At 40.7% G+C, this 288,358-nt stretch overlaps 1 protein-coding gene and 1 non-coding gene across 2 annotated transcripts; one reads left to right on the top strand and one right to left on the bottom strand.

Annotated features, from left to right (window-relative positions):
- The first annotated feature begins 53,054 nt into the window (after positions 1-53,054).
- Positions 53,055-222,874, top strand: CTTNBP2 (cortactin binding protein 2). The gene is given in 24 exon segments (XM_055420804.2): positions 53,055-53,270; positions 66,318-66,425; positions 122,927-123,151; positions 137,261-138,896; positions 144,846-145,049; positions 146,464-146,563; positions 149,339-149,489; positions 152,861-153,112; positions 163,319-163,436; positions 173,747-174,022; positions 176,604-176,699; positions 177,898-177,977; positions 190,364-190,450; positions 190,533-190,632; positions 202,232-202,384; positions 202,555-202,742; positions 206,820-206,998; positions 209,866-210,065; positions 210,421-210,603; positions 215,226-215,289; positions 217,064-217,196; positions 218,170-218,271; positions 221,826-222,013; positions 222,015-222,874. Coding segments are annotated over 24 exon segments (4,956 nt in total). The 5' UTR covers positions 53,055-53,189; the 3' UTR covers positions 222,067-222,874.
- LOC129552895 (U6 spliceosomal RNA) lies at positions 205,053-205,159 on the bottom strand. The gene has a single exon (XR_016037109.1). It is a non-coding gene; the product is annotated as a U6 spliceosomal RNA (small nuclear RNA).
- Positions 222,875-288,358: the final 65,484 nt, after the last annotated feature.

Genomic DNA, 288,358 nt, shown 5'->3' on the forward strand with positions numbered 1-288,358 from the left:
TGTCTTTTGCTTGGGTATTATATTGAATTTTTCTTAAAAGAAAAATGCATGTTGTTTTCATTTAAAAAATTGTTTTAGCAGAATTATCATTACAGAGAGTAAAAGAAAACATCCACCTGATGAAAAATCATTAGACCAAAGACTTACAAATTATATTTTGAACTTAAGTTTCAACAAAATTGAGTCTTTCCTACTCTTGAAATAAAGCCAACACCGACCCCTGATCAGTATTTCAGGATCAAAGGCAGTCTCTGAAAATATAATTCTACTTTTCTCAAGTTCTTAAGGTCTTGAATACAATTATTGAGACTACTAAACCAAGAAAATCCTCTTTTTGAGAGTAGCAGACTAAATTAAGAGGATACACTTTTATGGTCAGCCATCTCCAAGACTCTTTACTGAATGAATATTAAGTTAGCAGTAGAATAAGAAGCAAATGAGAAGCTGTAAAATCAATGTCAGACACTCCCATTGTTTCCCTATTGCCCAGTCCCCATCACCTCCCCCTGAATTTGACTGACCCAGATTCTTTTACAGAATGTAATTTCTGTTTGGTCTTCCTGGATGTGATATGGTAGAGAAGAAGGGAAACTGATTAATCATTCTGATTCTACCCCATACCTACTTTGGGCAGCTTAAGTAAACCTCTCTGAAGCCATTTTTCCCTTTCTAATATAGATACAATAATTTTTCCCCTGAATTCCTCATAAAGTTATTGGGATTAACATGAAACTTATTTATAAACTATAGGTTATTTTACAATAATATTATGAAATATATTTATTATATAAAGAAACTTTCAGAGATATTTAACTATACTTGACATAATAACCAAAAGGCACATAAAAATAGGAAGCAGCATCACATGAAATAAAAAACATGAGCCCTATTTCTGGCAGTTTGACAGATTAGATATCCCGCACAGGCATCCCAACTCAAATAACTAAAATTCTTCATAAACTATAAACAAGAAACATCCTTTACATGCATCTCTGAACTGACACAAAAAGAAAAATGTTGAAGACAGAAATGAATTGAAAGTAGTAATGATAGAAAAAGGTCAGTCTAGAAAAGGTCAGTCTTCATTCCAATCCCAAAGAAAGGCAATGCCAAAGAATGCTCAAACTACCGCACAGTTGTACTCATCTCACACGCTAGTAAAGTCATGCTCAAAATTCTCCAAGCCAGGCTTCAGCAATATGCGAACTATGAACTTCCAGATGTTCAAGCTGGTTTTAGAAAAGGCAGAGGCACCAGAGATCAAATTGCCAACATCCGCTGGATCATGGAGAAAGCAAGAGAGTTCCAGAAAAACATCTATTTCTGCTTCATTGACTATGCCAAAGCCTTTGACTGTGTGGATCACAATAAACTATGTAACATTCTGAAAGAGATGGGAATCCCAGACCACCTGACCTGCCTCTTGAGAAACCTGTATGCAGGTAAGGAAGCAACAGTTAGAACTGGACATGGAACAGAAGACTGATTCCAAATAGGAAAAGGAGTACGTCACGGTTGTATATTGTCATCCTGCTTATTTAACTTATATGCAGAGTACATCATGAGGAACACTGGGCTGGAAGAAGCACAAGCTGGAATCAAGATTGCCGGGAGAAATATCAATAACCTCAGATATGCAGATGACATCACCCTTATGGCAGAAAGTGAAGAGGAACTCAAAAGCCTCTTGATGAAAGTGAAATAGGAGAGTGAAAAGGTTGGCTTGAAGCTCAACATTCAGAAAACGAAGATCATGGCATCTGGTCCCATCACTTCATGGGAAATAGATGGGGAAACAGTGGAAACAGTGTCAGACTTTATTTTTTTGGGCTCCAAAATCACTGCAGATGCTGATTGCAGCCAGGAAATTAAAAGATGTTTACTCCTTGGAAGGAAAGTTATGACCAACCTAGATAGCATATTAAAAAGCAGAGACATTACTTTGCCAACAAAGGTCCGTCTAGTCAAGGCTATGATTTTCCCGTGGTCATGTATGGATGTGAGAGTTGGACTGTGAAGAAAGCTGAGTGCCGAAGAATTGATGCTTTTGAACTCTGGTGTTGGAGAAGACTCTTGAGAGTCCTTTGTACTGCAAGGAGATCCAAGCAGTCCATTCTAAAGGAGATCGATCCTGGGTGTTCATTGGAAGGAGACTGATGCTAAAGCTGAAACTCCATACTTTGGCCACCTCATGTGATGAGTTGACTCACTGGAAAAGACTCTGATGCTGGGAAAGATTGGGGGCGGGAGGAGAAGGGGACGACAGAGAATGAGATGGCTGGATGGCATCACCGACTCGATGGACATGAGTTTGAGTGAACTCCGGGAGTTGGTGATGGACAGGGAGCCCTGGTGTGCTGTGATTCATGGGGTCGCAAAGAGTCGTACACGACTGAGAGACTGAACTGAACTGACTGAATGATAGAGGGAAGCGGGAACATGAATGCAAAAATTCTTAAAAGATTATCATATCAAATCTAGAAATATGTATAGCTAGATAGGTAGATAGATATGACATATATATTTTATATTTTGATATATCTATATCCCCTGAGGGAGGAAATTACAACCCACTCCAACAGTCTTGCCTGAGAATCCCATGGAGAGAGGTGTCTGGCAGGCCACAGTCCAAAGGATGGCAAAGAGTCAGATGTGACCGAGCGACTGAGAGGGATGGAGAGAGATGTGAATTATGGATAATATATAATGGCTCCGTTCCGTTCCGTCGCTCAGTCGTGTCCGACTCTTTGCGACCCCGTGGACTGTAGCCTACCAGGCTTCTCCGTCCATGGGATTCTCCAGGCAAGAATACCTGAGTGGGTTACCATTTCCTTCGCCAGGGGATCTTCCCGACCCAGGGATCGAACCCGGGTCTCCCGCATTGGAGGCAGACGCTTTAACCTCTGAGCCACCAGGGAAGCCCCATATAATGGTTAATTGCTATTTATTCTATGAATATAAAGTTAGTTCAATGTTCAAAAATCTTCCAGTTCTAGTCAATATGGAGGAAGTGCACTGCAGCTTACCTCTCCTACTGATTACAAGTAAAACCTGAAAAATATGCAAAAAGAAACTACTCAGGACTTAGAATATTAAATAGCAGTTGGAATATTGAGAAGAAAAGTAAAAACTTGAAAAATGACGCGTGTAGTAGTAGTGAGTTTCTGAGTTGTTTTTTTTTTTTTCACATTTTCTGTTGTTGTTTTTTTTCTCCCTCCTTTAGCTTTTGTCTTTGATCCAAGGGTGGATTGAATTGGAAAACTACAAAATTGGCACAATCAGCAAAAAATTCAGGGAGAAGCTCATCTTTTTGGCCATAGAGGGAAAACAAAAAACCGCTGCAAATTATAAAGTGAGGAAAGAGGCCACTGTCTCTGTCTCTCCCTCACCTCCTCCCCAGCCCTGTATATAATCATATAGAAATTTAAACTGTCATAAATTGAAAGTCTTACAGTTGTTGATTTTGAAGCCCACATCTCAGTGAGAATGATTGCATTGGAAAAAAAGTGAAAAATGCAGTTTCTATTCACTTTAGCTTCTCTTTCTGATATTATTGTATGAAGAATTAACTTTTAGAACATTCATGTAGAAATTTGTTTATATAGAAACTATTTAGATTGGCTGAGGACATAGAAGTGGCACCTTACTGTGCTCTGATAAGGGCAGATCTGTGTAGACTTGAGCTTTGAGAACATGGTTTGGTCTCTGAAATAAAAATGACCTTAGTAGAAATGATGGGGAGAGAAGTTTGAAACAACTGAATACAGCTAAATAGAAAGTGGGGCTATAGAGTAAAATTCCAAATATTTTGCTCAGACCTTCTTCAAATTCTTCCTTAGTCCATGACATAGCAGAAAACAGAGTTTACTTCCAGATAGTTCAAGGGAAGAGACTTTAAGGAAAGTGCTCCTTAGAGAAGTGTGAGCAAGATGACAGGAAGAAATACGACTGTGTGAAAATATATATGGTTGTGTATTTACAGTGGCTCAGTTGGTAAAGAATCTGCCTGTAACGCAGGAGACCTGGATTCGATCCTTGGGTTGGAAAGATCCCCTGGAGAAGAGAATGGCAACTCACTCCAGTATTCTTGCCTGGAAAATTCCATGGACAGAGGATCCTGGAGGCTCCGATCCATGGTATTGAAAGAGTCGGACATGACTGAGCAACTAACACTTTCAAAAGCCGCCCCCACCACGCACCCAGCAAATAGGGAGGAAAGAGTGCTGCCTGAGTCTCATGAGACCTGGGGCCATGGTGAGGGGCTGCCTGCCAGGAGCTGCAGTCGCAGGAGCTCCTGCCACCGTCCCAGGGTCAAAGCAGGAAGGATTAAGGAATAAAATACCCCCTTCTCTTCTCCCACCATTCCCTCTTATGCTGATGCCACCCACTGGCTGAACCCAATCTGAAAGCAGAGAGTGAGAGGAAGGCAGAGCTTGGAGTGGGATGGGGTGGCCAACAGAAAAATACAGGGATGCACCTGATCACATCACACTGGCTCTTTTATGATCTACAAATTGCCTCTTTAGTTGGGGTTGTCTTTTGTGCATCATTCATTTCTCCTTCAATCCTGTGGAATTTAGAGTTGGGATGTAAGGGCTTGGGAACTTCTGCCTCCAGTTCTAGGACAGAGATAAAGGGAACAAGATGAGCACAGGTTTCTGCTTTATATCAGTCTTTCCCTGTCCTGAAATATCAGTAAAGGAGAAAACAGGAAGAAATTTTAGCTTGATTCTCCCCATCCCTGCTTCTTTTTGCATATGGCCCAGAGGAAGCACGTTAGCCTCTCCTTCGTCCTCATTCTCTGTCTATCTTTCTGTCACAGAAACACCAGAGGTCAACATGTGTCCTTTAAAGAAAGTGACAGTAACTATAGCCATGAAATTAAAAGACGCTTGCTCCTTGGAAGAAAATCTATGACAAACCTAGACAGCATATTAAAGAGGAAAGACATCACTTTGCTGAAAAAAGTTCACATAGTCAAGGCTATCATTTTTTCAGTAGTCTTGTACAGAAGGGAGAGCTGGACCATAAAGAAGGTTGAGCACTGAAGAACTGATGCTTTGAAATTGTGCAGAAGAAGACTCTTGACAGTCCTGTGGACTGCAAGGAGATCAAACCAGTCAATCCTAAAGGCAATCAACCCTGAATACTCATTGGAAGGACGGATGCTGAAGCTGAAGCTCCTAGACTTTTGCCACCTGATATGAAGAGCCAACTCATTGGAAAAGACCCTGATGCTGAGAAAGACTGAGGGCAGGAGAAGTGGGTGACCAAGGATGAGATGGTTGGATGACATCATCAACTCAATGGATGTGAATGTGAGCAAATTCTGGGAGACAGTGAAGGACACAGGATCCTAGCATGCTGCTGTCCATGATGTCTTGAAGAGTCAGGTACAACTTAGTGACTGAAAAACAGCTAACAAATGAAATGCATACCACAGGTTTACATACAAAATATTTTTTAATGATACCAAGAAATCATAAGAAGAGAATTTCATTTTCTTTTTTCTTTTCTAACTGGTAATGAATGATTATAAAGATGATATAACTATTTGTAGACTATGGGATCAATTATTTGGAATAGCTACAAGTCTTTCACCTTAGTATTCTGGCAAGTGTTAGAATTCAACATCTAGATTCAGTTTTCCATTTTGTTTCCAATAAAAAAGACCCACACCTTTAGGCAGAAGACATCAGGGAGAAGGACACATCATTGTTTCTGCAAACATTTCTTGAGAAGTTATCATGTGCCAGGTCTGTGCTATGTATGTATTTTATTTGCAGGCTTAGAACTGGGCACACAGCTAGGAAGTTGCAGAGTGCAGTTACCAACTCAAGCACTCTGTGTTCCTCGATTTCTCTACCATTCTATATCCATCTGAAAATAGTAATCATAACAGTCTTAAAACAAGCTGGCCATTTTTTTAATAAAGCAGAACTTTTAAAAAGAGACCAGAAATTGAAATTTGTGTGTAGGGCTCTGATTTTTCTTATTTCTAATGTTTTTGGAGGGAAAAATCACAATATATCAATTTGGACAGTAAAACTGTTCTGCATGACTTTGCTTGTTGGTTTCAATGGAAAGATTTATAGCACTTTTTTTTTTGCACTATCTATATTTGGGTCTGGATCTCAATCCTCCCAGATAAGATTGCAATTCCAAATTGTATAAGCACAGTTCCATAGTTGTCAGAAGCTTTTCTGAGCCTTCACAGTTTGGTGCCACAAATTGCCAGACAGCCTGCTTCTAGAGTTTAAATAGATCACCTCCCTTTGAACTTCTATCACATTCAGTGAGGTTATAGCTTTATAGCACAAAAATAATCTTGATGGTACTAAAATACTATCAGCCTCAATCATTTATCCTACATTCTGCTGGTAATCTAGGTGTTTTCAAATCTATGGGTTGATAGCATAAGGTAAGTAATGTATCTGAACACTTTAAAGCTAGGGTCCACAAACTACGGCCCATGGACCAATTCTGGCCCACCACTTGCTTTTGTAAATATAATTTTATTAGAACACAGTCACACGCACTCAGTTATATCTTGTCCGTGGCTGCTTTCACATTATGACAGCAGAGTTAAATATAATAAGCCCCCTACATATGAACCTTCAGGTTACAAACTTTCAAAGATGCAAATGTGCATCCACATGTCCAGTCATGTAAGTTAGTTCATGTGTCTGGCCTACAGTGTCACATGTGAGCATCCTCTACAAGTAGTCGAGATTTTGTGGACTTGACAGTACTGTGTAGCGTACAGTGTGCAGGGTCTTTATTTCAAGTGCAGGATTCTGGAAGCAAGCATAAAAGCAGCAGTGATGTAGTGTACTGCTAAGAAGCCCAAGCAATAACAATGGAAACAAAAGTGAAAATAATTGAGAGAGTGGAGTGAGGTAAAAAGATGGAATTGGGGACCCAGAGAAAGGATGAAGAGAGACAAGAGGAAAAAGAAGTAACTGAAGAATCAAAAAGATTCACGATGCAGGAAATGGCAAGAGATTTTCTTTATATGAGGAGGCTCTGTTGTTTTTGAGGAATAGGACCTAAATGTAGATTGGTACATGAAGTTTGAAGCAGCCAGAATGCATTGCATTCAGAATGTGATCCAGTGCTACCATGTCACCCATGATGAGAAAAAAAGAGCTGATACCCAGATATCACTGGATCATTTTTTCTAGAGCGTAGACAGAACTGAATCCAGCAAGGAACCAGAACCTGTGCCACTTCTGGCGTGAATAAAATTGCAACTTTCCCCTCGTTTCCTATTGCTGACGACCCTTCAGCTCTACCATCTCCCACTTCCTCTCCCTCCTCCAGTCAGTAGCTCGTCTTGCCTGTTCACTTGATGCCAGCCTCTGTACGCCAGCTGTTGTACTGTACTACTGTACTTTTCAAGGTACTGTAAGATGAAAAATATTTTCTTTATTTTTTTGTGTTTGTTTTTTATGTATTATTTCTGTGAAAAGTATTATAAACCCATTCCAGTACAGTAGTATATAGCAAATTGTGTTATTCAGATACCTTGGCTAACTTTATTAGACTTTATTAAACTTTATTAGACTTATGAACAAATTGGACTTATGAACATGCTCTCAGAACAGAACTGTGTATAGGGGGCTCAATATAGTTAAGACAGAGACTGCAGAGGCAACATCCAAAATACTCACCATTTTATTTTTTAAAAAACAGTTTCCCAGTGCTGGTTTACATGAAAGTTCTCCATTTTCTTGGGTTTGGTTTGATTTTGCTCTTTTTCAATAATAGGATCAGGAAGTAAAAAAGTTCCCTCATTATTCCCTTTATTTTCTTTGGTGCATTTAACCACTCTGAGCTCGTTATTACATCTCAACAAACCAGAATCAGTACTGTTAGCTGTAAAGCTGCCCACTTTATAAAATATATGTAAAGGGTCATGTAGTAATAATAGGGTATGTGTAATTCTTGTTAAGCAGAGTGTGAGGTGGTTCAAAAGGAGCTGGAATAATTTTCCATCTCATGAATTTCAACCATGCTCTGGATGAGATGGGCCACAGTGGGTTATAGGCAAGGTTTTAGAATCACACCTGGGTTCAAGCCCTGGCTTTTCCAGTTATGAGCTGTGTCTCATAACTGTTTCCTCCTCTATTACATGTAGTATCCATCTCATTGGGCTGTTAAGAGGATTAAATTGGATTGAAATCACTATGCTTCGTGTAGTGGTGGCGCATAGTAAATTCACACATACGGCCATTGGTGACTTAAGAAAGGAATTAAAAAGACAAAGTCAGGAATGAATGACGAAAAAAAAAAAAAAAGAATTAAAACCACCAAAAGAATGAGGACATTTTTCTGTATTTTTTGCCTTAACACTCCAGTTTCTAGAGTTAAGAAATAGCTCTCTCTTTAGAGACAAGAGCAAATGCTTCAAATGTAGGATGTCTTCATAAATCAAATTATCCAGAAACTTAAGGGTTTGCTTGTTAAGTTGAACAAGCAGAATTTGTGAAACCTACAGATGTTGTGCTCACTCTCGGGGCTTGTTTCAAACCACACAGATCTTGAATGAGCTGCGAGTTCCTCCTCAGTGCGTGTGTATACATAAGCGATAGCCGAGTTTATCAGCTTGAGAAGCATATTTGCTTTCAGCAAGAGATGAGCTCTTACTTGCAAAACTGGCCTAAATACCTATTACTGCAGTGGATTCATTTTCATTTATTTCCCAACAGGCAATGGGATTTTCTTGGAGTATTGAGAGATAGTGCTTCACTGAGGCTGGGTATTGTCTCATTTACATGCAAATATTTTTATCTTCATCTTAGATGGTAATATAATCGTGCTCTATAAGGCTTGCTCTGCATCCAGGATGTAATTAATGACATGTCTGCATAGTCAAGATAGAAAGTTGAAATGAGAAAAGTTTGGCATCACATAGCTTCAAAGTCCTTGGCTGTTTTTGTAATTTCACTCATTTATTCCTTCAGTTATTCATTGATTTAACAATGTGTTAGACACTTGTATGTATAAAGACATAAATGGAAACACATAACCTTGCCTCCAGGGCGGTTATAATCTAATAGGGATACAGAGGCAAACAGAATCCTTCCAGTTATAATAAACTAAGGTCTAGGTACATTGGAAACACATGAATCCAAAGGGAAAAAAGATACCTTGCATAAAGGCAGTGTCTAACTGAGCCTTGAAAAAATGGGCAGACAAATGTGCAGGGCATGCCAGGCAAGAAACAGCATGTCCCAAATGTTAGTGGAAACTCAAAGTGGCTCATTACTCTCAGAAGGTAAAGTGTTAAGTGGGGAGAGGAGCTGAAGGTGTGAGACAGGTGTGAGTGGAGGTTGGACAAGGTCCTAATCATGGAAGACATTGTCAAGCAAAACACTCCAGATCATTCCAGAAGCCACAGGGAAAATTTGAGCTCTAGAGACAGGGATCAGATTTTTCACACCAGAAATGTCACTTCAGCAGCTGTGTGATAGTGAAGTAAGGCCATAAAGGGGGCAATCGGAAAGTGAAAGTGTTAGTCTCTCAGTCATGTCTACTCTTTTACAAACCCTATGGATTGTAGCCCACCAGACTCCTCTGTCTGTGGAATTATCCAGGAAAGAATACTGGAGTGGTTTGCCATATCCTTCTCCAGAGGATCTTCCCAACCCAGGGAACAAACCCAGGTCTCCTGCATTGTAGGTAGATTCTTTACCAGTTGAGCCACTAGGGAAGCCCTGGAGCAATCAGAAAGTGACCTAAAATGACAAGTGGACTAGTGATGCCAAGGTCATGAATTATGTAGCTATCCATGGTAATAGAGATGGGAATCTAAAATGAAAATTATTTAGCAGACAGGATCTTTAGAAGGCGGGCTTCCTAGGTGGTGCTAGTGGTAAAGAATCCACCTGCCAATGTAGGAGCCTCAGAAAATACAAGTTCGATCCCTGGGTCAGGAGATCCCTTGGAGTAGGAAATGGCAACCCATTCCCACTCCAGCGTTCTTGCCTGGAAAATCCCATGGACAGAGGAGCCTGGTGGGCTACAGTCCATGAGGTCACAAAGAGTTGGACATGATGGAGCACACATACACACACACACATACCCCACACACATCTTCAGAATATAAGGATTGATAAGATGTGAACTTTCAAGGAGAAGTAGTCATCTAAGATAATACCCTAATCTCTGGCTTGTGCAGCTAACAAAGTTTTTTATCTTATTTATAAGATGAATTCAGTAGAGGCAACATGGGAACAAGGTTTAGGATCACTGTGGAAGATGATCAGTTCTGTTTGGGATACCATCGCTGCAGCATTTCTAAGCAGAGATGCCTTGGTCCATATTAAAAAAAAGTCTGGACCAAAGCTACAAATATGGGAGTCAAGGACATTTAGATGATATTTGATGTATGTAAACTTAACTGAGTTAAGGAATCCCAGCTAGCCTATGAAACATTACTTCTGGATGTGTCTGTGAGGATGTCTCTGGAAGAGAGTAGCATTTGAATCTGTACTCTGAGAGAAGTAGGTCTAAAAGATTACTCTCACCAAAGTAAATAAGCATCATCCCATCATGAGGGCCTGAGGAGGGAGGGAAAAAAGGGTGAATTCCTTGTCTCTGATTGAGCACAGACATCCATTTCCTCCTCCTCTTAAACACTGGCACTCCTGCTTCTGGGGTTTTGGGCTGACACCAAGACTTACTTCATTGCCAGAACCCACCCCCAAAACCCAATTCTCAGGTTTTCAATTGTTGTTGGTGTTCAGTCTCTAAGTTATGCCCTACTCTTTGTGACCCCACGGACTGCAGCACACCAGGCTTCCCTGTCCTTCACTCCCAGTTTGTCCAAATTCATGTCCATTGAGTTGGTGATGCCATCCAACCATCTCATCCTCTGTCTCTTCCAGAAGGAAGAGGAGAACCTCTTGCCCTCAATTTTTCCCAGCATCAGGGTCTTCTCCAATGAACTGGCTCTTCACATGAGGTGGCCGAAGAATTGGAGTTTCAGCTTCAGCATCATTTCTTCCAGTGAATATTCAGGGTTGATTTCCTTTAGGATTTACTGGTTTGATCTCCTTGTTATTCAAGGGACTCTCAAGATCTTCTCCAGCACCACAGTTCAAAAGCATCAATTTTTTGGCACTCAACCTCCTTTATGGTCCAACTTTCACATCCGTACATGACTACTGGAAAAACCACAGCTCTGACTATATGGACCTTTGCCTCTGCTTTTTAAATATGCTTTCTAGGTTTATCATAGCTTTTCTTCCAAGGAGGAAGCATCTTTTAATTTCATGGCTGCAGTCACCATCCATGGTGATTTTGGAGCTCAAGAAAATAAAATCTGTCACTGCTTCCAATTTTTCTCCTTCTATTTGACATGTAGTGATGGGACAAGATGCCATGATCTTAGTTTTTTGAATGTTGAGTTTTAAGCCAGCTTTTCACTGTCCCTTTTCACTTTCATGAAGAGGCTCTTTAGTTCCTCTTCACTTTCTTCCATTAGTATGGTATCATCTGCATATCTAAGGTTGTTGATATTTCTCCTGGCAATCTTGAGTCCAGATTGTGCTTCATCCAGCCTGGCATTTCCCATGATGTACTCTGAGTATAAGTTAAATAAACATGATGACATGATGACAACATACAGCCTTGTCATACTCCTTTCCCAATTTTGAGCCAGTCCATTGCTCTATGTCTAACTGTTGCTTCTTAATCTGCATACAGGTTTCAAAGGAGGCAGGTAAGGTGGTCCTGTACTCCCATTTCTTTAAGAATTTTCCACAGTTTGTTGTGATCCATATAGTCAAAGGCTTTAGCGTAGTCAAGGAAGCAGAAGTAGATGTTTTTCTGGAACTCCCTTGCTTTCTGTGAGCCAAAAAATGTTGGCAATTTGATCTCTGGTTCCTCTGCCTTTTCTAAACCCAACTTGTACATTTGAAAGTTCTCAGTTCATGTGCTGTTGAAGTCTAGCTTGAAGGATTTTGAGCATAATCTTGCTAGCATGTGAAATGAGCACAGTTGTATAGTAGTTTAAACATTCTTTGGCATTGCCCTTTTTTGGATTGGAATGAAAATTGACCTTTTCCAGTCCTGTGGCCCCTGCTGAGTTATTCAGATTTGCTGACATGAACATGTAGTTTTCCAAACTTGAGTGCAGCACTTTAACAGCAATATCTTTTAGTTTTTTTAAATAGCTCAGGTCTTCAGACTCATACTGAATTACACACATACATCTTTCTTGTTCTCCAGCATGGCATACCGTGGGACTTTTCTTGATCTCCATACTCATATGAGCCAATTTCTATAATAAATCTCCTCAAGTTATCTATATGTATATATCCTGTTGGTTTGTTTCTCTAAGAACCCTGACTAAAACAGACATTGTGGGTATGGATGAAAACACATAAGAAAATGTAGTCTCGAATAGAAGAGGAACTATAAATGGAACCCCCAAATGCTTCAGGGAAAAAAAGAGAAGACTAAAAATGACCCAAAGGAGAGCATCTTGGAGACCATTGACTTTCCAGATAATGATTTTAATGGGAGGTAAGCCAGAACGTGGGAGGTTGGTTGCAGAATGTGGGAAGTGTCTGCAGGATGCTGTGGGGAGAGCAGAAAGCTTGACTGTAGAGAGATCATCTAAAGGGGCAATGAATGAGCCAGAGGACTGTTTGGGGTGGGATAGGAATGGCCAATTAAAAGGGCAAGGTCAAAGGCTTAGAAAAATAGATGTTTATTAAGTAAAGAAGTATACATTTTATTTAACTTTTTTTAAAAAAGAGTCCAATTTTAAAATGAACAGTTTCATGGGGAAAATGATGGGTGATTATACTTAATGTTAAATAATCTTATTGAGTATAGTCTTACTTGTAATGGAAGATTTTCCTCATTTAAGTAGGCTTTTAAAGTTACTTTTGGTGTGATGAGAATGAGTGTTGGTTTGCTAAACACAAGGAGCATCTGAATGGTAGAGTCTCTCTGAGTTGGGATGGAAACAGATGTGTTTTTTTGGAAGTCATAAACACTGTTTATGTAACATAAGATCCATCATAACCTTGTCAGTGCATGAAGAACTTGCTTTTGAGTAATGAGTTGCTCTTCAATGAAGCATGTTGTTAAGCATGTTTGGGGGATGCTCAGCCAACACTGGAGACAAGGTTTTTAATGAGCAGCTCTACAAACCTCAGAACTAAGAGAAAAGATGATCATGAAACCAGATTTCTCTGCACCACTGCTCTGCTGCTCCAACCAGCTCAGCACTGGCCTCATTCCTGGAGCAGAGGTGCTGATGGTTCAGAGGCAAGACAGAGAGTCATGGTCAGGTCCTTCCCTGCAGAGTTTCAAGTCCTTGAGGCAAGTTTGAGCCAGCCCTAAATGGGCTGTGATAGGCACTAGAAGAAGACAAGAGAAATAATAGAGAGAGGGAAAAAACTAGGATTCCTAGAAATGTGGAAAAGGGCAGGGGCTGTAGCTGAAAGACAGGGGAAGATGAGAAATTACATAGTGCCCATTTCACTATTCAGCAGTCACCGAAAACCTACTGAGTGAGGAATTTTGCCTTGGACCAAATAACGCCTAAGACCGCTTCTAGCTTAGAAGATACAAACAATTTACCCTAGAAAAATATATCTACAATTTTAAGTATCAATCCATTTATTGATCAATATATGAAATATAACTTTATGACCAACCCAATAAAAACAGATATTTTCTAACAAAGGACTATATGTGTTTTAAAATATTCTTCATTTGCCTAATAGTTCTATCAACATTCGTCTACATTGTGCTATGTGGGCATGCTTAGTCAGTCAGTCATGTCTGTCTAACTGTGACCCCGTGGACTGTAGTTTGCCAGGCTCCTCTGTCAATGTGATTTCCCAGGCAAGAATACTAGAGCGGGTTGCCATTTCCCCCTCCAGGGAATCTTCCCAGCCGAGGGATCAAACCTGTGTCCCCTGAACTGGCAGGCATATTCTTTACTACTGAGCCACCAGGGCAGCCTTGTCTATATTACCTGATGACTTTTATTAGTAATTTCAGTAGCAATTTACCATAAATAATAAAATCTACTTTTATTTTAAATCAGAGTGAATAAACATTTTCTACAAAAATTCCTTTATGTTTATAGGAAATTCAAAAAAGATTAAAAAGTATTCCCAAAATTGCCACTCATTTGATATTATACTTCATGACAGGTAAAAAATATTTTTCATTGCCACAGCAAAAACGTAAAATATCAACCAAAGTGAAAATTCTACTGTTTCTTTTCAAGCCTGATTGAATTCAGTTTTTTTTTTTAAACTGAATTCAAAAATATGACAAGAATATGAAAAATCCTTAGATATTAAAGCTGGGTCCTAAGCCATATAAGAATCAAATTTATACTTCAGTTCTGTGTTTTTAGAGGGCAGATGGCATATATCACTTCAGGGCTGGAAATGCTGAAGCCACTACAGTGGCAGCTGAGGTTTCCTAATCTTAGAATGTGAATTGTTCACATCTATTTTTTCTGAAAGCTTGATCATAAAAACAGGAAAAAAATATAAAAGGTCTTTGCTATCTACTTCTGAATGTTCTGTGCTTCTGCAATAAATCATATCATTAAATCATCTTATCTTATTCATACTCTGACAATTTGAGCATGTGGAAAAAATTACTGTAATTAATGAGAAAACTCAGAAAGTTTTAAGGGTAAAGATGTAGGTTACGTATGCTTCTGTCTTCTCACAGATTTATCAGACTGAGAAGACAAAATGAAAAGTATTCAATTAGAGCTATGTGCAGCATTTTAATTCTCATCAAAGTTCACTCAACCAATTTATAATTTATAATGTCAGCATGTCTTATTTGCTAGATTACTTACCTAGGCGTATTTCTAGTATGTTCAACAACTGTCCTGTCCTTTCCTGTTTAACTCAGAGTGTGTTGAATGGATAACTGCACTTGCTTCATTCTTTCTTAACATGGATGTTTGCTCTTTTTCCAAACACACCTGTATGCATCTTTCCCTCTACAGCATTTGGCCTGAAAGGGTATTCCAGGTCTAACAGAAGAGCATCTCCCTTACTGAAGAACAGGAATCAAAAACAAGGGGTTCATCCAAAGTTTATTAATTTGAGCTGATACACCGATTAAAGTAGTCTATCTGATTGAATGTGACCAACTATAAGTTTCTCGTGGTCTTAGAAGGACAAAGAGTTGAATAAAGAAAGGGAAAGGAGGGAAAACAGCAAGCAGAAGAAAGAGATAAAAATGAACAAATAAATGAAGACAAAAGGAAGGTCATGCTCATAGAACAGCAGTGCCTAAAAATATTGAAAGTAAATTTATGATGCATACCTGCAGCCTGAAGGTAGGGCTTTCCCTGTGGCTCAGTGATAAAGAATCTGCCTGCAATGCAGGAGACTTGAGAGACATGGGTTCAATCCCTGGAAGATCCCCTGGAGAAGGAAATGGCAACCCACTCCATAATTCTTGCCTGGGAAATGCCATGGACAGAGGATTCTGGTAGGCTACGGTCCATAAGGTTGCAAAGAGTCAAGAGACGACTGAGCACGTGAGCACATACCTGAAGGTATCATTATGCAAGCAAAACATTTTCAATGAATTATTGCTCATGTCATTCACCATATTTTGTGCTATTTAAATAATGACTAGTGAAGAATAACATGCTTGTCTTAGTCTAAGAGAAGATAGCTTCCATATGAGGAAAATAGCCCTTTTACAGACAGAAATGCCTAAATCTGATTGTGATAGGAAGATGTCAGCTCAACTTCAGCCAACCCTCCTCCTGGGTCAGTGGTCCAAAATAGTCCCATAGTTTTTAAACCTTGTAAGTATTTCAAGTTGGTTCTTGTAAGTTCTTTTTGTTTAATGTACCTAATGCAAGCCTGCATCATCACATTATTACCAGTTAAAAATAATAATAAGTTGATTTCTAAGGACACCAATAATTGACGAGACATCTAAACTACTTTGGCAAAGAGGTCACATTTAAACAGAACAAAGAAACTGGAGGAGTGCAAGGCCAATGCACTGATTTTGTTTTTTGCCATTATTGACATTGAGAGATTACATTTTTGTAGCATTGACAAACCTAGACAGCATATTAGAAAACAGACCTATCACTTTGCAAACAAAAGTCTGTATAGTCAAAGCTATGGCTTTTCCAGTAGTCATGTATGGATGTGAGAGTTGGACCATAAAGAAGGCTGTGTGTGGAAGAATTGATGCTTTCAAATTGTGGTGGTGGCGAAGATTCTTGAGAATCCCTTGGAGTGCATGGAGATCAAACCAATCAATCCTAAAGGAAATCAATCCTGAATATTCATTGGAAGGGCTGATACTGAAGCTCCAGTACTTTGGCCACCTGATGAAAAAGCTGACTCATTGGAAAAGACCCTGATGTTGGGAAAGATTGAAGGCAAAAGGAGAAGGGGATGACATAGGATGAGATGGTTAGGTAATACCACTGACTCAATGGTTATGAATTTGAGAAACTCCAGGAAATGGTGAAGGACAGGGAAGCCTGGCATACTGCAGCCCATGGGGTCACAAAGAGTTGGACATGACTTAGCAGCTGAACAGAACAGAACAACTTACAAAGTAATTCGCTATGAATGACCTCACTTATGCCTTACAGCAATTCAGTAAGAGAAATATTATGCCCATTTTCCTTATATGGGCATTGAGGTTCAGAAGGGCAGCAAGCTGCTCAAGTTCATGATATTAGTAAGTGGAAAAACCTAAGCCGACATTTTTTGCTCCCCAATTCCATTCTCAGTCCCTCCTCCCTTCCAGCAGAGCTGGCTCCACTGATGGTTGAAGCTTAATACCTAGATGAGGCTTGGACATGGGTCAGGTGAGTGCTTTAAGTCACAAAAGCAGGATCTGTTTACTTCAGGGATCCTCGGTGTCTAAAAATTTAGATATTGAACTTACAATAACTGTATCATTGAATATCTTTACATTGGAAAGTCTCCACCTAGATATCTTTCCACTTTCACAAAAGGCCATTTTCCTCTGAGTCCCTCACTGCGGTGTTCTCCTGCTCCACTGAGCCAGTTCACAATGGAGGCTGCAAGATGAAATTTTCCTTATGGGATGCTTCTCAGACCTTCTGTGGACACGTCCTGGTTGTTCAGGTCTGTTTGTTCCTCGTGGGCAGCTCCGCAGCTCAGAAAACACTCACGGGAGGCAGGATGGGGTAGGAGTAAGAGAGTCGTGAGAAGTAAGGCATCACGATGTAGTGACGTGGCTCTCCTTCTCCACAGAGCTCCACGTGTTCAGAAATAGGGGTCGCGGGCATGGCAGGAGTGAGGAGGAAGCACTGCGGGGTGGAGCGGGGAGCTGTGATATGATCACGTTAAGGGGGATACTTCATGATTTCTGACACTCTGTACCATGTATTGTTTCTGCATGGCTGCATGAACAATGCAGGTTCCTCTAGGATTCCTGACTCCCGTTATGATGACAAAAGCACCAGCAGCCACAGGGGCCTATTTTTTCCTTAATGTATATCATTTAACTTTTGCAATTTGACTACCGTGAATAGATGCCATAAAGAAATCTTCAAAGACATGAGTGGGAGCTGTGAATGGTAGAAACTAAAGAATCAGCTCACATGCTTAACAATTCTATTCTAAACAACCATGAAGGTGTTTGGAAAGGAACACACAGCTCTGCTTTTAAATTGCCCAATTTTCTATAAACATATAATTTTATTAACAGTTCACACGGATGGACTGTTCTAGGAACGATGCCAACGACACTGGGTCTGTTTTGCTTCCCTAAATGCATTGCACTCACTGGGCACAGGAATCAGGAAAAAAAGACTTCACTGTGACTAAGAAATCTCTGGAAACCTTTTATTCTTTCCAGGAGCCCCTCTGGGACACAACCTTCAAAATCATCCCAAGACATCTCATCTTTTACCAGGGAATGTGGCAAAAACTGTGAGCTACAGGAAAAGAACTAATAAACGCCATGCAAAAATAAAGGCCCTCTGCCTTTCTAACAAAAGTTGCCAATCAAATATCAGAAAATTTATGTGCACACTCCTGTATGTGTGCACTCATGCAGGCATGCATGCACACCCGTGCACCAGGACGGTGTACTATTATACAGAAGCTTCAGATAATCTTTTAATACAGTGTCTTCTGATGACACAACGCCCCATTTTTCTGTTTTAAAAATTCGTATCAGTCTGAAGCTCTCTTTTATTTTTCAGTAGCAAGTTATGTTTGCAACTCTGTATTACCATTTTAAAGATAGTAAATCTGAAAGGACAAAAAGCTTACCTGCCTTAATTTTAGCGACATACTAGCAACCACGACTCTTAATTTTATTGTCACACGGGGAATTGGTAGGAGCTATTTGGACCTTGTCCTGTGCTTTCTGTCCCACTGATACAGCTTCTGAGTCACAACTAAAGTAGTGACTCATAAGGACATGGCTATTTCTCCATGTTAGTGGATCTTCTTGTTCCTGTAAATCCTTGTTCCAGGATTGTCAGCTCCCCTTAAATGCTGGTTCTTCAAACTTCAGAACATAAGGAGGAAGCTGGTAGAGGGGTTGTGTGTGAACACTCTGAAATCAGTTGTGTGCATGTGTTGGTTGCTCAGTTGTGTCCAACACTTTGAGACCCCATGGACTGTAGCCCACCAGGCTCCTCTGGTTATGGAATTTCCCAGGCAAGAATACTGGAGTGGGTAGCCATTCCCTTCTCCAGAGGATCTTCCTGACCCAGGGATAGAACCTGGGTCTCCTGCATGGCAGACAGATTCTTTACCATCTAAGCCACCAGGGAAGCCCTGGTGCAGATAAAAACTTGGCTTTAGCACTTGGAACCTGTGCAACCTTGAGCCAGCTGCACTTTACTAAGCCTCTTCTCTGATTAATAAAAGTGAGACAAATAACAGCAGCTTCTTTACCTGGTTGCTGTGAGGATCGAAGCAGGTTACCCAAGTGGTTCTGATATGACCCACCTGGACCTCCCCCAACCTCATGTTACCCAACCTGCAGCTACCCCTCTGATCTTTTCTCCTACCACAGTTCCCCTTCTCCCTCCACTCAGGCACACTGGGCTCCTTCTCCATCCTGAAGCACACTGGGTCCACTCCCTCCACAGGGTCTTTGCATTGCTGCTCCCAGAGCCAAGACCCCTCAGTTCCTGATATCTACATGGCTCCCCTGCACCTTTATGGAGGGCTGTTGCTTAAGTGCCACCTTACCAGAGAATCCTACTGTGGTAGGGAGAATAATCCCAATTCCGCCCTCCCTCTTCCTGTTGCAGCAAAGAGGTTGACTTCCTAATTCTTGGAACCTGTGAATATGTTACCTTACATAGCCAGATAGACGACACCTGTGATTCAGCTACAGCTGTTGAGGCAATTATCCAAGGCTGTGTGGGTGGGTCCGATAGAAATGGGGTCCTTATAAGAAGGAGTGAGTGGAGGCAATCTGAAGATGTTCCGGTGCTGGCTTTCAAAATGGAGGAATGGACCATGAGCTAAGGAATGCAGGAAGCCTCTAGAAGCTGAAAAGGGTAAGGAAATGGATCAACCACCACCCACTTCCCCCCCTCACCCACCAGAACATCTAGAAGGAATGCAGCCCTACCAATTCATTTCAGACTTTTCACCTCCAGAACTGTAAGGTAATAAATGTGTATTGATTTCGACCATTAAGCTTGTGGCTACTTGCTACAGCAACAATAGGAAACTAACAGATACTCTCTCACTGTCTACATAAAATTGCTCCCATCTCGGCATCCACACCATGGTCTTCCCTTCTGCTTAACCTGGTGGATTTACTTTCTTAGCACTTAATCAACACCTAACATAGGTTTGTCTAGTTAAGGCTATGGTTTGTCCCATGGTCATGTATGGATGTGAGAGTTGGACTGTGAAGAAAGCTGATCGCCGAAGCATTGATGCTTTTGAACTGCGGTGTTGGAGAAGACTGTTGAGAGTCCCTTGGACTGCAAGGAGATCCAACCAGTCCATTCTAAGGGAGATCAATCCTGGGTGTTCATTGGAAGGACTGATGCTGAAGCTGAAACTGCAATACTTTGGCCACCTCATGCGACGAGTTGACTCACTGGAAAAGAGTCTGATGCTGGGAAAGGTTGGGGGCGGGAGGAGAAGGGGACGACCGAGAATGAGATGGCTGGATGGCATCACCAACTCTGTGGACATGAGTTTGAGTGAACTCCGGGAGTTGGTGATGGACAGGGAGGCCTGGCGTGCTGTGATTCATGGAGTCGCAGAGAGTCGGACACGACTGAGCTACTGAACTGAACATAGGTTTGTTTGTCTTTTTGTCTCCCCTTACTAGAATGTAATGTTCATAAGTGAGAGGTCTCTGTTTTGTTCCTGGAACATAGTAGGTACTCAGTAAATATTTCTTGGCTAAATGAAAAACCTAACATAAAGTAATCCCTCCATGATGGATTGCATCTGCAAGTACAAAACTTCTAAGCAGTGAGCTGCAGCCTAATACTACTTTGCAAAAAGAGTTCTCGGTGTGCCTAATGTACTGCTCTCCTGGGCCCTTGAGTCGGCAGGTGGAGTGGCCAGGTCTATTTATCCAACTGTGCCATAATATCATATTCCATGTGTGGCAATAATGGAAAAGGATGTTGTAAGGCATATTTGAAGTCATCAACAATGACTGCTCTGGAAAAATCAGGACTTGTTTTTTCAAGAGCCAAGGATTCCAGAATACAGTTGTATCCTGAGCATGAAGCAGGTCTTAGTTTGAAGGTGATGTCAACAGATAACCCTCTTTTCTTATGGAATCCCTTTTCAAGTTGGAAGTGACTTCCTATGGTAGAAGGCTTACTACTGAATAGTAAACATGAACTCAAGTGAGAGGACCTCATCAATGACTTCCATTGAGTTTCCAGGGTTCACTCTAAATCATTAGGCAGGACTCCCATACCTTTGCAGTCTCCTCACTGGACAGTCACTTTTCTTGACTTGCAAGGCTGTCTGTTTCATCCATGTGCTCAGATGCTCAGTCATGTCCAACTCTTTTGTGACCTCATGGACTGTAATCCACGAGTGTCCTCTGTCAGTGGAATTTTCCAGGCAAGAATACTGGAATGGGGTGCCATTTCCTCCTCCAGGGAATCTTCCCAACCCAGGGATTGAACATGCATCTCGTATGACTACTACATTGTCAAGTGGATTCTTTACCACTGAGCCAACTGGGAAACCCCTGTTTCATTTATACTGACCAACTATTTCAAACAGGTTCCCTGTCTCTGATACAAGGATTTTCCTTCCTTGACTTTTTTTTTTTTTTAACTTCCAGTGTTGCAGGATTATTTGTTCATTAACCGTTTCTAGTCTTACACTGTCACAGGATAAGCTGACTGCTCTAATAATCAGGGCTGCTCAGTTCTGGAATTTGCTGAACCGAATGTCAATGCTGATAGTAAGCATACTGCTGGAGAAGCAGAGTTCATGAGATTAAAGCCATTTAGTGCTGGCCTCCTGTATTGACTCACGTATTCACTCATTGATCTATTAAATCAATATAGTTACTAAGCATCTACGTACGTGTTGGTCCCAGGTGATAAATATAAAACAAGATACAGTATCTTTATAATAAACATTACAGCCCAGAGAGAGTTAGATGTTGACAACTATTGGCAAGCATGTTGAGTCTACAAAGAAGAAAACCAAGATTCTAGATGAACAAATAGTCAAAGTGTTAGTCTCTCGGTCGTGTCTGACTCTTTGGAACCCCATGGAGTATAGCCCGCCAGGCTTTTCTGTCCATGGGTATTCTCCAGGTAAGAATCCTGGAGTGGGTTTCCATGCCCTCCTCCAGGGGATCTTCCCAACCCAGGGATTAAACCCAGGTCTCCCACATTGCAGGCAGATTCTTTACCACCTGGGCCACCAGGGAAGCCCTAGATGAAGAAATAACCTATTTCACTCTTCAACAGATGTTTGATGAGTGGCTACTATGCATGAAGGATATTTATTAGATATTGGGGTTTCAAAAGTGAGTAAGACCAGAAAAGTCTCTGACCTGGTAAAATTTACAATCTAGTAGGGGAAAGAGAAATAACAAACAGATAAATCATATAATGTCAAGGAACAATAAATCCTGTGGAAAAGCATAAGAAATAAGGTTGAAGGAAATGGTGAGTGGGTAGTTGTATAAGGACATCTTGAGATTATATGAGCTGGCCTCTTTCTTCTAGAACCAGCCTCATCTTATCAGACTTCTGGGAAGTGGACTTAGGAGCAGGAGGAACATTCCCAGATCTTGAACTTGCTTTGCAGTGCCAGTGCCATCATTATCTAGAAATAGGTCCTCTACACTATCTGGGAAGGCTACCCACGTTGCTATTAACTCTCTATAGAAGCTTGTTGCATCCTTTTATGCGCACAGAGCAATCCTGTAGTAACTCAATTATTTTTTTATAATTTATCTTTGACTGTGCTGGGGATCTTCATTGCTCTGTGGGCTTTTCTCTAGTTGTGACCAGTGGAAGCTACTCTCTAGTTGCTGTGTGAGGGATTCACATTGTGGTGGCTTCTCTTGCTGTGGAGCACAGGATTGAACCCGTGTGTCCTGTATTGGCAGGCAAATTCTTCACTACTGAGCCACCAGGGAAGCTTGTAACTCAACTTCTAATAAAAAGTTTCGAGTACCTTTATATATATATATGGAAGAAATCTGAGTGAGGGAGTGCTTAAATGAGATGCAAAATGTTAATCTGTCTGCAAACTTCTTGCCCAGGCAAATTTTCTTGTCATGTTCATTTGAGGATAATACTGAGTTTATGGAATGATTGACAAGAGAACTTTATGGTGAATGAGCCTTAGACTGAAAGTTGATCAAAGAAGATATTTATTGAACCTCTATTTGCATGGCTACAAGCTCGGTAACTAGAAATTGTAACCAGAAGGGTTTTTCTCTTGTTGATTTTATCTACCTGAGACGAACATTTAAAGCTTAGAGTCCTGGTTATTTAAGACAGATAGCATCTCCTATATGCCTTTCTCTGAGTAATGCTTCCCCAACTGAAAAAAAGATGTTACTGCCACCCATACACCGTGCTCTGGGCTCCTACACACCTGTAATTCTGTTCTCAGTGTCATGACTTACAGTTCTTTGGTTATATCTCCGTGGGGGAGGGGCTGGTTTCTCTCTGAATTCCCTTTGCCTTACACAGTTTTTCCCAAAGTTCCCAGATAATATGGCTTACCTTGGGGCACTTGTTAAATTACCTGGATTGTCTGGCCTCTCCCTGGAAATTCTGATGGAGTAGTTCTGAGCTAAGGCCTAGGAATCTTGTTGTTTCAACAAGTATTCCAGGTGATCCTTATCATCAGGCAAGATTGGGAAATACTGACCCAGCACATAGTAACACTAAGAACATGGGATTGAGTGAACTAAAAAAAAACTACACATGAACAGAACCTTCTTTTGTCTTTTTAGATCAGATAATCAAATAAATAGAGTATTGCAAAAATGCTCTCCTGTGGTGTTGGAGAAGACTCTTGAGATTCCCTTGGACTGCAAGGAGATCCAACCAGTCCATTCTAGAGGAGATCAATCCTGGGTGTTCATTGGAAGGACTGATGCTGAAGCTGAAACTGCAATACTTTGGCCACCTGCAATGAAGAACTGACTCATTGGAAAAGACTCTGATGCTGGGAATGATTGAGGGCAGGAGAAGGGGATGACAGAGGATGAGATAAAGGTTGGATGGCATCACCAACTCAATGGAAATGAGTTTTAGTAAACTGCAGGTGTTGCTGATGGACAGGAAGGACTGGCATGCTGCAGTGCATGGGTTTGAAAGAATCAGATGCAACTGAACTTGGCCCCTGATGTGATGAATTGTTTTACCTCTCTGGACATGAGTAAATTAAGAAGTTAACTGGCAGTTGCTGCTGTTGATGTAGCTATCTGTAAATAATCCACTCATAGCTTTGTACATGAAGCAGTGCTTCTCAGCTAGGTGATCCTACATCCCACGAAATATATAGCCATATGGCCATGTCCAGATACACGGAGTTCTCCCAACTGGAGAGATGCCATTAACATCTAGACTCTGCTCAATACCCTACAATGCACAGAACGGCCCTCCTCACCAAAGAATTATCCTCAAATGCCCAGAGTGTTGAGACTGAGAAATCCTGTATTAGACTCAACAGGAAGCTTTAAAAAATCCTTATGCCTGGGCCACTCCCTAAACCAGTTACCTCTGAATGTCTGAGGGTGGGACTCAGGTATCATTGTTTGAACTCTGCCAGTGATTTCAATATGCACCCAAGGCTGAGAGCCATTGCATTAAATCCAAAATTTGCCATCTATTGGCTGTGAAATTAGGCACGGAACCTCCCAGTTTCTGTTTCTTCATCTGTAAAATAATAACACCAACATCAGAGGGTTATTATAGGGATTAAAGAGATAATGCATGCAGCAGTGCCCTGTAACTAAATATACAAAAGTAAGGTATGATTACTGCTCCCTGTTCAGGTGTCAATCCAAGCTGCAGAACTGGGTAAGTTCTTAACACCACTGGTATATTGTTGCATGCAAATTCATTCTTGTATTTTTTCGTCCAAAATATGTTCTGCATATGCCAAAGAAGTTAAAAAATTCATATGCTTAGGTGAGTTTTTTAATGTTATAAAGTCTTCTCCCACTCTCTCTACTTGCTCTCTTTGATAGGTTTGAATTTCTTTGTTGTTATTCGCTCCTTAAGTCACGTCTATCTCTTTGCAATCCCATGGACTATAGCACACCAGCTCCTGTCCTCCACTATTGACTGGAGTTTGCTCAAATTCATGTCCACTGAGTCGGTGATGCTATCGAACCATTTCATCCTCTGCTGTCCCCTTCTCCTTTCTTCAATCTTCCCCAGCATCAGGGTCTTTTCCAATGAGTCAGCTCTTGAATTTATATGAGAATTTAACAAATTAACCCCTCTGTTTTTTTAAAATAATACAATTGGACCTGCAGTCCCCCAGGGACCTACCTACATCTAGTGACAACACATCTGGGAAGACCACCACTAATCTTGTATAGCCTATTTGGGGCTAAGAGAGGCTGTAGAAATGCAGAAACTCCGTATGATTGAGAAGAACAAAGGTTACATGCTTTGGAGCATAGGTTGAGACAGTTGAGTTAAGGCTAAGAGTCCTGTAGTAACATGTTACTTAATGGTGTGGTCCATAGACCAGCAGCAGCCTCATAGCTGGGTGATTGCTGGAAATACAGCGACCCAGGACCTGACCAGAGGTAGTACATCAGCGTAGGTGATCTAATAAGATGCTCAGGTGATTTGTAGGCACTTTAATATTATAGAACCATTACTCTAGAAAATGACACATGAGATGTTAGACAACTCAGTTCTCCCAAACATCAAGTATGCAACAGTCTTGGGTAAATCCATGTCTGTTCCATGTCTCAAATGGATTCAGACTACTGCCAACTGCTGCACAAGGAAGTTTCAACTTGTTAATTCTCCGATCCTTTACCACCTCTAGCAGCCACTCTAGGTTATTAGATAATTACCTTAGATCATATTAGGTGATAAACTTAATATGTTTAGCTGGAAGATAATCACCACATATTTTTGCCAGTCTATCTTCTAAAGCATTTGTTTTCATTATCCTGAAAAAGTTTACCTGGCAATAGAAGGGTTAATTCATGAGCTGCCAAACTGGTTTCTTTTGTGCTGAGAGTTCTAGTTGGCTCATCCTTCTTGCTGAGAGAGGCAGTTAATCAGTATATAAAGACCTGTGATTGATGTGGCATAACTTAAAAAGGTGCATGGTTTATTTCTCAATGCAAAAGCCTCTTGCTCCCTGAGAAGCAGGCCAAGAGTCAGTCACATCCTTGAATCTCTCCCTGTTGCCCTCCTGCTGCTTTTAACATCACATATCTGTACCCTAGGGCCCTACAGCTTCTCCTACTTCAGACTTTCAGTACCCTCTTAAAAGTGTGTTTGTGTTGAAGGGGCCTTTGTTCTAAAATGACATTGGTACCCAATACTTAGATTTAAATCAGCTATGAATTTCCTCCATTAATTCCTTTTTCACCTTTTGATCAAAAGTCTTCCAACATTGGCAATTACATATGCTATTATAAACTATATGCAGCAATTCAAATCTCTACCCAGGAAATTAAAACAATTTCCAGTTTGGAAAAAGAATTATTCTGACATGAGGAAAAGGTATATATTTCATATGACAAAGAAAATATAAGAACATTTATAAGTTCAGAAAGGAAAACATAAGGCCCTTTAAAAGAGGGGAGGGGAAAGCAAGATTTACATTTTGAAGAATCAAGTGCTACAAAGCTTTTGAAAACTAGGAGGCCCAGAGAGAGGTTTTTTTTTTTTTTTTCTTTTTTAAATTCAAGTCTCTTGAGTTGAGCTTCCCAGGTGGCCCAGCAGTGAAGAATCTGCCTGCAATGCAGGAGACCTGGGTTGGGAAGAATCCCTAGAACCCTAGGTTGCCTAGGGAATGGCAACCCACTTCAGTATTCTTGCCTGGAAAGTTCCATGGGCAGAGGAGCCTGGCAGGGCTACAGTCCATGGGATTGCAAAGAGTCAGACACAACTAACGTGACTGAGCAGGCACTCATGCAGTCTTGTGTTACTTAAGAACCCAAACCCCTACTTAGGTTCCTGGCTGATCCACGTTTGTAGGAAGTATCAGTAAGCTTGCCTCCCATGTGGTATGCTGCTGCTGCTGCTAAGTCACTTCAGTCGTGTCCGACTCTGTGTGACCCCATAGACGGCAGCCCACCAGGCTCCCCCGTCCCTGGGATTCTCCAGGCAAGAACACTGGAGTGGGTTGCCATTTCCTTCTCTACCCATGTGGTATACATGAGTTAGAATTCTTACAGTTCAGTAAGCCTTCAACTAGTCAAAAAATAATTTTAATGGTGTAAAAATATATTGCATTTTAAAGTTAGTATCTTCCTTGTATTAACAATCTTAAATGTATCAATATGTACACAGTATAACCTTAAAGTCACACTTGTGTTGATTTAAAGGCTCAGTCTCATTACTGTAAAATCACAATTCATGTCATACTAAAAAAAATCAGTAATAAGATATGAGTTTTTTTGAAACATAATCTCATAGTTGAATAAAAAGAATGTATCTCTTATAGATTGTCTGATTTTACCTAAAAAAAGACTGATTTTTGTAGAAGATAATAGAAGATGCAGTCTTGCTATCAAGAACTAAGTATTTCATCAGGAAAATAACAAATGCATGTGACTTAAAGTAGAGAGTACTTTTGTTTTTAAAAGCAAAATGTTTTATGTGTCTATGGCAAACCACTCCAGTACTCTTGCCTAGAAAATCCCATGGATGGAGGAGTTTGGCAGGCTGCAGTCTGTGGGGTCGCTAAGGGTCGGACATGACTGAGCGACTTCAGTTTCACTTTTCGCTTTCACACATTGAAGAAGGCAATGGCAACCCACTCCAGTGTTCTTGCCTGGAGAATCCCAGGGATGGGGAGCCTGGTGGGCTTCCGTCTATGGGGTCGCACAGAGTCGGACACAACTGAAGTGACTTAGCAGTAGCAGCAGCAGCAGCATGTGAAAAACATGTTCAGAGAAAGGGAAGAGAATAGTGATTGGAAGTTTCAGGGTGTGCCTAATAAAAGAGATGAAATGTAAAGCTGGCCATTGAGGGAAAAAAAGAGTTTGGAATAGGAGAGACAGAGGGAGCATTGTATGTAGGGAAAGAATATGCACAAGAACACAGAAGCAGAAATGACTTAATGTATATATAACAGACACTGTTGGGTGTCCTCCCCAACATGCTTTTCTAGGCTCTTTGTCGCAGCCTGGAGTGGTCACATAACTGTGAATTTTCGTTCTGGATAATATGTCACATGAATAGAATTGTCTTTGAGAGTTTCTAGCAAATTTTTGCTTCCTTGCTAAAAGGGACAGCTGCATTTCCCCTTTCTCTTTTATTTCTGTTTGAATATGATTGTGATGACTGATGCTGTAGTAGCCATTTTGTGACCATGAGGGAAAAGCCTAGAGAATTCAAGAAATATAAGACCCAAATTGTTGAAACTTCATTAACACCTGTAGTTTCTTACTTCCCAATTTCTTATTATAAGGGAGGAAAATATTAGGACTTATTTAAGCCATTGTAGTCATGCACAGAGTCGGACACGACTGAAGCGACTTAGCAGCAGCAGCAGCAGCAGTCATGCTACCTGTCACTCAAGGGAAAATGCAATTCTCCCTCATAGAGTGTACAAGAAAAGGAATGAAAATCTACATCAAAGTGACACAGAAAGAGAGAACTTTATGGACTGATGAAAAGTAAGAATATCTTGAAAACTAGTTAGACTACAGGGAGCAGAAGTGTCTGATACGATGGGCATTAGAAAGCTGTTGAATATTATCAAAGGGAAGAGAACACACAGAAGAGCTACTTTTTGGAAATCTTACCAATAAACAGATTATTCTAACAATAACATGTAAAACAACGCAGAAGAATTAAAAGCAACACAGTCATATGTTGAAGATGAACTTCGTATATGGTAAAATATAAACTACTTTTTACTTTTCTCATTCAGAACTTGAGATAACCAGCCCAGGTGTTGTGATCTCCCATCCTCTGCGTGTGTCTTAGTTCAGGCTGCTATAACAAAGAACCAGAGACTAAGTGACTTAGAAAGACTGGGTATGTATTTCTCACAGTCCTGAAGGCCCAAGATCAGAAAGCGAGCATGGGCAGGTTCTGGGTGAGTGCCCTGCTTCTCACTTATGGATGGCTTTCTTCTCTCTATGTTCTCACAGGGCAGAGAGTTTGCTAGCTCTCCAACCTCTTCTTAAAAGATTTTGTGAGCACTAGTATCTTTCATGAGTTCCACCCTTATGACCTAATCCCCTCCCCAAGACCCCACCCCCAAATGTCATCATATTGGGCAAAGGGGTTCCACATATGAGCTTACAGGGAATACAAGCATTCAATCCACTTCAGCTACAGGTTCTCAAGTCAGGGCTGTGATGAAAATTGCATGTAGTTAAAAATATTGTGGAATATACCCTAGGATTCAAAGGACAAAACTTCTGTGTTTTCACATTTTTGCTGTTATTTTGCTTTCCCAAGTGTAGTGTTCAGTAAGCTTTTTCTGTAAAGGGCTGGCATTCAGTCAGTTCAGTCACTCAGTCATGTCCGACTCTTTGTGACCCCATGGACTGCAGCACGCCAGACTTCCTGTCCATCACCAACTCACGGAGCTTACAAAAATTCATGTCCATTGAGCTGGTGATGCCATCCAACCATCTCATCCTCTGTCATCTCCTTCTCCTGCCTTCAACTTTTCCCACCATCAGGGTCTTTTCCAATGAGTCAGTTCTTCACATCAGGTGGCCAAAATATTGGAGCTTCAGCATCAGTCCTCCCAATGAATATTCAGGACTGATTTCCTTTAGGATGGACTGGTTGGATCTTCTTGCTGTCCAAGGGACTCTCAAGAGTCTTCTCCAAACCGGAGCTCAAAAGCATCAATTCTTCAGCGCTCAGCTTTCTTTATAGTCCAACTTGCACATCCATACATGACTACTGGAAAAACCAGTAAAGATTTTAGGTTTTGCAGACCATAAAATCTCCATTCAGTTCAGTTCAGTCGCTCAGTCGTGTCCGACTCTTTGCGACCCCATGAATCATAGCACGCCAGGCCTCCCTGTCCATCACCAACTCCCGGAGTTCACTCAAACTCATGTCCACAGAGTCGGTGATGCCATCCAGCCATCTCATTCTCTGTCGTCCCCTTCTCCTCCCGCCCCCAATCCTTCCCAGCATCAGAGTCTTTTCCAGTGAGTCAACTCGTCACATGAGGTGGCCAAAGTATTGGAGTTTCAGCTTTAGCATCAGTCCTTCCAATGAACACCCAGGAATGATCTCCTTTAGAATGGACTGGTTGGATCTCCTTGCAGTCCAAGGGACTCTCAAGAGTCTTCTCCAACACCACAGTTCAAAAGCATCAATTCTTCGGTGATCAGCCTTCTTCACAGTCCAACTCTCACATCCACACATGACCACTGGAAAAACCATAGCCTTGACTAAACGGACCTTGGTTGGCAAAATAACGTCTCTGCTATTTAATATGCTATCTAGGTTGGTCTTAACTTTCCTTCCAAGGAGTAAGCGTCTTTTAATTTCCTGGCTACAATCAGCATCCGCAGTGATTTTGGAGCCCCAAAAATAAAGTCTGACACGGTTTCCACTGTTTCCCCATCTATTTCCCATGAAGTGATGGGGCCAGATGCCATGATCTTTGTTTTCTGAATGTTGAGCTTCAAGCCAACCTTTTCACTCTCCTCTTTCACTTTCATCAAGAGGCCTTTGAGTTCCTCTTCACTATCCGCCATAAGGGTGGTGTCATCTGCATATCTGAGGTTATTGATATTTTTCCCGGCAATCTTGATTCCAGCTTGTGGTTCTTCCAGCCAGCGTTCCTCATGATGTACTCTGCATATAAGTTAAATAAGCAGGGTGAAAATATACAACCTTGACGTACTCCTTTTCCTATTTGGAACCAGTCTGTTGTTCCATGTCCACTTCTAACTGTTGCTTCCTGACCTGCATACAGGTTTCTCAAGAGGCAGGTCAGGTGGTCTGGGATTCCCATCTCTTTCAGAATTTTCCAGTTTATTGTAATCCACACAGTCAAAGGCTTTGGCATAGTCAATGAAGCAGAAATAGATGTTTTTCTGGAACTCTCTTGCTTTCTCCATGATCCAGCGGATGTTGGCAATTTGATCTCTGGTGCCTCTGCCTTTTCTAAAACCTGCTTGAACATCTGGAAGTTCATGGTTCACATATTGCTGAAACCTGGCTTGGAGAATTTTGAGCATGACTTTACTAGCATGTGGCAGCGGCTGCAGCTAAATTACTTCAGTCGTGTCCGACTCTGTGACCCCGTCCCTGGGATTCTCCAGGCAAGAACACTGGAGTGGGTTGCCATTTCCTTCTCCAATGTGTGAAAGTGAAAAGTGAAAGTGAAGTCGCTCAGTCGTGTCCGACCCCCAGCGACCCCACGGACTACTAGCATGTGAGATGAGTGCAATTGTGCGGTAGTTTGAGCAATCTTTGGCATTGCCTTTCTTTGGGATTGGAATGAAGACTGATCTTTTCCAGTCCTGTGACCATTGCTGAGTTTTCCAAATTTGCTGGCATATTGAGTGCAGCACTTTCACAGCATCATCTTTAAGGATTTGAAATAGCTCAACTGGAATTCCATCACCTCCACTAGCTCTGTTCGTAGTGATGCTTTCTAAGGCCCACTTCACATTCCAAGATGTCTGGCTCTAGGTCAGTGATCCCGCCATCATGATTATCTTGGTCATGAACATCTTTTCTGTACAGTTCTTCTGTGTATTCTTGCCACCTCTTCTTAATATCTTCTGCTTCTGTTAGGTCCCTACCATTTCTGTCCTTTATCGAGCCCATCTTTGCATGAAATTTTCCCTTGGAATCTCTGATTTTCTTGAAGAGGTCTCTTGTTTTTCCTATTCTGTTGTTTTCCTCTATTTCTTTGCATTGATCACTGAGGAAGGCTTTCTTATCTCTCCTTGCTATTCTTTGGAACTCTGCATTCAGATGCTTATATCTTTCCTTTTCTCCTTTTCTTTTCCCTTCTCTTCTTTTCACAGCTATTTGTAAGGCCTCCTCAGACAGCCATTTTGCTTTTTTGCATTTCTTTTCCATGGGGATGGTCTTGGTCCCTGTCTCCTGTACAATGTCACGAACCTCTGTCCATAGTTCATCAGGCATTCTATCTATCAGATCTAGTCCCTTAAATCTATTTCTTACTTCCACTGTATAATCATAAGGGATTTGATTTAGGTCATATCTGAAATGTCTAGTGATTTTCCCTACTTTCTTCAATTTAAGTCTGAATTTGGCAATAAGGAGTTCGTGATCTGAGCCACAGTCAGCTCCTGGTCTTGTTTTTGCTAACTGTATAGAGCTTCTCCATCTTTGGCTGCAAAGAATATAATCAATCTGATTTCGGTGTTGACCATCTGGTGATGTCCACGTGTAGAGTCTTCTCTTGTGTTGTTGGAAGAGGGTGTTTGCTATGACCAGTGCGTTCTCTTGACAAAACTCTATTAGGCTTTGCCCTGCTTCATTCCGTGCTCCAAGGCCAAATTTGCCTGTTACTCCAGGTGTTTCTTGACTTCCTACTTTTGCATTCCTGTCCCCTATAATAGCCATTGCACCTACTCAAATCAGCTGTTGCAGAGCAAAAGCAGCCATAGACAGTACATAAATTAAAGACTGTGTTCCGTCAAAAGTTTATTTACAAAAAGTGACAACAAGCTAGATTTAGGCTGCAAGTCATAATTGGACAACCCCCAACCTAGAGCATTGGAAACTAGTATTCTATTTTTTTTTTCATCATAAAAGTTTAATGTACATCCATTATCTCATATAGATACAAAATTAATGAAATAGAAAAAGTATTTTTCCTTGGAATGAGAACTCAGGATTTGCTCTCTTAACAACTTTCATCTATAACATACAGAAGTATTAATTATATTAATCATGGTGTATATTGCATCACTAGTACTTATTTATCTTAGAGTTGGAACTTTGTACCTTTTGGCTGCCTTCATCCAATCTCCCTCCCTCAGTATTCTTGAAAACAATCTGTTTTTACTGAGTAATATATGTACATATTTCTGAAGGCCTGGGGTTATAATGAAAAACTGCAGCCCCTCTCCCATCTCTCTATTCTACATTCCAGCAGCAATTGTCTATCTAAATCTTGTTTCTGTTGCTTCTGGAGTTTATCCTTGTATTTCTAAACTAATATTCTTTAAAGTGGAGAAAGGTCATGAAGTAAATTAAGAGTGGAGGCTATATAGTCTAATTTATATAATATAAATATATATGAAAATCAAATTAGCTGTTTATAATATAAATGGTTTTATGTATTTTCTGTAATTTTTAGGGTCTAATGCTGAATAAGATTATCTTTCTAAATCAAAACACCTTAAAATTAGTTTTATCCTTTTAAATCAAAAGGCTTTAAATCTTAAGATCCATTAATTTCATTCTCACCTTCTCAAAATTTATTGTATAACTTTCATGCATCCAAGAGGGTCATTTGCCTCATTAACATAGTTTATTATCTCCAGGTACTGAATATCACAGAATGCTTCAAAACTGTTTTTAGTTTCAAATGTTTTCTAATTCAAACCTTTAATTGTATTTTACTTTTAAATTTTTTCCCAATTATGTAAATATCAAATTCATAATATCCTCTTTTTCCCCCCAATTTCCTTTTCAGGATAGGCTATGTGACATTGTGGTAATAAATTTCTGCCCATACCTCACTGGTGTAACAAAATGAACATTTTTCTTACTCCCAGCTGCTCTCATCCAGGTGGTGACTTGAGAACATACCCTGTAGCTATGCCAGGTAGAACTGTTGACTTCTAGATCTCTGAGTAAGAGAAAAGAGATCACAGCTGTTCTCTGCACTTTGGTTTGGAGGTTGTATGTGTCAATTCTGTTTATGGCTAAGTTACCAGAACCAGTCACTCTACCCCAGTGGAACTACCTGGCAGTTTAAGAAATGCCATCTTCCTGTGGGATTGAATGGGGCTTAGAGAACACATGGTATTTCCTCCGCCATATTCTGTTGTATAAAAGATGGTGCGTGTGTGCGTGCATGCTAAGTCGCTGCAATTGTGTCTGACTCTTTAGGACCCTATGGACAGTAGCCTGCCAGGCTCCTCTCTTCATGGGATTCTCCAGGCAAGAATACTGGAGTGGGTTGCCATGCCCTCCTCCAGGGAATCTTTCTGACCCTGGGATTGAACATGCAACTCTTATATCTCCTGCACTGGTAAGTAGGTTCTTTACCACTAGCAATAAAAGGCCATATATGAACCAATTTAAAGTCTTTTGAAATTTATGTAGGTTAAATATCCAATATAACAGCACTTGGAGACATAATGTAAATCTTATGTAATGTAAAACCTAAGGTAAAAAGTCAAAGGTTATTACCAGGTTTTATTCCCCAGTTTAGATAGCTACATTATAATATTTTGATGAATCATCAAAAGAATTAGTTGAGAATTAGGGAAACTGTACTGCAGAAGAAGAAATTCTATTCAGATGTCATGATACTTGACAACCAAAAAATGTTATCTGAAGGGTATTGCTACCGTATTCAGCTCATTCCTTTTGAGGATTTAATGACCATCCTTAGCCAGGCATAGTTGAGAGAATAGCCTTTGTTCTAGGCTTTCTTTTTGTTTTGACCCTCAGTTCCGTTAATCCAGTATTGTTTCCAGTGATCTGCACTGTGGTGTAGTTTCTTTAGATGAGAGTTCTTATTGCTATTTGCTGGGTGTCTGAAGGCTTTGATTATGCACACACTCTGAGATCACTTTGAGCATCAAATCAATGTCAGTAGGGGTGCGAAGGATGCTTTACTTCCCTCTAATGAACTATGTAAAATTGGCTGCCTGCTTTGTGTATGACTCCAAAAGTAGAAGAATGTGACCATAATCTGTTATCTCAGATTGGAACCTTCTCAGTCTGTAAATATACTGTGGATTTTCTGCTAGGGCTGGGGATGTATTCAGTTCCTTTAGGCACAGTGATTCTTACCAGGAAGGCATGGATTCCTGGAGATGGGAATTCTTGGAGATGGGAATTAGAATCTCTTGAGTTATGAGCAGTGTGTGTAGTAAGAAAAGGCATACTTAGTGAAACAATGCAATTTCATATTTTGAAAAGCAATTGTTTTTATGACTTGAACTCCCAAAACTAAAACTGAACCATCTTCCTAGATGCTGGAAATGACCAGATGTTTTGAGAGGATGTATATCCGAATCAGCAGGGAATTGGATTTTTATATTTATTAAAAGGCATCTTAGGTTTAAAACATGAAGTCTTTCATGATGGAAAACTGAAAATAGATTTTCCATTGTGCAGGAAAAAAGAAAACCATGGCATGATTAGAAGATTTGAGGGCAAGAGGGTCAAAAGGTAAGAATTCAGAGCATTTGATAAGGGAATAGCAGGGACTGACATTACCTCTAGGAAATTCTTAGCAATATAAAGGTGTGGAGGCACAGAGAATGCCTGAGCTGCGTGGGATGAGAGCTCATTTTATTTCATTTGGAAGTTAAAAGAAGGCTGATAAAGTTGTGATCACTAGAGTGCAGTTATGCTTGAGGCATAATCTGTAACCCCCTGCATGGCTAAAATCACAAGTCCATCTGGGCCTTGGTTTCATCTATTAAGTTAGAGGGTAGATGGCAGCCAAGGTCTCTTCCATTAAAAGAGTCTCTCATTTTCTGAGACTATACCACCCACCCCCAACACACAAAATCAAACAATTAGCCAACAGTCAGGAACAAACTTTCATCAAGCCCATATAAAGATCCAAACATTGTTGGCCAGAGTCTAGAGATGTTGCAAAACAGGATATAGATTGTACTGTCTATAGGGAACTTATTATCTGTTTGGGAAGACAAGTTTTAAATATAAATAATGCAAAAAAGTACATCATTTTCTATTAGAATGGGGTAAACAAAATACAACTTGCAGGACAACTCTGGCCCAACAGTTGTAGCTGCTCTCACATTGCATGGCGGAGAGTTGAGTTATTGTTACAACATATGGTCCACAAGCCTAAAATATTTACTGCTTAGCACTTTACAGAAAAAGTTTGCCAACACATATACTCAGTTCAGTTCAGTCACTCAGTCGTGTCTGACTCTTTGAGACCCCATGGACTGCAGCATGGCAGGCTTCCCTGTCCGTCACCATTCCCAGAGCTTGTTCAAACTCAAGTCCATCGCATCAGTGATGCCATCCAACCATCTCATCCTCTGTCATCCCCTTCTCCTGCCTTCAATCTTTCCCAGCATCAGGGTCTTTTCCAATGAGTCAGTTCTTCGCATCAGGTGCCCAAAATATTTGAGCTTCAGCTTCAGCATCAGTCCTTCCTATGAATCTTCAGGACTGATTGCCTTTAGGATTGACTGGTTTGAACTCCTTGTGGTCCAAGAGACTCTCAAGGGTCTTCTCCAACACCACTGTTCAAAAGCATCAATTCTTCTGCACTCAGCTTTCTTTATAGTCCAACTCCCACATCCATACATGACTACTGGAAAAACCATAGCTTTGATGGACCTTTGTTGGCAAAGTAATATCTCTGCTTTTTAATACGCTGTCTAGGTTGGTCATAGCTTTTCTTCGAAGGAGCTAAACATCTTTTTATTTCATGGCTGCAGGCACCATCTGCAGTGATTTTGGAGCCCCCCAAAATAAAGTCTATCACTGTTTCCATTGTTTCCCCACCTATTTGCCATGAAGTGATGGGACCAGATGCCAGGATCTTCATTTTTTGAATGTTGAATTTTAAGCCAACTTTTTCACTCTCCTCTTTCACTTTTATCAAGAGGCTCTTTAGTTTTTCTTTGCTTTCTTCTGTAAGGGTGGTGTCATTTGCATATCTGAAGTTATTGATATTTATCTCAGCAATCTTGATTCCAGCATGTGCTTCATCCATCCAGCATTTCGCATGATATACTCTGCATATAAGTTAAATAAGCAGGGTGACAATATACAGCCTTGACGTACTCCTTTACTGATTTGGAACCAGTCTGTTATCCATGTCCAATTCTAACTGTTGCTTCTTGACCTGCAAACATGTATTTTCAGGTAAGGTGGTCAGGTATTTCCATCTCTTTAAGAATTTTCCACAGTCTATTATGATACACACAGTCAAATAATTTGGTGTAGTCAATAAAGCAGAAATAGATGTTTTTCTGGAACTCTTTTGTTTTTTCAATGAACCAACAGATGTTGGCAATTTGATCTCTGGTTCCTCTGCCTTTTCTAAATCCAGCTTGAACATCTGGAAGTTCATGGTTCACATACTGTTGAAGCCTGGCTTGTAGAATTTTGAGCATTACTTTGCTAGCGTGTGAGATGAGTGTAATTGTGCGGTAGTTTGAGCATTCTTTGGCATTGCCTTTCTTTGGGATTGGAATGAAAACTGACCTTCTCCAGTCCTGTTGCCACTGTTCAGTTTTCCAAATTTGTTGGCATATTGAATGCAGCACTTTCACAGCATCATCTTTTAGGATTTAAAATAGCTCAACTGGAATGCTATCACCTCCGCTAGCTTTGTTTGTAGTGATGCTTCTAAGGCCCACTTGACTTTGCATTCCAGGATGTCTGGCTCTAGGTGAGTGATTACACCACCGTGGTTGTCTGGGTCATAAAGATATTTTTTGTATAGTTTTTCTGTGTATTCTTGCCACCTTTTCTTAATCTCTTCTGCTTCTGTTAGGTCCATACCATTTCTGTCCTTTTTTGTGCCCATCTTTGCATGCAGTTTACCCTTGGTATCTCTTTCTTGAAGAGATCCCTAGTCTTTCCCATTCTAGTGTTTGCCTCTATTTCTTTACATTGGTCACTGAGGAAGGCTTTCTTATCTCTCCTTGCTATTCTTTGAAACTGTGCATTCAGATGTGTTTATCTTTCCTTTTCTTCTTTGCCTTTCACTTATCTTCTTTTCTCAGCTATTTGTAAGGCCTCCTCAGACAACCATTTTGCCTTTTTGCATTTCTTTTTCTTGGGTATAGTCTTGATCACTGCCTCCTATACAACATCATGAACCTCCATCCTTAGTTCTTCAGGCACTTTGTCTTTCAGATCTAATCCCTTGAATCTATTTGTCACTTCCACTGTGTAATGGTAAGGGATTTGATTTAGGTCATACCTGAATGGTCTAGTGGTTTTCCCTACTTTCTTCAATTTAGGTCTGAATTTGGCAACAAGGAGTTCATGATCTGATCAACAGTCAGCTCCCAGTCTTGTTTTCGCTGACAGTATAGAGGTTCTCCATCTTTGGCTGCAAAGAATATAATCAATCTGATTTCGGTATTGACCAACTGGTGATGTACAAAAAGACATTAGAATAATCAAATAATGTCACTTGGCAAGACAGGATAGATTCCAAGTGGTAACAGAGGACAGAGCTATTGGAGTTGAGATAAAGCCCAGCTGGCAGAAGATTCATTTAGTCTCAGCGATCAAGAGAGAAGAGAGCAAAGAGTTTCTAGTTTCTGGAGGAAAAAAAGGTCATGAACAGGGACACTTGTAAATAGTATAAAAACATTGAATGTAACTATGTATTGTTCTTTTTTTATAATTACAGTTTTGACTGTGTTGACCCTCACAATCATTAATTTGGAAAAATCTAAACCTCTTAAAATTCTTTACAATGTTGTTCCAAAATCAACGTTGATTAAAAATTCACCACTCCTCTCCTGAGAAGCAGGAAATATTGCTGTGTGGATACTTCTAATAAATGAAAATTTGTGATTCACTCTAAAGATAATTAGGGGAATACACAAATGAATTTCAAGGGATATTAAGATTGAAAAATCTGGACTTTGAAATAAAATATCAATATTTATTGTATTTTTATTGCTATCTGTCCTTAATTCATAGGTGTGCTTTATTAACCACTATACTTCTGACAAATGAAAATACCTGAAGTTAAATAGTAACCACAGTGGATTTTGGATTAGTTATTTTCCACTGTGTCAAGCTATGCTATCATAGTACCCAGTTTATTTTGTGCCTTTAAATATTTCTCAGTGCTTCTGAGACTTTTAGATGCTATGGGGACCCACACTGAAGCCCACTCGGCCAGAACTGCCCAATTCAGAAAATGTTCCATGTTCCAGAATTTTCCTTGCTCTTCTTTCCTCCCCAATCCAAATTTATTTTCCTGAATTTGCTTAGTATCTTGTGTGTTAGGGGCCTTGATAGCTGATTGAAAAGCATTAGATTATATTAGTTAATAGAGCCTTTCAGTTCAGTTCAGTTCAGTTGCTCAGTCATGTCTGACTCTTTGCAACCCCATGAATCACAGCACACCAGGCCTCCCTGTCCATCACCAACTCCCGGAGTTCACTCAAACTCATGTCCACAGAGTCAGTGATGCCATCCAGCCATCTCATTTCCTGTCGTCCCCTTCTCCTCCTGCCCCCAATCCCTCCCAGCATCAGAGTCTTTTCCAGTGAGTCAACTCATTGCATGAGGTGGCCAAAGTATTGGAGTTTCAGCTTTAGCATCAGTCCTTCCAATGAACACCCAGGACTGATCTCCTTTAGAATGGACTGGTTGGATCTCCTTGAAGTCCAGGGGACTCTCAAGAGACTTCTCCAGCACCACAGGTAGTAAAAATTATTATTATGAGTGTTATGAATGAGCACTAGGACATGGAAAAATTCATTCAGCCCTAAAACTCCACCCCCATCGCCCTTGGTAATGTGCTGAGCCCAGGGGACACAGAGCTGTATGTTAGCTTGTGAGTAGCTTCCTGTGTTCACCAGTGTGCCCCCAAAGGTGGTCCCTGAGTGATCTCCACGTGCACCTTCTGATCTGCTGATTAAAATATGCAGCTGTTTAGCCTCCAGAAGAGGTTTACTCTGTGAGGATACTTGGGGAGGCGACCTGATGTACACATTGTTAGCATGCTTCTATTTTTCCATACTTTAAGGTCAAAGGGAGATGATTCCTGGATTCAGGGCATTCATCATTCAGGACACTGACAGCCATGGCTAGATCTGACTTGCAGATACATTTTTAAAATTGGGAAATGTCATATAAACATTTAATTTCTTCCTTGTCTTGAAAAATTAGAAGCTCTGATATCACTATGTTTGTGTTTCATGACTCAATTCAAGGAATCTTTTCCCTGTTACAGTTGGACTAGTTCAAATCCCTGTCATTCTCTACTGGTTTGCATAGCTGGACATCCTTATTCAGATATTTTTCATAGCCCTTAGCTCTTGTAATCATTTGATTTAATTGATCTAGAGACAAGTGTGTAGTTCAATTTTTTTTTAAATTTTAAGCTCTGTTAATGTTATCCCAATTTATCTGTGTCCCAGATAAGGCTGTGACCTAATTCTATGCTCAAACCTTGAAACACCTTGGGAAGTGGGAATTCTATGTTCTAGAGCAGAGAATGGTCAAGATATTTGGGGCAAGTGGTTACTTTCAGGCATCTAGCCAGCATGGCTTTGGCTTAGGATGTTGAGCCTGGGTAGCAGGCAACAGAATTGGGATCACCTTATTTCTTTCTAAATCTAGCATTCCTATAGCAATTGTCACCATGGTATCTTGATGTGTTCTGACAAGGGAAAATTTCACTTATTAAAAAAAGGTGGGAATGAGGGATAGAAAAGCTCCTTCCATGCCTTAGCCTTGGGGGTATTTCCTTAATAAGAGCTCAGAAATATGTGTACACATAGGACAGAAGTCCCACCATGATCTGACTCAACCAAGGGCTGGTGTTATTTCTTAATGGTGAGGCTGCAGATGCCCAGCTGAAAGAATACTTGAACCTGAGGACTGGAAGCTAACTCAAGGTCGTAATACTCATTGCCTGGCTCTTTTCAGTATTTGAGGCACTTGTTCATGTTAATCTCATTTAATCCTCATAACAACTCTGTGAAGTAAGTGTTGAAATGTTCATTCCCACTTTATAGTGTCAAAAAGAGATTCACTGAAGATTAATCACTTGCTTCAGGTCAAACACATCTTCTAATAACAACTCTCCTGCATTTTAAATTACGAACAGTGTTTTAAAATCTTATTCAGCCTTCACAACTTCTGTAGAGTATAGGGCTTCCATTTACATGTGTGTGTGCGCGCGTACACGCTTAGTCACCAACTCTTTGCGATCACACAGACTGTAGCCTGCCAGGCTTCTCTGTCCATAGAATTTCCTAGGCAAGAATACTGGAGCCGGTTGCCATTTCCTTCTGGGGATCTTCCTGCCCAGGGATCAAACCTGTGTCTCTTGAGTCTTCTGCTTTGGCAGCTTTACCAAGCCACTGGGAACATCAGATAGAGTTCCCTGGAGTTGTGTAGTGTGGGCAGTGCTGAGTTCTGGCACATCAGTGGGAAAGGTTTGTACGTGGGTTTCCCTGCAGGCATAAATAAGACAAGCTTTGTGGAATTCCTAGCAGGCTAGACAGACTTATTTAAGCATATTCAAAATCATGTGAGTGCAATGATATAGAAATGATCTTGAATCTATTCTCATTTTCGGTACTGAAAAAAAAAAAAAAGGTGTGTGTGGGAGAAGCAAACTTCAGTACTGTGCCTATTTTTAGGGACAAGTTACTTGTGAGACACTTTAGGACTTGAAGCAAGAAGCACCGAGGCTCCCTACACTTCCTCAAATACATCCATAACTCCTCCTTATCCTAGAGATGTCAGCTTACCCTAGAGATAAGTGAGTTCGTTGATATAAAAGTAACTGTGGGAAAGAAGAGGAAGAATGAGTTCATTCAGAACAGATGCTATATTTATTTGCTTAATCTGCCATAACAAAGTATTAGAGACTGGGTGGTTTAAACAGGAATTGATTTCCTCATAATTTTGGAGGTTAGAAATCCAAGATCAAGGTTGGTTTCTTCTGACGCCTTTCTCCTTAGTTTGTAGATGGCTCTTTCTTTGGTTTGTAGATTGTTTTCTTCAGAGGCCTCTTCTCTTCTTCCCTCTTCCCTCTGTGTGTGTCTGTATCCTAATCTCTTGTTAAAAGGGCGCCAGTTGTGTTGGATTGACTTCATTTTACCTTAATTACTTCTATAAAGACTATTTCCAATACAGCCACATCCTGAGGTACTAGGATTTAGGATTTGAACAATGAATTTTGAGGAAGACATAATTCAGCCTGTAACAGACGTGTACACTGACACTTTTCAGAGAGTCTGTGAATTGTTAGCGTGTGTTTTGATGGTGGATGGCAAACTATGTCACCAGGTCTTACTGTTGTTGTTCAGTCGTATCCAACTCTGCAACCCCATGGACTTCAGCATGCCAGGCTTCCCTTTCCTTCACCATTACTGAAGGTTGCTCAAACTCATGTCCATCGAGTTGGTGATACCATCAAACCATCCTGTCCTCTGTTGTCCCCTTCTCCTGCCTTCAATCTTCCCCAGCATCAGGGTCTTTTCTAATGGGTCAGCTCTTCGCATCGGGTAACCAAAGTATTGGAGCCTCAGCTTCAGCATCAGTCCTTCCAATGAATATTCAGGACTGATTTCCTTTAGGATGGACTGGTTTGATATCTTTGCAGTCCAAGGGACTCTCAAGAGTATTCTCCAGCACCACAGTTCAAAAGCATCAATTCTTTGGCACTCAGCCTTTTTTATGGTCCAACTCGCAGATGTTTTTAAATCCAAGTTTCCTCCACCTTTTTACTGAAATGAATAAAATGTATAAGGTCTTGTTGGAGCCACACAAACTAAAGTGTTTTGCCTTAGGGATCATGAAGTTAAAATTCTATGGAAGACAAGCATGTAAAGGAAGTAAAGTAAAATAAAACAGTGTAGGTGGAGATTCTAGAGAAAGACTGGTAAGCACACTCCTCAGGCTCACTAGGGCTTGGTGTGAACACTGTGACTTCAGATGCTCTGAATCTGAGAGGTTGGAAGACTGAATATTTATATAAAATGACTCAAATTTTAAATGTTGGCCATTCATTCCTTTTTCAAAAAATAAAATCCTGTATGAGTCAAACAAAATACATCTGCATACTGGATCTAACCCATTGGAATGCGTTACCCTGGTCTGGATCTAACGACCTGTACTTGATCAGAGTTTTCAAACCCAGGTGTATATAAGCCTAGGAATGTTTCTGAGCCATTCAGTTCAGTTCCTCAGTCGTGTCTGACTCTTTGCCACCCCATGAATCACAGAACACCAGACCTCCCTGTCCATCACCAACTCCCAGAGTTCACTCAAACTCATGTCCATCGAGTCGGTGATGCCATCCAGCCATCTCATTTCCTGTAGTCCCCTTCTCCTCCTGCCCCCCATTCCTCCCAGCATCAGAGTCTTTTCCAGTGAGTCAACTCATCGCATGAGGTGGCCAAAGTATTGGAGTTTCAGCTTTAGCATCAGTCCTTCCAATGAACACCCAGGATTGATCTCCTTTAGAATGGACTGGTTGGATCTCCTTGCAGTCCAAGGGACTCTCAAGAGTCTTCTCTAGCACCACAGTTCAAAAGCATTAATTCTTCCACGATCAGCTTTCTTCACAGTCCAACTCTCACATCCATACATGACAACAGGAAAAACCATAGCCTTGACTAGGCAGACCTTGGTTGGCAAAGTAATGTCTCTGCTTTTTAATATGCTATCTAGGTTGGTCATAACTTTCCTTCAAGGAGTAAGAGTCTTTTAATTTCATGGCTGCAATCAGCATCCGCAGTGATTTTCGAGTCCCAGAAAATAAAGTCTGACACGGTTTCCACTGTTTCCCCATCTGTTTCCAGATGCCATCATCTTAGTTTTCTGAATGTTGAGCTTCAAGCCAACCTTTTCACTCTCCTCTTTCACTTTCATCAAGAGGCTTTTTGGTTCCTCTTCACTTTCTGCCATAAGGGTGGTGTCATCTGCATATCTGAGGTTATTGATATTTCTCCCGGCAATCTTGATTCCCGCTTGTGCTTCTTCCAGCCCAGCGTTCCTCATGATGTACTCTGCATAGAAGTTAAATAAGCAGGGTGACAATATACAACCTTGACATACTCCTTTTCCTATTTGGAACCAGTCTGTTGTTCCATGAGTGCAATTGTGTGGTAGTTTGAGCATTCCTTGGCATTCCCTTTCTTTGGGATTGGAATGAAGACTGACCTTTTCCAGTCCTGTGGCCATTGCTGAGTTTTCCAAATTTGCTGGCATATTGAGTGCAGCACTTTCACAGCATCATCTTTCAGGATTTGAAATACCTCAATTGGAATTCCATCACCTCCACTAGCTTTGTTCATAGTGATGCTCTCTAAGGCCCACTTGACTTCACATTCCAAGATGTCTGGTTCCAGGTGAGTGATGCCATCGTGATTATCTTGGTCGTGAAGATCTTTTTTGTACAGTTCTTCTGTGTATTCTTGCCACCTTTTCTTAATATCTTCTGCTTCTGTTAGGTCCATACCATTTCTGTCCTTTATCGAGCCCATTTTTGCATGAAATGTTCCCTTGATATGTCTAATATTCTTGAAAAGATGTCTTGTTTTTCCTATTCTGTTGTTTTCCTCTGTTTCTTTGCACTGATCACTGAGGAAGGCTTTCTTATCTCTCCTTGCTATTCTTTGGAACTCTGCATTCAGATGCTTATATCTTTCCTTTTCTCCTTTACTTTTTGCTTCTCTTCTTTTCACAGCTATTTGTAAGGCCTCCGCAGACAGCCATTTTGCTTTTTTGCATTTCTTTTCCATGGGGATGGTCTTGGTCCCTGTGTCCTGTACAATGTCACACACTTCTGTACAGAGTTCATCAGGCACTCTATCAATCAGATCTAGTCCCTTAACTCTATTTCTCACTTCCACTGTATAATCATAAGGGATTTGATTTAGGTCATATCTGAATGGTCTAGTGGTTTGCCCTACTTTCTTCAATTTAAGTCTGAATTTGGCAATAAGGAGTTCATGATCTGAGCCACAATCAGCTCCTGGTCTTGTTTTTGCTAACTGTATAGAGCTTCTCCATCTTTGGCTGCAAATAATATAATCAATCTGATTTCGGTGTTGACCATCTGGTGATGAATGCCAAAGAATGCTCAAACTACCACACAATTGCACTCATCTCACATGCTAGTAAAGTCATGTTCAAAATTCTCCAAGCCAGGCTTCAGCAATATGTGAACCGTGAACTTCCAGATGTTCAAGCAGGTTTTAGAAAAGGCAGAGGCACCAAAGATCAAATTGCCAACATCCGCTGGATCATGGAGAAAGCAAGAGATTTCCATAAAAACATCTATCTGCTTCATTGACTATGCCAAAGCCTTTGACTGTGTGGATCACAATAAACTGTGGAAAATTCTGAGAGATGGGAATCCCAGACCACCTGACCTGCCTCTTGAGAAACCTGTATGCAGGTCAGGAAGCAACAGTTAGAACTGGACATGGAACAACAGACTGGTTCCAAATAGGAAAAGGAGTATGTCATGGTTGTATATTGTCACCCTGCTTATTTAACTTCTATGCAGAGTGCATCATGAGGAACACTGGGCTGGAAGAACCACAAGCTGGATTCAAGATTGCCGGGAAAAATATCAATAACCTCAGATATGCAGATGACACCACCCTTATGGCAGAAAGTGAAGAGGAACTCAAAGACCTCTTGATGAAAGTGAAAGAGGAGAGTGAAAAGGTTGGCTTGAAGCTCAACATTCAGAAAACAAAGATCATGGCATCTGGTCCCATCACTTCATGGGAAATAGATGGGGAAACAGTGGAAACCGTGTCAGACTTTATTTTTGGGGGCTCCAAAAATCACTGCAGATACTGATTGTAGCCAGGAAATTAAAAGACGCTTACTCCTTGGAAGGAAAGTTATGACCAACCTAGATAGCATTTTAAAAAGCAGAGACATTACTTTGCCAACAAAGGTCCGTCTAGTCAAGACTATGGTTTTTCCCGTGGTCATGTATGGATGTGAAAGTTGGACTGTGAAGAAAGCTGATCGCCGAAGAATTGATGCTTTTGAACTGTGGTGCTGGAGAAGACTCTTGAGAGTCCCTTGGACTGCAAGGAGATCCAACCAGTCCATTCTAAAGGAGATCAATCCTGGGTGTTCATTGGAAGGACTGATGCTAAAGCTGAAACTCCAATACTTTGGCCACCTCATGTGACGAGCTGACTCACTGGAAAAGACTCTGATGCTGGGAAGACTGGGGGCAGGAGGAGAAGGGGATGACAGAGAATGAGATGGCTGGATGGCATCACTGACTCGATGGACATGAGTTTGAGTGGACTCTGGGAGTTGGTAATGGACAGGGAGGCCTGGCGTGCTGTGATTCATGGGGTCGCAAAAAGTTGGACACGACTGAGCGACTGAACTGAAAAGTAAGGACGTGTGTTTTTCAGTTCCAGTCATGACAGAGTTCCTAATATTGGACCATTCCTCTTTCTAAAAATTAAACAAGTGAAACAACATATTGATATATGAAACAACTGTTAGAAGGCATTGACGTGTAGTGAATACCGGCAGGACTTCTGGAACAATGAATCTTGAGTGAAGTGCTCAGAATGGGGTAGAGGTCAGTTGGGGAATAAAGATGAGTTTTATTGGGCTAAAGAGACAGAGGTCAAGATTTGGGGGTTGCCACAGTGTCTGAGAGATGAAGAACAAACCTCAGAGAATAGGAAACTTAAGAAAAAGAGTCCAGATATTCTGTATACAATTTCTTCTTAAACTTTAGGCTGATTTCTAAGCTGGGCATGTGCATGATGAGACTTTAAGAAAGCGACAGAAAACAGCATCTGAAAGGGGCAGGAGCTGAACAAAGATTTAATAAACAGGGCACAAAACGCTAATCACAGAGGCCAAAAAAAAAAAAAATGGTAAATTGGATTGTATTAAAAGTAAGGACTTATGTTTTGATTTACAAGTTCATGAAAATATTTCCCTTTCAGAAACTTTATTGCTTTATTCCTCCCATTTGAATCTATGATTATTTTTTTTGTTTGGTTCTATGGCTCTAAAAACGATTCTGTAGAGGAAATAGAACCATGCAATGTGGTATTTGTAAATGGAGTGCCTTTACTCACTGCTCACACTCAGGGGTTTTGAGCAGACTCTGTTCAAATTTAAAATTTAAAATTCTAAATTTGAATTCCCCCTGGGTATCTGTGGCCACATGGGGTGAGGGTGGAGAGCTGATCAAAGCAGAAAATGTCAAACAAATGTGTCTTGTGACCCAGAGAGCATCATGCCTTTTGGATAGTCCATGATCAGGAGTTGGAGGCTAAACACTGACAAAGTGAGGTCCTTAGCAGATAGTAGGACTTCCCTGGTGACTCAGATGGTAAAGCGTCTGCCTACAATGCGGGAGACCCGGGTTCAAACCCTGGGTTGGGAAGAGAAGGAAATGGCAAACCACTCCAGTACTCATGCCTGGAAAATCCCATGGATGGAGAAGTGTGGTAGGCTACAGTCCATGGGGTCACAAACAGTTGGACACAACTGAGCAACTTCACTTTCACTGTAGCAGATACTACTGAAGGGAAGACATACATCTCAACTGAATTTATTTTTAACAAAGATGTTAATGCTCAAAGTAATAGCTCATGAAAATCACGTGATGATGTAATAAAGGGATTTTAACGGATAGTAATGGCCAGTAGGTGGCTATTTCTGTTTTCCGTAAAAAAAAAAAAAAACTTATTGCTAACAAAACGACTTCAGTGGTTAAATGTTTCTTTAATTGTTATAGTAAAATTCCGGACTACTTAAACCTTAACGTTGATTTTTCAGAAGTATTTTTCTTGATTATTCTACAGGTGACTTCACTTTCCCTAGGATGAAAATAGCAACACCAATGGTTTTTTTCTTTAAATTCTTGAATCATAAATAAGACCAAACCTTCAAGTCTAGCTATGACATTGCTTTCTTCATGTTTTGACTTAAATTTTATTTTGTGTTTGGTTAATTGAATAATGTCTGCTACGTGTATTTTTAGTATGCCTTTTCAAGTAATGACATCATATTTTCAGGCACTTTTAAATAAGGCCAACAGATTTGAATCAGTTAAAAAAATGTAGACCAAAAGCTATTGTCATAAAGTGAGATTTGGGGCAGTATAAGATAGAATTTATGTCTCAAAAATTCCAAAAATATTTCAAACTCCTTTAACTTGGTATATGGCTAATGATGACAACTGTCTGGGAAACATTAGTATATCGTTTATTTCACAACTTTCCATTAGTGAGCTATATACTTATGGCTTTTCTCTTGCCTTTTTTTGTTTGTTTTACACATCTTTCCCCCCCACCAACCCCCTCCCCCGCCCCACAAACACACCACACACTGCGCAGTATGTGGGATCTTATTTCCTAGACCAGGGATTGAACCTGTGCTCTGTGCTCCTCGCAGTAGAAGTACAGAGTCTTAATCACTGAACCGCCAAAAAAGACACTTGTTTTGCATTTTGTGTCAGAAGTAAATCATCACTAAGTCAATCATATATTCCATCTACGTATTTATCAAAATTTAAGTTTTGATAAATCATCTTTAGTTTCCTTATCAAATTCTTCAAGTACTACATTTACCTTTAAATTGAACAATATATACCCCATAGTGAAAAGAAAATCTCAATTTTTATTTTAGAGCTAGCTCTGCATTCTTCATCAGAGGAGAAAAGGGTCTGATCTCATAATCTATTTAAATAGTTTTTAAACTTTCTAAGAAAAATAAAGCTCTCTATAATTAATGCCTAATGGTATAAACACCCCTGCTTTGGTGGTTGCCTAGTAACTACATAAGGCAGACTTCTGAGGTTGCTAAAGAGGCTGAATAAACGGAAATAATCAGATTCATTTCCAATTCAGGTGGATGAGGGACAGCAATGGGCTAATTTCTTTGTTAAAATTGTTTTTCCATAATAGGTTTGCACTAAAACTAACTCTTGGAAATGAATTCTGCAGATAAGAGTCCAACTGGCAACAAATAGTTTAAGATTTTAAAAACATTAAATGGAAGTGCTTCCCTGGTGGTTCAGACAGTAAAGAATCCACCCACAATGCAGGAGACCTGGGTTTGATCCCCGGGTTGGGAAGATCCCCTCGAGGAAGGAATGAGAACCCACTCCAGTATTCTTGCCTGGAGAATCCCCACAGATGGATGAGCCTGACAGGCTACATAGCCCATGGGGTCACAAAGAATCAGACACGACTGAGCGACTAAGCCCACAAATAGAAGTGAAGCAACACTAGTGTATTGTTCTATATTAGCCTGAGTTTCTGTTCTTAGAGTGACCGAACTGGGGAATAATGTTCTTCAGTTCAGTTCAGTTCAGTCGCTCAGTCGTGTCCGACTCTCCGTGACCCCATGAATCACAGCACGCCAGGCCTCCCTGTCCATCACCAACTCCCGCAGTTCACTCAAACTCATGTCCACAGAGTCGGTGATGCCATCCAGCCATCTCATTCTCGGTCGTCCCCTTCTCCTCCCGCCCCCAACCCTTCCCAGCATCAGAGTCTTGTCCAGTGAGTCAACTCGTCGCATGAGATGGCCAAAGTATTGCAGTTTCAGCTTTAGCATCAGTCCTTCCAATGAACACCCAGGATTGATCTCCTTTAGAATGGACTGGGTGGATCTCCTTGCAGTCCAAGGGACTCTCAAGAGTCTTCTCCAGCACCACAGTTCAAAAGCATCAATCCTTCGGCGATCAGCTTTCTTCACAGTCCAACTGAAACCTTAACTCTTCAAGAAAATCTTGTATTTGGACATTGCTTTAGCATTGAATGACCAAATGCAGTTCCCAGCTAGAGGTGGTGTTAAAAGGGCCTGGGAATGATTATAATAATATATTTATGTTTAGTTTTGGCTTGCGTCATGTTTAATTTCCTAATTATATTTTGCTTTTAGTTTAGGTAAAATTAGCATGCATTCCCTTGGCACGCGCCAACTGTAGTTGGTGGAGGTGGCCTTCCAAAACCATAGGTTGTTGACAAGAGTGGCTAACTAGATTAGGATTAAATTTACTGAGAAATCCACAAAGAGCCTGAGCACATGCAGATAATGACAAGTTGACTAAGAGGGAATGTAGTTAGGTCATATGAAAACTCATTTCTGTCAATGTCTTGGTTTCAAAAACATGTGATAGATACAGGGCAGTCAAAGCGCGTCTGTGCTCTTTTGTTAGAATTTCTTATGTCAAGATCTGGGGCTTCTCAGGTTGGCCACCGTGGTGTAGACAGGGATAAGCATGGTCTGGAATATTTAAATTGTATAACTATAGCCCTGTGGATAGAGTCAGAAATGATATGCTACTCAGTAATTTTGTCATTTGGCAACAGTAAGGCGTGGTAACATATGGTTTGCTCTTTGGAGTTAGCATAAATGTTGCCATTGACTGAAATTAAGAATTTTCTTATTCTAACAGGGAACCAATTTTGATATGTGTGTAAGTTCTTTCATCTTTTCACATGGAAGGCAGCACACATTGCATCATTATGTATAAGACTCTGGGGTTTTGGTTTAGTGGGTTGGAGGATGTGGCCAGTGAGGTCAAGGCCATGGTTTAATCAGAAAACCACTGGGTTCCCCAAGCAAAGTCTGCATTTCTAGCTGCAGAAACCCATTTCCTTGGTTTTAAAAGAGAATCTTGAAGAGTGTGCTATGACTCAGCACAAATACCTTTATTCCAGGATTCAGAAAATAATTTGTCTAAATTCATTTGTCAGTGGATCATCCCTTTTGCTCAAAGGAGAAGACAACGTAACCAATAGTTTTCTCTGTTTGTAAAATATTCAATATCTCTCCTTCCCTTTTAATGCTGAAAGAAATTTACTAATTAGAAATCATTATTCATTTTGTTATAGATATTCATTGCTCTTCTTCCTGCTTATACTTTCACCCCTTCTTTTTCCCATCTTCCAGAAATGTTCATTGAAACCCTAGAACCCTAGGATATCTTTTTTTTTTTTTTTTAAGTTGGGGGAGAAATTGTTTTGCAATGTTGTGTTGGTTTCTGCAGTACATTTTTTTTAGCTGTTTAATAAAGCTTCAAAAGATTTAATTTCTAAAGCTATCAAGTCTCTACCCTTTCAGATCTGTTTTGGTTTGACTCTAATTGAGCTTGTCTTTGTGCAAAGAAAGTATTTCAGAAAGAGTTAATTTGCAAACTCAACAGAGGCTAATTCAGGAGAGAATTTAATCCATCAAGTGTCCTCCTGGTGAAGAAGCAACCCCAGCCAGGTGACTAGTGAAGGGAGTTAACTCCTGGTGTGCTACTTCTGTGCAGTAGGTTGGGACATTCCTTCAACCCTCAGCAGTGGGCAGTGGCAGGTTTAAGGTAGAGACGAAAATGCTGTTTTTCTTCCCAGGTCTTGAATTTTGGCAGTTACAAAATGTTCTGTGACTTCTTTTTCTTTCTTTCTTCCTTTCCTACCTGTTTATTTTTCATTTTTAAAGAAATGAGAGAGGAAAGAAACCACTCAGGGATTTATTTTTTTGTGATGTGATAGTTTTAATTTTATTTAGACTAATAGAAGCTATTCATTCCCAATGATGATATTTTTAGTTGAGCTTCATGTATAAAATAAATGAGATTTGCTTCCCAGAAATATTGTCATGTCATATTTCTAGTTCTTAACTCCCAAGTGACGTTTACTCTTCTTTTTTCAGAAGTGAGTTGGTTAATTTCTTGGGTAGTAATTCAAGTTCAGTATCAAGTATCAGTATCAAGAAAATATATTACCTTATGGTCTGAAAATCCATTTTGAAAAGAACAAGGAATGTTTTTGGTTCCAACTTAAAATGTTTACTATCAGCTCAGCGTCTAAGTTTTACCATCAAATGCTTTTCTTTTATCTAGTAAGGAGTCTAGTTATTCTAATATTGAGCAATTTCAAAGAAAATATTTGATAAAAGAAAGTGGTATAATGAACAAGGATGAAAATCATGCGGATAAGGGAGGGAGGAACTACCAGAGAGAAATCAAAAGAAAATGAACCCTTCTGCTTATAAGACATGCTGGAAGTGATTTCTAAACCTGTGACCCTTAAGCCAGGATTCCAGGTGAAAGTTCTTTCTGGATGTAGCACTGTTCTGGAAGGGAACTTTTTACAATTTATCGATCATCCCCTTTAAGGACCTTTGCAGAAAGGATTTTATCTGCCCTGTTTTGCCTTATATTTAGATCCAATTTGGAAAGTTAAGCAATTAAAGTGCTTTCATTTAGGAGGCTGCCATTTTAAAAAAATGAACTCTGATCTGTAACCCTCAAACTAGATATTCATCTTCCAGAATTTCGAGTCTAGGATTTGGTTGTGATTTGTTTTTACTTCTTTGAAACGTAGTTTGAATGCCTCCATTTGATTTTGTGCTTTCAACACATTTTTGGGATCTGGAGATTGGGAAAGCCTACACCATATGGTCTTGATAAGGTGATAGATTTTCACATCGGAGGAATTGGCAGGAAAGGGTAGCAATCGAAACCGATGTGGGGAGGGAAAATGAAGAGTGTGGGCCTAACTCACTCATGAAATACCTTCTGAGACTCCATCATTCCCATAAAATCACTTTATAGGCAAGCGTTTGTCTTGTTCTTTTCTTGGTATGTGTGTCCTCACCGTTGTCGTTCAGTCTCTAAGTCGGGTCTGACACTTCTGTGGTCTCATAGACTGTAACCTGCCAGGCTCCTGGGTCCATCGGATTTTCCAGGCAAGAGTACTGGAGCAGGTGGCCATTTCCTTCTCCAGGGGATCCTCCCAATGCAGGGATCAAACCCGCCTCTCCTGTGGCTCCATTGATAGGCAGATTCTTTACCACTGAGCCACTTGGGAAGCCCTACGTGTCGCCACTACATGGGGATAATTCTTTTCAATTCTCTTAAGAGTAGAGAGCTGTCTTTTACAAGCAATGACACAACATTTCTTGGTTAGCCTGCTTTCACCTTTTTGGAAAGAGATTGTATAGAAAGGTACTGTTGAGGGGCCCGGTAACGCAATAAACGGTAGCAGCAGACATTCTGATCAGGAATTTGATGGTTTTGGAGAATGAGATTCAAACAAAAGCAGGCATATAAACCAAATGAGTAAAAACGTCCTGGCGGCAGTGTTGGGGAAAAAAAATTTTTTTTAAAGAAAAAATGAAAAGGGTGCCTTATGTGATTTCTAGACGTGGGCTTGAGGGAACTGAAGAGAAGGACCTTCCTTGTTCTAATAGAGAATTCGGATTCGGGAGGCCGGACGTTTAATCCGTATGTCTGCACCGCCACCTCCGTGGGGCCGTGTCAGGAGAATCAGGGCCTGGGCTCTTTCTTTTCCTTCACCTCGCCCTGTGGCTTTGATTCTCCTATTTGCGCTCGGGGCCTTAACCCGGCCTGGGCATGTGCCCAGTTCTCGTACCTCGACGAGCAGGCGGCTGGCTGCCGGCCCGGCGCTGGGCGCACGCGGGGCGGGGACCGGGCGGCGAGCCGGCGCGCAGCGGGTTAAGGCGGCGGGGGCGGTGGCTAGGGGCGGAGGGAGCGCGGCGGCGGCGGCTGCGGCCCGGCTGCGAGCGCCCGCGTCCCCGGACCGCCGCGGGTTAAGCGCCGCCCGCGCCGGGAGGGCTGAACCTGGAGCCGCCGCTCCGAGCTCGCCTTCGGATCCGCTAAAGCAGGAAGATGGCGACGGACGGCGCGAGCTGCGAGCCCGACTTCTCCCGCGCCCCGGAGGACGCGGCCGGGGCCCCGGCGGAGGCGGCGGTAATCGAGGTCCCAGGGTGGGCACGCCATGACGGGCTGGGCGCCCCGCACTCCCGGGCGCTTCCCGGTGCCCCCTCCTCGGAGCGCCCCCTCCACGGGGTCGCCTCATCCCCGGAGGCCCGGGGGAGGCGGTCCCCTGGTCTGGGGATCTCGTTTGTCCTCTGCGCGCCTCGCGGGTAGCCACCCTGGTCCGCCCGGTTCTCCGGGCTCCACGCGTGCGTCCTGTGCGGCCCCGGCACGCGCCCCCTCTGCCGCGGTCGGGTTTGGCCAGGGGCGCGGGCAGGGGTGTGTTTCCTGGCGAACTTGACCCCCTATTGTTCGCCTCTGGCTGCTCGCGTGGTTGTGGACGCGTGTCTCGGTGGTGCCTGGCACCCCTCCGCGGACCCGGAAAGCTGCGTGGGGGAGGTGGGTCGGCGCCGATCCGGTGTCGGGATGCCCATTGTGTGTGTGTGTTGTGTGTGTGTGTGTGTTGTGTGTGTGTGTATGTGTGTGGTGTATTTCCGTGCCTGAGGCCACTTGGGAGCGGCCCCATGCCCAGCTGTGGGCGCTGCTGCCGCTGAGCGCGGGCACTTGGGTCCTAGCTGCCTGCTGCCCCATCAATTGGTGATGGTTGTGGTTGAGGCGGGCGAGATGTCCTCCTCCTTCCCAAGACCCCGACGGGTTTGAGGCGCAGCACCTGGTATCAACACATTGTTCTTCGCTGGGAGCTAGAAGCCAAATGAGCTTCCATCTATTGCTGGTCCCTCCTTTCACCCCCAGAATTCCCGCTGCACAGAGGCTCATCGGTTAGTTTCCAGCCGCTACCTTAGGGGAAGGCCAGTCGCACAATACCTGCGTGAAAATGTTTTGGGGGTTTGGGAAACAGCTCAGGAGGAGCTGCAAGGATCTGCAAAGAAAGGCAGCTCTGGGAGCGTCTTCCAACCTTGGCGGGATCCCATGAGCCAAGCTTGGACGCCCTGGCGTTTTTCCCACCCGTGACCTGAGCAGTGTCGGTGAAGGAGTAGCGGAGGGCATGGCCAGGTGTGAATATCCAGGGCTGCTTTAACTTCCTACCCTTCTGTTTGGAGATATGGCTTTCTGGAGAGGTGAAGTAGAGATGTGGAGGAAAGCTACTTGGCCACGTGAAGAGCTGAGCCTGGGAAGGAAAAGAGAAACGGGGAGAGGATGAGGCGGAGGGCTGCTGTTTTCCACTTGTGAAACTGGCAAGTTTTGATTTGAAACTTTTAGGGAAATTGATGGCTCATTCTTTTGTTTTAATGTTTTATTTTTCTTATTTTTTATTGGAGGCTAATTATTTTACAATATTATATTGGTTGGTTTTGCCATACATTGACATGAATCCACCCCGGGTGTACATGAGTTTATGTAGAAAATGTCTTAAGATTTCATATGAAACCTACCTACTTGTGATGCAGGAAATCAGTTCCCCTGTGTAAGGTACTATAAAGAAGCTAGCTATTAAGACAACAAACCTCTCTGAGAAGTTGAAATGACTGGGTACCTTCATCCCCAAGAGATGGTAAGGGGAGGGGAGTGAGGGAAAAGAAAGAGGTGTGTTTCTTGTTTCCCAGAAAGGTTGAATTTGTTTGCTTAATTGACTTAAAATGGGTTTCTTTCTATACACTCAGTATTTTAATCATCAAATAGTTAAACCAAAACCAAAAACAGCTGAGTTATGGTCAGTAGCTTCCTACTACCAAATAGTAGTTATCAAATCATTTTATTTGGTGAGATTACAAACAGAGCTTTAGACACAAGCAGATTTTTGTGTTAGGAAGGTCAATGTTCCCTTTCTGCTGTTTAAATTTTCAGGAGTCTGATATTTTAACTAGAATACCCTTGAAAAACCTGTGTAAGTGAAACTCCTTTGTTATTTCCATAGACTCCCATAGGGTTCTGAGGAGGTGCAATAAGAATTCTTAATCTAATATTTTTTAAATGTTTGGTATTTAGTGAAATATTAATGATGACTTCATATGTGGTAAACTGGACATTTATCTTTGAAGTAATGTACAATCTGCCTATAGCTGCCTCTTGATCTATAGACTGATTTTTTAATTAAAGAAAAGCTAGGTTAAAGAGTATTTGTCATTATAATTGCCTCTAGTCTAATGATTAAAATTTAAAGGCATGATTATGCATTTGAGGTTTATGGCAACTGAGGACTTAATTATTTTAGTGGCTAATTCTTTTTAGAATTTTTGAAATTTATTTCAAGTCGGTTTACATATTATGCATTTTACATGTATATTTGGCAGTAATGAGCCAACAGAGACCCAAAGCGGTAGGCTATTTTTGAAAGTGAATGTTTTCATTAAGTTTTGACTATTTAGATTGTTGCTTAGAGACAAGTTTAATTTATAGTTTTCAGCTTAATATGATTTTCAGTGGAGTGTTTTAAATTTAGTTGTGGTCCTTGTTCTTAGCTGTTTAAATCCTGAAAGCATCCGAAGTATAAGGCTAAGGTAACAACTACATTTTTCAGTAGGATCATATTAATAATGTTTGCTGTGAACCATGCTGGAGACCTGGATTGTTTTCAGCATCTTAGCCAAATGTGATGACTCTTCAATTCTATTGCTATTTCTACTTTGAAACTAACTCCTAATGGATAAGGCAGCATGGAAGACAGAAATCTTCCTGCCTTTAATTGTCACCAAAGAATTTAAGAGTAAAAGATCTTTTTAGAGCTATGTTTGGGAATTGGACCAACATTCTTGTTCTTCTAGGCTTTTCTGGAGCAGGTAATATACAAAATTTTGTTGTCATGGTGACAGTGACAAGAAAAAACTTGGACAATGATTTTGTTAAGAATGTACAATAGTGATGTTAAACAAATTAACAGCTAGCACCTTGAAAATTGTGTTCCTAGGTGACAATATTGAATATAAACCCAATAGAAAGAACTTTTTAAAGCCAATTTTGCTAAGCTTTCTTTAAAAATAATAGTTATGTGGCAGCTATAGAGTTTTGAGAATCTCAAGGTAATTTAGGTAACAGATTTTCTGGATTTAACACACATTACCAAACACATACAGAGATGGAGATATTGTAACATCTTTGCCGTTCTAAAGTAAAACATTGCAGTGGTAGAAACTCACAGGCACCAGGGAATCAAATCAAAGACTGTGGGGTCATGAGAGGCACAAAAAAGAACTGCGGCAAGCACCTGGGGAAAGAGTCACAGGGAGGATTCCTGGTGGAAAGATCTGGAAGCATTCCACAGAATGATGGAGGACTTGGACAGGAAGACTGCAGGTAGCAGTGGGCAAGTATGACTGGTTTCCAGGATTCCTTGAGAGGAGGCCTGGGACAAAGAGGAGCAGAGAGGTTTCACTCTCAACTATGTGCTTTAGAAAAACCACTTAGAAGTTGGAAAAAATGTGTGAAAATATTCCCCAAGTAAGAATATGCGTGATTTTATCATGATGCTGCTTTGTTTCTTTTTGAAAAGGTTGTATATTTCTATTTGCATCTGTTTGTTGGACTTCATTATTGTTGTCATCATTGTTATATTTCTCACAGGAGTAACTTAGTTAAGAGAAAAATGTTTGTCCTCTTCTATGATTGAATCCATGCCTAGATTCCCACTTGGTCTTATCCTCTTGTGCTTCACATAACTTTATGAGGTGAGAAATGTTTCACAGGCTTAGTACTTAGCCATGTACAGATATCTGCTGTTGATCATATGGACAGCAAGGCTCTCACTGGGCGAGAGCAGCCTCCGTCCTCAAGAAGAGCAGTGTGGATTTTGTGAAAGCAGAGGTTTCTTAGTTCAGTTCCAGGCACATGGTAGATTGTTGCTGTTGTTCCGTCACTCAGTTTTGTCTCTTTGTGACCCTGTGGACTGAAGCACACCAGGCTTCTCTGTCCTTCCCTGTCTCCTAGAGTTTGCTCATACTCATGTCCATCGAGTCGGTGATGCCATCCAACCATCTCATCCTCTGTCGTCCCCTTCTCCTCCTGCCTTCAGTCTTTCCCAGCATCAGTGTCTTTTCCAGTGAGTTGGCTCTTAGCATCAGGTAGAACTTCAGCATCAGTCCTTCCAATGAATGAATATTCAGGGTTGATTTCCTTTAAGACTGACTGGTTTGATCTCTCTGCTGCCCAAGGGATCCTCAAGAGTCTTCTCCAGCACCACAATTTGAAAGCATCATTTCTTCAGCACTCAGCATTCTTTATGGTCCAACTCTCACATCTGTACATGACTATGTGGTACATGATAGATATTCCACCAATATTTATTGAATAAAGAAAGTGAACATTCATCAAGAGCCTGGGTCATAATCCTTAATGTTGATGGGCTAACTAGAAATTTTACTTCATGTGTTACCAGATTGTAATGAAGCCATTGGCCTGTGATTTGTAGTAATTATAGATGTTATAGATCTCTTCTTGTTTCTTCTTCTGATTCTTGTGGTTGTTGGTTTTCATTTTATATCGTTCCCTTCTAAACTGCTTTTCTCAATGATATTTCAGCTGCTTTACAGATTTTTTTTTTAAATTAAATTTCCAACATGGTTAGTTTTCCCTTTAGATTTTCCCTCATCAGAACAATGATTGAGGCTGGGGATGTGGTGGTGGAGGGATGGAAACTGCACCCCTCCCATCCTGAATTCTTCTAATAATAGAGTCAAGGCCAAATTACCCACTAGGGTGTGTGGAGGGGGAGGATGGTTGAGAAGGGGTCAAGAGAGATGCTGGAAAGCTTGGAAACAGGAAAAGGGAATAGAAGGAAAGATTGGGCAGGAAGGACATTTGGAATTGTCTGCAGATGTCCACAAATGTGGGATTAGAATTCAAATTTGAATGTGCCCAGAGAGGATGGTGCCAGTTTCTCTCCCTTCTTCCCCTGCATACTTTACCACCTAAGCACATCTGAGCATTGCTTTAGAAGGCGGCTTTTCTTTGAATACACTTGGTTGTATTCTCTGTTGGAGCTTGTTTGCAGGACTTATATTATGTGGAAAAGGAAACTTGTCTTTGACGATTAGGTAAAGAAATGGAGAACAGTTACAAGAGAGATGATGATGACATTGATAGCAGAGGATTTTAAAAATTTTACTTTGTTAAAATAACTTGCACAAAAATAACAGCATCATATTATTAATGCTGTGCACAGTGTGGTCCCATCTATGTATAAATCTCGATTTTAGAAAAAAAATGGGGGCTTCCTTGGTGGCACTAGTGGTAAAGAACCCACCTGCCAGTGCAGGAGGAAAAAAGTTATTCTCTTGAAATAAATTGTTAATAAATAACCAAATACGTTGAACATGAATTTAAAATGTTCTTATAGTAAGTGCAGTGGAGCCAAGTTAACATTGCCATGTGGAATGGATACTTGTTTGCAAATGATTTGATTCTGACATTTTTATATTTCATTGAAAAGGCAACAAGGTGATGCCAAAGGCCTGAGTTCTTCTACAGAAGGGCTTTGTCACTGTAAAAAAGTTCATTTAGTTGTCCATGTCTTAGCTCTTCACTTGAAAATCAGCATGCTGACATGTGCCACCTACAGATAATCAAAGGGATAGTCTTCCTTGCATTCTAAGCTTGACAAAGCATAGTTACTGGATCTGGGTGCCAGCTGACATGTGAAAATGATCCATGTCCCATGTGAGGTGTTTTTAATATTGAAAAAAAATGAGTTATGATGGAAATAGATGTTTGTTTTATCTGAGATGTGGTACTTCTTTTCCAGAGTTAAAATGGAGGTCAGAGGAGTTGTGAAAGGGGAGAAGGGAAAGGAGGTAACCGTCCTTAATTATGAAATGCTGCCGCCCGGGCTGAGCCATATTTGTGCTTTTCATTCCTCTTTTCTCCTACTTAAAATTAATTACATCCATTACCAGGTTTCCTTCCTGACAGTCTGTTTACTTGTTGGCTTGACTTCCTTGTAATACATGGAGTCGCTTGTCTTGCATGGCATACCCCCGGCAGCATGGTTGATTTGAGGTGCATGGCCATGGAGAGCTGAGCCCAAATTCTCAGCATGGCTTTAAAGGCTCATGCCAAGTTGCCCTACTTTAGGTTACTGTAAATACTTTTTGAAAAATGAATGAAAATGACCTATCAGTTACTTAATTGCCCCTAGAGTGGGTCATCACGTTGTGTCTTAGTAAGATTGGTGTATCTGTTAACGTGTCATTTTACATGCTTTGCGTTTCTATACTGAGCAAAAGAGGCATTTTCGTACCAAAAGTGGGAGGCACGTATGTTAGGTAAAATCATTCAATTGCTCTTGCTGTCCTGACACATCTAGTAGAGGTGAGAAAATGGAGAGTTAATATGGATAAGTAAGTATAAAACAGTGAAGACACACACGAAGCAGGGCATGATTACTTGTAAATAAACTAACAGAACAGACTCTTAAGACTGAATTGAGAGTGAGAGACTTCTGAGTCTGAAAAGACCTAGGAAAGGGAGATTTGAGCCATACCCTGAAGAAAATGGGCTTTAGGTAAATTAGAGGAGAAAGGAGGACTAGAAAGAACAAGATCAGAAGTGTGCAACTCTGGTCAGGAGTACTCTTACCTCCCTGTAGAAAGAAATCAGAAGGAATAATCTCAAAGCAAGACATAACTGCAGAGATACAGTTTTAGACCATGAACACATGTACTTTTCATTATGAAAATCCTTATAATTGGCCACACATTTTAAAAAGCGTGTAAATGTTCTTTGTACCTGGATTTAATTTTTCCATGTTAATGATAGTTTTCAAATTTTGATATTTTTCCTTGAAGTCTCAATATGAGTTTCATTGCTTTCCTCTTCTTTACAACCTTTTAAATTCATTCCCAAGGCGTAAATCTTGCTTACACAAAAAGTTCTAAATGCATTATTAATTATTAGTGAAAGTGAAAGCGAAGATCACTCAATCATGCCTGACTCTTTGCGAGCCCATGGACTATAGAGTCCATGGAATTCTCCAGGCCAGAATACTGGAGTGGGTAGTCTTCCCCTTCTCCAGGGGATCTTCCCAATCTAGGGATCGAACCCAGGTCTCCCACATTGCGGGCAGATTCTTTACCAGCTGAGCCACAAGGGAAGCCCACTATTAAACTGGGAGGAAAACATATTTCTGTACCTTCTAAGCGAAGAGATGAAAATCAGTTTTTCTTCAAATATTTCTCAAAGGCTTCAGGGAATGACCTAAATTTCCTCAGCCCAATAATCCAGTTACTCTGATGGTATGTGAAATGAGGACGTTTGGGGGCTGGAAGAGATTTCAGAGATCACTTAGTACAGCTTTCTCATTTTACCACCGAGAAACCTGAGATCCAAAGAGATGAGGTAACGTTCTTTCAATCCATCTGCTTTCTCAGACACCCCTCCTCCCTCCCTTGTAAATTCATTGATCAAATGTAGGCACAGCCCACTAGATTTGAAATGGAGATGCTCTTGGTATTTGAGAAGAGCCAGAGTGCATGTTTGGCTTTGTATCTGGTCACTAGATTATCACCATAGCTGATGCATGTGGGCAAAGATCTAAGGGGTACTTCTGCCACTGCAGCTCATAGTCATAACTTCTAAAGGCTCTTTTGGTACCTGTCAATATGCTGACCCCATTAATTCCTAAAGGGTCTTCTGGTCCTTTTGTGGCTCAGTGGGTTGAGAATCTGCCTGCAATGCAAGAGACACAGGAGATGCGGATTCCACCCCCATCCCTGGGTTGGGAAGATCCCCTGGAGAAGGGAATGGCAACCCACTCCAGTATTTTTGCCTGGAGACTCCCCATGGACAGAGGAGCCTGGCGAGTTACAGTCCAATGGGTAGTAAAGAGTAGGACTTGACTAAACGACCAAGTTTGAATTTCCTGTGTAAACAAAGTATTTAAATTTTTTTCTTTCAGGAAGAGTGTGGGAAGAGTGGTAGTGGAGGAACCTTGGTATTGGCCAGTGTTCTTCAGTTCTGGCAATTTAAGATGACAGTTCTGCCAGCTTCTGTTTTGTCATTTTTCTCCTTTTTCCTTTTTCTTTGGAAGCTTGTAGGAGAATATTCAGGAGAATGCTGTCCTACACCTGCCCCAGATAAATTAAGGTGTTGCAGGCTTTTGTGTTGAACAGTAAGAGTTTGAGGTTGTGTCTCCTTTTCCATGCATATATGTTCCAAAGAAATCTTTCTATCTGATGACCAGACTCCAGATTAGTTTAGGCTGTCTGTGCCAGATTTTCTAAACTAGGTGTTAAGAAGTGCTTTCCTAGAGTCCTTTTTCTGGCAAACATTAAACATGGTAGGCAGGAGAGTGGCCTGTGGAGTTGAAATCTACCAGATTTTTTTCTTCCTTTTCTGTCTGCCTTGCCATCATTAAAAAAAAATGAGATTTGAATTTTTCCCTGTTAATTGGGAAAAGCTATTGCAGTGGTAAGTAATCAAGTTTAGTCTCTGAACATGTCTGCTCTGGTTTTTGGGTGGCAAGGGCATGGGTATCATATTTGCTTAGGGACCTTTATGTAGATCCTGATTTTTTTATGTGAGTGTGGCATTTAGATCTATCCTGTCTTGTATCTTTTGAAAATTAGGTTTTCAAGTTAGTTTTTTCAAATATTACATGATTTATCACAAAAAAAATAGTAAAGAGGATGACAGGAAACTTTTGTAGGTGATAGATTTGTTTATGGCATAGATTGTGGTGAAGGTTTCATGGATGTTTACTTATCTTCAGACTCATCAAATTGTATGTATTAAATATGTACAGCATTTTTTTATGTCAATCACACCTCAAAGTAGTTTAAAGTACAATTTTAAATGATTATTTTACTCTTAAACCAAGAGACTTTAATAATTGCTTTTTCTGTATCTAAGTACTTTTGTACTATAAATGTGTCAGGTCAGATAAATGACACTTCATATGAGACAATAATAGAGTTTTTAATGAGATTTTTTTTTGGTTCTGGGCTTTATTTTTCAAAAAAATACCAAAATTCTTTGAATTTATTTGTGAAATACCCAGTCTAAGACCTATAACATAATTTCATATACTTTCTTTTACTCTTGTTTTGCCAGTTTAGGAGGTGAAAACATCAAGTATTGGAGAATGACCATTTGGGAATATTCTTATAATATCTTTGTTGTTGAAGGCCACAAATTAGAAGTGCCTTCAGTTTGGAAGCAAGGGTGATAGGCAGAGGACAGAGAAGCAGGCAGATAGATGCACTATGTTTAACATAATGCATCACTTGATAAATTAAGACAGATTTTTTTTTTTTTAACATTCTCTGTAACAATGTATTGTTTAGCAAGAATCCTTGTAACATTGTTTCTTTAATGACTTTTCCTTTTTATCCATGGTAAAAAAAAATACATTAAAAAGAGTAGACGTGTTGGGTGCAGGTCACATGTTGCGATGATGTTGATGGAACCAGGGCAAGCTCTTCTGACTCTAATGTGAATCAAATTGTGGCAAAGTCTTTCATAATTTATTAGTTTTTAAAGTGGAGTGCTTTGATTATGAAGCTTCGGGGAAACAAGGACAATAAAATATACAATTAATTAAAATCTTTAGAACCACCAGCAGCATTAATAAAATATTACCCTCTAAAGCACATAAGAATTGCAGCTTACTTTCCCATCTCAGTGGGAAAAACCAGGATAAACTAGTCTGTCTCTCATCATAGTCAACTAGCTGAGTTTATTGGACTTGGGCTGGTAGATTTTCAAAGAAACAGGCTCATAGCCAATATCCCACTCCTCCCTTTTAAAACATCTGGGAGCTCTCAACTTTAATAATAATAACAATCACCTGCCTTTATTTAGCACTTACTTCACTGATGCATTCTTTTTTTAAATTGAAGTTTAGTTAATTTCTACTGTACAGCAAAGTGATTCTGTTATACATACACACACACACACACATATATGTGTTAGCCACTCAGTCGTGTTCAACTCCTTGCAGCCCCATGGACTGTAGCTTGCCAGGCTCCTCTGTCCATGGCGATTCTCCAGGTTGCCTTTTCCTCCTCCAGGGGATCTTCCCTCCTGACCCAGAGATTGAACCCAGGTCTTCTGCATTGCAGGCAAATTCTTAACCATCTGAGTCACCAGGGAAGCCTATATGTGTATATATATATGCACAATATGTAAGCATATTGCATACATATGTATACAATTGTTCTTATATTCTTTCCTATGGTACATGACTGAGAGACTGAACTGAACTGATTGTACTTTTTCATAGGATATTGAATATAGTTCTCTCTGCTATACAGTAGGACCTTGTTGTTTATCTATTCTATATGTAATAGTTTACATCTGCTAATCCCAAACTCCCACTCCATCTTTCCCTGAACCCATTCTCTCTTGGCAACCTCAAAGTCCGTTTTGTAAGCCTGCGAATCTGTTTCTGTTTTGTAGATAGTTTCATTTGTGTCATATATCAGATTCCATGTGTAAGTGATCTCGTATGGTATTTGTCTTTCTCTTAGTATAACTGATTTCACTTAGTATAATAATCTGGTTGTGTCCATGTTGCTACAGATGGTATTATTTCATTCTGTTCGATGGCTGAGTAATATTCCATTGTATACATGAGTACCATATCTTCTTTATCCGCTCATCTGTCAGTGGACATTTAGGTTGTTTCCATGTCTTAGCTATTGTGAATAGTGCTGCTGTGAACGTGGGGGTGCGTGTCTTCGATACATTGCTGTTTAATCCTCGCAAGAATTTGTGGGATAGGTGTTGGGATTCCTGTTACTCCGATGAGAAAACAGACTCAGATAAGTTACAGAATGCTTCTCCAAATGTAGTCCATGGACCAAAGCCACCAGCAGGAGCAGGAGCACATAGAAAGGCAAATTCACAGCCCCACCTCAGACTTCTTGAATCACACTGCAAGGATGAAGCCCAGCAGTCTGTGTTAACAAAGTCTCCAGGTGATTCTTTTGCTTGAATTTTGAGCATAACTGGGTTATAAAGCTTAAGTGACACCACTAAGTAATGGGAGCAGAATCTGAGCTCTAATATATTGGATTTTATTTTTCACAGTGAACATCTCTAAGTTAATCTTCCAAGCAGCGGTCACCCAGAACTACCCATCCTGTAGGCTTGCTACAGGTTTTCTTTCCTCTTTTTCCCACCTTAGCCCCTACCTTTCCAAATAACTGCTTTGTTGAATGTATGTGCAAAAAGAAACAATTGTAAGGGTACGATCCTGTAAAAATCTTATTCAAAGAACCAGTTAGCTCTGGTCTCTGTTCCCCTTTATACCATTATCTCCATCCAGAAGGTTCTTTTGCAACTGACAAGTGACCAATTCTGGTCATACCTGTTTGGAAGTCCCTGGAGTCATTTATAGGCTTTGCTGTATTTACTTGTTTGTCATCACAATGATAGTATGGTGTCAGATACACAGTTGCTAGACTAGTTCTCATTGGCTCATTGATAGAATAGCACTGTTTGCGTCTCTAGACTGTTGGCACCATGCTGGCAAAGGGTGCAGACAAATCACAGTACTTGGATGCAGTTTTGCCATTTCTTGGTTGTGTGATCTGGGTACGTTATCTGACTCCTGAGTTGTGGTTTTCTAATTTGAAAAATAGAGGGGATGATAGAGATCTAACAGGTTAGATCTGTTTCTTCACGAGTTCTTTGGATGGTGACTGGGTTTGTCAAATGAGTCGTGACGGGAGGGAGCAGTGGGCTGCATGTTTGGAGGGCGCTGGGGCTGTGGACTCACCCAGGCCCAGCGGTCAGCATGCTAACCCATCCTCTCTCAGCTTCGTCTGTGAGATGGCTGTCAGGAGACCTGCCTGTAAAAGCTGCTGTGAGGAAAGAGGGCAGAGTTGGCAACAAAAGAATGGGAAGCCATGGTGTGTCAGTGGGATGCAGTCATCAAGGAGGAAAGGTGGAGAAGAGCACGGGGCTGCATAGGCAGTGGCTGAGGATTATGACCCCCCAGGGCCATGGTGCCATCGCCTCCTGGGATAACTGGTCTCTGGAAGAAGACTCACTCACTTCAGCCTCAGCTCCCTATCAAGCTGGACTTACGGAATGGCAGGAAGTCAGAGGCATTGTGTAAGAAAGCATTTGATAACCATATAGCGGGGCCTTCAGAAACACCTAACCAGCAGCCCAGATGACTCCATGAGGTAGCAGGCCTGGCCTCGTAAATCATATTGCCTGCATGCATGAGTGTGTGTGTGTGTGTGTGTGTGTGAACATGTGTGGTTGTGGGGGTAGCAAAGAGCATGTTCCTTCTAAAGGGGCAGCTGCTACTTGACTCTGTAACTTATTCCTCTGTGGAAATGTGAATCTGGGGTTACCGGTCATCTCAGTTTGGAGAAGCCAGTGATCTGGATTTTTTGGTGACATCTTGAGATTTTCTTAGTGCTGACTGGAGAAAACAAAACACTTTGTGGCCCAAGTAACACACATCTGTGAGCCAGATTTGGCTGTAGGCTGCTAGCTGGTGGCCTTTGCAGCAGAGTGTTCTATAAACATGACCTGTTATTATTGGATGTCCTGGAATTTATAATAACCTCCCAGGAGCCTTTATGTTGGGGCCCTTCTAGGAATACAGTCATGCTTTCTTTGCTACCCTCGTAACTTCTCCCCAACACAGACTGGGCCTGTTTTGATTTGGACTCCAGGGACTTAAAATTTGTGTGGTATAATTTGAAGAGATCCTGAAGCCAGGTGGGCAGTCAGGCTGGGAAAATAGATCTTGTTAGTGGAGAGACGTGGACTATCGTCTGTGTGGTTTTTATCTCTCCTCATGAAAAGTGAAAGTGTTAGTTGCTCAATCATAGCCCACCAGGCTCCTCTGTCCATGGAATTCTCCAGGCAAGAATATTGGAGTGGGTAGCCATTCCCTTTCCAGGGGATCTTCCTGACTCAGGGCTCAAACCCAGCTGTTCCTACATTGCAGGCAAATTCTTTACTGTCTGAGCTGCCAGGGAAACCCCTTCTTGTAGACGGTCAGAACCTACATTGTCTGCTGTTGAATGGGTCCCCAGTGTTCCCCTGGGTTTGTTGAGCCATTGGGATAAATGTGATCCATTGCATACCTTTATGAATCTTTTTCATTTTTTAAAATTTGTGTTACAGAAAAAAGAGTTTGATGTGGATACCCTCAGTAAATCAGAGCTTCGGATGCTCCTCAGTGTCATGGAAGGGGAGCTGGAGGCCAGAGATCTTGTCATCGAGGCCCTGCGGGTAAGAACCTTCTAGGGCTAAGTCCAATTTCTGTGTCATTTTCTTTTCTTAGATGGCCAATGGCAAAGCTGCTGCTTCTTAAGTTTTGAGTCATGTAGCTTTAAAATGTTACATCAGGTTAAAATACGCCCCTCTTCCGAATACCAACCCATAACCTTGATAAGCCCTAACAAACCCTCAGGTCGGATGGACATTGAAAGAGAATGATTCTAAACTGTCTGATTTGAGAAACTTGAGAGTTAAAACTCTGTAGCTTCTGAAATCATTTTATATTTCCCATATTTCTTTGATTAAAGACATAAATTCTCAGGAAATTGGTAGCTTGGTATCCTACATGTATGTGAGGCCAGTGAGGAAAAATTAAGCAAATCATTTATAAAAGAAATTGCTGGTAGCAGAGGGTTTTTTCTTCCTATGTAAGCTATAAATTATTTCTTATTTTCAGAAACTCTTGAGTTAAAAACTAAATCTTTATATATTCATATGTATCTTTAAATAGTTTTTTTTACTTTTTTCCTCTGATCTTATAGTAATTTTTAACTTTTCATAATTTGCAAAGAATCATCTTCCATTATGTTAGAATACCTCAACAAAGTTTTGTTTTCTTAAAAGTTTTTAAATTTTCTTGATGTAGAATGTTCTAATTGGTTATTCCCAAGATTAGGTTTGTAAGCCAAATGAGGTTTTTTTTTTTTCTGTTTTATATTTAATACTTTGTATGTAAGCAGGTGTTTCCTGATCCTTGGTCATTTAATCAAGAGGGATATATTTATTATACAGAAAGTATGGATGTATATTTTTCACCAGGAGATAGTTCCTTAAACTTTGGGAGTTTAACATGTGAAGCTTTGTGGAATGTAAAAGCAGTGTTCCCCCATGTGGGTGCTAATATGGTGGGGTAAGAGCGGTGAGTGGTTAGACGTAATGGAGACGGTGCATGTGCTGAGAATCCAGTTGTGTGGGGAAAGGGGCAATAGTTCCTGAAGTAATGACTTAAGTCATTTTCACAGCCTGGAAATTGCTTTTCTGGGGATAATAATGATTCTTCAATCTGATGACAGAGAATGATGGTCTCAGAAAAAAATGGATTGTGTTTATAGTCAACTTCATGCCAGTGATGAGTTGAGGGTGTTGATTTTTGATGATAAAATTTGCTAAGTAAACCTGTGCACAGTTTGGTAGTGAGAGGCTTCCATCCTGTTCCACATTTGGAACATTTGCATTGTTTTGTTGTTGTTCAGTCGCTAAGTCACATCCAACTCTTTGCAACCCCGTGGACTGCAGCACGTCAGGCTCCCCTGTCCTTCATCATCTCCCAGAGCTTGCTCAAACTCATGTTCATTGAGTCAGTGGTGCAGAGCAACTGTCTCATTCTATGTCGTCCCTTTCTCCTTCTGCCTTCAATCTTTCCCAGCATCAGGGTCTTTTCCAGTGAGTAAGCTCTTCACATCAGGTGGCCAAAGGATTGGAGCTTCAACATCAGTCCTTCCAGTGACTATTCAGGGTTGATTTCATTTAGGATTGACTGGGTTGATCTCCTTGCAGTCCATGGGACTCTCAGGAGTCTTGCATTGTTTGCCAGTGTGTATTTTCTTGAATGAACTTCAAGGGAGAAATGCTAAGGCAGTTTATCACTCAAGGCTGTGACTTTCAGCCCAAGGAGAGAATAAGGTAACAGTCACCTGTGAGACCAGTTGTGCAGCTTCTTGAGACCAAAGGGATGTGAAGGCTTCAGTTCTCCTTTAGATACTTCTGTCTCCCTCTCTCGTGCTCAGTCTCTCAATCGTGTCCGACTCTTCTGTGACCCCATGGATGGTAGCCCACTAGGCTCCTCTGTCCATGGGATTTCCCAGGCAAGAATACTGGACTGGGTTGCTGTTTCCTCCTCCATGGGATATTCTTGACCCAGGGATTTGAATGTGTGTCCCCTGCATTGCAGGCAGGTTCTTTACTACTGAGCCAACGGGGAAGCCCCCTGTCCCTCTCTGTTACCTGTAAAAGGCATCAGCACTGAGGCATTTCCCTCTGCTTACACCCATGTTGGAGTATTTAGTGGAGTTTGTGTTTGTATGTGTTACCTTAGCAACCACATGTATTTCTCTTTTTAACTTAATTGCAATACTTTCAAACTTTTGCAGAGGTAAAGGCTTGTTAATGATCAGGGTTTGCCGAACTGTAAGTTTTTCATAGAATCAAAGGGTGCTGGAGCTGCAAGGAGCCTTAGATGATATTCTAGGTCAGGGTTTGCATATCTATCAGACCCAGTTTTTCATTTTTCATGAAATACTTTGTATTCCCCTTTTACTTTGTTGCAATGAAGTGTATGCTAAATTGCATATATAAGTAGGCTATGTTAAAAATAGCCAATACATTGCCCTAATTGTGATATAAAGTGACAGGAAAGTAATTTATAGTAAAATATTATTCATTTCCATATATAACTGCTGCATGACTATATTGGAAGACAAGATAAATTGGATGGGTGTTCCCACCTATTCTCATGACATTGCCATGAACGCAGTCATTGCAAAAGAATCCTGATCCAGGCTTGCCGTGTCATTGACTGGGATACAGGGAACAGATTTGCCATGTGTAAAGTGATTTCTCTGAAATAGTGAATGACTCTTGGTAAAGTTCCAAATGAAAGCACACATTTACATGGGAGTTGACCACGAATAATTTAGTGTTCATGAAAGCATGAATTAAAACAGCTTGTTTTTGTGTGGAAAGAAGATACTCTGTGGGCTCAGATAGTCATCTGGAAGGTTCTAGTGAAAGGAATGAACAGAAGGAAAGTTGTGGGGGACTTGGGGCAGCTCCTGGATAGTGGCAGGCCCCTAGCCCTTGTGTTTGGAAATTCTTAAGGTTTTTTGGCACTTTTTAGAATTGGGAATTGTGATTGCTTTGTGTAGATAATTGCATTTCTAGGAGTAGGTAATAATGTCATTTTCACATACCTGTTGTAGACTCACTCCGGTGATTTACTGATTGGCTATTCCCTTGGGGGCATTTGTTAGAGCTGGTGAAACTAGTGAAATATTTACTTGGGCCCAGATGTGTCCTCTAGTTACCTTTTCTTTTGATAGCAGAGTATAAGTTAGTGACTGGCTAATGCCCCAGAAAGAAACTGGGAAAGAGAGAGAAAGTGAAACTTTCATTTTGTAAGAAATTTATTCCTAAATAAAAAGTCAAAATCTACTCAGTATTCAGTTGGGAGAAATACATTTTGTTTAAAAATAAAGTCAAAAGTAATTTCTCTGAGAATAGTGAAGATTTTTAAATTTAATATATAAATTGTGATTTTTTTTTTAAGGTAGAAGTTGCCTAATTTGTACTCTGAACTTTAAAATTTAGAAATGATTCTGTTGTGAGGCATTAAAATTCTTTAGAATTTAATAGTGTTAAAAAGGTATTTCAGACCAAACTGTTCTATTTTACTTTTTTAATCATGTTATCCTGATGGCTCTGGATAAGTTATGGTCAAGTTAAGATATGGTCAAGTTACCAGAAAAGTTGCATAAATCATTGCCTTAATTGCCTTAGACTTGTTAGGACAATCCATACATATAATTTTGGGAGAAAGATGTTAAGAAATTGCAGTATATATTTTGAAACTTTTACTGTTTTCATATGTTTAAGGTAAAAATATTTTTCAGTAAGCTTACAGCTTTATAACATGTAATATTCAACACATTAATATTTATTAGGGGAAGTTATATTTTAAAAAGCAATATTAATGGAAAATCTGAATTACGTAAAGCTGCTTAGGAGCCTGGTAGGCTGCAGTCCATGGGGTCGCTAAGGGTCGGACACGACTGAGTGACTTCATTTTCACTTTTCACTTTCACACATTGGAGAAGGAAATGGCAACCCACTCCAGTGTTCTTGCCTGGAGAATCCCAGGGACGGGGGACACTGGTGGGCTTCTGTCTGTGGGGTCACACAGAGTCGGACACGACTGAAGTGACGCAGCAGCAGCAGCAGCAGCTTAACTGAAATGTTATAATTTCATCACATAAGAAATACTTTGTTTCTCAATGATTTCCCCCTCATTCACATAAAGTAGAAATAAATCATTAAATATATTCAATATCAAATCAAGTCTAAAGGAAAATACTTTGAATTTTAATAAAGAAAGGTATTCAGCAAGAAGCGTTTGTATTTTCTGAAAACCAAGATAGACACAGAGCCTTTTGAATAAAATTTAATTGAATATTCAAAATTTGAATCTATAACTGAGTCCATAAATCATTGTTTCAATGCTCAGTGTTCAGTTTGTGAAATCCTCTAGCCCTCACTTCATTTTCCCTGTCACTACTGGTATTTTTACCAGCATCTTAGTCAAAGGGGAGGCAAACGCAGGGAGAAGAAAATGCTGCAATTACAAAATTTGAAGAGTGAAAATTGTCTTGTGTGTGTGTTAGCCTGCTGTCATTAACATGTGTGTGTTAGTAGCTCAGTGGTGTCCAGCTCTTTGTGATCCCATGGACTGTATCTAGCCAGGCTCCTCCGTCCATAGACTTCTCCAGGCAAGAATACTGGAGTGGGTTGCCATTCCCTTCTCCAGGGGATCTTCCTAACCCAGGGATCGAACCTGGGTCTCCTGCATTGCAGGCAGATCTTTACCATCTGGGCCACCAGGGAAGTAGTTTATGTAAATATCATATCATTGAAACAATGAATTCCTTGGGCAGGAACCCCCAGATTTGCCTTCTTTTTCCACTTAGATTAGATAAATGAGAATTAACACTATTAACAGACAGAGCAGTTCTTCTTCTTAATCTATGTCATTATAGAGTAACCACATCATCCAGATTTTCAGGTATTACTTGCACTGAAACTTTAAAAGTTAGCCAGTTAAACATTTCCTTGGATAGAAAGCATTTGTAGCCCTTAGATCATAGTGGATATCAGATTATAGAATTGACTTGTGCAGGCTGCTACCACAAAGGGACCTAAAGTATGATCGATTAAGTAAGTGGTTCATTTCTCACCTACAATTCTGCAGATGAATGATCTCTGCTGGAGAGACAGCTTTATGCCAGGGAGTCATTCAACCACCCAGGTGATTTCTAGCTTACTGCTCTCCTTGTGGAATTAGCTTCCTTGGTATGGTTGAAACTTGGGCAATGCCACCTCCATATCCCAACCTAAGGCAAGGGATGGGGGCAAGAGAGGAAACGAACAAGCAGCTTCCTCTAAGCAGTGCACACACGTACATTAGTGAGAACTTTTGTAGACACAGGTAGCTGCGTAGGAAACCAGAAAACAGCACTGACTGGCTACTTGGTAGTGCCGGGGAGGAAGGGAGATGGTTAGATGGCCTCTAACTACCCAATACAAGCTTCCCATGTGGTTCAGTGGCAAAGAATCCACCTGCCAATACAGTAGACATGGGTTCGATCCCTGGGTCGGGAAGATCCCCTGGAAGAGGACATGGCAACCCACTCCAGTATCCTTGCTGGGAAAATCCCAAGGACAGAGGAGCCTGGTGGGCTACAGTCCATAGGGTTGCACAGAGTCAGGCACACTGAGCATAGCACAACAACCCAATACAGAGCATTATCTTGATTTAATGTTACCATATACCATGTCCTGGGGTACAGTACAAGAAGATCCTTCTCTTTCTACCCCTCTGTAAATATTTGTTGAGTGTCTACTTTGTATAAGTGTGAACTGAATATCAGTGGAGCTTTACTGCAATACCAAGATTGTGTTCATTTAGAGAATTCTTGGGGTCGCTATGAGTCAGACATGACTGAGCGACTTCACCTTCACTTTTCACTTTCACACATTGGAGAAGGAAATGGCAACCCACTCCAGTGTTCTTGCCTGGAGAATCCCAGGGAAGGGGGAGCCTGGTGGGCTGCCGTCTATGGGGTCGCACAGAGTCGGACACGACTGAAGCGACTTAGCAGCAGCAGCAGGGAATTCTTATATGTTGATTTATATAGTTCTGAGTAGTGTCATTTCGGCCTGATGTAGACTTTTCTCAGACTGTGACTCAGTATGTATTTTGTCTAGAATATATCCCTTTTTGAAAACCTAGTCTTTCCATTGGGTTCAAAACTCAACTAAAAAGCAGCTGTAATGGTTTTGCTCTAGGGCAGGTTTTTTCCGCCTCAGCACAGCTGACTTTCGGATCAGGTGATGGAGGAGGGGTTGCAGGGAGGAAGCTGTCTTCTGCACTCTGGGGCGCTTCGTAGCCTCCCTGGCCTCTGTCTGTTCTCTAGATGCCAGCAGCCCCTCCCTAGCTCTGACAGACAAGCAGGTCTCCAAGTCACTCCTCCTTGGGAAACACTGCTATAAACTAAAACTGGTTAAGGAAATGCCACTTTCAAAACTGTATTTGCTAAAATAAATGTAAGAACTTTAATGATTCAAATATATTTTGTTATGATACAGGGATTTTCCTGGGAGAGATTTTTTTCTCAGAGCTAAATATTAATCTGAAAATGTCCATTTTAACAAATCTCATAACTCTTTCAAAACACACCAGATGCTTTAAATTGCATTATAGTTTCTTAGGCAGAACTTAAATGTTTCATTTTTAAAATTCAAAAACCTTAATGGCCATCTGGTTCAGTGCTGGGATCTTTACATAGAACAAAGTCAGTCTTTTAAAATAAAATGAAAGCATTAAATAGAATAATGTTGCCACTCCTTTTGAAATCAGTTACGCATATACTACAGAGTATTGTGAGAATTGTCCTCAAATGACATGTCTGCTAAATAATGATAAAAGAACAACATTCTGGTTTCAGCTAAGTAAAACATACAGCCTTTTGTATTTCAGAATTCTCCTGTGATTGCAGGCAATTGACTGACCAAAATGTACCCTTTTTTTGTGCTGTTTATTTTAATTAACAAGTGAATTTGCTGAGCAGAGCTGAATTCATGAGACATGAATTGTTTCCTTCCCTGTCTGTGGAGATAACGCCTTTTCTTCTATGTTTAGAAAAAGGAAGCGAGTTGACCAGATGTTGTGCTTTTTTCTGCAAGCAAATGAATTTTCATAATATGTAATAGCTGATGATTTTTAAGTAGCATTGTATTTGGTTTAGTAAGGCAAACAAGAAATACCAATTTTGATTCTTCTGAGAGACTTTATTTTCCCTGATGAACAGTTACTATTAGTGAAAGAAAAAAAATAGAAGACTACGAGGCAAAATACTGCTTTTTTTATACTAGGGGTAGGAGATGAGATACAAACTATTAGGTATAAAATAAGCTATGAGGATAGATTGTACAACACGACAGGGAATATATCATTATTTTATAATGACCATAAATGGAGTATAACCTTAAGAAATTGTGAATCACTATATTATATACTTGCAACTTACAGAATATTTTACAATAACTGTACATCAAAAAAATTATATGAGTGGAATCATATGGTAAAAAAAGAAGGTAAAAATGCCATGAAAGCAAAGTGTTTTATCACTACCATTTAGTCAGCAACTGAAGTCACTCGAGTAACAGTTTCTTGCTGATTATTAATAAATTAGCAGGATATTGTGAGATCAAGCTAAAGAGGAAGTTTCCTAGCTCAGTAATGTACCATCTGATCCACACTGTGTGCAGGATAGACTCCAGGTTACAAATGGTATGAAACCAAGAGTGTGTTTTTGTACACTTCGAATATTATCACAATGTGTGGAACTATCAGTTGAATTAACAGTTCATTTTTAGAACTAGCTCCTTGAAATCTGAAAATAAAGGGTCTTCCTTTGAGGCAGTCTGATAACATTTCGGCCATCTCATCTTAACCCTCAGTGGCTAAACTACAAGTCATGGGTTCTTGTGGGAATTTGCTTTGCCACATACATGACTAATTCTGTCTTGATTGTAAGAAGAAAAAACAAGGATCTAAAACAGTACTCAAAATGTTGCCCTCCTTCTCTTTGATTGTGGTTTTTTGGGGAAGAAAAATGAAGAGGTTTCAGTTTCTGTCATTAAGTTTTCTGAGTCAAAAAATAAATTGTTGTTGAACAAATAAGGAAAGTCTGTATCCCATATTTCTAGTGTACTTGGGCAGTGTGGGGGAAGATGAGGAAATCAGCATCCATTCCTTCAACAGATGTTTATTGTCTTTAGGCATGTCGTGGGCTTCCAGGGTGGTGGACAAGGGGATATGATTTCTTTTTTATGAGTCTTATTTTTTTTGTTAATTTTTTATTGGAGTACTGTTGCTTTCTTCCTCAAGGATCTTAGGGTCTAGTGAGAGAGATTGACATTAAACCAATGAACACCGTATCTAAGTACAAATTATGATTATGAAAGAAAGGAAGGACTGTTAGAAGAGAGGTGAAGGGTTGCTTTTATTGGGTCAGAAAAGGCTTCTCTGAAGAAGTGACAATCCCTGAGACTTGGAGAGGTATTGGGAGTCCAGTTGGAAGAATAGTGTTCAGGCAAAGGGAGTAGCACATGTAAAGGCCTTTGGAGAGGAAGGAGACTGACAGGTGATGGGAGCTGCAGGAGCTCAGAGAGCAGGAGAAAACCGCACAAGGTCAGATGCAGGTCGAGGCTGAGGCCAGACCACGCTGGAGGGCTAGGGTCATAGAAAGACTGGATTTCATCCTGGGTCAAGTAGTCAGCTGTTGGTTTGTTTGAGAATGCCAGTGAATTGATGTGCTATGAAAGGCATCTTTTTGGAAAATGCAACATTATAGTGTATTCTATTTTTGCATAAATTTTAATTTATTAAATGTAAATATTTAATGTAATTACTTTCAGCTTGTCACCATTTTCAAGGGGAAAAATGACAAATAACACCCTAACTGCTGGGCAGACAAAAGTCTGCAGGAGAGCCATAGTAAAGGCAGACTGTCATAGCAGTTGTCTAAGAAATGTGAACACCTCAGATGCTTACAATTTTTGCCCTTTAAGAGGGGATGGAAAATGTGCTTCCTCATTAACTTTTGTCACTTAGCAATGAACAGTGTTTTTCTTCAAACCGTTAAGATGAGCTGATTATGGTTTTTAGTTAAGGGCTTGTGCACCTAAAATAAGATTGATAAGGTAAATTCCCCACTTGAAATTTTTTGAAAGGCAAAATTCTATCTTGCGTTTTTTCCAATCCAGTTCCCCTCCATTCATGAATTTTGCTAAAAGACCTCTTTCATGGCATAAAAGTCCTATAAGTTTCTAAAGACCTGTTATAAAATCAAATTCCTTTTCAACTTTTTCACATAGGGTTGGGTGAAATAGCAAAAAAATTGCTTAACATGTACTAAAGGTGACCTGGCAAGAATGTAAAATACATTTCAACATGGTCAGAATTTGTTCTGCTCTAGGACATCTGTGTTGGCCTGTTTTAAGTGGACCATTACAGGGCTTATGCTCACATAATTATCCCTTACAAAAATAAAATGCTACAACGGAAAAGCCCTCCAGCATCCCAGAACCCTTTTTGTGACATTCTTCTGTGGAAAACAGACCATGAACAGTCTTCTCTCAGTGTAGGCACTGCACTAGGCACCTTACCTGTAGTAAAGTGGAGTTGCATCTCCTATGGGCATTAGGCTTTAATGGCTAAAATATTGCAAATAGTAAACCCTGGGGAAGTCTTAACTTAACCAGTAAAGTACATCGGACATGGTTGTGTATATACACAGCATCGGTTGCTTCTCACCAAGTTAGAAGGAAAGGGCCACCGGTGTGCCACCCGCTGGGTCCTGCAGCTCTTCTGCTTTTATGAAAGACTATAAATCCTGGGTAAATGGGGTTGGATGGATGATTTCATATCACATCTCTTTGGTCTTAATACACAGTTGTAGGTTTGTTCTAATTGTAAGGATTAAACAAGATAATATGCTGGCAAAGGATCTGGCACAGGGTAGGTGCTTGAAAAATTATTTGCATTTGAATCTCAATCTGTGTTGGTAGAAAGATTTTCCCCTGCCCTTTCTCCTCCTCCTCACACTTTGAAAGTTATAGGACAGATCTTGGTCACCTGCTTCCTGTCTCATAAAGTGGGCATTGCTTTTTATTTCTCAGGATAGAATTCTGACTCCTGAAGTCAGACTTTGCCAGATGAAAACTAAAGCTAATCTAGGCTACTAATTTATCCTCACAGCAAGCCTAAGGCAGGCAGAAAAATAAGCAATAGTAGGAAATCAAGTGGATATTTTGAACAATCATACCACAGGCTGAAAAGAGCTGGAGTCAACATCATTTCTGGCGGCTCTGTGGTGGCCATATGAGTCCTAAGTGGAGAGGAGTGACTTGTCAAGTGTTGTCCAGACAATGCTTTCTAAAGTGGAATTACCCACCACCACCACCCCGCCACCAGCACCACCAAAAGAGGGCTTCAGTTCAGTTCAGTCACTCAGTCGTGTCCAACTCTGCGATCCCATGAATCACGGCATGCCAGACCTCCCTGTCCATCACCAGTTCCCGGAGTTCACCCATACTCATGTGCATTGAGTCAGTGATGCTATCCAGCCATCTCATCCTCTGTCGTCCCCTTCTCCTCCTGCCCCCAATCCCTCCCAGCATCAGAGTCTTTTCCAATGAGTCAACTCTTTGCATGAGGTGGCCAAAATGTTGGAGTTTCAGCCTCAGCATCAGTCCTTCCAATGAACACCCAGGACTGATCTCCTTTAGGATGGACTGGTTGGATCTCCTTGCAGTCCAAGGGACTCTCAAGAGTCTTCTCCAGCACCACAGTTCAAAAGCATCAATTCTTCGGCAGTCAGCTTTCTTCACAGTCCAACTCTCACATCCATACATGACCACGGGAAAAACCATAGCCTTGAATAGACTGACCTTTGGTGGCAAAGTAATATCTCTGGTTTTTAATATGCTGTCTAGGCTGGTCATAACTTTCCTTCCAAGGAGTAAGCGTCTTTTAATTTCATGGCTCCAATCAGCATCTGCAGTGATTTTGGAGCCCCAGAAAAGAGGGCTTTGGAATTTTGAAAACTGCTGAACAGTTTTGGGAACAGGATAATACATGTTGTTAATTATTTTAAAAAGTCACTTTCTAAGTGTGTAGGAATGGTGTGATAACAGTTAGATCTATGAACTGTTATAAATACTTACCCTGCAGCTTGTCAGTCTGTTCTCCACATCTCCATATTTAGGCAGCATACTCTTTATGTTAAATCTTTGATTTTCAGTGGCATTGTTTTAAACTTGGCATGAATAATTGTTTACAACCGCCTCTGTTCCCAGCCATCTAAAAGTGAAGAGGAGGGAGGTGGTTCAGTCTTTTCAAACTAAAACAATTTCTTTTCTGCAACCTCCTTCCTTCACCCCATGATTGTGGTCTAGGCAGTAGGCAAACCAAAATCAAGAAAAGGGTTGATTCCATTTGACTCATTCTTCCAAGGAATCCTGAGGTTTGCTGCAGTTTCCAGCAGGCAAATTTGGAGCAGGACATGGAGATGGAATGGGACTTAACATTATTGAATTTTATTACATACCAGCACGTCACATATATTATCTCCTGTCATCTCTGTGAAATTGCTTGACTACTTTAGGAATGGTGAAACAGCCTCCAAGGAAAATAAACCATCTTCTGTTTGACTCCTAACCTTGGCTCTCACCATATGCCTCTACTTCAAAGACAGCATTAATGACACTAATCATTTTGCTAGAGCTGGAGGTTGTCATTCATGGAACCTTTATTTTACTTTAAATGCTGTGAGTTCCCAGAACATTTCCCACACACCTGTAGTTGATTGTAAATATCAAAAGCTGCACAGAAATTGAAACTACACAGAAATTGTTGTTAGAAAGGCTCCTTTTTAATCATGGGCTGTTCCCTCCCAATTGACTACAGGTAATTATAAACAGAAATCCTGCGAGACTTCTAAGATCTTATTGACTGGCATTTATGATAAGTAGAAGAGCATCATTTCTTTTTTTTTTAAATGTCGTCTTCTTCTCACTAGTTATCACACGAAATACAGAAAAGTTCTCTAGTAAGGGTATTCTCATCTTCTGCCTGAGAACATTATGAAGTGTGCGTGAATGCCGTGTGACCCAAATTTAAGAAAATGATGGAGATTTCTGAAACAGATGAGGATGCAGTAGCTAAGGAACTGCCATTTCTGTCCTGATCATCTTCTCACATTTCAGTCATTGTTAAATCTGTCTCTTGTGGTTACATTTTGTGGTTACATTTTGTGTTTTGATATTTTTTCTGTAGTTGATCAACTTGTTTTTCTTTTTTCATCTGCATCTGAGAAAATGGCAGGTGGTAAATTGAACCTTTAGATAGGAATTTAGTTTGGTTTCCATGAAAGGCTGTTATACTGATTTATTTGACTTATATAATCCTTTGATTTTTTTCCAATTAATAGCAGTTGCAAGGAATTCATAAAGATGAAATTATATAGCCAGGTAATGATAGATTCACTCCCAGAGAGGAGTGTAATATTCTTAGTAAGTAATATTTAAAATGCAGATATATCATTGGCCTTGTTAAAAAATTTAGATTTCCTTTCACAAAGGCTAAGTCAATAGAATAGTAGTTTTAGATTAGATTATTTTAAATAATCCGTAAAAATTAGAGATTGATAATGATTTTCTATTGCTGTGTCTTTCTCCATGAGTGACTGTGCATAAACCTTTCATAGACAGTCTGAAAAGTGTGTTGAGCTTCCTTCTATAGTGTCTTGACAAAATAATGAGACCTCACTGGTGAAATTCAGAAGAAACCTTCCATCATCTCTGCTTGGTTAGATACACAGATTTTGGGGAATGGTAATACAATATGAATTTGGTTTGGAGGGATGGTAAGTTGGACAATCAGTGGAAGAACTTCAGAAACCCTTAGTAGGAATTATTAATACGTTCACTTCTTAATAAGTTTAAATGTCAAATAATTGCCTATTGAGGTTAACTGTAGGCTTTGAGATAGGAAAGGATATGATAAAAACAGTGTTTAAGGGACATTATGTTAACCACTTTTGGAAGTAGATTGACAGAAAAAGGGAGAGAAGTTATCTGAGGAAGCAATTACAATTGACATTTTTAAAAGTGTGGGTTCTGTAAAACTCTGAATTCTAGATGATGGCTCTAAATGTAGGTGAAATGCCTCATGAATTAAAGGGACTTGAATAGATGGAGAAGAGATTGTGAATATAAATAACTCTTCCAGCATAATAGAGCATCATTTTCTGACTTATGGCAGCAACCAGTTATTTCTAAAGCAATTTCAGTGTCAGGGTATAAACCTTTTTTGTAAAAAGAATATTGTGTTTATGCCCCATGTGAATTCATACTTAGGTAATTAGGCATTAACTCCAGTTCTCTGAATAGCTTTTTTACTGCTAGTCATTCAACATTCACCCAACAAATATTAAGTATTTTCTATCATGACTTGTGCTGGACACTGGGAATAGTGGAAACTAGCCAGGAATCCTTGTCCTTAAGGGATTTATTGTCTAGGAGAGGAGGTTAACGATAATTAACAAGTCACATTTGTGGTAAATGAAGCAAAGGAGAAATACTGGCCACTAAGATTAGGTACCATAACTGTTAGGTTTTAAGATCCATTTTAGAAGGTTATATGAAAATAGGGTCAAAATAAGAGTACTAATAACAGCAAAATAATAACATTTATAATACATTTAATGAAAAGGTTGTTCAGTCGATGTTCAGTCGTTCAGTCATTTCTGACTCTTTGTGACCCCATGGACTGCAGCAAGCCAGGGTTCCCTGTCCTTCATCATCTCCCAAAATTTGCTCAAACTCATGTCCATTGAGTTGGTGATGCCATCCAACCATCTCATCCTCTCTCATCCACTTCACTCCTGACTTCAATTTTCCCAGCATCAGGGTCTTTTCCAATGAGTTTGCTCTTTGCATTTGGTGGCCAAAGTACTGAAGGTTCAGCTTCAGCATCAGTCCTTCCAATGAATATTCAGGGTTAATTTCTCCCAGGACTGACTGGTTTGATATCCTTGTCATCCAATGGAGTCTCAAGAGCCTTCTCCAACATTACAGTTCAAAAGCATCAATTCTTCAGTGCTCAGCCTTCTTTATGGTCCAGCTCTCATATCCATATATGACTACTGGAAAAACCATAGCTTTGACTAGACAGGTCTTTGTTGGCAAAGTAAGATCTCTGCTTTTTAATATGCTGTCTAGGTTTGTCATAGCTTTTCTTTCAAGGAGCAAGCATCTTTTAAATTCATGGCTGCAGTCACCACCTGCAGTGATTTTGAAGCCCCCCCAAAAATAAAGTCTGTCACTGTTTCCACTGTATTTCTCTCGTTTGGTCCATACTTACTATGTGTCACTAGATTTTGTGCAACTCCCCCCCAAAAGTTGTTTCACTTTGTGTATCAACTGCTTTGCTCTCTCTCCTTCTGCTCTTTGCTCTCATGCAGGTGGTGGCCTCATGAATTTCTTGCTGTTCAAAGTGGATGTTAGACTCCCTTATTTAGCACTCATTGGGTTACTTGAGATTACAAAGTAGCATTGCTGTTTGTACCACTGACTTTATAGAGTTATCATTTTTTTAAGTTCCCTTTATCATTATTGAAGCCTCAGTTCCTTAGGGTTCTGCTGCAACTTTAGAGGGAGTTAGTGGAGATGAGGACTGAGGTTGTGTTTTTCTTCAGTTAATTTGAATTCTTTCTCAGGGAGTCCTGTGTTTACTCACAAAGAGAGATCCCCTGGGAGAATTTTCCCTCTAGAAATGTCTGAATCTTGTGATCAGCACTCTCGAAGGTCCTAACCGATGATCCTGTCAGTGGGAGAGGAGAAAGGATGCAAAGATAATACTATGTTCCTGGCTTTGCCATCTGTGGCTATGTTACAAACCACTCAGAGGCTTAATGGTTTTAAAGAACAACAGTCGTTTATTTGGCTCCCATGTCTGCAGTCAAGACTGGGCTGTGTAGGAACATTGCCATCTGCTCCTCATGTGGCAGTGGGAGGAGGACAGAGCCCGGGGCTGGAGAACCTGCTTCAGGATGGCTCCCTGCTGGGAGGGCAGTGGAACTCTCAGCTGGGGCTTGGGTTCCTCTCCATGGGTTGCTTCGGCTTCCTTGTCACAGGGTAGCTGGGATCCATCAGTAAACATCCTAGCAGACAGGAAGTAGCATCTTCTAGTGCCTTAAACTCTGGGTCACAAAGTCACTTTCCACTATATTCTGTCAGGCAGTCACAGGAATCAGATTCAAGGGGAAGAGATGTAGACGTGACCACCTGGCCAGAGTGGCAGAGAATTTGGGGATAATATTTGACAAATTCCAGAAAAGTGACCTTTCCTGAGCCCTGTCTGCTGGGAGTGCTACCTAGGGCTGTATGTAGATTATCTCATTTAATTCTCAACATTGTTGCTGGAAGGCGATATATTGTTACCTTGCTTTAAGGCTTGTGGTTAAGAAATATGTTCTGTGTCATGCAGCTGACAAGTGTGGAGCCAAAACTTGAACTCTGGCCTTTCTGACTCTAAGTGCATATTTCTAATCACTCTCCTATATAATCTGGTGGAAGGTAACTCTGCCAAGGCTACTGATGATAATGCATGGCAGGCTTGTAAAGCAAAGATATAAAGCATAGATGAAAGAGTTTTAATGAAAGTGGTTGGTTTCTGGGAAGAGGTGGCGTTCTAGGAGTCTTCTGAAGAATGATTAATTTCTAAAGCAAGTAATAATTAGAGCAATAAGAAGTGGATGTGAGTTAGACAACATGCGCACACGATTTGTGTACTCTGGGCAGAGAGGGAATAAAGAGGCCTGGAGCACAGGCTATGCACTTTAGTGGGGACTAGGAAGGATGCTGCTGGGAAAGAATGAGGGCAAGAGATGGGGACGACAGAGGATGAGATGGTTTGATGGCATCACTGATTCAATGGGCATGAATTTGAGCAAACTCTGGGAGATAGTGAAGGACAAGGGAAACTTGCCATGCTGCAACAAGAGTTGGACACAACTTAGAGACTGAACGATAACAAGGACAGGCTCAGTCAATGAGGTTTTGAAAGCCAAGCTGAAACATCTGTGTGACTAATAGAATACATAGGGCAGAGTCCCTAAAGATGTCTAAGCAGAGAAATGGACTGACCCCAAAGCACTGGTTTTCAAAGTGTGATTTCCAGACCAGCAGCATCTGCATCACCTAGGAACTTGTTTAAAAAGTTAGTGTGTTAATTGAAAAAAATCAGAGAAAGGCAAATACCAAATAATTTTACTCATATGTGAAGTCTAAAACAGATGAGAAAACAAATAGAAAAATGTCATAGATTTGGAGACCAGGTGGGTGGGTACCAGAGGAGAAGAAGAAAGACGTTGATGGGCAAGCAAGATGGGTGAAGGGAGTCAACTAGATGGTGGTGGGTAACAGCTAGATCTGTGGTGGCGATCACACTGTTGTGTGTACAGATGTTGAATTATAATGCTGTATTCAGTTGAGTCGCTCAGTCATGTAGACTCAGTCACTCAGGACCCTTTGCGATCCCATGAACTGCAGCATGCCAGACTTTGTTGTCCATCACCAACTCCTGGGGCTTGCTCAAACTCGCATCCACTGAGTCAGTGTGCCATCCAACCATTTCATCCTCTGTTGTCCCCTTCTCCTGCCTTCAGTCTTCCCAGCATCAGGGTCTTTCTAATAAGTCAGATTTTCTCATCAGGTGGCCAAAGTATTGGAGCCTCAACTTCAGCATCAGTCCTTCCAATAAATATTCAGGGTTAATTTCCTTCAGGATTGATTGGTTTGATCTCCTTACTGTCCAAGAGACTCTGAAGAGTCTTCTCTAAGTTCAAAAATACTGATTCTGCAGCACTCAGCCTTCTTTAGGGTCCAACTCTCACATCCATACATGACTACTGAAAAAACATAGCTTTGACTATGTCTCTGCTTTTTAATATGCTGTCTAGGTTGGCCATAGATTTTCTTCCAAGGAGAAGAAAATCTCCTTTTAATTTCACAACTGCAGTCACCATCTACAGTGATTTGTTGTATCCCTGAATTTTATATTAAAAAGGAATGCAAATATTTAGACTTACACTATTAGACCAGCTAACTCAGAAACTTTGGAGGTAGAACACAGTCTACTCTGTGGTCTCACAAGCCCTTCGGGTGATTGATCGGTACTCAAGTTTTAGAGCCACTGATCTGACAAATGGTCACTCACTGTAAGGCCAGATGTGTTTTATGTAACATAAAATCAGGGTGCTCTTAAATCCTTGGTACTGATTAAAATCCCTGAAGGCTGGAGAGGCTTTTTGTGCAGTAAGCAGAATGGCCAGCAAATTAGGGTCTGATGCTATTTCTAGTTCCAACCAGTCCATTCTAAAGGAGATCAATCCTGGGTGTTCATTGGAAAGACTGTTGCTAAAGCTGAAACTCCAATACTTTGGCCACCTCATGCGACGAGTTGACTCACTGGAAAAGACTCAGATGCTGGGAAGGATTGGGGGCGGGAGGAGAAGGGGACGACAGAGAATGAGATGGCTGGATGGCATCACCGACTCTATGGACATAAGTTTGAGTGAACTCCGGAATTGGTGATGGACAGGGAGACCTGGCGTGCTGCGATTCATGGGGTCGCAAAGAGTCAGACAAGACTGAGCGACTGAACTGAACTGAACTGAACTGCTCTGCTGTTTCTAGTTGTGGAGAGATTTTGATGAGAAAAAGACAGCCAATGACTGGTCTCAGGACAGTTTCTCCAAAAACCATCATTAAGTGACTCAACCCAGGCATGTTCTCAAAGAAGTTTTGGGAATCCTGCTAAAGAAGCTTTCTAGAATTGTTGGACTAAAATAAAACATGTTATTGAGACATTAAGAACTGTGTATAAAAATGGATATTCTGCCACAATCTGTGTGATCGTTTTTATTGAAAACTTTTATACCCCTGATTGTTCCACAGAGGATTTAAGGTGGCTTACAAGAATAACAGCAGCAAGATGGAAGATACAAGTATATGGAAATCAAGATTAGGAACTAAAACAGGGGCTTACAAACCTTGTAGTCATAAGACCTTTTCTTCTCATGAAATCTTACGTGGGGGCCCAGTACATATAACAGAAGCTGAGCCACTGAGTTGAAGCAAAAGTTGGGGCTCTATGCTTCCTAATGGGAAAAATAGTAACAGGCAAGTTACATGATTTGTGTTGTTCATAAGAAAAAGTACCATGCTGATTACTTCCTCGGGGAAGACACACTGCTGGTTGTTGGGGTCAAAAATGTCTGTCTTTTCTTTTTTATTAATTAATTATATATTTTATTTTATGTTTGATTGCCCTGGGTCTTCATTGCTCCACGTGGGCTTTCTCTAGTTGCAGCAAGCAGGGCCTACTCTTTGTTGCAGTATGAGAGCTTCTCATTGCAGTGGCTTCTTTTGTTGCAGAGCATGGGCTCTGGGACACACCGGCTTCAGTAGTTGCAATGTGTGGGCTTAGTAGTTGCGGTGCATGGGCTTAGTTGCTCTGTGACATGTGGGATCTTCCCCAACCAGGGAATGAACCCACGTCCTGGCAATGGTGGGCAAATTCTTACCCACTGCCCCACCAGGAAAGCCCTGAAATTTTCTGTAGTGCGTCTTCAAATGGGAGGTGTGTTTATCAATGTCCACGTAAAATGTGATAGTAAGAGCAAGTGACTGCTTTTGCCTAGCATCCAAGGGCATAAGTGAGAGGCAAGATGCTTAGGTGAGGTAGCCAGTGTGGAAGTGAAGAGGGTCAGGTGGTGGGAGGTGGGCAGGCAGCAGGGGGTTAATTCATAGCTTCCCCCGGGAGTTCCCTGTGAAGGAGGCAGTCAGAAGATCCTCTAAATAAACAGATGGGCTGTGTAACCTTCAGACCATTTGCTAGTATGATCCATCATTTGCTAATGTTCCTTGTTTAATCAGTTTATGTACACGTTTTTCAGGCAGAACAAGTCATTTATATTCAAACATGGTTAGGCAAAGCAGTAGCTATAAAAATGAGTGTGGAACAGAAAAGCATGAAAATGGTTTCTATCAGTGTTTCCAAAAGAAAAATGAGAATTGACCTTAAGTAACTTTGGCTTATAGCATTTTCTAAGAATGTCCAACGACTGCCTGGAACAAACATTTTTATGTCACAAATTTATGAATATACTTTGTAGCTCAGGTACTGTCAGTTGACATTGAACACTGTATGTGCCACATAATAGCACTGTAATAATTTTGCTAAATATTTCCTCTAATCAACTGACTTCATTTTGGAAGTTCATCAGTTTGCAAGCTTATCAGTTTTCCACATGCTTGGTTTTGGACTTTCCAATTCCCTTTATTGTAACCGTTCATGCTTTGAAAACCAGTTTGTGCCACATTTTTTTCCAGCACACCTCAAATGGTTTAAAATGTTACAAGCACTTTGGTAACCCTGTAGTCTAGAATTTCGTTACTCATGTGTTTCTTCTACCTGTGGATTGTGTATTGCTTTTTACAAGGCCTTGTTGGTACTCTCTGCCTGTCTCCAGAAGGGACAGCATGTTTTCAAATTCTAACTAACCAAGTGTAACTGTTGGTGAATATTCACTGTCATATCAAGTTAGACTACCTTACCTAAATGAAACCAACTATAGTACCCTAACTAAAAATGAGAGTATTTTAAGTGAGACAAAGTAGCTGTCTTTTAAATCTTGACATTTTTTAACAACAAAGTGAAGATTCCCCAATAGGAATAACAGAACAAATTTTAAACGGTTTTACTAGTAAAAATATTTATTAGAATTGAAAGTTTATATCAGCTTCATAAAATATGACAATTTATAGGCTATTCAAATGTGTCTCATCATTGATCGTTGTCCTAACTGTAAAGCCTCTTGATGAAGGTGAAAGAGGAGAGTGAAAAAGTTGTCTTGAAGCTCAACATTCAGAAAACTAAGCTCATGGCATCTGGTCCCATCACTTCATGGGAAATAGATGGGGAAACAGTGGAAACAGTGTCAAACTTTATTTGTTTGGGCTCCAAAATCACTGCGGATGCTGATTGCAGCCATGAAATTAAGAGGCTTACTCCTTGGAAGGAAAGCTATGACCAACCTAGATAGCATATTAAAAAGCAGAGATATTACTTTGCCAACCAAGGTCCGTCTAGTCAAGGCTATGATTTTCCAGTGGTCATGTATGGATGTGAGAGTTGGACTGTGAAGAAAGCTGATCGCCAGAGAATTGATGCTTTTGAACTGTGGTGCTGGAGAAGACTCTTGAGAGTCCCTTGGACTGCAAGGAGATCCAAGCAGTCCATTCTAAGGGAGATCAGTCCTGGGTGTTCATTGAAGGGACTGATGCTAAAGCTGAAACTCCAATACTTTGGCCACCTCATGCGACAAGTTGACTCACTGGAAAAGACTCTGATGCTGGGAGGGATTTGGGGCAAGAGGAGAAGGGGACGACGGAGAATGAGATGGCCGGATGGCATCACCGACTTGATGGACATGAGTTTGAGTGAACTCCGGGAGTTGGTGATGGACAGGGAGGCCTGGTGTGCTGTGATCATGGGGTCGCAAAAGTCGGACATGACTGAGAGACTGAACTGAACTGAACTGTATCAGTAATATTGTATGATGTTTTAAAGTCACAGTTTTGTTTTATTTTTGTTTTGTACATATTTGATAGGACCCGTATAGAATCAGTCTTTCTCTCTGACAGTTTTCCTCACTAGTAACTGTTTTAATTCTTTATGTACTAGAAGTTATACTAACTTTTCTTAATAGAAGCATGCATCATTTGATAAATTCTGACTTTAAAATTCATTGATAATCTTACCTCCATAATGTAACTGTAACCCCGTTATTCAACATTGTTTTATATTCTTCATTTTTATCAAGCATTTTCAGTAATTTTCAGTTCAGTTCAGTCACTCAGTCGTGTCCAACTCCCTGCGACCCCATGAACCACAGCACGCCAGGCCTCCCTGTCTATCACCAGCTCCCGGAGTTCACTCAAACTCATGTCCATCGAGTCGGTGATGCCATCCAGCCATCTCATTCTCTGTCATCCCCTTCTCCTCTTACCCCCAATCCCTCCTAGCATCAGAGTCTTTTCCAGTGAGTCAACTCGTCGCATGAGGTGGCCAAAGTATTGGAGCTTCAGCTTTAGCATCAGTCCTCCCAATGAACACCCAGGATTGATCTCCTTTAGAATGGACTGGTTGGATCTTCTTGCAGTCCAAGGGACTCTCAAGAGTCTTCTCCAGCACCACAGTTCAAAAGCATTAATTCTTCGGAGATCAGCTTTCTTCACAGTCCAACTCTCACATCCATACATGACCACGGGAAAAACCATAGTTTTGACTAGACGGACCTTGGTTGGCAAGTAATGTCTCTGCTTTTTAATATGCTATCTAGGTTGGTCATAACTTTCCTTCCAAGGAGTAAGCATCTTTTAATTTCATGGCTGCAATCAGCATCCACAGTGATTTTGGAGCCCCAAACTGACACTGTTTCCACTGTTTCCCCATCTATTTCCCATGAAGTGATGGGACCAGATGCCATGATCTTAGTTTTCTGAACGTTGAGCTTCAAGCCAACCTTTTCACTCTCCTCTTTCACTTTCATCAGGAGGCTTTTGAGTTCCTCTTCACTTTCTGCCATAAGGGTGGTGTCATCTGCATATCTGAGGTTATTGATATTTCTCCTGGTAATCTTGATTCCAGCTTGTGCTTCTTCCAGCCCAGTGTTCCTCATGATGTACTCTGCATATAAGTTAAATAAGTAGGGAGACAGTATACAGCCTTGATGTACTCCTTTTCCTATTTGGAACCAGTCTGTTGTTCCATGTCCAGTTCTAACTGTTGCTTCCTGACCTGCATACAGGTTTCTCAAGAGGCAGGTCAGGTGGTCTGGTATTTCCATCTCTTTCAGTAATTTTAGTGCTCATCAATTATAGCCTTTTTGACTGTACTCTATTTTATAGGACTGAAGAAATAAAGCCTAATTATTCCTCTATATTCTCTAATCTGCTATTTTTCTTTTAGTGGTAGGCAGAAATTATTTTCAAAATGTTAATAGCATTACATAGGCCCCAGTGAATCAAGGATTCCTAACTAGCCAAGACATATGACATCCATTACACCAGCTTCTGCATACTAGCTGAAAAAGAACCTTTGTGATGTGTATCTTTTAGAAGTGTTTTAGCTTGGAAAGCCTTCCAAGGAAATGTGCAGTCCAATCAGATACATTTGCTGTGTCATCTTAATGCATCTTGTTAACACCTGTTAATGATTTTAGAATGACCTGTTCATATAAACTAAAACCTGTAATTTAAGTGGGTGCAGTTTTAAATAACATAATTTACAAAGAATTTTAAGTTATGCTGTTTAAAATAGTGTGCCTATTTTCTAATTATTGAAGCAATATATGTTCTCTATAGAATGTCTTAAAAAGGCACCGAAAATGAAACTCAACCTTCATTCAGAAGTAACCATTTTTATCTGCATTGATGAGGGTACATAGTATATAGCTCTCAAAATGCAGTCACACAGTACATAATAATTTGTATAACCTGTTTTTCTGGGTATATTGTGTATATGTCAGCAGATATTTATCAACATTGTGATTTTTTAGTCACTGCATATCATTTATTTAATGAACCCTCAACGACTGGAAGTCTCCTTCCACATGTTGGATTACACGAGGTCTAGCTGCAGTTCCTCCCTTGCAGATCCCCCCAGTTCCCTTGGTCTTCTCAGTTAGCCGCGTTCACTTAGCAGATCCCCATGATTGTTGAATTCAACTCCGCTGACCTCATGTCCCCACCCACAGGGCGGTACAGGCCTGAGCGAACCACCCCGCCCCGCTGAGTGGACTCGCTTTGATCCCCCGCTGTTTGTGCCTCTCGTTGGCCCTTAGTGACAGCACATTTCCTAGTGCTTTCCTCACCTGCTCCTCTAGATGCGTTTGCACTTCTTATGCTTTGCAGACCTTCCTTCAGCACCTCCGCCCTCTGCCTCACTCTGGGCTGCGTTCGGTTTCACTGAGAGTGCAGAGGCAATCGGGAGGAAGGGCCGGCCCGTGCCCAGGCGTCCGTGCCCGCGCTCAGCTTCCTCCTCGCGGTGGGCGGACTGTGCTTGTTTCCGGCTCAGGCTCTGCCGGCCCATGCGCGCCCACTTCCGTGCCTTCTCAGATATTCAGGGACACCTCTTCAGCGGTCATTCCCAACCCTCTGTGTCATCAACTGTTTCCTCAAATTGGCCTTGCCGCCCACTGGGGCTTCATTTCCTTCTGCCATGTTACAGCAAAACTCCCTGAAATAGTTGTCTGCTAGCTGACGCCATTCCTTTTCTTCCACTCTCCCTCCCTTCAGTTCAGTTCAGTTCAGTCGCTCAGTCGTGTCCGACTCTCCGCGACCCCATAAATCACAGCACACCAGGCCTCCCTGTCCATCACCAACTCCCCGAGTTCACTCAAACTCATGTCCATCGAGTCGGTGATGCCATCCAGCCATCTCATTCTCCGTCGTCCCCTTCTCCTCCCGCCCCCAACCTTTCCCAGCATCAGAGTCTTTTCCAGTGAGTCAACTCGTCGCATGAAGTGGCCAAAGTATTGGAGCTTCAGCTTTAGCATCAGTCCTTCCAATGAACACCCAGGACTGATCTCCTCTAGAATGGACTGGTTGGGTCTCCTTGCAGTCCAAGGGACTCTCCAGAGTCTTCTCCAGCACCACAGTTCAAAAGCATCAATTCTTCGGTGATCAGCTTTTTTGGGCTCCCTCCCTTGGGCCGCCTCTAATCAGACTTTTCCCAGCACTCTCTCTCCCAAGAGTCAACCCCACTTTGTAGTTGCCAGGAAAAAAAATAAAAGCAAAATGAATGAAGAAACAACCTCAGAGTAAGACTTGGTTCCTCTCTTTTGTCTCACACTCTGTATCCAGTCTCTCTGAATCATGTTGACTCTTAACTGTAAGATACACAGACTAGCTGCTTCTGCCATCTCCACTGATACTTCACTGTATGAGTTCCCATTCAGAGTGCTCCTGTTAAAACAGGAGTCAGGTCATGTTATCCTTCAGCTGTCGTCCCTTTAGTTGCCACTTTCTCTCTGAGTAAAAGGCAGAGGCGTATCAGGGGCCTCAAGACTGAATGATTCCCACCCGCACCCAATCTCATAGTACCTTTTCCTTACTTTTCTGCTGCTCTGCTGGCCCTGTTGCCTGTTCCAGCCTTGGGGCTTTTGCGTTTGCTGTTCTCTTTGCCCAGAAAGCTCTTCTGAGTAGACCTGTGGCCTCCTTCCCTTGCCCTTTGAAGGTCTTTGTTGAAATATCATCCGTCCTGTTTATATTGCCACCCTCTCCACATCAGATGAGGTCCTCTTCCTCCTTTCTTGATTCGTTTAGGTCTATTACATATATTAGCATTTGATATGGTATATATTTTTACATGTTTAGCATTCCTACATGTTTGTTTTCATTTTCCCACTGGAACATAACTCGTTGAGAGTAAGGATTTTGTTTTGTTCACAGTTTCATGGCTCCTGGCTTGATAAATATTTGTTGAATGAATGGATTTAGATGGACTCCAAATTTCCCCTGTGAAATAAACGTGTACTTTTATATCAAGGGACTTCCCTGGGGTCTCAGTGGTAAAGAATCTGCCTGCAGTGCAGGAGATACAGTAAGACACGGGTTTGATTCCTGGGTTAGGAAGATCCCCTGGAGGAGGAAATGGCAACCCAACCCACTTACAGTATACTTGTCAGGAAAATCCCATGGACAGAGGAGCCTCATGGGCTACAGTCTGTGAGGTTGCAAGGAGGCTAGATTAATAAATATTGTATAAACATAGACATATTATATCCTGTTTTTCCTTTTTTCATATCATACAAAAATGCTCATTTATTTTTGATTTTAGGTTAATGCATTTTTTGCTATCTCTCTTCTTTTTCCATAGGTGATAGAGCCATTGGGGAAGATAGCTTTTATGTATTACTTGGTTCTGGGGTGTTAAATTTGCATTTCTAGGGAGCCTGGAGTACTTTCCTACACTTTATGGTGCCTTCTTCCTGCTTGCCCCTGCATTCTGTGGTAGAGATGAGTTAGTAGTTAGTGTGATTCCTTAAAGCCTGTAAGAAAGAAACTGTGCTCTGATCAGGTGTCCCTTTACCTTGTTCTATACCAAGCCAGAGAAGCTGTTGGTTCTTGTGTTTATTCTCTGCTTATAGCATTCCTGCCATTTGCTGTCCTGGTTGTGGGGTGAACTCCGGGAGTTGGTGATGGACAGGGAGGCCTGGTGCTGAGGTTCATGGGGTCGTGGAAAGTCGGACACGACTGAGCAACTGAACTGAACTGTGATTCTAATGGCAACTACTTCTAAATTGTTACTGTTCTATTTTTCGTCTTTTATGCCTTGATATTCTATTCTTTTGTACCCCATCATTTTTCAACCATGATGGAGGGAAAAAGTGATCTTTTATCTGACCATATCAGTTAGTGTCTCTAACTTTCTGCATGTGGTATATAATCATGTATTCATCCAACATCCTTTTCCCCATTCTTATACATGCCATTTCTGGTGGAAAGAAGGGGTTCCATGAAAAGTCTGTCTTTTTGTATTTGAGACTTCATTTATTCTTGGAGAGGTATGGAACAGACTATGTTAGGGTCCTAAGGCTACCACCATGTTGCCATTTGATGTTTGGAAGTTGCTGCTGTCTCATTAGTGTTCTGAAACAAGTGTGTCTGTAGAGGGCTCTTCACTCTCTGTAGCGAAACATACAAGTCTGAAACGTTCCAAAGACTTAATGAAAGGGTGAGGATGAAAGGGAAATAAAGACAGAGAGTAGTGGAGTTTGAAGGAGCAGCTCTCAAAGTGTGGTTCTTTGTCCCCAGAATCCACAAGACCCTTCTAAGTAGTTTAGGAGATCAACAAGATTTTCTTAATAATAGAAGACATTTTCTCTTTTCAGTCTCACCCTATCATGAGTATACACTAAGGGTTTTTCAGGCTTTATGATGTATGATTTTGTAACAGATCAAATGAAGAAGCAGGCATGAAAATCTGACTGTTTTCTGTTACATCAGTTGTTTAAGAAATTTGCAGAAATATAAAACAATGCCACTTTGCTTAGGTTTGAAAAATACAATGATTTTTTTTCCCATAAAAATTTAAGTTGTCATGCAGTATGGTTTTATTATTGTTTCAAAATAATGAGTAGTCTCTTAGTTCTTAGTCTTAATTTCTTTTAAGATAAGTAGCAATAGCTACAGCCTGCATAAGCAAAAGCTCTTTGGATTTTTAATAATTTTTAAGAGTATAAAGAGGCCCTGAGGTCGAAACATTGTAAAATCACTGGTCAGATAATTTGGGTTTTGAAATACAGCTCGTTCATGTTTAGCTGTGACCTGTTTAGACCCATTCTTCCTCCAGAGCCCATGCTGAGCAGTCTCCCTTGATTACTTAGGGTTTGCCCACACAGCTCAAATTTCCTGCTGGAAAACATAGCTTTGTCTAATGATGCTCCAAATAATTGCCCATAAGAGAACCTCTCCAAAGAGAGAGAACCATGCTCTTTGCAGCCGCAGCAAGCTACAACTGTAGACAGTGATGGTGCAGTGTCCCTGGTGTGCTTATAAGTGATGCCCCTGTGTGACAGGAGGTTACAGGTGTGGGGAAGACTCAGAGTGGGCAGGGGAGAAATCTTTTTTTGATCTTGTGACGTGCCTGACCTCTACTTGACACTGAATACTGACAGGAATCAAAAATACCCCCTCCCTCTTTTGTCTTTGAGAGGGGTTGGGATTGCTGAAGGTTCTGCTTTTCACAAAAGAAAAATCTTTCCCCTTCCAGCCTGTTTCTGGAGTTAGAAATGTTTCAAAAGCCTACAGGTTCAATAAAGCTATGATGCGTAGCTGCGGTAGTGTACTTTTCACTCTTTGAAACCTTTAAAAAATGCTCCCTAAATATTCGTGGAATGCGTGAACAGGTGTTTTTGTGTGTGTGTATGTACTTGTTTGTATACATACATATATGTTAACATATGTGTATGTATTTATTAATTTTTATACCCCACATAAATTAGGAGGAGTGACTCTTTCAGAGTTGGGAGAATAATTTGAATCATACCTTTGGAAGTTTAGACTAATCAGATTTGATTATTTTATAGTAATAAATAGTCATAAACATTTTATAGATAGAGCCTATTTTAAGAAAACATTTTAGGGTAATTTTGTAGAAGTAAAGATGGGTTATTTTGTGGGAACCCTGAGGTAATGATGCTGTCAGTGATAAAGCTGAAGTGTAGGGAGGTGGCCACGTGACCAGGGTCCAGCAGGACTGGAAGCAAGTGTTGAACCAAGATCATACTCTAGGTTCCTGCCCTTTTATCATGAGGCTCCGAAAGTCAGAGGCTTGACCTTATTTCTTTTTTAGATAGAAGCAGCATTTTTATTCAGTGAAAACCATGTGGCTGAAAATGCTCACAAGAAGACATTAACAAGAGTGAAGTGCTTGATCCCATTAACGTGAATAATTTATTAGCATATTGAATATAATCATATGTTATGCGTGTTGAAGTTTTTCATTTACTGTGATCCCTTTATCTTTTCTAGAGGATTTTACTAAAGCTACAAGATGCATTATTAAGCTGTTTCCATGGTGTTAATGTGGTCTTTGCCTTTATTAGCTGTGTGACTTTAGGAAATGTATTCCCATACCTTCAATCTCAGTTTACCACTCTGACAAATGGGATGTAAAATAGCTCTCTTAATGTGGTTTTCAGGATTTAATGAGGCTATGTGTGCAAACTCCCAATAGTCATAGCCCTTATGGTGTGCCAGATAGGGAGATGGGGTGAGGAAAGTAGACTGTGGGGAAAAATTACTATTTGTGACCAGAGTTTTTATTAAAAGAATAGTAGGTAGGTTCCTATTTTAGGCAGGGTAGTTAGGAAAGGCCTGAAAATAAATTTTAATGTTTCTCTGGGAAATGAACTTGTAAAAATTGTATTTTGGAGGAATTTTTTTAAAGGCTCCCATTTGGAACATTCATATACACTATTAAACAAGAACGTAGAAACACTTTAAAGAAATTAAGAAATTCTAAATAATAAAATGGTACAGTGGTTCCCAGCTGCTTCATAACTGCTGATTATTAAAAAGATTTATATAAACAAGCCTAGAGAAACTATAGTAAATCCTGAAATCTGTATTCTAGTGCAGTTTCTTTCAGTATTTTAGTCAGTATTCTCATGAATGTTTTTGTAAAAGCAGATTCAAACGTGATATATAAAAGTGGAACCCCATAAATTAAATAGTAGATTTCAGAGAATTTCTGCTTCAAGTCTTCCATGCTAGATCACTTGTTAAATAGCTGGTCATTTGTTAGAAAGTCTGAATTTGAGTATATAAATCCTTTTAACAGCTAGGATAGTTTTCAAAGATTGGGCCTGTGAGCAATGCAGAGTTAATATATGTTAATGATTTTTAAAAATTCTTCTATTCTTCTTGTAATGATTAACTAGTATCTGAAGAGAAAATTTGCCTATAGTCTTACCCCCCAAAAAGGTGGCAGATATGACATTAAGCTGTTTAATAGTATTAGCATTAGAGACCATGCTTCTGTTTTGTACTACGTATTCTTTATAACATTCCTGTTTACTCAATGGGAAGCTGTAGTTCAACGGGTCATGTCTCTTCTGATGTTAGTGCCAGATCGCTGATCTTTGGGCTCAGAGTTTGGTTTTTGTCCTTTTCACCATGGTGGTTGATCACACCAGAGATGGGACTCTTGATGCTTGGGAGGGTTTGTAGAAAGCAGTAAACAATTGAGTGTTTATAGAAAGCATCAAACTAAGCATCTTGTTACACTGTGCTTACCTTTAGATGGAATGTCTCCCCTTGGGAGGTTGTGTCCCTTAGGGCAATATTGGGCTTCCCTGGTAGCTCAACTGGTAAAGTATCTGCCTGCAATGCAGGAGACCACGGTTTGATTCCTGGGTCAGGAAGATCCCCCGGAGAAGAGATAGGTGACCCACTTCAGTATTCTTGGGCTTCCCTGGTGACTCAGGTGGTAAAAAATCTGCCTGCAATGCAGGAGACCTGGGTTCAATTCCTGGGATGGGAAGATCCCTGGAGGAGGGCATAGCAACCCACTCCAGTATTCTTGCTTGGAGAATCTCCATGGACAGAGGAGCCTGGTGGGCTACAGTCCATGGGGTTGCAAAGAGTTGGACATGACTGAGTGACACAGCACAGCACAAAGCAATATTACAGTTAACTGTAGCCACATAATAAACTATACCAAAATTTTGTTGTTTTAAACAATGATTTGTTCTTGTCATGATCTGTATAGGTTGGCTAGGTTCAACTGGGCTAGTTTAGGGGGCAGCCCAGAAAGGGGTAAGGCTGGAAAGGCAGGCAGAGATCAGTTGATGAGGGACCTTGTGGCTGCAGCTTTAGGTGCATGTCCTTTGCTGGGGCTTTTAGACCATCCTTTTTATAAGGATTATGCCTAATCCTTTATTGGCATTTTCTTTACTAGGAGAGACTGGTTAGGGCCAATGAGGGAGAGTTTAAGAGCAAAGAAGGTAGCCAGGTATACCAAGACAAGAGAAGTAGAAATCAGAATCTGGAGGGGACTTCCCTGGTGGTCAGTGATTAAGACTCTGAGCTTCCAATGCAAGTGGTACAGGTTTGAACTTTGGACCGTTAACTAAGATCCCACGTGCTGCACTGGTGTGGTAAAAAAAAAAAATTTGGAAAAGATGCTGTCAGAGAAGGTTCATGGTGGTGAGAAAACGAAGTTTATTAGGCTGGCAGATGTTAAAAAAGAACATTTTTTTTGTTCTATTGGTGGTGGTGGTGGTGGTGTTATGAAAGTGTGGAGTTCAGTGCCTTGTTATTGAAATTTTTTTTTTTTTTAATACAAATGACAGAAACCAAATGCTTCCCAAGAAATAGATTGGCTCATATAATTGAACAATTACAGGAGTAAGTCTAACTTCCAAGTCTGACTAGACACAAGGACTCAAATGATACCGATCAGAACTCAGTCTCACTCCATTTCTCAATTATGACTTATTCCTTCAGGTTAAGTCTACTCAGGCAAAGACTGGCTCTGGTCTCTCTGAAAAGTACGTTGGTAAATTGGAGAATTAGGCAAGAGTTACGTTTATTAACTCTCTCCATTGTAGTCTTGAAGATCACCTTGTTCAGTTTTATAAAAAATATATATATAATGGGGGAAACCCCATGAAATGATACAAATTTAACATCATTACACACCTATGAGAAGAGCCAAAATCCAAACACTGGCAATACCAAGTGCTGCTGAGGATGTGGAACAATAGGAATGCTCATTTGTTGGTGGTAAGAATGCAAAATGGTACAGCCTCTTTTGGCACTCCACTTTGGAGGTTTCTTACAAAGCTAAACATACTTGTACCTACTCCAGGAATTGTGCTCATTGGTTTTTACCCAAAGGAGTTGAAAGCTTACATTCACAGAGATGTTTATAGAAGTTTTATTCATAATTTTGAAAATTAGGAGGCAGCCAAAATGCCCTTCAGTGGGTGAATGGATAAATTGGGACACATTCAAACAATGGAATATTATTCAGTACTGAAAAGAAATGAGCTGTCAAGCCATAAAAAGACATGGAGGAACCTTAAATGAGGATTAACTTAGTGAAGGAAGCCAGTCTGAAAAGGCTGCATTCTTCATGATTCCAAGTATACTACAAAGTTCTGGAAAAGGCAACACAGAGATGGTCAGAAGATCAGTGATTGTGGCAGGAGTGAGGAGGAGGGAGAGAGATGAATAGTGGAACACAGAGCATCAGAACTACTCTATATGATTCTATAATGATGAGATTATGCAACACATTTGTCCAAACTCATAAAATGTACTAGACCAAGAGTAACCCCAAAGGCAAACCGTGTACTTCCCATGATATTGTGTCAATATAGATTTATCTGTTGTACCAAATTCACCACTGAGGGAGGCTGTGCGTTCGTAGGTGCAGAGGGTGTATGGGAAATCTCTGCATGTTCTTCTCAATTTTTCTGTGAATATAAAACTGCTCTAAAAATAATCTTTTAGAAAAACAATGCAAGAACATGGCTTGTGTTTAAACTTGAAGTAGCAGGAAGAAGTAGAAGCATCACCTTGGTAATGAAGCCTTCTGTAGTCAACTCTTGGGCCCAGACTTAGCCTGGACACTTGATAAGTGGTATATAAATTCTCCTCTTATTGAGAGCAACAGAACTGAACACTTGTCCTTGTGGCAAGCAACGTGCTGTGCACTGTACAGTAATTATCTCTTTAAGACTTACAACAGTTATGTGACTTAGGTATCACTATTTCTATTTTACACCAGAGGAACCGAGGCTTATAGTGGTTAGCAACTTGGGAGAGGTCAGAGCCAGGAAATTGTAGGACCTACATCCCAATCCAGGCAGTTGGAAACCAGAGTCTCTATCCTGGACTGGATTACTTGGCTTTCCCTCCCTAGAAGCTTCAGTCTCTTTGCAGGCTCGGCCAGCCCCACTAGCTTTAAGGAAGAAGAGCTGTGCAAGTTAGTGTGCCCATCTTTCTTGTGGACAAGTCACCCTCATGGCTCACTGTGCTGTCCCTGGGGTTCAGTGGGAGGCTGCCTCCTGCAAACACTGTTCAGATGGAGCTTCAGCCATCCCTTGTAGGAGGCTGGAAAGTTATAGCATCCATCCATGCACAGCAGTTTCTGGCCCTCGTGGGTTCAGAATTCCACCTGAGGATGTGAGCACTGTAAGCTGTTTTTCCTTTTATTGATGCTGGCAATTATCTGAAGAGAGTAGGAAAATTGGAACACTGTTGTATAACTCTGAGGCATTTCAAAGAGGCACCTCTAAATAAGTAAAACCTTAACCTTTTGCCTGTGTAGCTTTTAAAGGGCCAGAATTATTTGGTTCTGAGAAAATAGGTATGTATATGCTTAGTCACTCAGTCATGTCCAATTCTTTGCCACCCCGTGGACCACAGCCTGCCAAGCTCCTCTGTCCGTGGGGATTCTCCAGGCAAGAATACTAGGGTGGGTTGCCATGCCCTCCACCATGGGAGGAGAATCTTCCCAACCCAGGGATTGAACTCCAGTCTCCTGCATTGCAGGTGGATTCTTTACTCCCTGAGCCACCAGGGAAGCCCACAAATACTGCAGTGGGTGACCTATCCCTTCTCTGGGGGATCTTCCTGACCCAGGACTCAAACCAGGGTCTCCCGCATTGCAGGTGGATTCTTTACCACCTGAGCTATGAGGGAAGATAAGTAAACCCAACTTAAACCTTCCAGATGGACCAAAGAATTACTGTATTCCTGTTCCTGTGTTGAAAAGAAAATGGAACAAATTATAAAAACTCATCACTTCTTGAAAGCAACAGACTTGAATGCTGTGAATGAGACTGCTACAGATGTTAAGATGGAGAAATTTATGATTAACACTTTAAAAAGTAACACTTGTTCATTTTAAATGTTAATTTTATATTTCTTTAACATGTTCACATAGGTAAATATTCTGTCCCTCAAACTATGTACTTACCTTGCATTCTTACAACCCTGCATTGAAATTTTAAATTATCTCTCATGAGGAAGAAAAGAGAGATCGTTTGTTTCACTCTCTGCTTTGTATCAGTTCCTAACTGGAGTGGATTATAAGAATCCTAGGTAGGGAGAAAAAAAAACAAAATTAGCCAAAGTTCTCAGTTAGCTCAGAATCAGTTTGTTCTCTCTAGTTTTTAGAGATATTATGGATTCTAAATTTATATCACATACTCTTAGTCAAATATATGTACAAAATACATTCTGAAGTCCATATATTTGACTAAGCTATGTTAAGATCTGTTCTATCTATCTCTGTCTATATTTCTTTGAATAGTTTATATGGCTGAGAATAAGCTGTGTACAAAGCTGTTACTGATTAGCCTTTTTTCTTCCAGCTGGAAATTCTTAATCAGAAAGCTTTATTTCAAAGGAGCAAAGCTAGTCACTAGCAGTACTCAGTACTGACACTATCGATGTTTATGCTTAGTCGCTTCAGTTGAGTCTGACTCTTTGCAACCCTGTGGACTGTAGCCTGCTAGGCTTCTCTGTCCCTGGGATTCTCCAGGCAAAAGTACTGGAGTGGGTTGCCATTTCCTTCTCCAGGGGATCTTCTCGAACCAGGGATCAAACCCACTTCTCTTATGTCTGCTGTGTTGGCAGGAGGGCTCTTTACCACTAGCGCCACCTGGGAAACCCTGATGTACATTTAAACTAATTCATAAAGAATTCATTGTTTATTATGTACTTAGCTCCGTACTCATGATAAACATGAGGCGGGCCAAGTCTCTTTCTTGTAATTTATAGCATAGCCTAGGAGGAGAGAGAGGCATTTTTAAGCAAATAACTGTGTTATGGTGGAATCACAGGTGTTCAGCTGAGAGCTGTATACAAAAGACAATGGTGGCACAGAGAGAAAGGATTGGGCCTTGCGGCAGGGGTGGTCACGAAAGCTTTACAGAGAGAGACGAACTAGAAACTCAGTCTCACTGGAAAAATACAACAGCAGCTGTATACACAGTGCTATGAAGCAGCATGGTGAACTGAAGACCTTGTGAATAGTTTTGTGGTTGGAACTTGTTTTAAAATGTACCCAGGATTGGTTCTATTTATTTATTTTTGTCTGTGCTTGGTCTTCATTACTGCCTGGGCTTTTCTCTGGTTGCAGTGAGCAGGGGCTACTCTCTCGTTTGCACAGGCTTCTCATTGCTGTGGCTTCTCTTGTTGCTGAGCACAGGCTCTGGGGTGCACAAGCTCAGTAGTTGTGACTTCCAGGCCATGGAGCACAGGCTCAGTAGTTGCGGTGCATGGGCTTCACGTTGCTCTGTGGCACGTGGGATCTTCCTGGAAGGATTGAGCCCATGTCTCCTGCATTGGCAGGTGGATTCTTTATCACTGAGCTGCCAGGGTAGCTCACTACCCTGAATTTGTTTTAATCAGATATGATAAGACACAGACATGGTAATGACTGCCATGATGAAAGAAATTTTTTATACTTAGATCCTGAGAAATAGAAAGCACAGCATAGTCATGTGGGGAAGCACCAGGGTCAGTCTGGAGGCAGAAGGATCAGGATGGGCAGAAAGTCTTTATTGTGGTTTCTGTGGGAAAGAATGTATAAGGTGAGGAAAGCAGGCTTAGTTTGAGTAGTTTGAATAAATTTAAAAAGCTCCAGGAAATAGAGACTGCCCCTTGTTTTCCAAACCTGTTCCTGGAGTGTTTAGAGTGGGGGATAGGGGGTTTATTAATGAGGGAGGGTTTGATAAAGGAGGTGATACAGGTGGGGGAGGGGTGGGGGTGGGGCTGCAGGTTGGTTGGTTTGCATAGGAGATTCACATTTGCAAACAGTCATTTGTCCTCTCTACAAACTGACTAGCCCTGGGAGGAACAATCTTCCCCTCATCAATAAGTTGGGTGTTAGAACAGCAAGAATACAGAAAATAAGAAAATATAGTTAACACAAAGCTTAGGAGATGAAGAGAAGGAAGGTGGGCAATAGAATGTGAAAAATGACAGGGGGGAGAGAGAACAACCGGTCAGCTCATGGAAGACTTTGATGAGGTTTGGGCTTAATTGTTAAGTAGTGAAGAGTTCTTGACGGCTCTTGAGCAGTATCTTTGACCTGCATGTCCGGGTAATCGTTTTGGTCAGTAAGAGAAAGGCTGATACTGGTTGGTGAGGTATCGCCACTGGAGGTGTGGAGACCTAGCAGGAGACCATTGCAAGTGTCAGTGAGAAAGATGACAAGCGGCTTGAGTGAGAAAGAGATGGCTGGGATGGTGTTGCTGTTTAGTTGCTAAGTCATGTCTGGCTGTTATGTGACCCCATAGACTGTACCCCAACAGGCTTCTCTGTCCATGGGATTTTCCAGGTAAGAATACTAGAATGGGTTGTTATTTCCTTCTCTAGGGGATCTTCCTGACCCAGGGATCAAACCCAAGTCTCCTGCATTGGCCTGTGAATTCTTTACCACTGAGCCATAAATAACCCGCCTGCCAGTGCAGGAGAAGCAGGTTCCATCCCTGGGTCAGGAAGATCCCCTGGAGAAGGAAATGGCAGCCCACTCCAGTATTGTTGTCTGCATAATCCCATGCACAGAGGACCCTGGCAGGCTCAGTCCAGGGTCTTAAAGAGTCGGACATGAGTTAGTAACTAAACAACGTTATATCTTGACTGACCCCTGTGGGAATAAGAGGGATGAAATTACCTGTTGATTCTCAGGTTGCAGGTGAATTGTGGTGGTGCCACAGCCAAAGCAGGGTGTGGTAAGAGGTGTTTGGTGGAGAAGATGAAGACTTCAGTTTGACACTTACTAATTTTTCTGGGTTTGAAAGACCCAGGGTAAATTTTTAAGTGGCAGTTGAATTTAAGAGTTTGTAAGAAGCAGTTTTTTTAGCCACAAAGCATGCTGGATCTTAGCTTCCCTACCCGGGATTGAACCCATGCCCCCTGCAGTGGAAGTGTGGATTCTTAACCACTGGACCGCCAGGGAAGTCCTACAGGAAACTGTACTGTTCACAGAGTACTGTTGGTAGCAATTTAGAGATAAAAGGATTTCGAGAGGAAAAGCAAGGCATAGATGGACTACAGAAAAGAAGTGAGGCAAAAAAATTATTTCCTTTGAGAAAGATTGTAAGGGAGGGAACGGAACTTTGAGAGTACTGAGGGAAAAAAATGAGTGCCATTTCCTTCTCCGTTGGAGTGGGCTGCCATATCCTTCTCCAGCATGAAGAAGAAAGCAAGGCTGAGTGCCATGAGGGGATAAAGATGGGTTAGGAGCACAGAGAAGGTTTGGAATGTCCACTATGGAACCAGAGACTCATGGTGCATAGGCCTCCTCTGAGCTATTATCATTCACTGAACCTCTAGTAGTCTTGACTCCTTGGGCCCAGGTGAGTTTGGAGACTTCAAATGTCTTTAAAATAGGCTGTTAATGCTTCAGCACGGCTCAGCCTCCTGAGAGACACAGATGGCAGATTCTGGGAGGAGCCAAGATGACGGTATTGAGAACTAATGGTCTGAAAAAATAGAAGCATCTGGAGAAACATGAGCTCTACACTGAATGGAGAGATAAAGGAGTGAAGGCTGTTGGAGCCAAAGATGTTAGGAAATTGTAAGCTCCGACCCTTCTCCTCATCCACACAATTTAGCGCCTCCTGGATGATGGCAAAGTTCTCAGTGAAGAGGGGCACTAAAATCATTGAGAAGCCATTTTGTGTTTTATCTTTCTCTAAATGTTGAAATTTAAAATGTCCTGTTATTGTTCAGTCATTAAGTTGTATCTGACTCTTGGTGACCCCTTGGACTGCTATATGCCAGGCTTCCCTGTCCTTCACTATCTCCCAAAGTTTGCTCAAGTTCATGTCCATTGAGTCGGTGATGCTACCTGAAAGTGTCCTAAGTGACACATATTTCATCCACAGTTAGAATTACACCTTACCTTACCCTATTAAAAAAATGCTTACATTTTGAAACATCATTAGCCTTTTCCTAGCCCATGGGATTCTTTGACCATTTGGTAATCTAAGCTGTTCATTTGCAAAAGGTAGTTTAAATATAAGCTCCTGTTACCTTCTTGTGAAACAAAAACAATGACTACTTTCTCAGTTTATTTCCTGAGGGGATCAAGCAGCCTCCAGAGTCACTGAGCCGGCAAGGAGTGGTTCTGATGCTGCTGGCGTGGCTTTGTGGTAAAGGGAGAATTAAGCCAGTGCTGTTGGAAAGCCATCAGCAGTTTTAGTGACTCTGATGGTTCCCTGGGCCCTTTCTCCCTGCAAATAATGCATCAGCTCAGAGGACAGCATTCCTCCCAGTGGCTATATACTTTGAGTTCTAATTCTTCACTCTTATTTTCAAATCTAGTTCTTGAAGGGGAAGAAAAGAATAGGAATGCTAGATGCCAAATTTGTTTCACTGTGTCTTTGTCCTTTGCCTCAGATGTGGGTGCACAGGTTTATTAATTGTAGGGTAGATTCTTAATGTGTCATAGTGCTGACAATTGACCTTAGAAGACATCCATCGAGCATTTGTTCTTGGTCTCCTAGCATGACCTTGACTCAGTAGAGTCATAGCAAAACCATTATAACAGATCACTGTTCTTCCCTTATTATCCTCCTGGACATAAAGTGACTTTGATTGCCTGCTTTATACTCCATATGTGTTCTTTGTGTGTTTTTTAAAAATCTGTTGTTTGCAAGGGCCATTTGAACATTGAGAAATAGTAATATTTAGACTGGTACTAAATCAACTTCAAAAAGAATTATTTTGGAAATAAGGTATGAACATATATTCTTGCACAAATTGATATTCTGGTCATTTTGGTAGATTTTTCTATTGGTACAGTTGTTTATATGTAATGGAGTGGAACTGTTTTGTGGATGCTAGGCTTAATCTCAAGTTCATGTTATCACTTCTCAAACACAGCTGTGAGTATCCATGTGCCTGGTACCAATATTTAAAAATATACTATAAATGCAAAACTGTCCATGCATCTACTGTCGAGCATGATGATATTTTAGGGGATCTCCTAAATGCACGGCTGTACCGGGTCAGCTCTGACAACTATCGTGATGCCTCAGATGCTCTGAAGGCTCCTGTCTTATAAATTCTGGTGCTTAGTGAGGTTGGTCAGTTTGAAGGTAGGATGGCTCTGACCAGTGCTGTGGCTGTGATTCCTGTGGGGGTGTTTACTAAAGCAGAGAGACAGGTAAATTATACCCAGGTCCTTTCCCATTGGTTAGCCGCAGTGGTTGGACGAGTGTGTGTGGAAGCCTGTTCCTAGCCCTGTTGCTTCTAGGGATGTGTGTCTTCCGGAGGTTCATAGCATCATCTGATGTTGTAGTCATCTTCAGATGAGAATGCTTGTCTTCAGTTTGAATGACAGTGTTGTCTGCTCTGGCTGAGGGGCTGTGACCACAGGCTTTAGTTCTACTTGAACAGCACTTCTGTCCAACTGACCAGGCTTTAAGAACTGATATGTTTGTGGCAGAGGGGGAGTGACCTTAATCCCATCCTAACTTTGTTATTTTTACTGTCCTTGTTTTCTCCAGGAACACTAATAGGAGACTAAGGGTATTAAAGGACGGAAGCGGATGCATTCAGTAGCGGCTCCGGGGTAGAGGGGGTGGGAATGGCAGGGTCCTGACCTCCTTCCTGCAGCAGATTCCAGCGAGCGCTGTCATGTGCCACCTAGAAGGAGTGTCATCTAGTCTGAGGCCCCAGTTGCTTTCAGACCAATGCTCACTTTCACTGAGAAAGTGGGTGGCATAGCTTGGAGAAGAGAAAATGGATTCTTAGAAGAATAAGCTTTAAAAATAATAGTTCAGGCTTACTCTTTTCAGAAATTGATCACAGCCCATCGTAAATCATGTTGGAGACTCAGGAAATGATTACCATTTGTTTTGGCCTAACCTCCTTTGGAGGAGACGCCATACTCTCACTGTTTCATAATGTGTAGCACATGTTTACAGCGTTCTATAATTTACTCTCTATTACAGACTACTTAAGAAACTCTACCCTCTCCCCTTTCTGCCCACAAAGCAGAATAAGAAAGACAGAGGCAGCCGATTGCTAGAGGAAAATGGCCCATGCATAGACGTTGCCTAATGAATTCTCAGTGAATAAATGATGTAAAGCGAAAAGAAAAATCCAGCAGAAACATAAGTAGTTGAACATTTTCACTATGTGAGCCACCACAAACCTGTGATAAATGACCTATTCAACTTTATATTAGCAATACCTAACAACCTATGCACCACAGTTAATAGTGTATAAAGTATTTTCACAGCTATTCTTGCATCAAATACAGTAAAGAAAGATGAAATTGTGTGGTCTGAAATGAATTCTTACCCTCTTCCTGCCAGTGAAACTTCTGCTGCTGAGATCTGCCTGTCTCTTGAATAAGATAAGCTCTTCCCCTCACGTTTTGCCTGCTAGATCCCTGACTCTGACTTAAGAGAAACTGGTGGGCTGCAGTCCATGGGGTCGCTATGAGTCAGACACGACTGAGTGACTTCACTTTCACTTTTCACTTTCACACATTGGAGAAGGAAATGGCAACCCACTCCAGTGTTCTTGCCTGGAGAATCCCAGGGACGGGGGAGCCTGGTGGGCTGCCGTCTATGGGGTCGCACAGAGTCGGACACGACTGAAGTGACTTAGCAGCAGCAGCAGCAGGAGTGTCTGACCCAAGGTTTGCACATCTGCCACCATCTCAGAGGCACCCCACCCCATCTTTCACTGCAGGCATCTGATGAACTTGCCCTCCAGGGACTCTGCTTTCTCCCAGGGCTGCCCAGTGATCTGTGTAGTGAGCCATGTTTCCTGGTTTGCTGCGAGAAGTAGCAGGAGGTATTGCTTTTAGATTGGGGAACATTTAATGGTGATCAAATTACTAACGGAGTTTGAATGAAGACTGCTTTCAAATCATTGACATTCCATTTCCCTTGATTGCTGTTGATATGCAGTGAGTCATCTTCAGCTGGTAGAAGGTGAGAATGTTAAGATCTTTCTGTTTATGTTTTCCAGATGCTCAGCAGGGCTTGCATTAGTGAATTTCTCTCAGTGACCAAGGCTGGATCCACTGGGAGGCGGGAGGGGATGCAGCCTTGAGAGCACATTGTCACCATCATTCTCTGTTTATGTCCTGGGGAATTTTATTTTTAACTGTGCCAGCTTACGTTTCCTGCAGCTATAAAAGGGACCATATTTTAAATTTTTAATCACAACCTCTGCCCACAGAAATTATCTGTTATATTGTCCCTAGGAGACAACACTGCCTTTCTTTCTTTGTTTTTCACTTTTTAAATTTTTTTGCAAGGGGAAGCTTATGTTAACACTGTTCCCATAACCACTACTATTTGCACATTTCTTCACTTGAATCATGAATAAGTAGGCATTTCTGGAATTAACATATTGGTAAACTATATTATTCCAAAAATAATGAAATCGTTCAAGTAAGCTACCTTCCTTTCTCTTGAGGTTGGTCTCTTTTTGTTTGTTTGGATAACTACTCATATGTTCATTTTAGACAAGGCATTTAATGCTGGTTTTGTTTTTCTTATTATGAGTCCAAAGTTCTAGGTGATTGAAGCCAAATCAGAAAATGCTTCAGTGCAGTCATGATAATGTGAATACCGTGCAAACAGGAGAAAAACCTGTTTGAGAATTTTCAAAACAGGAATTCGGTCCAGCAAACATGAAGTAGGGTAACTGCCAAATTCCTGCCAGTGTGCTTGGTACAGAAATATTCAGTCCCCGGAAGTGGTCACTGCTTCTCTGGATAGTCTCTGACCACTCTACAGAAGTCTTATTTGCAAACACTTTAATATCAATGATTGACTAACATTTTACATTTTTTTTAATCATCAGAAACATATTTTCTGACAGATGTTCTTCTAAGCAGTGTTTTCCAGCATCTGCTGTTTTGCTCATTCACTGTACTGTAACAAACTTTGATAGGTTTTTTTTGATGGGGTTATATATTTTATTGGAAAAATTCTATTTACTTAGTATCTAGAAACTTTAGAAAACTTAAAGATAAGATTTACAGCTTCAGCAAATGAATGGCTAATATACATTAGTTACTGTAAGGCTACAAATAGAATCTTTACATGTTGACATCTAAATTTCCCCTGAGAGTAGAAAAATGCATCCGTTAATGAGGGCAAAGCTTATCAAGTTAATAAGTATTAACTTATTAAAGGTTAATAAGTATTAACTCAACAGTATCTTCTCCCTGTAAATGTGGTGTTTGAGAAAACATCACTGAACTTACATTAGAACCAATTTCAGGTATTAAAGAGTGGTATTGAATTAGGATTCTATTGTACTTTGTTCTAGGTCTTTGTATTTTGCACTGTAATCTGTTAAAAATATCTCAAAGGACTGTATTATCTATGTCTTCTCTATTGCTGGAAAGTCACATTCATATGCATTTAAGTGTTGGATGGTGAGTTCATTTCCATCAACTGACATGATAAGTCGCTTTTGCTGCATGCGTAGCGTCTCTTGAGCACACCCTCAGTACATGGAGGGGTGTCTAGAATAATGGACCCTTCGGAGCACAGGACTTTTGCCTTAAGGATTATGATACAATTGAAGAGGCAGAATAGTTCTAAAGGTGTGAATGCACATATGAACACAATCACCCAATGTACTAGAAGCTTGATAAATGTCTTGGAGCTATAACTAACATGGTGACTTGACTTGGTACTGGCCTCTGACTCCTAACTTCTCATTTCTGTAAGGAGATAGGCTGCTGCTGCTGCTGAGTCACTTCAGTCGTGTCCGACTCTGTGTGACCCCTTAGACGGAAGCCCACCAGGCTCCCCCGTCCCTGGGATTCTCCAGGCAAGAACACCGGAGTGGGTTGCCATTTCCTTCTCCAATGTGTGAAAGTGAAAAGTGAAAGTAAAGTCGCTCAGTCGTGTCCGACCCTTAGCGATCCCACAGACTGCAGCCTGCCAGGCTCCTCCATCCATGGGATTTTCTAGGCAAGAGTACTGGAGTGGCTTGCCATTGCCTTCTCCGAGGAGATAGGCTAAAGGATACAAAACTAAGCAAAAACTTGCAAGCTAGAAAGAATGTTACCATTAGTAAAATGGCTTACATCAAAGGTGTCTCAGACCATAAAGAGTCTGCCTGCAGTGTGGGAGACCCAGGTTCGATCCCTGGGTCAGGAAGATCCCTGGAGAAGGAAATGGCAACCCACTTCAGTATTCTTGCCTGGAAAATCCCATGGATGGAGAAGCCTGGCAGGCTGCAGTCCACGGGGTCTCAGAGTCGGACACGACTGAGCGACTTCACCTCTTCAGTTCACTTCACTTCATTATTTATTACACACACGCACACATTATTCACACACACGCTATCTTCCAGACATCAAGCTAAGTGTCTTCCCTGCGTTATTTCATTTAGTTCTTCAAAACAACAGGGACAACTTCCTGGAATAGGTATTCTCTTATGAAACCAGAGAAGACCCAAGGGAGTAAAGTAACCAGCCTGAGTGTATGTACCTTCATCGCTGAGCCCACTCTCAACAGATGCACTCACTCCCCATAACCCGAAAAAGAAAGGAATATCTGCTCAGTAGAATGTTGAGATGAAGGAGGACTGACTCACTTCCTGGCTCCCTGTGACGCCCTCTCAGGAGGTGGACCTGTAACTTGGAAAGAGCCAGCCCACTCCTACCTCCTAGGATCTGGGGAGGTGAGGGCAGGCTGGGGGATAAGTAGGGAGCTGCTGATTGAAATCCCTTCTGTGACACAGAGGAGAAGCGTCAGAAAGCAGGATTGCTGCAACAACCAGAGAGCTGTCTGGGTGTCCAGGCTACTCCCTGATATTCTCTCAGGACTGAGGATGCCAAAGGCATGCCCTCATGCCTATGGGACAAGTTCAGCCGAAGAGACTCCTTGTCCTTAACACGCAGGGTGGGGCCATCCAACAGCTGTATCTCTTGCATGGGGGCTGTCACTCTTCTCAGCTGAAAGCAGCATTACAATATACATTTGCACCCACCCGTCTGCTCACTGCTCCCCATATTCGAGAAGCAGTTTAATAGCAGTTCGGATGGAGAGTAAAGATACTCAAGGAGCTTCTACCTACCTCCTTTTGGTTAAAAACCAGATCTGGGTTGACTCCTACTCATCCAAAGATGGAGTCAGCAGATACTAGGAAAAGAAAGAGAAAAATCTGTAAGGCCTATGAAGAGTTTTGCAGCATAGAACAAGGAAGATAACACTTGAAATGCAAAGGAACAACCTCCATGTGACAAAAATTAACATGAGAAGTAAATTTTAGAAAGTAATTTTTAGAGAGCATCTGCTTTGTGTCTTAAAATTCAAGGAAATACAGGCTCTGAAATTAGACTGAATGGTGGGTAAGCCAGATTGTGATGGAGAGGCAACTGCTGCTACAAAGCTAAGGGGAAGAAATCTCAGAATGGAGCCTGTATCTTGGAGGCTGGAGAGTCCTGGCTGCAGCCTTTCTAGCCACACAACCCTGGACAAGCCCCTTGCCCCCTCAGTGCTTCATTGTTTTTATCTATAGTGTAAAGACAACTGCTGCTGCTGTTGCTGCTGCATCACTTCAGTCGTGTCCGAATCTGTGTGACCCCATAGACAGAAGCCCACCAGGGTCCCCCGTCCCTGGGATTCTCCAGGCAAGAACACTGGAGTGGGTTGCCATTTCCTTCTCCAATGTGTGAAAGCAAAAAGTGAAAGTGAAGTCGCTCAGTCGTGTCCAACCCTTAGCGACCCCACGGACTGCAGCCTACCAGGCTCCTCTATCCGTGGGATTTTCCAGGCAAGAGTACTGGAGTGGCTTGCCATTGCCTTCTACAACAGTACCTACCTAATATGGTTGTCATGAGAATTTAAAATGTACTAGGGGAATGAAAATATATGTTAGAAGTGAGAGGGGAAAAAAATTGGCACTATAAAAAAAACTGAATCCATGACAAGTTTTGGATTTCCCAGAACCCAGAGGAAGGGATTAAAGGGACAAAATAGAAATGAAGATACATACATGTGTGTGGAGCATAGAGAATGGAGATCTGCTGGAGAAAAATTGATGCTCCTCAAAAAGGGCTCAGCAGTTAAAAAAAAAAAAAAGTCTCCACCTGCAGTGCAGGAGACACGGGTTCAGTCCCTGGGTCCTGAAGATCCCCTGAAGGAAGAAAAGGCAACCCACTCCAGTGTTCTTGCCTGGAAAATCACATGGACCGAGGAGCCTGGCAGGCTGCAGCCTGTAGGGTTGCAGAGAGGTGGACATGGCTGAGCATGCACGCATGCAGAGAGACTAGAACAAATGAAAGGGATGCTGTAACCAAGATGTAGCAGAGTCTTTAGATGAAAAAGCTACGTGCCAGGAAAATACCAGCCAACACCAGGAATAATCTTAAATGTTATTTCTTAATTTTAAGGATGGAGAAAGAATCAATTTAATCAGGCAGAAAAACAGGAGGCAAAATGAAAAACATTTTTCACCCTGAAAATCCACCTTGGCTTTGGACTTGCTCCTGTGTACTGTTGGATATGGAAGGAATCTTAGGGTGGCCTCTTGAGAATGATTTTACCCAGACAACGTAAATGTAAGAAGAAAGTAGAAATCACCTAAAGACTAGTACAGATAGAAGGCATTCTCATCCAAAAGCTGCTTGAAAAGTAAGTGACCTAGAGATCTACCTAGTAAAGAATAAGCATAAAATACTAAGTTTTGAAATAATGGTAGAAAAGTGTAGAGATAAGCAAGATATTGGTTATTCTTATCCTTGACTGGGGTATCAGCATACTTAGGGGAATCTTGGTAGACTTACTGAATGTGTTGGGCCAAAACTGAGTGTTTGCAGAGTTATATAGGTGATTCTGACGGGCAGCTGGGACTAAGAACTACTGCTTTAGCAATTTTAATCAGTGTATATACAATTAGAGATAATTAGGAAAGTGGGAATATTTCCAGAGATTTGTCCACAGTATCTTTTTATTCTAAAAGTTAGGCTAATCAATTTGAAAATAGAAAACCATAAGATATAAAAGCAAATTTTAATAAATGAAAAGATATTTTGCATGGCAAGAGTTAATTTTATGAAAAAGGCCCTCTATTTTCAAATGTGTTTCTAATTTATACATAATTTCAATCAAAGTTATCATTGTTTTACTTTTTAGAAGTTTGTACGTCTCAATCTCATCTGGGAGAATAAGCATAGCAAAGAAATTTTTAGAAACATATTGTGAAGGAGGCTTGTTCTTTGGTGGGTGGCATTTAATAATACAAACTAAAACTTTTGTACTGGAGAAATATGGATAGAAAGGTAAATGAAATAGAATATATAAACAAGACCCAGTATTATAAAAGTAAGGCAATTCATAATAATAAAAGGATTTGTTGTTCATTTGCCCTGTCATGTCCAACTCTTTGCAACCCCATGAACTGAAGCCTGCCAGACTCCTCTGACCATGGAATTATCCAGGCATGCATACTAGAGTGGGTTGCCATTTTCTCCTTCAATATAACTAATAACATACCTCAAAATACATGAAGCAAAAATTGACAGAATTCAAGAGAGAAATAGAAAATTTCATAATCACAGTAGGTTTTAATATCTCTCAGGGAAAATTCCAAATATATGTAAAGTTTTGGAAAAAAAGAAACTTCTCTGTGACAAAAACAGAATCACAAATTTGGAAAATGAATGGCATTAAAATACAGTGTCAAAATATTTGAAATATAGCTAAAACCATGTTTATAGGAAAATTGAGAGCTTTAAATGCTTGTATTAAAAAGGAGAAAGACATACAAATCAGTGGCCTGAGATTTTACTTTAAGAAACTACAAGGAGGAGAGCAAAATAAACATAAGTAGAAGGAAAATTTTTTGTTGCTAAACAGCAGCAATTAGAAAAGTACAAAATAGGCAATAGAAAATTAATAAAGCTAAAAACTGGCTTATTGAAAAAAATCAACAAAATTGACTTACTTCTGATTAAAATGAGCAAGAACAAAAGAACACAAATACTAATTTTTGTTCTTGTTCAGTTGCTCATCCATGTCCGACTATTTACGATCTCATGGACTGTAGCATGCCAGGCTTCCCTGTACATTAATAACTCCCAGAGCTTACTCAGACTCATGTCCATTGAGTTCATAATGCCATCCAACCATCTCATCCACTGTCGTCCCCTTCTCCTCCTACCTTCAATCTTTCCCAGCATCAGGCTCTTTTCCAATGAGTCGGTCCTTCTCATCAGGTGGCCAAAGAATTGGAGCTTCAGCATCAGTCCTTCCAATAAATATTCAGAACTGATTTTCTTTAGGATGGACTGGTTGGATCTCCTTCCAAGTCCAAGGGACTCTCAAAGAGTCTTCTCCAGCACCACAGTTCAAAAGCATCAGTTCTTCAGCCCTCAGCCTTCTTTCTGGTCCAACTCTCACATCCACACATGACTACTAGGTAAAACATAGCTTTATCTAGGTTGGTCATAGCTTTTCTTCCAAGGAGCAAGCGCCTTTTAATTTCATGGCTGCAGTCACTATCTGCAGTGGTTTTAGAGTCCAAGAAGATAAAATCTGTCACTGTTTCCATTGTTTCCCCATCTGTTTGCCATAAAGTGATGGGACCAGATGCCATGATCTTTGTTTTTTGAATGTTAAGTTTTAAGCCAGCTGTTTCACTCTGCTGTTTCATCCTCATCAAGAGGCTCTTTAGTTCTTCTTCGCTTTCTGCCATGAGGGTGGGTCATGTGCATATCTGAGGCTATTGATACTTCTCGCAGGAATCTTGATTCCAGCTTGTGCTTCATCCAGCCCGGCATTTCACATGATGTACTCTGCATATAAGTTAAATAAGCAGGGTGACAGCTTACAGCCTTGACGTATTCTTTTCCCAGTTTGGAACCAGTCTGTTGTTCCATGTCTGATTATAACTGTTGCTTCTTGACCTGCATACAGATTTCTCAGGAGGCAGGTCAGGTGGTATGATATTCCCATCTCTTGAAGAATTTTCCACAGTTTGTTGTGATTCCCACAAAGACTTTAGTATAGTCAATGAAGCAGATTATTTTTTTTTAATTCTCTTGCTTTTTCTACGATCCAACGGATGTTGGCAATTTGATCTCTGGTTCCTCTGCCTTTCTAAATCCAGTTTGAACATCTGGAAGTTCTTGATTCATGTACTGTTGAAGCCCTAACTTAGAGAATTTTGAGCATTACTTTGCTAGCCTGTGAGATGAGTGCAACTGTGCATTAGTTTGAACGTTCTTTGGAATTGCCCTTCTTTGGTATAGTAATGAAAACTGAGCTTTTCCAGTCCTGTGGCCACTGCCGAGTTTTCCAAATTTGCTGGCATATTCAGTGCCATACTTTGACAGAATCGTCTTTTAGGATTTGAAATAGTTCAACTGGAATTCCATCACCTCCAGTTGCTTTGTTTGTACTGACGCTTCTTAAGGCCAACTTCCTTTACCAATATTAGGAATGAAAAAAAAGTGTTATCATCACAGATCCTATAGACATTAAAGTGATAGTAAGTGAATACTGTGAAAAACTTCAACACTCTTAGAGGAATTTGTCACATTTCTTGAAAAATAGAACTTGAGAAGTTGATATAGGAAGAAATAAAATTCCAAATGGCTGTATATCTGTTTTTATAATATAGTATCAAAAACCTTCCCCTAAAAACAACTCCAAGCCCAGATGGTTGCACTGATAAATGCCATCAAACATTCAATAAATAAATAATACTAATACATACAAAACTTTTCAGAAAATGCAGAAGGGAGCATTGTGGCCCAAATCATTTTTTTGCAGTTGTTGTTGTTCAGTCACTAAGTCATGTCCAACTCTTTGCGACCCCATGGACTGCAGCACATCAGGCTTCCCTGTCCATCACCAACTCCCAAGCTTGCTCAAACTCATGTCCATTGAGTCAGTGATGCCATCCAACCGTCTCATTCTCTGCCCTCCCCTTCTCCTCCTGCCTTCAATCTTTCCCAACATCAGGGTCTTTTCCAGTCAGTCAGCTCTTCTCATCAGGTGGCCAAAGGATTGGAACTTCCACTTCAGCATCAGTCCTTCCAGTGAATATTCAGGATTGATTTCCTTTAGGATGGACTAGTTTGATCTTCTTGCAGTCCAAGGGAGTCTCAAGCGTCTTCTCCAGCACCATGTTTCAAAAGCATCAGTTATTCAGCACATAGCCTTCTTTATGGTCCAACTCTCAGAGATCTGTACGTGATGGCTGGAAAAAAACCACAGCTTTGACTATACAGACCTATGTCCATAATGTGATGTCTCTGCTTTTTAATATGCTGTCTAGGTTTGTCATAGTGTGTCTTCCAAAGAGCAGGTGTTTTTAATCTCATGTCTGCAGTCACCATCTGCAGTGATTTTGGAGCCCAAGAAAAGAAAATCTGCCACTGTTTCCACATTTTCCCCATCTCTTTGCCATGAAGTGACAGGACCAAATGTTATGATCTTCATTTTTTGAATGTTGAGTTTTAAGCCAACTTTTTTACTCTCCTCTTTCACCTTCATCAAGAGGCTCTTTATTTTATCTTTGTTTTCTGCCTTTAAAGTGGTATCATCTGCATATCTGAGGTTGTTGGTATTTCACCCAGCAATCTTGATTCCAGCCTGTGAATCATCCAGCCCAGCATTTTGCATGATATACTCTGCATATAAATTAAATAAGATTAGAAGTATCCTAATTCTCAAACTGGAGAAACCTATATACAAGTCAGGAAGCAACAGTTAGAACTGGACATCGAACAACAGACTGGTTCCAAATAGGAAAAGTAGTATGTCAAGGCTGTATATTGTCACCCTGCTTATTTAACTTATATGCAGAGTACTCTTGCCTGGAAAATCCCACAGACGGAGAAGCCTGGTAGGCTGCAGTTCATGGGGTCGCTAAGAGTCGGATACGACTGAGTGACTTCACTTTCACTTTTCACTTTCATGCATTGGAGAAGGAAATGGCAACCCACTCCAGTGTTCTTGCCTGGAGAATACCAGGGACGGGGGAGCCTGGTCGGCTGCCATCTGTGGTGTCGCACAGAGTCGGACACGACTGAAGTGACTTAGCAGCAGAGTATATCATGAGGAACGCTGAGCTGGAAGAAGCACAAGCTGGAATCAGGATTGCCGGGAGAAATATCAATAACCTCAGGTATGCAGATGACACCACCCTTATGGCAGAAAGTGAAGAGGAACTAAAAAGCCTCTTGATGAAAGTGAAAGAGGAGAGTGAAAAAGTTGGCTTAAAGCTCAACATTCAGAAAACAAAGATCATGGCATCTGGTCCCATCACTTCATGGGAAATAGATGGGGAAACAGTGGAAACAGTGTCAGACTTTATTTTGGGGAGCTCCAAAATCACTGCAGATGGTGACTGCAGCCATGAAATTAAAAGTCGCTTACTCCTTGGAAGGAAAGTTATGACCAGCCTAGATAGCATATTAAAAGCAGAGATATTACTTTGCCAACCAAGGTCCGTCTAGTCAAGGCTGTGGTTTTTCCCGTGATCATGTATGGATGTGAGATTTGGACCATGAAGAAAGCCGAGTGTCGAAGAATTGATGCTTTTGAACTGTGGTGTTGGAGATGACTCTTGAGAGTCCCTTGGACTGCAAGGAAGTCCAAGCAGTCCATTCTGAAGGAGATCAGTCCTGGGTGTTCATTGGAGGGACTGATGCTAAAGCTGAAACTGCAATACTTTGGCCACCTCATGCGATGATTTGACTCATTGGGAAAGACCCTGATGCTGGGAGGGATTGGGGGCAGGAGGAAAAGGGGATGACAGAGGATGAGATGGCTGGATGGCATCACCAGCTCAATGGACATGAGTTTGAGTGAACTCCGGGAGTTGGTGATGGACAGGGAGGTCTGGCATGCTGCGATTCATGGGGTTACAAAGAGTCAGATACGACTGAGCGACTGAACTGAACTGAATCCTCAAACTGACAAAGAGTTTTAAAAAATAAAGAAGGAAAATATGGACCAATCTCTCTCATAACTGTAGACACAAAATCACTACTGCTGATGGGAATAAAATTGGCAGACTCCCCACTAAAGAGGAATTTGGTAATGTATTTCAAAAAGTCTTCATTATGGTGAGGTATATTCCCTCTATGCCCACTTTCTGGAGAGGTTTTTTTTTTAATCACAAACGTATGTTGGATTTTGTCAGAAGCTTTTTCTGCATCTATTGAAATGATCATATGGTTTTTATTTAATCTGTTGATTAGAGATATCACCTTTGTCCATTTGCAGATATTGAAAAATCCTTTCACACGAAAATGGTTTTATCTTTTAACCCAGTAATTCTGTCTCAGTGAATTTAATATTCCCACATTTTACTGAAGGTATGTTGGAACTGTTGAAAGTAAAGTAAGTGATAAACTAATATTTTTTTTAATATATAAAGATTCATGTGTGGAATACTATTAAATATTGATACAGATCATTGAAATAGGAACTGTTTAGCAAACTGAATGAGAAAGTTTACTTGAAACATACTCCCTTAAGTCCTTGATAACTGTTTTTGGTATTAAATATATGCTTGTAAAGAATGTAGAGTACCAGGAAAACTTAACAGGGACTACTTTCTGATAATTAAATCACTAATTTTTTTTGTTCCTTTTTTTTCCTTTTATTATATTTTCCAAAGTTTCAGTTCAGTTCAGTCACTCAGTCGTCTCCGACTCTTTGCAACCCCATGAATCATAGCACGCCAGGCCTCCCTGTCCATCACCAACTCCCGGAGTTCACTCAAACTCATGTGCATCGAGTCAGTGATGCCATCCAGCCATCTCATTCTCCGTCGTCCCCTTCTCCTCCCGCCCCCAACCTTTCCCAGCATCAGAGTCTTTTCCAGTGAGTCAACTCTTCGCATGAGGTGGCCAAAGTATTGGAGCTTCAGCTTTAGCATCAGTCCTTCCAATGAACACCCAGGATTGATCTCCTCTAGAATGGACTGGTTGGATCTCCTTGCAGTTCAAGGGACTCTCAAGAGTCTTCTCCATCACCACAGTTCAAAAGCATCAATTCTTCGGCGATCAGCTTTCTTCACAGTCCAACTCTCACATTCCAAAGTTTAGCAGCTGCTGCTGTATCATTTCAGTCGTGTCTGACTCTGTGTGACACCATAGACGGAAGCCCACCAGGCTCCCCCGTCCCTGGGATTCTCCAGGCAAGAACACCGGAGCGGGCTGCCATTTCCTTCTCCAATGTGTGAAAGTGAAAAGTGAAAGTGAAGTCGCTCAGTCTTGTCCAACCCTTAGCGACCCCACAGACTGCAGCCTACCAGGCTTCTCCATCCATGGGATTTTCTAGGCAAGAGTACTGGAGTGGCTTGCCATTGCCTTCTCCGAAAGTTTAGCAGAATATATTTTAAATAAAAATGTAGAACATGTCAAGTATGCTTATAGGTTTGGATAAGCACACTTATTTTTTTTTCTACTAACTGAGTAATAGTGCCTCTTTCATAAAATTTAAAATTGTTTTTTGATATGGAAGATTTATAAGTCATTGTGCATGACTAATCCCAGTGATAGAACCATTATTTCTGCAGCCTTAAATAAATAATTGGTATACATGGGGTTTTAAACTGGTAGCTCATTGTTAGAGACATAAAAGGCATGGTTTTAACTGTGCTATGGTAAATAATCTGCCTGCCAGTTCAGGAGATCCTGGAGACCCTGGTTCATTCCCTGGGTGGGGAAGATCCTCTGGAGTAGGAAATGACAATCCACTCCAGTTTTCTTGCCTGGAGAATCCCATGGATAGAGAAGTCAGGCAGGCTGTAGTCCATGGTGTCGCAAAGAGCTGGACACAGCTGATCAAACACACAGAGGTAAAGATACAGCAGTTCGCAGCAATTAACTGCCCAGGGCAGAGTTGGCATGTGGGTTCATCTGTGCTCCAGTTCTGATTGATGGATGGTGACTGCCTGGAGAGATGTATTAAGATAAATAGGATTTATCCTGGATTCGGCTTAAAGTGTGTTATAATGTAATAATAACACACTTTAAGCCGAAGTGTAATAATGTCTACTCTAAGCAAGAGAGCAGAATAATGAGGCATGATGTGCCATTCTTGACCTAGTTAGGGAATAAGGGTTATCTTATTTTTACAGTTGAATATGGGCTCTATTTCTAGCTGAGATGAACACTGATGGGTGTTTGCAAGGTGGTTAAGTGGCAGGCAGGGTCAAAATAAAGGACTGACAGATTACTTCTGGCTCTGGTTTCTATGAAATCAAACCATTTCACAGATACTGTTAGAATGGTCTACTTTCCTGTGAGAAAATAGGTCGTTTATTGAAGTATGACTTCCAGATTTTAACCTCAGGCACCAGGTAAATCTAAGTCACTCATAATATATGGTTCACAGTATTCATTATGTATATAACTGGCATGACAGTTTCTACACATCCAGATTATTTTGTCCGTGAGCAGATAGGATGTTGTGGCAGCTCCATGACATCCTCCTCCTGCCTTGCAGGAAAGGTCATGACGTGCCTTCCATTCCTGTGTCCCATGTATGTCTTGCCACATGTTAGCAATGTCTGAAATGTGCTCACTGGACTGAATTACTCAGACTTTTTGACATTCTTTATTCCAGGAAGTTACATTTTGTTCCTGGCTATTGAATTTCTAAGCCTTTGTAATCACTGAAGGGCAATGAATGTCGTTCTCCAAAAGACTGTAACTTTCACATAGTTGTTCCACCCTGTACGGTCCACTCAGGTACTACATATGCGTGTGTGTATGCACACACACTGTACGAATATGTAACTCACTCTTAGAATGACATTTGTTTGCAAGTAGGATTTTTTTCCCCTTCTTAAAAGAGCACTTAATTTTAGTTTAAAAAAAAAAACAACACAAAGGTCTACTGGAACTCCTTACCACTAAGATAGAGATTTGGAGATAGATAAATTCTTATGTTGGCTGCTTGGGAAAAAATTCCATCCCTCTTGATATTGAATAATAGTATTTCAGGGTTTGAGAGGAGTGTAGCAGTTTAGAAGCAGACGGCCTTCCTAACTTTTGAGACTCTGCACCCACCCCATTTCTACCATTTCAGCCGATATTTGAAATGCTGCCCGACAGATTTCACTCCAATCCAGTGCAGCCTATTATTAGTTTGGAACAGCTTTGACCCTTAAACATTCCTTTTTATAATGGCAATAATTCTATTCCTTGAGAATCATGGAAATAGTTAAATACCTCTGTAATGATGAAATGACTTCAGATGTTGAAAGAATGTTATCATGCTTCTATAAGTCTTTTAAGCATTCCTGTTTTCTTTTTCTGTTCAGTTCTATCTTCAAGTCCTTTTTGTATTGATCGTTCTTTAAATATTTCACCTAGAAGTGAGCCCAGTAGTCCAGAGATTGTCCAGTTCTGATTGACAGATCTTTTCTGTTAATTCATGAAGCCTGATGTGGAGTCTGGGTTTGAGGTATGGAGGGACAGTGTTCATTTCTTGGTTCACTCCTTGAATGTAGTGTTGATTGCAGGCCCAAGTGGTTTTCATACTTGTTTCAGTGTTTCTTCTCAAGAACTGACTCATATTAATCCCTGTGAAAGTCATCTAATCAGACTGGATTCATCGTCTGAATCATCCCTTGTGCTTTTTTATCATTGGCACCCTTGGTAGTGACCTCCGCCTTGTATAGGCTGGACCCGAAGACTGAATTCCTCTGCAGTCTTCTTGCAGTTAGATCTGTATTAATGCTAGTGGGTTTTGGTTGTTTTTTTCGTTTTCAGATACTCAGTGCCTTTTGATAATTTGCTTTTGGGGAGAAGCATATTTAGGAACAGTTTTTCTTATTGGATTGTATTTTGCACTTACGTAATACTCTCTGAAGAATGAATCTTGAGGGAAAAAAATGCTTAAGTTTGATTACATTATGTTGGTGTATGGTCAGCAACAGTAAAGTACATTTAGAGCATATGGAAAACTGTTAATTACTTAGAATATTGTCATATTTTTGTCTTTCAAGCTTCATTAATATTTCTTTGTATTGATCTGAATAATGTTGTAAGCAGTACTAATTTTTGAAGCCCTTTCTGCTGTTCCAGAATACTCTAGTCATAAATTACAAAATGCTTCAGAGTAGTCTTTGAGATAATGCTGCCTGGGTTGAATACTAGGTCCTGTTGAAGTGACCTTAGGAGAGGAAGTTAATCTTTCTAAGCCTCAGTCTGCTTGTCTATAAAACGTGAATTTAAAAAGTGGCTATCTCCTGAACTTAATTTTAGGGGAAAATGAATGGGAAACATCTTGCAATAAAAAATAAGCTGTTAGTAAAAGTTACCTTTTATTAATACTGTTTAATGTTACAAAATCACTCCAGCTTTTCAAAAGACAAAATAATGTGATGTTTGTCAGTATATTCTAAAATTAATTGGTGATATAATTGTGACCTACAATTCAAATTTTTAGGTTTTTTTTTCCCTAAGAGGATTATATGCTGTAGAAAAAGTTGAATAGCTAAAGTACTTTTCCTTTTATTTTTTGCTAATTGAGTCTAGCCTACTTCAGTTGATCTTACAGAACAATGAAAGCCAAAAATAGGAACTCTGTGTGTCAGATCCTCCATTAATAATGGCCGTGTTTTAATTTCTTGCTTGCAACTTTCTCAGGATTCTATATAGCTTCAGATTCTGATGAAATTATGTTTTTATTTATCAGTGTATCAGTGGTTTAAGGGTTTGAGTCTGTCTTTATAATTATAGTTAGCTTGTGGCTCATAATGACTCATTTCCCTGAAATGCATTTCATTCTCAAGTAATTCTGATGCATAATCCAAGAAGTTATCTGCACATTCAGCTATTCTTTTTTTTAGGGAAAGGCCTGTTCAAATTCAGTATTATACACATTTCAAGTCATTTTTTATTACACAGTATCCTTAAATATCGATACTTTTATATTGTTGATCTGCCCTTATTTAAAGTAATATGGTACATTCAAGATTAAGAACTCTGTTACAAAGAAAGATATACTAAGAAGTATACTTCTTACAATAATGTTAAAAGAAATACTTCCACAGTTGAAAAATGAGAACCCCTGCTTAAAATGTAAGTTTCAGCAGGGGACCTATAATAATAAATATGGATGCTAAAATGAGGACCAAGACGTCCCATTTTCAGAAGAAATTTGAAATCCGCTTTTGACTTTTAAACTCCTTACCCACAGTGAGGGTATAAAAAATCTAATTGTTGGAGATTCAAGAGAGAAAGGATTTTTATCAAGGGACATTTCTCTGGAGAAAATGCTGTGCATCCTGCCCCATCTAGTTGCTTTTCCCTTCATCTCAGGAAGAAGTAATTTTAATTGGTTGTTAAAATGTAAGTTTCAGCTGGTAAGGACAGTTTATGGACTGAACCATTCAGGTAAAGTGCTCCTGTTCCCCTCACTTCCATATTCATCTTCATCCTTTACCTCTAGTCCCTTCCAATCTGGAGAGGATGAAAATAACTAGGAAAGATGGGGAGAAAATTGAATGAAAGAAGGCAAGTTTTCTTAAACACTTCCTTCCCAGGTGGTGCAGATCCTAGCTGGGGAAGAGAAGCCATCATACCACTGAAGTTGGATATTCTGAAAACCAAATTGAGATTTTTTATACTTTAAAGTGACTATAGGTATTATATCAGATAAAAATGATTAGAAAAACTATGGGGACTATCCCAAGCGTTCACTCAGGGGTGGAAGAAGAATCACCACAATTGAATAAAAATTAAGAGAAAAGTTAGGATAAAATGAAATTGCTTTTGTAATTGCATCTCTAATATTTATTTAGTGCATTGATTATATAATTGAATTTAAAAAATCTAGAAATACCAAATGTTTTTTGACTTACAAACCACTTTGATTTTTTAAGTTTAAAATAATCCTCTGAAAGAAGGCTTAAATTTTATGGTGAACTGTACTTTTCTTAAATTATATTTTCTAATCTAATTTGGTAATAGGAAAAGAAATGTTAGATTTTCTCACTTGTTATTTGCATTCGTGTTTATCTACTTGTTGGCTTGCTGATAGTGGTCTTAAAATGGAAAAGTTGAATTGGTCAGTGCAGTTGGTTTAAATTGAGGAAATGTATGTAATATTTCTTTAGAAAACATCTTTGACATTTTGGAAAATTAAGCTTGATTTATTGTAAAGTAATTTAGTTTTTCCACTGGCAGTGGCATAGAATAATTTTTTTCTAGTAGCTATTCCAAATGACCTGAGTTAGGAAAATGTTTCTCATTTTCAATATATTCCTACTACTATTTTCCTGCTATTTTCCATTTTATGCAAAGGCCATTGTAGGCTAATTATAGAAAATTGCATTTAGTGCCAAGTGGATGTGAAATTAACTTTGACGCTGATGGACTGACATTTAAAGTAAAATGAGGTTACATTCTTTCCTGAGATTCTGTGAACTATATTTTAATGTCCTTCAGTTATGAGAAAACATTTGCATCTTCCTAATTTTCTGGAGGTTTTTTTTTTTAATTTGGTAGTTGGTCACATTTCACAAAATGAATGTTGTGATTTTTGACATAAAAATTTCATGAAATATTTTCTTCAAATATTTATAAAATTCTTTCTGACTATACAAAACTTGGAGATTTATATTTTGTGACTTAACATGGTGAAGATTATGTGAAATATAAGTTCTATAAACATTATTTTGCCTGTTTTTTATTTTCTGTTAAAAATCATTTTAATTGTTGATATTTATTTTACCTTAAATGAGAAAAGACTGCATCTAAATTCAGATCCTTGAAGGGGTCCGCTTCATGAGGGAAAATACTGTTTTTGCATCTTTGGCAATTTAAAAGAATATATTCTTAAAGGAAGAACTTTTGAACACAGCTTGGCAGACTGGTCAGGGTTTGAGGTCACAGTCTCCTTACTTCTCACCACCTGACATCACACGTAAGCCATGACTCATGACGGTTGTGAATACCATTTGGAGCAGTAACCACAAAACTTCATATAAATATTTTTCTGTATATTTTCATTTCTTTTCCTAAATGCATTCCTCTGATTTTGTTCTAGGCTCGCAGGAAGGAGGTATTTATCCAGGAACGGTATGGGAGATTTAATTTAAATGACCCATTCCTGGCACTGCAGAGAGACTATGAAGCAGGTGCCAGCGATAAAGAGAAGAAGCCAGTTTGTACCAACCCCCTCTCCATCCTCGAAGCAGTCATGGCACACTGCAGAAAAATGCAAGAAAGGATGTCCACACAGCTGGCTGCTGCTGAGAGCAGACAAAAGAAGGTATTGAGACTTTCCAATAGTCCTTCTTCCCATCACACAGTGTAGAATGAGGAGACCACTTCTGAGGTTGTTGTTTTATTCTTAAATGCTGTATTTTCAGGAATGCAAAATACTGACAAATTATGGAGACCCTTCTCAAATGTAACTCAAAAATAACACTAAATCATAAAAGAAGTATGAAAAATTATGTTTCTCATAATAGTTACTATGATGCTTTCATTAAAATGAAAGGGATTTTTGGAGGGAGATTCTGTTTCCTAATGCCCTAAGGCATGCTTAACTGCTCAGTGGGTGATCCAGTAATGCAACCAGGACTGATCATATGGTGGCATCCCAACTTTCTTTATCTAGCTTCTATCTCCTGTATTTCTTTGCAATTAGAATTTTTTTTTTTTTTTTACTGAAAATAGTATGAGAATAGAGTTAAACTTTGCTTCGTATATGCAATCTCATAACACGTCACTTGAAGTTCTGGTTCGTCTCAAACTCGCCTCTGGGGTATGATGGTGTGTCTGCTGCAGACCTCCAGGCTCCTGCTCACATGTGTTTCATTAAACCAACCTCCTCTGCCTGCCTCACCTCCCCCAGCAACACAAATACACATTTATTGCACTGAGCGCATGCTTCAAAGAGTCCTAAGTGATGAAAGCTTACTGTGATCAACCATAAGGAAATAGAAGTTTAAATTTTGTCCTTCTGATACACTGCTGAGATGACTGATTCCCTTTATTAGAAAAGAGTGAAGAAGACAGACAAGGTAATGATGTCTGGTATGATTAGAAATGAAAGTAGTATGTTCTTCCAACCATTATTAAAACATAAATTAAAATGAGTCTTCTATTTGTCCTTTTCAGAGAATTTGTTATAGCTCACATTTAATACCTGATTAACAGTTAACCTGAATGCACTATACTATATAAATATTTATGATGCTGTCATTGACTGTGTGGGCTTTCTCCCTGTAATTATTTCTTTGCAGTCATATATATTTGCTGGTGCTCTGGGATAGGTGTTGAATAAAAGCAAGCACATGGTAGAAAACTAAAGCATGAGTAAATAGTAAAGATTAGAAGGTCTTCCCTGCTTGTGAGACCGAATCACACTGTTTTACTCTGGACTCTGCATACCATCTACAAAGCCCTGCAGACAACCACTGAGATCTCTAGAGCTTTTCAAAACTGCCCACAAACCAAATGAGCTAAGAGCCAGTGTGTTTCCGTTGATGTCACTAAGGCTCACTTGTATGTCTTGGATGAGACACATCTCAATTACGTTCTTAATGTGTCAAATGAGCTATTTCATAATAAAGTACATCTGCTGGGGTTTGTGCTGTATTATCAAAAATCAAAATATTTTGTTTTTGTTGTAGTTTTCATTCAATATATAAAAAGCATGCTTTACCAAATTTTACTTCAGTTTTGCATTTTATCTATCATTTGTCTTACAAGAGAGGGAAAAAAGTTGAATCAAAGCTTTGAGTTCAATTCTGAATTGAATCAAAGCTCTTATTATCTAGTTGATTTTTTTTTTTTAATCAGCTTACATCCTGTTTGTTTCTGAATGCCTGGGTCATTTCCAACCTGGCTGGAAGTGAAAGGAAATTGTTTCTGTCCTATGGGTCCTGAGAGGCTGGTATGGAATGAGCCAGTGATCCGTCTCCCACGTATTACGGAGACACAGAGGTCCTTTATGGCCACATTGACTGGCTGTGCCATCTCAGTGAAGGGTCTTTCTGAATGGCAGTGCTACCTTTTGTCCCTAAAGGATATTCTATTCCAGTAGCTTGTAACGTGTGAGGAGAGTAACTGTTTGTACTCTTATCCCGGATCTTTATTTATGAAGAAAATAAGGTAACACAGCAGCTGCTAAGACCAGAGTCATTTCAGCAATAAAATTACCTGTCACCTCTATTCCTGAAGTAACCAGACATTGTCAGGTCTCTTACATGTAGAATAAATGGCACTTTAGAAATTTAAAAGCATTAAGACACAGAAATCCTTTATTTTAAATGAACCCAGGTCATCAAATCACTGCCAGAGCAAAAGTCAGCGAAAGCAAAGGTCCCATTATCTTCAATTCAAGTATTTATTATCTGACACTGGGCAGAGCTCTGTGGTGATTCTAAGACATTTGGCCTGAACACTGGTCTGGTTGGCCTCTCTAGGCGGGAGAAGAAGCTTAGCGCTCATTCATGCATTGGTTCCTGCTGAGACTACTAATAGGAGGGTTAACTGGTAATTTGCCTGCCAGGAAAATTTGGGCAAGAGTCAATTTGGCAAATGGACTGAACTTCAAGCCACTTTGCATAAACTAATGGGTAATCATCATGGGGAAATTTGCCTCTCGTAATATACCAGTTAGAGGCAGTAACCTAGGTGGTTATTATTTGGGTTTTTATTTTTTATCTTGTGCATCATCTGTTAATACAGCTTCTGTTCTAATTTATTTTCAGTCATTTTATTCATACATAGTATAATTTCTAGCCTGGAAATGGAAAACATCTTTTAATTTGAGCAGAGCTTATAAAAGAAAAAAAAGAAAAAGTAACAACCAGGAAATCAGAAGGGGGCAGTTTTTTTCACCAGAGGAAAAACTCAAAGTAGTTCTGTGTATTAGATGAGCTCCTTCTAGGTAGGGCTTCCCTAGTGGCTTTGCAGTAAGGAATCTGCCTGCAATGCAGGAGATGCCAGTTCTGTCCCTGGGTTGAGAAGATCCCCTTGAAAAGGAAATGGCAACCCACTTCAGTATTCTTGCCTTGAATCTCCCTTGGCCAGAGGAACCTGGCAGGCTACAGTCCATGGGGTCATAAAAGAGTTGGATATGACTGAAGCGACTAAAAACGAAACAGAACCTCTTAGGTGGCAGCTCAGTATAGTGAGGTCAGTTGCATGACAGTAGATGCATCAGGCAGAATGTGTAGTGACAAGCGATTCCCGTATTCATGGAATTCATCAGAAACAGCATTTATTTGTTGGCTTACAGTGTGGTAGAGCATGGCTGGGGAAACTAGGGGACCAGCTCTTACCAGCCAGCATCTCTGACAAATGCTCACTGTAGATCTAATCTGCAGTGGCTGATCCTTCTACGTAGAGCTGGATACTGAAGCTTGCTAACACCAGACAGCATCACTGCCATCACTGCTCTGGGTCTTGGGTGGTGCTTCCCCTAGCCCTGCCTATTTGCATCTGTCATTTCCTAGTGGATGCCTAAGACCAGTGCATTTGATTGGCCAAGCTCAGGCCACATGCGTTCTCCTTAGTTACAAGACCAGGAAAGTCACTATTGGCTATATTTTAACTACCACAGGACAGAACCATCAGTGCAAAATACCCCTGACATAGAAAGGAGTTTCAGCTGCTAGATAACCAAAGAAATGATGAATGGACCAGAAAAGAGCAATCAAAATATGTGTTTTATTTCATATGCCTCTTTCTTCACATTGTAAATAATTGTAATTCATTTTGCTATTTGTACTCACTGTTTTCTGCTTCATGGTTATAACATACAAATATAATTTAATTTTACATTGTTTTCTAGACTTTTGTTCAAGGATAACATGGTAGAGAAACATCTAAAATAACATTTTTAGGAAGAGTATGTCAGAGTCTTTGTACATGAATGATTGTTTTCAACTCCTTCCTGAGTCTATTTTTTATAACTCATTATTGCAGTTCAAAATGCATTTTGACTCCCCAGGGAGCACTGTAGAGCAAGCATTAAGGGGAGCTGGAGATTGAGGTCTGCAGCTTTGAGTCAGGACGTATAGGGGATAATAGTTTCCCTTATCCATGTCTTCTCTTGAAACTCTAGATCAAGAGGAAGGGGCAGATGAGAAGTGCAGAGCCTAACAGCTGACTAGTAAGCTAAGATTTTCCTTACAGCCCTAGTAAGGAAGAAAATCTCCTACATCTTATTGTTACGTACTTGTTTACCAGGACTGGGCAGTTGCTGGTGGGGGTGACCATGTAGAAAAGAGGAAAAGGGTGCAGGGAGTGTTAAAAAATTTGAGGGAGCATTAAGAAATATAATTTGATGTCATAAAAATGTTTTGTGATTGTGACAGACATGCAGTCTGCTTTCTCATTTTACAAATGACCAGAATTGCTTTCCTCTCTCTTTTCCACTTTGAATTAGAACTAATTGCCTTTACATTGCTGCTCTGCTCCCTCCTACATAGTTTTCCCTTTCATTCTGGAAAAACAGTTGTTTGGTGCCTCTTCATTCATGGCTCCCAATCTGGGTGCTATTCTTGGAGGACCCACCCACTTTCTCACTACCAGTGAAGCTGTGTTGGCTCTTCTGAGCTCTTGCATACAACCTGCTGCTTTTTGCTAAAGGCTTTGGTGATACTGCTCCATGCAAAATTCCCCCTGAGCCATTACTTGAAAGTGGCTATGTGTAGATATAAATTGGACAATAGTAGAGCAGAATCAACTGGAACTCGGTAATCTTTATACACAATAGAGTGCTGTCGAGTTTGGGGGAAGTCTGTTCCTACCCCTAACCATCAGGTCCACAGCCCCTGGATCACTTCTCAAAACTGTCCCAGATTTTGCCTCTGACAGCCCTTTTGAGCTACTCCTTTTGATATATTCCCATAATTCCTACAGCACATTCTTATTATAGAAGGATTTTTTTTTTTTCTTACAGACTCATCATACACTTTTCTTATCCCAACCCCTGGGATTAGCTATTACATACAGAAGCTGTTATTTTCATTCCTTTCTAATGGAAAGTAGAAATGAATCTAGAGCTAGGAAATTATGCATACTTATCATATTCATAAACATATTTTATATACACACATATCTGTATCTTTATCTATAGTAAGTTCATACTTATATTGACACCTCTGATTTTAATCCAAAACCATAGGGTACATTCTTATTCTTTATTTAGAACTAACTTCTCCAACAGTGAGAAAGCTGTCAGCTCTTATAGTTCAATATGTTACTAATTTACTGCAGCCTAGAACACATAGGTCTTCCCTGGTTCCTTGGCTGGTAAAGAATATGACTGCAATGCAGGAGCCCCTGGTTCAATTCCTGGGTCAGGAAGATCCCCTGGAGAAGGGATAGCCTACCCACTCCAGTATTCTTGGGCTTCTTTGATGACTCAGACTGTAAAGAATCTACCTACAATATGAGAGACCTGAGTTTGATCCCTGGGTTGGGGAGATGCCCTAGAGGAGGTCATGGTAACCCACTTCAGTATTCTTGCCTGGAGAATACCCATGGACAGAGGAGCCTTAAGGGCTGCGGTCCATGGGGTCGCAAAAAGTCAAACACGACTGAGTGACTAAGCACAGCACAACACAGAACACAGAATCCATAGCACTGTAAAAAAATGCAAACCTGAAATTCACTAGTTTATCCCTTTTAAAGAGATATTTACATTAAATCTCACATTAAAGTAAAATTTGCATAAGTGCACAAATTGATGTTTTAAAAATGCATATACTTGTGTAACCTGTACCTCTTACAATATAGAAAATATTTCCGTTACCACTGAAAGTTTCCTGGAGTACCTTCTCAATAATTATCTCCACCACTTAAGGCAGCCACTGAACACTTGTCTGATTTTATTTTTTTTTTATTGTGGATTAGTCTTATCTCTGTACTGAAACTTTAGGTAAAAAAGATGACTGCAATTAAATAATGAGCCTTCTGTGTACAAACTAAGTCTTTCAACTTTGTTTATGAAAATTGTCTTGTCTGTTCTAGATTGTTTGCATTTTGTGAAAGTTTTCTTTGAACGTTTTCAGGGATGAAATTTCATTGACCTTTAAATATGTTGAGAATTGACATCTTTAACAATACTGAGTCTTCCCATCCATGATTATAGTATTCCTCTTGATTTGTTGAGGTCTTTATGATTTCTTTTAGCAGTGTTTTATTGTTTTCAGTTTAGTAGTCTTAAATGTCTTTTGTTAGGCTTATTTCTAAATATTCGCTGCTATAATAAGCACATTATTTTTGCCAAACATTTGTTGCTAGTGTGCAGGTACTCAGTTGATTTGTGTGTGTTGACATTGTATCCTGTGATCTTGCTAAACTTGCTTATTAGATTTAGCAGTTGTGTATATTTTATATGATTTTGTAGGTAAACAAGCATGTTATCTGTGAATAAAATCCATTTTAATTCTCCCTTTCCAAATTGCCTGCCTGCCTTCCCCTTCTCTTTTCCCCATCATTTCATTGACCAGAGCCATCAGAACAATGCTGATTAGAAGCAGTGAGTGAAGACTTCAAGGCCTTTACTTCGGGAGAAAACAGGCTGTGTCATGGTTAAGTATGATGCTAGCTGTGCTTTCTTATAGATGCCTTTTATCTCATTGAGGTTTCATTCTTTTCTTTATTGAGTAGTTTTTATCATGAATGGGTTTTGAATTTTGTAAAATGGTTTATCAGTATCTATGGCTGTGGTCATGATTTGTCTCTTTATTTTGTTAATGCGATGAATCTTACTAATTGATTTTCAAATTCCTGTAGTTAACTTTAGTGGGTAACCTTTTATCATTCTTTTTAAATATTACTGGATTCAGTTTGCCTGTATCTTGCTGTGGAGGTTTGTGTCTGTGTTCATGAGTGGTAAGTTTTCTGTGAATTTTAAAATAATTGTTTTGATATGAAAGTAATTCTGGATTCATAAAGGAAATTGGAAGTATTTCCTTCTCTTTTTTGAAAGAGTATATATAAGTTTGGTTTTGATTTTCGGTTGAAGTTACTAGAAAATTATATGAATTGAGGGTTTTCTTTAGGGGAAAATTTTTATTTGTGAATTCAGTTTCTTTTGAAGATATAAGGCTATTCCATTTTTTTACTCCATTTTATGTCAGTTCTGAAAGTTGTATGCTTCAGAGGAATTTGATTTGTTGAATGTTTTGACACAAGGGTTTTCATCATTATCTTTTTAATATTTGTTTCATAGTGATAACCCATCCTTTATTCCTGTTATTTGTGGTTTTTATATCTGTTTCTTAATCTTTTTTTAAACAATGTATTTTAGATTAAAACCAACTTTTGGCTTTGTAAATTTCTCTGTCGTTTGTTATCTCTTGTATTTTCATTGATTTCTTACCTTTGCTATGTCTTACCTTTGTTATTTCTTTCTTTTCACTTTGTATTTTGTTCACTTAACTTTTCCTAACTTTTTAAGGTAACACTTAGATGATTACTTTGAGACAAAACTTTAAAAAAATTTACTGAAGTATAGTTGACTTACAATATTGTGTTTAATTTCTGCTCTATTAGAAAAGTAACTCGGTTATACATTTATATATTCATTTTCATATGCTTTTCCATTATGATTTTACCACAGGGTATTGAATATAGTTCCTTGTGCTGTACAATAGGAATTTGTTTATTCATCCTATATATAATAATTTATATCTGCTAAGGCAACACTCCCTATCCTTCCCTCTTCCCTTCTTGGTAAGCACAAGTCTGTTCTCTATATCTGTGAGTCTGTTTTTGTTTTGTAGATAGGTTCATTTGTGTCATACTTTAGATTCCACATGTAAGTGATATCATATTGTATTTGTCTTTTTCTTTCTGACTTCCCTAACGTAATATGATAATCAGAAAAAAAAATATGATAATCTGTAGGTCCATCCATCCATGTTGCTGCAAATAGCGTTATTTAATTCTTGTTAGTGACTGAGTAGTATTCCGTTGTATATATGTACCACATCTTCTCTATCCAGTCACCTGTTGATAGACATTTAGGCTGCTTGCATATCCTGCCTATTGTAAATAATGCTGCTGTGAACGTAGAGGTGCATTGTATCTTTTTGAGTAAGTTTTGTCTGGGTGTCTGCCCAGGAGTGGGATCGCTGGATCATGTAGCAACTCTCTTTTTTAGTTTTTTGAGGAACCTCCATACTGTTTTCCATAGTAGTTGCACCAATATACATTCCTACCAACAGTATAAGAGGGTTCCCTTTTCTCTACACCCTTTTTAGTGTTTATTATTTGTAGATTTTTTACCGGTGGCCATTCTAACAGGTGTGAAGTGGTACCTCATTGTTATTTTGATTTGCATTTCTCTAATAATTAGCAGTAACAAACATCTTTTCATGTGTCTGTTAGACATCTGTATGTCTTCTTTGGTAGGCAACTCTTCTAAAGCAATTATCAATGTAATTTTCTATGTATTCTCTGCTTTATCTGCCTTTGAGTACTCCTTTTTCACTGCATCCAACAAACTTTGATATATTATTTTTATTTTCAATTAGCTCAAATGTTTTCTAATTTCCCTTGTGATTTCTTCTTAAACGTCTGTACTATTTAGAAGTGTGTTTTAATTTTGAATTTTGGGGTGTTATTAATATCTTATTGTGATTTATAATTTAATTCTCCTGTGGTCAGAGAACATATTCTGCAAGATTTTAGTCCTGTAATTTTCTGATGGCTTTTAATAGTGCAACCAGTGCGTCATCTGTAGTCCTTGGGTATTCTGTTCCATAGCATCCGTCAGGCCAGGTGTTCTTCATAGTGTTATCCACAGCTACTGTATTCTTGCTGATATTTTGATCTAGATCTTCAACACGATATGATTGCTATTAGAAATTTGCTTATTTCCCCCTTTACTTCTGTCCGTTCTCACTTCCTGTATCTTAGAGAATGATTTGGCCACCGTCTATAATGTAGTCTCTCTGTATGTAATGTGTGTTTTTCTCTGGCTGCTTCAAGGTTATTTGTTAGTTTTGTTTTCATCAGTTTCACTATGATGTGCCTAGTTATGGCTTTCTTTATATTTATCCTGCTTTGGGATTTCTGAGCTTCCTGGAAATATATATATATAACCAAATTTGTGGATTTTGGCCATATTTTCTTTTAATATACTTTTCTTCCCCATTCTCTTTCTTCTCGTTTTGGAAATCCAGTTATGTGGAGTTTAGACCGCTTCATATTGTCCTGCAGTGAGATGCTCTTCACTTTTTCAGTTTGCTTTTACTGTTTCTCAAATTGGATACTTCCTTTTGCTCTGTTTTCAAATCCATTGGTTTTTTTCCTTTCCTTTTTTAGTTTTCCTCTTTCAAATCTTCTATTAAGCTCATTAAGACATATTTTTCCATTTTAGATATTATTCTTTTATAGATTTTCCATTTGTTTCTAGTTTCCATTCCTATGCCAAGACTCCATTTTTTTCCATCACCACAACTGTGTTTTCTTTGTAAATGGCTGCTTTAGTGTTCTTGTCTGCTAATTCCAGTAGAAGTCACCTTAAGCTCAGTTTCTATTTGAGTACATTTATCTTGTGGATCACTTAAAGCTTTTTTTTGCATGTCCAATAATTTTTTTATTGCATACTAGACATTATGGATGATGTGGTACAGATGACTATGGAGTCTGTTATCTTCCAAAGAGTGTAAGTAGTTAACCCGATTAGATTCATAGTCCAAACTCTGACTTTTTGCAGTTGGCAATAGCTAAAATATTTGCTCATTTCTGTTAGTCACTCAGTAGTAACCTCTGTGGTTAAGTGTGGACTCTCTCCTGTGCTTGCATGCTAAGTCATGTCCAACTCTTTGCAACCCTGTAGACTGTAGCTGCCAGGCTCCACTGTTCATTTGATTCTCCAGACAACAGTACTGGAGTAGGTTGCCATGCCCTCCTCCTAGGGATCTTCCCGGCCCAGGGATCAAGCCTGTGTCTTTTGCATCTCCTGCATTGGCAGGCAGGTTCTTTACCAGTAGTGCCACCTGGGAAGCCTGGACTCTCTCATACAAATGTGTAATTCAAGAGTCTACCAGTGACACTGGTGAGGTTAGTTGCAGCAGCTTTCATTTCATCCTCTGGTTCCTCAGGCCAGCATAAGGGATGCCTTGTGCTTGAGCTCTTGTTGCCAGTGCTGTCAGGACAACGAATAGCCCTCACTTGAAAAGCTGTCCAAGGGCAAATCTCATCCAATGCTGTCGGTTTCTGTCTAATGGGAAGGTGTATTCCTCTCCTATTTCTGTCAGCTTTATTGCTCTCTAGAGCCTTCAAACAGGTATTTTCTTAATATTGTTTCAAGGGTTTATCATTATTATCTGCATGAGTAGATAGTCTAATAAAAGTTGTTTCACCATTACTGATAGTGAAACTTTCTCTGATGTACTTTGTATTGTAATTACTGTCTAACTTATAAAGACATCACCTATGTGTTTAGTACAGTCAATTCTCTAGCTCTTTGTTTGCATGTAAATGTGTTTTCACAGGGAAAATACTGAGCAAAACTGACATTTTGAAACAGCACAAAGCTAACATTTTTTTAAGTGCTACACACAATTTTTAAATACATGTGTTGCCTTGTTTAATTCTATAATGTAATCACTATTTTTGCTCTATTGTGCAGTTAAGAGAACCCTCCTTGAGAGGGAAAACTTACCAAGATTACACAGCCAAGAAGGTGGGATTAGAACTTAGTACTTGGCTTCCCAGGTAGCACAGTGGTAAAGAATCAGCCTGCCAATGCAGGAGATACGAGAGATGCAAGTTCAATCTCTGGGTCAGGAAGATCTCCTGGAGTAAGAAATAGCAACCCACTCCAGTATTCTTGCCTGGAGAGTTCCACGGACAGAGGAGCTTGGTGGACTACAGCCCATGGGATCACAAAGAGTCAGACATGATTGAGCATGCATGCATGATGTAACTACACTTCTTACTCTTTAAAACACAAGAACTTTATCTTTGGGTCAGAATAGTCGAGGACATTTTTTAAATATAAAAATTGTTTTTTGAGTTTTGGAGTACATTATATGCTTATGGAAGGAGCAGATAGAGAGGGGAATGTTTAATGTTTATACAGAGCAGTGTGATCACTAATGGAGCAAGTCAGAGGTGACAGGAATAATGAAGTTAATTGTTGAAGAAAGTCCGACCTTCAGCAGTTGGAAACATCTTTCCCTTAGAGTGAAGGGAAGGAGGATTGGTATGGCCATAAAAAAGCTTAAGGGAGGAGACAGGATGTGCAGGGAATGAGTTAGTCTGAATTTTCTTGATCAAAGAGTCTGTTAGGGGAGACTGAGAGTCACTTGAGTTGTCATTGGGTGACGTATTGGGGAGAATGACAGAGGTTTAAATATCCCCTGAAATAGTAAATGGTAGAGGAAGCTAAACAGAGTTAGGTAGAGTGATTGATGATTGGGGCTCAGAACTCAATTGAGTTGGGAGCCATGTGGAGGAAGTGCATCAATTATGTGATTTTCTCTGTGCTCTGCTATCTGTCGTGAGATTAAAAGACTCATGTTTGTCTGAGATAGGATTTATAAGGCATGAATGATGGAAGAACAGAGATAAAAAAGAATAATGGCTACTTTTCTAGAAGTATAGTTTTCTGTTTAGATACCTGAGATTAGTTGAGTTGGAAGTCTCTAATTTGATTCTAAAATGTAAGAGATGACAGTTGTTCAAAAATAAAGTGAGAGGACCCAGTACAGAAATACCATGGGCTGCATGTGTGGTGTGGTGAGGAAAACTTGAGACAGTTGGAGCCGTAAATGAGTGCCAGAATCCTGACACTGATTCACTGGACCACATCAGGGAGATCACTAACTTGTCCTCTATTTGGCTATTCTGTAAAGTACAAGTAGCCCTTAAATTCTAGAAGTCGTTGTTTTTTTTTTTTTCCACATCAAGAGGTAGATTATGAAAATCATATTTTAAAAATAAGATGAAAATGCCTTGATTTGTGCTTTTTTCCTACATTGGTTACATAAGAATTTGGAAGGGGGGGTAATACAAAACCTATTGAATATTTTCTCTATACTTCTAACTTTGTGTATGTCTTCCATAGCAACCTACTTTGATGGATTTAGAAGAATTAAAAGTCCTTTAGCTATTAATAAGTTCAACTTTCTGTGAGGCACCCAGATGAATAAAATACAGGTATGAATCAAGTATAGGACCTCACTATTTTTCCTCAAATATTACCAAATCTACTTATGAAGTCAACCCCCAAATTTCATATACAATAGAGTGTATGTGTGTGGACAAGTGTCTCTGATTATTCTTGGGGAATTATTTGGATTCCTGATCACCTCTTTATAGGATCTATTGCAATGCTATTCAGCAACTTCTTCAAAGCCGGAAGGATCCCCAGATAAATGAATAATGCCTCTGACTGTCCATTGGTCAGTGAGCCATTCTTTGCTTTTGGTCTCATGTCTTACTGAGGGAGATGGAGTAGTGGATTTAATGGTGAGGAACAGGAACACATTCTCAGCTGATGGATCATGCGAGCATTTCCTGTCTCTGTTATTGATTACTTAAAGCCAAGTTAAATAATTACTGTCTCTTGAGAGTATATTTGTGTTTAACATCTGAGGATAGGTGAATCCTATCCATGTCTTTAATCAGGTAGATCTGCTGAAACCTTGATGATCTGTAAGCCCCTTTATGGACCACCATGAAGACATTGTCTCTAAATGGGAAGAAAAGGCATGTGGACCCCCTTTGCTGCTACAGCCCAGCTTGAGATGTATCCCTCACAAGCACTTCATGGCACATTCCCTGGAGAGAAGTGAGAAACCTGGGTGAACATGTTAGAATTGTATCTGTGTATCAGAAAGTCCCTCCCTCGGTTGTCTGGAAGATTGATGTTTCTATGAACAGTTAATTTCATTAATTCAGACATAGCAGCAAAGAAGATAGAGTCCCTGCCTTCATAAGTCCTGTTCTAGTTGGGGGTAGGCAGGTGCCAACCGAAGGGTAATTCCCTAAAGGACTGGGAATTACCAGTAACTAATGGAAAGGACTGTCTTCCACAGGATGGTGAGGGCAGCCTCGCTGTGAAGTTGACAGTTGAGCAGAGGGCTGACGGAGTAAAAGAGCCAGGCTTTTGTGCCATTGGGTGTTTTGGTGCTTATTAGAAAAGTCCAGGTGGAGATAAGAAGGTTTTTAAAAGCTCCTCCTCTGTGTTAATCAACTAGGCAAGTGTTGTTTTGGGAAGCCTAAATCCTAGGGTCTATGGCTCAATGAGCAGACAGACCCTTCTCCTGACGGAAAAAGTGCTCTTCTTTCCAGGCAGATGTAGCCCCAGGCCTGGGCAGACACTGGTGAGAGCTGGATTTTGGTTTCCCTCACCCTTGCAGCACACTAGTCCAGCATTCTTGAGTGGAGAATCCTGTGGACAGAGGAGCCTGAGGACTACAGTCCATAGGGTCACAAAGAGTCAGACATGACTGAACATCTGAGCACCCTTGCAGCTGACCACTCTTGTGCAGTACAGAAACTCCTCAGTGCAGGAGCCCTATGTGATGGGTCATGGTGGAGTTTCTATGCAGACAGACAAGACCAAAGACCCTGAGGCAGGATGATGTTCAGGAAACATCAGGGAGACCAGTGTCATGGGACCCAAGTGGCAAAGGGGAAGAGATGAGGTCAGACTTGGGGTTCACTGATACTGATTATATTTTTTATTTATTTTTTTGGTTGCACCACATGGCATTGGAGATCTTAGTTCCCCCACTACTTCCTCCTGCACTGGAAGCACAGAGTCCTAACCATTGGACAGCCAGGGAAGTCCCATGACTGTATTTCTAATACTTCTTATATATGAGTTAAAATAACTTTCATGTATGATTTTACATGATTTTTCCAGCAAATCCTCATTCGTAAGCTCAAAGTAGATTGCCAAAAAAATAAATAAATAAGCTAAGTAATATTATTAGCAAGTATAAAAGTTTAGAATTTAACTGAGTCCTCTGTTTTCAGCACTTTTTATTTTACAGTGCCTCAAAGATTAGTAATTCTAAGGCATTAAACATTAAAAAAAAATAAGTTCTCTGCCAGAGTTCTGTTTTTACAGAAGCAGACCTTTCTGAACTATGTGTTGTGACTTGAAGCATCAGATTACCCTTCTTCTTTTCTATAGTTAACTCACATTAAAAAAAAGTTTTCTGTTGGTATTATTGAGATTTTTTTAATAAAACCATTAACATCTATTTTCTCATTTTAATGAGTCTCTAAAATATCCAGTCATCTCCCAACTCATTTCAGAAATGTGGCGCTTTAGCTAACCCAAACCATACAGTTGTTACAAGATTAATACAAATCTCTCTCCATCTTTGTCTGAAAGAATCCTCTGCCTATTAATCAGGGCTGTCCTGTGCATTTCTTTCAGCTGGAGATGGAAAAGCTTCAGCTCCAGGCACTTGAGCAGGAGCACAAGAAGTTGGCTGCCCGCCTGGAGGAGGAGAGAGGCAAGAACAAGCACGTGGTCCTGATGCTGGTCAAGGAGTGCAAGCAGCTCTCCGGGAAAGTCCTAGAGGAGGCCCAGAAGCTGGAAGAGGTCATGGCCAAACTGGAAGAGGAGAAGAAAAAGATAAGCGCGTTAGAGGAGGAACTCGCCACGGAGAAACGGAGAAGCACAGAAATGGAAGCTCAGATGGAAAAGCAACTCTCGGAGTTTGACACGGAGCGGGAACAGCTTCGTGCCAAGCTGCACCGAGAAGAAGCACACACCACTGACCTCAAAGAGGAGATAGACAAGATGAAGAAGATGATCGAGCAGCTGAAAAGGGGAAATGACAGCAAACCCAGCCTCTCCCTCCCCCGGAAGACAAAAGATAGACGTTTGGTCTCCACATCTGTGGCAACAGAAGGACCAATGACAAGATCTGTTGCGTGCCAGACAGACCTAGTGATCGAGAGCGCTGAGCCCGTCAAGAAGTTGCCTTTGACCGTGCCCGTAAAGCCTGCCACGGGGAGCCCCCTAGTCTCCGCCAGTGCCAAGGGGAATGCCTGCCCCAGTGCCGCCTCGGTCAGACCGGGTATCGAGAGGCAGGTTTCCCATGGTGACTTGATAGGCTCCTCTCTGCCCACTGTCCCACCTCCAAGTGCAAACAGAATTGAGGAAAATGGACCGAGCACAGGCTCAACACCAGATTTAACCAGTAGCCCAACCCCACTACCCAGCGCAGTTTCCCCGGCCTCCGGGCACACGCCCGCCCCGCCTCCGCACAGTTTACATTCACCGTGTGCCAACGCGCCTCTGCCTCCGCCTCCGGGTCTGAACCCACGTATCCAAGCGGCTCGATTTCGATTTCAGGGCAGCAATGCTAATGACCCAGACCAAAATGGAAACACCACCCAAAGCCCTCCATCCAGAGATGTCTCTCCTACAAGTCGTGACAACCTAGTGGCCAAACAGCTTGCTCGGAATACTGTGACCCAAGCACTGTCGAGATTTACAAGCCCCCCGGCGGGAGCACCCCCGAGACCTGGAGCGCCCCCTACGGGGGACGTTGGCACCTACCCCCCGGTCGGTCGAACCAGTTTAAAGACTCCTGGTGGGGCCCGAGTTGACAGAGGAAACCCTCCTCCCATCCCTCCAAAAAAGCCAGGGCTCTCCCAAACTCCTTCTCCACCGCACCCCCAACTCAAAGTTATTATGGATAGCAGCAGGGCCTCCAGCACAGGGATCAAAGCTGATAACAAAACTGTGGCTTCGCCTCCTTCCAGTTTGCCACAAGGGAACAGGGTAATAAATGAGGAGAATCTCTCTAAATCTTCCTCCCCTCAGCTGCCACCAAAACCATCCATAGATTTAACTGTGGCACCCGCAGGCTGTGCCGTTTCAGCCCTGGCCACATCTCAGGTGGGTGCCTGGCCTGCTGAAACCCCTGGACTGAACCAACCTGCATGTTCAGAAAGTTCCCTTGTCATTCCCACCACCACTGCCTTTCGCTCTTCCATAAACCCTGTTAGTGCATCCCGTAGAGCAGGTGCCTCTGACAGCCTCCTGGTAACAGCATCAGGTAAAGGGATTGAAATGTTATATCCTTCTTTAAGAATGTGGCCTGTCCTCTCACTTGCCTTCATTTCCTTTACATTGCCTTAAAACTTTTTTTTTAATCTGATTTTTTTTTTTTTTTCTATTTCTTTCCCTTCTTTTTTTGGTGTGATTTCTTTAAAGGCTCCAGGGTATGGTGATTCATCTTGCTATATGAATTGCGGTTTTGTTATGCTGAGTGCTTTCTTCTTTTAAAAATAACCTGAAAGCAGTGGTTTGGAGCACACAGAGACCATTAATTTAGAGAAACTGAAGCATTTCCATGGGAAGAAAGACTCGTCCTTCTTATTAAATATTTATCTCACAAGATTTCACTATTAGTGAGCCATCTCCAGGCAGTATGTGTTCAATTCTATCCCTTCTGAGATGGCTTATTTGAAAGAGTGCTTTCAGGTAGTTATTAACATTACAGTCTACTTTGGAATATCAAATTGATTAGAGGTGTTCTGTAACTGGTTGTATTCTGTTTTAATATCAGTTTGGTGTTTCCTTTTTTAACCTCAAAAATAGTGTGTGTGTGTTTGTAAACCTCTGTTCGAAGTTTAATTTACTTCAAAAGTTGTTTACTTTGTTTAGAGCTAACACTTAAACAAAGTAAGATAGCACATGGGCTGTATTGGAGAAGGTTTCCATTGCAGATGTGGTTTATAAAGTCACTGAATCTGGGACTCTTGAACAACGAGTTGATAAAGAACTAGATTTTTTCCTTCTTGTTTTATAGTGCTAAAGGAAGCATTGCTTTTTATTGACATTTGTTCTTCACTGAGTAAAAGTGGCTCTAAAATAATGGTACAGTGCAGTAGTTTTGATGAAACTTTGCAGGGGTCTCTCCTACCCCAGGATGTTGGTGCTTAGCAGAGGCTGTTGGATCTGAATGAGAGAGAACTTTAAGAATTAAAGGAAGATTTGAGCTGTGTTGTTTTTAAGATTTAGGGAGAAGCATAGGAATAAGAGAAGAAAGTAGCACTGTATTTGCTACTTATCAGGTAGTGAGAGCAGTGTAGCAGGACTGACTTATCCAGTTATAAGCTGTCTCCTAAATAGTCAACTCCTTGAGAAGTTAGGTTCATATATTAAGGGGCAAAATTGGAAACAGCATGGATTTGATGTTAGTTAGGTCTGCATTGGAATCTAGGCTCTGGCATTTGCAGCTCTGTGTTTTGGATGATTTTTCTTGAACTGAGCAAATTTTCTCATCCTTGATACGGAGCTTATACTGTGCATATTGGGGAATGTGGCTGTTAGGATTTAATATCATAACATGCAAAGAACGTGGTATTGAGCTTAGAGCAGCATGACTGATGAACAAATAGAGGTAATATTACTGCTTGTATTTTGAAAATTTGCTTTAGAATTGACTTCAGTGTTGCTTTGTGATATCTTATTTTTTAATCCAAAAATGGTACTATTGAGTTGGATGGCCTTTCTTACGGCTTTTCCAGCAAGTTAAATCCACCCTCAAAGGAGGAATTTTTGCTGCTATTCAGGAGCGTCAGATAATGTGCTGTCAGGACTTAAGGTACTCACAGAACACAAGTTCCAGAAATGTTTGGAGCCCTGTCAGTGTTGTTGACATAAATGCATGGACTGTAAAACACAAAACACTTCCTGTAATATATAAATTTTGTCACTTTTTAAAAAATATAGAGCCATCTCTGCTTTGTATCCTGATGCTTTGCCAGTGGCTGCCTTGGTCATTATTGTGCTCTAGGGTTCAGCTCCTAGAGCCCTTTGGTTTGAGTGGGAAAGCTTTAAAATCAGGATCCATGACTGAAGAATGTTTTGTCAGCAGGATGTAAGTTAACCTCTAGAATCATAGAATTCTTGTCCATTATATATTCACCAAAATGACCTGTCTAGGATTTTGGGTAAAGGAATCATAGATCCTCTGGGAAAAAAAAAATGCCCTTGCTTGTGTGTAGAAAGCAAGAGAGAATAAATTGTAGAACCAAAGAAACAGCAGTCACAAACAATCCATAGAACTGGTTCCTCATTTTCTCTTCTCTGATTTTGTAGTTCGATCACTGCAAGGTTACCTTTGGTGGCATAACAGCCTTCTATGTCATTTGATTAGAAGTTGTAGTTTATTAGGAGAAAAAAGGAGGCCATAAGTATCAGCAAACATTTGCTGAACATCCAGTCTACTAGGGGAGATAGACATCTTATTATAGTTACATAGTTGGGATGTTTAACTCAGCTGTGGATGTAAGGTCTACTGAAACTTTGCAAATAAGGTAGAAGATTTCAACTCTCTTTCCACTTAGATGCCCCCCTTCTGGCTGCCATGCCCATTGCAACTTGGGAAGCATCAGAGTGTCCTCCATCCTGCTTCTTAATCTGCCTTGCTTGGGTGAGCATGTGCCTCTCCAAAGCATAGACTCATTGAAGGGTTTTCATCTTGTAAACAGTTACAAGTGTCATTGTGATCACTAAGAGTAGGAAACGGGGACACAGTGCACCTACCAAATACCTTGTGGATGTGTGCTCTAGGGCCAGTGGTGAAAAGAGCACTGGGCTGAGGGTAAAAAGGCAGTGTTAGTCCATTTCTGCTCCTTTCTAAATATTACCCTAAAGGGCAGATTCTCTCTGAGTCATTAGTTTTTTCATCTAAAAATGAAAGCACTGAACCAAAAAAGTAATAATAGTTCCAAACTAAAAAGATGTGTTAAACTTGCCTGTTGAATTTTTCAAGTAGTAGTTCACTACCTCGCCCTTCTTGGAAATCTTGATCCCATTATCTTTGAAACCCTAAATATCTACATTTCTGTGTCAGCTTATATCTATGATAAACAATTATGATTAAGTTAAAGCACTGAAGAGAACTGCAATGACAAAAGATACCACTTTGATGAATTGTTTTGTACGTTAACTCAGTTAGCCCTTTTAGAGCCAAATGTAAAAATTTTAAATAACACGTTATGGCCAAATGTTAAATTTTTATTATTTAAGTAAAATTTAAATAATTCAAAATTTTTAGAATTTGAAGTTCCAAACAGATTAGAACTTCTTGCTGCTCCTGAACTTGTCACACGAACACATTAATTGTTAGATGAACAGAAGCCTAAACCGAAAATCACTCTGGGCAACTGAGTTTCCATACCCTTGGAAATTTTTTTGTTTTTCTTTTTTCTTGAAAAATTTGTTTGATAAATTTTATTTGATTTGGTTCAGATTTTTTTCCTTAGGTAAACATGCATTTAAAAAATTCTTCTCCATGTTTGATTGGCTTAAAGACTAAGTCAGAAAATGAGATCCCTCTGAGCTATGAATGAGATTAACCTTCTCCACACTCTGAAGCTGATGCCGGAAGCTGTTCTCAACTCCTCTGCTTTTGCACGTTCTGTCTGTTCCCTTCACCACTGCATGTTCTGCAAGATGCTCACTTTTACTAATGTTTGCATATGACACTGTAGAGCTGAATGACCTTTTTCTAGCATCATTAAAGTAGCTATATGACTGCAGGTCTGTTTACGCATTACTTAACCATTACTTAACCAGTCAACTAAATATTATAATCTTGATCATTGTGGGGAATTTCAAATGAACAATAAAGTCTCATGGTGAAGTATTATTTTTCCCATATTTATAACAGGATTTATTATAGTAATTTAAACTTGCCTAGCCTGGAGAAAATTGGAAATGGTAGTGGAGGTAAAAAATGTACTTAAGAATACATTTAAGAATTTTTAAACTTTAAGAATACCTGGTATTTATAAAGCGATTTTCATTTTTAAAGACTTTTTCAATATATTTAAAAGAAGAAAATAAGAGAATTGATATATATTCTTCTGGAGTCTTTATATTAGAGAACTATAAGACTCTTGGGTGGTCTAAAGAAAGAGAAAATTTTTGAATAAAATATTTTGTCTTTAAGATAGCCTAGCATTAGAAATCAGGTTTCCCAGGAAATTATATCCATAATTGAATATTTCCATAAAAAAAACAGTTAAAATATATTTTAATTGTCCCCAATGGCTAGAATCATCTGAAAAAAAAGAAAAATGAAAACAAAACTCAAAAGAATGGCAAAGTATTTAATATTTACCTGTTAGTATTCCTAAAAGGATATCAAGAACTGAGGACCGCCCCCACCCCCGGTTTGAGCTAGAGGTACAGAGAGAGAGACGGGATGGGGTTGGAGGTTGGGCGGAAGGAAGGTGGGGAGATGGACAAACGAGAGTGTGGGCAAGTCCCTCCTATTCCACGGAGAAGCACAGTGCCAATGCCTTCAAACTGCCTTTGTGTTTGCTTTGCAGTCAAGGTTTCATACCTTGGTATTTTTAATTTCTGTTTATCATCCATTTCTAATAAGTACTGATTTAATTTTTGTGGGCTTGTTTTTTTGTTTGTTTTTAAGAAAATACAAAAGGTAAAATGTACCAGAGAGGAGCCTTCTTGTAAGTATGAAGTAAAAAATGTTACTTTTGTAAGAAGAGCTAATGAATATCAATGGGAAAATATCATAAAGTTTAGATAAATATATAATTTTATGAGCATTTGAATTTAATGTTATTACAGTCTGAGTAAAAGCAATAAATTACTCAGAGATTCAAATAATTGAAGACATAATATCCAGTTTCTAATAAACAGTTTCATTTGTAGAAACTGCTTTGGTGTTTTTCCGAAGAATTTTTAAAGTTCTGAGAAATACTTTGATATTCACCTTTTTAATACTTACTGAAATAATTTAAGGCCAGTAATTTAAGATTCAATGATAAGTTTATTATGTATTAATGTAACACACTTGTACTCAGAATATTATCCTGGTACCAAGGTAGTAAAGATGCAGGGCATAGTAAAGATCTACCATTGTATCTTACTACAGAGACTGTTACTAGACAGATGTAGAAAGTGTACCCCACAAGTGAATATGTGCACACATACCCCATATACACATCAACTTTACTTTCAGATTTTTGGGGCTCCATACGTAAGAAGGAAAAATGACTTATTTTGAAAGTTAACTATATTTAAGCCTAAAATACACTAACTACCTATATATTACATTAAATAAACATTTTTACTTTACTGTTTTTACAGCCTTTTGATCAAGGAAGAATTCAGAAAATTTTCCATGCTATATGCAGCCGACTTCACACACTTAACAGATTCTCTTCTAAAGCTGCTAAATGCTGATGAGAAATCCTAACTATGATAACTCTTATGGCTTTTGTTAAAATTATATGGCAGAGTGTCCTGTTTTGTTAGCTGATTAAAAGTTTTGGGTACAAAATGTGAAGATGGCCAGATGATATAGTCTTCCATTGTGTATTGAATATTTGTGCTGGTATATTCTATATATGTTGTGCTTCCGTTAGTTCTTAATACTTGATAGTAGTTGGCCACCCACTATTTTTCTTCCCAAATAAGGGAATTCAAAGAATGTAAATATTCTTTCACGGTATTTGGTCCATCTCAATGGTTTATATAAAATTTATAAATTAAGTACCTTGGAAACATTGTAGAAAAAAGGAAATTTTCCAATTTTTAGAATTATTTCTGTCTTATGCGTAAAGATATCTTTCAGTTAATAACAAAACTGAGAAAATCTGTACATAGTTTTAAAATTCAGTTTGTTTTAGAACCCTGAGGAGGAGCTCAAACTTTTAAAACAAGACAGCCTTCTTAGTTTCCTGAAACCAATCACCACTTTAACACTTAACTGTACAAGACTGACGACCTAAAATAATTTGTCATGATGTATATTAATTTAACTAGCAGCAGATATAAGATTGAAATAACAGTACAGATTTATGCTAAAGTAAATATTAACAGATTGGTCATATTAGAAACCACATAATCCTCTAGGGGTACGTGTTCATGTGTCTGTGTGTGTGTAATTTGGAAAGGAATGGTTAATATCTGTCTCTTATCCTTGCTCCTACTCTCTAACTAGGGTCACTTTAACCCACAGGCTGGTCACCCTCCCTAACCCCTTTGCTAATGAGTGGTGGTCCTGCCCCCCTGGCTGGCAGGCCCACCCTTCTTCAGCAAGCTGCTGCCCAGGGAAATGTCACTTTATTATCAATGCTGCTTAATGAAGAAGGACTGGACATTAATTACTCCTGTGAAGATGGCCATTCTGCCTTGTATTCTGCTGCTAAGAATGGACATACAGGTAAAAATGGTACCTTCTTACTTTACTGTATCACCTTCTTGCAAAAAGATGAAGAGTTAAAAGCACTGTAGCCATTGTTATGAGCAAAAGGTGCATTTAGGTTTCACATTTTCTCTTCCAGGTGAAATAAATAACTTTTTTTACATGATTTAAATTTTTGTAAACATTTAAAAATCCAATTTGGACAGTTCGGTAACAATGTTAAATTTTCAGCTAGCAAAATGTTGTCTTTGTATTATGCACAGTAAAATGTACTGTGTGCCTAGAAATTTGGGGTCTTGTAACTGTAAAACACATTTTGAATAAAGCCCCCATCCATGATCGCTTTGGCCAGGACAAAATAGCCCCAATTTGTCTCTTAGAAATGGCTGATGTCTGTGAAAGTAAAGCCGTAGGGCTTTAGCATATGCTGCAGTGAGGGAAAGTTTTAGTAGTTAGGAAAGGTCATGGGTCTGAAATTGTTCTGTAGTTAGAACCAATTTATAGTTATTTGAATTTTTTAAGAGAACCAAGAGGTTGTGCAACTATACACGACATATTGATGAAGTTGGGGTATTAATCTTGTTCCTTAAAAAGCAAATGCTATAGTCAGATACACTAAAACATAACAGTAGTGCAAATAAAGAGATGATCTGATGGCAAATGCAAAGTCAGATAGTAGGCATATGTAAGCCATGTGATCATTATATTTTTTTCACATAATGTGGCTTCCTTGGAAGTTTTCAGAGCTTCAGTGTGTTCCAGTGGGCTGCATAGATGATTCTAGGGAACTACAGTATGAGAACTCATGATTTTAAAAGTATTTTGGAGTACTTCTTCCAAAGTACAGTGGGAATTTCCTCTAATGTAGAGAAATTCAGTCTAGTAAATAACATGTGGAATGTGAGGTCTGAGTGGTATTCTTGCCTGAGTCTGGTGACTTTCTGGAGGTTCTCCTTGATTTTCATTCAGGGAGTTAACTTTCATGAAAGCATTTTAAGGATTAAATTAAACACCAGAAAGTAAGATTTAACTATTTAAATACAAAGAATGGTATATAAATTAAGTCAAAGAATTTTGTTTTCCATCCAGTAAGATTTTTTTCTGAGATTGTCTGATGGAAAAACCTGGTAAAACGTTTTCTGACATATGACTGTCCTTTGACTCATCAGTCACTCTTCCCCCTGAGTACCCCCCAAAAATGAAAGAAACCTTGCCTTAGTTGATGAGTCTGGGGTTTATGATTCTGGTGGAAAGAGGCTTATTTTCCTTCATAATAGCCTGTGGAATCTTATATTGACCCTGAAAGAAATGTCAGATGAGCTGTGCATGGGAGAGGTCCCTTGGGGTTAGTATCTGTCTACAGCCTGTATAGAATTTGGCTCATCATGAATCTAAGTGGGAAATTAAAATGGCTTTCTATTAAAATCCATAGACTGTGTGAGATTGCTGCTGAATGCAGAAGCCCAAGTCAATGCTGCTGATAAAAATGGCTTCACACCCTTGTGTGCTGCAGCTGCTCAGGGACATTTCAAGTGAGTGATGCTCTTAATCCTTTTTTTTCCCCCTCATGAAAAGAACCTCTTTATAATTTGCACACATATTTTAGTTCTGGCTGAATGTGTAAACTAGTACTTAAGATCCTCTGGCAAGTAAATTCAACTAAACATCTTTGAGAATTTAAGTGCAAAGGAGGATCCTAAATCTGCTCTTCTTAATAATAGATAGTTGTATATTGGGAAGTGAAGAAGAGGAATATGCTGTTTCCAAACCTCATATGAATGAACTTGCTTCCGAAGAGGAAGATTATTTTTAGCCTATCAACATAAAGTCATCCCTCCTGTCTGTGGGGGATTGGTTCCAGGACCACCCACAGATGCCACAATGTGAGAACGCTCTGAGTCTGTTATGTAAAATGCTGCAGTATTTGCATATAATCTATGCACATCCCGCCCTGTACACTTTAAATCATCTCTGGTTACTTATAATACCTAATACAATGTAAATGCTATGTAAATAGCTGCGAGCATGTGGCAAATTCAGGTTTTGCTTTCTGTAACTTCCTAAGATTTTTTTTCCAAGTATTTTCCATCTGGGGTTGGTTGAACTCACAAATGTGAAACCTGCACATATGGACAGTCAACTGTGTATGTGGTTATGTAATGGGTTGTTACGCACTTCATTGTTCACTATTTTCCACCACCTCAACATACACACACACATTATTTATTATTATTTTTATTTAGAGAATACTTTATTAGTTTCTGTAATCAAACCCATGTAGATAAGACCTTACATATTTAATACAGCGCGTTACCCCTGTACAAATGGAAAAACTTATGTTTAACATTTCTAGTATAAATTGTTCAAGTATGCACCTTGCTTTATCATTCTTTAAAAAAATTGAAGCAGGAACTTACATGCGTAAAGAAGTTAGAGCACATCAAAAAAGAGCCTGTAATTAGAATATACATAAGTTTAGCAGTGATTTCTTCAGTTGCTTAAATAAGTCAGTTGAATAGAGAGATAACTTTTTGTAATCAAGTGACATTTTAATTATATTGATAGAATATAGCTAAATTGCTTTCTTCGCCTGTGCTAAAATGGCAGTCGAAAGTTATAACCAACCTTCAGTTCAGTTCAGTCGCTCAGTCGTGTCCGACTCTTTGAGACCCCATGAATCACAGCACGCCAGGCCTCCCTGTCCATCACCAACTCCCGGAGTTCACTCAAACTCATGTCCATCGAGTCGGTGATGCCATCCAGCCATCTCGTTCTCTGTCGTCCCCTTCTCCTCCCGCCCCCAATCTCTCCCAGCATCAGAGTCTTTTCTAATGAGTCAACTCTTCGCATGAGGTAGCCAAAGTATTGGAGCTTCAGCTTTAGCATCAGTCCTTCCAATGGACACCCAGGATTGATCTCCTTTAGAATGGACTGGTTGGATCTCCTTGCAGTCCAGGGGACTCTCAAGAGTCTTCTCCAGCACCACAGTTCAAAAGCATCAATTCTTCAGCGATCAGCTTTCTTCACAGTCCAACTCTCACATCCATACATGACCACTGGAAAAACCATAGCCGTAACAAACATTAATTAGCATTAAACAATTAACAAATCTCAGAATTCTTGACATAAGTTTTTTCAGTTTCACACTACTGTCATTCTTTGTAAATATGAATTTTTAAAAGTTCAAAATGCATCCTTCATATGTTTTTTTTTCTGCATACTAAACACATATCTCATCACTCTGAATTTATTATTGATGATCAGAGCTATTGATTTTGCTGCTACCTTTTTGCAGGTATTCTAAGTCCTCCAGGAAAGATTGTTCTTCTGGACTATACTTTTGCCTTTACTGCCAGTAGGCAATCTTTCGGGCTACTTGCTTGGATAGTGTACCAGTCATGGGAATGGAGGCATGGATGGATTTGCAAAATGGGAGACCTCTGGGGAAATTCAGGGGAGCTTGGTTGATTTAAATGTGTATAAGATACACATCAATATGTAACTTATTTTTTCTAATGTGTAAACAAATCAAATGTTGCCAAAGGAAGCCAAGAGAAAGCTTGCCTCTGAGCAAAAAACCAAAGATGTGCATTGCTTCTTCATTTGGTTATGATTTATTCCTCTTTGCTAAACTTATTCTCATCTAATTTTGCAAACTGTAGTTAGTTGCTAAGTGCCATGAAGTCTTGAATTTACCTCATTGCTGTCCTTCCTGATTCTCAGGGCAATGTATTTCTGCCTAGCTGTGTCTTTTTTCCTTGTAAACTAGCCCCATTTCAGGGGGCAAAACAGCCTTTGCTGCCTTTTCTCCCCCAAATGGCCCTTTCCTCTGTCTCCCTACTGCCTTTTATAGTGGAGGCACATGGTGCCCTGCTGTCTGCGCTATTTATAATTATTTTCTCAAGTGAAAATCTCAGAATGACTCAGCAGCCTGACTCTTTTCAAGGTTCAAACTATTTTGAACTACAAATAATATATATGTCAAGCACAGTTAAACATATTCCAAGGACTCTACTTTTATAGGTTGTTTACAGAGAAGTGTCATAAACCAGGTATTCACCCTTGATCAAAGCTGTTATTTTAAATTTTCATGGGAGTAATTAAAATATCTTCCAGCCTTGTTAAAATAGTATCTATATAATAAGACCAGTAATAATTGAGATTTTATATATATATAAAATAATTCATGTAATAAATAAAGATGCAGAATTCCTCTAGCAGTATTTGCTCTTTTTAATATCTTGGTCATGTGGTACTTCAGACGTCAAACCCAGTTTGTACATAATTAATCACACTGTTGTGTTTAGGTGTGTAGAATTATTAATTGCATATGATGCTCATATTAATCATGCTGCTGATGGAGGACAGACACCTCTATACCTGGCCTGTAAAAATGGAAATAAAGAATGTATTAAACTCTTGTTGGAAGCTGGAACTGACCGAAGTGTAAAAACCAGAGTGAGTACCTGTATTTTGTATTTTGTCCTTTAATTACAATATGTCTGCAAACTCTGCAGTTCAAAAAATAAAATAGGTTAAAATACAGGTTGCTTTGTTTTGTTTAAAGTTTTGTTTTGCTTTGAATATGTTGGATCCTCATGGTCTGACCTCTACTCATCTGATTATTCAAAGCTTGTTAGTTAGCCTTTCTTTCTAAAGGTAGTCTGTGTAGTACCAGGGACTTGTAAGCCATCGACAAAAGTCAGCTGTCATTGAGTTGTCGTCATCCACAGCAGTGCTCATTTGTAATGTGTATAAACAGGAAACAGTTTTGTGGCAAGACAGTGCCCATTACCAGGACTTAGGAAAGGTTATTTGTGCTCACTGTTCCTCGCAGAGCTGACCTTTGTTTTTGCTAAGATTATGCAGCATCTCACAGAGTTCAAGGTCATTGTCTAATTTGCATCAGAGCTTGAAGCACTGTGTGTGGAAGTCCAGTATGGAACCTAATAGGCTGAAGTAGCTGTTGACTCCATCCCGCACAATCCTGCTACCTCTTGTACAGGTGCACAGGTGAAGTCAGATTTAGAAACTGAAGAAATTTAGAGTTTGATTCGCAAGAAGAGTCCTTTGATACAACTTCTGGCACAGCACACAAAAATGCATTTGAAACAAGTTCCTCAATTCGCCCTCCCAAGTTGGTCTTTATCATCCTTTCATATAGACTTGAAGACCAAAAATCAGCCCTGCACACACTGACATGCATTTCTTCAGTGGGGGCCCATCTAAGGACAGGCAGGTTTATGGGACCCACTCTTCACTGGACTCAGGAATTTTTTTCCTGCAGTTTCCCAGAATGTTAGAAGTGTAATAATTACCACCCTATAGCATATTCAAGATGAATGACAAGTGTAGACATCTTAATTGCCAAATATTATCTGAACCTTGGATTTCTTCTGTTAATAGAGAATTGACTATACTGTGCATCCATTTCACAGGAATCACCCTTAAAATTTTCTAGGATAGAAAGGTATATTATGTATTTTAAGGTCACTCTTAGATACTGGATTTTCTTAAGTTTTCTAAAGTAAACCCACAAATAATGGTATAAAAGCTAGGTATAGACATTTTCCATTGAGTCCTATGGCTAGAGCTTTTTTCCTATACTTTCTATTTATTTTTTGAAAATCTGAGAAAATAGTCCAATGTTACTCTTATTCATGTTGTTTTATATATTTAAGAAATCTGTGGTATTACACATACTTATTATACAATTCTACTTTATATATGAAAAAGGAATGAATTTTACCTCATTATCTGAATGAAAAATAAGTAGTGCAACATAAAAATTGAAGTCACATCCTGTAAGTTAGAGAACACAGAAATCCATGCTCTCAAGCTAATTGTTGATGAACTGAATGAAATCATTAGAAGTACAGAGGCTCCAAAGTACAGAGATAACAGCATAATTGATAAAGGACCTTAAGGGAATAATTAATTATTTCTCACAATTTTTAATAAGAAATCAAAGGGGAATGAAGGATCTTTTTCTGAAATGATTACATGGCCTTTATAATATAAGGAAGGTCAAGCGCACGTACACTCTAGTGCCTAATTAAGGCTGATGCCCAGCGAAAAGTATCCACAGCTCAACAAGAACAAGCTATGAAACACTTTGCCTGCCTGGGGTACTCCAAAGGACTATGATATTCCAGCTGCTGCCAGCCATAGTCTTGCCTTAGCCAAGTTGATTCCGATGATGTGAGGTACAGAACCAGAGAAAAAGCCACAACATTGAGGAAGAGCTTTAGCAAATGATCAGATGACTCAGTCTAAATGTAGATTGTTACCATTTATTGTCTGTTTTCCTCTCTTCTACCCCATTATTTTTTTTTTTTTTGAAGTGTACTGTCAATTCAGTTCAGTCCAGTTCAGTCACTCAGTCATGTCTGACTTTGTGACCCCATGGACTGCAGCTTGCCAGGCCTCCCTGTCCATCACCAACTCCCAGAGTCTACCCAAACCCATGTCCATTGAGTCGATGATGCCATCCAACCATCTCATCCTCTGTCGCCCCCCTCTCCTCCCACCTTCAGTCTTTCCCAGCATCAGGGTCTTTTCCAGTGAGTCAGTTCTTCGCATCAGGTGGCCAAAGTATTGGAGTTTCAGCTTCAGCATCCGTCCTTCCAATGAATATTCAGGACAGATTTCCTTTAGAATGGGCTGGTTTGATCTCCTCGAAGTCCAAGGGACTCTCAAGAGTCTTCTCCAGCACCACAGTTCAAAAGCATCAATTCTATTCACTGGAAAAAATTTAGTGTAGCAGTATGAAATACCAAATGAAAAAAAAATAGGCTAAAGGGAAAATAAAATAAAACCAAAATACATATCACTAAAATAATAATCAATTCTTTTATGATAGTCTTAAAAATCTAATGAAGATGGATACCTGAGTAGAAGGCAGACCTCTCTCTATTTAAAAATGAGAGACTACAAGGGGATCAAGATTTTCCTTACAGTAGAGTTTGTCAAACTTCAGTGCATCAGAGTTGCCCAGAGGGCTGCTAAAACAGAATGCAGGGCTCCACCCCTTGAGATTTCTGATTCAGTAGGTCTGGAATGAGGCTCAACAATTTACATTTCTAACACGTTCACAGGTGGTGCTGATGGTGCTGATCAGGGAACCACACTTTGAGAACTGCTACCTGAAAAAAAAAAAATTCTGAGTCTCTTCTAGCAACCAGCTAAGTGGATGATTGGGGCTTCAAAGTAATATGTCCTAGAGAATGGGCCCAGTATTTTACTTGGAACATTTTCTAAGCTTGCATTTACCAGTATCCATCTGCAGTCCCAGAGAGGTTCATAGAGGTCAATAGATATCTCATAAAGTTATTTGACTTTGTTTTTCCTTTATGTCTGTCTTTTCCATATTATCTAGAATCTTTCTTTCTGGAATCAGTGGCAAAATATTTTAAGATGACTAGAATTAGCACTCTTCCCTTTAAGTAGAACTGGCTTATTATACTTGGATATAAATTTTTTAAAATGTGTATGCTAAAGTTCATTCTTTCATAATATTAAGTTGAGATTTTGCTTTACCATATATAATGCTTAGTTACCAGGCTGAGTAGTACCGACTCATTCCAATTGGTCGAGTGTTAAGAAGAAACTCTTACAAAATAGCAGACATGAGTCAGAGCAATGGAAAAGGCACTAATTGACAGAGGTCTGAGAGAACCTAGCTCATTGATGATATTCAGGATTGGAATGCCTGCTTTTCCCATCTCAGTGGTCCATGGCCAAGAAGATTTAGATGTGAACCTTAAATAACACTGCTCTCAACATTCATGTTGTAATCAACTCTTTCCCCCTGGTCATTTTATTTTCAGGATGGCTGGACACCAATTCATGCAGCCGTGGACACTGGTAATGTGGACAGCCTCATGCTTCTTATGTACCATAGAGCCCCAGCTCATGGAAACAAGTTGCATGAGGAGCGTGGGTTGCCCATCCTTGACTTGGATCAAGAAGAAGAGCGTCATGAAGGCACATCCAAGCCTGTTGTTCCTGCAGACCTCATCAACCACGCTGACAGTGAAGGCTGGACTGCTGCCCATATTGCTGCTTCAAAAGGTTTTAAGGTGTGTCTGGTAGCTGCTGGCCTCATTATACAGTTGTAATTTGATGAGTGGCAAAGTTGGCTGCTATTGGCTGAGTGCATTTTGCTTGAATAATTGGAGTCTGAGCAGCACCATTTTAGGAAATGATCAGCTTCCAATAAGAACCAACTATATTTTTTGTCCAGCAGATATTTACCATTAAGCGTATATGAGATGTCATAAAAATCAGTTTGGAGTTTGTTAACAAATGTGGGAGTAATTCCAGACATTTTATCTCATGTAAAATTAGGAAGAGAAGCTGGATATTGATTGAGGCCTCGGGATTGTTTGATTTAGTACCAAGGCCATTGCAATGAATTGGAGGGAGAACCAGGATTCAAGTACACATGTCCTGTACTCGCAACTCCCTCACTATGCACTATCTGTGCTGTCTCATAAGAGAGAGTTCTAGATTTCACTCATTAGAGTAGAGAAAGATTGTGATTAATAAAGAAATAACATGACATAGGAAGCCATCCATTCATGCTTCTTTCTCCATTTAAATCAGTTTAGCAATAATATTGCTTTAACAATGAAAAGCTATCAGGAACCTCCTGAGTGCAAGGCATTATGGAAGCTAACGTTTGTAGGAATCATTTATGTGATTAGATAACTCCTAGTTCAGTGGCAGGAGTGCAAACTACAAGATAAGCATAGGATAAGAGAAGCACAGAAAGTTTAAAACAAGAATAGACATGTTTGGAACAATACAAAAATGCACGTTTTTATTTTTTAGAAGACAGAATGCACGTATTTCAGAGAGTAGAGCCATGGAATATTAGACTCAGAAATGACTCATTCTGGAGGAGATAGAAATGATTTTGGCCTTGTAGGCTGGGTTACATTTGTCACCCATCCCTGGGAGAGGAGAGTAGTTCAGATGCAGGGAACAGTAGGAATGGTATGGAAGTAGAGAGGTGGGTAATGGCTCCAGTTGAGCTAATGAAGAGGAGTGAGAAGACAAGACCAGGAGCTTCATAGAATGGCACAGGCCTCTGGTGATGTACTAAGTCTGAGTTTTATTTACTAGACAGAGTAAAACTGTTGAGAAGTTTGTACAAAGGAACAAAAGAATCCTCTCTATAGTTTAAATTGCTTGATTGAGCAATGACATTTAGAAGATTTGGGATAATGAAAACATTGATGGCAGGGAGAGAGACTAGGTGAAAGATGATGAGACTGGTAGAAATCATAAGAGAGGTCACAGAGTAGAAATGTCCAAGAACTGCAGATAGGTTCGATGCACTGAATGAATGGGATGAATAGAAGGATCATAGTTACGTTCCCAGAAAGAGGAAAGAAGAGGTGTCGTTATGATCCAGCAGATAGAATGTGGGTTTAGGCATGCTGAATGTAATGCTGGGATGTATTCATCCAGATGGAGATATCTGGAAATAGCTAGAAATGTGCATTTGGAGCTCGTGGTTGGTAACTTCCTGTGTTATGATCTAGAGCAAAAGCTGTTCATCTTGGACTTGGGTGTTTTCGAAACAAGTGAGAAACAGGAATGAGTCAGTCCAGTGGGGAGGTATTGCTTGGTAGTAGTAGTTTACTCCCGATTATCCTTAAAAAAAGAGAAAAAGACTACAGTAATTATATGAGCTTGATATTTATGTATTGATTTGAATGGACTGCAATGACATTTGACATAAAAGTACTTGGAAGGCCAAGATGGGAAATATGAAAGGCTTAAATTTGAACAGGCATAGTTAATCTAAGACAATGAATCTCATTTGATGGAGAAAATGTGTGTTACAGGGGTGGTTTTCGACTTACCTCCCTCTTCTGGAAAATCTCGGAGTGTAATGTGAAAGGTTACTGACAGTGGTAGGTTGTTCATGCACTCAACCTGAAGGCAAGAAAAAAAGCAAAACAGAAAATGAAACCTGAGCATGACTGAGAGGAGCTCTCCCTCCAGCGTGAGTTGCCCTTTAGGCTGGGGGCTTATGGTGCCGCTCAGCTCCTTCTTTAGGAACTCCTCATTAGTCCTGGTGGTTTCATGGCTGAAGATGGTAACTTCATGGATTCCCAGGCCCTTGGCAACGTGGCTGCTCTGTCAAGGGAAATAGAATTTCTTTCTCATGTCTAATATGACTCTTCCAATATTCTCTTATTTTAAGAACTTAAGATAGATTTTGAATAAGAAGAGAGAGATTTTAGAAAGTAAGCATGGCTGACAACATTGACACACTGCAAAGAAAAATAATAGATTAACAGGCTTTTTTTTTTTTTTTGCCCTGGAGTAGATCCTTTGTCTTCCAGGCTTACCCCACCATTTACAATTAGGACATTTAAACTATGGAGAGATGGATAGACATTGGGAATGAAGACCAGATTGCCTGGTTTTATACTCTTCACACGATACCTAACTCAGCCTGCCTTCCTAGTCACGGGTATTGGAAAATATTTTTGCATCCTTTGCCTAATGCAGTGTTTATATTGTGACTGAGATAGTTCTCCAGAGAGGTAATCTATTCACAACTTAGTTGCTAAGACTAGTTTTCAGAAAAAATACATTGCAATCCTGAGTTAATCATTGTGTGGGTGAAGAGATTCTACACTGACCACAAGCAGGGCTTAAAAGATGTATGTTTTTTTTTCCTACCATAGCGTACATATGTCTGATCTACATGAGGTAGTAGTACCATTGTTACCCAAGAAGATCACTTCAGTTTCCACATGATTTTCAGTTGACAAACATGGGATTTTGGAGCTTGAAGACACACAGCTCATCTATTCCAACCCCCTTGCCTTGCAGATGAAAAAGCTTCAGTTTTGGGAAATAGCATAACTAATTCCCCAAGGTCAGTTCATAGGAGATCAGGTTCCTCAGGCAGTCCTTCTTCCACTTAGTTCTTGGTCTTTTTCCCAGTGACGAAGCAATTTATGCAAATCACCATTTGGTCTTTGGTAACCAGAGTAGCTCTCTCTAAAGCTGGTCTGTGACTACTCCACGGCCGAACTCGTCACTGAGGATAAACTTGTTTTCATCACTCAGTGTGAGTAGATAGAAGAGTTTCTTAGTGAAACTCTGTGTTCTGTCATGAGAACTTGGACACATCAAGTTCCTGCAGCAGAAATAGATTAGGTAGAGTGTCTGGATTTGAGCATCTGGTTGTCGAAGGTCTCATACAGGATTCTTTATCTGAGGGACTGTGCATGTTGTAAGTACAGGACTAGATTATAATTCTAGCTTACATATTGCCAAAGCCGGAAGCTTCCTATCACTTCTGTTCTTACTAAGTCTTTCTGGGTTGTTTAGCATGTTGATTCTAATGCAAACCTTTCCTTGGCTTGCACAACACTGCCCCTTCCTTGCTTCCCTTCTGAATTAGATGATCAGGCTTTTTCTTTGTTTTTTTCCTGTTTTTTCTCTCTTATTTTTTTAACCCTAGGCAACTCAAAAGCCATCCTAGCTGCGTAGTCCTATTTTTAAGAATTTGTCCAGTCTTTCGACTTTAACTGTGGCTTCTACAATAACTCTTCCCAAGCCCAGATCTCCCACCTGGCTTTTTACCTGCTTTCCAATCATTTATTTTCCACCATCCTAGAGGTCATCCCTAAGCAGGCCCGTGGTCCTCTGGTCAGGCAGTGGCCCTCTTGTTGCCATCTTTATGCTGTTCTCGCATTGTTCTAGGATTGTAGACTGACTGATGCCTTTTTAGCTCTTAACCAGGTGAATCCCAGGCATTTCATCCCACATTCTAGCATCCGCCCTAACTGGATGGTCTGCCTGAGGTGTGTATCTTAAGTGCAGAGGCCCACATAGAGCCCTGCAATGTAGATTTTCTCTCCCTAGGTCATGCCTACAAAGAAGAAAAAAAAAATGATAGGAGTCCCTAAAATTCTTTCTTGTCACAGAGAGTTGGGTTCCTGGCTAGAAAAGACAAACACAGGATAACTTGTGAGGTTGGACCAGATCTTTGGGACTAGATGCTGATCATGGTAAATGGAAATCCATTCTTTGGAGTCTTTTATTTTTTGTGCGTTTGATTCTCCTTGACTATTTTTCCCTTAATTTTTATAAGGTTATTTTTGAAAAGGCCAGATTGACTCAACTGTGTGTAGACAAAGGAAAGGCTCTTTTTCAAAACCTCATTCCAGAATGTCCAGTGCAGAGTGTTGTACACTTGCTTAAGTCAACCACCAGTGACTCACTGACAGGATCCTAAAGGATTCTCACATAAACTTGGCCAACCAGAGTTGTGCTTCCACCCCTCACTGAAGATCTACACCTTCTGGTGTTTCCACTGACACCTTTCATGGATCTAGTTTGACCCTTTTTCTCCTCTCACTCTATACTTTCCCCCTTGAATGATCTTACCGGTCCCTAGAATATAATCTATACAGGTTCCCAAATCTTCTCTATAACCCACTTATTCACGTCCTCAGTCCTTTCAGGAAGGTCCTGTGTAGGAAGCGCACGATTTACAGGGCATCTCCTTGATACCCCAGTTGGCCCAATACAGTCCTTGTGGATGCCCATCATCCCAATGGAACCATTAACAGTGCCCCCTTTTGCTCCTAAAGGTGTCTCAGTTTAGACAGATGTACAGTAACCCTATCGATGGCCATTGCTATCTATCTATAATGGTGGTGGTGGTTTAGTCACTCAGTTGTGTCCAGCTCTTTGCGACCCCATGGACTGTAGCCCACCAGGCTCCTCTGTCCATGGGATTTCCCAGGCAAGAATACTGGAGTGGGTTGCCATTTCCTTCTCCAGGGAATCTTCCTGACCAGGGATTGAACCCATGTCTTCTGCAAGTCTCATGCATTGCAGGTTGCTTCTTTACTGCTGAGCCATCAAGGAAGCCCTATTGATGGCCATATTCACACTTATTTCCACCAAACCGCTCCATGAGGATGTGTCCCCAGACTTCTGTGTTTATAATGCATCTCTGTTCCTCCTCTCTTAATCCAGTAACATCATCTGACATTTGTGTCTCTTGCTCCATCTTCCTAAGTTACTGAGTTCAAATGATGGATACAATTCTCAATTTTATTCCTGTATAAATGAGCACATAAACAAAGAGGAGGCTGTGTTTTTAAACACATTCCAGGATGTCTCTCAGGGAGCCCTCATCACAGGCTGTCTGAACTCGCCATAGGCTGCTGTGGTCTCCCCATTTCCAGTCTCACCACCTCCTTTATGCTGCTTTTAGAGGAACCTTTCTAACAGGGGGAGTTGGTCGTGTAGTTTACCCTTCATCTCTCCAAGAGTAACTGATCTTCCTGTCACTTCGAGGATGAGTGCCAGCCCTGTACATACAGACAGGTCCCTTGCAGCTCCGGCCTCAGCCTCTTCACACTCCTGGCTCCTTCTTCCCTCTGCTCTCTGCTCTAATCCTGCAGACATCCTGTGCTGTCTCCTCTCCCTGCCTTTGCATCTGCTGTTCCCATTACCCCAAATGGCCCCTTCTGTCCTGACCCCTCCCTGCCTGGAAAACATCTCAGCTTGGGTCTTGGCTTCCAGGAGTTCATTGCTCCCAGGGTACCTCTTCACACTTCACTTAGGGAGCTTGTTCTTTACTGGATTATTTATATACCTCCTTCCCTCTCCACTGCCTCCCAAAAAAATCACTTTTCATCATTGCATATATTGTGCTCAGCAGTCTCTGGCCCACGAGTACTAAATGTTTGTTTAATCATTGAGTAAATGAGTAAATTTTATGACAGTTCTTTCTTAACTGGTCTTCTTTTTGTCACTGTTTTTCCGTATGTCTTCCAGACTCACTAATTCATTTTCAGAACTGAGTTGATCATGGCACTTGTCTACCCAGACATATCCTTATGTCTCCTGAAAAGAGTCCATGCTCCCTCCCCCTCAGCCCTTCATGGCTAACTCCAGCCACCTTCATCTCCCTCTAAATCTCTGCTTCTCCATCTCCCCTGCTCTGCCTGACAGTGGGCACAGCCGCATCCCAAGGTTATTCCTGACATGTGTGCGGGACCTTACCTGTGCATTTGCGGACCGAATTCCCTCAAGTTTCTCAGTCTCTCAAGTTTCCTGCCCTGACCTGGATCTTATCTCTAGCTCTTTGGACTTGGGTATTCTCCTTAGTTTCCCTGGCCCTGGTACCTTTCTTCTCAGCTCTTAAAGGCCACTGACAGAGGTGGTTCATTGACCCTAAACATGCCTTGTCCCCTCTTCTACAATAACGAACCTCTCAGAGTTCAGCCCCAAATAAAGACTACATTTTCCAGCTTCCTAGAAGATGACCGTGGCTGCCTACCTAAGTTCTGATGATTGGGATGTGAATGGAAATAGAAGCCAAAACCAAAGCCCACTCTTTTAAAGTCTCTGCTCGCTAGAAACATGTATCTGTGTTGTGGTCAGCAGCACTTTGACTAAGACTTATTCATCTGGACTACTTGCTCTACGTCCCTTGGAACAGCCTGCCCAGTTTAGGTCCCCTGAGAATCCTTGTCCAGAAACAGCAGTTGGCATCACAGCATTTGTTGTCTTCACTCAGATCCCACCCATCAACGAGAGAGCTTAGATGTTTTTCTCTACCTTTCCCATTTCCTTTTCTTCTGCTGAGTAAAACTGTGCCCCTCACTTCCACAGGCCCCCTTTCCTGCATATTTTCCTCATGACTCTTGACGATATGTCGTGTTTCTGCCAGAGAAACAGAACTGTTACTTTATTCATCGTCACAACCCTGGGGTCATAACACAGCTCCTGGCACCCAGGTGCTTAGCACCTATTTCATAATGTTGTGAGGTTTGATGGGCACTAAATATGTGTGCAGTGTTGTAACGGTGCCTGGCACTTATTATGTGCTTGAATAGTTTTTGTAGCTGCTGTTGTCAAGTGTTGGTCAGGTAAAGTTTTTGTCATCTTTGTGTTCCCCCTGGAGTCCAGCAGAGTGCTGTGAAACTCAGAGTTGTGGCCCCATTTGGATATACCTTATCCTGCTATCTTTCCGACATTCTTCCTTATAGAGAAAGCCACTGCTTAGATTATTGCCTACTGGTCTGCCTGACTATAATAATTATACACAAGCCACCTTATAGGTGGACTTGAATCTTGCAAATTTTGATTGCATCTTTTATCATTTCTGTTTCTAATTTGAACTAACATCACCTAGAATTGTGACATTTGTTGATGTGCCATAATTCCTCACCACTTACCTGAATACTTGGGCTGTTTTCTAATTGGTGATGATTATGTTGATTGTAACAAACACAGCAAGCTAATAAATATTGAGAATGTTTTATGTGCCAAGAATATAAATTACCTATCCATTTAAATCACCTAACAGCGTTATGAAATGTAGATATATGAGACACAGATAAGGAGACTGAAGCAGAAAAATGTTAAATGATTTACCAAAAGTCAGATAAAAATCATTTATACTGGCAGGATAAGACCCCAGGTCTGTTTTGCCTCTAATCTGTTTTTCCTACAAGTACTAACTTGTGTAATAAATGTATTATTTCTGTCTCTTATCATCTGGGAATTCATGAAGTTTAGTGCTCAGATTGCATTCTGCTTGAATCTTTCATTTGAGTCAATTTCATTAACTCTCTTGCATTTACTGATTTTGTACAAATTAGTAATATCAGTGGGATAAAAACTATTGTTTATTCAGCTTAGTTTTTAGTTAATTTCTTAGCTTCAGTTCAGTCACTCAGTCGTGTCCGACGCTTTGCGACCCCATGAATCACAGCACGCCAGGCCTCCCTGACCATCACCAACTCCCGGAGTTCACTCAAACTCATGTCCATCGAGTCGGTGATGCCATCCAGCCATCTCATTCTCTGTCATCCCCTTCTCCTCCTGCCCCCAATCGCTCCTAGCATGAGTCTTTTCCAATGAGTCAATTCCTCGCATGAGGTGGCCAAAGTATTGGAGCTTCTGCTTTAGCATCAGTCCTTCCAATGAACACCCAGGACTCATCTCCTTTAGAATGGACTGGTTAGATCTCCTTGTAGTCCAAGGGACTCTCAAGAGTCTTATCCAACACCACAGTTCAAAAGCATCAATTCTTCGGTGATCAGCTTTCTTCACAGTCCAACTCTCACATCCATACATGACCATTGGAAAAACCATAGCCTTGACTCGAGGGACCTTTGTTGGCAAAGTAATGTCTCTGCTTTTTAATATGCTAACTAGGTTGGTCATATCTTTCCTTCCAAGGAATATTAGTGATTTTTAAAAACTTGAACCCCAGACCTATGAAAGCCAGACTTTGATTGTTAGAGGAGATCCCTCCAGCCTCAACAGCACCAATGATAAACCCTGTCATTTGTTTGCAGGCACACAGATTTTCTTTATTCAAAGGTCCTCTGGCTCAGCTCCTCCATTTTGCAGGTACCAAGGCCTTGTCTCCCATCCCCTCAGCATCCAAAAAGAGCCCCTCTATTGGCTTTGCCCTTAAATCAGCACTGGCTTCCTTTTTATATTTCGCTTACTTGGTGATCTCAGCTTACTCTTTTTCTTTCTGACCCTTATGCATTCCTTGTACTTCCTCGTGGACTATGATTGCATTTAAGCTATGTTTAGGAGGCAATAGGAAGCAACTGGAACTCAGATATACTCCTGTGGGAGTGGAGTTTGGTATGGCCACTTTTAAAAGCTCTTTGCAGTATACACTGATACACAACATGTACATACCCTATGCCCCAGTGGACCAACTCTGTATGTATACCCAATAAATGTGTACCTATGTCTGCCAAAGGACATGCGTCAGAATGTCCATAGTAGAAAGCAAATGTCCATCAACAAGAGGAGAGATACACTGTGGTATATCCATGTAGTACACAGTAATTTTAAAATAAGGATACATTGAATTATAACTATTCCTAATACATGTATGAATTTTATAGCATTATGGTGAATGAAAAGAAGCCAGATATGAAAGTGTACCTGTAACATGGTTCCATTTATATAAGACTCTTAAAACAGGCTAAGTGGACTTCTGATCTTACAAATCATAATAGCAGCTGCCTTTGTGAGGAGAAAGGAGGGATGAGTGGTTAGGATGGAGCATTAAGGGGGCTTCCAGTGTACTCCTCCCACAGGTATGTTCACTTTGTGATAATTCTGCAAGCTTCACACTTATTTATGTACTTTTCTACATAGATATTATACATCAGTAAGGAAAACATGTTTTATAAAATACCCCAAAAAAGTATCTTACAGCAAGATTAGGGAAAGCTGTTCAGACTGCTTAGTTTACTGTGTTGTCAGAAGCAAAAGTCAGCCCAAAGCCTGTGTGTGTGTGTGTGTGTGTGTGTACGTGTACGTGCAGGGAAGTGATGAAAAGAACAGTGCTTGTTTTGGTTGTTAATTCCTTTTCATGGTTTCTGGTTTATTCCGTTTTGTGCTTGCTTTGATGGGAAATCAGGAGACAAATCAGGAAGGTAGTACAAGTTGAAATAACAGAGCTCCTTGATAAATATCCCAATGTAGTATCCTGCCTTGCACTTACTTGAAAATGTTTCCATATATATATATATATATATATATATATATATATATATATATATATATATATATGGTCTGTCTACCACTTTGAATTGAAAAACTTTGGAAAACCAAGACCATTCACTTCAAAGGCTAGTGATACCTTTTGAGTGGAGACTCCCTGGAGCAACACAGAAGAAACTGAACAAGGGCACGTAACTACCATGTCTATTGAGAGTGTTTTTCTAAAACCTCAGTCAATGTGGTGTTTACATATAATTTTCAAATAAAAAATAAGACAGCATAAGATCCAAAATATATTTGTGGTTACAAGGACTCTGGGACAGAATTGGAGCCCTGCACTTTTATGACCAGGAAGACAATACCTGGTCTAGAAGACAGTGCTGGGCATTCGGCTGTAGTCTTTGTATTTCCAGATTACCATAAAAAGATACTGTCCGCCCAAGGCTTCTGTCCTTAATGGCACTCTGCAAACTGAGTGATTAGTAAGCCAGTTTTTTCTCTTGAAACCTAAGAGGCTGTTCTAAGAGCAGCAGTGCTTTGATCCTGTGAATCACTTGTAGATGAAGCCCTCTTTGCTTTTCACTTGGAGACAGTGTTTAGATTAATATGTATATTTGGGTTGTTGGAAAAGAAATAAGCTTTCTGATTGAGAATTCCTGATTGGCTTGCTACAGGCCACTGAATCTTCCCTTGGAGTTTTCACTTGAGTTGATTCATTTGGACAGGAGGTAATGGAGTTCTTGTCTTCACAGAACTGCCTAGAAGTCTTATGTAGGCACGGAGGGCTGGAGCCGGAAAGAAGAGATAAGTGTAATCGGACCGCACACGATGTTGCTACCGATGACTGCAAACACCTGCTGGAGAATCTGAGTGAGTGCCCTGTGCAGCTGCGTTGCTTGTCCTGCATCCACAATGCAGGGGCCTCTGGGACGGTGGGAAAAATACTGATGCAGATTCAGCTTTCTCATTCTCTTCCTAACTTTCATTGAACACTAGCTGCTATGGAAACACTGATTATAAATGAGATACTTTTATTCTTCCATGTAGAATGGCTTTTACAGAATTCCTGAAACAGTGCTAGGTCTTTCTTGTCTTTGACCTTGGACAATATTTAATAACCATTGCTTTTTTTATTCTGACTTAGATTATCTTTCTAGACATGAGACTAGGAAGGTACAAAAAAAAAAAAATTATGGCCAAGTAGTTTGCTTTAGCTGACTGTGTGCATGTAGGCAGGTCAGTTATCTCTCAATATCTGGTTGCCTACCTGTCAAGGAAGATAACCATTTGGTTCCATTATAGCTCTAAGAGTATATGCTTCACAGCACATGCTGTGAAAGTTTCACTTGTGGGTGTGTAAATATGGAGTGCTCAGTTTGGTTCAGTTGCTCAGTCGTATCCGACACTTTGCGACCCTGTGAACTGCGGCACGCCAGGCCTCCCTGTCCATCACCAACTCCCAGAGTTTACCCAAACTCATGTCCATTGAATTGGTGATGCCATCCAACCACCAAATCCTCTGTCCCCTTCTTCTCCTGCCCTCAATCTTTCCCAGCATCAGGGTCTTTTCCAATGAGTCAGCTCTTCGCATCGGGTGGCCAAAGTATTGGAGCTTCAGCTTCAACATCAGTCCTTCCAGTAAACACCAAGGACTGATCTCCTTTCAGATGGACTGGTTGGATCTCCTTGCAGTCCAAGGGACTCTCAAGAGTCTTCTCCAACACCACAGTTCAAAAGCATCAATTCTTCTGCGCTCAGCTGTCTTTATAGTCCAACTCTCATATCCATACATGACTAATGGAAAAACCATAGCCTTGACTAGACAGACCTTTGTTGACAAAGTAATGTCTCTACTTTTTAATATGCTCTTTAGGTTGGTCATAACTTTCCTACCAAGGAGCAAGTGTCTTTTAATTTGATGGCTTCAATCACTATCTGCAATGATTTTGGAGCCCCGAAAAATAAAGTCAGCCACTGTTTCCACTGTTTCCCCATCTATTTTCCATGAAGTGGTGGGACTGGATGCCATGATCTTAGTTTTCTGAATGTTGAGCTTTAAGCCAACTTTTTCACTCTCCTCTTTCACTTTTATCAAGAGGCTCTTTAGTTCTTCTTCTCTTTCTTCCATAAGGGTGGTCATCTGCATATCTGAGGTTATTAATATTTCTCCAGGCAATCTTGATTCCAATTTGTGCTTCATCCAAACCAGCATTTCTCATGGTGTACTCTGCATATAAGTTAAATAAGCAGAATGACAATATACATCCTTGACGTACTCCTTTTCCTATTTGGAACCAGTCCATTGTTCCATGTCCAGTTCTAACTGTTGCTTCCTGACCTGCATACAGGTTTCTCAAGAGGCAGGTCAGGTGGTCTGGTATATTTCCATCTCTTTCAGAATTTTCCAGTTTATTGTGATCCACACAGTCAAAGGCTTTGGCATAGTCAATAAAGCAGAAATAGATGTTTTTCTGGACCTCTCTTGCTTTTTCAATGACCAGGAGATGTTGGGAATTTGATCTCTGGTTTCTCCGCCTTTTCTAAAACCTACTTGAACATCTGGAAGTTCACGATTCATGTATTGCTGAAGCCTGGCTTAGAGGATTTTGAGCATGACTTTACTAGCGTGTGAGATGAGTGCAATTGTGCGGTAGTTTGAGCATTCTTTGGCATTGCCTTTCTTTGGGATTGGAATGAAGACTGACCTTTTCCAATCCTGTAGCCACTGCTGAGTTTTCCAAATTTGCTGGCATATTGAGTGCAGCACTTTCACAGCATCATCTTTCAGGGTTTGAAATAGCTCAACTGGAATTCCATCACCTCCACTAGCTTTGTTCATAGTGATGCTTCCTAAGGCCCACTTCACTTCACACTCCAGGATGTCTGGCTCTAGGTGAGTGATCACCCCTTCGTGATTAACTGGTTCATGAAGATCTTTTTTGTACACTTCTTCTGTGTATTCTTGCCACCTCTTCTTAATATCGTCTGCTTCTGTCAGGTCCATACCATTTCTGTCCTTCATCGAGCCCATCTTTGCATGAAATGTTCACTTGGTATCTCTAATTTTCTTGAGGAGATCTCTAGTCTTCCCCATCCTATTGTTTTTCTCTATTTATTTGCATTGATCGCTGAGGAAGGCTTTCTTTTCTCTTCTTGCTATTCTTTGGAACTCTCCCTTCAGATGGGTATATCTTTCCTTTTCTCCTTTGTTTTTCGCTTCTCTTCTTTTCACAGCTATTTATAAGGCCTCCTCAGACAGCCATTTTGCTTTTTTGCATTTCTTTTTCTTGGGGATGGTCTTGATCCCCGTCTCCTGTACAATGTCACAAACTTCTGTCCATAGTTTATCAGGCACTCTGTCTATCAGATCTAGTCCCTTAAATTTATTTCTCACTTCCACTGTATAATCATAAGGGATTTTATTTACGTCATACCTGAATAGTCCAGTGGTTTTCCCCACTTTCTTCATTTTAAGTCTGAATTTGGCAATAAGGAGTTCATGATCTGAGCCATAGTCTGCTCGTGGTCTTGTTTTTACTGACTGTATAGAGCTTTTCCATCTTTTGCTGCAAAGAATATAATCAGTGTGATTTCGGTGTTGGCCGTCTGGTGATGTCCACGTGTATACTCTTCGCATGTGTTGTCGGAAGAGAGTGTTTGCTGTGACCAGTGCGTTCTCTTGGCAAAACTCTATTAGCCTTTGCCCTGCTTCATTCTGTATTCTAAGGCCAAATTTGCCTGTTACTCCAGGTGTTTCTTGACTTCCTACTTTTGCATTTCAGTACCCTGTAATGAAAAGGACATCTTTGTAGGGTGTTAGTTCTAAAAGGTCTTGTAGGTCTTCATGGAACCATTCAGGTTCAGCATCTTCAGTATTATTGGCTGGAGCATAGACTTGGATTATTGTGATATTGAATGGTTTGCCTTGGAAACGAACAGAGATCTTTCTTTTGTTTTTGAGATTGCATCCAAGTACTGCATTTTGGACTCTCTTGTTGACCCTGATGGCTACTCCATTTCTTCTAAGGGATTCCTGCCCACAGTAGTAAAATAATGGTCATCTGAGTTAAATTCGCCCTTTCCAGTTCATCTTAGTTCGCTGATTCCTAGAATGTTGATGTTCACTCTTGCCATCTCCTGTTTGACCACTTCCGGTTTGCCCTGATTCATGGACCTAACATTCCAGGTTCCTATGCAATCTTGCTCTTTACAGCATCAAACCTTGCTTCTATCACCAGTCACATCCACAGCTGGGTGTTGTTTTTGCTTTGGCTCCATCCCTTCATTCTTTCTGAAGTTGTTTCTCTACTGATCTCCAGTAGCATATTGGGCACCTACTGACCTGCAGTGCTGGATCAGGTGAAATAGTATGACCTCTTGTGTCAGGATTATCACTCACCCCTTCCAGTCAGCCAGCTCTCTCAGTAGTGTTCTTGAGCTTACATTCTAACATTGAGACAGAAAATAAGCAATAAACATAAGAAATGATTCATTATATAGTATATGAGATTGTAATATATGCTACATAAGAGGCTAAGAGGGATGGGGAGTGAGAGGGTGGGTTTCAGTTTTTAAAATGATAGGCAGGGTAGCCTCACTACCAGGACATCTGAGCAAACACTTGGAGGTGAGGAAGGGGTAGTTATGAGGATCTCTCAGGTAAGAACTTTCCAGGCAGAGCGTCAAGTGGACTGAAGCCCTAACAAGTAGGAGCCTTTCTGTGTGTCTAAGGAACGGCACTCAGGGCCGAATGACAGGGTTGGAATGAGCGAGGGAAGGAAGTAGGAAGACAGGTCAAAGAACTTACAGGAGGGGAGGAGGGTAGAGTCATTTTGGGGACTTAAGGTAGCTATTTCAGTGTTTGAGTATAGGAGTGATGGGACCTGGTGTACATTTTTTTTTTTAAGAATTTTTGTCATTTTTAAATTTAGGAACATCATAAGCATTCCTACCCTATTAAAAAAGATATTTGTTAGCTATTTCATGTTAAAATTTGCTTTTATCGACTTATTAGACATAAGTGGGATTCTAACTAACACAGCATTGTAAATCAATTATATTCCAAAAAAATCATTTAAGTGGTTACTAAGAAAAGATAAAATCAAAGGAATCTCATACTAATTGTAAAAGCCAGTCCTGGCAATGTCCCTAAAAAGAATGGTGTACATTGTAATGGTGTCTCTGACTGCTTTGTCAAAAATCAACTAGGAAGGCACAGGCCTAATGTAGCCAGTATGACTTCTCAGTTCAGGATCATAGTAGATAAGGACATGTGGCTTCTGGATATAGCTAAAGATAAGCCAACAGAACTTCCTAATGACTGACTGTGAAGTACAAGAAAGGGGGTTTGTGGATAATGCCCAAGATTTTCAGCCTGAACAACTGGCAGGATAGTGTTGCCCTCAGCTGTCAAGGGAAAGGCTATAGGTGAAGCTGATTTTGTCGGCAAAGATCAGGAGTTACATTTTGAATTATGAATTTGAGACATCTGTTAGGGTGTCTCTGTAGGAGGTATCAGATCAGCAAGAATTCTGAAGATGGGTATGAGCTGGATTTACAAATCTAAGAGTCAGCAGTCTAGAGATAGTTTTTAAAGTCATGGAACTGGATTAGGTTATGAAGGCAGTGAACACAGAAAAAATAAGAGAAATAAATGAGCCTTGCCAGACTCTATTCTTAAGAAGTCTGCAAAAAGGGAAGGGGCCAGCAAATGAACAACATTAGAGGTTTAAGGAAATCCATGAGGAGTGTATTGAAGAGCAGAGAGATCAGTTATGTTGGAAGCTGTTCAGTAACATGAAGACCAAAAATAAAATCTAGTAGTTGGTCATTTCCCATTCATAGATCACAGCCTTCTTGTGGTGAAGGGGCTTGGATAACTCAGTGAAGCCATGAGCCTTGCCATGCAGGGCCACCTAAGATGAACGAATCGTAGTGAAGAGTTATGATAAAATGTGGTCCACTGAAGGAAGAAGTGGCAACCCACTCCAGTATTTTTTGCCAAGAGAACCCAATCAACTGTATGAAGAGGCAAACAGATATAACACCAGAAGATGAGCACTCTGTGTCAGAGGTGTCCAGTATGCTACCGAGGAAGAGCAGAGGGCAATTACTAATAGCCCCAGAAAGAATGAAATGTCTGGGCCAAAGCGGAAATGATGCTCAGTTGTGGATGTGTCTGGTGGTGAAAATAAAGTCTGATGCAGTAAAGAACAATATTGCATAGGAACCTGGAATGTTAGGTCCATGAATCAAGATAAATTGGACATGGTCAAGCAGGAGATGGCAAGATTGAACAGCAACATCTTAGGAATCAGTGAACTAAAATGGACAAGAACAGGCAAATTTAATTCAGATGACCATTGTATCTACTACTGTGGGCAAGAATCACTTAGAAGAAATGGAATAGCCCTCATAGAGTCCAATATGCAATACTTTGGTGCAATCTCAAAAACGATAGAATGATCTCAGTTCATTTCCAAAGCAAATCATTCAACATCACAATAATCCAAGTCACTGTGCCAACCACTGATGTAGAAGAAGCTGAAGTTGACTGCCTCTATGAAGACTTACAAGACTTTCTAGAACTAACACCAAAAAAAGATGTCTTTTCATCATAGGGGATTTGAATGCAAAAGTAGGAAGTCAAGAGAGACCCAGAATAACAGGCAAGTTTGGCCTCGGAGTACAAAATAAAGAAGCAGGGCAAAGGCTAATAGAATTTTCGTAAGAGAACACACTGGTCATAGCAAATACCATTTTCCGACAACCCAAGAGATGACTATACGTGGACATCATCAGGTGGTCAATACCAATATCAGATTGGTTATGTTCTTTACAGACCAAGATGGAGAAACTATAGAGTCAGCAAAAAAACAAGACCTGGAGCTGCCTGTGGCTCAGATCATGGGCTCCTTATTGCAAAACTCAGGCTTACATTGAAGAAAGTAAGGAAAACCATTAGGCCATTCAGGTATGACCTCAATCAAATCCCTTATGATTATACAGTGATGGTGACGACTAGCTTCAAAGGAGTAGATCTGATAGAGTGTCTGAAGAACTATGGACCGAGGTTCATAACATTGTACATGAGTTAGTGATCAAAACCATACCAAAGAAAAAGAAATGCAGGATGGCAAAGTGGTTGTCCGAGGAGGCTTTACAAATAGCTGAGAAAAGAAGAGACGTGAAAGGCAAAGGAGAAAAGGAAAGAAATACCCAACTGAATACAGAGTTCCAGAGAATAGCAAGGCATGATAAGAAGCCCTTCATAAATGAACAGTGCAAAGAAGTAAACAATAGAATGGGAAATACCAGAGATCACTTCAAGAAACTTGGAAATATCAAGGGAACATTTCATGTGAGGATGGTGCATGATAAAAGACAGAAATAGTAAGGATCTAACAGAGGCAGGATAGATTAAGAAGAGGGGACAAGAATACACCAAAGAACTGTACAAGAAAGGTCTTAAAGACCCAGATAACCACGATAGTGTGGTAACTCACCTAGAGCCAGACATCCTGGAGTGTGAAATCAAGTGGGACTTAGGAAGCATTACTACGAACAAAGGTAGTAGAGGTAAAGGAATTCCAATTGAGCTATTTAAAATCCTAAAAAATGATGCTGTTGAAGTGCTGCATTCAATATGTCAGCAAATTTGGAAAACTCAGCAGTGGCCATAGGACTAGAAAAGGTTAATTTTCATTCCAATCCCAGAGAAGAGCAATGCCATAGATATTCAAACTACTGTACAGTTGCCCTCATTTTGCATGTTTGCAAGGTTATGCTCAAAATTCTTCAAGCTAGGCTTCAACAGTATGTGAACCAAGAACTTCCAGATATATAAGCTAGATTTAGAAAAGGCAGAGGAACCAGAGACCAAATTGCCAATATCCTTTGGATCATAGAAAAAGCAAGGGAATTCCTGAAAAAAACATCTATTTCTGCTTTATTGAGTATGTTTAGTCTTTGACTGTGTGGATCCCAACCGCTTGCTCCTTGGAAGGAAAGTTATGACCAGCCTAGATAGCATATTAAAGAGCAGGGACATTACCTTGCCAACCAAGGTCCGTCTAGTCAAGGCTATGGTTTTTCCTGTGGTCATGTATGGATGTGAGAGTTGGACTGTGAGGAAGGCTGATCGCCGAAGAATTGATGCTTTTGAACTGTGGTGCTGGAGAAGACTCTTGAGAGTCCCTTGGACTGCAAGGAGATCCAACCAGTCCATTCTAGAGGAGATCAATCCTGGGTGTTCATTGGAAGGACTGATGCTAAAGCTGAAGCTCCAATACTTTGGCCACCTCATGCGACGAGTTGACTCACTGGAAAAGACTCTGATGCTGGGAGCGATTGGGGGTAGGAGGAGACAGGGAAGACAGAGAATGAGGTGGCTGGATGGCATCACCGACTCGATGGACATGAGTCTGAGTGAACTCCGGGAGTTGGTGATGGACAGGAAGGCCTGGCGTGCTGTGGTTCATGGGGTCGCTAAGAGTCGGACACGACTGAGCGACTGAACTGAACTGAAAGAGAGGGGAGTACCAGACTCCCTTACCTGTCTGCTGAGAAACCAGTATGCAGGTCAAGAAGTAGTTGACTGGTTCAAAATTGGGAAAGTAGTACGTTAAGACTATATATTGTCACCCTGCTTATTTAACTTCTATTCACAGTACTGGGTTTCCCAGGTGGTGTTAATGGTAAAGAACCTGCCTGCCAATGCAAAAAACATAAGAGATAGGGGTTCTATATCTGAAAGAGTGCATGGCAACCCATTCCAGTGTTCTTGCCTGGAGAATCCCATGGACAGAGGCACCTGGCAGGCTATAGTTCATGGGGTCACAAAGAGTCAGACAAAACTGAAGCACCTTAGCATGTACACATGCAGAGTCCATCATGCAAAATGCTGGGCTGGATGGATCACAAGCTGGAATCAAGACTGCCAGGAGAAATATCAATAAGCTCAGATATACAGAAGATAGAACTCTAATGGCAATGGCAGAAGGTGAACAGGGACTAAAGGGCTTCTTGATGAAGGTGAAAAAGGAGAATGAAAAAACTGGGTTAAAACTCAACATTCAGAAAATTAAGACCATGGCATCTGGTCCTTTTGGAAACAGTGAGAAACTCTTTTCTTGGGCTCCAAAATCACTGTTGACAGTGACTGCAGTCATGAAAAGATGCTTGCTCCTTGGAAGGAAAGCTATGACAAACCTAGACAGTGTATTAAAAAGCAGAGACATCACTTTGTCCATAGAATCAAAGCTATGGTTTTCCCAAAAGTCATGTATGGATGTGAGAGTTGGACCATAAAAAAGGCTGAGTGCCAAAGAATTGATGTTTTCCAGCTGTAGTCCTGTGGAAGACTCTTGAGAGTCCCTTGGACAGCCCAGAAATCAAACCAGTCAATCCTAAAGGAAATCAGCCCTGAATATTGATTGAAAGGATTGATGTTGAAGCTGAAGCTCCAATATTTGACCACCTGATGGGAAGTGCCTACTCACTGGAAAAGACCCTGATGCTGGGAAAGTGAAAGTTGCTCAGTTGTGTCCGACATTTTGCAACCCCATGGACTATAGAGTCCATGAAATTCTCCAGGTGAGAATACTGGAGTGGATAGCCTTTGCCTTCTCCAGGGGATCTTCCCAACCCAGGGATTGAACCCAGGTCTCCCTCATTGCAGGCATATTCTTTACCAGCTGAGCCGCAAGAGAAGCCTGATGCTGGAAAAGATTGAAGGCTAACAAAGAAAGCTGTGGCAGAGGATGAGATGTTTAGATAGCATCGCTGACTCAACGGACATGAATTTGAGCAAAGTCTGGGAAATAGTTTAGGACAGAGGAGCCTGGCATGCTACAGTCCTTGGGGTCACAATGAGTCAGATAAGACTTAGCAACTGAACAAGTTGGTCAGTTAATGGAAAAAGAAGAAAAGTTTAATAAGGGGATCATAAAAATAACATATTTTTAAACATTTTGTTTTAATATAAAACACTCCAAGTAATTCTTTCATCAACTTTTAGGTGAAGCTCTTCATATTAATCTGGTTCTCCTAATCAAAGTGCCATGTATTCTTACTTGAGCAGATCACACCTTTAATGTTTCATCTGTGGTTTCTAGTGTTTGAGGATTTAAACATATTTTTGTTTATTAGCAAACATATTTATATTTATTAGCAAACTAATGAAAATATCTGTCTCAAGACAATTAAATTTTTTTCTAATTTTATTTAGCTGTCTCTTCCATGTCACATTAAAAACTTTTATAGCAGCTCCTTTGTTCAGTTTAAAAAGTGTTCTGATTTTCTAGAAGTAGGAACTCATTTCTTCAGTATCTGGAATATTTAATTTACTGATTATAGTTTGTGTTCGACAGACATGAAGACTGGGACTAAACACAAGTGGCTCTTCCATATAATTCAGTTCATGAGAACAGAAGTACATGGGGCACTATCCACCTGGGGGAATACCTCAGTTGGTATCACAGAGAGATTGGAAGGATTATTTTAAAAGCTTCTACTGCACTGTTCACCACTTATCAAGTTCTTGTAAGATACTAGTTCTTGTAAGATAGTGTGTTAACAGATAATGTGTTATACAAGTAGTGTGTTAAAACCCCTCCAAACACAAATTTATTTACTCTTCATAGCAGCTCACTTGTACCTTCCTTCCATTTTATAGAGAAATGGGGGCATAGAGCACGTGAGGCAGTGTCCCAAGGACACGTGGCTAGTAGAAGGTGATCCTGAGGCTAAGCCCAAGGTCTGTATGAGCCTGAAGCCACTGTCCTCAGCACACTGACCTGTTCAGCAATAACGCCTCTTCTTCTTGATGTTTTCAAGGAAGGTGAGGACAAAGGGCAGTTGAGAGTTCAGGGTCAAGAGAGGGCTCCAGTTTTCTTTTTGAAAGAATATGGGAATCTTGCCGAGCGAAGGAATCAGGAAGTAGAACTGGCCAAATAGACAAAGATAAAGAGCTCAAGCAACGTGATTCCAAAGAAACTATGAAGAGATTGGGAGACCAAAATTTACTCCAGTAAACAAATATTCATTTGATGTTTAAAAAGGATGGCTGTCCTTTGCTTTGTTTTCAGAATGTTTTTATCCGTTGCTTTTTTGTGTAAAATTTTTCCTGGTTTACTTCCTATCAGGATTTCTTTTCCCTAATTTTTTTTTTCTTCCAACAGATGCTCTTAAAATACCCTTAAGGATTTCAGTGGGTGAGATTGAACCAGGCAACTATGGTGCCGATGATTTTGAATGTGAAAACACAATATGTGCTTTAAATATTCGCAAACAGACATCATGGGATGATTTTTCAAAAGCAGTGAGTCAAGCTCTGACAAACCATTTCCAAGCAATCTCTTCTGATGGATGGTGGAGCCTGGAAGACATGACGTTTAGTAGCACCACCGACTCCAGCATTGGCCTCAGTGCAAGCAGTGTGCGATCCATCACGTTAGGTATTAGCAGTCCTGCAATGAAGGGAAAGTTAAATTTCTGGGTTTATTTATATTTATGGGCTCCCTAACCTGATTCATAGTTCATTGATTAAATACATTCAAAGCTCACTTGTGGCGACTGCTGGTGCTGAAAACCTTGAGTGTTCATAATGTAGCCATTGCATAATGTTGACTGTTGGTAAAAAAATGCTTTTACACCTCAAATAATACCCAGAGAGTGAAGAACATGAAAGCCGTTGATGAGGCTTTGTGATTACACTTGCTATTTTGATAAATGCAAGAAACTAACCACATTGCAGCTGCTTACTAATGCACGAGCTCTGAACACAGCTCCAAGTTTGTACTTGGACTGCGCCAGAGATGCAGTAGAGTATGAACACCTTACCTTCAGATGAGAGTTAGAAGAAGCACTTTAATGAAGATGTAGTCAGGGCTCCCCCTTGGGAGGAGTCGGGGTGATAACTGGTTGTTTCTGTTTGATGGGACTCTGAAGAATTTGAAAAGATAAGATTTGGCTTCTGGTGAGCATAATACATGCACTATAAATGTTAGTTGTCCTGGTTAGTCTCTTTCCTGTTGAACTAGGAGATCTGGGGAACCTCCTGTGGTGTCAGGACTGTGCTGGGAGCTATATTTATATACAGACCTCACTGAGTCCTTACAGCAGGCTCATTTACAGATAACTCGTTACAAGATAACTTGCCTGAGGTCACACAGCTAAGGAACAAAGCAGTCAATTTTCAAATCCCAATCTGTCTGATAGGAAAGTCTGTGTATTTTCAATAGCACCATGTTGCAAAAAAAGAGTCGAGATTGAGGAAAGGGCAAGTTTCAGCATGTGATTAATGTATCAGCTTATATTAGAAAATGTTTCATTCTGTTCAGGCATATACCATAAATCACTTTGAAAACATATATATCCACTCATTTTTGAAGCAGATTATTCACAACTTAATTTTATGGATTGTAATGATCTTAAAATGATTATTACAGAATTATTACATCATTTTAGAAGTACATTTAGAAAAGAAGTCAAATGATTCTCAGGACCTCATTTGCCCACAGGTGCAGTGTTATTTAAAGTGTGGGTCTGCCCAGGGGTCTGTGGTTCTTCTGACTGCCAATAAACGAAGTCAGCACAGCCCTGCTTTGAAGGAAAAGGCCCTCCATTATCAACCCTTATCCAGCTAATCCAGAAACTGGGGGAAGGCAGGTGGTTGTTCACCACCGTCAGATCCATGTACTTCTGTAAGCAGTGGGTGCAAAGGCCAGTCTGTTCTGGTGTTCATTCTTGTCCCTGAGTTGTGGGGCGCCCAAGTAGCATTTCATATCTAAAAAATCATTGAGTTCTGTGGGTTAGGTCTTTAGTTTGGTACCTGGCTGTGACCACTTGATGATCGGTGATTACAGGCACATCTCAGGGATAGTGCAAGTTCAGTTCCAGACCACAGCAATAAAAGTTTCCCAATATAAATCAAGTCACATGTATTTTTTGGTTTCTCAGTACAAATAAAAATTACTTATAATGTGCTGCATTTTATTAAGTATACAGTAGCAATGTCTAAAAAACTACATACTGAATTAAAAACCTTTGCTAAAAAGTGCCTGCCATCATCTGAACCTTCAGCAAGTTATAATCTTTTGCAATAGTAACATCAAATATCACTGATCACATTATAACATATATAATGAGAGTGAAAACGTTTGAAATATTGTGAGAATTACCAAAAATGTGACACAGGCACAAAGTGAGCAATTGGGCTGTTGGAAAACAGCACTGATAGACTCGATCCATGCAAGGTCAAGAACCTTCAGTTTGTAAATAACAATATCTGCGACATGCAAAAAAAAGCAAAGCACAGTAGAAGGAGGTATGCCTCCATAACACTGTCATTATGTATGTGTACGAGAAACTTTATCAATAACCTAAGCTGGATTAAAGGGACCAAGGGCAACAGAGAAATAGTGAATTACAGGTGAGCTGTGTATGCATTTTGGGGGCGTGCTGAGGATAGGCATTTAGGAATTGATCTATGGAAGGAAGGGATGAAAATAAGTGCTTATGACTGCTCCCTCCCCAGAATGGACACTTACAAAGTGAGGCCCTTTTTTTCTGAGCAAGAGTGAGCAGAGAGCCCAGACTGTGAAAGGTTTGATTTATTCTGAGCCCCTGAAGTTGCCTGTGAATCCAAAAATGTTTTGGAAAGGGTGTCAGGGACCAGATCATAAAGGATCTCTTGCCTCATTCAAAGTGCTCCAGCTTTGTGAAGCAGGCACTGGAAGAACCATGGAAAGGTATCATCTCCTTTGTTCTTAAAAACTACACCCTGGACATATTGTTTATATTTGCAGTCTCCGGATTTTGTTCAGTCCCTGTAGCTTGAAGGCCTCCCACTGACTATCAGTGAAAATTATGCTGGGGAGTTAACTCTTTGTGTGACCCTTTCCATTGTCTGTGTCTCTGACAGTCCAAGCTCTAGAGTCCTTTAGAGTCTCACACAGGAGAGTGTACATTGACTCTTATAAGAAGAATTCCTTTTAAGCGTCTCTTGACATTTTCTTTTACCTTTTTTTGAACTAGGAAATGTGCCGTGGTCAGCAGGTCAGAGCTTCACCCAGTCCCCATGGGACTTTATGAGAACGAATAAAGCAGAGCAAGTCACTGTGCTTTTGTCAGGTAAGGATATTCCAAACTGAGGCAACGCTGAGAAAATTTGCATCATGAGTGTTTCATGATTTTGTCCTGTGACCCCAAGCCATGCGTGCATGACTCCCATTGCTGAGTAGATAGATATATTTTTTGAAATATTTGACTAAGGAGAAGAAAAATCAAAAGCCATGTTTCTGACACCTATGATGATGTCTCTTCTGATCATTGATTGTTGCAACTCTGATTGCATTTCTCATTAGGAAAAAGCTGATGTGCTGATAAGAGAGTGACAGATACCATGTTAAGAAAAATGTCTTATTGCTGTGAAGTACAGCATATGACGAATGTGATTATTATGGTACAAGCTAATCTTCAGTGAGCATCTACTGTTTGCTTGCTTAGTCCTGTTGTTTACAGTACATGACAAGCATAAGTTCATGTAATCCTTACAATAGCGTAATTAAGATAGGTATCTCTGTTTATCCTCATTTTATGTATAAGGAAATTGAAGCTCAGAGAGATTGATGTTCTTATCTGAGTGTGTGCAGCTAGTAAGTAGTATTGGAATTCTCAGTTTCCCAGCCCTTAATGCTAAAAGGCTACTGATTTTATCATGTATCTCCCAGGTTTGGGAATGGAGCTTTAAAAATTCAGTTTCAACTAATAAAGTTTAGTTTTATTATTTTACCTAAGTTTTTTTTTAAAAAAAGCCTGAGACCATTCCAGAAAATTCCTTCAGGCTTGAACGTCATGTTGAGAGAGTGGCAGCACACAGAAGGGGGTGGAAGCAGGGGTCAGGATTTGGGAATGCACCTGTACATTGATGCTGGCAAAGCTTGAACTTCTGAGGATTACTATTATACATGGCTTATAAGCAGTAGAATATTGAATCCAGCAATCAGAGAAGATACAAGCTACCGCGTTGGAACCTGGATGTGAAGGCACTGGTCGTGATTGACAGGGGATGGGTGGGCTCCCCCTGGGAATGATCAGGCCAGATGAAGAACTCTTGGGAGCCATGGCAGGGACTGTTTCTCAGCCAGTCCAAGGTGTCACAGCATTTTCACAATGGTAAAGGCACACTGGTTCCTCTTGGCCACATGTCAGCTCTGCCTACAGACTTCAGTAACCATTTTGTATCTTACATTCAGCTCTGTTAGGTTTTGATCATTCTTACAGTTGACGTGAAGAGCCCATCTTCCTTCTGTGTGTTTCCTTCTCTCAGGGCCTCAGGAGGGCTGCCTCAGTAGTGTGACCTATGCATCTATGATCCCTCTTCAGATGCTGCAGAACTACCTCAGACTGGTAGGTGGACCTGCCACGTGGAGTCTTACACTCCCAGCCCCAGTGTGGATTAGTTGGTTGCTCAGTTTTACGTTGAGAGCTGTGTGAGCCCCTCCTCCCTCTGTGCTCTGACCTCATGACCTTTCCAGGGCCCCCTCCCTGGAAAACTGCTGGTACCTTGCCTGGAAATTTCTGGGACCCAGAGACTGCCTGTGACCTGCCAGTTTTTATAATTTGGGCAGGAGGAGGTGTCTTTTCCTAACAAGGACTTGGCATCAAGTAATTGCTCATTAATATGGAAGAGAATGATAGCCAGCTATCAAGATCCCTGGCTGTGAACTTTGCCTGGCTGTAAACTTACTCAATTTAAAATTGAGTAAATATGCTAGCGTTAGTTATTGTATTGGTTTGCCACTTCAACAGAAGCAATTATAGCTTGGACAATACAGAAGTTTATTTTCTCAAACACAGAAGTCCCAGCATATGTGAGGGACCCAGGGAGGCAGAAGGGGCAGGGTCTCAGGGTCTCAGTTCCGTCTCTCTCCCAAGCTCCTCGCCCTTGGGTGTCGTGCATGGGCTTGGTCAGACAGTCACGACTCGTGCTCCCAGGGTCCAACCTGAGGGAGGAAAGCCAGGAGGGCAAGTCCCTGCCTTTCGGAGAAACTGCACACACCCTTCCTGCCCAAGAAATTAGACACAACGTTCACACCTGACTGGGAGTGTGGACTTGCTGGGCAACCAGGCATTCAGCTAAAACTGAGTAGTTCTGTTATTAAAAGGAAGAAGGAGAATATGATTATCAGCAAAGAGTGGCAAATTCTAGATACAAAATAGCTAGATTTCATGCTTTGCATTTGTCCAGTACTTAATATGTGCCAGACAATATGAGGTAGCCAACACTGTCTGTCCATTTTATAGATGAGGAACCCAAAGGAGCAGAGAGAGGTAAGAACATGCTCAAGGCCATGAGCCACTTAGCACAGCCAGAGGGCGATAAAGCCAGGATTATGCAAGTCCCTGACACACACATATGTCTCTGCATGTGAGACGCATCTCAAATATTGAAGGTGTAAAACATTGAACCATCATCTTGCCTTACTTTCGAAAGCTTATAAAAAAATGGCTTTGAATCTGACCCTTTACACAGGTTGTTTCTGTTAACTGAATTGATGTCTTTGATCCTGATAGAAAGAAGTTTTCAAAATCTTTCCATTGATCTAGCTAGGTTTCGGAGAAGGCAATGGCAAGCCACTCCAGTACTCTTGCCTAGAAAATCCCATGGACGGAGGAGCCTAGTAGGCTGCAGTCCGTGGGGTCGCTAAGGGTCGGACACGACTGAGTGACTTCACTTTCACTTTCACACATTGGAGAAGGAAATGGCAACCCACTCCAGTGTTCTTGCCTGGAGAATCCCAGGGACGGGGGAGCCTGGTGGGCTGCCGTCTATGGGGTCACACAGAGTCGGACACGACTGAAGTGACTTAGCAGCAGCAGCTAGGTTTACCACTGGGATTGACCTTTCAAAAAACAGCATATAAACATTCAAAGGCTTCACAATTGAGGAGACACGGTGTCTTCTAAATCTGATACTTTCTCCGCCCACCCCACCCCACTCCCCGCCCCTCTCTCTTTTTTTTTTTTTTTGCTATTTGCTCCTCTGTGAAGGATCAAAGAAAGCCTGAGGGTTACATAGAAACGGGAAGAAGAGCTGTCTTATTCCTTTGCATCAATGAAGGTTAAAGTTGTGTGACCAACTGCATTTCAGGAATGTGAGTCTAGGCACTCAGTAAAATCAGCGAGTAGAATCAGGGCTTTTCAATCACCTGTTGAGATGATAAAATGACTAGAAAGGTGATGCAACCAGATTACAACTGTATGTTAGTCTTGACTGGCTAGCTCAGTCAAATGAAATTTCTGCTAGTCATACTGCATGCATGCTAAGTCACTTCAGTTGTGTCCACCTCTATGCAACCCTATGGACTGCAGCCTGCCAGGCTCCCCTGTCCATGCGATTCTCCAGGCAAAAATACTGGAGTGGGTTGCTGTGTCCTCCATTCTCCTTCTATAAAAGATTATAAACCCTTTATGGAGATTGACCATGTGTGATGCATTCTTATATCCTATTTAGTTATCTAATTTGGTTGTTTGACAGTTATTTGTTGAGAAGCTCCTAAATGCAGGCAGTGTTTTAGAAACTTTGGATATAGCTGTGTATCAGCAGCATTCCCTGACTTCGTGGAGCTTTCACTGTAAGCTGTGTAAGTATGTGTAAGGTGGATAAATACATCTGTAATGTGATATCCAGTACTAATTATAAGTGTAAAGAGAAATAGAGCAGATAAGGAGATAAAGAGCTATTGAAAGGGGTGGCAGAAAGAGCTTTTGAATGGAGTTATTAGGAGAGATGTTTCCATTGTGATGCATAGACAGAAAACTAGACGAAGTGAAGGTAGAAGCCTTGCGGAGGGTATCTGGAGCAGAAAGAACAGCCGGTACAGATGTGTCTAGGCTGGCAGTGAGGTTTGAGTGATGACCAGAAGCCAGATCATGCAGGGACTTTGAATTTTATTCCAGTTATGATAGGAAGCCACTGGTAGGATTTGAGCTAGAGTGACATACACCGCAATAACTGAAGTGTTGACAGTCTATACAGCAGACATGGAAACCTAATAATACCTGAGTTTTGAGTATTTATTTAGGCATGCTGCTGCTGCTGCTGCTAAGTCACTTCAGTCGTGTCCGACTCTGTGTGACCCCATAGACGGCAGCCCACCAGGCTCCCCCGGTTTTATTGCACTTTTTAGATACTGCTTTATTTTAATTATTTTTTTTACAACAAATTGAAGGTTTGTTGGCAGTCCTGTGTAGAGCAAGTCTATTGGTGCCATTTTCCACCAGCATTTGCTCATTTCCTATTTCTTATGGTAATTCTCCCAATATTTCAAATTTTTTTCATTATTATATTTGTCATGGTGATCTCTGATCAATGATCTTTGATATTACTACCACTATTGCTGGCTGAAGGCCCAGATGATGGTTAGCATTTTTTAGCAATAAAGTATTTTTTAATTGGGCTTCCCAGGTGGCACAGTGGATTAGGGTATGAACATTGTTTTTTAAACATTTAATAGATTGCAGTATGGCGTAAACATAAACATAAATTTTATATTCACTGGCAACTGAAAAAGTCATGTGACTTGCTTTCTTGAGATACTTTTTTGCAGTGGTCTGGAACCAGACCAGCATGCCTGTATATGCCAAGCTTTGTTATAAGTATATAGATTGTTTCCTTTAATCATTCTATGAGATAGCTACTTATACCAGTTACTCTCATTTTAAAGGTGAACAAACCAAGACTATTTGCTCAAAATCCTCAGGGAGAAAGTGGTAGCACCTAAGGAATTGAACCTAGGCTGTCTTCCATTCTTATATATGTTATCAGAGTTTATACTAGTTATTAATTATTGGTTAAGAAATAGTTGTGGTAAACAGTTTTTACTGTATGTGTGTGTGTGATTAGGGCTTCCCAGGTGGCGCTAGTGGTAAAGAACACGGGTGCCAGTGAAAGTAGATGTAAGAAACCCGTATTCTTGCCTAGAGAATCCCATGGACAGAGGGGCCTGAAGGGCTACAGTCCATGGAGTCTCCAAGAGTTGGACATGATTGAAGCAACTTAGCATGCATGCACGTGCTTGGTCACTGGGTTGTGTTCTACTCTTTGAGACCCCATGGACTGAACCCTGCCAGGCTTTTCTGTCCATGGGATTTTTTTCTAGGCAAGAATAATGGAGTGGGTTGCCATTTCCTCCTTTAGGGGAATCTTCCTTACCCAGGGATTGAACCCACTTCTCCTGCATTGGCAGGTGGATTCTTTAAGCTGATCCATATGGGAAGCACATGTGGAAATGGGGTAAATAAAATGCTTGTATTAAAGCCCTCATGCAGAAAACCAAATGGAGTGAAACCTTTAAATCAGACTTTTTTATTTAAAAGATGTTAATTTTAAATACTGTTCTTTCGCTGAATTGTTAAATGATACAAGTGCATTTTAAGTCTCCATCCTTGAGTTAATAAGGAGGCATTTAACTTAATTAAGTTTGAATCACTAATAACTTATTATAATAGTTGAATTTTTTATTATCTCAAACTTTTCTCTAAGCCAGTTTTCAACTTTTATTAGCTTATTAATAACTCCATAATTTAATAATTCAGTGACTGTGAATAACTATTATATTAGAAAAATACTTGAGGAGATCACCCTTATCACCCTGTTTTTAAATGTAGAACTCTGAATCCACATGAACACGATGCTTGAGAATTACATTGACTGTCCACTTCAGTATGTGCCATGCTTATTATAAGAATCATCACTAGGAGGTTCTACTTACTCTTCATATATTCCCAAAGTAAATTTGCTATATTCCCATAGAAATTATGCTGTAAATAATGGTTATGTATCTTAACATGGCCCATAAAAGCTTATCAGCCCCTTTTGCAGATGACCTGGTTCAGATTGATCTTTTTCAGGGCATGGAGAGACAATACTGGGTAAGGTCCTAGTGGAAGATCTGGGGCAGGAAAGAGTTCAGGAGTGCTAAAGGCCAGGTGACAAGGGGGAAATCATGTCTAAGAGTTATATCTTATAGTCTTTTTAAATAGTTATATATCCAAGTTACTACTTTTGTGCTAGTGTGTAATGGGCTGTCTTTATTCAAAGTTAGTAACCAAGTCTGATCTTGGCTTTTATGGTTTCCGTAAGCTCATTTGTTCATAGTGTTCATGGGGGTCTCAAGGCAAGAATACTGAAGTGGTTTGCTATTCCCTTCTCCAGTGGACCATGTCTTGTCAGAACTCTCCACCATGACCTGTCCGTCTTGGATGGCCCTATACAGCATGGCTCATAGTTTCATTGAGCTAGACAAGGCTGTGGTCCATGTGATCAGTTTGATTAGTTTTCTGTGATTGTGGTTTTCATTCTGTCAAAAAGGTTGGCTTGAAGCTCAACATTCAGAAAACAAAGATCATGGCATCTGGTCCCATCACTTCATGGGAAATAGATGGGGAAACAGTGGAAATAGTGTCAGACTTTATTTTTTGGGGCTCCAAAATCACTGCAGATGCTGACTGCAGCCATGAAATTAAAAGACGCTTACTCCTTGGAAGGAAAGTTATGACCAACCTAGATAGCATATTAAAAAGCAGAGACATTACTTTGCCAACAGAGGTCCGTCTAGTCAAGGCTATGGTTTTTCCCATGGTCATGTATGGATGTGAGAGTTGGACTGTGAAGAAGGCTGATCGCCGAAGAATTGATGCTTTTGAACTGTGGCGCTGGAGAAGACTCTTGAGAGTCCCTTGGACTGCAAGGAGATCCAACCAGTCCATTCTAAAGGAGATCGATCCTGGGTATTCATTGGAAGGACTGATGCTAAAGCTGAAACTCCAATACTTTGGCCACCTCATGTAACGAGTTGACTCACTGGAAAAGACCCTGATGCTGGGAAGGATTGGGGGCGGGAGGAGAAGGGGATGACAGAGAATGAGATGGCTGGATGGCATCGCCGACTCAGTGGACATGAGTTTGAGTGAACTCCGGGAGTTGGTGATGGACAGGGAGGCCTGGCGTGCTGTGATTCATGGGGTCACAAAAGTTGGACACGACTGAGCGACTGAACTGAACTGAACTGAACCCTCTGATGGATAGGATAAGAGGATTATAGAAGGCTCCTGATAGGAGAGACTGACTGAGGGAGAAACTGGGTCTTGTTCTGATGGGCGGGACTGTGTTCAATAAATGTTTAATGAAATTTTCTGTTGATGGGCGGGGCTGTGTTCCCTCCCTGTTGCTTGACCTAACTCCAAACTATGGTGGAGGTAATGAAGATAATGGCGACCTCCTTCAAAAGATCCCATGCATGCACTGCTGCTCTCGGTGCCCCCGACCCTGAAGTAGGCCACTGCCAACCCACGCCTCTGCCGGAGACTCCTGGACACTCATGGGCAAGTCTGGGTCAGTCTCTTGTGGGGTCACTGCTCCTTTCTCCTGGGTCCTGGTGCACACAGGGCTGTGTTTGTGCCCTCCAAGAGTCTGTTTCCCCAGTCCTGTGTGAGTTCGGGGATGGGGTTAATGGCGACCTCCTCCACGAGGGCTTATGCCATACCCAGGTCTGCTGTACCCAGAGCCCCTGCGGCAGGCCACTGCTGACCTGTACCTCCACAGAAGACACTCAGACACAGTTCTGGCTCAGTCTCTGTGGGTTGGGCGTGTGTTTTGTGCCCTTCCCAGGTCTGAGCAGCTGAGGCAACCAGGTGCTTGGCAAATCACCTCCCCAGTCCCAGCCGCCTGTTTCCTGGGTGTGCCGCAAGAGCACCACTCAGGTGTGCTGTATGTCTCCTCTGGAGAGCTGATCTCAGGTTGTCACCCTCCTGGTGGATGTCAAGCATCCAGGATCTCAGGAAGACAGGTTAGCAGCTGGGAGCCTGCTCACAGTTTGGTGGAAGATGTCATCTCTGGGGCTGAGGTTGTTGCAGCCCCTTGCCTCCAGCTCTGGCTATCACAAGCCTGCCTCTCTACCTCCCGGCGGGGAGTGGCCGGTATGCAGCTAGCTAGCATGTATGCATATGAGAGTTGGACTATAAAGAAAGCTGAGTGCAGGGGAATTGATGCTTTTGAACTGTGGTGTTGGAGAAGACTCTTGATAGTCCCTTAGACAGCAAGGAGATTCAACCAGTCCATCCTAAAGGTAACCAGTCCTGAATATTCATTGGAAGGACTGATGCTGAAGCTGAAACTCCCAATACTTTGTCCACCTGGTACAAAGAACCAACTCATTGGAAAAGACCCTGATGCTAGGAAAGATTGAAGGCGGGAGGTGAAGGGGACAACAGAGGATGAGATGGTTGGATGGTATCCCCGACGCAATGGACATAAGTTTGAGTAGTCTCTGGGAGTTGGTGATGGACAGGGAGGCTTGGCGTGGGGTCACAAAGAGTTGGACACAACTGAGTGACTGAAGTGAACTGAACTGAAGCTCATTTTTGAAAGCGTATAGTGTTGGTGTCTCTCTGTATGTGAACTGTAATTTCTCTTTAATTCCATTATTCTTTATACCTATTCTATAAAGAGAGACCTCGGCAAATGCCTAAAAATACTAGCATGAAAGACCCCTGACTTTGGTTTTGCCTGATGCTGGATGTTCCAGTATTGTTTGGGGGAATTTTACATGAGTAAGTTGACAGTAACTGTATTCTGTGTGGCTCTGAAGTCATATATAAATTACTTAAGTTTTCAGAGAGGTTGTAATGAAAGTCTTAGCTATAAAGCATGACCCTTTAACCTATAACCATCCCAGTTTCATTAGCTCTCTAAAGAAGTTTTATTTTTCATTCTTGAGTTCAGCGTCTCAGCACAGCTTGGCCTAAAAACTGTCTCATGTAGTAGAAGCTTTTCCTCAGGCAAGTGAAACTGACCAAACGTTGAGTTTGATGCTTTAAAATGCCACAAGTCTGAAAACACATAGCAGGTGCCACATTGACTATAACAGGACTACAGCTCCTCTGATAAACTCCATTCTGCAGAAAAACACTGTGGAGGGAAAAAAAGATAAAGGGATAGATGGGCCTTTGTGGAGGTCACTGTCTCCATTTATCCAGAATTCATTTGCCTCACAAAGCACTAATTGACATGTGATGAGAGCTTCCTGAATAGGCTCTGAAGACACAAGAATAAAAGGGATTGGTACCAATTGTGATAACAGGCCCTGTGTCCCTTTACTAATAAGCAGAAAGGCCACACTGTAAGCATCCACTTAGAAGATAAATCTGGGGACTACAATTCACCTTTTAGAAGTTGAGTTTGATTTGGGGTTTCAAAAAGCAGATCTCCTTTCAACACAGTTAAAAGATTTACTACCCCGCCTCCCCCAGTCTGTTTGCCTTCCTGTCTACCTATCTGTCTATCCTTAGAGCTGCCCTCTGCTGGAACCATGGAGCATGTATATTCTTTAAACATCAGGCCTTGCTATTTAGAGAAATAAGATGGTAACTCTAAAACAGATAAATATGTTTCCTTGGGATAGCTTTGCATGTTTTCTCCAGTTTAAATATAGCAAGAGGCTTCCATAATCAATTTTTTTTTGTTCAGCTCTTAAATGGTAACCAACACAACTGTATGATTTGATGAGCTTGAACAAAATATCATTCACAAAAAAATGGATAATACCTGAAATAAGTGGAAGCCTACTAATAGGATGGTTGCGTTAGAAAGTCTGAATGATCTAGAAGTCTTTACCTTGATTTACTTACTGAATTTACTTATTTATATTCTAGAAAGGATGTAAGACTATGTGAACAGACATGCTTACTACTAGTGAATGGCCTTTCAGTAAAATTTTTCTGTCTTTCCTGAGAACCAACAATCTGAGAAAAGATGAGGTGCTGGAATTGAAGACAGCTTAGCTGTGAAGTTGGGTCTCTTGCTGTTACATGATTTCAAAGTCAATCTTAAGAAAATGTAGGCAGTTTGGCAGGATGGCTAAACTTGTTTTCAAAGGTGAGACAAGATTAAATAGCAGTGGTAGTTGAAAATCTCAGTGGATTTCCTTGGTAGTTTAGCTAGTAAAGAATTCGCCTACAATGCAGGAGCCCTGGTTAGATTCCTGGGTCGAGAACATCCGTTGGAGAAGAGATAGGCTACCCACTCCAGTATTCTTGGGCTTCCCTGGTGGCTCAGCTGGTAAAGAATCTTCCTGCAATGCGGGAGACGTGGGTTCGATCCTGGGTTGGGAGGACCCCCTGGAGGAGGACATGACAACCCACTCCAGTATTCTTGCCAGAAGAATGCCCATGGACAGAGGAGCCTGGCGAGTTACAGTCCATGGGGTCACAAAGAGTCAGACACGACTGAGCGACTAAGCACAGCACACAGCACAGACTATTCAGTAAACCTTGAAAATCTGTACCTGTTTCACTAGTGTGAAACTATCCATTCTTGGTGAGAAAATTTCTACCCAGTAATTCATGGCAATTTGGGATTAATTTGGAGAGCTCAAGATTTCTGCTTTAAAATTGCACCTGGCAGGCAGCACCTAACACACAATTTCCCACTGAAGTACTTTTTAAAAAGGGATAAAGCTTCATAGTAACTGAGAAAAATAGAACTGAGGTCTTCCTTGGGCAAGAATCTAGAAAATTTTTTCTCTAATTTGAAGAGCAAGAGATTGTCAGATTTATTTATTTGAGGCCTACCTGAGATGAGATAGGAAAATATTGTTATCTTTCTCTTATCCATCTTTACTAATGATTCAAAAAAAAGCAAGATTTACTAGCAGTTAGAAAATTGAGCATACATCCTTTAGTCTTCTGCTTGTGGCAGCACCATGATACTTTCCTCCACCCCCTGTCAGCACAGGTCCTTCCACAGCTGCTCAGAGGTTGGAGCCTAGAAATACCTGAGCAGAGATCATGGGCTTTGGTGAGACTGTGCTGCATCGGGAAGTATATTCTATCTGCACTCTCGATGGGCTGGTACAGGAGCATCCTGCTTCCCAGGTCTGCAGTTCAGCTCATGTACTTGTCTGCCAAGGGAAACAGCAGGACTTTAGTCCACTGCAGCCAGTGCTGGATCCTGGAGTTTAACTGGAAATTACAGACACCAGCCTGACATCCATCTAGTGACCTGATGGAAAATCAGTGGACAGTGAGTGAAATCAGTAATGGTCCACACATCCTGCTTTACTGCAGAATTCTTCCTGTTGCTTCACAGTAGATAAATACCCCGTGACAACTTAGCATTATACTGTGGAAGAATACTGCGGAAAAGAACAAAACCTTCCTGAAAACTCAGAAGAACACAGCTTAAAAATAACTTTAAAAAAAAGAACAAAGAACTTTGGAAGATGATGTTCATTCTCTAGAGGATGCAAGGAGATAGATTGTGAAAGCAGGGCAAGAAAGCCACGGTAAAGGGCAGGATAAGATGAAAAGGTTTGGAAAGCAGATGGATGAGCCAAGGAGCTCATCAAAGAACAACCAAAAAATGCAATGGCCTCATTGAAGTTGTACTTTAGATCATAAAGAGCAGAACAGAGGTGGTAAGTGAAAGTTCCACTCAGGGCTGTGAGTGTAGAAGAGAAGGACAGAGTTAGGTTAATGATGAAGGAACAGGTGTCCTCACAGAGCACAGCAAGGGAACTTAAGCTTTACAAGGTGTGCCTTAGAACTAGAAGAGGAGAAATTAACAAAAGCATAATGGAGGGAAAACTTTCCAAGCTGAAAAAAGTTTGCACATGTCCAAAGGATTTACCCTATTTCATTTAAAATTGGGAGAAAGAGACCGTAACTAGATAAATCTGGGCAACGGGCAACATTTTTTAATGACAAGAACAATCTATGTATCCCCAAGCTTCCGTATCACATAGGTACAAATGAGGACAGACTATGCTATAATAATTCTTCTTTAATAAAAGCTTACCCCTGAAGTCTTGTGGCACCATAGCCTCACTACCTAGAAGCAGAACCTCAACTGAACTTTCGAGGATATTATCTCTCCTGTGTCTCTGAGGGCGGCCCTGTCCAAGTCTTGGTCCTGGCTGGCACTTTTACCACTGCTTGGTTTTCAGATTCCCAGTTCCACAGAAAACAGCCCAGGCCAGTCTCTGCTGAGCTCAATCTCTCATTTTAGGATCCTGATGTTTATCAGGCAGCTGCAGCCACTGTCATTTTTCTTCCAGACACGCTAGTCTCTCTGTTGCCGCCCTACCCCCACTGTGAATCCAACTCGTCCCTTTTCTATTGAAGGCTTAGCAGTGGTGGAATAATATTTAAAATAAGATTAAATCACTGGTGGCTACCAGGTAAATTGTCTCTCAGAGCCTAAAACTCAGTCCCCAGTGCAACATCACTGGGGATCACTTCCTTCCTTAGCCCATTGTCTGACACCTAGTGGTGAAGCCTGGTTTCCCTTCCCTTCCTAGGAGTTCCTCTAAACATGTCAGGGTCTCCTGGGAGGCCAAAACTCAGGTCTTAAAGGCCCCCGGTGAGGAAGGAGTTCCCTTTTCCTTCCATGCTAAGGTCTTTCCCTCAAACCTTCCTTTCATGTCTCAGAATCTGCCTTTTCCTGTAAGAAGCCAGAGGCATGGTCACTGTCTTCACAAAAGTCCACTCTGGTCACCCTCTAGGATGTGACCTTCCCTGTTATATAAAAGGACAAACTGGTCAGAGCACAGTAGAGCAACAGCAGCACAAAGGTACACATCCCTGTCCTTACATCGTCCCATTGAGAGAAGAGGCCCTGTCGTGTCTTAACACTTTTCTAAGTCTGGGTGGCTCAATCCTCGTATGAACTTCGTCAACGGTACTGGTAAGGTTGGGGCTTCACCTGTGTGGGTCCTTTTCTGCCAAACCTTTTTAGGAAGAAACCTCCCCAGCATGGGAGCACAGCGCTGGATCATGGGGGTGTGGGAGGCTGATCTCCACCCCAATTTCACTCCAAACATCATTGCCCTTGTCCTGCATAAAACATCATTCCTTGACTTTCCATCTTAGCACCCACTACATCTCCACCTGTTCTTAGATAAGATATTTTTATACATGAGGATAAAGAGTTTTAAAAATCACTACAGGCTTCCAGGAAGGAAGGCTTTTTTTTTAAAAAAAGGAAAAGTGATCAGCCAGACTCTACCTAGATTTCTGGAATTCAGTGCTTCGAAGGGTGGGATCATATAGAGAGTTGATCCAAGTATTTTATCCTCATGAAGATGTCCTTTATGTAAAAAGTCAACACTAAGGTATTCTCTGATATACAGTAGTTGTAAAAAGATGGCACTCCTGTATGCTTAAAAACCAAATACATGCATATCAACTGTGCAGAGAAGAAAACTGGAAGGAAACATGAACCATATTATAGTGGTTGCTTTGGTGATTTCTATTCTGCTTCTTTATTTTTCTTTGTGTTGTCCAAAATTTCCTGAAAAATATTCACTGCTATTTTAACCTCTGAAAAGTAAGATAAGCATTGGTAAAATTTGAACTAAAGAGCATCTGTAAAGGATAATAATTTTTTAAAAATTACAGAATATCTATAAGGGACAAAATACACTAGGAACTGTGTTCCCAGTAGTATACTAAACCTCAGTGTAGAAAATGGAGGAAAGAAAGGAGTACACTTTTTCAAAAAAGGCCCTCTCTTGCTATAAACATGTGTAAATACTATGTAAAATATAAAATACTATGTTTGTCAGTGTTCACATTAAAATGAAAGACCATATGCCCAGTGAATGAAGCCAATCCCTAGAAAAATACTTTTAATCTTTTGAAAGGCAGAAAACAATCAGAAAGGACATTCTACACCGTGTATCACTTTTTTTCTTAGCATTTTTACCTAAGATCTTCTCTTGGTTTATTAATAGGTTGAGCAATATCATAATGTCATTTTCCATGGCCCAGAAGGGAGCTTGCAAGACTACATCGCCCATCAGCTTGCACTCTGCCTGAAGGTATGGGTTAACCACATACCCTCTCCTTTTCTTTGAAAATGCGAAAGAGTTCAGAACTAACCATACTCTTTTCTTATCACAGCACAGACAAATGGCTGCAGGATTCCCCTGTGAAATAGTGAGAGCCGAAGTGGATGCTGATTTCTCCAAGGAACAGCTAGTAGATCTGTTCATCAGTAGCGGTAAGACCATCTCAGCAAACTGAATTGTGATAACCAAAAGGCATGTTTTGCCAATTAAGCCATTGCAAGGAAAAAATGTTGTACTTGGGGATAAATTTAAGTAGAATGTTGAATTATGCCATAGCTATGGGATGAAAACTGGGAACCCTGGTGACACTTGTTATGTACGTGTCATTGCCTCTGTTCTACATTTGGCATTCTATTTATAAATTATCTGTTTGAAGTGTAATATATAACTGGCACTAGAGGATACCAAAGGAGGGGGTAGGAGGTGGGAACAGTCCACCTTAGTGAAACTGTTGTATCATTGGTATAGTTTTGAATTAATTGCACAGCGGTAATAAGCGATCATGGAGAAAGCAAGAGAGTTCCAGAAAAACATCTATTTCTGCTTCATTGACTATGCCAAAATCTTTGACTGTGTGGATCACAATACACTGTGGAAAATTCTGAAAGAGATGGGAATACCAGACCACCTGACCTGCCTCTTGAGAAACATGTATGCAGGTCAGGAAGCAATAGTTAGACTTGGACATGGAACAACAGACTGGTTCCAAATAGGAAAAAGATTACGCCAAGGCTGTATATTGTCACCCTGCTTATTTAACTTATATGCAGAGTACATCATGAGGAACGCTGGGCTGAAAGAAGCACAAGCTGGAATCAAGATTGCCAGGAGAAATATCAATAACCTCAGATATGCAGGTGACACCACCCTTATGGCAGAAAGTGAAGAGGAACTCCAAAGCCTCTTGATGAAAGTGAAAGTGGAGAGTGAAAAGGTTGGCTTGAAGCTCAACATTCAGAAAACAAAGATCATGGCATCTGGTCCCATCTCTTCATGGGAAATAGATGGGGAAACGTGGAAACAGTGTCAGACTTTATTTTTTTGGGCTCCAAAATCACTGCAGATGCTGATTGCAGCCATGAAATTAAAAGACGCTTACTCCTTGGAAGGAAAGTTATGACCAGCCTAGATAGCATATTAAAAAGCAGAGACATCACTTTGCCAACCAAGGTCCGTCTAGTCAAGGCTATGGTTTTTCCCGTGGTCGTGTATGGATGTGAGAGTTGGACTGTGAAGAAAGCTGATCCTGAAGAATTGATGCTTTTGAACTGTGGTGTTGGAGAAGACTCTTGAGAGTCCCTTGGACTGCAAGGAGATCCAACCAGTCCATTCTAGAGGAGATCGATCCTGGGTGTTCATTGGAAGGACTGATGCTAAAGCTGAATCTCCAATACTTTGGCCACCTCATGTGACAAGTTGACTCACTGGAAAAGACTCTGATGCTGGGAGGGATTGGGGGCAGGAGGAGAAGGGGACAACAGAGAATGAGATGGCTGGATGGCATCACTGACTCGATGGACATGAGTTTGAATGAACTCCAGGAGTTGGTGATGGACAGGGAAGCCTGGCGTGCTGTGATTCATGGGGTCGCAAAGAGTCGGACATGACTGAGCGACTGAACTGAACTAACTGACTGAATAAGCGATCAATTTTTTAGTGAATTTTATTATTCATAAATTCTGTACAACAAAGCACCCCTTATTGTTGCACCTGGTGTGCACTGCTTTCTCCGCTTCATTCTTAGTATGCCTTTGACCAGCACTTTGCTAAACACAAGCCATGCATTAATTAACTCATTTGGACTTCCCCGGTGGCTCAGCAGGTAAAGATTCCTCCTGCAATGTGACATGGGTTCGATTCCTGGGTCTGGAAGATCCCCTGGAGTAGGAAATGACAACCTGCTCCAGTATTCTTGCCTGGAAAATTCCATGGACAGAAGAGCCTGACGGGCTACAGTCCAAAGGGTTGCAAAGAGACAGACATGACTAAGTGACTGAGCATACTTGGTCTCTGCAACAACCCTATGCAAGTTGGGTTTTTTCCCCTACTCTGAGAGATTCTAGTTTAATTTGTCTGAAGTGTAGAATGGGCACCACCATTAAAAATTTTTTTTTTTTACTGGTGTTATAGTTGATTTACAATGTTGAGTTAGTTTCAGGTGTATAGCGAAGTGAATCTGTTATACGTATGCACAGATCCACCCTTTTCTTTTTTTAGTTCTTTCTCCCATATAGGCCATTATAGAGTACTTATTTTTTTGTGGCTGTGTCTTCATTGCTGGGCACAGCCTGTAAATGTTTGCGGTTGAGGGCTTCTCCTTGCGGGGCTTCTCTTGTAGCGCTCAGCCTCTACGGTGCCCAGGCTTAGTTGCCTCCTGGGATGTGGGATCTTTCCTGGCCAGAGAGCAAACCCATGTCTCCTGCACTGGCAGCTGGACTCTCAACCACTGGACCACCAGGGAAGCCCCTTGAGATGGTATTATAATCCCCATTTCAAAGGTAAGGAAACAGGCATGAAGAGCTTCAATAACTTGCCACAACTACACAGTGGCAGAACCATGATTAAACATATTAATTAATACAGCATTTTCATGGATTCCCCATCTTAGGCTCCAGAGCTTAACAGCCCCAGCTTCAGCACAGGCAGAGTGTGGAGTATAAATGACTAGTGAAACAAACCTGAAATGGAGCAGCCTCTGGTCTCTATGGGCTCAAAACCTCAGGGAACCTGGGGGTGGGGTGAAGGAGAGAGGCGGTTGTGCGCTGAGTTAGGATGCAGTAAAGTGCAAATTCAGGTCTCTTCTTTAGGGGAAGGGGTGAGTCTCATCTTTGGACCTGTGATCAAGGAAGATACCTTATAGCTGGTGACCAGGCTGAGGAAGATGGAAATTACCAGGAGTTCCCAAGCCAAGAAACACAATTAAGAGGCAATTTAGAGACAGACTGAAGAGTCCTCAAACATAGGAGCACATTTTGGGGATAGGAAAACTCCACCAGAATCTGAATGCTGCTGTATGTAGTACTCAGGCGACTCTTTACCAGAAAGTAGAGTAAGTGACAGAAAACTGTTTTCTCTGACAATACTAATAAAAGCTAACGTTTATTAAGCTTTGTCTCTGGTAAGCCCTATTTGGGGCTTCCCTGGTGGCTCAGACAGTAAAGAATCTGCCTGCAAGGTAGGAGACCCAGGTTCAATCCCTGGGTCAGGAAGATCCCCTGGAGAAGGGAATGCAACCCACTCCAGTATTCTTGCCTGGAGCATCCCATGGATAGAGGAGCCTGGCAGGCTACAGTCCATGGGGTCACATAGGGTCAAACACAACTTAGTGACTAACACACTTAAGCCCTATTCTAACCTCCCTGGTTTATAAACACTTGAGACAAGAGGTTAAGTGCTGGCCCATGGAGGTCACAGTGAGGACACAGCAGTGCAGACTTAAACCAAGCAGTCAGAATCCTGAACCTGACCTGAATCACTGCCTGCTGCTGCTCCTCAAAAACTCATCTGTGCCCCCCATTCCCCCCCCTTAGTTTTATAGCAAAAACCCCCTACACTTTTTCAATATTCAGTCTTTCTTCATATCAGAGTAAGAAGTTAAAACTGTGTGTCTCGTCCTATCAGGGTAGACAGCAATTACATTGAACTCCGCTCTAAGCTTAGATAAAAAAAAAAAGGAAAAGCTGAAAACAGTGAGTTAGGTCAAGAAGGATGCTAAGATGACCAGCTCAGCATTTCTAAATCTTTGAGGAGCACCTTCCTAAAAATAACTCTTCTTTTTAATTTCCCAATTTGGTGAGTCTCTTGGCCCCCACACCTGGAACTCGGGTCGCATTGGCAGACCTGAAAACCTAAATGCCCACAAGTGCCGTAAAGCTACATAACGGGGTGGAGCAGGCTGCTGGGGGCAGGAGGGAGGAAGCCTGTCTCTGTTTCCATGAGAACAGCAGCTCTCAGCTCTAAGCGGCTGAGTGGAGATGCAATTTCATGGGTTTTGTGACTTGCAGGAAGAAGCAAAAATCCAAGTTTTTATGTGAAAATTTGGGACTTTGTTCTTCAGTATTTTCAACTATCTTAATTTTTAAAGCTATGTGAAGACCATCTAGAATCCCCCAGGCCCTCTGATTCACGGAGCACTCACTCCTGTCCCACAGCCAGTCCACGGTCATGTCCTGCCAAGTGGGCCCCAGTGTGCCTCCATCCCCGTCGGTACCATCCGACTTCTTGCCTCCTTTTACTCTGTCTTGTCTACTTGCCTGTGGCTGCTCTGCCTACCTTTTCTCCTCCCTGAACATCCTTCACAGACCACCAGACCCCTGATTAGAAGCTCTTTGTGATTCCTGCCTATTCTTCCATCACCCACTGAACGAAGTCAGTGCCACTCAGGCTTCCATTCTAGGACATTATTCGACTTAATTTGTTTATTTGACCTTTTTTAATTTTTTGAGATTTAACAGTACGTGTAAGGTGTACAGTGTGTTTATTTGATACCCATATATTATGAAATGATTACCAATGTATCATTAGCTAGAATTGCCATCACCTCATATAATTTCCATTTCTTTCTTGCAGTGAGAACATTTACTGTTTACTCTCTCAGCAGCTTTCAAGTATGTAATAAATACAGTATTAACCCCCCAAACTTATTCATCTTATAACTGAAAGTTTGTATCCTTTGACTGGTATCTCATTTCCCTCACCCTCCAGACTTTGACAACCTCCATTCTACTCTGTTTCATCTGTTTGGCATTTTTAGATTCCACATACAAGTAATATCATGCAGTATTAGTTTTACTCTGTCTGATTTACCTCCCCTAACATAATGCCCTCAAGGTCCATCCATGTTGTCGTAGACAGCAGAATTTCTTTCTTTCTCGTGGCTGAATCATATCCTAGTGTATATGTATGCCACATTTTTGTTATTCATTCAGCTCTTGATGGATGGTTAGATTGTTTTCCATATGTTGTCTCTTGTGAATAATGCTGTGATGGACACAGGTGTGCAGATATCGCTTCAAGATCCTGATTTCACTCCCTTGGGAGATATGCCCAGAAGTGATAATGCTGGATCATATGCTACTTCTGTTTTTTAGTTTTTTGAGGACCCTCCATACTGTTTTCCATAGTGGCTGCACCAATTTATATCCCCACCAACATTCCCCAAGGGTTCCCTTTTCTATATATCATTACCATTTGTTAACTGCTTAGTGATAGCCTTTCTAACAGTTGTTAAGCGATATCTCATTGTGCTTTTGATTGATGTGGATTGGTGCATTTCCCAGATGGCTAGTGATGCTGAGCCTTTTTTCATGTATCTGTTGGCCATTCGTACATCTTCTTTGGGATATCTAACTCTTTTAAAAAATAAATATCTAAGCTCCAGCAGAATATAGTATTTCTTCCTCACATGTCCTTTGCTTTTCTACCCTCCACACCTTTGTTTGTTCTGCAGCTTTCATCTAGAATTACTCTGAAATTTCATCTAGAATAAACACACAAACTTTCGTTTCCCCTGCCCCCTACACACACACATACCATGACTATCGCATGGCAGGTACCCGGTAAAGTACTGTGTTGTACGTGACTAGTTAAAATAAGACATGGCAGTCCCTGTTTTAAATACTCTGAGGACACCCCAAATAAAGGCTTGTCTGATCTCTCCAGATATGACAGCTACCTCTGATGAAACGCAGAAAGCTTTGTTTACCTCTGTGTGCCACCCAACTATAGTTCAAGGCAGTAAGGCTTCTTTGGGCTTTTATGTTCAGCCACACACACAGTATGAGCTCCTTGAAGGCTAGTAATGTAGCTTTTTCTTCTGTTTCACTTTGTACACTGATTGCCAATAATTACTTGTTGAGTGAATGGCTGAATCTCCTGATATAAGAAATAGGCAAAGAAAAATGGAATGTTAATCATACTTAGTTGTCAGCAAGTAGAAGAACTTGCTTACAGTGGAGCTAGAAAGAAAAAAGAGAGTGTAGGAGTTGTTGAGGCAGTACTTGATGACAGGGCATGAAAACAGAATGAATTGGATTTCAAAAAGGTTTTCAAATGATAGGCTGAGTCCAAAAAGTCTACTCTCTTATGTAGGAAATAGTATAGCATCTCCAAGTATTAAAGGATTTTTATTCTGTATTTGGCTTAATAATTTACAAGTATCAAATATCCTCTTTCTTTTTTTTAATAGCGCAAATAAGACACAAACCCAAGACTTTTACCTGCCAAGACCTTGAATGAAGTTACCCAGGTTAGCAAGCAGAGCATGTTGTAGGTTCCTCCTTTGCCTTCTTCCCCATGTCGAGTCAGTCCTCGCTCCTTTTGAATCTGCTTCCTATATCTCATCTCCACCTCCTGCTCTCCAGTCCCCCTGCCGCCTTTCATCTCTTGTTCCAGGGACTGTAGCACTAACCCTTCTTGTTCTTCTGCTCTCACTCCTTTCAGAAGCCCTCTGCAGGCTTCCAGAGGGCTCACCCTAAAATATAAAGCTGTTCATGACAATTTCCTGCTGTTATACTCTAGTGTCCCCAGAATAGACACTGAAGGTCTCTGCCTGTCATGTCAGGAACACAGTCTGGCTTCGGATCTTTGCCTCGCTGCTGTCCATCCTCAGCTTCTAAAACTCCATCAATTGTCACCATCATTTTCACGGCAGTAGGACCCACTGCTCTTGACAGGTGGCCAATGAAGAGATCATGGAGAAGGTACATTTTGAGTAGATGGGGACACCAGAAACTTCTGAGGCAGTACCAGGGAATCACAAGTGAGCCAGAGGGAAGGATCTATGGATAGTGTGGTGACACTGTCTGTAGTGCAGAAGGCCCCCAGCAGGGAATTTTCTTTTGTGGTGAAAGAAAGGGTGATGGAAAAGGACAGAGTAAAGAAGGCAGAGATCTGGGTTAGGGAAAAGGAGCTTCAAGGCTATTGTACTTAAGCTTTTAGAATAATAATGGGACAGAAAATATCTATCCCCTAGTCTCTCTTTTTTTTTAACCAAGAAAGTAAATTGATTGAATAACATGACTGCCGTATGAGGAATGTGCTGATTCATAAGGTGTTCTGAACTTATTCCTAGTTTTTAACCTTATTTTCTAAAAAAAAAGAAAAAAAAAGGTTTAAACTACGTAGATTTAGCTGGGGGTAAGAATGTTATTTTAGGATGTTGAACTTAAGTGATCAGAGGGGGAAGTAGATGTTACTGGGAAAAATTGAACATACGCAGCCTGGAGTGTTGAAGACAAAGCTTTTCACCAAAAAACAACCCAGTCTATTTGACCTGGATTGATACTTTAGGGGAGACTGATATCAACAAAATTGAGGTGGAAACCTAACCCAACTGTTACGAACAGCACCCCATGTACCTTTTGTCTAGGGCACAAGCTGTGCATTAAATGTGGGGTTAATTGAGTCACTATAAATACAATCCTTGCTTATGGACCCTGGAGAATGAGTTGGCATCTTTTTCCAGGAGATCTCCTACAATCCTATAAACTCATTTATCTCCAGCCTGACTCCTTGCCGCCTCCCTCCTTCTGGTCCAGCCCTTGCTGGACATCTCAGGAGAGATGCCTCACTCATCAGACACTCAGGCTTGAGACAGCCCATCACCACCTGTCCTGCCTCAAGTGTGCTCCCGCTCATGTGCTCTCTGCCATCATTCACTGCACGGCTGCTCCTCCAGTGAGAACTTCTGAGTTGGCTCTGATACTCCCTCTCTGCCCCTCTCTCAAGACAGTCAACTACTGAGCTTTGTTACTGTTCAGTCACTGTCATGTCCAGCTCTTGGCAACCCCTTAACTGCAGGATGCCAGGCTTCCCTCTCCTTCGCTATCTCCCAGAGTTTGCTCAAACTCATGTCCATTGAATCGGTGCTGCCATCCAACCATCTTATCCTGTCACCCCCTTCTCCTCCTGCCCTCAGTCTTTCCCAGCATCAGGGTCTTTTCCACAGAGCTTTGCTGAGTCATCTCAGAATGAGATTTTGTTCTGAGCCTTGGCCCTGGAGGAGGCCCCGTTGCCCGCTGTCCTCACCCAGCAGTAGGAGCCTGTAGATGTGTTCTCTTGTTCCTTTACTCTCCCATCAGTTCTACTCACCAGAGCAAGATCTCAGAGGAGGAGCCAAATCGTGTTTCTCCCCACTCTTAAAGACCCACTGATTCCCAGAGCTGGTAGTTTCTCCGTTTCAGCATGACCTCCCGGGCCTCCCACTTTTCATTTTTGGCTGGGTTCTGAGACTTCATATAAACCAGTTTCATGCAGGCTGCACATAAAACGCCAGTGCCCCAGGCCCAGCACTGACCGACTGCATCACGGCCTCTGGCGGTGGATCCCAGGTAACTGTAGAGTGTGGCTCAGAGTGAGGACACTGCCTGCCACCCTGCTGCCTGCAGATGGGGTTCCTGGATTCCATACCACTGATGTGGCTTTGCCCCTGAGCTCCCAGCCCATCTTGACTGGAGCTTTGAGCTCGCCTTCTTGCCACTCTTGAAACTACTTAACCTTAGTTTGAGGTTCCAGTCCCTTCAAGGACTGAGCCCTGTCTGGAGTCCATTCTTCCGCCTGTGCCATTTCTTAGACCTAGAAAGCCTTCTTGCGATCTGTCAAGATGCCATTCTTCATAATGGGTCGTTTAAAATGCCGCATTCCCCTAGTTCGAATCAGTCACCTCTAGCGACTTCACTTTCACTTTTCACTTTCATGCATTGGAGAAGGAAATGGCAACCCACTCCGGTGTTCTTGCCTGGAGAATCCCAGAGATGGGGGAGCCTGGTGGGCTGCCTTTGATGGGGTCACACAGAATCGGACACAGTGACTTAGCAGCAGCAGCAGCAGCATGCCATAGTGCTTAGCACATTACACAGAGCAAGGGGGCAGTGGAAGACATGTTAAGATGTAATTACATGTTCCTGTAGGTACATTCTACCTGGATGCACAGCTTTAAGGCTACTAGAACTAGCCAAACACTTCCCTGGTGACTCAGTGGTAAAGAATCCGCCTGCCAGTGCAGGAAATGTGGGTTTGATCCCTGTGTCGGGAAGATCCCCTGGAGGAGGGCATGGCAGCCCACTCCAGTATTCTTGCCTGGAGAACCCCATGGACAGAGGAGCCTGATGGGCTACAGTCCACAGGGTCACAAAAGAGCTGGGCATGATTCAGCAACTAAATAACAAATTACATGTTCCTGCAGACACATTCTAGCTGGATGTAGCAGCTTCAAGGCCACTAGAACTAGCTGTACGCTTACCTAGATCAAGGAAAAACTGGAGACCTTCAGTCCTTAGTTACCAAAAAGCAGATACATAAACCATTCAACCTTTTTTTTTAATCACTGGGTATAAAAGATTTGTTAGCTTATCATTATTATTTTTAAAAAAACTATAGGTTTATCATGTGTGTTTAGTCACTCAGTCATAGCTGATTCTTTGCGACCCCATGGACTATAGCCTGCCAGGCCTCTCTGTTCATGGAATGCCCCTATGCAAGAATGCTGGAGTGGGCTGCCATGCCTTCCTCCAGGGGATCTTCCTGACCCAGGAATCAAACTGGGGTCTCCTGCATTGCAGGCGGATTCTTTACCAGCTGAGCTTGTAAAGCCATCATACTTCCATAATAAATGTAGTTCTGAAATAACATTTGACCCTGAGAAGCACAAAATGTGTTAGCACTCTTTACTGAATAGCTGTGTTGAAGGGGATGTGGCACATGCCAAATGCTAGTGTGCCCACCCCCACAGAAACAACTCGATGGAGAGGCAGCTGGTTTTGTTTCTGGTCTTTTAGTTTTTAAAGCTTTGTGGCATCCAGAAAAGTTATTTCAGTCTCAGAAGAGATTAATTTACAGTGTTAAAGGAGTTCTCTTGAAAGTGACAATGAATTTGTGTCTATAGAAACATGGAGGCGGAATGGGTATGATGTACTATCATAAGTGTTTGTGAAAAGTGGAATTACTTGTCAAAATCACTGCTGAGTATTCTAAATTGATCTTTTCTCAAGGTTAATTTAGCTAAGACTAGGGCATCTTAGAATCTTCTAAAATATTAAAAGGTGATATAAATTTTTTATTCATTGCTATCTAGCAAGTATTATAGATGTATTTCAATTACCATATTAACAACATTTGAGTGCTTAGCAGGTGCCCAGGCAATCTTTCAGTTATGTTTTATCTACCAGTTTGTCTAATACATATAATAATAATTTTCCATTTATGCAATTCAGGCCCCCTGTCTTTAGTGTGAGGACCCCTAAAATAAGAATCACAAGACCCAGATTGTGGTCCTTCTTTATCACTGTTTCTGAAGCCTTGGTCAAATCTCCTTAACATCTCTGAGATCTATGAAATGAAAGAAGGGATCTGCTTGTTTCTGAGGTCCTGTCTCCATAATTTTATGAGCATTTTACATATGTGTAATTTAAAGGATTAATTTATTAAAATTAATACAAAGGATTCAATCCTCATTGAAGAATTTTGACCCTTTGTATTCTGAAATATCCATCTATAAAATATATACTACCTATTTTTATAGATCAGTGAATAATTTAAAATGATAATTTAACCACTGACCAGGTCAAGAATAGAGCATCCCTAGCTTCCAGAATGGGCCCACACGCCCCAGCCTTGTTCACAAACCCTTCCTTCTGGAGGCAGCCACTAGTCTCACTTTTATAATCATTTCTTTGCTTTTTAAAAACTGTTTTACTGTCTATGAATTCCTAAAGTATATGTTTCATGTTGCTGGTTTGAACTCTAAATGATGGTGTCATACTGTTTGTATCTTTGCGTGATTTGTTTCTTGAGATCAGTCCTGGGTGTTCATTGGAAAGACTGATGCTGAAGCTGAAACTCCAATACTTTGGCCACCTCATGTGAAGAGTTGACTCACTGGAAAAGACTGATGGTGGGAGGGATTGGGGGCAGGAGGAGAAGGGGACGACAGAGAATGAGATGGCTGGATGGCATCACCGACTCGATGGACATGAGTTTGAGTGAACTCCGGGAGTTGGTGATGGACAGGGAGGCCTGGCATGCTGCGATTCATGGGGTCGCAAAGAGTCGGACACGACTGAGCGACTGAACTGAACTGATATCATTTGTGACAGTCTTCCATGTGGCTGCTTGTAGCTACAATATATTCATTTTCTAATCCATTGTACGAACATCCTTTCTATTCTGTTGTTGGTGGACATTTGGGTTGATTCCATCTGGGATCTGTTATGGAACTAGTTAGTGTTGGATCCTTGTGTGTGTGTGTGTGGGGGGGGGGTATCTTCAGCTGTATTCAGTCATTCCAAACTGTTTGCCAGAGTCCTTGTACTTTCCCAGACATGTCAGAGCACTGTGTCACATCTAGGAGATCCAACCAGTCCATTCCAAAGGAGATCAATCCTGGGTGTTCATTGGAAGGACTGATGCTAAAGCGGAAACTGCAATACTTTGGCCACCTCATGCGACGAGTTGACTCACTGGAAAAGACTTTGATGCTGGGAAAGGTTGGGGGTGGGAGGAGAAGGGGACGACAGAGAATGAGATGGCTGGATGGCATCACTGACTCTGTGGACATGAGTTTGAGTAAACTCCGGGAGTTGGTGATAGACAGGGAGGCCTGGCGTGCTGTGATTTGTGGGATCGCAGAGAGTCGGACACGACTGAGCGACTGAACTGAACTGAACTGAAACTTTTGCCAATTTGTACATTTCTGTCATTTTACTGTTTAATCATTGATACATTTTAATCATTAAATTTCTGTTTTGACCACAGCGTGTCTGATCCCAGTGAAACAATCTCCTACTAACAAGAAAATCATTATCATCTTAGAGAACCTGGAAAAATCTTCATTGTCTGAGTTACTGGGGGACTTTTTGGGACCTCTGGAAAATCACAGCACTGAAAGCCCCTATACCTTCCAAAAAGGTAAAGATAGTGGACATACCACCCCAAGAAGCCAGCTGCTGTAAGAGCTTTCTAATCTCTCTGTCCCCTGGAGCACACGTTACGCTTCATGGCCGTCTTTCCTTTACTTCTTCGAACTTGTTCCCGACTATGGTTTCCTGACGTTGGACTGCTGCTTTGGTTTGTTTTAGGAAACGGAATGTCTGAATGCTACTACTTTCATGAGAATTGCTTTCTGATGGGAACCATCGCCAAGGCCTGTCTCCAGGGCTCCGACTTGCTGGTGCAGCAGCATTTCCGCTGGGTGCAGCTGCGCTGGGACGGCGAGCCCATGCAGGGGCTGCTGCAGAGGTTCCTCAGGAGGAAGGTTGTGAATAAGGTAACAGACCACACACAGCCCATTGTTGGGAGAGGGTCCTTGACATTCCCTGGCATTGCTATCAGGCAACCTGGGCTTGAGCTCTGCCACTTACTGTGTGGCTTCTGGCAAATAAAAATTGGGGATAGGCAAGGGTCAAGTGGGGCTTCCCTGGTGGCTAAGACGGTAAAGAATCTGCCTGCAGTGCAGGAGATATGGGTTTGCAGGAGACTCGGATTCAATTCCTGGATCAGGAAGATACCCTGGAGGCAACCCACTCCAGTATTCTTGCCTGGAAAATCCTTTGGACAGAGGAACCTGGCGGGCTGCAGTCAATGGGGTCATAAAGAGTTGGACACAAATGAGCGACTAATACTTTAAGGGTTAAATAGGATAATGCATGTAAAACTCATAGCAGTACCTGTACTATGTTAAGGATTAAAAAAAAAAAGCAAATAGACTTCCCTAGTGGTTCAGTGGTTCAGACTCTGAGCTTCCAGTGCAAGGGATGCAGGTTTGATCCTCGTTGGGAAACTAAGATCTCCCCCCCAAAAAAGCAGATAGATTTTACTATTTTATTAACCATTCTCAAGGAGTCTCCCTGAGTTTAATTGCTATCTGAGACTAGATTAGAAAATTAATCATTCTTCTTAAGGAGAAGCTACTGTTTCCTTGGAGCCTTCATTATCCATCTATTCAAGCTAGTTTTAATATTTGTTACATTGAGCTATGCTGCTGCTGCTAAGTCACTTCAGTCATGTCTGACTCTCTGCAACCCCATAGACAGCAGCCCACCAGGCTCCCCCGTCCCTGGGATTCTCCAGGCAAGAACACTGGAGTGGGTTGCCATTTCCTTCTCCAATGCATGAAAGTGAAAAGTGAAAGTGAAGTCTCTCAGTCATGTCCAAGTCTTAGTGACCCCATGGACTGTGCTCCTCCGTCCTTGGGATTTTCCAGGCAAGAGTACTGGAGTGGGGTGCCATTGCCTTCTCCATACATTGCGCTATAGTAACTAGTAAAAAGTCATATGATAAAATTAGAAATCTCTGTTGACACATTTTTAAGAAGAATAATCACTTTTAGTGATTCTTCATTGTAAATATTCTGCATTCTGTCAAAATAACAAAATTAATTTAGTGCTTACCAAATTGAGCACATTATTCTCTAATGTCATATTCTTAAATTAGGCCAGTAGCTAGTATCAGGGTGGATTTGAAATAAAAGAGCTCGATTTAGCAAGATTTTATTGTTTAATCTTGCACAGTGGGCCACACTTGGAGGACAGGATCTTTATTGTATCAGCAGAGGAGTTTAAGCTGTAGGTAATACGACACCCCACTGTTAGCTGCTTCACACACAAAAAGAGTCTTTTTTCCCTTACATAACCAGAGGCCTTGCAGTCGGTATTGCTGATGTCCATTCACACCTTCATGTTAGGTCCCAGGTCTGGGTTAATCTCTTGGCCTCTCTTCAGGACTGCCTGGCTTCTGCAGGGCTTCAGGCAGCACACCCTCACACAGATTTGTTCACAGGTAGGGAGCAGGATGCCGTGCTGTGCGGAGAGGGAACTTAGGCTTCTTTTGCCTCCTTATCAGGGAGGACAGCATCTTTTTCTGAAACTCCCAGAATCAGAAGACTTGCCCTTAATGGTTCATTAACCAGAACTGGCTTCATGCCCATCCTTCTGCCATAGACCTTGGCTAGAGCTATCTTCCCAACACCAGAGCGCTCCACCAAGCTCCTGAACAAATCTCTGAGTCTGTTGTGTTAGAGCATCTGAATGTACATGCATTCATAGAGGAGGGCTGAGTGGTGGTGGAGGGAGAGGGTGCGGCGGGAATGCCTTTGGTAATTCAATGAACAGTCCCTACTAGCGGTGATTTCAATTAGTACCTGAAGTTCCTAACTGAATCGGAAATCGTCTGCCCCAAGCTCTGCTAAAGTCAGTTGCCTGATCATAAATATATGCTTTTGACCAAAGCACATCTATTATATGACCTCAGCCAGTAGGAAGAAAAGGTGAGATAAAGACAGTCATGGGTTTTGTAGCTTTTCAAATCATTGATGCTTCCATTAACTTCATCACTATTAATATTTAAATCTTACTGCTAAAAAACTCACCTAAAGAACTGCAAAAGATACCAGTATTTTTCTTAAAGACTTTTTTAGACCAGTTTTCGGTTTACAATAAAATTGAAAGGGAGATACAGAGATTTCCCAAGTACCATTGCTCCTCAGATATGCATAGCTTCCCCCATTCTCACCGGAAGGCTGCATTTTTTCATTGAGGAACCTACATTGACACAGCAAAGTGCCTGATTTATCTAAGAGAAAAACACGGACTGCTTCACAAATTTCTGTGTCTTTCTTGCGCAGGGGCCATGCTAATCTTCCTTGAAATCTTCCCTAACCCTCTCCATCTTCCGGCTCTCTGGTAAACATAGTTTGAAAAGGACTGATTTTACTTATTTTGAAAGGAAAGTTCTAATCTTCAAGCTCTCCACTTTCCTCCATTGTGTTTGAGGATGGGCAAGTGGGGTGTGCTGGGAGGAACAGAAAGTGGGGCGGAAGGGTAGTGTGTTTAATTTACCAGGAATCACTTCAAGTAGGTTAATAAAATGGATTCCTGGGGTAGGTGTACACTAGGAATGAAGACAACTGCAAACAACAGAAATCTTGTAACTGCAGGATGGAACCGAATCTTTGGGGGCGCTTAGAAGCACACTGGCATGTGATCAAAATTTCTTCTTCCAGTTTCTCACAGGAATAAAAGTAAACAGATCTTTTTTGGAGAAGACAAAGCTTCTAGTATTTGATAAAAAATAATTGTACCTTCTTTAGTAGGAGATTGAAAGCGAAAAAAAGTGTTAGTCACTGAGTTGTGTCTGACTCTTTGCAACCCCGCAGACTGTAGCCCACCAGGATCCTCTGTCCATGGACTTCTCCAGGCAAGAATACTGGAGTGGGTTGCCGTTCCCTTCTCCAGGGGATCTTACCCACCCAGGGATCGAACCTGAGTCTCCTGCATTACGGGCAGATTCTTTTCTGTCTGAGCCACCAGGGAAAGCCAAGGAAATTAATACTCAACTATTAATTGTAGCCTAAGATCTCATTTTCACTGGAAGACTATCAGAGAACGTGGGAGAAGTATGATCCTCTTTTGAAAAAAACGGGACATTATAACAGATCCCAAAGCCTCATGTGACACAGTGATGTCACTTTAATGAAGCTGCTAGATTCACTGAGCCACTCTTGCATTTTTTTCTACACCAAATTCTATCCCTTGATGTAGGATATACAAACATTCACATATTATCCTCAGTCTTAATATCATAATTCCTTGGTAAAGTAGAGGTTTACATGAATGTGTTTCTTATAAAAATAATTAATTGCTATATCCGACTTCTAAATATTTGAGAGCTTTCTCTTCATAGTATATAAATCTTTGTCCTTTTGTGAATCCTCTGTAGTACCTAAAAGGGACTCTTATATAAGATATAATTCTAAAAAGAATTGCTCCCATTCAACCATGTGTGTCACACAGTATTACTTAAAATTTGCACATTTTAAAATTTGAAAACATCTTTATGCTAGCAGAGTTGTGTACATTTTAAGTTAGCATTTTAGCTGAGACTTTTCTCTAGGGAAATTAAAAATAAGACAAAGTGAAAATGCCATAGATTCCAATATGCCATCTTATCACTTATCCATATTAAAATATTTAATGTCATTTTTATTTCATTGATTCAAAATCCTTTTTTGAACACCTACTATCTGCACGCCCTTGTGAGATATTCTATACACATGTGAAAAGTGATTTCTTCTAGCACTGATGTTTAAGAATTCATCCAAGTAAGATACCTCATCCAGGGTGTCTCTCTGCACCTTTCATTTGATGTAACAAACTATAGATCTATATCTCACGCTAACACACGTAACAGGGTATGTTATTACCCAATCCCTCTTTCACCCACCCCAAGTGAAGGTAAGATCAGATCTGGCTACAGCTTCTATAGCTTTAATTTTAGATAGTTAGCAACAAAGGACAGTGAGCACTGTTCTAACCCAAGCCCCTGTCTTCCTCCTCTCTGTCTCCAGTTCAGAGGTCAGGTGCCCTCTCCCTGCGACCCCGTGTGCAAAACAGTCGACTGGGCCCTAGCCGTGTGGCACCAGCTCAACTCGTGCCTGGCCCGCCTGGGCACACCGGAAGCACTTCTTGGGCCAAAGTATTTCCTGTCTTGTCCTGTAATCCCAGGGCACGCCCAAGCAACAGTGAAGTAAGTGTCATTGGTCCTTCTTTGCCTTTAAGTATTTAAAGTAGAGCCCTGGCCAGTTGGGAATGTTTGACAGTGAGAAAGCTATGCCACTCCTGTCATCAACATGGAAAGAGGAGCCCTGCCCTCTTGTCAGAGGATGACCATGACTTGTGTGTTGGGCAGTTCCTAAGGAAACAGTTTTTGCTAAGACTAGATAGCTAAAGCTCAACTCCAATACTTTGGCTACCTCATGTGACGAGTTGACTCACTGGAAAAGACTCTGATGCTGGGAAGGATTGGGGGCGGGAGGAGAAGGGGACGACAGAGAATGAGATGGCTGGATGGCATCACCGACTCGATGGACATGAGTTTGAGTGAACTCCGGGAGTTGGTGATGGACAGGGAGGCCTGGCATGCTGTGATTCATGGGGTCGCAAAGAGTCGGACACGACTGAGCGACTGAACTGAACTGAACTGAGATAGATCATAGGTTTCCTCTGTTTTCAAAACTCATCAGATCCCTATGTTGCTTGCTGTGCAATGTCTCCTGAGGAAGGCCCACATAAGAAATTCAGTCAAGTACCCTGTAACCAAAAAAAAGCACATTCTACTGATGAATTGAAAAGTTTGTTCTTTTATTAATGATACTTATACACTTATATGAGTAGTAGCTCAGGTGGTAAAGAATGTGCTTGCAATGCAGGAGGCCTGGGTGAGGAAGATCCTCTGGAGAAGGGAATGACTACCCACTCAAGTATTCTTGCCTGGAGAATTCCATGGACAGGGTAGACTTATAAACTTACTATATTTTCCTTTGTAGCAGCTTATAAAAATATACATGCAGAAAGGTTAATGATATAGAATATCAGAAGGAAATTGAAAGGAGGAAAGAATTTGTCACCATCCAACTTCCTTAGTAAGGGTTCTGTGATTCGCTTGTTAGATTTGATTCTGTACTTTCTGGCATCCTGGGCAGAAATCTATTTTGGAAAGCAAGGGATGCAAGTAAAATATCTTCTCCATTGTAACACAAACTATCAACTTAATAACAGCTAACTGAGGGAGGAGTACTGTATTAAAAAAATACATAGTAATTTCTTGTTAAAAAGCAGTATGTTTATTCATATAATTACCTGATTCTTTCAGTATCATGATTACATCTGAGCCTTTTTTTCCCCTTACATCCAGAATCTCAAGATTCTTAGGAGCCATATTTGGCTTTTCCTGTCTACAGCACAGTCACTGTCAAAAACTAGAGGCTCTGAGACTTGTACCCTATTTGCAAGCTGACAGGTTAGCCGGCTGGGTGCAGGATGCTGGGTCAGAGGCCAGCTCCTCATCACTGGGAGCACAGCCGCAGCCCAGCTATCTGCACTGCCTGCAGTGGTTTCCCCAGCTCCTCAGGGCCCACAGGTGGATGCGTAGCAGTCCAGGTGGATGCTGGCTTTAGCAGCAAAGCTGTGGAACTACGAGTTTGGGAATCACCCCATCTTCTAATGGGAGATGCTGGTAAATCTGCCCACCCTTTGCCCTGGAAGGAATCATAACTTTCATCATCCTGGTCAGGAAACAATCTGCCCTCTGCTCCAGAAGGAGATATTATCTCTACTTCCCAAGTCTGTGTACACTGCTGACATCCTTGAAAAGACAATCCAGGACAACAGCTGACATGAGAATACAGAAATGTCATGGAAACTTATCTCCCAACAGCCGTATTAAGGAACTGCCTTTTTAAAATTTTCTATTTTTTTTTTTAAGCCAAAGCTTATATCTTTACCTCCTCAGCACCTTTAGGAGTAACTGTTTGCTCTTTTTTTTTCTTCATGAATTACATGTCACTCTACATTAACAGAGAAGCTTGATACTGGTTAATAGTTTTAACAGTCTTGAAAGGCTTATGCCAATATCTAATAGTTTTGAAAACATTCCTTTTCTAGGTGATGTAGTTTTGTCTACAGTTTTTAATGGTATTAACTGTTTTTTAATGATACAACAAAATATAATCTTTTTTGAAGGAATTTTGATTGGCATTGAGTGCTCTAAATTTGGATTAAAGCCCTGCAGCAGCTGCAGCTATTAATGCAGAGTCCACCTGAGGCTGGCTGGCTGACCCCCTCCCTCTTTTCAGGGCTTACCTGCAATGTGTAGACACCAAGCCCCTGCAGGGCTGCTGCTGCTAAGTCACTTCAGTCATGTCCGACTCTCTGTGACCCCATAGACGGAAGCCCACCAGGCTCCCCCGTCCCTGGGATTCTCCAGGCAAGAACACTGGAGTGGGTTGCCATTTCCTTCTCCAATGTGTGAAAGTGAAGTCACTCAGTTGTGTCCAACCCTTAGCGACCCCATGGACTGCAGCCTACCAGGCTCCTCCATCCATGGGATTTTCTAGGCCAGAGTACTGGAGTGGCTTGCCATTGGGCAGGAAGATTTAATTTGCCAGTGATCATACAATGTATTCCAATTACAGAAATACTAAAACATATGTGTCTTAGTAAGGAAAATGGCAAATAAGTTTAAGCTATTTAGACACAGACTTTCAGGAAATCTTTTTTTCCCCCAGATTTCTTTAGTCTGTAAAGTTTTCCATGTATTTTTCCCTTTGCACATATTTATTTGTGCATTCATTTATTCAGCACTCCAGTGCTCCAGGATCTTATAAAGAAAAACAGAAACAGGTAAATAGTTTCATTAGAAATACATTGTTATTTGTAAGGCACATTCAAACTGCTTTGGTGTTGGATACTTTCACTTATTCCGAAACAAACTGGGAAAGGTAGCTTATCCATAGAGACACTTAGGCTTTGTTCAGGGTCTTCAGCTCTGTCCTGGGTCGAGTTGTGTGTGATTCCTGGGAGCCTGGGTCCTAACTGTGAACCCTCTCTTGGAAGGTGGATGTCTAAGCTATGGAATGCTGTCATTGCACCCAGAGTTCAAGAAGCAATATTGTCAAGAGCCTCTGTGAAAAGACAGCCCGGCCTTGGACAAACAACTAAAAACCCTAGCCAAGGGCAGCAGGCTGTGGTTAGAGCTGCTCTCAGCATTTTGCTTAATAAAGCTGTTCTGCATGGCTGTCCCCTCCAGAGAGCAGGTATGTGGGTATATGATGGGAGAAGAGGAAATTCGCTATTATGTAATGCTTGCTTGAACTGGCTTTTAGGGAACTCTATTTTCTCTCTTTGTAACAAGTGAGATTATCTCCATGTAATGGACGTTGCACAGCACTGCTTTAAAACTCACTCACTTGCTCTCTCTTAATTACTGGCTCATGTTTAAATACAGACTTCAAAGTAATGTTTGCTGGTTGACAAACCCCTGCTTGGGTATGATAGGCCCCTGATTTTGAAGAGGCTATTTCTTTAAGTGTTAGAAATGTTGGATTTTGCTTGACTCTGTGACTGCGCTCTTGCTTCTGTCCTGGCAAAATGTGGTTTATGCTGTTTCAGAGCTGGACCAGCATACAGCTGATTTCAAAGGAGGAAGCTTCCCTCTGTCCTTAGTTTCAAGTTACAGCAGTTGCAGCAAGAAGAGAGAGAGTGGTGCCTGGAGAAAGGTGAGCACCAGTCCTCGCAGGAAGTCTGGCCGGTTCTCTTCACCCAACTGGAAAAAGCCAGACTTGAGTGAAGAAGGTAAGGGGGCAGGCATGAGACATGTGTACCCATGAGGTGGTTTCTGAATGCCAGTGTGCTTTATGTTTATCACTGTGCATTCAACAAAGCAAACTTTTGAGGATTTCAATGTGTATTTTCATGGAATAAAGCATGTGGTAGGTATTTGTGATTCCACAAATAGTTGAGAGTCTCCTACCTGAAAAAAAAACAACCATTCATGCTAGAATTCTGAAATTAAATTTATATTTACCATGTTAATGATCATCTGCTTTTCGTCAATTTGATTTTCTTGGGATTCACACAATTATGTAATAAAAGCTAACACATAAAAAGAAAGAAATATGCAAATGTGCATTCAGAAGTGAACCTTAAACTTTTGGAAATATGTGTTATTTGATTATAGACATATTTAATACCAGTTTAAGGTGGTTATAAGTGAGTCAGTTTTACATGTTTCTTCCTACATGAGATGTATACCATGTACCAAGGTTTCTTCTAAACACTAGAAATAGAGCAGTGAAAACAGGAGATAAAAATCCCTCCACCACAGAGTTTCATTCTAATAAACTATTAGACCTATTCCTTTTGGCTTTGATATTAGGATAATCAGTTGTTTAAATATCCTCCCTCACTTCAGTTGCTCAGTCGTGTCCACTCTTTGTGACCCCATGGACTGCAGCACGCCAGGCCTCCCTGTCCATCACTGACTCCTGGAGTTCACTCAAACTCATGTCCATTGAGTTGGTGATGCCATCCAGCCATCTCATCCTCTGTTGTCCCCTTCACCTCCCACCTTCAATCATTCCCAGCATCAGGGTCTTTTCAAATGACTCAGTTCCTTGCATCAGTCCTTCCAATGAATATTCAGGACTGATTTCCTTTCAGATGGACTGGTTGGATCTCCTTGCAGTCCAAGGGACTCTCAAGAGAGTCTTCTCCAACACCACAGTTCAAAAGCATCGATTCTTCGGTGCTCAGCTTTCTTTATAGTCCAACTCTCACATCCATACATGACTACTGGAAAAATCATGGCTCTGACTAGACAGACCTTTGTTGGCAAAGTAATGTCTCTGCTTTTTAATATGCTGTCTAGGTTGGTCATAACTTTTCTTCCAAGGAGTAAGCGTCTTTTAATTTCATGACTTCAGTCACCATCTGCAGTGATTTAGAGGCCCAAGAAAATAAAGTCTGTCACTATTTCCCCATCTATTTGCCATGAAGTGATGGGACCAGATGCCATGATCTTAGTTTTCTGAACGTTGAGCTTTAAGCCAGCTTTTTCACTCTCCTCTTTCACTTTCATCAAGAGGCTTTTTAGTTCTTCACTTTCTGTCATAAGGGTGGTATCATCCACGTATATGAAGATATTGATATTTCTCCTGGCAATCTTGATTCCAGCTTGTGCTTCATCCAGCCTGGCATTTCTCATGATGTACTCTGCATATAAGTTAAATAAGCAGGGTGACAATATACAGCCTTGACATACACCTTTACCGATTTGGAACCAGTCTGTTATTCCATGTCTAGTTCTAACTGTTGCTTCTTAACCTTCACACAGGTTTCTCAAGAGGCAGGTCAGGTGGTCTGGTAGTCCCATCTCTTGAAGAATTTTCTACGGTTTGTTGTGATCCACACAGTCAAAGGCTTTGGCATAGTCAATAAAGCAGAAATAGATGTTTTTCTGGAACTCTCTTGCTTTTTCGATGATCCAACAGATGTTGGCAATTTGATCTCTGGTTCCTCTGCTTTTTCTAAATCCAGCTTGAACATCTGGAAGTTCATGGTTCACATATTATTGAAGTCTGGCTTGGAGAATTTTGAGCATTACTTTACTAGTGTGAGAGATGAGTGCAATTGTGCGGTAGTTTGAGAATTCTTTGGCATTTCCTTTCTTTGGGATTGGAATGAAAACTGACCTTTTCCAGTTCTGTGGTCACTACTGAGTTTTCCAAATTTGCTGGCATATTTAGTGCAGCACTTTCACAGCATCATCTTTTAGGATTTGAAATAGCTCAACTGGGATTCCATCACCTCCACTAGCTTTGTTCGTATCTTCCCCTAAAAGATATTATATTTGAGTAAGAATGAAAAAGATGTTCCAACCTCATATGCATTATGGATTTCTGATACATGTAATTAACTTTACGTCTTCAGGAGCCCCTTGTACCCCACACTGTTCTAAATGGCAAGTCACTCCAGTATTCTTGCCTGTAGAATCTCATGGACAGAGTAGCCTGGTGGGGTGCGGTCTATGGGGTCGCAAAGAGTCAGACATGACTGAAGTAACTTAGCAGGCAGGCACACATGGCAGCTTTACAGTAGTGGGGTTCTTAAGTGAAAGGAATATGATGTCAAAAATCCTAGATTTCTTAAAATAGAAAGTTGCTTTTGTTACCATATTTTTCATATGGAAGATTGTATTGATTTTTAATAAAAACTAATGTGATTTTAGCTATATCAATACATGCCAGAGTTCTGTGATTACCCCAAGTATGTGATCATAAGTTGTGACTTAAAGTCACATAAGTAATAAGTTTTAAAGTAATTGAATGGATAGTCACTGAAAAAAATACATAAACTCTCATTGTAAAGGGAAGTGTTATTTATAATAGGATACATTGTGATCTCCAAGGCTTGCCCTTACTTCCTAAAGTTAGAGTGTTTGCTTCAGGGAATAAAATCATTAGACTGTAGCCCCCCAATAGAGCAAAGAGACTCCCTCAGCTGGCTTTCGGTAACAAGGATTATACCTGTTTATCCTTTGAAAGTATCCAAAGGAGCTCGACAATAAGGACTGTCATCTCCATTTACAGATGGCAAAATTGAGACTCAGATCCCCTTGATCACCTGCTCCAAACCACTTCTCCTACAAACGGGGGGTTCTGCAATCCATGTTTTTTTTTCTTATGAGTCCAGTGCTGTTTTCGTCAGTGTGCCACTCATAATAATCCTGGTACTCAAATAAGGACACCTATGCAGGCTCTTCACTGTGTCACTTCCAAGTTGATTAGAATTCCTGTAGGATTCAGGACCAACTGCTTTCCTGAGCTAAGTGAGTACCTAAACAATAAGCATTATCAATACTGTAGAGCTGTCAGACAAAATCCATAAAATGAATATGAACTTCAAACAGTATTATGGAGATAAATCTAACTTGGAAACATATATTTAGCAAAAAGTTGAATTATAAATTATTTAAAATTTGTAATATTAGTTGCAGAACTAGTGAATATATCAAATGTTCTTTCAAACAGGAAAATTTAATTGAGAGGTGAATAAAATTGTATGCAACCATAGTTTGACATCAACACAGAGATTTATAAAATGCATTGGCCAGGGTTTAGGTGAATAAACCACTGGTTGGTTAACAGCCAAAGGTGGGCATGCCTCTAGTTGTAATTTTTTTTATAATAGTCACCTTGTCCAATAATTCCACTTCATACAAAATTATTACAACAATGTTTGGGTTGATATTTTTGGACATCATTGTTTTAAAAAATACCAAAATAGAACTCTCTTGCATTCCATGCAGAGTGCTAGGGAAGCTCATAATATTTCATAAAGACACTGCCGTTTTCTGTCCTGACCTAAACCAAGCTGAGATGATGGTCACTGCTTCTGGAGGGCAGAGTCCAAGCTGAGGCACTTCTGTGCTAATTAGGGGAAAGCTACTAATTGACGTTTTCTGACAGTAAGGACAAAAGTATGGATGAGGAAACGTAGAGACCTTCTGATGATCTGCTTTTAATCAGGATATACCAAATTCGACAGACTTCTCAAAATCATTCTTTCATACAATTTTAGAATCTACTCAGAAGCAGCTGTATTAACGCATTTATAAAATGTAGAATATTATAGAAAGACATTTTGAGTCTAAAATGGTTTAGTATTTCTCAAACTTTTGACCATAAGCCACAGTGAGAAATGTATTTTAAAACCTGACCAGTACACACAGACCTATGCATTTGCATGTCTCTGTAAATGGATACCAATTTATATATTTACTACGTACAAGCTGTGCAATCAAGTGTTTCCTATTCTCTTTGTTTTTTAAAAATGGGTTGAAATTTGCAGTTAGAAAAACATTGGTATGATATGCAGTATTTGTTTTAATGCTGTGACTTTTTGTTTACTTTTCCTATTTAGTTTTCTGTAAAATGCAAAGCAATCAAAAGTTAAGTTTCTATACCGCTAAAGCCACCTGCACTGTAATAAATCATGGGGCCCATACATCAAAAACTGCATTGGGTCTACACAGTCAGGATCCCTTGGAAGGCAAACAAAGGGACATAAAGGGATTACCATCTTCAAAAGGCAGGTATTAACCCTCTTTTAGGCACTTGGAGAACAAAGGCATAAGGATGTGGGGACTTGCCTGGTTAGAATAGGATCCACTGATGAAAGCCGAGCTGAGGATTCCTGAATTGAGCCTCAGGTGGTGTGAGTTGTACTGATTTTAGTCATAAATATACATGAGGTCATTGCTCATTCCCTAGGCTTCCACAGGGCCTCAAGAGATGGATTTAATCCAAAAACAACATGAAAATACATCAGAATCTAGACACTATTTCTTTTAAAAACAGAGTTCAAGATGCACAAGGACATTCTATGGAAATGACTACATTTTTTTCTTTAAACAGGTATCAAAAGTAACACTATATTACAGCTGAATTGTAACAGGAATGCTTCACTGTCAAACCAAAAGTAAGTTTCCCTTGCAGATTTAACTCATAACAAACAGTACATATTCTTATTGTGTGTGTGCTAAGTCACCTCAGTCGTGTCCAACTCTTTGCGACCCCATGGACTGTAGCCCGCCAGGCTCCTCTCTCCATCAGATTCTCCAGACAAGAATTCTGGAGTGGGTCGCCCTGCCCTCAGGGGATCTTCCAGACCCAGCAATCAAACCCTCATCTCTTATGTCTCCTGCATTGGCAGGTGGGGTCTTTGCCACTAGTGCCCCCTGGGAAGCATTAGTCTGTGCAACTGTTACGCTGTTAATATAATTTTTTAAAAAGCAGCAGAGGTAATTCAGATGCTAGTATTAAGCTGAAATTGAATGAATGAAATCTAAAAAAATATAAAGCTTATTTTGCTTTTAGTTTGATGAAAGATTAGAAATATCATTGACTTCATTTTTTATCAAATTTGATAGTTATTATTAATACAGTTCACAAAGATATGGTAAAATCCTGTATTTGTGAACTCTCACTGGAAAAGACTCTGATGCTGGGAAAGGTTGGGGGCGGGAGGAGAAGGGGACGACCGAGAGTGAGATAGCTGGATGGCATCACCGACTCTGTGGACATGAGTTGTGAACTCCGGGATTTGGTGATGGACAGGGAGGCCTGGCGTGCTGTGATTCATGGGGTCGCGGAGAGTCGGACACGACTGAGTGACTGAACTGAACTGAAACAGGCTTTAGAAGAATGATGATTTTAATGGTAGAGTTACAGAAACATAACATGACTTACACTTTTCCTCATGCTGCTCCTAAGGAATTGTCGATTATGCTTCCAGAGTTGTAAACTGAAATAAAGATTTATCATAGAATAAAAATGCTTAGCTAGTTTGTAAATAGGTCCCTGCTGCTGAGTCGCTTCAGTCGTGTCCAACTCTGTGCGACCCCATAGACGGCTGCCCACCAGGCTCCCCCGTCCCTGGGATTCTCCAGGCAAGAACACTGGAGTGGGTTGCCATTTCCTTCTCCAATGCATGAAAGTGAAAAGTGAAAGTGAAGTCGCTCAGTCGTGTCTGACTCTTAGCGACCCCATGGGCTGCACCCCACCAGGCTCCTCCGCCCATGGGATTTTCCAGGCAAGAGTACTGGAGTGGGGTGCCATCGCCTTCTCCGTCTAGCCAGTAAGTGGTGTACCCTGTAACTTGGCAGGTGACATTTAGGACCCTGGTTCACAGAATTACAAGAGGGGTAGGGGTCAATGAATCTGTGTCACATGCTTGTTTGTGCCAGGCCCACTGTTAGATCTGTTGTATTCAACAGCCTATATAGTATTTGTAATAACCCTATGATGTAGCATAAGGCATTTAATAGAGAGAAGGGCACCCAGGAACTGAGGTGTTGGTATAAAGAGGAAACCCGACCTATGATCACATTGCTAATAAAAAGTGATAAATTCACATTTACTCCATTGTCACACTGCCCCCTACACCAGCATGTTTAATGTCATACTTGGGGACAGAGAAGGAAAGGGAAGAGTAAGAAGACTAGAATGTTGTAAGTCAGAGTGGATTTCTTTGTGTAATAAAATGTTATCCTATTGAGAATTCTCACTGGGAATTACCAAAATCAGATGGAAATGGGTCGTTGTATAAAGTGACATTTATGGATGCCTTTAAAGGATGTTAAAAACTTTTTTGCTCCAGAAATCCCCCCGAAAAGTGTGGGGTCTAGGTTTCCATACTGAAAGTTGGATGGTTGCTCTGAATTTGAAAAACTCTTTTCTGAACTCTGTGGTAGGTCTTTAGAGAATGATCTGTCATTGACATTGAATCTGGATCAAAGACTCTCTCTGGGTTCGGATGATGAAGCAGATCTTGTCAAGGAACTTCAGAGCATGTGCTCTAGCAAATCTGAATCTGATATAAGCAAGGTAAGCAGGACACAGCGGAGAGGGCATTGAGTGGCTCCCCCAGCAGCAGACAGACTTCTTGGAGCCACATCATAGCTCTTTCCCTGAGAGAAATCCCTTATCGAATAGTATGATTAATGCTCCAAATCAAAACTTCCATTACCTTGCTTAGAAAAGTCCTTCCTTCCAAACAAAAACCACTTATACAACAAGGAAACTCTATTTAGCACAGCTTCTCTGAAAAACCCAAAGTGAAAGTTGCATGTGTTATGTTACCACAAATTAAACCAATACCACCTTTTCCTTTCCATATTCCTAACTTTGGCCGTCACCAATCAGTAAGAGCATGACAGCAGACTTGCATTCTGCAGAGGGGAACAACTTTACTTATAAGAAAAATAAGTGGCCTGTGTAATTTGTTTAAACTGTGAAATTTGAGATCCAAAGATGGAAATCAATGACCCAAAATCTTGAAGCATTAACAGCATCAAGTTCAACCTGTTTTTACACTCTGATATCTGCAGCAAATTTTACCAGGCTTCCTTGATAAATGCCTTTTCCTTGAAAGCGGGGGGGAAGGTAGTTAAAACTTGTGCAGGTTCTACCCCAAAACTCACCTGTTGTATTTGGACAGTCTACTCGGGATAAAAAACTCACTTGCTTATTTAATCTTGCTGGAAGTGAGTCGAAATAGTTAACCCTGGGAAAATAAGGTTACAATGAAAAATCTTCCAAACGTTATATCCTTTCATTTTGTGCCAAGTTTTTGTTTTTTTTTTTTTTCCTTAGAAACTATGTCTCATGCATTTGCTGTTAGTTTCACATGAAAGCTTAAAGTCCTTATGTGAGCACTTTAAGACCTAAGCTTCTGACAGTAAGACAAGGACCGCGCTTCTCACTGTGGGTTTTCCACGGTGACTTTACATCTTACCTTGAGTACGTCACAGTTTACCTGTGAAAGCATGACTTGATAATCAAACTGTGTATTTTCCAGATTGCTGATTCCAGGGATGATTTAAGGAGGTTTGATAGTTCAGGAAACAACCCTGTGTTTTCAGCAACTATTAATAATCCAAGAATGCCAGTGTCACAAAAGGTAAGTGTCCCTTTTCCCTCCAAAATGGGACAAAGGAGGATTGTTGTGAAATTGACTTTACAAATCTTTCAATGTGCATTACAAAGTTACTTTTACACTATATCAGGGATATAATCAGGATAAAGGCGTAAGTGTTCACTAGGTAATCAAGGTTAGAAAAAAAGTACTATTTGGCTAATAGCTTGAAGGAATCACATAGAAAAGCATTACTTTCCCCCGCTTCTATCTGATGCCAAAAAATTGCATTCCAAAATTTTGACTGTCTCTTCTATTTGTTTTCACTAGTTTATGCCAAACCTAGAACTAATGTAATGTCTCTCTTCTTTGCTGTATTTTAAAATGGAACATTGAATTTATTTTGAGCACCATTTTGGAAAACTGGAGTTAATTATAGCAAAGTGCTGAGTGATAACAGAAAGATCTACACATACATAAAAATCTCCCTCTGATTTACTTGAACTTCCCATACCATGCATTTTCAGAGACAGAATGTCCTTTGCAAGCAAATCAGAATGGCCAGTAGAAGAGCCAGGATTCCCACAGAGTTCCTTACTCTCTTGAAGTAACTTTTATGATTGGTTAATAAATACCAAAGGAGAGATGGCCCCGTATGGTGCTACTGAGTGAACAGAAACAGTAAAAATACTTCTTACCCAGTAGTGCTTTTGTGAGGCAGTCAGTTTTGTAAGACGTATTTGATAATGTGTGGTTTGCTCACCAAGCTATGTCCATTGTGGTTCACGTCCCCTCCCATGGCAGCTGACACAGACCTGTGGGGAGAGGGAGTGCAAGGAGCAGGATTAGACTGTCCCATTATTAATCCTCCTCTGACAGCCCTGGGCTCCCGTCCCCTGCTCTCTCACAGCTTCAAGTAGGTTTCAGTCCTGACTAGTTTCCTGTGAAGCTGTGCGAGCTGTGTGTGTTGGGGGAAATAGTAACAAGGCTGGGGTCTTATATAAAAATATACAACATGACGATCTACAGAGAAGAGCATGAGCTGGCTGGCTTACTCTGTATAGTATTTGTTCCTCTTTGCCATCCCCCCTCCCCACCCCCAATGGCTTAGAAGCACAGCAAAAGCACAGTTGGGAGCAGATAAGAATGACTGAGGAGGTGACACCTGGGGTCCCTGCTGATAATTCGGGTTCTGGCTGGAATATATTTTTGTTCAGGGGCTGTCCCTGAACTATGTTTCAGAACGCATTCCTTGGGCCTGCCTTCTATTTCTTTGCCCACTGAGCATTCTAAGGACTATTCCCTGATTAGTTGTTTTCTTAGAACCTGCCACCAGAGGGCGAAGTAGCACTCATTTGGCATTTTCCAGAGTCCCGAACCTTTCACAGGCTCAGGCCTTTTCTATCCTGATAAAGGCAGTGAGCATTTCTTGGTTAGATGCCCAGTTTATTCTGTTATCAGGAAGTAATTCCCTTTAGGAGGAAAAGCTCTCTGTGTTAGCTGAAATCACTTTCTCCTATGCGGTCAGAGAGGGGCCTGTTAATCAGGCAGCATGTCAGCCAGCCTTCTTAAACAGAAAAGTCCATATTTACATAAATACATATTTAAATCATCCATAGAATATATAATAATAAATGTTTTCTTCTTATGGAGATGAAAATTCAGTTCCCTAAAGCAGAAATTCCCATTTTGGTTGCATCATGAAAACTATTTGAAGATTTGGTTTTTAATCCCTTATACCCAGACCACATGCCCTAGAGGTTCTGATATAATTGGTCTAAGGTACAGCCTGGACGTTGGAGTTTTTAAAAGCTCCTTGGTGACTCTCATGTGCAATCAGGGCTTAGATCTGTTCTCTAGCACACAGCTTTGATCCATCATTCACATTTTCTACCCCATTTCTTTCCAAATTATGTCCTTGAACTTCACATAACTTATGTTTACATTTAATTTACTATTTCAGACCATCCTCTACACCTCCCCATGTCCATGTTCACCCTTCCTCCTTTCCCACTTGACCACTCACTTGAGTTCAGTTCTGCTGATTGGTAAACATCAAGGGGGACCTACCCAAGTGAACTCACGATCAGGGAAAACACTATGAGTAAAAGGTCTTATTGCAGCATCATGAGTCGCACTCACATATCCAACTATGTTTCCTCATGGGCAAAAAGAGGCCTGGACCAGGTGATCAGAAGGACTAGAAGAATGCTAGCATGCAGTTTCCAGGAATAAAGATCTTGAGCTTCCTAGTTACAGACTCATCACCAGGAAACAATTCACTACAGCAGAAGCTCCATTAGCACAAGGATGGTGCCCTTTTACATTCTCTACTATAAGCCAAGCACCAAGAACAGGGCTTGTCTGATAAACATTCAGAATATGAATAGTCCAGTTAGATCTAAAGGCAGAAAAATTCAGTGACACACTCAAGGTAAAAGTGTTGCATTGTAGAACTGCTTAAATTATTTGGTTGGAGTAGTCCAGTTTGATTTCCTCAGCTGGGCTGGAAGAAGCACAAGCTGGAATCAAGATTGCTGGGAGAAATATCAATAACCTCAGATATGCAGATGACACCACCCTTATGGCAGAAAGTGAAAGAGGAGAGTGAAAACGTTGGCTTGAAGCTCAACATTCAGAAAATGAAGATCATGGCTTTTGGTCCCATCACTTCATGGGAAATAGATGGGGAAACAGTGTCAGGCTTTATTTTCTGGGGCTCCAGAATCACTGCAGATGCTGACTGCAGCCATGAAATTAAAAGACGCTTACTCCTTGGAAGGAAAGTTATGACCAACCTAGATAGCATATTAAAAAGCAGAGACATTACTTTGCCAACCAAGGTCCATCTAGTCAAGGCTATGGTTTTTCCCGTGGTCATGTATGGATGTGAGAGTTGGACTATGAAGAAAGCTGATCGCCGAAGCATTGATGCTTTTGAAGTGTGGTGTTGGAGAAGACTCTTGAGAGTCCCTTGGACTGCAAGGAGATCCAACCAGTCCATTCTAAAGGAGATCAATCCTCAGTGTTCATTGGAACGACTGATGCTAAAGCTGAAACTCCAATACTTTGGCCACCTCATGCGACGAGTTGATTCACTGGAAAAGAGTCTGATGCTGGGAGGGATTGGGGGCGGGAGGAGAAGGCGACAACAGAGAATGAGATGGCTGGATGGCATCACCGACTCTGTGGACATGAGTTTGAGTGAACTCTGGGAGTTGGTGATGGACAGGGAGGCCTGGCGTGCTGTGATTCATGGGGTCGCAAAGAGTCGGACACGACTGAGCGACTGAACTGAACTGAACTGAAGACTTCATACAACTTCTGTTGACGAGGAGACTCCAGACTCAGGCACTAGTTTCACTGACTCCTGTATCTGGCATACCACAAAGCACCTAGTGGAGATCAGACAGTGAGTCTGTAGGACATTAAGCATTCAACTTCTCTCCTGCCCTGTCTTTCCCCCCCCCGCCATGAGAACCTGTGTTAAGGGAGAAACTCATACATACTTGTACAGGGACAGAGAGGAGGAAGTTAGTACCGATCACAGAAGTTGGGAACAATGTCAAATTAAGCTGTTCTGTTTTCCTTTCTTACAGGAGGTCAGTCCTCTCAGCAGCCATCAAACGACCGGATGCAGCAACAGTAAACCGAAGATTGAGTTGGGTGTTTCAAGAGTTAAATCGTTTCTTCCTGTTCCTAGAAGCAAAGTCACCCAGTGTTCCCAGAACACCAAAAGAAGCAGCAGCAGCAGTAATACAAGGCAAACAGAAATAAACAACAACTCAAGAGATTTGGAACCTACGCAAAAATGAACAAGTGGAAAAATCTAACAAATAGGCCTGCCTACAGTGTTCTCATTCTTCTGTATATTTCACACAGAAACCAAGGACAACAAGATGTAAATACCTTTAAATGAATCAAATGTTTTCACTGCAATATAAAGTATGAGTGCGGGACCACTATTCAATTTTTTGTAAAGAATGTATTTATAACCAACTTTTTTTTTTTTCCAATTCTGTCACATTGAACTGCAATACCAAGAAGTTATACCCACTTTTCAAGTAGTTTTATAATAGAAAAGTCATAATAGTTTTACTCAAGATGTTCAGGGGTATTAAAACAGCTGTCTGTGTACTGTATATCTGTACATATGTACATTGAAGAAAGCTATGCATCATTGCATACTACATTAAAAATGTGTACAGCATTGGCTTAGATAACATTAGCATTTTAAAGAGATCATAATTTTATGTTCATTTGATGAGAAACGACTAGAATGGGGCAATAACAAATCATTTATAAACAGTTACTTTTCTTAAAAGCCATATTAAGTATTTTGCCTGTTAAACTCTAGTTTTCAGTTTCAAAACTTTTAATGGTTGCATCATGTATATTTATGCTTATGAGTTTGCATTATGACTCCTGTAAATATGAACTTATATAATGCAATAAAAGTGTTATCTTTCTTACAAAAGTTTTGTACCTAAGTAGATATAAAAAAGAATAACTGTAAATGCTTCAATAAATAGTTAACTCCCTCTTCTAGTGGCACAATTGATATTTTCTAGACTTCCTTCTCAAATTACTAATGAAATGACAATAACTAAAAGTTATATGCCTTGACACCAAATAAAATATTGAATTAGTGAAATAACTTTGCTGTAGTCTTTATCTATTGCTGTTAGTAGTTTATCATGCAAAAGATACTTGTGTTCAATTTAGAGCCATTTAAAATGGCACCCCACTCCAGTACTCTTGCCTGGAAAATCCCATGGATGGAGGAGACTGGTGGGCTGCAGTCCATGGGGTTACGAAGAGCCAGACACGACTGAGTGACTTCACTTTCAGTTTTCACTTTCATGCATTGGAGAAGGAAATGGCAACCCACTCCAGTGTTCTTGCCTGGAGAACCCCAGGGACGGGGAGAGCCTGGTGGGCTGCTGTCTTTAGGGTCGCACAGAGTCAGACATGACTGAAGCGACTTAGCAGCAGCAAACTGGTCCTCCATGTTTGTATTTCAGTAGCTAGTCAGAGAAAGACTTTTGTTACAAAGTATTAGTTGGTTTAAACTAAAATAAACATTTCAGTGGAGCTCTTGGAATAAGGTGCTCATTGAAAACAAATTTTTCATACTTACCAAAAAAAAGTATAATTCTATACCAACAATCATTTGCTTATCTTAGAGTATTTAAAGTCCTTTCTTGGCCAGAATGGTTATTTAAAGTATACACGTGTGCATGAAAACTATATTACATTTTGCAAGTACCTTTTAAAAACTGTATAGTGAAGTGGAGGAGGAATCAAGGAGGAGACCAGTTCCAGTACCTGTCAGCCCAGGCTTCATCTCTGCCATCCATGGGTGTACAGCATGGACCTTGTAACGGGAAGCAGAACTGCAGCAAGGGACTAAGGGTAAGTAGGAGAGAGAAGGGCTGGAAGAAACAGTCTTAGGCTTGAACACAATAAGGCCTTTGAGCTGGACTTAAATTCTTGGTGCCCTGGTGGTATTTGATACTCTCAAGTGTTTCACAGAAAGACATTAATCTTGGGGACAAAGCTCAATGTTCTCTATATCATAGACCAACATACCTAGACTGAGGTGGCTCTGCTGCATGTTGTCTTGCTAATATACACCTTAGATTATATTGAATTTTATTTTAGTGATAAGGCATTGTTTTATATTATCAATTTTTCTGAAGATATAGATCTCATTATTATATTCAAGGACCAGAAAAGAGAAAAAACAAATTTGGAATACATTATTAAGATGAGTAACCTATCCATGTAGTTTTGATTGGTTAGTAAATCAACACGTATACTTACATAATTGGATAGTAGATTGCAAAATGTCTAAAGAGGGCATTTAGATTAGGAGTTTTCAAAATACATATGAAAACCTAGTAATGGGTCATTTTATCAATTTAGGGAATCACAACTACCATTTTTTGAAAATAGGATAGAGCAGAAAATATCAGAGCACATCATGGTATCACAGTCAATAAAAGAATTTTTTGTGAAGCTTTTAATTATGTAGATACACGGATGTAAGCACTGGACTGTGATGTCAAATATAACTTTCTGAGGGTCATGGACATAAGTCTTTGAAGCTCAATACCATTAGTGGTGAGGGTCAGGGTGCTTCAGGGGTAAAAAGGTCTTTGGTATTATATAGCCTTGTGACTGGGGAGAAGGCAATGGCAACCCACTCTAGTACTCTTGCCTGGAAAATCCCATGGACGAAGGAGACTGGTAGGCTGTAGTCCATGGGGTCGCGAAGAGTCGATATGACTGAGTGACTTCACTTTCACTTTTCACTTTCATGCATTGGAGAAGGAAATGGCAGCCCACTCCAGTGTTCTTGCCTGGAGGGCTACCATCTATGGGGTCGCACAGAGTCGGACACAACTGAAGTGACTTAGCAGCAGCAGCAGCAGCTTTGCGACTAAATTAAGTACTAATGTTTATTATCAGTGTGACCTAAGACAAGTCAATTAATCTCTTTGACCCAGATTCCACAATAGTTATATAGGATCATGACAACCCTACAAGTTGTCCTTGAGCATTAAAATAAGATAACAATACAATGTTCCTAGTTTCCGCCCTCATACATCAGTTCAGTTCAGTCGCTCAGTCGTGTCCTACTCTCCGCGACCCCATGAATCACAGCACGCCAGGCCTCCCTGTGCATCACCAACTCCCGGAGTTCACTCAAACTCATGTCCATAGAGTCGGTGATGCCATCCAGCCATCTCATTCTCGGTCGTCCCCTTCTCCTCCCGCCCCCAACCTTTCCCAGCATCAGAGTCTTTTCCAGTGAGTCAACTCGCCGCATGAGGTGGCCAAAGTATTGGAGTTTCAGCTTTAGCATCAGTCCTTCCAATGAACACTCAGGATTGATCTCCTTTAGAATGGACTGGTTGGATCTCCTTGCAGTCCAAGGGACTCTCAAGAGTCTTCTCCAACACCACACTTCAAAAGCATCAATGCTTCGGCGATCAGCTTTCTTCACAGTCCAACTCTCACATCCATACATGACCACGGGAAAAACCATAGCCTTGACTAGACGGACCTTTGTTGGCAAAGTAATGTCTCTGCTTTTTAATATATTATCAAGGTTGGTCATAACTTTCCTTCCAAGGAGTAAGCGTCTTTTAATTTCATGGCTGCAATCAGCATCTGCAGTGATTTTGGAGCCCCAAAAAATAAACTCTGACACTGTTTCCACTCTTTTTCCATCTTTTCCCATGAAGTGATGGGACCAGATGCCATGATCTTTGTTTTCTGAATGTTGAGCTTCAAGCCAACCTTTTCACTCTCCTCTTTCACTTTCATCAAGAGGCTTTTGAGTTCCTCTTCACTTTCTGCCATAAGGGTAGTGTCATCTGCATATCTGAGATTACTGATATTTCTCCCAGCAATCTTGATTCCAGCTTGTGCTTCTTCCAGCCCAGCGTTCCTCATGATGTACTCTGCATAGAAGTTAAATAAGCAAGGTGACAATATACAGCCTTGACGCACTCCTTTTCCTATTTGGAACCAGTCGGTTGTTCCATGTACAGTTCTGACTGTTGCTTCCTGACCTGCATACAGGTTTCTCAAGAAGCAGGTCAGGTGGTCTGGTATTCCCATCTCTTTCAGAATTTTCCACAGTTTATTGTGTTCCACACAGTCAAAGGCTTTGGCATAGTCAATGAAGCATAAATAGATGTTTTTCTGGAACTCTCTTGCTTTCTCCATGATCCAGCGGATGTTGACAATTTGATCTCTGGTGCCTCTGCCTTTTCTAAAACCTGCTTGAACATCTGGTCATAGCAAACACCCTCTTCCAACAACACAAGAGAAGACTCTACACATAGACATCACCAGATGGTCAACACCAAAATCAGATTGATTATATTCTTTGCAGCCAAAGATGGAGAAGCTGCATACAGTTAGCATAAACAAGACCAGGAGCTGACTGTGGCTCAGATCATGAACTCCTTATTGCCAAATTCAGACTGAAATTGAAGAAAGTAGGGGAAACCACTAGACCATTCAGATATGATCTAAATCAAATCCCTTATGATTATACAGTGGAAGTGAGAAATAGATTTAAGGGACTAGATCTGATAGAGTGCCTGATGAACTCTGGGCGCAGGTTCGTGACATTGTACAGGAGACAGGGACCAAGACCATCCCCATGGAAAAGAAATGCAAAAAACCAAAATGGCTGTCTGAGGAGGCCTTACAAATAGCTGTGAAAAGAAGAGAACTAAAAAGCAAAGGACAAAGGGAAAGATATAAGCATCTGAATGCAGAGTTCCAAAGAATAGCAAGGAGAGATAAGAAAGCCTTCCTCAGCCATCAATGCAAAGAAATAGAGGAAAACAACAGAATAGGAAAAACAAGAGATCTTTTCAAGAAAATCAGAGATTCCAAGGGAACATTTCATGCAAAGATGGGCTCGATAAAGAACAGAAATGGTATGGACCTAACAGAAGCAGAAGATATTAAGAGGAGGTGGCAAGAATACACAGAAGAACTGTACAAAAAAGGTCTTCACGACCAAGATAGTCACGATAACATGATCATTGACCTAGAGCCAGACACCCTGGAATGTGAAGTCAAGTGGGCCTTAGGAAACATCACTATGAACAAAGCTAGTGGAGGTGATGGAATTCCAATTGAGCTATTTCAAATCTTGAAAGATGTTGCTGTGAAAGGGCTGTACTCAATATGGCAGCAAATTTGGAAAACTCAGCAGTGGCCACAGGACTGGAAGAGGTCAGTCTTCATTCCAATCCTAAGGAAAGGCAATGCCGAAGAATGCTCAAACTACCACACATTTGCACTCATCTCACATGCTAGTAAAGTCATGCTCAAGAAAATATTAGCAAACTCAAATTCAACAACACATAAAAAAAGATCATACATGACCAAGTGGGATTTATCCCAAGTTCACAAGGATGGTTATACATATGCAAAGGAATCAATGTGATCCACCACATCAACAAAAGAAAAGACAAAAGCCAATGGATGAAAAAACACTTGACAAAATTCAACATCTATTCATGATGAAAACTCTTACTGTATAGGTATAGAAGGAACATACGTCAACGTAATAAAAGTTATCAATGACAAACCCACATTCAATATAATATTCAATGGTGAAAAGTTGAAAGCCTTCCTGCTAAAATACAGAACAAGCGAAGGACACCCACTCTCACCTCTTCTAGTCAACATATTGAGTTGGCCAAAAGTTAGTTTGGGTTTTTTCATAACATCTTCCAAAAGTATTGAAAGTCCTAGCCACAGCAATCAGACGACAAAACAAAAATAAAAGATTTCCAAGTTAGAAGGGAAGAAATAAAATTGTCATTATATGCAGATGATGAGATACTAAATATTGAAAAAGCCCTAAAGACTTCACATAAAAACTATTAGAACTGATCAACAATTTCAGCAAGGTAGCAGGATACAAGATTAACACATAAAAACTGGTTGCATTTCTTCACACTAACTGAAATATCATGAAGGGAACGTAAAAGAACAATACTTTTTAAAATCACACCCACCAAAATAAAATATTTAGGAATAAACCTGACCAAGAAGGTGAGAGGTGAAAGAATTATAAGAACTATAAAACATTAATAAAAGAAACTGAAGATAATTCGAAGAAATGGAAAGATACCCAATGCTTGAGGATTGGAAGAATTAATACTGTTGAAATAGTCATACTACCCAAAGCAATCCACATATTTAATGAGATCCCTACCCACTCCAGTAATTTGGCCTGCAGAATCCCATGGACTGTATAGTCCATGCAGTCACAAATAGTCGGACATGACTGAGCGACTTTCACTTTCTTTCTGTCAAATTACCCATAACAGTTTTCAGTGAACTAGAACAAATAATCCTAAAATTTATATGAAACCATAAAAGACACCCAAAACTGCCAAAGAAATCCTGAAGAAAAAGAACAAAGCAGGAGGTATAAGCCTCCCAGACTTCAGAAAATACTACAAAGCACAATAATCAAACAGCATGGTATTGGCACAAAAACAGACGCATGGACCAGCTGAACAGAGTAGAGAGCCCAGAAATAAACCCACTCCCCTATGGACAATTAATCTTTGACAACAGAGGCAAGACTATACAATGGGAAAAACAAAGCCTTTTCAGCAAGTGGTTTTGGGAAAATTGAACAACTGCATGTGAATCAATAAAATTAGAACACACCTTCACACCATACACACAAAATCAAAATGACTTAAAGACTTAAACCTAAGCTATGACACCATAAAATTCCTAGAAGGGACCATAGGCAAAACATTCTCTGACAAACATCATACCAATATTTTCTTAGGTCAATCTCTGAAGGCAATAGAAATAAAAGCAAAAATAAACTCTCAAACTTTTGCACCACAAAGGGAACCATAAACAAAATGAAAAGTCAACCTATAGAATGGGATAAAATATTGTGACAAATTGTGAAGATATTGTGCAAATGATGTGACTGACAAAGGATTAATTTCTAAAATATACAAACAGCTCTTACAGCTCAACAAAGAAACAACCCAATCAAAAAATGTGCAGAAGACCTAAATACATATTTATCCAAAAAATACATACAAATGGCCAATATGCTCATGAAAAGATGCTCAACACTGCTAATTATTACAGCAGTGAAAATCAAAAGTACAATGAGGTACCACCTCATACTGGTAGGTATCAGTTCAGTTCAGTTCAGTCACTCAGTCGTGTCCGACTCTTTGCGACCCCATGAATCACAGCATGCCAGGCCTCCCTGTCCATCACCAACTCCCGGAGTTCACTCAAACTCATGTCCATCGAGTCGGTGATGCCATCCAGCCATGTCATTCTCTGTCGGCCCCTTCTCCTCCTGCCCCCAATCCCTCCTAGCATCAGAGTCTTTTCCAGTGAGTCAACTCGTCGCATGAGGTGGCCAAAGTATTGGAGTTTCAGCTTCACCATCAGTCCTTCTAATGAACACCCAGGATTGATCTCCTTTAGAATGGACTGGTTGGATCTCCTTGCAGTCCAAGGGACTCTCAAGAGTCTTCTCCAACACCACAGTTCAAAAGCATCAATTCTTCGGCGATCAGCTTTCTTCACAGTCCAACTCTCACATCCATACATGACCACTGGTAAAACCATAGCCAATGGACCTTTGTTGGCAAAGTAATGTCTCTGCTCTTTAATATGCTATCTAGGTTGGTCATAACATTCCTTCCAAGGAGTAAGCGTCTTTTAATTTCATGGCTGCAATCACCATCTGGTTTTGGAGCCCAAAAAAATAAAGTCTGACACTGTTTCCACTGTTTCCCCATCTATTTCCCATGAAGTGATGGGATCAGATGCCATGATCTTTGTTTTCTGAATGTTGAGCTTCAAGCCAACCTTTTCACTCTCTTCTTTCACTTTCATCAAGAGGCTTTTGAGTTCCTCTTCACTTTCTGCCATAAGGGTGTTGTCGATATGGCCATCATTAAAATGTCTTGGTCCACTGGAAAAGGGAATGGCAAGTCACTTCAGTGTTCTTGCTGTGAGAATCCCATGAACAGTATGAAAAGGCAAACAAAATATGACACCAAGAGACGAGCCCCCCATGTCAGCAGGTGTCCAAAATGCTACTGGGGAAGGGCAGAGAAATAGCTCCAGAAAGAAAGAAGAGGCTAGGCCAAAATGAAAATGAAATTCAGTTGTGGGAGTCTGGTGGTGAAAGTAAAGTCTGATGCTGTAAAGAACAGTACTTAATAGGAACCTTGATTCATGTTAGGTCCATGAATCAAGGTAAATGGGATGTGGTCAAGCAGGAAATGGCAAGAGTGAACATCAGCATTTTAGAAATCAGTGAACTAAAACGGACAGGAATGGGTGAATTTAATTCAGATGACTATTATACCTACCACTGTGGGCAAGAATCCCTTCGAAGAAATGGAGTAGCCCTCAGTCAACAGAAGAGTTTGAAATGTAAATACTTGGGTGCAATCTCAAAAATGACAGAATGATCTCAGTTTGTTTCCAAGGGAAACCATGCAACATTACAGTAATTCAAGTCTATGCCCCAATGACAAATGCCAATGAAAGTGAAGTTGAATGGTTCTATGAAGACTTACAAGACCTTCTAAAACTAAGACCAAAAAATACGTCCTCTTCATTGTAGGGGGTTGTAATGCAAAAGTAGGAAGTCAAGAGATACCCACAATAACAGGCAAATTTGGCCTGGGAGTACAAAATGAAGCATGGCAAAGGTTAATAGAGTTTGGCCAGGAGAATTCATTGGTCATAGCAAACACCCTTTTCCAATAACACAAGTGATGGCTCTACACATGGATATCAACAGATAGTCAACACCAAAATCAGATGGATTATATTCTTTGCAGCCAAAGATGGAGAAGCTCTATACAGTCAGCAAAACAAGAACTTGAGCTGACTGTGGCTCAGATCATGAACTCCTTATTGCAAAATTCAGCCTTAAATTAAAGAAAGTAGGGGAGACAACTGGACCATTAAGGTATGACCTAAATCAAAACTCTTATTATTTTACAGTGGGGGTGACAAATAGATTCAAGAGATTAGATCTGGTAGACAGAGTGCCTGAAGAGACATGGACGGAAGTTCATAACAGTGAATGGGAGGTGATGACCAAAACCATCCCCAAGAAAAACAAACGCGAGGAGGTAAAGTGGTTGTCTGAGGAGGCCTTACAAATAGCTGAGAATAGAAGAGAAGCAAAAGGCAAAGGATACAAGGAAAGATACACCAACAGAATGCAGAGTTCAAGAAAATAGCAAGGAGAGATAAGAAAGCCTTCCTAAGTGAACAGTGAAAAGAAATAGAGGAAAACAATAGAATGGGAAAGACAAGAGATCTGTTCAAGAAAGTTGGAGATACATAGGGAATACATCTTTCATGCAAAGATGGGAACAATAAAGGGCAGAAAGGGTAAGGACCTAAGAGAAACAGAAGATATTAAGAAGAGGTGCCAAGAATACACAGAAAAACTATACAAAAACTTCTTAATGACCTGGATAACCACAATGGCGTGGTCACTCACCTAGAACCAAACATCCTAGAGTGTGAACTCAAGTGGGCCTTAAGAAACATTTCTACAAACAAAGCTAGTGGAAGTGATACAATTCCAGCTGAGCTATTTCAAATCCTAAAAGATGATGCTGTGAAAGTGCTGCATTAAATATGTCAGCAAATTTGGAAAACTCAGCAGTGACCACGGGACTGGAAAAGGTCAATTTTTATTCCAGTCCCAAAGAAGGGCAATGCCAAAATACGTTCTAACTAACCATACACCTGTGCTCATTTCACATGCTAGCAAGGTAATGCTCAAAATCCTTCAAGCTAGGCTTCAACAGTACATGAACTGAGAACTTCCAGATGCACAAGCTGGATTTAGAAAAGGCAGAGCAACCAGAAATCAAATTGCCAAGAACTGCTGGATCATAGAAAAAGCAATGGAATTACACACAAAAAATATCTACTTCTGCTTCATTTACTACATGAAATCCTTTGAGTGTGTGGACAACAACAAACTGTGGAAAATTCTTAAAGAGATGGGAATACCAGACTACCTTACCTGCCTCCTGAGACATCTGTTTGCAGGTCAAGACACAACAGTTAGGATTGGACGTGGAACAATGAACTGGTTCAAAATTGGGAAAGGAGTAAGACAAGGTTGTATATTGTCACCCTGTTTATTTAACTTACATGCAGAGTACATTATGCAAAATGCCAGGCTGGATGACTCACAAGATTGAATCAAACTGCCTAGAGACATATCGACCACCTCGGGTATGCAGATGATACCACTCTAATGGCAGAAAGTGAAGAGGAACTAAGGAGGCTCTTGAAATAGGAGATTTAAAATTAAACAGCTGATTTAAAATTAAACATTCATAAAACTAAGGCCAAAGAATTGACGCTTTTGAATTGTGGTGCTGAAGAAGACTCTTGAGAATCCCCTGGACAGCAAGGAGATCAAATCAGTCAATCCTAAAGAAAATCAATCCCAAATTTGCATTGAAAGGACCAATGCTGAAGCTGAAGCTGTGATACTTTTGCCACCTGATGCAAAGATCCAACTCACTGGAAAAGACCCTGAGGCTGGGAAAAATTGAAGGCAACAGGAGAAGGGGGTGACAAAGGACAAGATGGTTGGATGGCTTTACCAACTCAATGGACATGAGTTAGAGTAAACTCTTGAGAGATAGTGAAGGACAGGGACGCCTGGTATGATGCCATGGGATCACAAAGAGTCAGACATGACTTAGTGACTGAACAACAACCAAAGGTCTACAAATAAAAAAATGCTGGATAGTGTATGGAGAAATGGGAACCTTCCTACTCTGAATATGGGAATGTAAGTTGGTACAGCCACTACAGAAAATAGTGTGGAAGTCCCTCAGACAACTAAAAATAGAATTACTAGATGATCCAGCAACCCTATTCCTATTCATATATCCAGACAAAACTATAATTAAAAAGATACATGTACCTGCATGTTCATTGCATTCACAACAGCCAAGATATAGAAACAACCTAAATGCCCATCAATAGATGAATGGATAAAGAAGATGTGGTACATATATGCAATGAAATCTACTCAGCCATAACAAAGAATGAAATAATACCATTTGCAGCAAAATGGATGGACCTAGAAATATCATACTAATTGAAGTCATAGAGAAAGACAAATACCATATATCACTTATATGTGAAATTTAAAATATGACACAAATGAACCTATCTAAGATTTAGAAACAGACTCACAGACATAGAGAACAGACTGGTGGTTGACTAGGAAGGGGGAAATTGGGGGATGGATAGAGTGGGAGGTTTGGGTTAGCAGATGTAAATTATTATATACAGAATGGGTAAACAAAAAGGTCCTATTATACAGAGAACTATACTCAACATTCTATGATAAACCATAATGTGAAAGAATAATAAAAAGGAAAATATGTATGCATATATGTATAACTGAATCACTTAGCTTACAGCAGAAATTAACACAACATTCTAAATCAAGTATGTGTGTGTGTGTTAGTCACTCAGTCATGTCCAACTCTTTGTAACCCCAGACTGTAGCCTACCAGGCTCCTCTGTCCATGGAATTCTCCAGGCAAGAATACTGGAGTGGGCTGCCGTTTCCTTCTCCATAAATCAACTATACTTTTAATTCATTAAAAACAGAACTACTGTATGATCCAACAGTTCCAATTCTGGGTAGTTATCTGGAGGAAATGAAAATACTAACTCAAAAAAATATCTGTACCTCCATGTTCACTGCAGCATTATTCACAATAGCCAAGCTATGGAAGTAACCTAAGTGTCCATCTGTGGATGAATGAATCAAAGAAATGTGGTAGATATAACTATGGAATATCATTCAGCCATAAAGAAAGAAATAAATCTTGCCATTTCTGGCACCATAGATGGACCTTGAGGGCATTATGGTAAAGGAAATAAGTTGGAGAAGACAAATATTATATACTCTAACTTATATGTGGAATCTAAAAAGTCAAACTCAGAGAAACAGACAAAAGATTGGCAGTTGCCAGAGACAAGAGCTGGGACCTTGGGGAAATAAGTAAAGGGGGTTAAAAAAGTACCAACTTCCAGTTATAATATAAATAAGTACTGGGCAGGTAATGTACAGCATGGTACTGTAGTTAACAATAATGTATTATATATATTTGAAAGCTGCTAAGAGAGTAGATCTTAAAAGTTCTTATCTCTCTCTCTTTAACACATACACAGTAGAAATATGTGAGGTGATAAATATGTTAACTAGAGTTATTGTAGTAATTGTTTCAGATTGTATACATATATAATTGTGTTGACATTAAATTTACACAATATTTTTCATAAATTGTATTTCAAGAAAGCTGGAAAAAAATCAACTCAGCAAACTTACTGAATAGAGAAAAATATCAAAAGATCATATAAATATATTTAGAAAACTATCTCATAAAATTTAACAAACACTAATGACAGACACTTTCAGGAGACAAGGAGCAGAAGGTAACTACCCCAACCTGTGAAAGGACATTTAGGAAAAACCAACAGCCAATATCACACCTAATGGTGAAAAACATCATTCAGTTCAGTTCAGTCGCTCAGGCGTGGCCGACTCTTTACGACACCATGAATCATAGCACGCCAGGCCTCCCTGTTCATCACCAACTCCCGGAGTTCACTCAAACTTGTGTCCATCGAGTCGGTGATGCCAGCCAGCCATCTCATTCTCTGTCGTCCCTGTCTCCTCCCACCCCCAATCCCTCCCAGCATCACAGTCTTTTCCAGTGAGTCAACTCGTCGCATGAGGTGACCAAACTATTGGAGTTTCAGCTTTAGCATCAGTCCTTCCAATGAACACCCAGGATTGATCTCCTTTAGAATGGACTGGTTGGATCTCCTTGCAGTCCAAGGGACTCTCAAGAGTCTTCTCCAGCACCACAGTTCAAAAGCATCAATGCTTCGGCAGTCAGCTTTCTTCACAGTCCAACTCTCACATCCATACATGACCATGGGAAAAACCATAGCCTTGACTAGAAGGACCTTGTTGGCAAAGTGATGTCTCTGCTTTTTAATAGACTATCTAGATTGGTCATAACTTTCCTTCCAAGGAGTAAGCGTCTTTTAATTTCATGGCTGCAATCAGTATCTGCAGTGATTTTGGAGCCCAAAAAAATAAAGTCTGACACTGTTTCCACTGTTTCCCCATCTATTTCCCATGAAGTGATGGGACCAGATGCCATGATCGTTGTTTTCTGAATGTTGAGCTTCAAGCCAAACTTTTCACTCTCCTCTTTCACTTTCATCAAGAGGCTTTTTAGTTCCTGTTCACTTTCTGCTATAAGGGTGGTGTCATCTGCATATCTGAGGTTATTGATATTTCTCCCAGCAATCTTGATTCCAGCTTGTGCTTCTTCCAGCCCAGCATTCCTCATGATGTACTCTGCATAGAAGTTAAACAAGCAGGGTGACAATATACAACCGTGACATACTGCTTTTCCTATTTGGAACCAGTCTGTTGTTTCATGTCCAGTTCTAACTGTTGCTTCCTGACCTGCATACAGGTTTCTCAAGAGGCAGGTCAGGTGGTCTGGTATTCCCATCTCTTTCAGAATGTTCCACAGTTTATTGTGTTCCACACAGTCAAAGGCTTTGGCATTTGGCATTCGAAAACCTGCTTGAACATCTGGAAGGTCACGGTTCACATATTGCTGAAGCCTGGCTTGGAGAATTTTGAGCATGACTTTACTCGCATGTGAGTTGAGTGCAATTGTGCAGTAGTTTGAGCATTCTTTGGCATTGCCTTTCTTTGGGATTGGAATGAAGACTGACCTTTTCCCCTGTGGCCACAGATGAGTTTTCCAAATTTGCTGGCATATTGAGTGCAGCACTTTCACAGCATCATCTTTCAGGATTTGAAATAGCTCAGTTGTAATTCCATCACCTCCACTAGCTTTGTTCGTAGTGATGCTTTCTAAGGCCCACTTGACTTCACATTCCAAGATGTCTGGCTCCAGGTGAGTGATCATGCCATCGTGATTATCTTCATTGTGAAGATCTTTTTTGTATAGTTTTTCTGTGTATTCTTGCCACCTCTTCTTAATATCTTCTGCTTCTCTTAGGTCCATACCATTTCTGTCCTTTATCGAGCCCATCTTTGCATGAAATGTTCCCTTGATATCTCTAATTTTCTTGAAAAGATCTCTTGTTTTTCCTATTCTGTTGTTTTCCTCTATTTCTTTGCATTGATCGCTGAGGAAGGCTTTCTTATCTCTCCTTGCTATTCTTTGGAACTCTGCATTCAGATGCTTATATCTTTCCTTTTCTCCTTTGCTTTTCGCTTCTCTTCTTTTCACAGCTATTTGTAAGACCTCCTTAGACAGCCATTTTGCTTTTTTGCATTTCGTTTCCATGGGGATGGTCTTGGTCCCTGTCTCCTGTACAATGTCATGAACCTCCGTCCAGAGTTCATCAGGCACTCTGTCAGATCTAGTCCCTTAAATCTATTTCTTACTTCCACTGTATAATCATAAGGGATTTGATTTAGATCATATCTGAATGGTCTAGTGGTTTTCCCTACTTTCTTCAATTTAAGTCTGAATTTGGCAATAAGGAGTTCATGATCTGAGCCACAGTCAGCTCCTGGTCTTGTTTTTGCTAACTGTATAAAGCTTCTCCATCTTTGGCTGCTTCCCCTAAAATCAAGAGAAGGTAAAGATACTTTTACCACTTTTACTGAAAACAGTACATATAAGACAAAGCCCTACATATTGAGATGGAAGAACTAAACTGTCATTATTTGCAGACAACATGATCATATACATAGAAAATCCTAAGGAATCTAAAAAAGAGCCTCTGGAATTAACTAATAAGTGAATTTAGTAAGTTCCAAGATATAAGGTCAGTGTACAAAAAAGTCAATTGTATTTTTATATTTTACAAATAAGCAAATGGAAAACAATATCGTTTACTATGGCATCAAATATATAATATATATTTTATTATATAAAATATATATTAATTTATTGTATATTATATAATAAAATATAGGAATAAATGTAACAAATATAAATCATATATGCTGAGCAATACAAAATATTGCTAAATAAATGTAGAGACACAGCATTTTAGTGGCTAGGAACACAACATTGAGTCAGTCTGTCTCAAATCTATAGATATAATGCAATCTAACAAAAATCCCAGGAAAAATAGAGAGAGAGAAGGTGACAAGCTGTTTGAAATATATATTTGCCCTTCTAATCTGGAAAGTTCTGGTGCATATACACTTGGCCCTCTGACCTGGAAACAACACACAAATAACTGCCACTGGTTTGGGGAATTTTCTTCTCTAAATTTCTTTGGTTTCTGGGCCTCTGTGCCAAGAGGCCATTTACAATCAATGTTCTATTTTCTGCCAGACAAATCCTTCAAGGAGCATTTAAGTCAAAATATAATAATATTTTAGCTAAAATAGTTTTTAAAAGCAAAAGCAGCTTGAGTTGGTCTTGTCAAATCAGTTTGTTGTTTAGATCTTTCAGACAATTTAGTCACTTTACCCTGGAACGTTCAAGTCTGGCCACATAATGATATGGGAACTAGCATAAGATATAGCATAAGTTGTCTGGTATCATTTGAGAGGTGAGCAAGCTTTTCCTGCTCCACTATTTCTCATTTCTGAACTGTCTTAAGATGCGATATATATTGTGGCATTTTGTGCTTTAGTAAAGAGAGTACATGAACTGAAGTAAAATATTTCCTGTTCTACCCACCTTGAGTGACCTGTATCATCAGCCTTGTGACAGCTAACTTTCCTTAGCCTAGGCTTTTGATTTGGAATGAAAGTAACTTCTAGCTCCAGAAATCTTTGCTTCTGTAATTTATCAAGTACCTCAAGTAACCTCAGATTAGCTGTTTTTCTTTTATTCTTCTCAACTGAACACTGAGGGCTGGCACCAGAATCCCTACATTTAGTTTGAAGGAAACTGTCAGATAGGATAAAGGACAGGGGTCCCTCAACATCGAGTGATGCCCCAGGTGCCCGGTGCTGGGAGGGGAACAGTGAAAGACACCATGCTGGTACAGGAAGTGAGGAAGGAGCGAAAAATCCAAGAAGAAAATACACAAAAGCTAGAAAAGTAGATAATGAAAAAGAAACACAGGCTGAAGATTGAAGTTTTGGTGAAGAGATACTTTATCCAGTCAATCCTAGCTGAGTCCAAGAACTCTGAATGAAAATGAAATGGTGTGACAAATATTTAATATCAACCAAACAGAAGGTACTCTGTTTCCTATAGGCAAAGATCATTCATACCTTACTCATTTCTTTTTACCTCCAATACTTAGTACTACTGTATAGTAGAACAATAATAGGCATATAACTATTTCACAAGAACTGATAAAAGTATGATGATATGATGGTGGACTAGACTAACCAGGAAGCCAAGTTCAGTTTAAAATCCTCTTAAGAAAGTATGTAATGGCTTCTTATCCTCACCACCACCACCACTGTAGATATCAATGTCTTTCATTTGGGATTTTAGAGGTGCTGGAGTTCACAGTATGGATTAGACTGATAATAGTAGGGCAAAGACCAAAGAAAAAGAACTGGTGAGTGGAAAGTGTGAACCATCAGCCTGTAAACACCCTGTTCATCCATGTTCCTAAGCATCCAAATGAGGCCCCTTGCAATGGTTTTTCCCTCTAAACACTGGCTTCTCTTTCCAACCATCTTTCCTAGTGAACCCCCAGTTTTTTGGACTTTGGAGTTCTGCCACCCTTTCTTTGGTCTTTTCTTCCCTACTTCCATCATTTCCTGCCCACCCAAGTTCTTTTCCCTTGCAAAAGAGAAGTCTTTAGTATTCGCAAAATTTTCATGGCCAATTAGTTTAAACTTCAAAAGCTAAAAAGTATCCATCTTAAAATAGCAAAGGAAAAAAGAAAAGATTATTTACCTACTAAATTAGATATTTATTGATCTAAATATATTTATGACAGGTACTGTGTTAAATCTGACATACTATCCCACCTAATAGATTGAGAAACAGTATCATATTTTATTGTATCATATAGTTTATAATATCAAGAGTTTTGGCTCTGTATACAGACTTGGGTTTGAGTAACAACTCCTTCAATTACCAAGAATGATGTTAGGGAAATTACTTACATTTCTGACTCCAAGTTACTTATCTGAATAATGGATATAATACTTAATTCATAGCATTTTATAAGGATCAAATGAACTGATGAAAAGAAAATACCATTGAGAATCCATTATATGGTCAAAACATTATAAAGTGTGATCTTAAAATTCTAGACAAATACAGATGAGCAAACAAAAGTCTGTGGGTAAACAGATGAAATTTTATTTGCACAGATAAAATTTTTAATAATTAAACCTTATGGTTCAACGGAGAGAACAAAGGATTGATCAGAACTTGAGAGAGAAATCATAGAAGATCTTGATTAATCCTTGGAACAAAGAAATCAAAGGTCTAGGGAAAGACAATAACAAATTAAAGGACTATCCTGAATGACACCGTAAGTTTCTTTCAATCATGACCTACCTGACTCTGTGACTTAATGTTGTGGTTGAAGTTTTGTGATGTTTCTAAAGATGGATATTGTGGATAGAAAAAAGTTACTTGGGTGATTTGATAGTTTTTAATCTTATTTTCTATTTAACATCTAGTATGTTTTAATAATCATTTTTATAAAGACTGCTACTACTTTGGAGCCTGTTATAAATCAGTCATGCACAACATTTAGGTTTTTTGGTAAATGCCAATAGCCACATACAATTAAAGGTGGGTGTATACTTGCCTTGAGAACCCCATGAACGGTATCAAAAGGCAAAATGGTAGGATACTGAACGAGGAATTCCCCAGGTCGATAGGTGACCAGTATGCTGCTGGAGATCAGCGGAGAAATATCTACAGAAAGAATGAACGGATGGAGCCAAAGCGAAACCAATACCCAGTTGTGGATGTGACTGGTGATAGAAGCAAGGTCCGATGCTGTAAAGAGCAATATTGCATAAGAACCTGGAATGTTAACTCCATGAATCAAGGCAAATTGGAAGTGGTCAAACAGGAGATGGCAAGAGTAAACATAGACATTCTAGGAATCAGTGAACTAAAATGGACTGGAATGGGTGAATTTAACTCAGATGACCATTATATCTACTACTGTGGGCAGAAATCCATTAGAAGAAATGGAGTAGCAATCATAGTCAACAAAAGAGTCTAAATGCAGTACTTGGATGCAATCTTAAAAATGACAGAATGATTTCTGTTCATTTCCAAGGCAAACCATTCAATATTACAGTAATCCAAGCCTATGCCCCAACCAGTAACGCTGAAGAAGCCGAAGTTGAATGATTCTATGAAGACCTACAAGACCTTTTAGAACTAACACCCAAAAAAGATGTCCTCTTCATTATAGGGGACTGGAATGCAAAAGTAGGAAGTCAAGAAACACCTGGGGTAACAGGCAAATTTGGCCTTGGAACACGGAATGAAGCAGGGCAAAGGCTAATAGAGTTTTGCCAAGAGAACGCATTGGTCATAGCAAACACCCTCTTCCAACAACATATGAGAAGACTCTACACATGGACATCACCAGATGGTCAACACCGAAATCAGATTGATTATATTCTTTGCAGCCAAAGATGGAGAAGCTCTATACAGTTAGCAAAAACAAGACCAGGAGCTGACTGTGGCTCAGATCATGAACTCCTTATTGCCAAATACAGACTGAAATTGAAGAAAGTAGGGAAAACCACTAGACCATTCAGATATAACCTATATCAAATCCCTTATGATTATACAGTGGAAGTGAGAAATAGATTTAAGGGACTAGATCTGATAGAGTGCCTGATGAACTATGGAAGGAGGTTCGTGACATTGTACAGGAGACAGGGACCAAGACCATCCCCATGGAAAAGAAATGCAAAAAACCAAAATGCCTGTGTGAAGAGGCTTTACAAATAGATGTGAAAAGAAGAGAAGCGAAAAGCAAAGGAGAAAAGGAAAGATATAAGCATCTGAATGCAGAGTTCCAAAGAATAGCAAGGAGAGATAAGAAAGCCTTCCTCAGTGATCAATGCAAAGAAATAGAGGAAAACAACAGAATAGGAAAAACAAGAGATCTCTTCAAGAAAATTAGAGATACCAAGGGAACATTTCATGCAAAGATGGGCTCGATAAAGGACAGAAATGGTATGGACCTAACAGAAGCAGAAGATATAAGAAGAGGTGGCAAGAATACACAGAAGAATTGTACAAAAAAGGTCTTCACGACCAAGATAATCATGATGGTGTGATCACTCACCTGGAGCCAGACATCTTGGAATGTGAAGTCAAGTGGGCCTTAGAAAGCATCACTATGAACAAAGCTAGTGGAGGTGATGGAATTACAACTGAGCTATTTCAAATCCTGAAAGATGATGCTGTGAAAGTGCTGCACTCAGTATGCCAGCAAATTTGGAAAACTCAGCAGTGGCCACAGGACTGGAAAAGGTCAGTCTTCATTCCAATCCCAAAGAAAGGCAATGCCAAAGAATGCTCAAACTACCGCACAATTGCACTCAACTCACATGCGAGTAAAGTCATGCTCAAAATTCTCCAAGCCAGGCTTCAGCAATATGTGAACCGTGAACTTCCATATGTTCAAGCAGGTTTTAGAAAAGGCAGAGCCACCAGATATCAAATTGCCAACATTCGTTGGATCATGGAGAAAGCAAGATAGTTCCAGAAAAACATCTATTTATGCTTCATTGACTATGCCAAAGCCTTTGACTGTGTGGATCACAATAAACTGTGGAACATTCTGAAAGAGATGGGAATCCCAGACCACCTGACCTGCCTCTTGAGAAACCTGTATGCAGGTCAGGAAGTAACAGTTAGAACTAGACATGGAACAACAGACTGGTTCCAAATAGGAAATGGAGTACGTCAAGGTTGTATATTGTCACCCTGCTTATTTAACTTATATGCAGAGTACATCATGAGGAACACTGGGCTGGGAGAAGCACAAGCTGGAATCAAGATTGCCAGGAGAAATATCAATAACCTCAGATATGCAGATGACACCACCCTTATGGCAGAAAGTGAAGAGGAACTCAAAAGCCTCTTGATGAAAGTGAAAGAGGAGAGTGAAAAGGTTGGCTTGAAGCTCAACATTCAGAAAACAAAGATCATGGCATCTGGTCCCATCACTTCATGGGAAATAGATGGGGAAACAGTGGAAACAGTGTCAAACTTTATTTTTTGGGGCTCCAAAATCACTGCGGATGCTGATTGCAGCCATGAAATTAAAAGACGCTTACTCCTTGGAAGAAATGTTATGACCAACCTAGATAGTCTATTAAAAAACAGAGACATTACTTTGCCAACAAAGGTCCCTCTAGTCAAGGCGGTGGTTTTTCCAATGGTCATGTATGGATATGAGAGTTGGACTGTGAAAAAAGCTGATCGCTGAAGTATTGATGCTTTTGAACTGTAGTGTTGGAGAAGACTCTTGAGAGTCCCTTGGACTCCAAGGAGATCTAACCAGTCCATTCTAAAGGAGATCAATCCTGTGTTTTCATTGGAAGGACTGATGCTAAAGCTGAAACTCCAATACTTAGGCCACTTCATGCGAAGATTTGACTCACTGGAAAAGACTCTGATGCTGGTAAGTATTGGGGGCGGGAGGAGAAGGGGATGACAGAGAATGAGATGGCTGGATGGCATCACCGACTTGATGGACATGTGTTTGAGTGAACTCCAGGAGTAGTTAGTGATGGACAGGGAGGTCTGGCGTGCTGTGATTCATGGGGTCGCAAAGAGTCGGTCACGACTGAGCAATCAGGGCTTCCCTGGTGGCTCAGACGGTAAAGAATCCTCTTGCAACGGAGGAGACTTGGGTTCAATCCCTGGGTTGGGAAGATCCCCTGTAGAAGGAAATGGCAACCCACTCCAGTACTCTTGTCTGGAAAATTCCATGGACTGAGGAGCCTGGCAGGCGACAGTCCATGGGGTTGCAAAGAGTCGGACACAACCTAGTGACTTCGCTTTCTTTCACTTTCACTTTCAAGGGATAATTACTTTCCTCAACCTCACTATCAGGTGATTATGAAAGTATCTTAGATCAAATTTTGCCTCATATTTAACGTGTTTTTTAAGAAACCCTTCATTAGAAAGTAAACACCAAGAGTTCACATAACTCCTTTTCAGATGTTTGGTGACATCTCAGCTTTCTATCACTTGCAAGATCTAACATTTGCATGAAAACATGGCAGGGTACAAGGACATGGAACTCACCTCCTCCCACAAATACATCAACAATCTATTTATAGATGGAACAGTTCTCACAGAATACCTACTGAAACTAGCAGAAGACCTCAAACATTTGAAAGGAAAAGAAAGATCTCCACACAATCAGGTAGGATGAAAGAAAAAAAGAAACAAGAAGAAGGATAGGACCTGCATTCCTGGGAGACAACTGAAAAAGAGCAAAGTTTCCTGTACCATGAGAAGCCCTCTCATTGGCAGGGAGAATGGTCAGTACAGACAGGAAGTTTCAGCAGAGAGAGCAACAAGCTGTTTGTGGTGGACAGAACAGAGAGACCTCTACAAATGGTCCCTGCCACCACCCTGCAAGCCCCAATTTGAGACTCATGTGTCCATTGGTACAGGCCAGGGCTGGGTGCTGGAACTCAGGATTTAGAGGACAGACCCAGGGAGAGAACCACTATTGGCTGTGCAGAAACAGCCAAAAGGGGCTGGAATGTGCAGGCCACAACTAGCGTTGTTCACAAAAGAAACCCAGAACCACCACAGAAGCAAAGCACCATTGTTAAGTGGCGTGTGAAGGGAAGGGAGGGGCTGCCATTATAGCCTCTTCTTCCAAGCACCAGTCCCTGCCACAATGTGGACTCCCCGAGAACTTGCCTCAGCCACTGCTGGGGGGCGCTCCTGCCTCTGTGGGCTCTCACACCCTAGCTGCCACCTCAGCCTGCTCTGGGAGCAGATGCCAATGGGTTGCCCACTCACAGAGGTGGGGCTGAAACCACAGGTGAGCCCCAGGAGCCACATGACTTAGAAAGCAGGACTAAAATCTCTCCCAAAAGGTTGCAAATTTACACTTCCAACACCAGCTTTGTAGATTCAACATCTGTAAGACATCCAAGTGGACAATGGGGGCTGCCACAGGGGATGTGCATGGGTGCTGGGCTGGGCCAGAGTCTGAACTGCCTCAAGAGCTCCCACAGTGGGTCCAGGTGTACAACTACTTCATTACCAGGACATGGCTTTAGTGGATCCGTGCTGGTAGACTTGTGAAAACAACTGAGGGACACCAAGGCCAACTCCTGGCATTCTAAGGCTGAGATGGGGCCAACAATGGTGTGCTTTGTGTATCAGCGCAGTGAGTGACAGGTGACACAACAGAGCACACTCACTGTTGAACATCTCTAGCAGAGAAATACTCTGGCTCCTCTCCCAGTGGGAGTGCTCTATTCTCATCTGCCTGGCACTGCAGCTCAGAAACGAAGCTCAGAAACAGACCTGGGGGTTTCCACTCCAACAGCTAGGGAACAGATCCAGGCCCTGACAGGGCACTGGCAACCATAGAGCAAAAGAAGGACCCACTCAATAACCAGGGCAGGCTCTGATCAACACAACACAAGTCACACCTCCTACCAAGGGGATAATGTCCAGCATACACCAAGGAAAGAATTGGCAGGCAAGTACACTAAAAACAGTCCTCACACCAAAAAATATTAAACCCACACAGGCTAGGGCTACACAGGATACTCCCACATAAAAATAACCCTCTAGGACCACAGTAGGAAATTGTTCCTCCTAAACTCATACAGCAAGAGAAATATAAGTAAAATGAAGCAGAGAAACTATGCCTAATTAAAAGGTCAAGAGAATTCCCCTGAAAGAACAAACGAAACAGACTTCTTCAATTTAAAATTCAATGAGCTAAAAAGGAGATAATGAAAATACTGTAGGGACTAAGAAAGTCTATCCATAGAAATACAGATTACTATAAAAAGAAACTAGAAAAAAAACAGGAAAAATTTCAGCTGAGATGAAAGCTGAGCTAAAGGCATTGAATAGCAGAATGAATAATGCAAAAGAACGATAAGGTTCCTGAAAGATAGAAATCACTCAATCAGAATAGTAGACAGAAAGCCAAATGAAAAAATTGAAAGCAATATAAAAGACCTGTGGGATAATAAAAAGCACGTCAATCTATGCATAACAGTGATTTCAGAAGAAAGAAAAGGAGACTGAAAACATATTTGAAGAAATTATGGCTGAAGACTTCCTAAACCTTAAGAAGGAAATATATATCCAGATACAGGTAGCACAGAGGGTCCCAAACAGACCTACACCAACACATATTATAATAAAAATATCAAAAGTTAAAAATAAGAGAAGATTCTAATCTAAAGGGTTGGAATGGGGTGGGAGGTAGAAGGAGGTTCAAATGAGATGGGACGTATGTATACCCGTGGCTGATTCATGTTGATGTGTGGCAGAAACCAACATAATATTGTACAGCCATTGTACTCCAATAAAAAAATAAGAAAAATAAATAAATTTTAAAAAAGAGAGGATTCTAAAGGCAGCAAGAGAAAAAGAGTTTAATTACAAAGGAACCCTATAAGGCTATAAGCTGATTTATCTACAGAAATGGTTGCAGACCAGAAGGGAGTAGTAAGATATATTCAATGTCCTGAAAGGGGAAAATCTGCAAACTAAGATATTCTAACCAGCAAGATTATTATTCAGAGTAGAGAAAGAGAAAGAATTTCTCAGAAATGCAGAAACTAAAAGAATAAAGTAACACCAAACCAATCCTAAAGGAAATACTGAAAGGTCTTCCCTAAACAGAAAAGAAGTAAGAATCTATACAGAAAAGAGAAAAATACAACTGGAAAGTAAATCACTTAAATAAGCCAGTAGACAGAAGTGAAAGCAATGATAACCACAATGGGCAACAATAGGATGAATATGAAGATGTAAAAGAGGATATCAAAATAAGAAAACGAAGGGGAGAGGAGAATAAAAAAATATAGATTATTTTTTTCTAGAATGTGTTTGAGTCTATACAACTACTAGCCTAAGGCAAGTAGATATAGGAAGGTATAAACATACCTGAAAAAGAGAGTCACCACAAATCAAAAACACAACATATTCAAATAAATCAAAAAGAACATAAATACAAAAGAAAATCAAACTACAAAAGGAAAAAGAAAAGGACAAAAGAAGAAATACAAAATCAACAGAGAAACAAGGTTTAAAATGACAATAAATACATCTCTATCAATAATTACCTTAAATGTCAATGAATCAAATGCTCCAATAAAAAAACACTGAATGGCAGATTGAATTTAAAAAAGAAAAAAAGCAAGAGCCTCCAACACACTGCCTGGAAGAGATCCACTTTAGGGTAAAGGACACATGTTGATGGAAAGTAAAAGGGTGGGAAAAGATATTTCATGCAAACAAATAAGAAAGTGGGGGTTACAATACCCCTATCAAACAAAATAAACTTTAAAACAAAGGCTATAAAAGAAGATAAGGGCACTACATAATGTAAAAAGGATCAATATAAGGAGAGGATACTACACTCATCAACATAATTACACCCCATACAGGAACACCCAAATGTATAAAACAAATACTAAAGGACATTTTGGGAGAAATTAACTGAAATAAATTAATAGTAAGAGACTTTAAAACCCCACTTACATCAATGGACAGATCTTTAAGACAGAAAATCAATAAAGCAATAGAGATCCTAAATTATATAATAGAACAGTTATACTTAATTGATATTTTCAAGACATTACATCCAAGAGAAGTAGAATATACATTCTTTTCAAGTGCACATCCGTTCCGTTCCGTTCCGTCGCTCAGTCGTGTCCGACTCTATGCGACCCCGTGGACTGTAGCCTACCAGGCTTCTCCGTCCATGGGATTCTCCAGGGAAGAATACTGGAGTGGGTTACCGTTTCCTTCTCCAGGGGATCTTCCCAACCCAGGGATCGAACCCGGGTCTCCCGCATTGGAGGCAGACGCTTTAACCTCTGAGCCACCAGGGAAGCACATACCAGGGCACAAAACAAGCCTCAAAAATTATAAGAATATGGAACTTATTTCAAATATCTTTTCCAACCACAATAGCATAAAACTAGAAATCAACCACAGAAAAATAAATGAGAAAAAAATTATATGGAGACTAAACAACATGTTACTAAAAAATCAATGAGTCAATGACAAAATCAAAGAAGAAATTTTAACATACCTTGAGGTAAATGACAATGAAAATACAATCATAAAAGATCTATTCAGTTCAGTTCAGTCGTTCAGTCGTGTCCGACTCTTTGCGACCCCATGAATCACAGCACGCCAGGCCTCCCTGTCCATCACCAACTCCCGGAGTTCACTCAAACTCATGTCCATCGAGTCGGTGATGCCATCCGGCCATCTCATTCTCTGTCGTCCCTGTCTCCTCCTGCCCCCAATCCCTCCCAGCATCAGACTCTTTTCCAGTGAGTCAACTCGTTGCATGAGGTGGCCAAAGTATTGGAGTTTCAGCTTCAGCATCAGTCCTTCCAATGAACACCCAGGATTGATCTCCTTTAGAATGGACTGGTTGGATCTCCTTGCAGTCCAAGGGACTCTCAAGAGTCTTCTCCAGCACCACAGTTGAAAAGATCTATGGGATGCAGCAAAAACAGTTCTTAGAGGGAAGTTCATAGTGATACAGTCCTTTCTTTAAAAAAAAAAAAAATGAAAAATCTCAAATAAACAACCTAACCCACCACCTAAAAGAATTAGAAACGGAAGAACAAAGAAAATCTTAAGTCAGCAGAAGGAAGGAGATAATAAAGATCACAGAGGAAATTAATAAAATTGATATTAAAAACAATAGGAAAAAATAAAACCAAGAGCTGGTTCTTTGAAGGGGTAGACAAAACTGACAAACCTCTGGCCAAGCTCACCAAGAAGTAAAAAGTCCCAATTAAACACATATTAAATGAAAGAGGAGAAATCACAAGATACAATAGAAATACAAAAATCATGATAGAATACTATGAACAATTATTTGCAAACAGATTTTCAACCTAGAAGAAATGGATCGTTTTCTAGAAACATACAGCCCACCAAAACTGAATCAAGAATAACTAAATAACTTTAAAAGAACAATCACTAGAAGAAACAGAATCTGTAATTTAAAAAAACAACAAAAACACAACTGCCTACAAACAGAAGTCCAGAGCCTGATAGCTTCACAGACGAATTCTATCATTCATACAACAAAGAACTTATAACAATCCTTCCCAAATTCTTTCAAAAGGCTGAAGAGGAAAGAATACTCTCAAAAACATCCTATGAAGCCACCATCACCCCAATACCAAAACCAGACAAGGATATTACTAAAAAAATTAAAACGTGAAGTTGCTCAGTCATGTCCGACTCTTTGCAACCCCATGAACTGTAGCCTAGCAAGCTCCTCCATCCATGGGATTTTTCAGGCAAGAATACTGGAGTGGGTTGCCATTTCCTTCTCCAGGAGATCTTCCCAACCCAGGGATTGAACCCAGGTCTCCCACATTGCAGGTGAATTCTTTACCAGCTGAGCCACCAGGGAAAACAAATCTATGACAAACACACACCCATAAAATACTCAACATGACAAGTTGAAAATCTTCCCCCAAAAATCTGGAACAAGGGAAGGATGCCTGTTCTCACTACTTCTCATCAACATAGTATTGAAGGTCTTAGACATAGCAATCAGATGAGAAAAATAAATAAAAGACATTCAAACGGGTATGAAAAAGGTAAAATTGTCGTTATATGTAGACAACATATTATATATAGAAAACCCTAAAGAATTCACACAAAATCTACTAAAACCAACGAATTCAGCAAGGTAGCAGGATCCAAGATTAACATACAGATATTGGTTGCATCTCTTTATTAACAATGGAATAATAAAAGGGGAATGTAAACAAGCAATCCTTTAAAAAAGCACACCCTGTCTTACACAAAATTGTAAAACAATTATCTGCCAATTAAAATTAAAAAAATTTTTTAACACCTTCCAAATTAAATACTTAGAAATAAACTCCTTCATCAAGAAGGTGAAAGATATATATGCTAAGAACTTAAAACATTAATAAAGGAAATTAAAGATGATTCATAGAAATGGAAAGATAACCCATACTCTTGTATTAGAAGAATTAATATTGTTGAAATAATCATGCTGCCCAAAGCAATCTACAGATTTAATGTGATCCTTATCAAATTATCTATGATACTTTTCACTAGAACAAATAATCCTAAAATTTATATAGAACAATGAAAGACTCATAACTACCAAAGCAATCCTGAGGAGAAAGAACAAAGCAGGAGGCATAACCCTCCTAGACCTCAGGCGACACTACAAAGCAATAGTAATCAAAAACATTGTGGTATTGGCACAGACAGGCATATGCACCAATGGAAAAGAATAGAGGGCCCAGAAATAAACCCACACACCTATGAAAAATTAATCTTTAATAAAGGAGGGAAGCATACACAAAGGAGAAAAGACAGTTTTTAGAGGAAGTGGTGCTAGGAAAGCCAAGAGATACCTGGAGTAACAGGCAACTTTGGCCTTGGAGTACAAAATGAAGCAGGGCAAAGGCTAACAGAGTTTTGTCAAGAGAACATACTGGTCATAGCAAACTCCCTTTTCTAAGAATACAAGAGATGACTCTACACATGGACATCACCAAACGGTCAACATGGAAATCAGATTGAATATATTCTTTGCAGTCAAAGATGGAGAAGCTCTATACAGTCAGCAAAAACAAGACCTGGGGCTGATTGTGGCTCAGATCACGAGCTCCTTACTGCAAAATTCAGAATTAAAGGGTCGAAAGTAAGGGAAACCACTAGGCCATTCAGGTATGCAAATCCCTTATGATTATACAGGGGAGGTGATGAACAGATTCAAGGGGTTAGATTTGGTAGATAGAGTGACTAAAGAACTATGGACAGAAGGTCATAATGTTGTACAGGAGGTGGTGATGAAAACCATCCCAAAGAAAAAGAAATGCAAGAAGACAAGGTGATTGTCTGGGGAGAGGGAGAAAGGGAAAGATATAATATACCCAATTGAATGTAGAGTTCCAGAGAATAGCAAGGAGATAAGAAGGACTTCTTAAATGAACAGTGCAAAGAGGCAGAGGAAAACAACAGAATGGGAAAGACTAGATCTCTTCAAGAAAATTGGAGATATCAAGGGAATATTTCATGCAAAGATGGCATAATAAAGGACAGAAATGGTACAGACCTAACAGAAGCAGACGATATTAAGAAGAGGTGGCAAGAATACACAGAAGAACTATACAAAAAAAAAAAAGGTTTTTACACAGAAGAACTATACAAAAAAAAAAGGTTTTAATGACCCAGATAACCACAATACTGTGGTCACTCACATATAGCCTGACATCCCGAAGTTTGAAAAAAAGTGGGTCTTAGGAAGAATTATGACAAACAAGGCTAACAGAGGTGATAGAATTCCAGCTGAGCTATTTCAAATCCTAAAAGATGATGCTGTTGAAGTGCTGTACTCAATATGTCAGCAAATTTAGAAAACTCAGCAGTGGCCACAAGATTGGAAAAGGTCAATTAATATTCCAATCCCAAAGAAGGGCAGTGCCAAAGAATGTTCAAGCTACCATACAACTGGGATAATTTCACATACTAGTAAGATGATGCTCAAAATCTTTCAAGCTAGCTTCAGTAGTACGTGTACCAAGAACTTCCAAAGGCACAAACTGGGTTTAGAAAAGGCAGAGGAACCAGAGATTGAATTGGCAACATTTGTTGAACCATAGAGAAACCAAAGGAATTCCAGAAAAACATCTACTTCTGCTTCATTGACGACACTGAAACCTTTCACTGTGTGGATCACAACAAACTGAAAAATTCTTAAAGAGATGGGAATACCAAACCTCCTTACCTGTCTCCTGATAAACCTGTATGTCTCCTCCTTACCTGTCTCCTGATAAACCTGTATGTGGGTCAAGAAGCAACTGTTACAGCCTTACATGTAACAATGGACCAGTTCAAAATTGGGAAGGGAGTATGACAAAGCTATATATTGTCACCCTGCTTATTTAACTTATATGCAGAGTACATCATGAGAAATGCCAGGCTTGATGAATCACCTGTGGAATCAAGATATCTGGGAGAAATATCAACAACCTCAGAGACATGCAGATGATACCATTCTAATGGCAGAAAGCGAAGAGCCTCTTGATGAGGGTGAAAGAGGACACCAAAAGCTGCCTTAAAATTCAACACCGAAAAGGCTAAGCTCATGGCATCCAATCCCATCCCTTCATGGCAAACAGATGGGGAAAAGGTGGAAGCAGTGACAGACTTTGTTTTCTTGGGCTCCAAAATCACTGTGGACGATGACTGCAGCCATGAAATTAAAAGACACTTGCTCCTTGGAAGGAAAGCTATGACAAACTGCAACCGAGCAGGATGAGCACAGTCCTGAGCAGGCAGCCATTGCTGTGCCTGATTTCTCCCCGCTGTTACCAGGCAATAGATCTTGCTCAGCCATTGGTTGCTGCCTCAGTGGGCCCTGCCTACAAGCAACCAACTGTCAATGAGAAACCATTAACTGTCCAGCTCAGTTATTGGTCAGTGACGTAGTGGGCCCTCCCCACAAGTAACTGTCAATGAGGGGCATTTAGAGAAGCGATTCAGCAAAGGGTTATTGGTGTGGTGGTCATCAGGTAGAGGTCAGAGGCAGATTCAGGCCTCCTCCTGAAGGCCCTTCAGCTCACCCAGGCTTGGGTCAGTGCTGGAGGCCCCAGGGAGCAGACTGGAGGCCGCATCCTGCAAGGTCCCAGGGCCCTCACTGAGGCCCTCCACTAGCCTTGGGGAGCGGTGAGCCTCTCCCCCACCCCTGTCTCTGCAACTGAAGAGCAGTGGCCATGTGCCTTGATCGCAGTCTGTGAGACCTGGTCTCCCCATTTGGGCATCCTGAGGCGACTGAGGGCCAGGTGGGTTGTGTGCCTGTCTCCCTCAGGGGTTTTAGCTGGGCAGAGTGTGGAAACTTGGTTCTGAAGGAGCTGCCAGCTGAGATTCGCCTCCTCTTAGCCATGCCTGAAACTCCAATACTTTGGCCACCTCATGCGACGAGTTGACTCACTGGAAAAGACTGATGCTGGGAGGGATTGGGGGTGCCAGGAGACGGTGACAACAGAGAATGAGATGGCTGGATGGCATCACCGAGTCAATGGACATGAGTTTGAGTGAACTCCGGGAGTTGGTGATGGACAGGGAGGCCTGGCGTGCTGTGATTCATGGGGTCGCAAAGAGTCGGACACAACTGAGCGACTGAATTGAACTGAACTGAGCCAGGCCAGAGATCTTGGAGGGTGAAAGCTGTGCATTGGAACCATGCCCTTTCTTGTCAAGAGAGAGAATAACATTCACTTTGTATAGATTTACAGGAACATTGTTACCTGACCATGACCAGACCTCAAGATCAAAGGATCTGACACCATGAAGGTAGCAATAACTAACCATGCCCCTCCCTCACCTTTTGCTTTTAAAATGGCTTGGGGAAAGCTTTCAGTAACTTTGGGGTTCTTAGGGCGTGAGCCACCTTTCTCCTTGTATGAATCTGTAATAAACTTTCTGTTCCAAACTCTATAATGTTTTAGTATCTGTCAACTACAAATTAGCACTTACCAAGAGCATTGACAATGACTGAACAACAAAGGCATTTGCCACCTGCCTCTAAGGAGATTAAAACCAGTGCTGCTATAGCTGCTGACTTCAACAACCCCTGAGGGAGGTCAGGGTGGAGTGAGGCACTCTGTGCTCCAGTGAATCTGGTGGGACAGGTCTTTAGATAGTTGGATGTTTTTAGGAACACATTTTATTATCTGAACCCTTGCATCTCCTCCTATCTAGAGAGGCACTAAATTCCTTCATGGTGACATCAGATCCTCATGACTAAGAAGAAACTTTTGTAAAACAAGTGCTTCCTGGTATTGAACTCCCCCTTCACCAAAACCTTATATATTGACCTTCCCCCACTGCCACTTTGGAGCAGTCTCTCAGAGCTATCTGAGATGCTCCCTTCCGGGCAGCAGTCCTCACTGTGCCCCAGATAAAACTTAACTCGCAACTCTCAAGTTATACACCTTATTTAGTTGACATATCGATGGGCCTCACTGTGTGTCAAGCACATGGACTTGTAATTCAGTAACAAAATCTAGACAGCATATTAAAAAGTAAATACATCACTTTGCTGACAAAGGTCTGCCTAGTCAAAGCTATGGTTTTTCCAGTAGTCATATATGGATGTTAGAACTGGACCATAAAGAAGGCTGAGCACTAAAGAATTGATGCCTTCGAATTGCAGTGCTGGAGAAGAAGACTCTTGAGAGTCCCTTAGACTGCAAAGAGATCAAACCAGTCAATCCTAAAGGAAATCAACACTGAATATTCACTGGAAGGACTGAGGCTGAGGCTCCAATACTTTGGCCACCTGATACGAAGAGCCGACTCACAGGAAAAGACCCTGATGCTAGGAAAGACTGAAAGCAAAAGGAGGGGGGTGGCAGAGGCTGAGATAGTTAGATAGCATCACCAACTCAATGAACATGAACTTGAGCAAACTCCGGGAGACAGTGAAGGATAGGGAATGCTGGCATGCTGCAGTCCATGGGATCACAAAGAGTCAGACACAGGTTAACGACTGAACAAGAACAAAACAAGTATTTTCCTAGATCAGTCTCCCAAGGTAAGAGAGACAAAAGCAAAAGCAAACAAATGGGACCTAATCTAACTTTTATGTTTTTGCACAGCAAAGGAAACCATGAACAAAACGAAAAGACCATCTATGTACTGGGAGAAAATATTTGCAAATGACATGACCAACAAGAGTTTAATATACAAACAACTCATAAAACTCAATAACTAAAAACCTCAAACAAACCAACTGAAAAATAAGCAGAATATCTAAATAGACATTTCTTCAAAGCCATATAGATGTCCAACAGGCACATGAAAAGATGCTCATCATCACTAATTATTAGAGAAATGCAAATCAAAACAAAAATGATGTATCATCTCACACTGTTTAGAATGGTCATCATGAAAATGTCTGGTGGTGGTGATGGTTTTGTTGCTAAGTCGTGTCCAACTCTTGCGACCCCATGGACAGCAAAACCTGGCAGGTTACAGTCCATGGGATTCTCCAGGCAAGAATACTGGAGTGGGTTGCCATTTCCTTCTCCGGGGAATCTTCCAAACCCAGGAATGGAACCTGGGTCTCCTGCATTATAGGCAGATTCTTTACCAACTGAGCTTCAAAGGAAGCCCTTAAAATGTCTACAAATGATAAATATTGGAGAGGGTATGAAGAGAAGGAAACCTTCTTTAGATGTTGGTGGGAATGTAAATTGGTATGCAATTATGAAAAACAGTATGGAGGTTCCTCAAAAAACTAAAAATAGTATCACCAACAGTTCAGTTCAGTAAAGTTCAGTTGCTCAGTTGTGTCCGACTCTTTGAGACCCCATGAATCACAGCATGCCAGGACTCCCTGTCCATCACCAACTCCTGGAGTTCATTCAAACTCATGTCCATCGAGTCGGTGATGCGATCCAGCCATCTCATTCTCTGTCGTCCCCTTCTCCTCCCGCCCACAATCCTTCCCAGCATCAGAGTCTTTTCCAGTGAGTCAAATTTTCGCATGAGGTGGCCAAAGTACTGGAGTTTCAGCTTTAGCATCAGTCCTTCCAATGAACACCCAGGATTGATCTCCTTTAGAATGGACTGGTTGGATCTCCTTGCAGTACAAGGGACTCTCAAGAGTCTTCTCCAACACTACAGTTCAAAAGCATCAATTCTTCGACAATCAGCTTTCTTCACAGTCCAAATCTCATATCCATACATGACCACGGGAAAAACCATAGCCTTGACTACACGGACCTTTGTTGGCAAAGTGATGTCTCTGCTTTTTAATATGCTATCTAGGTTGGTCAAAACTTTACTTCCAAGGAGTAAACGTCTTTTAATTTCATGGCTGCAATCAACATCCGCAGTGATTTTGGAGCCCCAAAAAATAAAGTCTGACACTGTTTCCACTGTTTCTCCATCTATTTCCCATGAACTAATGGGACCAGATGACATGATCTTTGTTTTCTGAATGTTGAGCTTCAAGTCAACCCTTTCACTCTCCTCTTTCACTTTCCTCAAGAGGCTTTTTAGTTCCTCTTCACTTTCTGCCATAAGGGTGGTATCATCTGCATATCTGAGGTTACTGATATTTCTCCGGGCAATCTTGATTCCAGCTTGTGCTTCTTCCAGCCCAGCGTTCCTCATGATGTACTCTGCATAGAAGTTAAATAAGCAGGGTGACAATATACAGCCTTGACCTACTACTTTTCCTATTTGGAACCAGTCTGTTGTTCCATGTCCAGTTCTAACTGTTGCTTACTGACCTGCATACAGGTTTCTCAAGAGGCAGGTCAGGTGGTCTGGTATTCCCATCTCTTTCAGAATTTTCCACAGTTTAGTGTGATCCACACAGTCAAAGGCTTTGGCATAGTCAATGAAGCATAAATAGATGTTTTTCTGGAACTCTCTTGCTTTCTTCATGATCCAGCGGATGTTGGCAATTTGATCTCTGGTGCCTCTGCCTTTTCTAAAACTTGCTTGAACATCTGGAAGTTCACATATTGCTGAAGCCCGGCTTGGAGAATTTTGAGCATGACTTTACCAGCGTGTGAGATGAGTGCAATTGTGCGGTAGTTTGAGCATTCTTTAGCATTGCCTTTCTTTGGGACTGGAATGAAGACTGACCTTTTCCAGTCCTGTGGCCACTGCTGAGTTTCACAGCATCATCTTTCAGGATTTGAAATAGCTCAACTGGAATTCCATCACCTCCACTAGCTTTGTTCGTACTGATGCTTTCTAAGGCCCACTTGACTTCACATTCCAAGATGTCTGGCTCTAGGTGAGTGCTCACACCATCGGGATCTTTTTTGCATAGTTCTTCTGTGTATTCTTGCCACCTCTTCTTAATATCTTCTGCTTCTGTTAGGTCCATACCATTTCTGTCCTTTATCGAGCCCATCTTTGCATGAAATGTTCCCTTGGTATCTCTAATTTCCTAGAAAAGATCTCTTCTCTTTCCTATTCCGTTGTTTTCCTCTATTTCTTTGCATTGATCACTGAGGAAGGCTTTCTTATCTCTCCTTGCTATTCTTTGGAACTCTGCATTCAGATGCTTATATCTTTCCTTTTCTCCTTTGCTTTTTGGTTCTCTTCTTTTCACAGCTATTTGTAAGGCCTCCTCAGACAACCATTTTGCTCTTTTGCATTTCTTTTCTTTGGGGATGGCCTTGGTCCCTGTCTACTGAACAATGTCACGAACCTCCTTCCATAGTTCATCAGGCACAATATCTATCAGATCTATTCCCTTAAATCTATTTCTCACTTCCACTGTATAATCATAAGGGATTTGATTTAGGTCACATCTGAATGGTCTAGTGGTTTTACCTACTTTCTTCAATTTCAGTCTGAATTTGGCAATAAGGAGTTCATGATCTGAGCCACAGTCAGCTCCTGGTCTTGTTTTTGCTAACTGTATAGAGCTTCTCCATCTTTTCTGCAAAGAATATAATCCATCTGATTTCGGTGTTGACCATCTGGTGATGTCCATGTGTAGAGTCTTCTCTTGTGTTGTTGGAAGAGGGTGTTTGCTATGACCAGTGCATTCTCTTGGCAAAACTCTATTAGCCTTTGCCCTGCTTCATTCCGTGCTCCAAGGCTAAATTTGCCTGTTACTCCATGTGTTTCTTGACTTCCTACTTTTGCATTCCAGTCCCCTATAATGAAGAGGACATCTTTTTTGGGTGTTAGTTCTAAAAGGTCTTGTAGGTCTTCATAGAACCGTTTAACTTCTGCTTCTTCAGCATTAGTGGTTGGGGCATAGGCTTGGATTACTATAATATTGAATGGCTTGCCTTGGAAACGAACAGAAATCATTCTGTCGTTTTTAAGATTGCATCCAAGTACTGCATTTAGACTCTTTTGTTGACCATGATGGCTACTCCATTTCTTCTAAGGGATTCCTGCCCACAGTAGTAGATAAAATGGTCATCTGAGTTAAATTCACCATTCCAGTCCATTTTAGTTTACTGATTCCTAGAATGTCTACGTTCACTCTTGCCATCTCTTGTTTGACCACTTCCAATTTGCCTTGATTCATGGACCTAACATTCCAGGTTCCTATGCAATATTGCTCTTTACAGCATCAGACCTTGCTTCTATCACCAGTCACATCCACAACTGGGTATTGGTTTTACTTTGGCTCCATCCCTTCATTCTTTCTGGAGTTATTTCTCCACTCATCTCCAGTAGCATGCTGGGCACCTACTGACCTGGGGAATTCCTCATTCAGTATCCTATCATTTTGCCTTTTGATACTGTTCATGGGGTTCTCAAGGCAAGTATACTGAAGTGGTTTGCCATTCCCTTCTCCAGTGGACCACATTCTGTCAGACCTCTCCACCATGACCCGCCCGTCTTGGGTGGCTCCACACAGCATGACTTAGTTTCATTGAGTTAGACAGGGCTGGGTTCCATGTGATCAGATCGACTAGTTTCCTGTGATTATGATTTCAGTGTGTCTGCCTTCTGATGCCCCCTCACAATACCTGCCCTCTTATTTGGGTTTCTCTTACCTTGGTCGTGGGATATCTCTTCACAGCTGCTCCAGCAAAGCGCAGCCGCTGCACCTTACCTTGGACAAGGGGTATCTCCTCAAGGCTGCCCCTCCTGACCTTGAACGTGGAGTAGCTCTTCTCGGCCCTCCTGCGCCCATGCAGCCACCACACTTGGACGTGTGGTAGCTCCTCTCGGCCACCGCCCCTAACCTTGGGCATGGTGTAGCTCTTCTCGACCAAGGTTCTGCGCGTGGTCGGTTGGTGTCTTGCATCTGCGCCGCTGGAGCCGGCATCTCATGTCTGCAAATCTTTGCGACCCAATGAACTATAACCAACTGGCTCCTCTGTCCAAGAAGTTCTCCAGGCAAGAATACTGGTTTGGTAGGCATACCCTTCTCCAAGGGATCTTCCTGACCAAAGTTTGAATCCAGGTCTCCCACACTGCAGACAGATTTTTTACCATAAGATCCACCAGGGAAGCCCAAATAGTTATATATATATTATTTATTCCATTATATAGATATATTCTATATGTTTGGATAAACACATACACACATATACACATACACATGTTTGCTAAAAATGATGTACAACATGAGAGTTGCAAGTTAAGTCTTATTGGGGGCAAAATGATGACTGCAGTTGGGAAACAGCACATCAGATACCTCTGAGAAACTGCTCCAAAGAGGTCATGGGGAAAGGTCAATATAAATGATTCTGGTGAAGGGAGAGTTCATACAATCACTTATCTTACAAAAGGTTTTCTATTAGTCACAAGGAGCTGAGTCACCATGAAGGGATTTAGTGCTTTTCTAGATACAAGGAGATGAAAGGATTCAGCTTAGTTCAGTTCAGTCGCTCAGTCGTGTCCAACTCTCCACGACCCCATGAATCACAGCACGCCAGGCCTCCCTATCCATCACCAACTCCCAGAGTTCACTCAAACTCATGTCCACAGAGTCGGTGATGCCATCCAGCCATCTCATTCTTGGTCGTCCCCTTCTCCTCCCGCCCCCAACCTTTCCCAGCATCAGAGTCTTTTCAAGTGAGTCAACTCGTCGCATGAGGTGGCCAAAGTATTGCAGTTTCAGCTTTAGCATCAGTCCTTCCAATGAACACCCAGGATCGATCTCCCTTAGAATGGACTGGTTGGATCTCCTTGCGGTACAAGGGACTCTCAAGAGTCTTCTCCAACACCACAGTTTAAAAGCATCAATTCTTCGGCGATCAGCTTTCTTCACAGTCCAACTCTCACATCCATACATGACCACGGGAAAAACCATAGCCTTGACTAGACGGACCTTTGTTGGCAAAGTAATGTCTCTGCTTTTTAATATATTATCAAGGTTAGTCATAACTTTCCTTCCAAGGAGTAAGCGTAAGTCTGACACTGTTTCCACTGTTTTTCCATCTATTTTGGATGAAGTGATGGGAACAGATGCCATGATCTTTGTTTTCTGAATGTTGAGCTTCAAGCCAACCTTTTCACTCTCCTCTTTCACTTTCATCAAGAGGCTTTTGAGTTCCTCTTCACTTTCTGCCATAAGGGTAGTGTCATCTGCATATCTGAGATTATTGATATTTCTCCCAGCAATCTTGATTCCAGCTTGTGCTTCTTCCAGCCCAGCGTTCCTCATGATGTACTCTGCATAGAAGTTAAATAAGCAAGGTGACAATACACAGCCTTGACGCACTCCTTTTCCTATTTGGAACCAGTCGGTTGTTCCATGTCCAGTTCTGACTGTTGCTTCCTGACCTGCATACAGGTTTCTCAAGAGGCAGGTCAGGTGGTCTGGTATTCCCATCTCTTTCAGAATTTTCCACAGTTTATTGTGATCCACACAGTCAAAGGCTTTGGCATAGTCAATGAAGCATAAATAGATGTTTTTCTGGAACTCTCTTGCTTTCTCCATGATCCAACGGATTAAAAGGATTGGGATCATACAATCAGTTCCTGAAAATATCTATCTAAAGACCTGTTCCACCAATTTTCCTGGAACACAATGTGTCTCATTCTCTACCCTGAACTCCCTTCAGTTCAGTTCAGTTCAGTTCAGTCGCTCAGTCGTGTCCGACTCTCCGTGACCCCATGAATCACAGCATGCCAGGCCTCCCTGTCCATCACCAACTCCCGGAGTTCACTCAAACTCATGTCCATCGAGTCAGTGATGCCATCCAGCCATCTCATTCTCTGTCGTCCCCTTCTCCTCCCGCCTCCAATCCTTCCCAGCATCAGAGTCTTTTCCAGTGAGTCAACTCATCGCAAAAGGTGGCAAATCATCCTATAAAAAACTAAAGAATTGCCTTTGCCTTGCAAATGTGTAAACCGGGATTTGAATACAGGTTGCAAGGATCTAGACTAAGCCCAGTTAAGCTGATAGGATCTGCAAGATTGAGGTGAAAAAAAGTGCCAGTATTAAACTGAAACTGCTAAGAGTGTTTCCTTAGCAAAACCTAACAGGTAGGTTAGGTTTCTTAATCACTTGAGCAAGGAACTTTAAGATAGTCCAACTGCTAACTAATAAATTGATAACAATACTGTAATACCTGTTTAAAAAAAAAAAAGATACCTTATATATAAAGTTCATATCTAAGCTTTAAGTAAAGCCATTAGAGCTTGTTTGTTTTTGTCTTTGTACACATTATACAAAAAGATGTGACAATGAAAGATGAACTCCCAAGTTTAGTAGGTGCCCATATGCTACCAGAGTAATACCTCCAGAAAGAATGAAAAGGCTAGGCCAAAGAGGAAACAATGCCCAGTTATGGATGTGTCCGGTGGTGAAAGTAAAGTCTGATGCTGTAAAGAACAATGGTGTATAGGAACCTGGAATGTTAGGTTCATGAATCAAAGTAAATGGCAAGTGGTCGAACAGGAGATGACAAGAATGAACATCAAAATTTGGGGAATCAGTGAACTAAAATAGACTGGAATGAGAAATTTTAAATCAGATGACCATTATATCTACCACTGTGGGCAAGAATCCCGTAAAAGAAATGGAGTAGCCCTCACAGTCAAAAAAACAGTCTGAAATGCAGTACTTGGATGTAATCTCAAAAATGACAGAATGATCTCTGTTCGTTTCCAAGGCAAACCATTCAATATCACAGTAATCCAAGTCTATGCCTCAAACACCAATGCCAAAGAAGCTGAAATTGAACAGTTCTATAAAGACCTACAAGAACTTCTAGAACTAACACCAAAAAAAAAAAAAGATGTCCTTTTCATCATAGAGGACTGGAATGAAGAAGCTGGAAGTCAAGAGATACCTGAAATAACAGGCAGGTTTGACCTTGGAGTACAAAATGAAGCAGGTCAAAGCTAACAGAGTTTTGCAAGAGAACACACTGATCATAGCAAACACCCTCTTTCAACAACAAAAGAGATGACTCTACACATAGACATCATTAGATGGTCAATAACAAAATCAGATTGATTATATTCTTTGCAACCAAAGATGGAGAAGCTCTATACAGTCAGCAAAAAAGAAGACCTGGAGCTGACTGTGGCTCAGATCACGAATTCCTTATTGCAAAATTCAGACTTAAACGGAAGAACATAAGGAAAATTACTAAGCCATTTAGGTATGACCTAAGTCAAATACTTTATGATTATACAGTGGAAGTGACAAACAGATTCAAGAGATTAGATCTGATAGACAGACTGTCTGAAGAACAATGGACAGAGGTTTGTAACTCTGTATAGGAGGCGGTGATCAAAACCAAGGCCAAGAAAAAGAAATGCAAAACGGTTATCTGAGGAGGACTTTAGCTGAGAAAAGAAGAGAAGTAAAAGACAAAGGAGAAAAGGAAAGATATACCCATTTGAATGCAGAGTTCCAATGAATAATAAGGAGAGTTAAGAAAGCCTTCCTAAATGAACAATGCAAAGAAATAGAGGAAAACAACAGAATGGGAAAGACTAGAGATCTCTTCAAGAAAATTAGAGATACCAAAGGAACATTTCATGCAAAGATGGGCTCAATAAAGGACAGAAATGGTATGGACTTAACAGAAGCAGAAGATATTAAGAAGAGGTGGAAAGAATACACAGAAGAACTATACAAAAAAGATCTTCATGACCCAGATAATCACGATGGTGTGATCACTCACCTAGAGCCAGACATCTTGGAGTGTGAAGTCAAGTGAGCCTTAGAAAGCATCACTACAAACAAAGCTAGTGAAAGTGATAGGATTACAGCTGAGCTATTTCAAATCCTAAAAGATGATGCTATCAAAATGCTGCACTCACTATGCCAGAATATTTGGAAAACTCATCAGTGGCCACAGGACTTGAAGAGGTCAGTTTTCATTCCAATTCAAAAGGGCAATGCCAAAGAACATTCAAACTACCTCACAGTTCTACTCATCTCACACGCTAGCAAAGTAAAGTTCAAAATTCTCCAAGCTAGGCTTCAACAGTATGAAGCTAGCCGTGAACTTCCAGATGTTCAAGCTGTATTTAGAAAAGGCAGAGAAACTGGAGATCAAATTGCCAACATCAACTGGATCACAGAAAAAGCAAGAGAATTCCAGAAAAATATCTACTTCTGCTTCATTGACTACGCTAAAGCCTTTGACTGTGTGGATCACAACAAACTGTGGAAAATTCTTCAAGAAATGGGAATACCAGACCACCTCACCTGCCTCCTGTAAAACCTGTACAAAGATCAAGAAGCAACAGTTAGACCTAGACATGGAACAACAGACTGGTTCAAAATTGGGAAAGGAGTAGGTTGAGGCTATATATTGTCACCCTACTTATTTAACTTATATGCAGAGTACATCATGTGAAATGCAAGGCTGGATGAAGAACAAACTGGAATCAAGATTGTCAAGAGAAACATCAATAACCTCAGATGTGCAGTTGAGACCACCCTTATGGCAGAAAGGGAAGAGGAACTACAGAGCCTCTTGATGAAGGTGAAAGAAGAGAATGAAAAAGCCGACTTAAAACTCAACATTCAAAAAACTAACATCATGGCATCCAGTCCCATCACTTCATGGCAAATAGATGGCAAAAAAAAAAAAAAAATGGAAACAGTGTCAAATTTTATTTTCTTGGGCTCCACAATCACTGTGGATGGTGGCTGAAGCTGTGATATTAAAAGATGCTTGCTCCTTGAAAGAAAAGCTATGACAAATCTAGACAATGTATTAAAAATCAAAGACATCATTTTGTCAATAAAGGCCTGTATGGTCAAAGCTATGGTTTTTCCAGTAGTCACGTATGGATCTGAGTGTTGGACTATAAAGAAGCCTGAGCACTAAAGAATTGATGTTTTTGAACTGTGATGCTGGAGAAGACCCCCAAGATTCCCTTGGACTGCAAGGAAATCAAAGCAGTCAATCCTAAAGGAAATCAATCCTGAATATTCATTGGAGGGACTGATGCTGAGGCTGTAGTTCCAATACTTTGGTCACCTAATGCAAAGAGCTGACTCACTGGAAAAGATCCTGATGCTGGGAAAGATTGAAGGCAGGAGGAGAAGAGTAGAAGAGAGGATGAGATGGTTGGATGGTATCACCATCTGAAAGATGTGAGTCTGAGCAACTCTGGGAGATAGTGAAGGACAGGGAAGCCTGGCATGCTGCAGTCCTTGGGGTCGCAAGGAGTCACACATGACTGAGTGACTGAACAAGAAGAACACATTATACATATGAGCTATCTCTACTTCTAAAAGGTATTAGAATGGGATTTATAAAGAGCTCTTTATAAATTAAGCATAATACTTTACTGTACCTAGGTTAATAAATAAGACCTTACTAATAATCTCTTGTACGAAAATAACTCGACATGATAAAATTTTCAAGTAAATGTAAATGAGGTAAGAACTTTTGGATTAAACATTTCAGGTAATCATATTTTAGAAATGTCTACTTAAAATGATCTTTCCAGATGTTTGGTAACTTAAGATCCTAACACTGTGCCAATTTAAGCTATGTGATGAAAGTTTATTTATTTAAAATATACTGAGACATCAATTACTGAATCAAAAAAATTAAAAGTATCTGAGAATATTAATGAAAATGTGTGGTATCACCTAAGATGTTCTCTGTAAGAAAACAAATGTTTTTAGAAATTATCACTGATATTTAAGCTCACCAATTTATAAAATGCCAATGAAAAGATAGTTCATAATTGCTTACTTCTTAGTTTTACTAAAATTAAGATTTTAAGAGTTGAGGAATCTAATTTAAACATACAAATTTAAACTATTAAAAATAATACAGTAACTTTTCAGGATATAGTAGGAAATAAAATGTATGTAAAGAAAATATGAGAAATATAATTACATTTTAGCAAAAAAAAATGAGCTGATTAATTTTATTTAGGTGAAAAATGAAAGACAGGCTGGATACAAAAAGTGATGAGAGATTATAAAGAGGAACCCTGAGAAAAAAGTTTTATATATAGTTAGGATGAACTAAATTTAGATTGGAGTTAACTAGGTAAATGGACTTTGTTATGTGAGCTAAAGCAAAACTGGAGATTTTTTTTTTCTTTCTGTTGTAAGTTCTCCTTTTGACAAAATATTGTGTGAGTTTCTATGTCCTTAAATCATCTATATTTATTTTCTTTGTGACCTTAGTTAAATGAATAGGTATAGTTTCAGTGACCTACGATCCTGTGTTTGAAAATCTTTTTGATATTTCTAACAAACTTCCCAAACATCAAAATCTAACTAAGCTTTTTAGCCTCTAGCTGACTGTGAGATGGGTGTTTCAAAGAAACATCCTCAGAGGAACCTCAGAGACGAATGTTAGGCTAAGTTTATTTGGTATTTTTAATTCAAAAACATTGTCAAGTGATTAAAGGTGAATTTTAGGTTGTAATGTATAGGTAAATATCATTAATACAGATATTTCAAAATTTACATGGAATCCCTAACATCTGACATATCCTGATATAATGTTGTTATAATTCTAGTGATTATACTACATGTTATAAGTTGCAGAAATATCCAAGTTTCCTAGTTATAGTGTGCTCAAATCTTCAACCATGTAGAAGGGTCACAGCATGATTGGTAGGGAAGCTGCTTTTAGAAAGATTCCCCATCTGGGGAATCCCCTCTGAACTACATAGTGACAGAGGGACCCATTTTAGTGGATAAATTGTTAAGGAAATTTATAAAATTTTATGAAATTTGGTCAATTATGCAACATTTCCATTTTGCCTATCACCCCCAGTCTTGTGGGTTAATGGAAAGGACAACTGGAACAACAACTCAGTTGGTTAAAATTATGGATGCTTATTTCTTACCTTGGCCTAAGGCCCTTCCGTTGGTCTCCTCAACCTCAGATCCACTCCTTTTGACAAATATCATTTGTCTCCCTTTGCGATTACTACAGGGAAACCAATGAGACTAGATGAAAGGCTATATGATCCTATTTACTTAAGGGAGATATATTATTGCACGGATTTAATCAAATTATTGACAAGTCATTCTAAAGTTGTTTCTGAAGCTTACCATAGTAATCTATACTTAAATGAAGATCAAATGTCCCATATTTTACAATCAGGAGATTATGTATATTAGAAAAGACATCTTTTACAGGACTCCCTCCAATCTAGATGGAAGGGCCCTTATCAGGTTCTTTTGACTAGTTCATGTGCAGCAAAACTGAAATGAATTGACTCTTTCCCAACTAAAAAGGGCCCCTGTACCAGACTGGTCTATGAAGAGACCTGCTGACCTCAAACTCACCTTAAAGCAATACTCTGATAATAAGAAAACACCAACGCCAGGGCAAGACGATGAAGATATCGGAAACAGATGGTTGTCCCAAGATGCTGAACCTGACCTGTATGATTGTTCATAATGTTTTCTTCTTGGTTACTTTGACTTACACGTAAATCAAATGTGTTTCTATCATGGGCATGATCTTATGCAGATTTTAGAAATCAATCAAATTGTTGGGTTTGTGGTCAATCACCTGCCTCTAGTACTTCCGGTTTACCTTGATGGGTCAGTACTTCCGGTTTACCTTGATGGGTCAGTACTTCTGGTTTACCTTGGTGGGTTTCTCCCCTCCAAGGCTCTGACTAGATGGCTCTTAGAAAGTTTATTTTAGAAGAAAGGAATTACAGTTCTGTTGGTCTACCAATGATATGACTAGAGGGGATCCACTCACTCGGCCAATCAAATATACTTATTCTGACCCTGGCCATAAATACAAATTTTCCCTTAAGGTTATTCAAGCTCAATCAGAGCAACAAACAAAATTCCAATTGAAAAAAAAAGCAAACTCTAGGCTATTAGGAGGGACGCTTCCTCAGTTATGGGATAGATTTACCTGGTTAACACCAGGCTATGTCATCTAAGCCTAAAGGCCCCCCTATTCTGGGAACAATTAAATCATACAAATATAACCAGAAAATTAGGATGGGTTCCTTATGAAAACTACCAATATACCATTTCTCTAAAAGACAACGATTGGTATGGTACAGATTGGGTCAAATATCCAGAAATATACTGGCTGGCACCTAATGGGATTCAATAGCTTCATGGGTGCAGTCTTTGACCCTGGCTTCCACCAGGATAGCTGCTGCTGCTAAGTCACTTCAGTCGTGTCCGACTCTGTGTGACCCCATAGACGGCAGCCCACCAGGCTCCCCCGTCCCTGGGATTCTCCAGGCAAGAACACTGGAGTGGGTTGCCATTTCCTTCTTCAATGTGTGAAAGCGAAAAGTGAAAGTGAAATCGCTCAGTCATGTCTGACTCTTAGCAACCCCATGGACTGCAGCCTACCAGGCTCCTCCGTCCATGGGATTTTCTAGGCAAGAGTACTGGAGTGGCTTGCCAGTGCCTTCTCCAACCAGGATAGCTAGGAAGATGTAATTTAGGATTTAGATATGACTCCAGCAAATTTACCACCAATATGAGCCCAATGGACGAAGAGATGTGTATTGCACTGGCATGATCATTTAGCAGCTACTTTTGTGCCTTCAGTAGGATTGGAAAATGTTATTTCTCACATTGAAGCCCTAACAAAATTCATTCAGAACACATTAAATGATAGCAACCAGGCTACTAGCCTACTAAATTTTGAGGTCTCTATGATGAGAAAAGCTGTCTTACAAAATTGTATGGCCCTTGATATCCTTACAATATCTTAAGGGGGCACCTGTGATATAATTCAAGCAAAATGCTGTGTTTATGTACCAGATGAATCCTCTAATGTAACACATTTAATGACTCACATGAAAAATGAGATTGCTGCCCTAGATGACCCACTTTCTAGTCTTGGTGATGTTTTAGAGAAGACGGTCTGGTTCTGAAAGCTCATGGCTTAAATCCCTATTTGCAACTTAGTCAGTTATTAGCTATATTACTTGTCCTCATTTTATTTTATGATTGTTTTTTGTATTACATAATGTATAACCAGGCCTCCAACCAAAATTAATGGTAGCTAAATATCTTAGATCACATTTATAACATAAAATAATTGTAATAGTGTGATTCTAGGTATGGGAAAAGGCAATAAAGGAAATATCTCCTGGATTCTGTTTGGTTAAAAGATAGAATATCCAGAGAATTTTTCATTATTTATCAATGGGCCTAATCCGGAAATTAACACTTGGAGTGACACATCAATGAGGACCTTTCCCTGATCGGGGATGAGCCTCCCAGTGCCAAAACAGAATGGTCATGAGATGTCTCCCAAATATGGCTGACTTTATGAACATGGAGAGGGACTGTGAAATGAAAATATCTCCTGCCATATCAATAAATAAGAAATGTCACAGCCATCATTGATTTCTGCCTCCAAATGTGAATAAGGGCTCCCAAAACTGTGATCCAGCATATGCCACCACCTTTCACAGTGATTGCTGAGGAGCTTGGGGGGATGCAAGAAACAGCCATCTGTCACTCCTTAAGGTGAAAAAGGAAACAGGATTTGGCCCCAGATAACGGAGAAGGCAATGGCAAGCCACTCCAGTACTATTGCCTAGAAAATCCCATGGATGGAGGAGCCTGGTAGGCTGCAGTCCGTGGGGTCGCTAAGGGTCTGACACGACTGAGCGACTTCACTTTCACTTTCACACATTGGAGAAGGAAATGGCAACCCACTCCAGTGTTCTTGCCTGGAGAATCCCAAGGACGGGGGAGCCTGGTGGGCTTCCGTCTGTGGGGTCACACAGAGTCGGACACGACTGAAGTGACTTAGCAGCAGCAGCAGCAACTGAGGTATATATGAAAGGAATGAATTCAGTGAGCCCAGAGACGTGCATCTTCCCATAAACAGAATGCCAAATTCTTTAACTTGATACCTGACCTTTGATGTTCAAACTGCCTGCTCCCTTTGTCGTAAACTTGTATATAGCCTGACCCCCTACCCTGCCTCTTTGAAGCAGTTTTCTCAGAGCTTCTGAGATGCTGTCTCCCAGGCTTAGAATCGTAAAAATTTCCACCAAATAAAATAACTATTCTCAGGTTGTGACTAAGTTTTAGTTGACAAAGGCACTTAAAAAAATGAAAACCATAGAGGCCTTTTAAAATGGTGACACAGGAGTTTCCTAACCTATCACCCCTCTTCCCATGGATGCAGTGAATGAACAACTACACATGGAACAGTTTCTTCCCAAAGAAATCCAGAAATTAGCTGAGCAATTCCTACACATCAGGCAAATGAGAAAAGCCACACGGAAACTGGTAGAAAAGGGAGTGCCATTAACCGTACCCCAGCAGACTGCCATACAATTGGGAGGGAATCCTCAATTCCAAGCTTCTCCCTGAGAAGCAAAGAGTTTACACCCCAATCTAGTACTTCAGTGTTTAAGTCTCCCACATGAGGAGTGGGCCCCCAAAATACCTACCTCTGAAACCTAACAGCTCAGGTTCACAAGACCCACAAGACTCTAACAGCACAAGCATTCACTGTAGCTGTCACCAGGGTTAAGCTCTGAGACAGCAGCGAAAAAATGCCCATTTCCTAGTCTTTCCTTGAATAAAATATATTTGCAGATTTTAGAAGCTACTGCCTGAAGGTCGAAATTCTAATTTAACATACACCTGGGGCTGAATGTGGGCTTCCCTTGTGACTCAGACAGTAACGAATCTGCTTGTAATGCAGGAGATCTGGGTTCCATCCCTTGGTCAGGAAGATCCCCTGGAGAAGGGAATGGCTACCCACTCCAGTATTCTTGCCTGGAGAATTCCATGGACAAAAGAACTTGTCAGGATACAGTCCATGGGATCACAAAGTGTCAGACACAACTGATCAGCTAACACTTTTCTATTTAATGGGGAATTACTACATCAAATAATTTATGTACATATAAATTATATATCATGTTGACTGAGCGACTTTCACTACTCAAACCTTCTGCAAACCTTCCCAGAGATGAGAGAGGCCCAGCAGACACCTTACCCACCACCTCTTTCCTGCCTGCTCCATGTAGCTAGTACTACCCTCGAGAGAACCAGTACACACACCTGTTCCCTAACTTTTGCAGCTGCCACCTAAAAGATGGGTGCCCAAATTGCCTTAGTTCCGATAGCAAGTATTATAGAAAAGGGAACACTTATTCACTATTGATGAGAATGTAAATTGGTACAACCACTATAGAAAAGAGTATGAATGTTCCCCAAAAAATTAAAAATAGAATTATCACATGATCGAGCAATTCCACTTTGGGAATCTTATAAAAAAATAAAATTTATGGATACAGCAAACAGACTGGTGGTTGTCAGAGGTAGGGGGTAGGGTAGGGGATAGGTGGGTGAAATGAGTGAAGGTGGCCAAAAGGTACAAATTTCCAGTTATAAAATAAGTCAATCCTGGGGGTGTCATGTACAGTATGGTTACTATAATGATACTTTATTATATATTTGAAATTTACTAATAGAAGAGTTCTCTAATATTCTCTCAGAATGAAAATAAATCATCTCAAAAAGTTTTCTGCACCCCCATGTTTATTGAAGTATTAATTATAATAACCAAGATAGGGAAACAACGTAAGTGACCATAAGTGAATAAATGGATAAAGAAAATGTGGCATATATACACAGGGAAATGGCAACCCACTCCAGTGTTCTTGCCTGGAGAATCCCAGGGACGGGGGACCCTTGTGGGCTTCTGTCTATAGGGTCACACAGAGTCGGACATGACTGAAGTGATGCAGCAGCATACACAGCGGCATATTAGTCAGTCACTAAAAATGAAGGGAATCTGCCATTTGTGACAAGATGGATGGACTTTGAGAGGATTATGCTAAATTAAATACATCAGATAGAGAAAGACAAATATTGTATGATATCATGTATGTGTGGGATCTTAAAAAAAAAACAAAAAAAACCTCTCATCAATATAGCAAAGAGATTAGTGGTTGCCATAAGCAGAGTCAGGGAGTGAAATGGGTTAGGGATGTCAAAAGGTGTAAAATGCCAGCTATAAAATTAAGCAAGACCAGGGAATGTAATGTACAGCAAGGGGACTATAATTAATAATACTCTATTATATATTTGGAAGTTACTAATAAAGCAGAAGGAGTGATGCTAAAGCTGAAACTCCAATTCTTTGGCCACCTCATGTAACGAGTTGACTCACTGGAAAAGAGTCTGATGCTGGGAGGGATTGGGGGCAGGAGGAGACGGGGACGACAGAGAATGAGATTGCTGGATGGCATCACCAACTCGATGGACATGAGTTTGAGTGAACTCCGGGAGTTGGTGATGGACAGGGAGGCCTGGCGTGCTGTGATTCATGGGGTTGCAAAGAGTCTGACACGACTGAGCGACTGAACTGAACTGAATAAAGTAGTTCTTAAAAGTGCTCATCAAAAGAATAAAAGTAATTATGTATAGTGATGGTGTTACCTAAATTTATTGTGGTGATCATTTCACAATATATCAATACATACACATATATTGATTCTTTATGTGTTTAACCTAAAATCTAAATAATGTTATATATCAATTATATTTCAATTTTGAAAAAAAGAGAAAAAAATTAATAGCAATTTTATATAGTGGTAAATGAAAATTTTATAAGTTACTTTATTTATCAGTTCAGTTCAGTTCAGTTCAGTCGCTCAGTCGTGTCTGACTCTTTGCGACCCCATGAATCACAGCACGCCAGGCCTCCCTGTCCATCACCAACTCCCGGAGTTCACTCAAACTCATGTCCATCGAGTCGGTGATGCCATCCAGCCATCTCCTTCTCTGTCATCCCTGTCTCCTCCCACCCCCAATCCCTCCCAGCATCAGAGTCTTTTCCAGTGAGTCAAACTCGTTGCATGAGGTGGCCAAAGTATTGCAGTTTCAGCTTTAGCATCAGTCCTTCCAATGAAAACCCAGGATTGATCTCCTTTAGAATGGACTGGTTGGATCTCCTTGCAGTCCAAGGGACTCTCAAGAGTCTTCTCCAGCACCACAGTTCAAAAGCATCAATTCTTCAATGATCAGCTTTCTTCACAGTCCAACTCTCACATCCATACATGACCAAGGGAAAAACCATAGCCTTGACTAGATGGACCTTGGATGGCAAAGTAATGTCTCTGCTTTTTAATATGCTATCTAGGTTGGTCATAACTTTCCTTCCAAGGAGTAAGCGTCTTTTAATTTCATGGCTGCAATCAGTATCTACAGTGATTTTGGAGCTCCAAAAAATAAAGTCTGACACTGTTTCCACTGTTTCCCCATCTATTTCCCATGAAGTGATGGGACCAGATGCCATGATCTTTGTTTTCTGAATGTTGAGCTTCAAGCCAACCTTTTCACTCTCCTCTTTCACTTTCATCAAGAGGCTTTTGAGTTCCTCTTCACTTTCTGCCATAAGGGTGGTGTCATCTGTATATCTGAGGTTATTGATATTTCTCCTGGCAATCTTGATTCCAGCTGTGCTTCTTCCAACCCAGTATTCCTCATGATGTACTCTGCATAGAAGTTAAACAAGCAGGGTGACAATATACAACCTTGACGTACTCCTTTTCCTATTTGGAACCAGTCTGTTGTTCCATGTCCAGTTCTAACTGTTGCTTCCTGACCTGCATACAGGTTTCTCAAGAGGCAGGTCAGGTGGTCTGGGATTCCCATCTCTTTCAGAATGTTCCACAGTTAATTGTGATCCACACAGTCAAAGGCTTTGGCATAGTCAATGAAGCAGAAATAGATGTTTTTCTGGAACTCTCTTGCTTTCTCCATGATCCAGAGGGTGTTGGCAATTTGATCTCTGGTGCCTCTGCCTTTTCTAAAACCTGCTTGAACATCTGGGAGTTCACGGTTCACGTATTGCTGAAGCCTGGCTTGGAGAATTTTGAGCATGACTTTACTCGCGTGTGAGATGAGTGCAATTGCACGGTAGTTTGAGCATTCTTTGGCATTCCCTTTCTTTGGGATTGGAATGAAGACTGACCTTTTCCACTCCTGTGGCCATTGCTGAGTTTTCCAAATTTGCTGGCATATTGAGTGCAGCACTTTCACAGCATCATCTTTCAGGATTTGAAATAGCTCAATTGGAATTCCATCACCTCCACTAGCTTTGTTCGTAGTGATGCTCTCTAAGGCCCACTTGACTTCACATTCCAAGATGTGTGGTTCCAGGTGAGTGATCATGCCATCGTGATTATCTTCGTCGTGAAGATCTTTTTTGTACAGTTCTTCTGTGTATTCTTGCCACCTCTTCTTAATATCTTCTGCTTCTGTTAGGTCCATACCATTTCTGTCCTTTATCGAGCCCATCTTTGCATGAAATGTTCCCTTGATATCTCTAATTTTCTTGAAAACATCTCTTGTTTTTCCTATTCTGTTGTTTTCCTCTATTTCTTTGCATTGATCACTGAGGAAGGCTTTCTTATCTCTCCTTGCTAGTCTTTGGAACTCTGCATTCAGATGCTTATATCTTTCCTTTTCTCCTTTGCTTTTCGCTTCTCTTCTTTTCACAGCTATTTGTAAAGCCTCCCCAGACAGCCATTTTGCTTTTTTGCATTTCTTTTCCATGGGGATGGTCTTGGTCCCTGTCTCCTGTACAATGTCACGAACTTCTGTCCAGAGTTCATCAGGCACTCTATCTATCAGATCTAGTCCCAACCTTATTTATAACATCATCTAAATTAACAAAAGTTAGAAATACCTCCAATAAAATATGTATGTAAGGCATGTACACTGAAAACAGTAATGCAATGTGAAAATAAACGAGGACTCAGAAAAATGGAGAGTTATACTATGCCAGTGGACGAAGAGAGCTAGTATTTTTAGATATCCATTCTCCCCCAAATTACTCACAGATTCAAAGCAATCTCCACCAAAATCCCTGTTGCTGTTGTTGTTATTGTTGTTTTTAAGATTTTACAAGCTGAATCTAAAATTTATATGGAAATAGGACCAAAAAAAGCCAACCTGATATTGAAAAGTAAGTCAATGGGGAAAAGATCCTCTTTACAATAAATGGTACTGACACAATTTCATATCAATATGTAAAATGCAAAAAGGTAAAAAAAAAAAAAACTCAATCCTTACTTTATATCATATATAAAAATCAACTCAAATGGGGTATAGTCCTAATTCTAAGAAGCAAAAGCATAAAACTTCTAAAAGAAACTCTAGGCAAAATCCTTTAACTTTAGATTAGGTACAGATTTCTCAGGACATGTAAAGCACTAACAATTGAATCTGACTGCTGGCTGCTTTCAAGCTCCACGACTCCCCTTTCCCCCTACCCACATCTGGGCAAGCTGATAAGAAAGCTTGGATTCTCCTTCCTTTAGCACTGATGAGAAGTTCAAATCATGTAATCCTCACCCATACAAACAAATCATTAACCACAGCCCCACCACTTAGCCACCATATAACCACAAGCCCTCCCTGACTGAAAGCAGGACTTGCTTTTGGACTTGCATGGGAGCCCACCCTACTTTGCCTAGAAGACCTCATCATATAATTAATAAACCTTTCATACTTTCTTGGATGCGTGTGTGCTCATCAGTTTTGATATATGAACCAAATTTTGAGTGGAGGGTTCCAACTGTGGAACCCTCTGTGGGGTGACCACAACACCATCTTATCTCTCTCCCTTTGAGGTGCTAATATTAATATATAACTCACTTAATCCTATAAATACTTACACAGTACTTTTACCTTTAAACCTAATGTTTACCCAAAGTACCTGAAGCACGTTACTGTACCAACTAATTCTTCATCCAATGTTCATGACTGGGCACTCATGTCAGTCACGGAAATCTTATAGTATGTTTGTACGCACATACACATTCCAGTATAAGCCTACATCTGGTTAGGTTCACGCCTACCAACTGCCCCACTTACTGGAGCACTTGCAGTGGCAAGATGAATCATTATTTTGCCCCTTCTCACACCTTCCTTGATATACCAATACTTTATAACCACTTAGATTTTTCAAAAATGTGGCCAAATTCATGGAAGCATATTGTACTTTGGGGCTAGACCTGAGATTGAATGCCTGCTTTTTAACTTCAAATCAAACTGTATTTCCCCCTGGGAATGGCCAACCTGGGTATTGTAGAATCTGACAATATAGTGTCTTTAAAGAGACCCCAATCAATTTATGGACTTCCCTAGTGGCTCAGCTGGTAAAGAATCTGCCTGCAATGTGGGAGACCGGGGTTTGATCCCTGGATTGGGAAGATCCCCTGGAGAAGGGAACAGCTACCCACTCCAGTGTTCTGGTCTGGTGAATTCCATGGATGGTATAATCCATGGGGTCACAAATAGTAGGACTTGACTGAGCGGCTTTCACTTTCAACAGACTTATGCTTCCGTGTGCACCATTTATATTGAATGCCACATGAATGGTGAGTTCTTTGGACTGTGAAAAATGTCTGCCTACCCAGTACCTGCCATTTATGTCCAAGCTAAGAGCCTGTCCTAAATTAAAGATGTGCTTCTTTGAAGCCCCACACAAGTGACTCATCTATATCAAAGTAAAAGCCAAGAGGTTTGTTGCCAGTATTATAGACAGATGAAGCATGTTTTGTTGGAATTTTTTTAAGACTCGTAATTTTCTTGACTTTTAATTGATATCTGAATCTCAATGATCTAATATTTCCATTTTTGTTGAAAACTTACTTTAAAAAGGACTTTAACACCCAAAGCTAGAACCTCTAGTTGAGAAAATGAATTCATGTGCTACACTCAAATATGAAGACTGTCTCCCCACCCCACCAAGGTCTTTCCCAGAGCCTCTCATCACATCCTGAGCTGGCCCAGTTGTCGATGCTGACTGCTCATCATGGCTCACACCAAATATCGTAAGACCCTTCTTTTAGGTTCACTCTTTTCTCCAGTTCACTTCTATAGTCACTAGCATATGATGATAACTCCTTTTTTAAAAAGCATATTGGAAAGTTCATTTATGCTAGCAACTTTTATCTCTTTTTTCTAATTGATTTCTGCTACTTCTAAGAATTTATTGATTCTTTAACACCACAAGGGTTGATATAAACATACCGAAAGCACTGGAAGTAACTTGATATCCAGTATGACTTCTTCTAAATAATAAGGGATTAAACTTCTTTAAACTGACGGAGAGTTCAAAACTGAGTTAGAAATCTTGCATTCCTCTAGTTAACATTCAGTATCAAAGATAGCACACAACCTCATGACTCCAGACAGAACTATGCTTGCTGTAGGATACATTTCTATTCCATGAAAGTCACTGTCCTGATTTCATCAAAGAAAATCAGTTAGTCATTTAATACCAAAATATCTAGCCAGCTTATCACTGAATTTGAATTTTAAACAGAGATCATTAAAGACTATTTATAGAAGTCTATAATTTTACAAAATTGGGAACCAATGCCTACAGAATAAGTGATGTGCTTCAGATAATAAAACTGCTTAGCAGCAAATAAGGCTAAAACTCAGATTTTATGAATCATACTGCAGCGGTCTTTAATCATTATCCTTTAATCTTCCCCAAAAGCATCCCCTTGATCACTTCTGCTCACACACACAATTTCCCTTAGGAAATAATTCCTTCCCTTTTCTGTCATGTGGACCAGGCAGAGCTGACTCTCCCTCCAGCATCAAGAGTTGGCATGTGACACAGTTCAGGCCAATCAGAGCCAAAGACCGCTCAACTCTAGAACAAGGTTTCTGGTTCACACAGAGGTATTATCCCCACTACTAAGATTGCTGAGAGGATATATTGTTACGTCTGGAGCTACTGGCAGCCATGTTGCCACCTTAAGGAGCAGGTCTGCCTTAGAATGAAGTCAGCAAAGAAAAGCAGAGAACACAAGACTGAGCCTTGACAACAGGGTCTGAGCACCTAATGTGGCAGCACCTAAGAGCCGTAAGCTCACACTAGCTAATGAATTCTCATTTTCCTCAAGCCAGTGTGAGACTTCTGTCTCTTGAGACTGAAAGTTCCAAGTAATATAACTTGCAACTATACCATGCCAGACACAATCAAGGATCACGTTTTCTAAAAAGGAAAGAAAGTCTATCTAAAACTAATCAGACATTCTCTACTTATTGCACAGATCTCCCTTTCCTTTTCAGTGTAATGCTTGATACAATATAGAAAGTTAAAAATTATATCTGGGGGACTTCCCAGATCCCCAGTGGTTAAGAATCCACCTGCCAATGCAGAGAATACAGGTTTGATCCATGGCCCAGGAGAATCCCACATGCCTCACAGCATCTAAGCCCATGACTGCAGCTGTTGAAGCCCCTGTGCCCTACAACAAGAGAAGCCTCCACAATGAGAAGCCCTGCTTGCAGGAACTAGAGAAAGCCTGATGCAGCACTGAAGACGTAGTGCAGCCAGAAAGAACAAAATTGTATTCTGTTTTGCCTTAAGTTTGAAATAAATTAGTCTGTTTACTTCAGGGTGTTGGACCAACTGGAGTGCAGAGAACAGGAAGCAATGTCTGTTTCTCCACACCATGGAACTGAAACAAGGAAATTCAAGCCAGAGAATATAATAAGAAACCATTTTTAATGGTTTTTTAAAAAAGATTTTTAAAATCTTCTTACAAAACACTATGTATTTTAAAAAAATGTAGAGACAGAGAGTAGATTAGCAGTTGCTTAGGCCTAAGGGAGATAGACAACTGAGGGAGGTGATAGCTGAAGGTTGTAAGATTTCTTTTTGAGGTGATAAAGATATCTCAAATTGATTTTGGTTATGGTTGCAATACAATTATCAATGCACTAAAAACCACTGAATTGTAATGGTTTTAAATGGAAGAAATGTATGTTATCCTACCTATAGGTGCATTGAAAGAAAGTAAAAGTGTTAGTTGCTCAGTCTAATGGACTATAGTCTGCCAGGCTCCTCTGTCCATGGAATTTTCCAGGGAAGAATCCTGGAGTGGGAAGCCTTCTCAACCCAGGGATCGGACCCTGGTCTCCTGCATTGCAGGGAGATTCTTTACCACTTGTGCCACCAGGGAAGCCTATAGGTGCATTATACTTCAGAAAAGTTGTTACCCAAAAAAATGAAATAAAAGTTGCAGTCTAAGAATTGTACTCTTCATGGACCATATAGCATTTTTTTCCCCTTTAATGTGGCAATGATACTATAAAATTTTATATAGAAAAAAACAGAGAATTCAGTCTTGACTCTACCGGAGTTCTACAAACTTTATTTTGATTAAGGCTACCCCAATGGCTAGTGGGTAAAGAATCCATCTGTAATGCAGGAGACACAGGTTCTATTCCTGGATTGGGAAAATCCCCTGGAGAAGGGCATGGCAACCCACTCCAGTATTCTTGCATGAAGAATCCCAAGGACAAAGAAGCCTGGCTGGCTATAGCCCAGAGGGTTGCAAAGAGTCAAACACAACTGAGCAACTATACACTCACAATACAAAGAAACAAGCTGGATTTAGAAAAGGCAGAGGAACCAGAAACCAAATTGCCAACATCCATTGTATCACAGAAAAAGCAACAGAATTCCAAAAAAAGATCTACTTCTGCTTCACTGACTACACTAAAGCCTTTGACTGTGAGGATAACAACAGACTCTGGAAAATTCTTCAAGAGATGGGAATACCAGACCACCTCATGTGCCTCCTGTGAAACCTATATGCAGGTCAAGAAGAAACAATTAGAACTGGACATGGAACAATGGGCTGGGTACAAATTGGGAAAGGAGTACGTCAGGACTATATATTGTCACCCCGCTTACTGAACTTATATATGAGAAATGCCAGGCTAGATGAAGCTCAAGCTGGAATCAAGATTGCCAGGAGAAATATCAATAACCTCAGATATTCAGATAATACCACACTAAAGAGCCTCTTGATGAAGGTGAAAGAGGAGAGTGAAAAAGTTGGCTTAAAACTCAACATTCAAAAAATGAAGATCATGGCATCCAGTCCCATCATTTCATGGCAAATAGATGGGGAAGCAATGGAAACAGTGACAGACTTTATTTTCTTGGGCTCCAAAATCACTGAGAATGATGACTGAAGCCATGAAATTAAAAGATGCATGTTCTTTGGAAGGAAAGCTATGATCAACTTAGACAGGTATTAAAAAGCAGAGATATCACTTTGCCAACAACAGTCCATATAGTCAAAGCTATGGTTTTTTCAAGCAGTCATGTACAGATGTGAGAGTTGGGACCATAAACAAAGTTGAGTGCTGAAAAATTGATGTTTTTGAACTGTGGTATTGGGGAAGACTCTTCAGAGTCCTTGGACTTCAAGGAGATCAGTCCGAGACCAGTCAATACTAAAGGAAATCAATCCTGAATATTCACTGGAAGGAATGATGCTGAAGCTGTAGCTCCAATACTTTGGACACCTGAGGCAAAGAGCCGACTCTTTGGAAAAGATCCTGAAGCTGGGAAAGACTGAGGGCAGGCAGAGAAGGGGATGACAGAGGATGAGATGGTTGGATTGCTATGAGTTTGAGCAAACTCCAGCAGATAGTGAAGGACAGGGAAGCCTGGCATGCTACAGTCCATGGGGCTGCAGAGTTAGACACAACTAAGCAACTGAACAACAATATAGGCTAAATCATTTTAGGTTCATTGGTAATGCCACATCTGCAAATTTCTTGCTAAGGTGGTGCTTCTGGCTATAGGTAGGATGGATAAGATGGTCATATAGGCTAAGCCATGTTGGACTGGCTCAGAGAGCAAAGCAATGACTCATTCAGATTCTTCTCCTTGGGGCAAAAGACACTGGTTAAGGTCTAGTAGGGTCAAATTTTAGAGGTACAGAGGTAGAACTGGTCTGCGGTCATCAAGGCTTCTGGATAAGTATCCCATATCTCTCATCAAATGCTGTGGCTACTGTATATTCTGCAACCACTGAGGCAAATGATTGAAGGTTTGGAATGAGTCAATATAAGATAACATCCTCAAACTTAAACTTCATGGTAAATTTCCTTGGCATATTTTTAACCATAGGCCTGAGAACTAGCCATTTACATAAATTGTAAAAATTTCTAGGAATGACTCAGAGGAAGGGAAAAGGAAGAAGACCCAGCCACCAAAGTTTATGTTATGATGAAATTCAGGGATGAACTTAGACATGATCCACCAATGGGCTTCAGTGGTCTATAAATTGGTTATTTTTAGACACTGACCAAGTAATCCTTTTATTACACATTACAGGTAGGAATAATGATGTCTAAAGGTAGGATGTCAGCCCAATGTCACAAGTAACCTAGCAGTCACAAGCAAACAAGAGGTGGTCAAACATTATGTGAACTTCCTACAACCATGGCTTAATCAATTATCCATGTCTTAGATGTTTCTTTGTCAAGGCTACATTTAAAGTGTTTGGCCATGCCTATCTACCTGGCACTTAATCTAATGAAAAGGTTGGTTGTAAACACTGTTTGGAAAATATTTTGAGAAGGATTGTCAAATTCTGGCTCTAGAGAATTACTGAATCAAAGATGCAATCACTTGTTGAAATGGAGCTCTGAATGGCCTCTGTGTGTAGACCCAGACAGTCAGAGACTCTACAAATTAAAAGTGAAAAGGGTAAGAATATTAAATCAAGGGAGGATGGCTCACTTCCCCAAACCTCAAAGAATAAAGTGCGAAGAAAAAACTTAGAGTTAGACCTATGGAAAATGAAAAGCGAATTTTCATATGGGTTGGAAAAGAATCTCATGTGGAAGGATCTACCACATCTAAAATAGAAGAGTAAACCTCCTTCCAAGCCCTTTCCTCAGTTCCTCTCAGGTCCTATCTGACTGCATCTTCCTTTCCTTTATGACATTAAGTTTCCAGCCTTTACTCCAACACTAACAATCTCCACTTTTTGTTCTGCAGTGGCAACAACCCAGCTTGCTATCTGGGAGGAAAATAGATCTTAATAATCCTTAAAGTAAATACTGCTAATACAAAAGGATTATTAAAATAAATCCAGTCTGTGTTCTGTTGACCTTCACAAAGTTTCCTAAAAGAAAATATTTTTTCTCTGAATAAAAGGAACCCTGATAGACCAATGGTAGCTTTGTAATGAGTGGAAATTAGAACTGTTGGAACTGAAATCTTGGTCCTCAGGGTTTTACCTCTAAATGGAGAGCAAAATATTAACCTTCAGAAATGATGAAAAATCACCAATTATGAAACATCTAAGCACTGGTCATCTGAGTGCTTGGCCATCAAAAAAGTCTCTTGGAGGGGTTTATGTTGGCAAGGGCTCTATCACTTTAATTTCACTCACAACTATTTACTAATATTTCTGTATGACATTGTGAAGACTAGAGTGAATTTTAATCAAGTGTGAAGAGAAAAAACATGTTTCCTGGACTTCAGTCTACTGTGTAGCATTAACAATGAAGATAATAAGGCTAGGTACAGCTAGTTGGACCAGCTTGAACTTAATACAGATGGACTGTATTAAGCTTCATCTGAAGAACTTAGCAATAGCATTAAACAACCTCCGTTCTGATCAGTAAGTGCATTTCCCAGGAAAAACGGTGATTCATTTTTACTTTATACACTGGCTATACACTGTTATATTTGAATCTTGTAGTAGTTTTCATCCCAAGTTACTGAAACAATGTAAAAGGTTTTTTACTGAGGGGTAAAAACTTCAAATGGTTCCATGTATCATAACAGAGTTATAGTCCATACAGTCATAATCCAGTCGTAACTAACTGGAGTCTCAAACACTGGGAAACAAACACAAGGACCCAAAGTGAAGAAATGCTATAGTCTGAATTTATGTCTCCTCAGATTCTTATGTTGAAACCTAATCCCCAGTGTGATGGTTTCAGGAGGGAGCAATTTGGGAGGTGATTAGGTCTTGAAGTTAGGTTTCTCTTGAATGGGATTAGTGCCCAAATAAGAGACACCAAATGCTCCTTTGTCCCTTCTGCCATGTGAGGACACAGGGGTAAAAAAACAGCTGTCTACGAACTCGTCCCTCATGAGACATGATTCTGCCAGTGACTTCATCTGGGATTTCCCAGGCTCCAAAACTGACAGAAATAAATTTCTGCTGTTCCAAATCACCCACTCTATGGTATTTTTGTTTTGGCTGCCTAAAGGGACAAAGATAAGAACCTACACTCAACGTAGTATATTTACTGGTTAAAGTGAATTAGATAATACAGCAGGGTCACCTATTTCCCTTCCTCTCCAAACACAGGCCTTGACTGTGATTTACAGACTCACTGACAGTAAGACAACCAAGTGGATAACTAAGGCCCTGCACCAAGAGTACTAGGTACCAAGGGTAGTTTCCTGACCATATAGTTATCACCGCCTAAGGGAGAGAAACATGTCGATGGAAGATGGCATTGTGCAAATATGCAAAATGCGAAAATGTGCAGGACGTCCAAAACGCAGTAGCATCTGTTAAGCTTGGGAAATAAGGGATGGGCATCTGGTCCCATCATATCATGGCAAATAGAAGGGGAAAAAGTGGAAGCAGTGACAGATTTTATTTTCTTGGGCTCCAAAATCACTGTAGACGGTGACTGCAGCCATTAAATTAAAAGATGCTTGCTCCTTGGAGGAAAAGCTATGACAAACCTAGGCAGCATATTAAAAAGAAAAGACATCACTTTACTGACAAAGCCCCATATAGTCAGAGCTATGGTTTATCCAGTAGTTATATATGGATATGAGAGTTGGACCATCAAGAAGGCTGAGAGGCAAAGAATTGATGCTTTTGAATTGTGGTACTGGAGAATACTCTTGAGAGTCCCTGGACTGCAAGGCGATCAAACCAGTCCATCCTAAAGGAAATCAACCCTGAATATTCATTGGAAGGACTGATGCTGAAGCTGAAGCTCCAACAGTTTGGCCACCTGATGCGAAGAGCTGACTCACTGGAAAAGACCCTGATGTAAAAGGAGAAAGGGCAGCAGAGGATGAGATGGTTCGATAGCATCACTGACTCAGTAGACACGAATGTGAGCAAACTCCAGGAGAAGTGAAGGACAGAAAGCCTGGCACGCTGCAGTCCACAGGGTCACAAAGAATTGGATACAACTTAGTGACTGAACAACAGCAAATGGAAGAGGTCCCCAAAAGCTTGTGGAGTGTATGAACAACAGTTTATCCAACCGTGCTTGAAATTGGGCTTACGAGACAGTAGATTTAAAGAGTGAGCAGCTGATTATCAGTCTAGGAATGAGGTAGTCACCATTTGGCCCAGCTCAAGGCCCTGAATTAGAAGATTGCAAATGGGGAGAAGGGTCCACACCCGTTACTATTTTAGACACTAAAGATAACAACCCAGCCACAACTCTCTCCATTCCATGAGTCCCAACCCAAAGCCGTCTCCACAAATACTTTCTCGATCTACCCACTTGCCCTATTATCTCCCACCCACGTGGCTCTGTACCTCTTCTGTAATCCCATAGACTTGACTGGTGCCTCTCCCAGGCCACCTTCATAGTCTCCGTTGTTCAATGTTACACATTCCTTGAGGGCAGAAAACCATCTGTATGTCTCCTTCTGTGCTTTATAAATAGTAGATGCTTAATAAATATGTATATATACATATAAAGTATGTATTTATATAAAAGTGTAAATATGTGTGTGTGTTTATATAAAAATATGCATGTGTGTTTGTGTGTGTGTGCACATGTGCTCAGTCATGTGCAACTCTTTTTGACCCCTTGGACTGTAGCTGGCCAGGCTCCTCTGTCCATGGAATTTTCCAGGCAAGAATACAGGAGTGGGTTGCCATTTTCTCCTCCAAGGGATCTTCCCGACTCAGGGACTGAACCCACATCTCCTACAACTGCATCGGCAAGTAGATTCTTTACCACTGAGTCACCTGGGAAGATATATATATATATATTTAATTTAATGAAGGATAACTTACTAGTAACTTAAGAAGTCTAAACATGAAGCAGCCTTGGAACCAGCGGTGGTATTAACAGTAAAGGGATCAATCACAAGATCATCTTTCTTTGTTCTTACTACATCCCTTCAGAGGAAAGCACATTATGTCTTGTTAGTTCCACTACCCAGCACAGTCCATTAAGTTTCCATTCTCAGTGACACCTTACTTGGCACAAAATCATTTATCTTCTCTCAGTTCTGCTATTCTAAACCTTCAGCACACAAGTCCCTTCCCCAGTTCTGTTCTCTCCTCTTTTCTCATTTTAGCCAATTTAAAGCATAAAGCTCCCCACTTCAAAGAATAAAATGAGGCTGCCAGATGAAAATTCCCTTATCTTCCTGTTCTCTTTTCTCAACATCCCAATACAGCCACAGTTGTACCAACACCTCACCATGAAAATGCACTGCCCATTAGCCAATTAAAATAAATTTAAAAATAAATAAATGTAATCTTTAATATACTAGCTAGAAAAGAAAATGCACTGCCCAGGTTCCCCACTGCAGCAAGAAGAATCCCTGAGGACTCCAGCTGCTTCCCCTGGGGGATCCATGCTTGCACTGCTTTGAGGTCACAATGCCCACATGCTGCCCCTCAGGCAGGGAGTAAACATGGAAGAGATACTAACCAGCCCATTTCTATGAGACACAAAACTTCTTTAACTAGTGACTCTGGCACTCCATAGGCTTGCCCAAAACTTCCTTGGAATTGTGTTAGAGATGAGACACTTCCTACCTAATCCTCCTTCCTTTCACAGGTATCAGATCACCACCAAGGGCTGAAAGTTCTCCTCCCCTCCACTCGCTTCTCCTTATCCTTCATAAATAAGTGTTTTCCCCAGTGAATCTTCTACACCCAATCACATCTTGCTGTCTGATTCTTGGAGAACCCGAACTAACATACTTCTTATCACAAAATAAGGTTTTCCCTCTCACCCATGTGACTGCCCAGAACCTAGCTCCTTTCCATGACCTGCTTGGTCTCCTTGATATTCCTTCATTGCTGTTCTTGTGCATGTAAGTCAAAAAAAATTTAAAAAACCCTCATTAAAAAAAAATAAAGAGCCACCTCCAGCAACTGACATCTCTTCCCAAGTCTTTTCAGCCAGCTTTTTCCTCCCCTAATTTAATCAACCAAAATGTGCTCTGTGTTCATTCTATTAATGAAATTACTATTTCCCAAACTGCCTATGACCTTCTAACTCCCAGAACCGATGGGCAGTCTTTACGCCTTAAATTACTGCATTTCCATGTTGTACTTGTCACTATTGGTAATTCCTCTCCTTCCTCCTCCTTCCCCACCACTGCCACCACAAAAACACTTTCTCCTTCCAGTTCAGTTCAGTTTAGTTCAGTCGCTCAGTCGTGTCCGACTCTTTGCGACCCCATGAATCACAGCACACCAGGCCTCCCTGTCCATCACCAACTCCCAGAGTTCACTCAAACTCGTGTCCATCGAGTCGGTGACGCCATCCAGCCATCTCATTCTCTGTCGTCCCCTTCTCCTCCCGCCCCCAATCCTTCCCAGCATCAGAGTCTTTTCCAGTGAGTCAACTCATCGCATGAGGTGGCCAAAGTATTGCAGTTTCAGCTTTAGCATCAGTCCTTCCAATGAACACCCAGGACTGATCTCCTTTAGAATGGACTGGTTGGATCTCCTTGCAGTCCAAGGGACTCTCAAGAGTCTTCTCCAGCACCACAGTTCAAAAGCATCAATTCTTCGACGATCAGCTTTCTTCACAGTCCAACTCTCACATCCATACATGACCACGGGAAAAACCATAACCTTGACTAGACTGACTTTGGTTGGCAAAGTAATGTCTCTGCTTTTTAATATACTATCTAGGTTGGTCATAACTTTCCTTCCAAGGAGTAAGCGTCTTTTAATTTCATGGCTGCAATCAGCATCCGCAGTGATTTTGGAGACCAAAGAAATAAAGTCTGACACCGTTTCCACTGTTTCCCCATCTATTTCCCATCATCTATTCTGATGGGACCAGATGCCATGATCTTTGTTTTCTGAATGTTGAGCTTTAAGCCAACCTTTTCACTCTCCTCTTTCACATTCATCAAGAGGCTTTTGAGTTCCTCTTCACTTTCTGCCATAAGGGTGGTGTCATCTGCATATCTGAGGTTATTGATATTTCTCCTGGCAATCTTGATTCCAGCTTGTGCTTCTTCCAGCCCAGAGTTCCTCATGATGTACTCTGCATAGAAGTTAAATAAGCAGGGTGACAATATACAACCTTGACATACTCCTTTTCCTTCCAGGGTCCCCCCAAAACACCAAGTTCTTGCAGTCTTCCTTCCACTCTAATGGTTGCTTCTCAGCTTCCCTTGCTGGAATTTCTATTGATTCAACTCAAAAGTTCAAGCACAACCTCCCTTTGCACTTGCTCTTCTACTTACTAAAATTTTCCTGAAGAATCTTATCCAACTTCCATGGTGTTAACAACCAATATGCTGTTGTTTACAAGAAATTCATATCTACATGTGGCTTGTAAATACTTTGATCTATTTATTAAATGACTGGCAATTGCCTCAAAGTTGACATGGCCTCATGTGAACTATGTCTCCTTTAACTCCACTAGTTCTTATCCTTGGTTCCTTATCTTAGGTGTCAGGAGCATAAAGACACAAGCTTGAAAGTTACCCTTATTTCTTCCCTTCAGTAAGAAACTGCATGGATGATAGTTTCTGACATAAAATGTTGAGCTCATTTTTCTACATCTCAATCTTCAAGTGGTAATGGGATGTCTAGAATGTTCTGGATAGAAAAGGTAGGAAAATCAGAAAGAAGAAAACAAGGGAAAAGAATAAAATTCAAGTTGAACCAATAAAACTTAAAATTGGAAGAACTTCCTGTTCACATCTCTGCCTTTAGACAGACATGGAAATAGTTCTATTTCCAATTTACTGATGAATAGCTTAGACCTCGAGTGATAAACCCAAGGTCATCCAGCAAGTCTATCATAGAGGGAAACTAAGACCCAAGATTCTGATACGAGTACAGTGCACATCATGCGACAAGATGGTGGCTGAAGGGAGAAAGAGAGTAAATGTACAGGAGACCAGGTCATTCAGCAGATGCTGCCCCACAACAGCGGGACACTGACATCTTTCAGGGAGAGCTCACGCTCCTCACTCCATGCATTTCTGAACACAGGGCTTAATCTCAAACACCACCTGGCAGACAGTATAGCATCCATAGAAACAGATCAAAAGGCAACTTCATCTCCTCCACTCATTACTTGAAAAAAATCAACGTTGTCTTCTTGGATGATAATCTACCCCACTACCACAGAGTCTGAGAGGTTACTTGGGTGAGTCACTCTCCTAAAATTCATGAATATCTGGGAACACCACTTCATAAGAGCAACTTCATCAGCTACAAGAAAATCACAGTGGGGGGAGGTCCATCTGCCCTAAACCTGACAAAACAAATTCCAGAGAATGACACACTGTCTGATCAAACACGATCGTTGATTTCATTGAGGTGTTGGAGACCATAATGAAAATATTACAAATTCAATTTTTAAAATCATGTCAAATCACAATATTGCAGAGTGGGCTCACAGCCGAGTCTTGAATTAGGACTTTTTAATGAACTACATTTTGGCCAGCCATGCAAATAAGCATGGCTACACTAAATTCACTGATCTTAGGAAAAGAACTTTTTTATACAATGGGTAACAATATCATGTGCTGACATTCTCAACATAGAAGGCCCTGTGAACATTTTATCGATTTAATCTTCATCGCCACTATAATCCTGTGGGGGTGATTACTTGTTTGAATGTGAAGAAAAGACCAAGGAGGTTAATTTTCTAGAGCCACAGAGAACTTAATGTACCACAAAGAAGAAAGGCTGAAATTATAGTTTGGGTATTTCTAACCTCAAAGATCTTGCTCTTCCACAGTGTTCCAAGACTGGCTATAAAAGGACTGTGACCCTTTGGTTGATGATCCAATCTCTGGCTTAGGTTTAATTGCAGTTGACCACCACCATGCCCTCTTCATCTCTCACCTTCTCGTACATGCACGAAAAATGTAGAAGCAACATGAGAACTACTTCCTTACTTCAGTTCAGTTTAGTCATTCAGTCATGTCCGACTCTTTGCAACCCCATGGACTGCAGCATGCCAGGCCTCCCTGTCCATCACCAACTCCCGGAGTTTACCCAAACTCATGTCCATTGAGTCAGTGATGTCATCCAACCATCTCATCCTCTGTTATCCCCTTCTCCTCCTGCCTTAAATCTTTTCAAATGAGTCAAATGAATCAGAGTCTTTTCAAATGAATCAGTTCTTCACATCAGGTGGCCAAAGTATTAGAGTTTCAGCTTCAGTATCAGTCCTTCCAATGAATATTCAGGACTGATTTCCTTTAGGATGGACTGGTTGGATCTCCTTGCAGTCCAAGGGACCCTCAAGAGTCTTCTCCGAGAGGGGGAGGAATAAGATGGCGGAGGAATAGGACGGCGAGACCACTCTCTCCTCCACAAATTCATCAAAAGAACATTTGAACGCGAGTAAAGTCCACAAAACAACTTCTGAATGCTGGCAGAGGACGTCAGGCACCCAGAAAAGCAGCCCATTGTCTTCGAAAGGAGGTAGGAAAAAACATAAAAGATAAAAAGCGAGACAAAAGAAGTAAGGACGGAGCTCCGTCCCGGGAAGGGAGGCTTTAAAAAGAGAGAAGTTTCCAAACACCAGGAAACATTCTCACTGGCGAATCTGTGGCGAGCCTTGGAAGCTCAGAGGGCCACATAACCCTCTTTTTTTTTAAGATTTTTTTAAAACCCACAGACTACACGCCAAACGGTAACTCCCAGCGGAGAAGCAGCGCAGACGCCTGCATACGCCATTAGCAGCGGGGGCTGGGCAGGGAGGAGCCGGCTGAACTGCTTAGAGAGAGGACTGGGCTTGAATGCCGCGAGAACAATTTGAGAGAACTGGGGAGAGCAAAGCAGACTGTGGGATAGCTTCCCCACGAAAAGGCGGAAAGCTCTAACCTATGACTCGGCCAGCCCCGCTCACAGAATAAAGGACTGAGCAGAGCGAGCCGGCCGCGGTCGGCCCATCCCCCATCCCCCGCCAAGACAGGCAGGGAGCGCAGCCAGAGCCAGAGCGGGCAACCGCAGCCCCAGAAAGGCATCTGATACAAACTGCAGACAGGCTTGTTGCTAATCAGGACTTCTTGGGCTCGGGCTGGTCGATATCCCCCTGAGAAGGTGCGCCGGTTGTACACCCAGAAAACTGAGTGGCGGGGACTGGGGAGGCGATAAGTCGCAGAGACCGTGCTCGCCAAACACCTGGTCCCCTGAGCTGCTCGGACCGGGGAAGGCACAAAACGCAGGCCCAACCAAGTCTGCGCCTTTGTGGAGTACCTGAGAACCTGAACTTGAGCCGCTCAGACCTGGGAAGTGCATACAACCCGGTGCCGGCCTCAGATCATTCCCGGCAGAGCAACCTAGAGCCTGTGCAGTATAGACTGGGACAGCATACGTGCAGTGAGCGGGGGCAAACCCAGTGTGGCCGAGACGCTGCGAGCACTCCCCACAGACGCCAGAGATAA

The sequence above is a fragment of the Moschus berezovskii genome, chromosome 3, assembly GCF_049115385.1.
Source record: "Moschus berezovskii isolate FMDL1 chromosome 3, NW_MosBer_1.0, whole genome shotgun sequence".
Lineage (NCBI taxonomy): Eukaryota > Metazoa > Chordata > Mammalia > Artiodactyla > Moschidae > Moschus > Moschus berezovskii.